Genomic DNA, 288,358 nt, shown 5'->3' with positions numbered 1-288,358 from the left:
CATACATATAGGGTAATCACCTGTCACACTTTGCGAGGGACTGTCCCTCATTCGCCAGTTGTGTCCTGTACACTTAGTGTCAAATGGCAGATGCCCTCATCTTTAATGACATAAATATGTCCTATATTTATGTAACAGTTGAATAAAGAAGTTATTCTGTATCAGAAACACCTAAATGTCATACACAACTGAATAAGCAACTAAAATGCTACAATAAGAAGCCATAAATTAGGCATAAATGTGATTTCCTGTCATTTATAAGAAGCTGTCAATTAGGCATAAATGTGATTTCCTGTCATTTCTACTCTCTGTGGGTATGTGTCTGCCTGCAAAACCTGACGTTTATACAAAATAAGTACTACTTTGGGCATTTGAAAGGGTGGCAACTATATATATATATATATATATATATATATATATATATATAACACACACACACACACACACACACACACAGAACGAGAAGCAATCATAACGACTGTGGAGGAATATAGCTGGCCAGAGGTGGTCAAAGTCCCTGTGTCTCTAACCACAGGTAGGATGCTAACAGTGGGAGTAACCTTGTTCATATGCTAAATCTGACATTCACACTGGTACAGGGCTGTCCCAGTCCCCAGCTGGACAAGCCTAAACCTGGATGACCACATGAACACCCTGACAATCAAACACATGTATGTGCCAGGACTATAGGCTTTGGAGTTTTGAATATCCTCAGAGTGAGTCAACATGCGGCACGGGTCCAGGCAGTAGGGAATAGGGAATAGCGCATGTGTAGTAGCGCGGTTTTCCCAAAATGTAAATGGATGATTGCTGTGTAAGTGAAGTGTTAAGGCATGTGTTCGGGTAACTATGAACGATGGGTATACATATCAATGAAGCAGAACACCGATAGTGCGGTGGTTAGAACATCCGCCCAACGAAAAGTCATTAACGGTTGAAGTTCGACTATAGCACATATCATTTTCCTTGTGGAATGACTGCTGCTCTGCTGTAAAGCCAACATTTAAATATGTCAAAGTGAATGTATGTATCGCATGGGACTATTAACAAGACCCCATCAATCAAAGTGGTACTGTCATAATGAATAAGGCACAAGTAAGCACAAATGAGCTGCAGGAAACATATGTAAGGCATATGTAAGCATAGGCAATTGCGCCTGCACGGGTGTAAGCAGCTCCCAGCATAGGAAATGTAAGTTTGTATGTACATATGTAATATACACACACACACACATATATATATATATATATATATATATATATATATATATATATATATATATATATATATATATATATACACACACACACACACACACACACACACAGACACACACACACACACACACACACACACATATATATGTGTGTGCATAGATACATGTCTACATACATTATAAATATATATATATATATATATATATGTATATATATATATATATATATATATATATATATATATATATATATATATATATATATATATATATATATATATATACAGAATGAACGTCGTAACAATACAGCTTACACAAGGGATGTGAAGGAAATCGAGAGCAAGTATGGTATTATATAGTGCTGTTAGCATATGTCATAAAAAGTTGCACAGGTGTAAGCAGAGCACCGCCACTCACAATACAGGCATGGTTTTACCAGTGGGAATATCATCGTTGAATTGCTAAGTCTACTTTACACACAGACGGAATGTATGCCATGCTGGGCCCACCAAAACTTTTTAAGCGCAAATGGCTGCACCCATAACACAAGGAAAGGCACATATCTGGAAATATATATGGAAGAAGACCCTGTGAATACACAAGGTGGGACAAAATGTGTGTAGGGCCCCAAACGCTCTGGAGAGGGCAATGTGTAAAGGTGTGTTATGGCTGCGATAACAAGTGGATAATGGATGTTATGCATGTAATTCAACACAGGTGGGATGGAGGAACTATGAGTATGCAATTTTGGATCCAGGTGTGCCAGTGTTGGCTGGGCTGGTTCTTATGGACCACCCCGTGGAGGTCAGCTAGTTCGTAAAAGGTATATTTGCATACACACATGCAGACAACAATATGTTGCAGTACATTCTCTGTAACGCACGTATTCCATTTGTTGACATAAATAATATGAATTTGCACATACAAACATCGACAGTAGATTAATAAGTAATTAATAATGTTTATTAATTAATAGTGGACTAATAGGCTGTGCAAAAGAGGGATGGGTGGAATCACACAGTATCACATTCAAATTACCATCGGTAATCCATACATGAACAAATTGCGACATCTGTTCAGTTTATAATGTGCTAAATACCTATTACATGATAGCTGGAGTGAAGTGTCAGTGTCACAATGAATAAGGCACTAGTATGCTGGTGAAGCATATCTAAACATCATTACATATGTGTAAGTGCATATGAGCGGGAATGTATTGGTCTGCAGATGCACAGATGTATATATATTCATATATATATATATATATATATATATATATATATATATATAGATACACACACAAATAGATGTATAGATTTATATATCTAGATAGCAGGATATGAATATACATGTATGCATACATATGCAGATATATCTGTATATATCAATGTATATATATATATATATATATATATATATATATATATATATATATATATATATATATATATATATATATATATATAGCTATAGATATATGTTACATTAAATATACACATGTATATGCCTAGGTTATGTTACAGCAGTTATGGGTGACATATTTTCCAACCGGGTATATGTTGGTGGGAGGTCCAATAAACAAACGCCTACCTCTCACCCACCCCCACCCCCAGCTAGTCCACTGAGACATACAGACACGCAATAAAGGTAAATGCACCACTGCTTCCCAGACCACCGGCAGCAAACTACCAGTGGGAGAGATCTACAAGGTCTACACTTTAAACATGGACAGCAATGTCCCTTGTGGGACACCAAAAATTCTCTTCTTCTAGGCAAGCCCAATAATGATTGATGTGACCATGATGTATCTGTACACAGAACAGTAGGTTGTGCAAGCCTGGTATCACATGGATTGACACAACATGCAACATGTGTCCTGAAATGGGGAGAGTGGTCAGTGTGTAGGGGTGTGTTCATACCCCACCTGCGCTCACAGTAAGGATGAGTGCTGCAGAGGAGTGTCAGGTAGTGGAACTATGGGTATGCGATTATGGGCCTAGGTGTGTAGGTGTTGGCTGGCAGAGATGTATTAGGACCGCCTCGTGGATCTACGTAATATTCTGATGTGGATATAGCATATGCCCATACCTCCCAAACCTTAAGAGCACATCTACTGGATAGTCCGTAAATCATTGGGGGAACACATAGGGACCCTATCATTAACCTGTCCCCAATTACCATGGATGTCCGTGATTACAAATCATAATCTAACACAGTCCCAACTAAAATCCCCTAGAACTAGTGATATTAGGACAGGTTGTGAAATACACGTAATGAATAATGACAACATGTAAGAGTCATAAACAGCATGTACCTCAGACAATAATGTGTATGTATACATATGCTTTGGCACTGTCAATGTGCCAGGTTAGTAGCACCAAACATCGAAATGTGTCCCTGAGGGTGTTATGCAGTGTCCCTGATTCAGTATCCATTCATATGAGAGGTCTGCTAGTGACAGAAAGCACATATTCTGCAAACTAACTTAGAAAGATGATAGAATAATAGGTTGGGGTTAACACATGTCCAACTTTGCGAGGGACACTACCATTTGGGCAGGTGTGTCCTGCAAAATAAATGGACTTATGGCAAATGTCCTGTGATTTAGGGCAAAGAATTTCTAAATTGTATGTAGTAGTTGCATAAAACAATTATTTTGTATCTGGAGCACATAAATGTTATAAGAAACAGTATAAGCAACTATAATGCTACAAGAATACTCTTTTATTTAGGCAAATCAGTAAAGTACTCTCCTTTCTATTGGCTGGGGGTATGTGATGCCCTGCAAATTCTGACATCTCTACATATAGGTCCTATAGGGTTGACACATTTCCAAATGGCCAAAGTGGGACATGTTCTGTAGAAATGTCAGACTTTCCAGAACGAAACATACCTACAGCTGCGCATAGTACAGAATTATACTTATTTGCACAAATAAAAGTTAGTCTAGTAACATTTTCATTGCTTATGCTACTTCACAGTGGTGGTGCTGCAGTAGCATTGTCGCCTCACAGTAAGATGCTGTCTGGTTCAATTCTCAGCTAGAGCATCTTCTGCATGGAGATATGCGTGAAAGGGCGTACCTTCGTTGAAGGTTGTGTGTCAGGGCTGGTAACTCGACACATAAAAATCAACTACCAATCATTAGCGGACCGGAGTTTTGCTGTGGCGACCCCTAACTGGGAAAAACCGAAAGACACAAGATGCTACTTCACATAACATATAGAAGTGTCATATATAAAACAACTGTTCCATGTAACTATTAAAGAAATGTAGAATATATTATAGTCCTGTAATCAGGACATTTGCTATGTCTTGATTATTTCCGCAGGACACAGCTGCCTAAAGAGGGGCTGTCCCTCGCAAAGTGGGACAGGTGTTAACCCTAAAGCCCCACCTTGGACAATTTACAAGTTGGATAACCTGCAATAGGTATGCGCTAGCATGGCTCAGTAGATGGATGTGGCTGCCAAGAGCCAATTACTTGTCTGTACTGAACAGTATCAGTACCCATGTATCAGCCAGACGAGAACAGATTGTATGAGGAACACACAAATAAAATGCACTGGACAGGCCGCTGATACTGTACAGTCAAACGGCATTCCATCACCTAATGGGCAGCCATTCCTGATACAGTAGTCATGTAGTCCGATGTAATAGGTATCACAAGGTAATATTGTGGTCGTTGTTCCCACCCTGTTGTTGGTGCATGTGCAAATGCGTGAGTGAGCGGCTGTAAGCATGATTGGTGACCAGTATGCGAGTATTGCACTGGTAAAGCAATGTAGAGGCTAACCGAGTGTAAGAAGCTGTAACCAGAGGTCAGCAGTGCTTAACACCATGCAATCCCACGCACAACCGCTCCAAGCTGCTTTAATGTGCCTCACTCCATCCGTATCCAATGGGCATGTTCTGCCCTGCAAACAAATGAACGTCCTTTGCAAGGGTTGCAACCAGGACCCTGTGCACACAGCTAATGTGAATTACCAATATGCCATGGAAGATATATAGACAACAGACAGGAACACAAACATATCATACAGCGCAGTCATTCAGCAGTATAGGAATGTACTGTCAGATATGTCCAAACCACTGGTGTTTGTAGACCTGTCCTTCATGTGTTTAAGTGTGTGAGCATGGCCAGTATGACCATTCAGTATGTTGTCGACTGACATTGCCGTCATACCATCAAGTGTGTGAGCATGGCCAGTATGGCTGCTGTACCGCATGTGTTACATGTCTAGATAGTCTGTAATGTGGTGCTGACCTTTGTGTTGTACACTGACAAGTGGCATGCTGTGTCCGCAGGGTATCCATTGGTCATGTGGCATTGACTGTTGCTACATTTCTGCATAGTGGGAGGGATGCCCGACTGTATCTACATTCCTTCACAGGAGTGGGGGCACGCCTGACTGTTGGTATATGTGTATGTTGGATGGGGTGCACACCTGACACATGTACACATTTGCCAGTACTGTACTGGTATGTCAGGCACTCCATTTCAGTGTGTAGACCTACCTATTGTGCTGGCTAGAGGCATACCGGTGTACTACAGATCTTAGCCTTAATTACCAACATATTAATTTCTGACTTCCTAGCCTTCAAAACCTACATCCAACTGCCTGGCCTGCTGTAGTCTGTCTGTGTGGGGTTGTGGGATGGGTTACCCATAGGGCACATTCAGAGGCCATATTTCAACATTTGTTTGTGTCAGTCTACACCTGTCCAGCTGGTAGAGACTTGTGTGTGCTGTATGGACACACATGATGTTCAGCCCATTACCCGCAGTGGGTTATGACACCCTGTGTACTACTAGCTACTATGGTGACCCACGTATGTGCTGCAGATGTCATGGTGCCACTATGGACATCTACTGTCTGCTGCCTTAACATTCGGCCACCAAATTCCCTTGCATGCTCACATCCATACCATAGCTACAGGTACCAACACATTCTAATACAACTGCCAATTAGTAGGTTGATTGACTTACCTTGAGGGTGTGCCAGACCTGAGGATGGTGCTGGAGGGCTGCCTATGTCAGATGCACATAGTGCACTCCCTATACATGGCTGACCACAGGTAGTGTCATGTTTGGCATCCCTTTTACTGTCTGTGTGAGTCAGAGAGGGTGACATTCCCTGGGTCTCTACTGTGTCAGTGCATATGCTATGTGCTATCTCTTTGCCAAGACCAGGTCATACTGGGCACACCTCCTTCTGCCTACTGGGTCTGGTTCAGGTTGTTCCTCCTCCAAGTCACTCTGTGCCTGTACAGGTCTTGGCATTGGTGGGGGGCTGTGTTGCCCTGCCCCATGCTGTTCCTGCTGCAGCTGTTTCTGCAGGATCATATTGTGTAGCATAGCACATACTATAACAATTTGGGTGCATGTAGTTGGTGAATAATGCAAGGCTCCACCGGATTTGTCCAGGCACCGGAACTGTGACCTGAGCATCCCAAACACATGCTCTATTATATGTCTGGCCTGTGTGTGTGCCTCATTATGGCATTGACCAGGTGTGTGTGCATTTCCGATGGGTGTCATCAGCCATGGCTCCAGTGGGTACCCAGCATCCCCCACTAGGTGACTGTAGGGGATGTCCATATTGGCAAAGCTGTGGTACAGCTGCATTAGGTGCCATATATCAGAATCATCATAGCTTCCAGGGCAGCCAGCACACAAATTCAGTATAATGTCCTGGGCATTGCATACAACCTGGCAGTTGACGGAGGGGATGCCCCTGCGGTTAATGTAGGCCCTACCCTGCTCACTGGGTGGTGGTTTGATGCATACATGCATCCAGGCTATAGCACCCACTACCCCATGGTAGTCTGCCATTTGGTGGAAGAGACACATATTGCTGGTCAACATCTCACGTGTTTTGAGGAAATGTATGTGCTCACTGGCATGTGGTGACATGGCATCCAGGAATTGGTACCCTAGATGCAGATGCCTGTGAGATCCCCATAATATCACCAGTTGTGCTTTAGGAGATACCTGTGGCTAGTATACCTAGGCCTACACATAACTTGGTATCCACTGAGATGGGTTCCCCTCGACCTGTTCGATGTGTCAGGTGTGGCCGGCACAGCTCAACAATCTGCTGTAGGAGGTCTCTGTCCACCCTATAGTGCTCCACTATCTCTAGCTCATATAGCCCCTGGTAGGTTACCCTGGGTCTGTACAGTCTTCTCTGTCTCCTCACTAAGGTTTGTTCAGCAGCATTCACATCCTCACCACCCTTAGCCTCTTGTACATGTTGGTCTATGTTGCCTGCTGCAGCCTGTCTCATTTTGTAGGTTTGTTTGTTAAAATTTCCCCGCGTGTATACACCGCTGGTGTAGAGTGTGGAAAAACCTGAGGTGAAGGTGCTTGATCACTTTATTGTAGTGTTCTAGGCTGGGCTGGTCTGCTGGGCCTGTAATCTGCTGATTCTGATAAATATCACCTGTTTGCCCAGCTTGTTCACTTTCATTACTCTCCTACTGCTGTTGTCCCTCCCAATTGCACTAGGCAGGTATAGATACACCCCTAGCTTAGGTGTGCTAAGCTAGGAGCAATCCCGAGACACAGGGCTCCAATACACGTACAGTATGCCTGACACCCCCCCATGATTTCACCTATATTTGAGTCCTGCACCCAACGATCTATACACATACACTCTTGGGACCTGCATCACACCCTGGGGATAAACGGGATTCACTATTTTCCACCTCGTTTGCATAGTACTGAGCCTCCTCAAAAATAACCACTGCTTACTTTCATGCAGACCCACACACAACTGGTTAAACGCACCTTATTATCAGCATATTCAATATCCGCTGTTCTTCCCAGCAACAAAACAACCCGCCTCTGCACAGCTCGAAACCAGGACCCTGCACACCACAGATGATGTGCTTTACCACTAAGCCACAGCAGATATACATACATCTGAGGTTATCACGTACAGATCACCCAGCACAGGCATTCAACAGTATAAGACATGTATTCCATCATGTAGATTTATGTGTGCTAATGTCCACACACACACACACACACACACACACACACACACACACACACACACACACACACACATACACACACACACACATATATATATATATATATATATATATATATATATATATATATATATATATCTATATATATATATATATATATATATCTATCTATATATATATATATATATATATATATATATATATATATATATATATATAGATATATTTATTTTTTATTTTTATTTATATTTTATTTTACATTTGTTGACCGGGCTAGTCCAACTGGATACATGTCCATTTTCAGTGGAGGCCCGGGGAGAAAAGCTCCAAGATCATGGTTACATAAACAAATACAAGGACAAAGTTGAAACAAGTAAATACACTGATGATTAAAGGCAAAATAAAGCAAGCAGTTATATATATAATTTAAAAGAGATACAGACTTGAACAGATGGACTAACAGGGCTATATTGTGGACCCTTAGGTTTTTGGGTTGGGTGGAGGCTTAGAGAGGCCTAGGTAAGGCAGGGACGTTAACTGTTAGTCTGGATTAGAGCAAGGGCATAACCATTGGGACTTCAGGAGTGCTCTGAGGTGTATTTTAAATTGGTGCAGAGAGGACATAAGTCTTAGGTTGTTTGGGAGGGCATTCCAGGATTTGCCAATGGAATTAGCATATAGTGCTTCACCACCGGAGTTGTTACATTTAATGGTCAGTACTTGCGGACTTTTGGAAGACCTGAGGGACGTAAGGTTGGAGTAGGGGGTAAGTAGTTTGTTCAGTGAGGGGGTTTTATCTGGATGGTTGATAATTTTAAAAGCCTCAGTGAGTTGGTTGAATTTGAGAATATTAGGCAGTTCTAGCCATTCTAGTGTCCTTAGGTTTAGGCAGTGATGGGTGCGATAGGGCATTCCAGTTATGAATCTGGCTATGTGATTGTAGGTAGTAGAAAGTTTATTAAGCTCTCTCTTATGGAGGAAGGAGAATATCGGGGAGGCATAAAAGTGTGTGGAGAGGAGGTGGGTTTGGGCAATTGTTAGTTTGGTGTGCTGGGTTAAGAAGGTCTTAATTCTATACATGGACCCAAGTTTTTTGTTGACCGACTTAATGGTTAGATTTACATGCATATCAAATTTAAGTCTGTGGTCTATGGTCAGCCCTAGTAGTTTGGTGTGGGAGACGGGGTAGATTATGGTACCATTGTTGGAGGACACATGGAAGGTTGGATTGTTGGTGTTGGGGGGTTCTATTCCTTGGGCGGTAGCTGGAGTGGGGAAAAATAGAAGTAATTTGGTTTTGGTTGGGTTAAGTAGGAGTTTAAGTTCCGAGAACCATTTTTCGACTGTGGAAAAGCAATTTTGGGTTGTGACTTGGAGTTTGGCAAGAGGGACATCAGAGCAGATAAGGGTGGAGTCATCTGCATATTGAATGCAGGTGGCTTTGGGAATGATAGAGTGTAGACCATTTATAAATATGGAAAAAAGAAGGGGACCGAGAATAGATCCTTGGGGAACACCAATATTGGTGGGGAGTAGGTCTGATAGCCTATTTTGCCACTGAACCGCCTGTTTTCTGCAAGAGAGGTAGGCATTAAACCAACTTATGGTTGGTTTGCTAAGATGAAAGGTTTCCAGTGTGTGGAGCAATTGTTGGTGGTTGACCATATCGAAGGCTTTCGATAGGTCAAGAAAGAGCGCAGAGAAGATTAGTTTGTTATTGCGGTTGTAGTTGACTGAGTCAACAAAGTAGAGGAGAGCAGTGGTTGTGCTGTGATGGGGGCGGAAGCCATGTTGGGTGTTGGATAGGAGGTTATTTTGAGTGAGGTGGGTAATGAGTTGTTTGTGGACACAGCGTTCCATAATTTTGGCTAAAGGAGACAGTATGGCTATGGGTCTATAGTTAGAAGTTTCGGTGGAGGACCCTCCTTTATGGAGGGGGATGATATAAGAGATTTTCCAAATAGAGGGAATAGAAGCTTTTGAAATGGTCCGGTTGATTAAGATTGAGACAGGGTAGGCTATGGCGTCAGATGCTATTTGTAAGTATTTGGCTGGGAGCAAGTCAGCCGCTAGGGTGGTTGGTTTAAGTTTTTTCAAGAGGGTACAAATATAGGAGGTGGAGGTAGGTTGTAGGTTGAAGGCAGTTAGAGTTGGATATTTGGTTGAGGTTGCTACCGAGGGAGAAGTGGCAAGCTTACTGGCGAGGGACTGGATGGTCTCAGTAAAAAAAGAATTAAAAGTGTTGGCTATTTCAGTTGGATCTTTATCCATGAGTTTTTCAGGGGTGGGGGTAGTAGATTTACCTGGATGTTGGAGGTGATTGAAACAAGCCCAGAATTTTTTAGGATTATGCTGATGTTTATCTTGGAGGTGACAGAAATATTGTTTTTTATCAGACATAACGGCTGCTTTGGTTGAATTTCTAAGCTGCAGGAACTTGATGCGATCCGGGGGGGGTTTGTGGTTCTCCATTTGTTCCAGGCCTGGTCTCTGAGTCTAATTTTAGATTTAGTATCTTGTGTTAGCCAAGGTGCTATACGTTCCTTAGTTCTAGTAAGTCGCTTAGGAGCATGAGAGTCAAGTATCTTGAGGAAGGTGTCATTAAAGTATGATACACTCTCGTCTAAAGGTAGGGTTTTTAGGATGTGCCAGTTACAGGCCTTGAGATCAGCTAGAAATTGGTCTGGGACAAAATTCTTGCTGTTCCTAACTAGTCTAGTTATGGGGGGATTTGTAGTTGGGCATTTGTGTTTTATAATAAAGGTGGCAAGATGGTCACTAAGGTCATTGGGAAGGGTCCCTGCGGTATAGTTGTTAGGATTCTTATTAGTAGGAATCCAGTCAATGATGCTCTCCTTTTGTTGGGCATATACATATGCACACACATACATAGATATAGAATATATATCTCAACAGCGAACCACGTGACACCAAAGCATCAGACAAGAATGAAAAGGAAACCACATGCGCCTCCTGCATTATGTACTGGTGTTAATATCAAGGCAAGTGTGTTTCTGTGCATCACATGGGTTCAGACTGTATTCAGGGTAAGATTAGGGCTGCTGACATTTCTCACCAGACCTATTGCCGAATGTATGGGTATGTCTTGCCAACCCAGTCTCTTGGCCAATTGCGACCTTTATGGCCACTATATAGGAAAACAACAAAACACATTCCTCAACACATCCAATAGTTAGCCACTCACCGACACCAGCACATAGGATATGACTGCCAAACTTACAACTGTCATGCCTTGGAATAGAACACCTACCTGTTTATTCTATCACACTACAGCATTACGCAGTTACAGAACGTGCTACCATTATTACTGAGACACAGTACTCCCAGAGGTGTACCTCTAGGTGGGTGACATCATCAGCAATGGCAAAGTCAGTGATAGGGATTGTATAGAGTCTGAGCAATCTAAAAGCATTATTCTGTCCCCAGGCAGATGGAGACATGCACACACACACACACACACACACACACACACACACACACACACACACACACACACACACACACACACACACACACACACACACACATGTACACAGTTGGCATGGCTGGGATTAGAACACCGACCTAACTACCTTATCACACTACAGCATTACGCGGTTACAGAACACGCTACCATAATTACTGGGACACAGCACTCCCAGAGGTGTACTTCTAGGTGGGTGACATCATCAGCATTGGCAAAAACGGTGATAGGGACTGTCTGGAGTGTGAGCAGTCTAAAAGCATATTTCTGTCTCCAGGCAGACGGAGACAAACACACACGCCATTGGTGGGATCAGGACAACTGCCTATCTACAGACCACTATTACAATACTACATAGATACGAGCCATGCCACAGACACTACACCTTTCAAGACTGTCAATATGACCTTCTAGGAATGCGGACATTGACATGGATGCTGGCAGTTATGATGTACATACCTGTGAACCTGTGTGTTCAATGTAGGAATCCATCCTGTAGTGGAGTATGGCCATCTGTTGACTGGATGACTACTATCGCTATACAGGGTTACGATGTCCATGCCCATACACATAGAGGCACATAACTGACACAAGGTGTCACTGGGCATGCTCACACACTTAGTAGCACACAGCCATTTGGAATGCACTATATGTCCATGTACACAACATTATACTGGGCATGCTCACACACTTAGTAGCACAAGGCTGTTTTGTATGTACTCTGATTCTAAACATGGAAGGGCACAGTGGCCATGCTATTACAGTTAGATGTGAACAACACATTGTAATGGACTCCAGTGTCGATAGCTGTCATTGTTAGCAGGAATACTGCACTACATATATCTGACACTGGTCTTCTACACAACATCTGCTGCTGTCCGTCACCTTAAATGTACCAATCTATACCTGGCACATTACTACCACCCATGGTGATGTCCTGCCAGGAGTGGCTACTTCACCCATATAGTGACATTCATAGTTGAATGTCCTGAGACCAGGTTAACACCCTGACACCTACAGGACAACTGCATTGTATGTGTATGCTAAACAGTGCTAGATGTGTAGTGTTCGTAATCACAGCTGCCCAATGTAGATCCAGCAATGGGAATACTGACATCTGTGCAATGAGGAACACCTGGCTGAAGGCTCAGTTGTGCACAATAGCACTACCACCGTATACATCGGAACCAGACATGTGCAACATAACAGAAGTACGGACCGCTCCAGGTGGTGGGGTCCCCACGTACATGAAGGCCACTCTCATGTACTGACCATTACACCTTCAAAAGGCATCACAGATGTGTCAGGTGCAGATCACAGTGTCAAAAGCCACATTCTAGGATGTAGACCTTATACATCACCATGTCCTTGGACCAGCAACACACATCCAGACATGTGGTAGGACATATAATAGTACAACACCATGTGACCCATGACCAGTGGACTGTACCTAGCTCTACATCAACTGTGCAGACTACCCATGTACTGACACAGTTGCATCATGTGTTATGCAATGCAATGATACCATTGTTCATAACCAGGTCGGTTGTACATATGACAGGGCCCCTGGGTCATATACAGCAGTAACAGATGACTGTTGCAGAACACCAGTAAACACCCTCGTGTTTGGATATGGCATACATGTACCTGCCATGGATATGTACATGCCACACACACACACACACACACACACACACACACACACACACACACACAACATATATGTATATAGCATAGCTGTTGCTGTCCTTTGTGCAGACAGGTGGCTACAGCAATTACACACATGTACATGGAAGGTAGGTCCATGGCTGTTGAATGCTAACATACATAAGGTGTGATATCAATGCTGATGGAGTTAACATTCCCTCTGTACTGGTTATCCATGACAACTGTCATATCATACAACAGTCCATGTGTCATGTATGTCATCACGCATGTCCACCAATTGCAATGCCTACAAACTTGGCAAAATGACAGGAATGTAGGACCTACACACATGTACATGTAGTGGTGTGCATTCAGCTACCATGTGTGTGAAATAGCTGATGTTTGCAAGTGACATGTGTCTTGCTACAACATGCAGTTGCAATGCAGCCCCATCACTGCCAACTGTATATGGTGATATGCTGACAGTACGGTAAGATGTACATCAGGTATGGACAGATGTGTGGACATAACTAAGTGGTGGGGCATCTTTGCAGATGGATGTTTGCTGAGGACAGCTCACAGGTGTGTCACAAGCAGTCCTACAATAACATGTGCAAACAATAAGCTATGGTTCTGTTAATTGAAGGGGAACACATACAACCTACACAGCGATCAGGGTGTCACTGACTGTAAATCACTTGACACCTGTAACACTTAAGCCCTCCCATGTGCATACATCAGCACAATTGCCAAAGGTAACATCGGTACACATTATAATGTGGGCAATACTGCTGCATGTCTGTCATACGTATCATAAGATAGCAGGTGTTTGATTCTCAGTACTGCCATGTCTGTTTGCTTGTGTCTCCTTCTATGTCACGTATGGTGGGGAATATATCCCAAATGTTACTCACTCTCCTGTACACTGTTGTAGAGATCTTTACTTACTGCATTGTAGAAAGCAAGACATAGGCAGGGGTGGTGTGTGTATCACACACATGCGTGCTATCTGTATGTACATGACATAGGTGCATTCAATTGTGGACTCCACAGTGTGTGTGTGTGTGTGTGTGTGTGTGTGTGTGTGTGTGTGTGTGTGTGTGTGTGTGTGTGTGTATACGTATGTATGGCTGTCTGGTCCATGGAGTAAGGATGTATATTATCATAGTTGTGTGTGTGTGTGTGTGTGTGTGTGTGTGTGTGTGTGTGTGTGTGTGTGTGTGTGTGTGTGTGTGTGTGTGTGTGTGTGTGTGTATGTATGGCTGTCTGGTCCATGGAGTGAGGATGTATATTATCATAGTGAACAGATAGGTCCCCTAACCCCTCCAGGTGATGCAATCTACTACCCTGTTGATGCCGTCGATCTTAGGCATTACTGACTACCTGTACATGTGTATTCACTGTGTCGCATCAGGTAGGTGCACAGTGTCATAATGGTGATTACCACATAGGCAGGGGTCCTCACCTTAACACTATCAAGTGTGTGTGTGTGTGTGTGTGTGTGTGTGTGTGTGTGTGTGTGTGTGTGTGTGTTACAGTGTCGTTGACCCAGTAAGTGTGAGCATGTTACTGTGTGTTTGAATACATGTGTGCGAATACCTGTGAGTGTGTGTGTGTGTGTGTGTGTGTGTGTGTGTGTGTGTGTGTGTGTGTGTGTGTGTGTGTGTGTAGTTGTGTGTTCGCATCCTGTAATGTGAATGTGTATTACTGCTACACAGTGAGGCCTCACGCTATCAAATGGCCTCTACCCTTGTCATCAGCTAGACTGCTATGTAAACTCCCCTCCCCATGTAACTGTACCTGTCATGTCACCCGGTATGGATGTCATGTCTCTAGCCACTGTAGCTTAGTACACAGCTTCCATGCTCCTGGATCAGTAGATGTGTAGACATCTTTGGAATGTCAGCCTTTCTAACACTGAGGTTGAGGCTACGAATAGCATGCTGGTATTGCCATACATACCTGTGAGTAGTCCACATTTACACATGGGAAACTAACTGCAAACACTGAAACTCAATGACACATGCAATTAGGCCTGAAGGAGGGAAGCAGGACATCATGACCAACATGCTGTTACTGTTGTTACCAAGACACATACTGTGAACAGAAAACAATGCATTCTAAACCTGTACTACATGGTATGTCTGCTGTGTGTCAACAGTACACAACAATTGTAATCTACACTTATCTTCCTATTCTGTTCACCCTGTGCATCAGACCACATGAGCATGTCCCTGCACCGATGGTGTGGATGACAGGGATGTGGCACAGGCATCATCATATGCACAGGGTGATAATGTTTGCCAGGGGCCTAGGCTGCACCAGTGGATGACATCATGTGTGTGTGGGTTAGGGCCTGTGATCTAATTGGCCATGTGTGGTTGTTATGCATATGTGTGTTGCGGTGCCCTACAGATGTTTCTGGTGTGTGCGTGTATGTGTGCACACAGTTCTGACATGTGTCTGGCCTACACAAGAGTATTATTGACAGTTCCAGACTGTACAGACCAGGTTTTACAGCTCACGGTGTCCGGCCATGGCCACGTGACCTGTGCCTGCCAGGGGTTGCACGGGCACTACCAGGCAGAGGTGCAGATTGGGTACTGTCGGATGACACATGTCCACTGGAACCGTGTCCCTGTTGGGATCATCCAGGGCCATGTGCACGTGGCCTGCTGTGTCCTGGTGTGATCAGCGCAGCAATAGCTGCACTGCTGCTGCTACCACCACTGTGGGACCGGACATGTGAAGTAGCTTGTTCACATAGACCTGAACCAGGTGACGTAGCTGGCCTACATCCACGTGCCCTATGTCTCACTCCTACCAGATGTTCCAGCACAGACAGCTCACGCTTGAGGATTGCCATGCCGCGGTCAAGGATTCCAACCATGTCACCCAATCGTCTGTCCAAAACCTCAGCAATTTGCTGATGAGCATTTGCCATTGTCTGGATGTTGTTTAAAGAACGGATATCAGCCCTCTGAAGCCTCTGCCCCTCTCTGTTCTGCCATTCAGCATGTGTCTGTGCTGCCACTACAGCCTGAAACGTGCATCTGGTGACACCAACTGCTGCGATCTGTCCTGCAGGGGCATGTCAGCCAGAGGTCCTCCTACGAGCAGCACTGGCCACATGCCTGTGTGGGCCTTGCCAGTCATTTGCCTGACACCATGGTGTGAATACACACCTTCCATAGCCACCACACTTTCGTGTTCCAAGCTACCACATGCCAACTGTCCTTCCTCTATGGCCACTGGTGATGGGGTATGTGTTGGCATGAGATCTGTGTGCGGGGATGAGAGGGATATAGGTGGAATGGCAACCAATGGCACATATTCAGCTCCTGACAACCCTGCCTGTGCCTCAAGCATATGTTCATCATCACTGCTAGAGTCTGTGGGGACACTAACATCAGATGGACAGCAGGAGGGTAACACACCTACATCACCTGTGAGGGCAGACAAAGACTCTACATTGCAATACAGACACACACAGACACGCACAAACACACACAGACACACAGAGACACACAACATGCATGTGATATGACAGAAGGCATGCAACATGCATGTGATACAGCAGACGGCATGCAGCTCTGACAATAATAGTGGTAATTATCATACATCCCTGGGTTGCACACAACAGCATGCATGTGTCATAGCAGAAGCCATGCATTTCATACAATCATGGTAGTAAGCATGCATCCCTGTGTTACACCATGTGGGCCAGCACAGGTTAACAGTACACATGGCTGATGTGTGGCATATGACCTTGACATTAACATGTAGTCTGACATGTAATCTGCTGATGTGTGCATTGACATGCATACATGTTTAACACAATGGTGTCCTGTCACATATACAGTGGGGTAATGGTGTCACATTGCAGTGTTGTCTGTCCGCCCTACAGATAAAATGCACATTTAGCAGATGTACGTGACCATTGCAGGGTATTATGAGGCGTCGATATTGCTATACAGTGTGAAGTACAGACACAATCCATATATATACTGTGGATTGTGACCCACATCACTGAGGTGTATACACACTAAACCATGATATGGAATGTGTGACACAGGTCACCGAAGGCCATAGGATGACACCCCTGCACATCTGCAAACATATTTTAGCTGCCTGGCAACCATGTCCATACATGGCAGACTTGTCAATACACCATGTCCCACATGACATTTGTGTACCACACACACGAGGTGCATGGCTGACAGTGATATCCAACAGCAGCAAGGGAAATGTACTCTATCTGTGGCCTGATGTGGTTGTCTGTGTATGTATGTGGATGCTGTACAGGTGACTACTGTCATGCTGTGACACAGTCATGATGTTCAACACATCTTATGTGGTCGAATGATGTTACGCCTCCACAAGCTGTGCAAAGGCCTGTAGTATGTCTAGTGTTCCACATCTGCATATAACCATTCAACAAAGGCTATAGTTGGACCACATGGAGCCATTGTACAACAGGGTGTACACACAAACACATCACATCCACTGTGTGTTGCTACATGTCTCTGGCCATCCTTCATGGCCATGTGTGAACATGTGTTGGCCAAATGGTTGTGATGGCCATCTATCTCACATGTCTGTGTTGTCCCATATGACATACATCCATAGATGTCATATACTCCACTGTCCACAGGGTTAGACAGACAAAGGGTTGTATGTTTGGTATGTGGGGTATGTTTTACGGGATAGTAAGACAATGTTACAGCCAGCCCATTATATGTCATGGACATGTCAGATGGCATGTCACAATGTGTGCACTCATAGCAGGGCCATAATCCACACTGGTGAATCCTGTGGGCTACCCATACTCCAGCTCACTGTGTAGTACTGTTTGTGTACCCCACATGCGTAGTTCTGATGTGTAATACATGTTCCTACATTGAACAACACCTCCACCATTGTATGCATAGCTGTCCACACATCTAGCAATGACAGTTTGTGAGGTTTCATGTCGGTGTTTCACATAGTTTGCAAGTATTGTACATGGGTAGCCATTGTGATGGATTGCAGATGCAACCTGTATATTGTGACAGGACCATACATTATGTGTAAATGTGTTAAATGGCCACATGGTGAATAGATCTGTGCATTAACATGCCTGATACTTATAACTGCCTCACCTGCAATGGGCTGCTGTCTTAGCGGAACACCAGAGGTACCTATATAGGGGTGACACAGCAGTATGATCATTATCCGAGCCTATATGACAGCTACAGGGTGCAATGTGCATGTTAACACATTCACCAGTACAGTAGGATATACTATGGAGTATGCACGTGTGCATACACAGAGTAGCATACTATAGTATGCGGCATGTGTGTATACATGCCTTGCATATGATGTTACATTACATATTGTACAGTGACACATGCAACTATATGGGATATAATAGTCATATGTGCAGTAGTGACTCACCAGGCAACTCCAGGCTCGGTGGTTGAGAGACACCCACCTCCACGATGTCATCTAAGGCTTGTGGATGCTGTTCTGCCGGTGTCCCCAAGTTGGCCAGTAGCTCCTCGGTACACATGAGTGGGGGTTGGGTTGGTGGCCCACCACCTGTTGCACCGTGTTCCCTGGTGATTGCATTCGCATGCTGTTTCGCCCATCTGATTAGGTCTGTACAGTGTCTGCGGACCTGGTAGTATGTGCAGTTATGGCCACCAACATCTTTAACCCTTCTGCAAAGTTCCTGCCACAGGTCATCCCGCTGCTGTGCATCCTGTGGCACATGGCTAAACAGGACATCATAGTTGTCTTAGAGGTAAGGTATGAGGGCCTCATCCTCCAAGCATGTATAGGCTGGCAGCCTTGCTCATGGCATACCTGGAAGACATAATGATGGAGACAGGTCACAGTATCTCAGAGATGCACAGAGATACAGCTGCACATACATGTGTATCACATTCAGTACGTATAAATAGTTGTCTTTGCAAATCTTCATGACACTGACACCACTGACATGTTTGTGTCACACACATGTGACACTCAATGGGGATTGGATATTATCACCATAAATTTTTGTGTCACCTGATTACATTGCTCATACTCCATGTGCATGCTGTCTTGATGTGGGCATGTCTGTTTGCCTGTACTGGTGTTCTTACCTATCAGCACATGCCTGGATGTGTCCACATTAATGCTGTCGACCTTGATGCTGTGTATATGTCACATATAAACACTTACACTGTCTTAACGGACATGACCTGTGACACTGTAAACATCCACATGGAAGGTTTTACATGCATGTGTTTTGCCATATACATCTACACGGCACTCTACAGCAGTTCAACATCCTGCCACGTATCGCCTGTGTTGCACATGTGATATACATGGGACACTGGCTAGCCTGATGGTATCTGCAGGGATGTTTATCAACTATAGCATGCACGGCCAAGGTCATCTAGTAGTCTGTATGCCCTGGGCCATGTATGAGCCTAGGATGTAAGGTTACCTAGCTGTAGCCAACAGCCGTGTTTCCGGCACCAGGTGAAGCAGTGTCACATAACTGATCCACATGGTTAATGATACATCTACCATGCAGTCATCACACCATGTCTGACAGAGGTGAAATGTTCAGCTTTGCTGGACAGGGATGCATAGTATGGCAGGAGTATGTAACATGTATGGCACAAGGATCTGTCCAGCATGTGGTGATTCTTGTACTAGGAAGGTGGATGTCAATGATGTATGTATTTGAGATCAGTATATGTACATGTAGCATATCCAACATCACAGTATTGGACATGGCTTTATGCAGGGTAGGCATCATGCTACATAGTGGAGATGAGGATTGTGAAGGCTGGTGTCGGCCATCCAAACATAGCCAATACCCCTTAAACGTGATATGTGATCCGATATAAGTCACTTGAGTGATGAGTATGGCTGAACAATGATCTCTATATTCATGGATGGCACCCAATCATGACTAGGGTTGCCACTTATGACTACCTAAAGGGCTTGGTGATGTCACTATCTCAGGGAGGAAAACTGCACAGCAGCATCCCTTACACACAGTGTCCATTATGTTGACCGCTGCCTAGGTGGTAGTTCATGGGTACAGGGTTATTAACCTTGCGGTGACAATGCAATATACAGCTGTCAGATTGTGCACATATGTCACACACCTCACCCACAAAGTCCCTTCTGTATGTTGTCCACAACACTGAGTCAGCTATTGCTCCTAAGTCATAGCCATTCACATACTTACATAGGCAGATGCCTCCCATTTGTCTGTGTGGTATGGTCTACAATGAGGGGGAGTACAACAAATTAACCCTGTCTTACTATAGCTGGCAGTGGTGTGATATGCACATATTAATCAAACACCTTCTGTAGTGTTGGTTCTGTCAACAGCCCACTGGCAGAACACTCCTGTGTATGTGTAGAGCAAACTGTTTTGCCATATGTGCATGATACAACCAGGGATGTCGACAGGTTCCATACAGCCTGAGTGCACCTTGTACCATCATAGTTATGGTGACAGGGGCTCTGTAGTGTACATGGATATATGATTGTGTACCTGTTGGGGGGGTAGTGTGTTTATGTTATCCAACACCCAATCTGTATTACTTATACATGCTCAGCACTTGTTCAGAACATGTAAGCACTACATGAGCTACTAATTACTATAGCACTCAATCCTCCTCATTACCTACAGGTAAACAGTGTTTGTACTTACATTTCCTGCTTGCTTAGAGTAAAACAGCTCTTGTACACACTTTCCTCACTTATCTAGAGGGAAATAGTTGTATATTCAGGCATGTACAAGTGTCAATTCCCAGTGTTCTCACCTGTCTATATGATGAATATGGGCATCTTGAGGCAATATAGAAATTGTCTCGTGTACACAGTCAATACTCCCCTCCTAACATCCAACACTGCAACCTGTGGGCGATGCACATATTTAGCCATGCTGGAGGTAAGTCTCTCTCCATCCCAGGCTGAACTTGACAATCATGTGGGGAAGTGAAACATTTGCACCACACCACACTCATCACATAGTCTCACTAAATCTCCACCACCATAGGCCACACATAGTAACACAACAACATTTGCCAAGCCTCTCAATACTATTCTGTCTAGGCAACAGAGAACTCCAAAGCAGAAATGCAGGCAGCCCCCATCCCCCAACTCAACACCAATGACTTATAGCCCACAGACTCATTGTGCCCATCAACCACAGCCAATAGGGCAAAATACCGTACCCAACACACTAGTCATAGGTGACTCTACAGGCGGTCACACTGATGTCCCACTCACCAGGCTACACAAGGAGATAGTTACTGTAAGCTGCCTGTCGGGTAACAGGATCTGCAACATAACCTATGCAGTCAGGTCACTCCTCAACAGGTACAATATGACTGTGTCATTGTCCATGTTAGTGTGAATGCCCTGAGATGTAGCTTCCTGGACTACATGAAAAGAGACATGGAATAGCTCTCTGATCTTGTAGCCCAGGCAGGTATCACACTAGCCCTGAGTAGCATTCTGCCATCATCCAGACTGATAATGCAGTACAAGGACAAAATGATTGACTTCAACAATTAGCTAGTCATTCCAAGGGTATCCAGTATCTGTCTGCTTTGAATGACATGGTCGACAGAACACAATGCTTTGGCACAGATGGCCTGCACCTGTCGGCCCTGGGATTCTGGATAATGGCTAAGGCTCTTGCTGCTCCTATAGTGCCTGTTTTAGGCATGGTTCAAATAATATATTCACCACCATGACAGGAACAGGCAAGCAGTACCTGAGGGTAATGCTCCTCAATGCTTGACATCTTAATCTCAAACGCACTCACCCGAGGCACACCTTGTAATGGACTACTTCAATATCTGTGCAGTGACTAGGACCTGCTTCTAGCTCCTGAGAGCACCCCTGCACTACCAGGCTATTACTCATACCACACCTTTCAATCATGTAACTAGGACTGGAACACCCACGGTGGAGGTGTGTCCATATTTCCTAAGGATATCCACACCTCCAGGCTAGTTGCTTAGCACAATGCATCAGAGGTTATCCAAGTGCAACTAACTCTGGCCATAACTGCTTTACAATTTGTAGCTTGCTACAGATCCCCCACCATACACCACTGTTAACAGTCCTCTCTTTTTTGTGTACTGGAAATTAGGGTTCAACTAGACACACTACTAATGTGCGACTGACACTACCCCACCATTAACTGGGATACCTACTCATGTACCGACACATTAGGCCAATGCTTTCTGGGATTCATAAACTTCAATCGCCTGGATCAACCTATCCACACCACTACCAGGGGCAACAATATCCAAGATCTGATCATTACCAACATGTGTGACTGGTCTTCCACACCTGGGGTTATCTCCTCTTTGGTCAGATCTGAATGTACACTAATCACCCTTGTTATCCACATCCCAGCACCACACCCTTTATGGAAACCACAGTACAATATTTCTACAAAGCCAACTTCAGGCTTCTTATGATAGCAGTAGTAAACATCATGACACCCATGCAGATGGACAATACAGTTGCAACCGCTGAATCATACACAACTACACTTAATTAGCACTTACACGACTGCATGGATCATGCTATCCCAAACAGAACCATAACGCTACCCTCCAGAAAAAGGAAGCCACTCTGGTGGTCCACTGCCATGGACATAATGTACAACAGAAGGAGGAGACTGTTGCAAATTAGAGTACAATCCCATGAGTGGAGGAGCTCCCTGGTCAGCCTCAGTAAGAATCTGAGATCCCTTATCATATCCTCCAAAGCTAGCTACGTAAACATAACCGCAACTAATTCCAAGGACTACCACAAAGCATTCTAGAAGTATGCCACTACTCTCGATGGTGATAGCCACATCTGCTCTGACATACAGCAGTAAGGCACGAACATTACAGAACCGACTGATATTGGCAACATCCTAGCAGATAGGTTTAGAACTAACTGTACACACCTCTCACACCCTAAATGGCCCATATCTATACAGGGATGATGCAGAGTCCATGAGATCACAACTACGCAGTTCAGAGCTGCACTCTCTAAAGCCAGGAACACAGCATCCATGTGACTGTACAACATCCCAGGCTGCGATTTCCATGAACTTCAGAATGAACTGGCTCCCCACTTAGGCACCATATTCAATAATAGCCTTGCATCAGGCATTGTGGCCCCTGAATGGCACACAGCAACAGTTATCCCACTCCACAAAGGTGGTGCCACAATGGACCAGGGGAACTATTGCCCTATATGCCTAACTAGACTGTTCTGCAAGCCTATGGAGCACATCATCATGGATCTCATTCACAGAGATATTGGAGGTCTCCAAACCTTTGATCCCACCCAGTTTGGATTTGTTAGGGCCAGACCATGCCTCCTAAACCTGGTGGACTCTTTTGAGACAGTTACCAAGGCATTAGATGAGGGTAAGGAGGTCCACACAGTCTACCTTAACCTCTCAAAGGCTTTCAACACCGTTCCCCATTCTGGTATTATCAACATACACATCCATCTGCACATTAACCCCTATGTCACAAGATGTTATGCAAAGTGGCTCATGGACAGAACCCACACAGTGAAGGTAGCATACCCTAGATCCTATTATAAATCAGTTACAATTGGCATCCCCAAGGGCTCGGTCATAGGGCCCCTCATGTTTGGTATATGTTTCTCTGAGGTACAGGCTAGCACAGGAGCACTTAGGCTGAAAAGGTTTGCAGACAACTGCAAACTAGGGGCCATGATTGATTCCCCAGCTGAAACAGACACCCTCCATAAGGGTGTCACTGGGATGGATACCTGGTGTCAATAACATGGCCTCAAGCTGCATGCCACAAGGTGCATAGACATCCCCTTTGGATTACACCGATCAACCATCACATAGGTGGTAGTCCCCTACATACATAAGACATGATAAGGGATCTTAGAACCCAAGTAGATAGCATGCACTCCTTTGATAACCATATTGGCAAGGTGGTATGGATATTCTTCTATGTGGCCCCACTAATGTCTAATGAGTTTGAAGCCAGAACAAAGGCAGCCATTGTGCTTCTCTACTCATGACTTCTGAAACACATTAAAGGGTACAACACCCCATTTGGGATGTACCTTACGAGACAACAGCAACGGCTTGAAACACCACAACATTACTACACCAAGAGGAATACTAACCTCCAAAGGATGACATATGCAGCCCAACTACAAAAACTCCAACTGTACTCGTTTGCATACCTCGTACTCAGAGGTGATCAAGGCAAATGTCCAAAACAGTATTGATGGATATGCTCCACATAAGCAAAAGCTCCTGAGAGCCACATGCTCTGGGATATGTACCTAAATGCAACGATGACTAGGACTATACATTTCTAACCCGGACAGTCCCCATGCTCTGGAACATGATTCATGTACATCAGGCAGGGACCCTCACTAGCACTCTTCAAGAGATACCTCGATGGGTGGATGGGAGACAGACATGTACACCAGGGATCACTGCAGTGGCTCTGCTGTACAGAGGTGCAGGAAACGAACGGCTCTGCTGTTCACAGGCACAGGAAACTAACCTAGGGAGGGGGCGCAAGCCAAAATACTGTAGCTAGGCTTATGAATGGCCTTGGACAGACAGCATAGTACCTACCTATGAACCTATGAACCTATTACATGTCCTTTGTGCATGGATAATTAACTAGATCTTCCATTTCAATTAGCTATCATGCTGATACACTGTCTGGTGACTACAAGTCATATGTATCCTGTTATTGTGTATTGTACATGCCAATATACATACCTGATGTTTGCATAACATAACAGTAATGCTATGTAAAATGTTAGACATATCTACCTACAATACTGTACATTACACATTTTGTGGCACAATATCCCACAATGCAAATCATAATTGCACAGCAGGACCACCTTAGACATGTTATTCTCAGTTATACACCCATACATATGCCTACTATTACAGTATATCAACATATACTATCCCCTGTTATGACACATACTTGTTGGACCAACCCTGCCACTGACAGCAGCTGGAGTGGAATTGTTGTGTTCAAAGTCCTTATATAGCATCCCTTGTGGTGTATAAGGTGTTTACCTTGTGGCCTACAGCAGTACACACAATTTATATGAGCGTTACTATGCTCAACAATACAGCACTACATAATACCTTTTTCCACTATATGCATTGCGTACACTTTAATAATTACAGGACAGGTACTCCATACACTGACATACTGAATGTTCTACATACCTTATTAGTAACCCGAGTTGTCGCTGATGGTAATTTAAATCCTATTCAGTTTGTGTTGCAATCCTCATTGTAACATTTTGCTGGTATATACAGACGGTTTGAATGTATGACAAGCCATCCTTTTATACTTAGATATTAGTAACATGTGGTATCCTGCCACCAATTGGTGTTCCGGAGTAGATGATTATATGCACAACAGCTGTGCAGCTACTCCATTAGCCAATGACATGGCAACAATGGTGTATAACTGAATACTCCACTTGGGCGTTGTCCCTTTGCCCTACCTTTGAGGAAGATGGCCTGGATGTGTTGTTTGTGATGAATTGCAACAGCTATATGGAGATACACATAGATACATTACCTTCATGGCCCCCGTGGATTGTGTGTAATGGCTAGAGGATGTAGTTCTACGTGTGAGTCTAGCTGTTATATTTCTGTACATTGCTACTTCTGCAGGGTTTGTACCTGATACATCTGCAAATGTTTAGGTCTGGCAAAGATGTTTGGGCAGCTCAAGGCTGTGTGGCTATGCATAGAACATTAGGTGTTTTGAACTGTGCTCACCTGACATCTTTGGTGTACTGTACATGTGTATCATACTGTGCTGTTAATCAGTAATTGGTAACACTTCCTGGTGTATGCACAGCCGTCTGATATGGGATTATTGCAACCAAAACCTGTAACATTGGTGGCTGTCCCATTGTACAACAACAACTATTTCACATAGGGCCATTTTAGTGTGTCTCTGACAAGGTATGTTAAGGCTTCTGCAGATGTCATAGAGTGAGTGGATGTTTGTGATGTTATTACAGTATGTATTGCAATTGTTTCATGTGTGGGGGAGATGTAGGTGGGTGTACATAGCAGATGCAGGTGTGAATTCAATATGTGTGTGAGGGCTCCTTCCCTAGTTGAAGAGCTATTCTTTAGTGGGCTAACACTATGGTAATTGCAGGCTGATTCATTAAGCCATTGTTAATTGGTTCTTGTATAGCATGCAGGTGATGTTGGTCCTTCAATCCCTTGGGAAATACATCGGTATGTAATGAAATGTTGCTACATGAAAGCTGTCTGGTGTATTTCTGTCACAGATATTTGCACTCATTGGAGTTGTGTTGGTGAATGAACCTGTTTGGCTAAGGTTTCCACCTTTTCAAATGGCCATAGTGGGACATTTGCAGGACACACATCGGATTTTAGAGGCCGACACATACCACGTTCAGTACAAAGTATAGAACTTTACATATATGCCTATATAAAAGCTTATTTTTGTAGCAGTTTACTTGCTTATCCTGTTTCTTGTTACATGTAGGTATTTTAGATACAGATGGCTATTTTATGCAACAATTACATTAAATATGGAACATGCCAAATGTCTCGAGATTGTAGGACATTAGTATTTGTACTCATTTTGGTCAGGACACTACCGCACATAGACAGACTGTCCCTCACAAGGTGGGATAGGTGGTAACCCTATCTTTGGCTCATGTCCATAGCACATATTTGTAATAGTGTATAGGCATATACTCTCCATATCCTTTGTTCATAACGTTCGGTCGTGGCAGAATGTGTGATTGCTATGGTCCATGTTATACACATATTTGTGGACTTCAACTGCTGTATACGGCATACCCATGGATTCAGAAATGCACACACTTCCAAAGACCACATTACCGTTCCCAGACTCCCAAACCCAACAATACCGAACACTCAAACTCGCGACAGTCAAACTCCCGAAAGTAACACAAACACAGAACACACACAGACACACACACACACACACACACACACACACACACACACACACACACACACACACACACACACACACACACACACACACACACACACACACAAACAAACACACTGCTACCCATCACATCCAAACAAACCTTCCTACACTATGTATGGGCAGGTGGCCATGCCCCATACACCCCCCATGTTGGTGGCTGCGCACCCCACACCACACCTACTTTAATAATCTACCTCTGAGATAGCACAAACAGACACATAAAGCAAACCCACACACACACATTACAGTGCCCCAGAAACATACACCTCAGAACACACACTTACACACACAACAGCAATCATAAACACACTTTCACACAGTACCTACCTGATCCGCAGCACCAGAAGCACTAACTAAATGTCCCTTAACATCGTGATAGTAGTACTTGCGGTTCTGATGTTTCGGTACTGTGGTATTTCGGTCTTTAAGCCTTGTGATTACATGTGTCGGTATGTAAAGCATTCAGTATTTAGTAGTTATCCTATTTATATGTACCTCCATGGTTGTGTAGATGTTGTTAACCTAGCTATATATTTGCATATATATGTATATCCATATATATCGACATATATCTCTCTATCACCCTTTCTCTCTCTATATTATATATATATATATATATATATATATATATATATATATATAGAGAGAGAGAGAGATAATACACCTTTCATTGGGTACATGGCGGTTTATACTATTTCCCGAAGTTCGGCCTTTTGTGTTTTAACCTGTCCCAATACACTACTGCCGTTGGTACATCTCAGGTAGCTTAGTGGTAGGTTAGGACATCAGAATTATGTAACTCCACTAAAAAAGCAGTACTTTTAGCTAAAAGAAACTGCTACTGCCATTTACATCAAACTAACCAACATAATCCACAAAAGTTCTGGGCAGGAATAAATAATCTCTTAAAACCTGGCCACTCTGACACCCCTAACCCCATAGGCACTTCCCAAAATAACCCTAAACAAACCACTGATGCCTTCAATACATTCTTTACTAAAAATGTCCAGTCTCTTGCTAATTAATTATCCCCCGATATCACTTCTCAGTCCCCCTCCCCTAACACTTCTTTTCCCACATTTTAACTGCAACCGCCACCTACATCACTTATCTATACTCTTCTCCACAAACTTAAATCCTCCTCTCCATCTGCTGACCTTCTGCCTGCTCAGTATCTAAAAACTGCAGCCAAACCATTAGCCTATCCCATTTTTATTCTGATTAACAGAACCATTGTTGAAGGCTATATTCCTTCTATCTGGAAAATTTCACGTCATTCCCCTGCATAAAGGTGGAAATTCAATAGAACTCTCCAACTACCGACCCATAGCCCCTGGCTAAAATCATGGAAAAATCATACAAAAACAACTTCTTAAACACCTGTTGAATAACAACCTACTTGCTGACCGTCAACATGGTTTCCGACCTTTCCACAGCACTACTTCAGCCCTCCTTTCCTTTACTGACGGTATCAACAAAAATCGAAATAATAATATCCTTACCTCTGCTCTCTTTATTGACCTAGCCAAAGCCTTCGATATGGTCAATCACCAGATACTCTTAAATTTACTTAAAACATTTTCACTAGACTCAAGAGCTATTATGTGGTTCCACTCCTATCTTCATAACAGACAACAGGCAGTGCTCTGGCACAGTAACCTATCCAACCACCTGCCCATCACCCTCGGAGTACCACAAGGTTCTATACTTGGCCCCCTTCTGTTTTCTATTTTTATTAATGATCTTCATACCAGTATTTCCTCTGCAACCTGTATACAGTATGCCGATGATTCTACCTTGATTTTTTCTGCTTCTTCCCCTTCTGAACTGCACTCTATCACCCAACAGACTTTCCATACTGTTGAAACCTGGTTCTTAAAACGATGCTTAATCCTAAACCCCAAGAAAACTAAACTGTTACTGTTCTCCCCCACCCGGAAATCCTCCACTCTCAACTTCTCTGTCTTGTCTAGTAATGGCACTATCATATCACCTGACCCCACTACCAGGAATCCTGGAGTAGAGATAGACAATAACCTATGCTTTGACTATCACATCAACAGCACCATAAAATTAGTTAACAGAAAACTAAGCTCCCTGTATAGAATTAAAACATTCCTCACTCCACTTACCAGAACTTCCATTGCCTATTCCCATCTGATTTCTTCCCTCCTTTATGCCTCCCCTATTTACACATACCTGTCCAAATCTAACCTCTGCAAACTGGCTGTTGCCTATAACAGTATTGCCAGATTTGCCTCTGGCTCTACTTTTAGAACCCACCACTGCATAAATTTAAAGCAATTAGGATGGCTTGAGCTGCAAAATCTGATCTTATATCACCAGCTCTCCTTAGCCATAAAATCCTCTACAAACCCACTAACACCCCTGTACTTACCTCCCTTATCACACCTTACTGCAACCTTAAAAGCCTACGTTCTTCTAACAAACTTCTTATATCTACTTGCAAATCCAACAATTTGGTAGGCAAATCCTTGTTCTCAAACACAATAGGCAAAGCCTGGAACTCTCTTCCTGACAACCTCACTGCCAGCTCTTTTCCCTGTTTCAAATCCCAACTCACCTCAGAACTCACTGGCTCTGCCCCTGTACTAACCCTGACTAGCTTTCAGTGTCCCACTAGTACTCTCTATTCTCCTTCAAACAAATCTTACACTAAATCTTTTCTATTCTCATGCATAATTTGTATTCCCTTAGTCTGTATTTAATTTCCAATTGTTGCTTCTGTAAGAACATGCTAATGCTAATACGATACTTATTTTATTTTTTTCTCAGTTTAACTACTAAATTTGTAAAGACTGATTTTAATGTCTGTATTTGGAGCTTTTCTCCCTGGGTCTCTGCTGAAAATGAACTTATATCCAACTGGACCAGCCTGGTAAACAAATGTAAAATAATAATAAATAATAAATATTGTGAAGATTGTGTACATGGTTGCGTGCTCTACTCTTGGCAGTGGTCGTTTTACCTCTCAGAGCAGGCACTATTAGTACAAGGGTGAATAACGCACATTTCAGCAGTTCTGGGCAGCTTTTCCTGTGATCTGCATGATATTCAGCAAAGGTTAGACCTGTGTTGCGCATATACATGTAGTCATGTTTAAACGCCGCTTACCGGCACTTACCGGTGCAAAAACCTGCTAACATGTGCTTAAACGTGCTTTAATGACCTGCATCCAACATCCCTTGTTTGGGATATCAGAATTACGTAACAGCCCTTGCAGGTTGTGGAACCGGGACCATGAACGACACAGTCACTGACTTTACCATTGAGGCATCTGGGATATGTACAAGTGTTATGGTGTTTAGTATGTAGAGTGTACTAAGGCTGTTCCTCAATACTGCAAACAAATGTGTAACTCAGTTGATGTACATATGGATGATACCTGTTAATGGTATGCCCAAGTGAGGCTTAATGGATATGCTCCAGCTATGGGAATCCATGTCACAGTGAGCCACACACTGTAATGAGCTATACCTTGCCAAAACCATAACTGGAGAATGCTGGGGTGACAGATACCTGTCATGGGTACTTCCGGTGCTTTGGAACTACATCCCTGATTACATTATATGGAGCCCCTCAATGACACACCAGGGAATCCTTGCAGAGTGGGTGGGGAACAGTGGTTACACCCCAGGGATCCCACAATTGGCTCTGCTCCACAGAGGGACATTTAGTTAATCAATGGGGTGGCGACAGCAGACACATTTTGGCTTGGATTATGAATGGCCTCTGATAGTTAGGCATGTACCTACCGATGTACCAGGAACCTATACATACAGTATCAACACATGCTGATAGCTTAATTTAGTGTTCAGGTATTGACTTACCTTGTGCCAATAGCAGTTGTGTGTGCAATAGTTGAGAGCTGCCTATGTAGGATGCACACAGTAGACCACCTATACAAGACAATTTACAGGTGGTCGTGTGTGTGTGCCATCCATGTTTACTGTGCGTGCAGGTGGAGAAGTGTGTCAGTCCATAGAGGCCTACACTGTCAGTGTATGTGCCATACATTCCCTCTTTGCCAAGGCATGGGCATACTGGGCACACCTCCATCTGCCTACTGGGGCTGGCACAGGGTGTTCGTGGTCTGAATACCTCTGTGCCTGTGGTGCCCTTGGCAATTGTGGTGGGCTGTGAGGGCCTTCACCATTATGTCCCTGCTGCAGCTGTTTCCGCAGGATCATATTATGTAGCATTGCACATACTATGAAGATGTGAGCACACATGCCTGGAGAGTACGGCAAGGCTCCACCAGATATGTCCAAGCAATGGAACTATGATTTCAGGATCCCAAACGCATGCTCTATGATGATTCTGGTTTGTGCGTGTGCCTCTTTATGGTGTTCTTGCATGGGTGTGTGTGCATTTCTGATGGGAGTCATCATCCACGGTTCCAGTGCATAGCCAGCATCCCCCACAATGTGGCCATATGGGATGTCTCCCCTGGCAAATACATGGTACAGCTGTGGGGCATACCAGATGTGGGAGTCGTGGTAGCTTCCAGGGCTGCTGGCACACACATCCATGATAATGCCCTGGGCATTGCACATGACCTGGCAGTTGATGGAGTGGTATCCCTTGCGGTTTATGTAGTGACTACCATGCTCACCAGGTGGTGACTTGATGTGTATGAGCGTGCAGTCTATTGCACCCAGTACCTCCGGGCAGTCTGCCACACGGTGGAAAAGGTGCATATTCCTGGCCAACTCCTCCTGCATTCGAGGGAAGTATATATGCTCATTGGCATGTGGTAACTTGGCATCCAGGAACTGGTGGAGTACCCTGGATGCTGATGCCTGTGAGATCCCCATGATATCCCCAGTTGGCCTTTGAAAGGTACCTGTGGCTAGTACTCTCAAGCTTACACATACCTTCATGTCCACTAGGATGGGTTCCCCTCTGTTATTCCTGGCTCTGAGGCATGGCCGGCATAGCTCAATGATTTGCTGTATGATGTCCATGTCCACCCTGTAACGCTCTGCTATCGACAGATCATTTAGCCCCTGGTAGGTTACCCTTGGCCTGAACACTCTTCTCCTCCTCCGGTTCCTGAGGTGGTTGTCAGCCTCATCCTCCACACCACCTTCAGTCTCCAACACATAATGATGAATCAAAGCTATGGCAGCCCCTACCATGTACATTTTAAAAGTTCCCCGTCTGTTTACACCGATGGTGCAGAGTGTATGGGAATACATAAGTGTATTTGCGGTGCTTTCACACTTTATACTATTGTGCTTTGAAAGTTGCTGATGTCATTGAGTGTGTATGTGCAATTCCAGCTGCAGGATATCTTACTTGTGGGTTTCACAGCAGGTACTGCTATTGTGATGCCTGTGGTGTTGAATTACACTTGGCTGCCGTGATTCATCTATTGCCCTTTACTTCACTTTTCAACCCAATTCCTCTCTCATAGTCAGGCACACATCCAGCTGCCTACTTTCATGTTTTGTAATTTCCCAGCCCAGGAATGTATTGTGAAATGTGTTATGTAGCTGATCTACTGCAGGTTTGCTTTGTTCTGATGTGACAGTTCTCTTTTCTTAGCAGTACGGCAACTCCCCTTTCCTATTCTGCAGGTAGCTGCTGGCAGCCTTGTTAGCTGTCGTCAATGGCCCACTGTGAGTTCCTAGGTGTTAATTACTCATTTATACTCATATTACCATGCTGCAGCATTTCCTTATCATCTTCCCATAACCTTCCTGTTTCACCTAAGTTGTGCACCGCGCATGCCCGGTTTCTGGCTTCTGAGTGCGTTTTCATCCCCGTTCACATGCACTTTCGGTCACCTTGTGTGCTCTCAGCTAAGCATAGCTAAGGCTAGGTACACACCCCTATCCTGCGGCTTTGCTTAGAAACAGGCAACCCGGATTACCAATGATCCAATGTGCTTACAACTATGGCGGCGCACACCCCTCATGATGTCATGTTTACCTCCAGGCCACTCCTTGGTGTTGTACCGCTGCACCGTGTGGTACATCCTTACACCGGCGGGATATTTGGGATTCAGTATTACTTGACTCATTTGCATGGCATTGACTACTAATTCCTAGTTACTGCATGGAACACTGTCACAGACCCTTAGCAACCCTTGCTCCTTGGTTGTGGTGTAGCATGCGTACCATTGACTATTATGGTGAAATCACGATTTGTGTTACATTGCAGTTTTATGACATCTAAATATATTTTCCTTGTGTTCCTGTTTGCACACCCATGCACTGCAGTTGTTCCTTGCGTTAGTGTGGCCATGACATTAAATGTAATTTTTTATGTGTTGTGCATGTTTTTTTATGTCATTGGCTGTATATTTAGCCACTGGCATATGTTAACATTGTAATACATAAGTTTGGTCTGCTTTCATTGCTCCAATGTTCTGTTTGACAAAATGTAAACCTTTTTTTGGTTTACATTTTTGCATGCTTACGCTATGCCTGCACCACTTCATGAATCACTATATACCTTCATTTGCATCCACTGTTGTACATGGGGTAATTAGCATACAAGCACCGTGAACTGTACAGCTCTGGCATACGCTGGTAGTGCACGTGGTAACAGCTCGTACCTGGATCGTTTGGTGGCCATATTTGGCATTAAAACACCAACGCTACGTCTGCGCCTGGCGCAAGCTTCATGAATCCCGGGAATTATTTATGTATTTATTTTTATTTTTTATTTTACATTTGTTGATCAGGATAGTCCAACTGGATACCTGTCCATTTTCAGCGGAGGCCTGGGGAGAAAAGCTCCATGCATACATACATACAGAAAAACTGTTATATTAAACAAGTTCATCAGTTACAAATACAATACATAGGATAAAAGTTATTAACTCTGTCATATATAAATCTGATTTGTTATAGAGTAACAATTAGGAAGCAATGTAGTGGTGGCCAAAAGAAGTATTTAGCACATGTTTATATTGCCAGAGTTAGTCAGGATTAGAGCAAGGACACAGCCATTGTCTTTTAAAGTACTGTTTTAGATTTTTTTTTTTAATAGGGTTAGAACCGGTTCTGAAGTAAGCTCAGCAGGAAGTGAATTCCATATTTTGCCAACAGAGTTGGCATATAGAGAGTTTCCAGATGAGGTGTTGCTTTTGAGGGTTTGGACTAGTGGTTTGTTGGATGAGCGAAGTGTCTTGAGATTGCTGTAAGGAGTGATAATTTTTGTAAGTATGGGTGTGTTTTCAGGTTGGTAGAGAATTTTATGAACTACTATTAGCTGATTTTACTGAAGTTGGATTGGCAATTCTAGTCACCCTAGATTCTTTAGGTTCAGACAGTGGTGTGTTCTGTATGCTGCTCCAGTGGCAAATCTAGCAATATGATTAAAGCAGCTGGAGGGTTTATTAAGGTCAGACTTATTCAAATTTGTAAAGAGAGGGGATGCATAAAGGAGGGTGGAACATAGACGTGTACGGGCAATTACCATCTTAGCTAGTGGAGTGAGGAAAGGTTTGATCTTGTATAGTGAGCCAAGTTTTTTATTGACTTTTTTAATAGTTTGATTAATATGCATATCAGACTTGAGGTTATTATCAACTATTAGACCTAAGAGTTTGGTAGAGGGATCTGGGACAATGACAGGTCTATTGTTAGATTTTATAGTAAAGGTTGGAGCGGAGGCTTTATAAGTGGGGGAGAAAAGCAGTAGTTTTGTTTTGTTAGGATTTAATAGGAGACATCGATTGCAGAGCCAATGTTTGACAGTATTAAAAAGATTTTGGGATAGAGTCTGCAGACTTAAAGGGGAGGTGGCAGAGTAAATCAAAGTGGAGTCATCCGCATATTGAATGCAGGTGGCTGTTGGGATGACTGTGTACAAGTCATTAAATAAGATAGAAAATAATAGGGGTCCTAATATAGAGTGCTGAGGGACCCCAAGTGTGATAGGTAGAAGGGAAGATAGTTTGTTCTGCCATAGTACAGCCTATTGTCTACCACTCAGATAAGATTTGAGCCATTGGATATCCTGGACATCTAGGGGAATAATTTTAAGTGTGTGTATGAGTAGTTGGTGGTTGACCATGTCGAAAACTTTGGAGAGATCAAGAAAGAAGGCAGAAGAAAGCTTATTGTTGTTTTGGTTTTGATTAATAACATTGGAGAAGGAGAGGAGGGCCATGGTGGTACAGAGGAATGGTTTGTAGCCATGCTGTGAGTTAGCCAGGAGATTGTGCTGAATGAGATGGCTCAGGATTTGTTTATCGATGCATTTCTCCATAATTTTAGCCAGGGGTGACAAAATAGCTATTGGTCTGTAATTTGACAGTTCAGTGGAACTGCCCCCTTTGTGGAGTGGAATGACATGGGATGTCTTCCAGATGAGGGAATAGTGGCTTCTGATATAGTTCTATTGATCAGGATAGAGATCAGGTATGCTATGGAATCCGCAGCTTTTTGTAGATACTCAGGTTGGAGAAGATCTGCTGCTAGGGTGGTAGGTTATAGTTTCTTGATTAGGGCACAGATAAGTGATGTGGAAACTCATTGAAAGTTAAAGGGGAGTTGAGAACTAGGTGTGGCGGCATTAGGACTTGGGCAACTGGGAGATAGCTGGTCAGCTAGTGACTGGATAGTTTCTGTGAAAAAACTATTAAAGGAATTGGCAACATCTTCCAAAGGTTTGTGGATGGTAGCCAAGGGGGTAGGAGCTGTGCATTGCCCTGGGTGAATAAGTTTATTTATGCCTGCCCATAACTTTTGCAGATTGTTTTGATGCTTCTGTTGTAAATGGCAGTAAAAGGTTTTTTTTATCTAGGGTGGTAGATTTTTAGTGCTATTCTTTAGTTGTCTAAATCTAAGTTAATCTAGGGGGAATTTTGTGGTACGCCAAGTGGTCCCAGCTTTGTTTTTAAGTAAGATCATTTGTCTGATTTCTTTTGAAAGCCATGGAGCAACTTTTGCTTTAGTTCTTATAAAACTTGCAGATGCATGGGTATCAAGGATGGCTAGGAATTTGGTGTTGAAATATAATACAGCTTCTTCAAGTGGTAGATGTTTTAGGATTGCCCAATTACATGCTTTGAGTTCATTTTGGAAATTAGCGGGTTAAAGTTTTTGTTGTTTCTAATTGTTCTGTAAGTAGGTTGGTGGGGGATGTCAGTCTTATGCCTGATTATATAGGTAAGAAAACAGTCACTTATGTCTTCAGGTTGGGTACCGGCCCTATACATGTGGGGATGGCTATTAATGAGTATCCAGTCTAGGATACTATCTTTGTTGTTAGGTTTACTGATCCTACTAGGGGAAGATATGATCTGAGTAAATCCATATAGATTTACATGGATGGTCAGAGATTCTAAGGAACAAATATTCCAGTCAATGTTGAAGTCTCCTAGAACAATGGTTTCTTGAGGGTAGGTACTAGACAGCCAAGAGAGGATATCTTCTAAGGTGTTTGCATTATTACCTGGGGGAATGTAGCCACAGGCTATGTTAATACTTTTGTTTTTATTAATTTGAAGCTTGGTAATAAGAATTTCAGCATTATCAACATGGGATGGTTGTGTGGAATCAGAGGTCACATCTGGAGTAGTTTTGTATAGTACAGCTACCCCTCCTCCTATACTAGTGGTAAGGTCTAACCTTAGTATATTATAACCTGGGGGTAAAACCTCATTATCTTGTCTTCCTGTCTAATCTATCCAACACCTTTTGGGGCCAGTCAATTACTCCAAAACTGTAAGTTAGGACAGGAAGAGCAAATTGGTTTGTAGCTTGAATTGAATGCCTCAGTGTGAAATGAAAGGTGGCAGTTAAGATGTTACAGACTTGCATACCGTCCAGTCTTCACAAATAAAATTAATTATTTTTAAATGCTAAAATATTTAATTTGATGACCACCAAGGGATATAGTATCATGAGTCATATCATTGTTACTAAAGAAATTAAAGTATAAAAATTGCAAAGAAATATGAATTACTAAGCAATTCATTAAGTACAGCTTGGTCACATGAGAATGCAGGACATAAGCAGTATTGTCTTTCTTTTACAGACAATAAATATGCTTGCACATAAAAGTATTGAATGGATGTGCAAAAACTGAAGAATAAAGAAGTCCCAACATGTTCCAATAAGATATAATTATAATCCACTTCCTCTCAGGATTGTTCGGCATATAAGGTAGTTATGAAAATCGATACTTCTACTTTTGCGAACGGTCTATATTAGATCATCAAAATGGCAGAATTTTGAATGATCTAGTATTGAATCCAATATCGCAAATGCTGAAAACAGCGAAGCTGCACAAAACCAAATTCTTTCCTAGGGAAAGAATTTGGTTGGCCATTGTTGTTGCTTTGCTATTTTCAGCGATGTGGTGGAAAGTTATGGGTTGGGTTAAGGTAAGTGTGTGATTGTGCGGACTTTCAGGTTAGGGCATGGGTTGGGTGAGTTAGGGTTAGGGCGCAGGTCAGGTAAGTTTGTGATTGTGACAAAATTTGGGATTAGGGGCGGGTTAAGTGAGTTAGGGTTAGGGCGCGGGTGATGTGAATGTGCGATAGTGACAGACCTTAGGGTTAGGTTCTGGGTTAAGGTAAGTGGATAGATAGTAGTGTATGTACAGTGTAGCATATGGTTAGATGTAACTTTTAAATGTATGTGTGTGGATTGCTGCTTTTTAGTGTGCTTGTAGTGCGTGTGTGTTTCTTGGAACAGCAATTTTTTTCCCTGGGAAAAAATTGCTGTTTTGAGGTTTCAATATTGTTAGGGTTCGGGATTTGCAGTTCAACTTTATGGCATTCGATAATGAGCCATTTCAGTGATGTGATATAGACCCTTTTGCCAATACTGCCATGGTTTTTGATATTAGGCATTTAATGGCTTGTGGCACTGAGTAGATTATATATCTAGCTAAGTGTCATTGATCTGTTTTTATATTAGCAAAACATCATGTCAATTATAATCATGGATTTATGAACACTGAAGTAATATTAAATGTAAAAAGGAGACTAATGCTTTATATAAACATTATTTGAAACATGTTGGGGCTTCTTTCTTTTTTTACTGGTATAGGCAAATCAAATTTTAATACCCATCATATACTGGGATGGTCATAAATTTTGTCATGTTGTGAGAAATTATGGATTGTTAAACAAGGTGTTTTGTTTAAACCTGGATTAAATGAGTTTTTTTATTGAATTAATGTATGTTTATTTTTGTTTTGATATTAAGATGAGTTGTTTTTTTTAAGTAAAATGTGATTGATCAGGGGTTTAATTGATAACATAATATCTAAGTGTATTTAAATGTGACTTTGTAGTGCTTTGTTTTGATACTGATAAAGGCGTATAGACAAAATTGGTTTATCCATTCTGTAATAAAGTTTTTTACATTTGGCTACAGTTCATTATGCTTTTTTGAATGCTGGAATCAGGTAGTAATTTCTGCTTAGTAATAACACCATCTGCATCAAATTATAGGCTTCATTCTGAGCACTCCACCAAGTAGGTTTTTGGCCTAGCTCCATAGACTCCTTTATCAACCTTTCTCTCTTTCAACCTCTATTTCAGCACTGTTCGTTGTTCATTTGCCTACAGTAATTGGACTTTGAGTAACTGCTTGAATTCACACACACACACACACACACACACGCACGCACGCACGCACGCACGCACGCACGCACACACACACACACACACACACACACACACACATATTCCTTTAAAGAAAGTCTTGAAATACTCTTAATATTTTCAACCCATTAATTTCTGTCCTGACTTAATACAGTAAATTGCCTCCTTTACCAGGGTAGAGAGTTCACAGTTACTGTTTCATTGCTATTAATAGGTTCAAAGGTTCAGAGGTAAGTACTAAGCTAGCTGCCCTTGTGGGCAATTTTAAACAGAACTAGTTTCCCTTTTTGAGCTCAAATTAACTTATCCTATTTAGTTATAGATTAGCCTTACCCTTCCCATGGCTGATAATTATATATTATGCCTAATGAGAATAATTGAGATCACACCATAGATAATTTGAGGGAATCCATGCATGGGATAAAGTATTTAGGAGAGCTGCCTCTATCTATTAGTAGCACAGGAGAGCATTCCTGGAGTGATTTTTTTGTTTCCCATCCATAGCTCTAAGTTGCGATTGAATAGAGAGAGGGATGAACTTTGCTTTATATTGATGAGGAGTCTGTTTGAGAGTAGCGGTATCCTCTGTGAGATATACCAGTTCCTCCAAAATTTTCTGTTGATGCTGCAGAAGAGGTTTAGATTTTATTTATTTATTTAACATTTGTTAACCGGGAAAGTCTGACTTGGAACCAGCCATTTTTCAGTGGAGGCCTGGGGAAGAAAGCTCCAGGTGCATGTCTTTGTAACATGGGAGGAAACCCACACAAACACAGGGAGGACATGCAGACTCCACACAGAAGACACCCCAGACGAGAATCAAACCAGAGAACATCATGCTGTGAGGTGACAATGCTACCGCTACACCACTGCACAGTCCATCCCTGAAACATGTATATCTGATGCCATTTGACTTGCTGATGTGCAATAAATCTATCAGCAATGGGTTGGAAGGAACCATATATGCCAGGAACAGGTCAATGTTTAGCAGTTTGTAGGATACCGAGTATAGCGATAGGGCTTTGATTCATTCCATGTAGGATATGTTGTTTAGGACTTGTATCATTTTAGTAAGGTATCTCTGTGGACATTACAGCTGCTGCATGTGTCTGGACAGATACATGCCAAAGGGGGGCATTATATTCAATGAATGGCCTAATGAGGGCTAAGTAAATGGGGGCAGTGACATCCCTAGATCTAGACACAATCCCTTTGTTTATAAGCTGAGCAATACAAAAGGACTGTCTTGCAACAATGAACATGGCTTTTCAAAAGTTAGGTCACTGCCCACATAAGTTCCCAACTCCTGAACAACTGTGACAACTCTTAAGTGTGTATTCTCAATGTGGCAGCTCCCTGGTGTAGATGACTTACCAAAGGATACCATAATGCATTTTTTACCACTAAATTTCAGTCCAAGATTTTTGGCACCAGTTATTTATTTAGTACAAGCCTTCCTTCAGGATGGCAAAGTCATTTGGGGATTCAGTGACTGTTCCAAGCTTGCAGCCATCTGCAAACTTAGTCAGCCAGAGCCCTTTGGTACTGGCTTTTACTTCAATAAAGTAGATGCCAAACAGGATAGAACCAGTCCCAGCACAGAATTCTGGGAGACTCAACTGGTGACTGGTCTCTTTGTGGAGGTAACTTCCTCTATTTCAGTTATCTGTATCCTATCTGTGACTGTCAGCCAGTTGCAATCCAGCAGGTGACAAAGGAGTTTATTCCCAGTATATTTAACTTTTCTGTTATGCCTGAGTGGGGAATTGTGTCAAAAGCTTTGGTCAGGGCAAGGTATGTGGTGTGTGCATTTTGTCTTCCTCCATTGCTTTGGTTACCATTTCAAAACAATCCACCAGGCTGAATAAACATGACATTTCCTTTATGAATCCAAACTGAGATGGGTCCAGTGTTTGGAGGTTCCCTATGTCCTGACTGATTAATTCCCTGATAAGTATGTAATTGCCGGGGTTTGTGAAAGGTCCTCCCTTATGAAGGAGAATGACTGCAGCTGTTCTCTAATTGCTTGGTACAAAATCTGTATGGAGGCTGAGATTGAACAGTGTTAGGTGTGTGGCTAAATCTTGCTTCATGATATTTAAAATACATCCAGGGATATTGCAGTATTTTTAGCTTTTGATAGCAGTTCTAGGATTATGCTGTACTTTATAGAGCTACCATTATGACAAGGACTATATATATACACACATATATATGTATATATATATATATATATATATATATATATATTTGTGTGTGTATGTATTTGTGTGCTTTTGTATGTCAGTCTATGTGTGTGTGTGTGTGTGTGTGTGTGTGTGTGTGTGTGTGTGTGTGTGTGTGTGTGTGTGTGTGTGCATATGTGTGTTTCTCCAGCACTTAATGAAGTGGACTAGGCAGTTACTTACTGAAATATCAGGACTCAAAATACTGAATTCCAAAATGCCAAAACAAAAAAATCATAATTACAGGAGAAGAGTGAGTACTGAACATTGTTCTTCTCATTTAGACTTATTTTTGCAGGGGGTGGGGCAAGCCTCCGTGTACCCCTAATATGGGAGGAAAGGCTCCACAATAATTATTTATACCAGCTCTGAGATCAGCATGCTTCAACATCCCTCTCAATTGTCTAGATTTTCTAAGAATGTCCAGAATTTTGTCTCATGAATTTAGTCTGCTCCTCATAAAATGTGTGGATTTCTGGCAAAACACTGAGGATTGAAGTCATTAAATAATGACATAAATTTGAGTTTCAGATTTCATATTCTTCAAAAAAATGCATGTAAACATAAATTATGTTACTCTATCAGTTTTCTAAGTTCATAAGAGCAATATTTAAAATCTGTCCCTATTTTTGGGCATTTACCCCCCCCTCACAATTATTTTAGTCTTTGTCCAGTTTCTTGTGCTGACATAGTGAAAGGTATGCGCCTCAGATATAAGGGAATATTTGATGAAATGGCAGTCTTGGACTTGCATGCATTTTGGGTAATTCCATCTCAAATTCAAGGGACTTAGCATTGTTAGTCTTTGCTTTTCAGATGATTACTGCACTCAGCTGGTTTTCCATAATTCTCAGACAAAGATGCTAATTAACAATTTTGCATTGTTGAACATTCCTATTATATGCTGCAATTTCTTTTTTCCCATGCATTATAGCGATCGGCTTTAATTGCTCTAATATCCCTAAATGATTATTTCATTTTCAGCAGTATTATTATTTCTCCAGTCCATTCCAGTTTTTATTATGTTTATTTTTTGAATGAAAGTATTAAAAAGGCACAGATAAAGCAGAAAAAATAAATGAAATTTTTCTCTCTGCATGCACAAATGAACAGGAAAGACAGTCCTATATAGGGAAAAGTAGAAGGGTATAGTGGGAATGGTAGCAGGTATAAATGTGGATATAAAAGGAGTTTTAAAATAAGGATAGGGCACTGGGACATGACATCTACTTTTCATACGTGTGTATGTGTGTGTGTGTGTGTGTGTGTGTGTGTGTGTGTGTGTGTGTGTGTGTGTGTGTGTGTGTGTGTGTGCATACATATGTATATACAACATCTGTATCTAATACATATCTATTTATTTTATATATATATATATATATACATATATATATCAGGAAAAGAATGAACTTCATTTACATTGCATTTTTTTACGTCTGACTAAAAAATATTCACATGGAAATATATCTAAAATTGCAAAATGCATATCACGTCTGTCTCTGTTGACCATCAATAAATAAATTAATGATAAATATACTGAGATTCCACTGTTTATATGAATACTCAATTCTTTCAGTTGCCAAAAAAAATCAACTACAATTGTTAGTATTGCATCTGTGGGTTGGTGCCATGACAGAATGCTTTAACTCACCCAAAGCAGCTCAACATCTATGAAAAAAGACATCATAAATTGTAAACCCTCAAAAATGAATATATACATGCACAGGATAATCCCCTGCTTAATTAATCATGAATATTTCCTAGAAAGAAAGCACATATCGCTTCTCATGCTACAGTTTATAGGAGTCTTTCTCATAACTTTGGCTCTCTGACATTTCAAAACTTATTATATTGCCTTTTGTTCTGCAGAACACACTTAATACACTTCATAGAATGGAATGATTTATATTTTATATTTTATACATCCTGCATATGAAAGCACTCGAAGGTCCATAAAGAGTTGACAAAGCCAATTGACACATACAGTAAAATGTATACGATGGTCTTATAAATCATTTTTTCATTACCGTATCTCATGCAGTTTTCTGAAAAGAAATGATTGACTGCTATGTTGGTGTAATGTCAAGAAGATGTATTGTTCTTTCATTTTAGTACAAATTCTCTGACCTCCTGACCAGTCACGTGTGTCCATTTCTGTGTCTCTGTTCATAACATTTGATCCAAAAGTCATAATTTTCTTTTTTTGTGTAATCAATGACAGGTCAGTGCTGTGGAAATGTATGAGAAATGTCACCCCTCTTGCTCTGGGCAGATGTGAAGAGCTGTACCAGAGTGACAGCCTTGCATGTGGTGCTCTATTTTAAGTGGTGAACACTGTCTTATAACACATAGTTCTTGTTTCAGGCATTTTAGTTTACATTTCTGTCTTCATGCAGGCTTCTCATCAGGTGTCAGAACATTAAAATTGACATTCATAACCAATGCTCTGGCTTTCCGTTTGACATGGGATCATGCACATTGTATAGTTTGCCACCAAGGAGAACTTTCCTTAAAGGGATACTCAGCTAAACATTAAATGGGATTCTTACCCATCACTCAATGGTCAGAGTGATGCTGACCCCTAAGAATACTGAATTCATACGACAGTGAGAAATGTAACAAAAGTGCAATAATTTAGATGTAAATCTAACAAAATTTACATTTTAAAAATGTTCTTGATATCAGTAACAAAGCCTTGGAACCTTTATTTATGTATCACGTGACTTGATGGTATAGATGACATTAACGTGATAAAATGTTATATGCTTAATTAATAAAATGTTATTTATAAATCAGTTAAGGAGATCTGGGTTCTGCAGTACCCAGCAAAATTAGATTATGAAAATATTAGACAGTGTATTTTGTTTCTGTTCTTACATACCTGACTTTATGGAAGCAGTTCTGTGGCATTTTGTAAATATTTTATACATCCAAACTTTCAAATATGAAAAGTATAAATATGTATAACATAATATCTTATGACTATATTTTTCAGTTGAAATGGAGTATCAATTAACAATTAAAAACTAGCTAGCAAACCAGCTAGGATCTTAACTTAATATTATTTTCTCTTGGTTATTAAACAAACCACTGCTGTATAACACCAAGAATATCAATGGTATAATCACTGGGACTAAGAAAAAGCTTAGACCCAACCAAACAAAAAATGGCACATCTGTGATGCCTGTCAATCCCCACTTGAAATTATACCAGTCTTTAAATAACTAAGGATCTGGATCAAACAAGCATTGCCCTAAGGTTACCATATTAAGCAACTAACTCCATAGTTAATAAACTGAACTTCTGTGCCTAGATGACCTACTTCCTTCCTAGGAAGGACATAGTTCTATCAGTAAAGAAATCATACTAGCTAGTTCAGGTATGGTTCATTTTCATGGCTCCTCCTTCAAAAAAAAAAAAAAAAAAAAAAAAAAAATATATATATATATATATATATATATATATATATATATATATATATATATATATATCTTTCTCGTAGTTAACTTCCAGTAGAATTTGTATGTTCAGCAACCTAATCCCACCCTAACCAATTAACTAACAACATTCCTAACCAATGTCATATGACTCACAGTTTTGTCAGATGTATAGCTATTTTTTTATGTAAAACATCTTAAACTAGCAAACTAACCTTATGATCTATAGAATACAGATAGTCCTATCATGATGATAACCCTAAACTATTTGTGTGTTCTACTACATACGCCTGATTTCTTATGATAGTTTACTGAACATCTTTATGTACACATAGTGTCTGTATTTGTCAGTGTTCTTTGCACACAGGTAGATAAGAAGCAATGTATTATCACGGTTAAATCTGAGGCAGACATAAGAACCCATTAACACATTAATTTCTTTCAGATGTAATAATCAGGAGTAGGTAGGCTGTCATTCATGTGAGGGTCCACTACTTCAATGACTAATTCCCAGTATATGGTGGCTGGTGGCCTTCATTTAAGCTGCTGAATAGGAGGTCATGTAAATGTGCTTCTGCATGCACTTGGGCAAGCTTTTATACTGCATTGTCTCATATGATTCTTATCTGTGAAAAACACTATCAACATTCAAACATGGCTCAAACTGAACAAGTCACAGCTTATTCATAGTTAATCTGGGACATTACTTTCAGTGGAACATAGACCTGAAGTATCCTTTATTGAAAAGGAGGTTGTATGTACTAATCACTTTTCCAAAAATGTATGCACTTGTACATTGACTTCCTGTAAAATACAGAAGAAAGCAGTATGGCATGTCTTGTTCAGCTGTTCACACTTTTCTTTCTCCTGAGATGGTCTGCTATGCTATTCTTTGCTTCACTAAGTGATGCTTTCACAGTCCTTGTCTTTTTAATGCAAAAAAAAAAAAACATTTAAAATCCATTCCTGATTCTGGGCCTTTATTTCTCCATCATTTTTTGCCTTTGCCCATATTTCCTGTTCTAAGAGGGTAAGCGGTATGTCCTTTTTTTCTTGGCAAACTATGGCACTGAGGATTACATTCAGTAAAAAATGACAAACATAAAATTTCTGAGCTTTTATTATCAGAAAATATTTGTTGATGAAACACCTGCAATTCTACTGACTAAATGAAACAGAAAAATGCTGGCCTGTATGTGGGTAAACACAATTAACTGCTGCTTTTAGCTCATTATACTGACTTTGTAGGATTACTGTGATTTGTGTAAGGAAAATGTGGAATACTTTAATGTGTTACTACTGTTTCCATAGAACAAAGCTGAAATCAAGTCAACTTATCCCATCTTCTGCTGTAATTGATTAGTATGTATGGGTGGCAGCTGTCTGTAGAAAGTAACTGTCCGTCTTGTTTTTTCTCTGTTTAGAGAGTTACTGGCTTTGCCAAGCTATTGTATACTTGCAGGATTACTGTAATTTGTGTGAAAAAACTTGGAATACTTTAAGTGGCTACTGTTTTGATGGAACATATCTGAATTACAATCCACAGTCATCATTATTAGCTATTAACTGCTGGGTGGGGGTAGTCTCTAGAAAGTAACTGACTCTCTTGTTTTTCTCATTTTAAACAGGCACTAACTGGCTTTGCAGGACTAGTATAAATTTACAGGATTAGCGTGATGTGTGTGAAGAAACCTGCAATACATGATGATCATTTTTATCACAGTCATTTGAAGAGCACACAGGAGTAGCTATAACTTCAGAGTAGGGTTTGGAGCTGTGTCTTGAAAGTAACTGTCTTTTTGTTCTTTGACCAATTTAAACAGTTAACATCTGGCTTTTACACTCGTGTGCATTTGTATGAAGTAAGAAAGACTACTTAACTGGACAACTGAGATGTGTACAGATAAAGTAGTTACAATTGTTGAAGCTGCCTGTAGAGGAAAATAATTAGCTGCCTGCTGTTTTTTGCCCATTGTTCTGTCTTTACAAAACTAATGTAAAATATGTGAAGCAACTTGGAATATTTTAATTTATGCCAATTGTTCGTGTGAGCAGAGCTTCTCAGGGAATGGTAGCTCTCACACTCCAAGGCTGTATAAATGGATTTTGACAGAGGCCTGGCACTGGCCACTATCCAAAACTTCACCTAGTCTAAAACTAGGCTGCTCAGAGACATGCACAGAAGGTCACTGTAGTTTCTGTGTGTGTATGGGGGGAGGGGAAACATTCCCTTATATAATTAACTTTCCACACAAACCTCAGAAGTGTGCAGAGGTTACTATAGCTTGTGTGGGTCTAGGCCGAATGTGATCATTATTTCTTTAACTTTTCTCACAAACTTCAGAGGTGTGTACAGAGGGTCATTACAACTTGTACAGGATAGCGTGCTCTCTAAGACTAACAAGTTGAATACATTAGTGTAATCATTTTTTTACTTTCCATGTAAACATCAGATGCATATTCAAGTGGCTAACTTCTGTGAGATTGTAAGCAGGAGTGGTGTCTACATGACTGATAGCAAAAGGTTGAAATATGTTAGCTTGTTATTTTGTTTTTTATATTCATCCCAGTCTGACAGAGAGGATCCCAACCTGTCTCCTTTGGTATTAGGGATCTGCAGACATGTTGCATATATGTATAACAGCAGCAACATGACATATATATGACTGTTGCCATTTGTGACTTCAGTTTCATCCCAGACTAACAAAAGATGTGGTTACACATTAGGTGATTTTTTTTTTATTTTATTTTTACAGGGGATGGGTGGAAAGTTAAATATTACTCTTAGATACAATTCATGTATCGTTGTAAGCATGTGCTTTCTCAGTATATTTTGAACTGCTAGTTTGCAAGTTTTGATATTAAGACTTGGATAAATCATTTTTCTTTCTTGAAATTAAAAAAAAAATAATGTCTTTTCTTACGTTTTTTTCTCAGGCCATCACTAGATCAAAAGGTACTAAAACATTTATGAAACTCACTTTGGACATAATCAGAAATAATTTCCTTGCTAATGCTGTAGAATCAATATTATTCCAGTTGTTCTCAAGCAGCACAACTCAATATTGAAAATTACCTAACAGTCCATCAGCGCATTCTTAACACCCCAAGAAAACAAGATTATGGTTTTCCATAATACCCCGACAGCTAACAATCTACCTCCTATCTATATTTCCTCTTCCACTGGCACTACAATAGAGCCCGTTGAGCATACAAAACTTCTTAGTGTCACAATTGATAGTGGACTTAAGTTTGACAAACACCTTGCACTAACTATTAAAAAGGTTCATGTCAAATTGGGTTCACTTTATAGGGCTAAAACATATCTCACTGACCATGCCAGACTAGCAACAGCTAGAACCCATCTGTTATCTTCCCTTCTATACTGCTCTCAAATATTTACCAATTTTCACAAATCTGGCCTAAATAGTCTTGAATCTTGCTATAACAAAATTGCCAAATTTGCTACTAATCAATCTCAAAGATCTCATCATTGTACTACCCTTCTCCAGTTAAATTGGTTAAACCTGCCTAATCTTCTCATGTTGAATCAGCTACTAACTGCTCACACAGTGTTATACAAACCTGAAAACTGCCCAGCACTATCTGATGTTGTCCAACCCTACAGTAACCTAACATCCCTTAGGTCTGCTGATAAAAAACTGTTAAAGGTTATTGAAGCACAGAACTCTCATGGCATCTCCTTGTACTCCCATATCATTGCCAAACAATGGAACTCTCTACCACAGTATATTCTGTCCATCAATGATACATATACATTTAAACACACCCTAAAATAATATTTCTCTAAACATAGGCTTTGCTCCTGTTCCCACCCAGGGTAAGCACTTTAACCCATAAATGTCTAACTCCTTTTTTTCCTTTCTCAATTACCTCCTGGCTATTTGAGCCTTCTTACTCTCAAAACATGTTTTCTTATCCTAAGAAGAAAATAAAAATGTTCTCATCAACATGTATGGTACAACTGTTTGTTGTTTGATATGACCACCATTGTTTCTTTCTTTTAGACAACATGTTAAGAAACCTGTAATTTGTATTTCTATTTGTATTTTATTTTATGTACTGTAATCATTGTAATAGTTATATCTCAAATGTAAAAATCTATGTAATCTTCCTTGGAGCTTTTCTCCCCAGGTCTCAGCTGAAAACGGGCTACTGGCCCAGTTGGACACTACCCGGTTAACAAATGAAAATAGATAAATAATAAATAAATGAATTTATCTTCTCAGCTATTACCATTTTTCCTTCCGATGTTTCATGCAAAAAGTTTATAAATTCCTTTGGTTCATCAGCACTTGTATTTGGTGCCCTATATACTCCTAAAATTGCAGTGTGTTGCAGGGTTGTCTTTACTGTCTGTACTATAATCTAAAGTATTGGTGTCAAAAGAATCACAGGTGTACTAACAATCTTTAATCCCCTTCATAATACCATTGCCTTTTTTTTCCTGTTTTATTAAAATATCTGTAAAAGTAAATAAAAATACTTTTAACCTGAAGGAACATTGACTGTGTTTCACAAATAATAGCAACATCAATGTTATGTTAATGCAAGACATTTCTAATGAAGACTTCAGGATTAATGCTCCTTACATAAATAACTGACACAGATGAATCACATTTTGCTCTATGAAAACTGTTAGAATTTTTTAAACTGGCAACAATCCTGTCTTGTGTTTGTTAAATACTGCAATATATCTGCTGCAGGAATTATCTTCCCCTGTCATGACAACTGCACTTCATCTTATCCTGTGTAAATACAAGCACCAGAAATTAGGTGGGATTGCTATACACTGACATCATTTTTTTAATGGCCCATTTTAAAAAGATGGTAAATCAAAACATTTTTTTCATTCTTCCTCACCTGATCCTGTTTCCATATGATATGAGAAAAATAATTCCTTAAACCAATACAAGTTATGTTATGTAAGAGGATAGAATGTTCCTATTAACAGTCTATTTGTATATTTTGCTTTTCCCAAATAAAGCCTCATTTCGTTTTGTCTTGACTACATCATTATACTTTAGCCTTTCATTCCACTCTATTCCTTCCTTTCCAGAGAGGATATGAGCACAAACTAGCTCTCTTCTTTTATAGAAAATACTTCTCTCCTTACCTATCCTCTACCAGCTTTCAGAAACCACAATTCCTGAATCTCCGACTGCCCTGCAACTTCTTGTTTCTCTCTTCATTTCTAGTTCTCCAATATTTGACATCTATTGTATAAAATCTTACCATAATGGTAGATGTCCTTGCCTTCACTGCTGCAGTATTCATAACCTTCAGGATTTCCTGCCATGGAAGCCCATCATCCAGCCAGTATACCAAAGACTTCCTGTTGCATTTAAAAGGTATGCCTGAATGTCACTCAAATGCACCTTACTTACTCTAGGGCATAAAGGTCACGTTCAGGCTTACTATAAACAGAACTGATTGCCCCAGTAGGAAGGAACACCAGTCTAAGGAACCCAAGAGGTAACCTGTACATCCATGAAAAAAATGACTAGGGGAAGGAAGGAGGGAGTGAAAACTGCAGCAGTTAAGGCAAGGACATCTACCATTATGGTAAGATTTTACACAACTGTACTATGTCCTTACATTCACTGCTGCACTATTTGTAACCTTTGGGAAAAATGCCAAAAGCACAAGAGGAAACTTAGGAGGATGAAGGAGAAGAAGAAGAATCCCCTAAGAAGCCATGGAGAATGGCACTAGCAAAACTGGCCCTAGCTCTAGAGATGCCATCCAACTTGTAGTGTTTAGTAATGGTATGCACAGAAGATCAGGTAGCTGCTTCAAGAATTGAATTAGTATCTAAACCCTTGAAAAAAAGCACCAGAAGAAGCCACCTCTCTAGTAGAATGAGCATTGACTGAAGAAGAAAGGCTCTTGCCATGAAAGGTGTAACAAAAGGAAATAGCCTTAGAAATACAAGAAAAAATGGTTTGCTTGGATACAGCTACACCAAAAGATCTAGGAGGAAAAGAAACAAACAACTGATCAGATTCACGAATAGCCTTAGTCTGATCCAAATAAATTCTGAGCTGTCTATGCACATCCAAAGTATGCAGCACCCTCTCACTGTCAGACTATGGAGAGGGGAAAAAATAGGCAGATTAATAGACTGATTAAGGGAAAGCTCATTAACACCTTAGACATAAAGAAGGGGTTAGTGCATAAGGAAACCCTGCCCTCATGAAAAATCAAAAAAGGAGGACAAGTCTTAATGGCCTGCAAATCAGACAACCATCTGGCAAAGTAAGAGCTAACAACAGAACAGTCTTCCAAGAACAACGTTTCAAGGAAGCTGAAACAGCAGGTTCCAAAGGAGCCTGAGTCAACTTCTCAGAAACAAAATTAAGATCCCAAGGAGGCGGAACAGGCGTCCTGGGAGGTCTGACATTAAGGATGTCTTTCAGAAATTGTTTAACCTCGCATCTAGAAGCTAAAGGAGGAGATAAAGACAGACAAGTAAAGGCGGCTGATAAGTGGGCCTTAATAGAATAATAGGACAAACCAGCATTGAGCAACTCACACAAATAAGAGAGAACCAAAGGAACATCGACAGAAAGTGGGTTCAGATTACGAGATATACACCAAATAGAAAACATCTTCCATTTGGATAAGTAGGATTTCCCAGTAGTAGGTCTCCCGGCCTTCTGCATGACTCGCAGCACATCCTCAGAAAAAAGGTGTCAATGAGGGATCAAAACCCTGTCATCCACAATGTCAGTTGAAGTATGGACAGGTGGGGATGGATGAAAGATCCCTTGTCTTACATGTTGAGATCCACCCATGAGGTAACCTGTGATGATTGCCCCTGGCTAGATATTGAATTAGAGGGAACCAGTGCTGTAGCAGCCAAAAGGGAATCACCAGCAAGATTTTGGGAATGAAACAAACCAACAACCAACAGACCAAGTCACCAAATTTAATAACTGGTTCACACTCTAGTGCCTTGGCTTAAAAAGATTTTGGGAATGTCCTGTTGAATCTAGAACTGGACTTTCAGAATGAGAGGAAGGGGAGGGCATGTATAAAGAAACTTTCCCTTCCAAAAGAATGAGAGAGTGTCCATCTTCCACACCAGAGGATCTGGGACTCTGGCACAAAGCAGAGGAAGTTGTCTATTCAGAGGGGAGGCAAAAAGATCCACTTGAGGAGTACCCCATTGTTGAATAATGTCCATAAATACATCCCTGTGAAGCATCCATTCATGGGACTGAGTTAAGGAGCTGCTCAGATTGTATGCTATAATGCTCTGACTAGAATGGATATAAACCACCTAAGAGTCACTTGATACTTGTCAGCAAGATCCCATACCAGAAGAGCTAACCAGCAAAGAAGGTAGGATCTCGTCATCCCTGTTTGTTGATACTTTGCAAGGCCTTTGAGAGAAAAGAGGATGAAAGGCCTGAAGAGACAGCAGAAGAGCTCTCATCACCTTTACACTGATGTGCACCCCTGCTGGTGAGGCATCCACACCCCTTATACTTTTAGGGACCAAAGGATGCCCCCCAACCCATGTCTGAGGCATCTGTGAACAGTTCCTGAGAAGGAAGAGTGAGATGAAAATGGATCCCTGGGTTCAGAGACAACTGCCAAATCCACCAATGAAGTTCTTGTCTGTTACAAGGAAGAAGAGGAACTACAAAGCCTAGAGGACATGCATTTTGAAGCCACACTGACTTCAGAAACCACTGAAACTTTCTCATGTGAAGTTTGGCTAGAGAGAAAATTGGAATGGTGGATGGCATGAAACCCAGAGCACTCATAAATTCTCTGGCAATAATGGAAGCCAAAGGAAAAGGAGTCAGAGGGGCAAGGAAGCTCTCCTAGGCACTGTCTGAATCCTGCAACAAAGAAAGACATGATACTGAGAAGGAGTTAGAGAAGACTTTGTGAAACTTATTGTGAACCTCAGGAAATGGCAAAATGAAGATGCTGCAAGAGCTAAGAATACAGCATCCATGGGAACAGACGACATCCCAGGCTGTGTACCACATGAACTACAAAATGAACTGGCACCTCACCTAAGTGTCATGTTTAATCATAGCCTCACCTCAGGCTTTGTGCCCACTGAGTGGCGCACAGCTGCAGTCATCCCACTCCACAAAGGGGGATCCACCTTGGATCCCATGAACTACTGCCCCATCAGTCTGACGAGTCTTAATCTGCAAGGCCATGGAACTTGTAAACAAAGACATTGGCAACCTTCAAACACTGGACCCCATGCAGTTTGGTTTCATGAAGGGCCAATCTTGTCTCCTGAATCTGATTGACTTCTTCTAATCAGTCTCCAGAGCGGTGGACAAGGGTAAGCTGGTCCACACAGCCTATCTGGACCTCACCAAGGCCTTCGACACAATCCCCCACTCTGGAATCATAGATAAACTTACTAAGCTGGGCATTAATCCCTATGTCACTCGATGGGTTGCCAACTGGCTTACTGACAGAACCCACACTGTAAAAGTAACCAGCTGCAAATCCAGCTCCAGACAAGTAACAAGTGGAGTACCTCAGGGTTCAGTACTGGGACCACTCTTGTTTAGCATCTACTTCTTTGAAGTACAGGCCAACACTAAGGGACTCTGGCTAACAAAGTTTGCAGATGACTGCAAACTGGGAGCCATTATTGAATCCCCAAATGATGTGGATATTCTTCAAAAGGGCCTTACAGAAGCAGATGCTTGGTGCCAGAGCCATGGGCTCAAGCTCAGTGCCAAGAAATGTATAGTTATCCCCTTTGGGAAAAATCATGTAACCGGGAATTACCACATAGGTAGCAGTACACTAAACACCAAAAGTGTGATAAGAGACTTAGGGACACAGTTGGACAGTGGTCTCACCTTCGATAACCACATCGCCACAACAGTCAGGAAATCCTTCTATGTGGCACACCTCATCACTAAGGGCTTTTCATCCAGAAAAATGGAGGTCATTGTCCCACTGTACTCATCCCTCATTAGACCCATTATAGAAAACAACGCCCCATTTGGTATGTACATCTCAAGACATCTGCAACAACTGGAAAGGCCACAGAAATACTTCACTAAAAGAATCACAGGCCTAAAGCAGATGCCCTATGCTGACCATCTAAAAAAACTCCACCTATACTCTGTCGCATATCGTGTACTCAGAGGCAATCTCTGCTTAACATACAAGGCCACGTCTAACCCAGAGCTGTTGGACATGCTACACTTAAAGAAATCTCAATCCCTCAGAGACACATGCTCCATGGATCTAAACCTTGTCATCACAATGAACAAAACATTCTGGAGGGATAGGTTCCTGACCCAGAGACTCTACAGACTCTGGAATAGACTGCCTATATATGTTAAGCAGAGCACCTCTTTGGCCCTCTTCAAAAGGAACCTTGATGACTGGATGGGAGATAGGAAATTCACTCCGGGGATCACGTCAGTCACCCTGCTAGACAGGGGTCCAGGGAAGTAAATACTGTGGGAAGAAATAACCAGGGAATTGTTATGGCTAAGCTTGTATATGCCCTAGGGTTGATAGCCTAGTACCAACCTATGAACCTATTCTCTGGAGAGGATGCCTGAATCAAAAGATCATCTAAGTAAGGAAAAATGTGGAGCCTTTGAAGTCTGCAAAAAACAATCACAGGAGCAAGGCATTTGTTGAACCACCCTTGGGGCAGTAGAAAGGCCAAATGGTAAAGCAGAGAATTGAAAATGCCAGGAAGAAACAGAGAAAAACCTTCCTAAAAAGAGGATGGATTGGAATATGGAGATAAGCATCCTTGAAATCCAGAGAAATGTGATATAGGCTTGTGGGAGCAGTAGAGTAAACAGAATCTGAAGAGACAACATCTGAAAGTAAGTCACTTTTAAAAAAGTGTTTAGATGAGAGAGGTCTAGAATAGGTCTCCAAGGGCCCTCTTTTCTTGGCACTAGAAACAGCCTGGAGTATAACCCTTTTCCCCTTTGGGTCACAGGCACCTCTTGAATAGCACCCTGAGTCAAGAGAGTTTAAAGAACCTCTTGGAAAAAGGGAAGCTGTTCCTGAGGAGGTTGAAGAATGCCCATAAAAGAAGATGGGATTTCCACACCATGAAGTATCCCTGATGAATGATCAATAGAACCCAAGAATCTTGAGTGATCTGAAGCCAAGCAGGAAGAGAAAAAGAAAGGTGAAGAGAAAGGAGAAGGTAGATGGGAGGAGAACACCTGGTTTGTCTGGAAAAAAGGCTTTGGAAACCTTGAAAACTGAGTAGCATTAGCAGGAGGAGCCTGCTTGCCACTCTTCATGCCTGTAGTAGAAGGAGGAAATGTCTATGAACAAAGGCAGGCTTAGCTGGATAGTTCCTCTGAAATTTAGGTACAGGAGAAACAAAAACATGTTTAAGCTCCTGTAAAGCCTTACCCTTAACCTGAAGGGATTTAAACAAACTAGCAGCAGCCTCCCCAAACAAAAGTTTAGAATCCAGGGGAGTATCCAACAGCTTAGCTCTAATATCATCAGGTATAGGCTGTATCCTAAGCAAATAATATATCCTCATAACTGAACCAAAAACAGCTGCCCTAGAAGAGGCATCTGCCACATAATCATTACATTTAATAGAGTGATGAATGACTTGAGAGGAAGTCCCTAGCAATGAAAGAACAGAAGTTTTACCTTCAGACTCAGGAAAATCAGAAATAAGTTGATAGGCCTGAGAAAGAAGAGCCAACACATATCCTAGACATATGGCCCTAATAATTAATAGCCCTAAAACCTAGGGTAACAGAATTGTAAACCTTCTTACCCAGCCATTCCATATTTCTGCTATGCTTGTCAGAAGGCAACAACTTGGGCAAAGGAAGCAACTGAGATGGCTTATCAGAAGTTACAGAGACCACAGAAGGATCAGCAGCAGGATACTTATACAAAAAGAAATAATCCTCGGGCGCCCTCTAAAACCTATCAGGCTTCTTGGGAGCAGAGGGTAAAGAATCAGGACCATGAGAGGCATTGGAAAAAACATCTAGCAAAGCAGCCAAAACAGGAGGAATAGCTGCAGGTTTTGGAAACTCCAACTACAGCAACTCATAGTAACTCCTAGGGATATCAGGGACCTGAGCACAATCCCACTTAAAAAAATCCATCATCCTAGAGAGTGTATCCCCAAAGGAAATTTCCTCAAAAGGAGCATCAGAACTAATAGAGTCCTCCTCCTCCTCTAACCCATATTCCAGGTAAGAAGAAATTTGAGTAGAATAAGACAAGGATTCATCATAAGAATCTGACTCAGTCTCAGAAGGATCTTATTCTCTAGGCCTTTTAAGGGAGTAGAGGGCCAAGGAGGAGCAGGAACTGAAACCCCTTGTGGTGGCTTCAAAGACATTAAAGCAGAAAATATCCCCTGGGTAAAAGTCAGCCATTCACTTTGAGGATCCCTAGGAGAAGAAGAAACATGTTTAAGCTTTGTTTCTTTTTTAAGGGAATGTCCCCTCCAAAAAACTGAAAAGACTCAGACCCAGGACGGCAGTCGAGGACCATAGCAGGAGCTTCTTCCCCAACTAAAATCTGAGGAGCTCCCCTAAGCCCCTCAGAAAAAAAATCAATTGTGGTTCCTCCTGAATGTCTGAGACAGACACCTGCAAACCCTCATTGGACGTGCTGCCTGACAGAACCTCACTGGCCTCCAATACAGTCGCAGTAGAGGAATCCAACAAGACAGCATGACGAGCCCCTGGGTTTGTAGCAACTTCAGGAGAAACACCTGGCAGAGGCTGGACAGCGGAAGATTCTGGACACACCTTTTTCAACATCTTCTCCCCTAATGGCTGACCCTCTGGGTGGGAGATTCCATCCTTTGTATCTTTAGCGAGAAGCTTAAGACACTGATTCTCAAGATACAAGGAAATGGAAGAAAGTCTATTGCAAAGGGTTTTTGGAATGAACGCCTGGCAAATAGAACAAGACATATCCTCATGAGATGCTCCTAGACAAAAAAGACACTTATTGTGGTGGTCTTTATGGGGAATCCATCTCCCACACTGGCATTTGTCCTTCCTAGATGACATTAACCCCAATGACAAAATGACAAAAAAAAAAGAAAACAAACAAAAAAAAAAAATGGGTACTTATTTGCACAGCAAAGAGGTGTAGATAATCACTGGAGAACAAAAATGCATTCAGCTGGCAAGACAGATGCAAGTAAAAAGACCAATGGGGAAAAATGCATTCGGACTGCTGGCAAAGTAGTTCTGTTTATGGTAAGCTGGAACACCACCTTTATGCCTTACGGTATGCAAGGGGCATTGAGTGATGTTCAGATGTACCTTTTAAATGCAACAGGAAGTCTTTGGTATACTGGCCAGATGACAGGCTTCCATGGTAGGGAATCCTAAGGCTACAAATACTGCAGCAGTGAATGTAAGGACATATAATAGATTCCTTTACTTAATTATGGTACTCCTCAGCTTATCTTTTATTCTTCTCCTCCTACTGTGGCATCTTTCATCCTTCCATGTCTCAATAATATATCACAACATCTCTCCAACTCTGTCCCAACCACCTATACACACTTCCTCTTTGCACTCTCGACACATTGCACCAAATCTGTTTAATATTGGCCCTCACCTTTATTGCAGGTATAGACTGATAACTGCATTTCAACTCAAACTAAAACAAAATTAAGTGCAAGAATCCCCTCCAAAAAACAAGTATGCATAATTCCCTAATATACTAAAATCCTTTTAGGAGGAGAGACACACCCTAATCTTGACCCCACCTGTCACAATGAACACAAAGAAAATTCTGTCCCATACATTTTCTAAAGCAACAGCCACTTCCCAACCCTGGATATCTAATTTTTGCTGCAATAAATGTTAGAAGCATAAGAAATAAAACTGCTGAACTACATGCCTGGGTTACCCAACATAGTGTTGACATTCTCAATGGAACTGAAACTTGGCTTAAAATCAGAATATAGTGCTTTAAAGTTATACCTCCTGGCTATAATATCATCCATAATGACTGTATAAGAAGGAATGATGGTGGAATTGCTTTATTATTTCCCAACGCCTACCACATTTCCCCTTGCAGCAAATCAATACCAGAGTTCAGTTCAGCAGAGTTTTTTATTTATTTCCTCAAAATAAACAATTATAAATAAATATGTAGCATTTGATTCTCAGCTAGAGCATCTTCTGTTTGGAGGCATGCATGAATAGGCGTGCCTTCGTTGAAGGTTGTGCGTCAGGGCTCGTAACTCGGCACGTAAAAATCCACTACCAAACATTAGCAGACCGGAGTTCCACTGTGGTGACCCCTAACCGGGATAAGCCAAAAGAAACAACAACAACAACAACAAACAAATATGTATTACTGTCCTTTACATTCCTCCTGATGACAACACAGCTATACAGGAATATATCCTACACTGGATACCCATAACATGTCAACAAGAAAAAATACTATTATCATGGGCAACTACAAATCTGACAATGTGTTCAGGACTTGTGTGGGGAGCACAACTAACACACATATGCAAGAAAAGTAGGAGAAAGAAAAGAAGATGTGTGGTATTGGTGAAGAAGAGGGACACACAAGAGGGATGTTGGAGTAGGAAAATCTGAGGGAAAATCAGAGGGTCTCGGGCAATTTTTGTGTGTGCGCGTGTGTGTGTGATTAGGCCCCATTTTTTTTTAAGAATGGAAGGAAACGTAAACACAGGGAAAGATGAGGAGAAAGTAATCACAGCAGGTATACCCATAGAACAAATAGCACAAGACAAGACAGACTAAAGGTTGAAAAAAAACAGTAAGAACAGGTAACTTACACAGACAGCACACTGCACAACATGGACAATGGAAAGTTGACAAGCAGGGTGGGGATGCATACCAGCCATGGTGAAATGCAGGAAAAACATATATACCTATGCACTATCACATTATGACATGCTGCAAACTGTGAAGCAGTCATACCTGGATGTGTATGACCAATGGTACATGTGTGCTCCAGGGTAATAAAGTTGGATCACAGCACACATTGAATAACTATACATATGCCCAATTATTCTGTATGCAGTGCAGGTATAAGCCAAGCAATATCACAAATGAGAAGGTCTAACAATGGTAGATAACTCCACCAGAGGACAAAACCAAACCTACAACCATGCATGTGAAAGACAAAAAAACAAGCACATGCCAAACAGAAGCACTGCAGAAGAGCTAGAAATGCTGCTACATACCCAAGTAGCTATACACAACCAAAACAAATGTGAAATGGAATGTTATATGTTACGTACATATGCCAAGCCAAAGGCAACACACAGGTGTAGATGTGTGTGTATCTGTCAGTGGCATAAATGGAAGTACATAAAATCAAGGTCAATACACATACATACACCAATGACATGTAATAATATGTTCAAAAATTTAACAGTACAGCATAATGGATATAGCAGAGTGTACACATGGGTGTGAAAAAACTACCCTGGATTAACATATGAGTATAATGAGAACAAGGATGTATTGGAAGCATTAGCCAGCAACTTGGGTGCACATGTCCTGCATTGTACAATGGACATACATGTGGCACATGTTCACTGTGTCAAATTAATACATGGAAATGGTCAGTAGTTTTAGCAAAAGAAAACATACCTGGAAAAAATAATAGTGACATATGAAGGTGGGAGGGAGGTGGGGAAACCTGCACACACATCAGAGTAAAACAGGACAAAGTAAGTTGACACAATGCAAATGCATGTGTACAGCATACAGAGTGCTGTAGAAGCTACACAGAAATAAATTTAACCAAATGGAAAATGTATGCCAAATGGCCAGATGGGCTGCTGCATTTCTACAGTACTGGATATGTTTAAAACACACATACACAGTAATGTGCAATCATACCACATCAAAGTGCATAGGTAAGCAAGCTAAAAATTATAAGCACATAGAAATATACTGTCATGCAAATGTCAAATAAAGAAACGCAGGTGTATGTCAACCACTCTGCTCATTATGGATCATAGGACACTCCTGTGAGCATTATTATAGCACATCAGCAGTAACTTACTGAATGCTCACACATCAAGGATACATTTGTGTGTCGGTATGTATCTGACTATGTGCACACACGTACAGTTATTTAATTTCTATAACTATTTATGGAAGGTACACACCGATGTCACTACATAATGGGTGTGGAAATGCTACATACAACAAACATGGCATTATGTGCTGTGAAAGAATGTGGTATCTGTAACATTGTGTACAGATTAATGCTTTTATTGATATTTGATGCAGTCAGAAAAGGAGGACTGCACATAGTAGACAGGATATACCTGCATATGATCCCACATGGCATCAGTATTGCCAGCCCATGACACAAATACTACATCATGCCAGTGGGACATTATGGCAACTGCCATCCAAAACACATGTGGAATGACATGTCTGTATGTTGCATACACCTGATATAGCAAAACAGAAATCCAAGGTATATAACACTGTTAGTGATGGAGTAAGGACAACATATGTTGTCTGTCAGTCACCTGAGTAAAACACATGTTTACATGCTACCTCTTGCAGCACTATCTGCAAGTTAACTGCTACAATGCACTAACAGTTGAATGTGTGTGGAAAGTATAATGCATTAATGTGTGTCATTTACACATTGAAACCAAAGTAGATGTCCCAGGACAATAACACATAAGCATGACAGATACATGGTTTGTATACACAAGAGCTTATATACAGTCCAATCAATGAAATGGCAATCACCATGTTGGCAGCATAATATGAGTGGAGCACACAGATAATAATTATGGACCAGAGGGACCAAACTGATGGGTTTCAGACTCCTGAATGATGTTATGAGCTAACACCTTGAATGAATCCTGCATAGCCTGCCATATCCTCAAAGAAGGACCCCATCATATCCCTCATCTGTGTTCAGAACACATCTGTCATGATATCCTGGATCTTCTCTCAATAATCGTCTTGATTCCAGTCATGTGGACATTTCACTGGGGGTGCAGGCATGATGGCTCTGGCAGGGGCAGGTCTAGGTTCCTCAGGATCATCATTGTCATCAACATCACTGTCATCCTTGGAAGACTGTGGCAATGGCTTGGCATGTGCTTGTCATTATCTTTGGATCAGAGAACATCCACAGGTCCCATGTTCTGTAAAGATTAACTGAAAAACACAACAGAAAAGAAAAGCAGATGTCTATCACACAGAACAGTCCTATGAATATTATAGCACAACAGAGTATGATTCTGATGACAATTCACACAGGAACTGACACACGTCCATTATGGAGAGAGTTACCTATGACCCTATATGTCATAGTCTTAAAAATAACATCAGTATGCTTTTCTGAGCAATTCTATATGCTTAGACACAAACACATGGGCTATCAACTTTGTAAGAATTCACAAATGCTCAGATCAACAGATTGTACTGTCTGCATTCAATAATTTATATGAGCAGCCACAAAGTGTCATTGTTAAAATGAGGAGAAAGTGATATGACAGTATTGTCTGCAATACACAAGACATATGATAAACATTTGAGACAGGCAGCATGATATTTGGCTAAATACACATTGATATAATGAGTACAACACTAAAAACAATGTGATATGTTCAATCAACAAAACTGTTAACAAATAAGAATCTAATATATCTGTTACTAACAGTATAGTATGTGTACAACTGTATGCATTATCTACCAAAATAATTATTAATCAGTAGCCTGAACAATCAAAACATTGTGAATATGCCTACTGATATTAAACTGCTGCAATCAAATGGGTATCTGCTCAAGTGCCAGTAAACCTAGGCTATAACTGTATTTCTACAAAAAATGCCCAAGGGATTGGAGACAGATGCAATACCAATGTTGAGCTGTAGGGGGTGTTGAATATGAAGTGCTGCAATCAAATGGGTATCTGCTCAAGTGTCAGTAAACCGAGGCTATAACTGTATTTCTACAAAAAAATGCCCAAGGGATTGGAGACAGATGCAATACCAATGTTGAGCTGTAGGGGGTGTTGAATATGAAGTGCTGCAATCAAATGGGTATCTGCTCAAGTGCCAGTAAGCCTAGGCTATAACTATGTTTTTACAAAAACACTAACAGGTTTGGAGATTTCTACCTTGCAGCACACTTTCCTGAAGTCCTGGTTGCCATAGACTGCACACACATTGAGGGCAAAGCACCACACAGGGAACAGGGAAGGGTGTGTATAAAGAGAATAGTTTCCACTCCATTAACTGCCAGGTCATGCATAACGTTAAATCATCCTGAATGTGTGTGCTGGCAACCCCATCATTTACCACAACTCCCAAATCAAGTACAACTCCCAACTCTACCAGAGATTTTCTAGTTGGAATATCCCACAAGATCATTTACTGGATGAGGCAGGGTATGCACTCCAACTATAGCTGATGACATCTATCAGAAAGTTACACACACCCACCAAAGAATGCTATAATGAGACACACACTCAAACAAGAAATATCATAGAACATGTATTTGGGCTGCTGAAGTCTTGGTTCCAGTGTCTAGATATATCATGTAGAGCCCTACCGTACAATCCCCATACTTGTGCTGAAATTTTCACTGTCTGTGCTCTCCTTCACAATATTATCCTGAGAAAACAGCTTCAGCATCAACACCAAGGGAAAGGAGCACACATCCCACCTCCACTGGCAAGGTCACCAATCCACACAATTGTTAGGAGTCAGAGGGAAAACAACCAGCTGCTGTGGGTGTCAGTATATGTAGGCATTCACAATATTACCTTGGCCTGGCCATGAGGCAATGGATAACACACATGCTGACCACATAAGGGGATACAGTTTTCATCCTATGCACATACATACAGTAAAATTAATGCAAGGCAATTCTCACAATTTTTATTTACTCATGAAATTGCTGTGTATTGCTAGCATCATTTGACACAAAAGGTAGTTAGTGCTTGTGAGTAAGAAAGTCAGGCAGAAATTTCAATAAATTATCAAATGGCTAGTGAGACAAAATGAACTGCAATCCTTACAAATGGCTGATGTACCTGTTTTGTGTGTGTTTGCATGGCCACTCAAGGTGAAATGTGTGTGAATGTCTGTAGGAACATAGCCAAGCTTTGTGCTAGCTCTATGTCCTGGCAAGTCAAACAGATGTGATCCATGCATGGTAGAGGTAACAGTTCATAGTCATTACCACGGACCATGAGAACTGGTTCTGCTAGGAGTTAAACTGGCACATCCATGTCCATGGTCAGATGAGCTGCTACTACCTGAATGTGACTGATGTTTGCTGGATGAGTTCTCCTCACTGGACAAGTTCTCCTCATAAGTATGCCCAGGATGTGACCCCATGGCCTACCTCTTCTGGGTGTAGACATCTCAACCACTGACTGAGCAGTGGAAGTACAGCCACTTCGGGAGCTTGATCAGGCATGGCCACATTGGCTAACAGCAGATGATGCAGCTGATCTACATCTACAGGGATGCTGTCCCCCTCCAGGCAGATGTTCCATTACAGCCACTACCCATTCCATCATATCATTCATACAATCCACTGAATTGGCCACACAGTGGAGACAGTCACTCAATTCAGCCTGTGCCACATCTACAACCTTAGGCATGTCCTCAGAGGCCCTAGTGAAATGTATCTGCACCTCCATGATGGCCATAAACATATTCGCTTGGCACGTAATGACACACCATGATCAGGTGGACAGTGGACATCAGGCCTCCACAAAGCACCCTAAACAGCCTTCCTGAATGGCACCTTGCTCACATGTTGGCTACAGCCAGAGTCAACTGGCACTGAAGCCACAGTAACCTTACTATCCTGATCAAGTGTGTTACTCTTCACCTGTAGAATATCTGAGGGTTCAGTGTAATAGGTATGCATAGGCATATTGGCTGTGTCCAATGGAATTACAATGGATGGCTGATTGTCAACCTCAGTGTCAGAGTCAACCTCTGACTGTGTCCCTGTTTGGACACTAGCATCATCAGAGTCTACCGATACTCTGACATCAGGTGGTAAGAGTGCTACACTTCCACTGTTAGGATCACATGTAATAATAAGCAACAAACACAAAAAAGAAATTAATTTCTTTTGGCTTTTCCTGGTTAGGGGTTGCCACAGCGAATCACCGGTCTGCTCATGATTGGCAGTAGAGTTCTACAGTGTTGAGTTACCAGCCTGGCACCCAAACTTCCACAGAAAGCACACACATGCATGCCTAGGGTTAATTTAGAGTGTCCAATCCACTTACAGCATATCTTTGGGATGTGGGAGGAAACTGGAGCACACCCACATGATATACATGCAGATTCCACACAGAAAGCACCCCAGCTGAGGATCAAACCAGAGAATCTCTTACTGTGAGGTGACAATGCTAACTGCTGCACCACCATGGCCACCCACGAAAAAAAAAGAAATTAATAATACACTAAATTATTTAAAATAATTTTTAACAAAGTAACTCTGGTCCCACTATCGCAATGCACAACACTCATTCCATTCAACCCACACATACAGAAAAATGAATATATCTGACAAATGGTCATCAATAATCCACAATTTTTTGCTTACCATGTGCAGATGACTCCACACTTGGTAGGGAGGATGGTCCTGGAAAAAATGAAGTAAGGTAAGGACACCAAGTAAACATTACAATTGCAATAACACAAGGGGACAGTGAATACACCATTTTGCCTATATGTCCATTAAGAATAGTTTTAACTGAAACTTGGCTGACACATCAATGCATGGGTCTACTTTTCAAGTTCAAAGTTAGAAAACTTTGAATTTCTTATGGTCAAGACCATAAGATTGAAGTTTTAAAACTTCAAAACTTCAAAAAAAATAAATAAATAAAAACCTTTTTTTTTTTACATTCTTGCAGGGGGCATGCCCCCCCTGCATCCCCACACCCCCTGCTAATTAAATATGCCAACTCCAAGATCACACTACAGTGAGAAAAACAGTAAATTACCTGTTCATGCTGTATGGTGATCTCCATTTAAACAGCTCAAAGTTTCAAAACTTCAATGTTATATTCTCAACAATAAGAAATTTAAAGTTTTGAAACTTTGATCTTTAAAAGTAGACTCCCACACACAGCCCTTGTTTAATGAACAAGTGTGTTATTATGTCTATTAATTTATCAATAGCTTCATAAAAAAATCCACAGGAAGTATTACTTAAATTTTTCGGGTCTATATCAGAAAACCGAACGTCCAAAACCACGAACACCTAATGAGCGACACATATACGCCGAACTATGAAAAGAGTGAAGGACCTAAATCTCGAAAACCGTAATACCGAACGTAGTTTAAAGTACAACAGCACCACACAGGTAAGTAAAACACTCACAAACAAACTTCATTAATCACACTTTTGCAGGGGGGCAAACCCCCCTGTGCCCCCACACCCCCATTACTTATATGTACCAACTCCGAGATCGCACTACAGTGGGGAAAAGGATATATTTCCTCTTCCCCATGATCACCCTGCTGGCCACGAAAATTAGCTCAGCGTTCCAATTTTTGACATTTAGGTCCCTCACGCTTTTCGTCCTTCAGCGTATATGTGTCACTCATTAGGTTTTCGCCATTTTAGACAGTCGAGCATCTAATATAGACCCAATTTTTCTATATATTGTAAGGAAATCTTAAAACTTGCCATATATAAGCTTACCTGGAAGGTCATCCTGACACATACTTGTGCTCCCAGACACATCAACACCAATGTCAATCACATGTCAGTTTGCACTTTCCACTGGGCTCTTTGGATCTCTGACAGTGGACCAGAACTCTTCATTTGGTGCCAATGGTGGCTCGGTAACCCCCATCCCATATAAAGCTGTTCATGGGCAACTGTAGCTGCTGTTCTCTGAACTGATGAAATCATATTAGTGGTCCTACGACACACTTGATCATCAGTCTTGGTGTGACCCCCTGCTGCATTGATATCATTCACTAACTTGTTCCAAATCTGCATTCTGGCAGCCATATCCCCATGTCTTCTCTCAAGCCAAAAGGGCCATGGCACCTGAACTCCTGCATATCACATCATTTGCAGAGCCACTAAAAGGTTTTTTTTTCATGGATTTGTATGTTTGGGTGCCATAATCTTATGAGACATAAAACAGAGAAGGATATAACACATATATATCACATAATTAAATTCCTGGTTATATACACATAACATTTTTCAGAATGAAGCACTGGAGTCACACATTTCAGTTATTAAACTTGAAGGTTATGTGGTTGTACCACATCACACTAATACACAAAACAATGTTTGGTCCAAAACAAGGAATACCACTTTTATAATGTATTGCTTCCTACTGAAATAATAGGATGACTACACATTTTAAAAGGAAACCTCTTGAAGCACAACTTATGAAGTGGCAACACACAAATGGTAGTTGGCACCCCCACCCCTGAAACAGCAAGCAAATGAAAGTTTGTGCAAACCAAGGAATATCACGTAATTCAGTTGTTATATATGCTTTCCAAACAATTCTCACAATGTGTACATATTTGCAACAAAAATACTTCTCACTGTGACCACCACTCCCCTGAATTTGTCTCTGGGTTATCTTAAAAGCATAGCAACCAGTGTCATACACAGAGTACATTATATTTCCCTGTAATAGTATAAAAGATTGTAAGATAACAATTTTAATAATAACGTGTGATGAAAATTAATAACCTGGCTATCTGGGAAATGTAAATGCCTGTCAGAAATGCAAATGCCAACACACTATAAGATGTACATACAGATAAAAGTTTAATTTCTACTGCATATATACATAATTTGCTTTGTAACATGTTACGAAATCTAGAATGTACTTGTAAAATACAATCCTACCTTACCAATATTAGAAGCCTTCTCTATAGATAAATCAAAAGGAATAGCAATCTTCTGTTTTCTCCAAATACATTCTCCTCCCTTTCAAGTTCCCTAGCTTCATAGTTACCATTTTACAGTGTAGGTTCAGGCCTCTGATCATAGTGAAGATGCAAATGAGGTGTGAATTCATTAGAGTTGCTGAATACCAAACTTTTTACTTCATGTAGTAGGTGTAAGTATAATTTAGGCACTACCTTACTGTTATTTACTAATGGATTGTAACTATGAATTAGTGGGAGGGAGAAGGAAGACACAACAGTAATTCAGACTTCCTCACCTACAGTGGATAAGTCCCCGAGGATGCACTTAGTGTAGAAATAACTTTAGCAAGCTTTTAAATGGAACTAAACAGCACACGTTTATCATTTTTGTTCACTAATAGCCAAACTCTCCTGCCTTTGCAGAAAAATGTTTTTCACTGTCATATATATTTATCATAAATCTAAAGGACAATGATACAAAATGCACTATAGACTGCATGTCTGAGGGCACAGTACAGATAAGAGAAGAATGAACACAATACAAAGAGAAGACAAGGTTGCATTGGTGCAAACATATTCATAAATGGTTGTGTAATCAGTCATTGCACTAAATACCACAATCCAGAAACACTATCTGATTCCCTGAGTGATCACTCACCAATAAAAGTGCTTAGATATGCTCCTCACTTCCCTGAACCACACTGACATATTGCCTGCCAGAAACTTTCAAACTTTAACCCCAATACATTTAGAAGCCTTCTCTCTACAGTTAACTGGAACTTACTAACACAGCTCCCACTTGACAATGCAGTTAAAGCCTTCATCTCAACTTTCCTTAGCATTTTAAATTCACTAGCCCCAACCAGAAAAGTTCGGATAAAAGCTAACATTTCACCCTGGTTATCTAAAACCACCTGCTCCCTTATGAAAACCAGAGCTTGGGCTTGGAAAACATGGATACAATCCAAACTTCTAGCTGACTTGCAAAGGTACAAAGAACTTAGAAATCAAACAAAAAATCTCATCAACAAAGACTAAAAGAATTTCAACTATAATCCCCCAACATTAAAATCTGATCCCAAAAAAATTCTGGAATGCTATAAACCAGATACTACATCCTGGCAGCCCAACTTCACCTTATCCATGTCTAGACAGGTCACCTAAAGAGAATGCCAACAAGTTTAACACCTACTTTATTAAATCAATTTCCAAACTATTTCACCCCAACCCCTCAAACAACACTTCTAATTTCTCTGAACCTTCTTCTGCTACTAACCCATTAAACTCCTTCTCTCTTAAACCCATTCCCACTAACTACATCTAAACTCTACTCTCTAAGCTCAAACCATGCTCTGTGTCTGCTGACAGTATACCTTCATATTTTCTCCAGATTGCCACTCACTCCCTTGCTTTGCCTGTATCTATCCTAATAAATCACTACATCTCTGAATCTAATGTTCCATCAATCTGGAAACAGTTCTACACTGTCCCTATTTATAAAGGAGATAACTCCACAGAAATCTCTAATTTAAGAGCTATTGCTATCCTCTCCCCTCTCTCTAAAGTCCTTGAGAAATATTTACACAAACAAGTTCTACATTTTCTCATACAGGACAAACTGCTCACTCCTACACAACATGGTTTCCGTTCCAAGCATAGCACCACCAAAGCTCTACTATCCTTTCTTAACACTATCATATCTTGCCAATTTCTTGACCTCTCAAAGGCTTTTGACACTGTCTCTCACTCTCTGCTACTAAACAAACAGAACTTAACTTCTCCCATGAAACAGTACCATAGTTCTCTAGCTATCTCACTGACAGGCTGCAATCAGTGCGATGGGGCTCTGCACTATCTACCCCCTTCCAGTAAGAATGGGTGTCGCCCAAGGATCCATACTTGAACCATTACTTTTTAACATGTTTTCTAACTCTCTTTCCTCTGCTTGCCCCCAGTCTAACATTGTTCAATATGCTGATGGCTCTACAGTCATCACTATTGCCAACTCACCCTCTGAACTCCAATCAACTACCCAGTCATCCTTTAACTCAGTAGAGACTTGGCTCACAAATAACCAGCTCATCCTCAACCCTAAAAAATGAAATTACTACTCTTTCTTCCTAAATCTGTAAACCACACCAAATGTTCCTTCACCATAATGTCACTATACTCCTATAGAAGTTGAATCTAGCACAAAACTACTTTACATTACCATTGATGATCAACTAAAACTTGATCTACACATTAACAATTGCTTTAGAAAAACCCATCAGAAGCTAGGACTACTGTATAGGAATAACAAATTCCTGACCACTGAAGCTAGGATTACTTTTACACATGCCTACCTTTTATTTTGCTTAACTTACTGTCCCCAAGTACTCACTAATCTGAACTCCTGCCTGCTTACCAAGCTAGAATCAACCTATCACAAGATCGCTAGATGCACAGCTCAACAAACATATAAATCTTACCAATGTCTCTCCCTAAAATACCTGAATTGGCTTGAACTACCTCATCTGTTTCTCCAATCTCAGCTCCAAATCATACACTCCATTCTATATCAGCCAACTTTCTGCCTGAGCCACTCCAAACAATTTAAGTCAGCCACTAAAGACTACTTTAAAAACACTGGACCTGCCACTGTTCGCACCCTCCTTGACCATAAACAACCTAAATAGTACTGTTTATAAAACACATAATACATAGCATAAAAAGCTTACAACCTATGCTTTCTATGTAACTTCCTAGGTTCTATAATACACCACTAACTGCTCTTTAGATTAGCAAACTCTTTTTCAATCAACATTTTACTTCCTAAGCTTTTATTGTTATCATTCTTTTGTTTTTAGTCTTGTATAATTATGTAACTACTGTATGAGATCTGTAATGTACCTAAATATCTCATTTGTTATTTTAATGTTTTGTATAATTCAGAGCTTTTCTCCCTGGGCCTCTACTGAAAAAGGGCTTGAACTCAGTCGGACACTCCCGGTCAACAAATGTAAAATATATAAATAAATAAATATGTAAGCCACACATGTACAGACAGATGAGAGCGCACAAGTGTATATGTCTTGTTAATACTGTGGAGGAAATAGGAATTGCTTGTATCCACATGATTTGCTTTATTATTGCAAAGTTGTTTATGTGGCAAAGAGAGATAATACATTTTTAGTGTGTTTATTGATATAATAGTTCAAATCCGGAGTTGTGTAAAAATCTGTAATGTGTTAAAATGTATTTTGTAATTTTTTTTTTATTTTAGTTTTTTAATATTAATATTTGTGCACATGTTGCTTAGCGATGCAGTACGTGAATTGGACATTATAAATTGACCATAAGGTGTGAGTGTGTGAGCAAGTGAGTGGTACAGATGAAATACTGCGGCAAGGTAGCCACCCGGCGGTGTAAACCTTGGCTTGAGATGATTTTCACTGTTGAAGTGATAGCCTGACCTCATGTGCAAAATAGAAAAAGGGATTTGGGATGGATGGATGTGGTTTAGTGAAAAAACGGTGAAACTTATAAACATTTTAAATTTAATGGAAGTTGCCTTAAGAAACACAATCCCGCTTAGCACCATTACTTGGTGGTCAGCAACTTCTATGAGAAAGACAATATAAATTAGAGCTGTGAATCAACTGTGAGTATAGCATACCTGATAAACAAATTGAACCACACAGTACATGCAGTCAGTAGACCATGGTTCAGCCCCCATGTTTTTTTTTTTTTTTAATGATAAAAGTTAATAACCAGTTCTTGCAATAATAATGTATTTTAGCCTTTGCCTGTTTCATTTGCACATTGCTCAACTGTGCAGAAACACAGCGTGCTGCTGCATTCAAAAAAGATATATTGTAACTGTACAAAAAGATACATTGTTACTTGTTTTGCCTTCCATCATGCAAACATGCTAAGCAATGTTGAGCAGTGGTCAGCATGCATACACAACACCTGCAGTTTCACAGCACCTGCAGAAAATAAGGAGAAATAGTAAATTTCAAAAAGATACATTGCTACACGAGTGGTCTTCTATCGTGCAAGTATGCTAAGCAGCATTGTGGATCGGTCAGCACTCATACACAGTAATGAGTGTAAAAAATACATCTTCTGCCTAGCTTCCCCCTGGGGCAACAGTTATAAGTTCATTGCTAGAATTCTGGTGAGTGACGGTGCTAATCCAGCAAACATCAAGTTTTATTAATGTTGTGCCACTATAATTTATATAAAAATTAAGATAAAAATAATTATACATAAAAATATCTATTTATAGCAAATGGATTTAGCATACACATAATATCATTCATATATATATATATATATATATATATATATATATATATATATATATATATATATATATATATATATATATGTTCACTTTAGAAGCTCGGAATACTGAAATATCGAAATTCAGTATTTAGAGCTCATAAAGTGGAATCCTGAAAACAACAAAACCTTAGAAGTGTGAAATTCAAAATCTTGCACACCAGAGATTTTGAATTAATGCTTCCGGTGTTTCGCTGTAGTTGTGGATTCAGGTAAGTGTTTATTTGTTAAGGGTTTTGGGTAAGGGCTGTAGTGTGTGTTAGTGTGTTTTGTAGCTGTGATGTGTGTGTGTGAGGAGAATGTAGCTTGTGTGGTGGTGTTTTGTGTGTGTGTTTGTATGTAGTGCGACCTCGGAGTTAGAATATTTAATTAGGGTGGGTGTTGGGGGCACAGCTCCCCACATGGGGGGGTGCAGGGGAGCTTGCCCCCCTGCTTTTATGTAGTAGAGAGCTTGTGTTTGTGTGTGAGGAGGAAGATTGTGTGTGTGTGTGTGTGTGTGCGTGTGTGTGTGTGTGTGTGTGTGTGGAGTAGAAGTGCTAATTCAAAATCTCCGGTGTGCGAGATTTTGAATTTTGTGCTTCTGGGTTTTGATTGTTTTCAGGTTTCGACTTTATAACCTCAAAATACTGAATTTCGATATTTCAATATTTCGAGGATATAAAGTGAATATATATATATATATATATATATATATATATATATATATAGATATATATATATATATATATATATATATATATATATATATATATATATATATATATATATATATATATATATATATATCATCTAACTGTGGGTATCAGTACAATTATGGTTCTACAATTATTTATTTTCTGAACTTTCATGTCACATACATGTGGTTAATCATTCAATTCTTTAACATGTATAACAAATGAGCATGTCTGACAAACACTTCCTCTTTGGCAATGAGTACTCTGGACAGCAATGAGTATGAAAAATAGATGTGTTGCCCATCCTTCCCTGTGGTAAATGGTGTAAGTTCATGGCCCCAATGCAGGTAGTTCAGGGTTCTAATCTTGCACACTCCAATTTTTATTAATGCTGTTCCATTCAATTTGTAATAAAAATAACAATATAAAAATAATAATAGATAACAATAATTATGTATAGCGGTGGATATCATATAAATTATATGTATGACTGAGAGTATCCTGACAATTATATTTTGGTAAATAAAATAGTCTCTTCTGCCCTGGGATGGACTTCCTATTTCAAAGATAGTCATATACCCAACTCATATAACAGAAGTCTAGCTGAACAACTGAATTGTAGTGTGTGTTCTGATCCGCAACTTAGAAATCTTTCCTGATAGTAATGCAAGTATAAGCATTTACCATATATTTTCACACATTACTCCTGCATCACGCTTGACAATGCATAAACCAGGACCTTGTCATGCCACACACATACATGGTTAAGTGTAGCAACACTCACTCTTTAATATGCATATATAATTAATATTTAATTAGGGTGGGTGTTGTATATCTGACAAACACTTCTGTGTCAATGAAAAAAAAACACTAATTTGAAAAATAGGTGTTTTTAGTTTTACATAGATTTAAATATGTGTTCTCAATTTTACAAAGGTTTGAATCCCATATTGTGTAAATCTTTTATCAATGTGTAAGGCATCACAGAATATGTGTCCAGTCATCAAAATTTATAACCCCAAATTCATATCTTAAAAGTCACATCATTTAACAGATATAGCAGCAGACAAGCCATACATTAATGGCAACTGTCACATTATCCTATCTATTGCATAAATTGCCTTTGTCTCTGTTGGCAGTGTTGCTCTCAGCTTAACAACATGCAAACATGGTTGGCATGGTTGTGCAGATTTGCTCACTAGCCATAAAATGTAATATTATGAACTGGTAGAAAACATTTTAACTGTTGTTGGATGACCTGCACAGATGTGGCAGGAGTTGGAAGGAAGGTGCCAAATTTAGGGCAAAGATGGGGTGTAGAGGAGTCCAGAATTTTCATTGCACTCCTTCTGAAGTTCAACAGCCATAGGATGCTGTAGGTAGACTCTACAGGGTCTCAATATAAATTAGAGGCTTGAAACAGTTTAGCTAACATTGTTTTCAGTGCGATTGGAATTCCATGCACTGGGGAGCAATACATACACCATTACAATGACATCAAAAGGAGTAAGCAGGCACAACTCAACCAGTGGCTGGATGGGATTAGGACTGCTGACATCAGGCAGTTGTGTAAATATACAGATAAAGATGCTTTAAATGATGTAGAAAGCTGGAGGTAGCCAAGACTGGTATGCATAATGCTCTTTTTGTTTTTTTCTCTCCTTTTTATTTTACAGCAACCCAGGCAATTTTAGTTAATAGCGAGACCCATGCTGAATGCTTAGAAATACTGAGAGAAGCAAGGGATATGTATGCTGCACAAATTAACAATTATTTTATTAAAGGTATTAGTCTTCCATACATTACTAGCAAATTAAGCATGCATATCGTAAGTGTAAAATCAAGCATGTCTGCTTCATTCTGTACCTCAAGGTAATTGTAAGACTTAATTATAATACTGTATTCAGAAGTTGTGGGCTGAAATCCCACAAGTAATAAATGCATGCGAAAAAATAAATATATTAAATATTAATTTCAACAAAATTGGCATAAATGTCATGTTGCTAACTTAATCTATTTTTAAAAGCATATGTGCAATATATGCATATTTCAAGGATTATTTGGAACAATTCTCAATCCTATTTTGGATTCATAAAAATTTTAGTCAAGGTAAAAGTAAGAATATAATTTTATTGTAGTAATGTATTGTATGTGAACATGATTGTTCTAATTATCTTTATCTTTTTCTTCTCTTATCCACTCTTTATCTCTCTTTTACATTTTTATATCTGTGATCACACTGTTCAGATGTCATAATTTTCTGACAACCAAATAAATGATTTCTAGCACCAGGAGGTAGGCCAGCCTGCCAACCCTCCAGTGGCTGCCCTACCAATGCCCAGAACATCTGGGATGCAACCTGGCAGTTCTGGCACTGTAGTCCCTGCACTACCTGGGCCCTCAAGATCAGGTAGCACTGCTCTGTCAGCTGGTTCAGTGGTACCCTTCAGGACTATTAGTGGAGGAGGGGATTTTGCCACCTGCCAGGAGCTGCCAGGCATGGTGTGTAAGGTCACAGAAAGTAACATATCTTGTTATGATAGTGGTGCACAAAGTGTGGAATTTTGATTTTCTTTTGGGGCATTTCAAGGAGAAGATGCTTACAGGAATGCCGAAAATAAAATGTCAAGCACTCCAACTGGAAGATGAGGTAGGGGACAGTGATGACAGTTCTTAGGGTGAGGAGTAGATTATCACTATCCACATGCTTGATGGGCATTTGTCTCTGATGTCCCCTCCCTATCCCCAATCATGGTGTCTCCTGACCTTTTATGTTCTTCACCATCCCTGTCCCTATCTTATTTGTCATGTTTGTCTTCACTCGCTTCGTCTTCTACTCTATTTACCTGACCATGACATACCTATGTCCCTTCCCCAAAACTTCCCTTTTTGAAAAAAATAAATAAAAAAAACTGGGCACCTGTCCCACAAAAAATACATACAGAGCTCTCCACTTTACACATGTGCCTTCTCAACACACTTGATTTGGTCCAATTGGCTAAACAACACAATTGCATTGTTGTCACCTATCTATGTTGAGATGGCAGTCCAAATTCATCACATTTTTTATCCATGGTCACATTACACTGATCAAGAAGTGGATAGCTATGGTTCTTTCCTAATTCCCTCACGCACATTCTTATATTGTTTTCATTTTGTTCTTCCCCCTGCTTGCCCCTCATTTCACCACTTTCCTATCTACCCCATTTTAACATCTTTAATCTGTTCAAAAAAATTGAATTACACACCACACACATATCAGAAATAGTCCCTAATAAAGTCCTTCACTTTTTGTCTGATGCATTTGTGTGTAGTTTGGGATCACACACCAATGCAGCATAACAATGAATATCTATTTCTGTCCTATGGCATACTGCAGATACCATTGGGCTATGCTGCTTAAACTCACTGTGCTAAAGAAACACAGCTAAAGCAGAGTAAAGGCAGTACTATTAAAATTTACCCTAACATTTATTTAGACTGTCAAATGTATTAAAATACAAATCCATATGTGTACTGTTGACATAAATCAATTGACTGATGTTCATTTTTATACAGTACTTCACTGTAGGTATTGCTTCTCACGTTTTAAAAAAAAATATCACATTTACTTATGTAATGTCATCCTGACATGTGTAAAAAAATTAGACTGAGCTGGATATGAACTCTGTGTCATCATTTGTCCTTAAAGTATGAGCTAACTGATCTTTGATTTGCTGCCACAGGGAGAGCTAAGTTGCAGGTGTTTTTCATACACTTAGTACTGTCCAAAGTACTGTTAGTCATGCCTCACTGCTTAGCAGGTTTGAATGAAGGAAGGCGAACCAATAGAACTATTAGTATTTTTCCAATTAAGCAGAGGCCTCTGTTTGTTCATCATTTAACTCTGTACAAACAGAGAAAGCAATATGAATAGTCCTTAATGTCATAAATGTTATGACACATTTCCAATATAAATGACAGTATGAACACATATTATTTGGCAGCTATTTCTACCATAAGCTATATGCATGAGTACTTCTCATGTTCAACTTGTATTCATTAAATGCAAATCTTGCATGTGCAAACACTTTGCCATCAATCATGCAAACCAGATGCTCAGCAGTGTGCTATGTAAAGAGCTGATTGGCATGTATTACTATGTGTACTGCCCAGGTAGTCTTCATCCCATTGAAACCCATATAAAAACATAGCCAAAGAGAAGGCATTTATTAGTCTCTGTACACATATTTGCTCAGACCCATGTGTGCCCTGCACCCATGCACTTGAAAATGCATATGTCAGTAGGAGTTCACAAACATTGACTATAGTACAAAAATATATACAACTGGATTCTTATATCATCATGTAAAGCTTTGTGCTGACAATAGACATTGTGATTTTTTTATACGTGTCTTAATTTGGGCATGAATTCATCACAAATATGAACACATGTACATCCACAGTTGAATCCATGCTGATAGAATGTGTGTGTGTGTGTGTGTGTGTGTGTGTGTGTGTGTGTGTGTGTGTGTGTGTGTGTGTGTGTGTGTGTGTGTATGAGAGAGAGAGAGAGAGAGAGAGAGAGCAGAGAGAGAGAGAGACTGTAAGTGTGTAATGTACACAACATATTGAGAAACAGGTACTTATGTCTCAGTTCAGCAATATGCATATCTGACAGCTTATTGCATCTAATTTGAGAAGCTGTCTTTTAAAGTATATGCACATATTGGAATCATAATAGCTGTGGTGCTTGCATTAATATCCCCTAGATATTTAGGTAGGGGTTTTAGTCTCTCTGGGGTTAACTGGTCTTTGTGTTCAGTTATTTCTCAGTCTAGAGACCATTTTAGAACAGCTTGTGAGACACACTTACTATCACCTTCTTCTCACCAAAATCTGCATTTGGCATCAGCTATAAAGTGTGGTATGACACTATAAAAGCCAGATTTGTGTTGTAGTGCATGCAGTAAATACTGTGTTCTGTATGTCGGCTAGGTCACATTCTACATATAATTTTAGAACAGTGTGTGAGACACTCCTACTGACATCTTCTTCTCACCATACACTGCTCTTGCCATCAGCTATAAAGTGTTTTCTGACATTATAAAAGCCAGACTTGTGCCGTGGCACTTGTGTTAAGTACTGTGTTCTATAGATAATTATGTAAAAGTTTTAAGATCTTTATAGCCAAATGGTGTTTGTGTGTGTATGCATTCAACAATCAATCTGGTGACAATTTTAGAATGGCATGTGAGGCCACAGCTATGTCAAATGCTCCTCCGAACAGCTGCTTCTTGACATACACTGATAATGTTATCCTCTATAAAGTGCAATCTGACACTATTTAAAACAAACTTGTGTTGTGGCACTACCTATAAGTGATGTGTTCTCCAGCTTCTGTATCTAGATAGTTAGGGTTTATAATATGAAAGCAGGCAATTTGAGTATGCATTTATTCAAATCATATTTCTAAGATAATTTTACACCAAAACATGACTCCACATCCATGTCAGGCACTCTTCCAACATCTTCTTCTCACCATGCAATGATGTTATCGTATTCTATAAAGTGCAATGTGACATTGTTAAAGTCAGACATATGTAGGCACTAGTGTTACATTGCATAGAGTTCAGCTTCTATACCTATACAGCTGTAATGTTCAAATCAGACCCATTCAACTGCTGTGTTTGTGTGATTGGTTGACATTACAGTCATTGTATGATCTTTTGAATTTCTTTTCATTTTACTAATACATAGTAGAACCTTTAACATATCCCCATGAATCCAACATCCATTTTTTCATCTGTCAACATGATATCCTTCCTGCAGAGGACTGGAGGATGTCTTCATCTCTAAGATGCATACACACATCATGAAGTAGAGTCCTTCCATAAGCCTCTGGAAACCATCTCCAGACTACTACATGTGTGATTGCTAATTCTGTCATGGGGTGGTGCACATGTCAGATATGGACAAAAACAGCATGTAAAGAAATCAAATACACACATGTATGCACATAGCCTTACTATCTTCCATCAGATAGATATAGCAGTTTTGGATTAAATGGTATAATATTGGCTAGGATTTTAAGTGATGTTGGCTGTTAGCCTACTAATGTCATATGACCCTATGAACATGTCACATGTCAATGTTGCTGTCATCCATATGTACTATATTGAGGTGTGGATGTACAGTAGCTCTATAAGTAGGTATTACAATCTGTGATGTGAGTTAATGTGTTGAAGGCCACTGCTGCCATTTGATTACATTCGTTCCTTAATATTGAAATGGAATGATACTATTTATATTGTTGACTTAGGCATGTATTTTTGTAGTGCAGCATATAAATATTCTACATAGTTTTCATTCAACCATCACAGTGACACTTGCAGTATGGCACAGGTGTGCATATGTCTACCTACCATCATTAAATGGTCTGTGACATAAATCAATATAAATTCATACTGATTACATGGGCACATATGTTTTATTTCATCCACAGGTAATGTTGTTATATACGCAAACCTATCACTAGTTTTGATTCAATTGCAACCTTGTGGAATTCATTGTATGTACAATTGTATTGCACCTCCCAAGGATTACTGAGGTGATCACCTGCAGCATTGTGTGACTATCAGCGTTTGTGTCAGTTACTGTTCTGCATGAGCCACATCTGACTAATTTGTAATGTGTCCATATATGGTATCAGACGGCTCACACACATCTTTCCAGTGAAAAACATACATGCATATGATGTGCAATTAATGTAATTATGTGACATGTTGTATTTGAAGGTGTTGTCACAATCATTTATTTAAATAAGTGTATAATGTTAAGAGGACTACATAACTACTCACCCAGTGAAAACCGACAATCTGCTGGATGATAGTTTGTCTCAAACTGCACCCCCTTGTCCCCACTAGCCATCAGCCAAAGTATGCATGCAAATATTACTCAGCTTATTTTCTCAAGACAGCAGCTCATCTGTGTGCTCTCTAAGGCTAAAAACACAGAAGCAATGGGCCCTGACAACAACCCAGGTTGCCTATACAATAACTTAAAACCTAATGTAGCCGAAACAGTTGGATACCTGCTTAAACACAGCCTCCAGACAGCCTATGTTCTTGTAGAAGGGTGTATAGCAAAGCAACAGTAATCCATCTCTACAAGTGGGGGACATCATCTGATCTACGGAATTATAGAACCATAATCCTGACTCTCCTCATCTCTGAGGCAGATGAAAGACTCTTAATAGACTTTATCAAAAAGCACACTCACAACTGAATACCCAACCCATGTTTGATTCATTAACCTGAAATCATCTCTGTTAAATTTGGTTAATGTCTTCACGAAAGTCACCAAGGGCATGCATGAGGAAAACACTGCAATCCCACACAGACTGACCTGGCCAAGGCATTTGACACAAATCTACACTTGGGTATTACAGAGAAACTGTCTCAAGTGGGCATGAACACGTACATCACCAAGTCGGTAGACAAATGGATCACAGACAGGACACATAATCTCAAAGTGTGTGAAGTCACCTCTAGCAAGAGCCCAGTGACCAGGTCTGTACCTCAAAGTTCTATACTAGGCCTTTTCCTATTCAGTATTTAAGTCTCAGAAGTCAAGATAAACTTAGACATCCTGTGTCTAACCAACTTTGTGGATGCCTACAAATTGTGGACAATTACTGAATCCAAGAATGCTATTGTTATACTGAAAAAAGTATTAACACAGACAAATGATTGTTGCCAGAGCCATGGAGATGCACTAGATGAACAAAAATATAATTAGTCACTTTTTGAAAGCAAATACTCAAGCTAATTACAATATATATAGAACACCCCTATGAGCAGACCAAGTGGTACATGACCTGGGTACTCAGGCTCATAGTAAGCAGAACTTCCACCAGCATATGACCACAGTGGTGACAAATCCCTTGTATGTAGCACAACTACTGAGTATGGGCAGCAAATCCACATCAAAAGACATTAAAATATCATTGTTCTTAGCCTTCATCACACCAATAATTGAATACAATACACACTTTTGTATGTAACTCACTACATATCTTCTAGAGATGATTTAATCAAGTGTATCACTTTTGCCACAATGAGTTTCCACACATCTTTTTGGTCATACATAAGTATTCTTTGTGATGCATAAATATAACCATTAGGAGTTGACAGTGCAGACTTCTTTCTAGGTGTTATACAAGATGCATGCGTGATACATCTTCCTGTGATGCATCCAACAAATACATAGATCATTGACAGCATTGTCTGTTTGGGTTACATTCTTGCAAGTGTGTAATGTGAAATATATGTGTCATACAAACCTTTCAACTAGCTAGGATTGCTCATAATTTAAACTATGAGTGTAACAGTGTCCCCCTTAGCACCTCCAAAAAGTGGTCATGTTTAAGGATAGTGTGCTTGATTACCCTTATAGATTACTGACAAATCATTGCAGTTGTACAAGTGTGTTCATGGAGAACATGTATAATAACTCACAAGGATACATCTATGCCAATGTCACAGATTAATGGTAGTATTATTCTGATATTGTTCATGATTGTGAGTGCACTGTTGTCCATGAGCATGTCGCTATGTGTCTTGATTTGCTGAGGCCTATGCTGGCATTATATTCATATTCAAGCAAATAATTTTGCACCTTTTCACAATATGCACATACTCCCTGTTGTATATACCATCCTTGCTAAATGTCCTCTCCAGTGATCATGAAAGGTTGTTTATATCACAACCAATACATATATATATATATATATATATATATATATATATATATATATATATATATATATATTATATATATACTTATATTAATATATTAATAATATATACTGGGTGATGATATTTTATTTTACATTTGTTAACCGGGGGTGTCTGACTGAGCCGAAAAGGCCCTTTTTCAGCAGAGGCCTGGGGAGAAAAGCTCCACAAAGAAAAATTACAGACACATTTTGTTATTTAGACATGATCAGTATACACACAAATTACAAGAGACATGTTTTTGCAGTGGTATGCGGCACAAACAGTTTCAGTGGAGAGAACAATCAAAAAAAATATTACTTTTAAAAATAAAGGTAAGTAATAGATTTGTGGTGTACGGCTGAACTTTGGAACGAAGGTAGAATACATACATAGTACACAGGTACAGTACATACATTGTAGATTAGCCAGTGTTTGTGAGTAAGATTGAAAAACTATTATCAATTGCTCTAGATTTAGTATGTATATGTTATCCACTTTCACTAGCCTGGGGAGCAATCATGGCACTGCCAGCTTTGCTTGAGATGTTGCCTGATGAGGTCTTTAAAGAAGGCTTTGGATGATGTGTTTTGAATGCTAGTAGGGACAGAGTTCCATTTTTTAGCCACTGAACTACTATATAGTGCATCTCCAAAGCTATTGTAGCTGTTGGTGACTTCTAGTAGTAGTTTGCTTGATGATCTAAGAGACCTTTTGGCTGAGTGATGTTGTACTAGGTTTTTGAGGGAAGGACACTTATTGGGGAGGTAATAGATATAATGACAGAGGCAAAGCTGATTGTAGGTTAGGAGGTTGGGCAGTTCAAGCCAGTGGAGCTGTCTCAAAGCAGTACAGTGATGAGTTCTATATGAGCAATTTGCAGCAAAGTGGGCAATTCTGGTATAGCAACCTTCCATTTTGCTTAGTTCAGTTTTGTTGAGATTAGTCAGAATGGGAGATGCATAGAGTAGGGTGGATAGAAGTTGGAAGCGAGCAATGGCTGATCTTATGTTGTTGGTAAGAAATGGTTTGATACGGTAGAGTGACCCCAGTTTGGCATGTACTTTTTTAATAGTTAAGTTCAGATGACTATCAAATTTTAGGTGGGAGTCTATGGTTATTCCCAATAGCTTAGCCTGTGCCACTGGAGCAATTGGAGTAGCATTTGTGGAGTAGATAGTGAATTGACTGTTAGTGTTTTTGTTAGAACTGGTTATAATCATAAGCTGAGTTTTCTTTGGATTGAGGATAAGTTGGGCTTTGGTAAGGTAGTTTTCAACGTCAGAGAATGCTAGTTGTGTTATTTGCAGAAGGGTGGGAATGTTTTGTGCAGCACAGAATAAGGTAGTGTCATCTGCATACTGAATTATAGATGCATGCTGCGTGGAGGTGTGGAGGTCATTTGTGAAGACTGTGAATAGTAGTGGTCCTAAGATAGAACCCTGTGGGACTCCTATAGTTATGGGCAGCTGAGAAGAGAGAGAATTTTCCCATTTCACAGCTTGGTACCTGTCAGTTAAGTAGCTTTGGAACCAGGTAAGAGTGGAATTAGATAGATGATATTGGTTTAGTTTGTTTAGCAGGATTTGGTGTGAGACTGTGTCAAATGCTTTGGACATATCCAAAAAAAGAGTTGACACTTGCAGGCCTTCATTTTTCAGACGGTTTACTGTGTCTGTGAAGCAGAGGAGAGCTGTAGTGGTACTATGGGCTGGTCTGAAACCATGCTGAGTAGGTGACAGGATGTTGCAGTCTAGGAGATAGTTTAGCATCTGGGTATGGATGCATTTTTCTAGGATTTTGGCCAGGAGGAGAGTAAAGCAATGGGTCTGTAGTTATTAAGTTCAGTGGAGGTCCCGCCTTTATGTATGGGTGTAACATAGGATATTTTCCAGAGTTTGGGCACATAGTTTTCAACAATTGATCTGTTTATGAGAGTGGAGACTGGGATAGCAATAGCATCTGCTGTGAGTTTCAAGAAATAGCTGGGGAGTAGGTCGGCTGCTGTTGATGAGGTTTTTAGTTTGGAGAGCATGCTTTTGATTGAAGTGGTGGAAACTGTTTTGAGGGTAAAGCTTGTATTAGTGTTATTTGTGTTGGGGGGATAGTGAGGAAGGAACTGTCCTGTGATACTAAGGATAGAATTGAGTTCACAAAGTTGGAGTTGAATTGTGTTTCGATGGGAACTTCAGTGTCAGGGGTGGTTGGTTTGGGGGTAGCCTTTTGGGTGGATTTTAGTAGCTGGTTTACATTTTTCCAAAATTTTTGTGGGTTGTGTTGGTATTTAGTTTGTAATGTTTTGTAGTAGGATTTTTTGTCCAGCCTAATGCATTTTTTTGCACGGTTGTGCAGTTCTTGATACTTAGTTAGGCTTTGTGTTTCTTTGTTTTTTTGATAGTAACGGCAGGCAGTGTCTCTGGACTTGAGGATTTGTTTGGTTTCTTTACTGAGCCAGGGGTTTGTAGAGGTTCTAACCTTGATTTTGCGTAATGGAGCGACAGTGTCTAGGTGTTGTAGAAATGTTTTGTTGAAATATGCTACAGCCTGGTCAAGTGGGAGGGTTTTTAGGGGGGGTCCAGTCACAGTTACACAGTAAAGTGTTGAAGACCTCAGGAGAGAATTTTTTTGTGTTTCTAGTGGATATATAGTTAGTGGTTTTGCATATGCTTGTTCTACTACGTATAAAGTATATTATGTTGTGGTCACTTAAGGTGTCTGGGAGACTGCCTGTGTGAGGGTACAATGTGGGGTTGCTAGTTAGGACCCAGTCAAGGATGGATTCCCTTTTAGATTTTTTATCACACCTAGTTGGAATTTGGACTAGCTGCTGGTAGCCATGGATATTTATTAGGTTACTTGGTGGCTCTGATATACAGGTGAACCAATCTAGGTTGAAGTCCCCCAGAATAAGGGTTTCTTGTGAGTATGTGGAAGAACACCAGGATAAGAAGTCTTCAAGGCTAGCAGGTGTATTACCAGGTGGAATATAGATCACAATTGTGGTGATGACCTTTTTAGGGTGAAGTTGAAGTTGTGAGATAAGTATTCCCAATTATTGGGGGAGGGGTAGGAGTTTGATAATTGATGGACAGTTAAGTTGGACTTGTAGAGTAAGGCAGTTCCACCCCCTTTACAAAGTGGTCTGTCTTGTCTAATGATATTGTAGCCGGTAGGGAGAACTTCTGAGTTAACTATGTTTTTATTTAGCCAAGTTTCTGTTAAAGCAACTATGTCTGGGGAGTAGTGCGCTATTGTGGCCTGGAGTTCAGGTATTTTATTTTTGATACTTCTAATATTAATATTTAGCATTAAAAGATGGTTGGTTTTGCTGCTGTTGTTGATTTGCCCAGGGATGAAGAAAGTGGGGGTGTTATGTTCTGACATTTGTGTTGGAGCAGTTTGTGTTGGACAGGATGGATTTGGGCCTGGGTTGGGGTGGATATCCCCACTTATGGTGAGCCTGGAGTTAAAATGGTTATACAGATGTTGGAGTTTGGTGAGGAGTGTGAGAAAGTATTGTGTTTTTTTGGAGTAGGAATGAGAGCATATGTGTTTAGTTCTGAAATGGTCCGTTATGTAGTTCTTGAATAAGTGTGGGCAGATATTATTATAATGTGTGGTGTCTGTGTATGAGAGTGCATAATGCAGTGTTGTGCTACTAAGTTTAGGGATATTGCTAGAGTGATAACTTGTGGTGTTGTAAAGAATTATGAGAAGACAGACTAGATTTAGTTGTGTGATACTCATGGTTATAAAGTTTATGTTGTTTCTAGGTGGGGGGTCTGAATATGAATATGAATATATGAAACTATATATACCTACTCAGATGAGGTATAAACAGCAGTACATACTGTATTATGTACATATGTGATTAGTGTTCATGCTACAATTGTATTGTTTTTAGGGTGTATATCTATTGACATGCCCTTATCTGGTGTACATTACTATGCTTCACATACTTCCTCAGAGTAGTGTATTTACAATGCAGTCTTTTTACCTCTGATGAACACCACAAAAACCTTTATTTCATTATACCAAAACATACCTCCTGATGAACACCACAAAAACCTTTATTTAATTATACCAAAACATGTACCGTACACTGCACTGAGTACACCTTTCTATAATGTGTTAGTATTACAGTCTTTGCCTTAATTTTAGCCATGGTAGTCATTGTGGCTGTCCGTGTAATCTCACAAAACAAGTCTGTCTGCAGGTAAACTTGTCTGCATGTATAAATTTGTTCATACTGCTTTACATGGTTTCCTGTCCGGCAATACTGTTGCTGACCATGAATCCTCACTTGTATCCATGTAAGTGCAATGCAGGACATCCATATGCAATTAGCACTGCTGCTCTGCTGCTCATTGCACAAAAACTTAAACTTCATGTAGGCTTTGTAGTTTATTGAATAACTGGGTTTATGTTATGACATCATCTGGATGGGGGCTGGTATACTAATAAGGATCTTGGCTCAGGATTGCAAAGTATAAACATGTGCTGCACATGTAGCTAAACAGTTGGAAAATTACATGTATGTTATCACTGTGTTCTTAAACATTAACAGTAATGAAGAGCATATATTCCTCAGGCAGTGTGACAGTGTCATACAGTATACAGCTTCTGTGAACAGAACCATACATGTTGCTGTATATAATGCAAGATATATGTAAGATATAGTGAGAACCATGATATTCCTTGCAAAATTGCCTATCACTAGGAAAATACACACATCTCTCCTGTTTTGCATTTCATCTGTTAGTCTGCCCATTCCACTCCCTCAAAATTTGAGGATGATGTTGTTCTACTATTGACTTTAATATTTCATGAGAAAACAGATCTTTATAGCACTTTTACAAAGTATACAATATTAACCCAAAAACTGCTCAAACATAAAACAACTGTTAACAAGATTTACTGCCCCCACAGTTAAATAGATGATGTTAACTGAACATTATGGATTATGGATATGTTAATAGGAATTTGACAGATAACTGACTTATTCGCAACTACTCTCAAAATATGTGTCAATATCAATGTGTAATATGCTTCTATAAATAAATGCTTTGAATATATGAAAGCAAGATAACAGTTTCTGATATATGTGTCTCCTCTCTGGATTTGAGCACACAACATGCCAAAATGTAGACGTGAGTGATTGTTTCCTTACAATCTGAACTATCAGCTAGCATATGCTATTCTTGCACAAACAGATACTGCTCTACAAACCTTGTTATTAGAAATCTGATTTTATCAGAGGAATATGGATTTCTGATTTTATCAGAGGAATATGGATTACAGCCATATTCAAAGAAATTTGAAGACTAACCCAGTGAGTTGTTACCATGCACAACATAAACATTATTGTAAAATATTGCAATATAGTTCTTCCAAGAAATGCTATGGGTGAATATAACCAAGATAACAGTTGCAATTATATGTTTCTCTTAGTGGATTAGAATCTGCAGCACATCGAAGTTTAGACATGGTAGCTAGCTGCTTTACAGGACCAACTAACAGTCAGGACTTATCATTTTTAAGCAAGCAGATGCTGCTATACAAACCCTGTATTAGAAACCTGATGTTATGACAGATTGTGGCCATATTCATAGACATTTGAGGGCTATCGTAGTGAGTTGTTACATGCACAACATAAACATTAGTATGAAGTATCACAATATGCTTCTTCCAAAAAACGTTATTTGTGAATTTAACCAAGGTAACAGTTGCAGACATATGTTCCCCTCTGTCGATTGAAACCCACCCATGGCACACCATAATTTAAATCTGCTAGTCACTAGCTTTACAAGCCAAGCCAACTTTCAGCAAAAGTTACATTTCAGAAAATAGGTACTGCAGGCATTTATTAGAACCTGCGGATAATGGATGAATACAGAAAATGCGAACAATTATTGTTCCCTTTGTTACAAAGAAATAACAGCTATCGACATATAACTACAAACATATGTGCAAGCAGTCAGACAGGCATTATTTTTTAAATCAAATTAATTTGTCTGTGTATTTATTTTTTAGGAAGAATGATGTAATGATGGTATCTACTTATTTTTCTATCAATGTATAACAGTGCAGTATGTGATACTGTGGGACTATAATAGAAAACTACGACGTGAGCAGTCATCCTCTGCCTAGGTTCTATATATATATATCTGTGATGCATAAGGACAGTGGCTATGTGAAATTATGTAGTTAGATGTTGTAAAACACAAAACCAAATAGTATGTCACTGTAGAGGAACCAGCAGCACAACCTTTGAATACCTCCAAACTTTAAATTAATAAAATTGCTAAAACAAACTGATACTCATTAATGCTTTAACTTGCTCATCACATTTTTGTCCATACAAGGATTTTACTTTAAAGGAACTTTTTAAAGTATTTTAATATTATTTTTATAGTAAGCAAAAGGTGAGTTTATTGGTCATATTTATGATTTATTTAGGGTTGCAACAATTTGTTCTATATATTATTTAGTTTAGTAGGATGTCTGCTTGTTTAAAATAAAATTGAATAATTGTAAAATATGTGGTTTAAGTACCCAAACTAAAACAAATAAGCCAAAATTAGGCACTGGAGACCAGCGGCTCCACTGCACTAATGATTTATTGCAGTAAACAAAACAAAATCCCAGTCCAGGTTAGGCAGAGTCCCTCATTGACTCTCTTCAAGAGGAATCTTGATGAGTGGATGGGAGATCATAGGTTTACCCCGGGTATCACTTCTGTGTTACTGTTAGACAGAGTCACAGTATACTAACCTCGAAAAAGGGCATAGCAAAATTAATTTAAAATGGGTGGCGAAAGCCAAACACACTCTGGCTAGGCTTATAAATGCCCTAGGGCAGATAGCCTAGTGAACCTATGAACCTATAAAATGAACACACATCACATAAAGCATTAACGCTGTTAAAACAATTCCCCTTATGTTTTCGTCTCAAAAAACTTCATCAGATGGGCATATACATCCTAATTACTTCTTTAAAAACCTTTTCCATCCTTTAATTAACCAATGAAATACTTGAATCAATTAGTTTCTAAGATACAACAAGACATGACTTAAAATAGTAAAACTAAATAAAATAAGATTAAATAAAACTTCATAAACAAGTCACATAATAGTATGTACACATAAATATACATATAAAAAGATTTGTATCAACTTGAACAATGAATAAATATACTGAATATAAATAAGCATAAATAATACTTGTAAATTTTATATTTTAAAAGGTAATAAAATACATAAGATAAAATGATGAATTGCCACCATCTAGGGGAGAAAAATTTGAGCCACATATTAAAGTTTTATACAACCTGAAATAAAATCAAAGGTTTTTAAAGAAGTAATTAGGATGTATATGCCCATCTGATGAAGTTCTTTGAGACGAAAAAGTAAGGGGAATTGTTTTAACAACATTAATGCTTTATGTGCTGTATGTTAGTTTCATTTTGTTTACTTCAATAAATCATTAGTGTGGTGGATCCACTGGTCTTTGGTGCCTAAAATTTAATAATTAATTGATTGATTAGGGTTTTGCGAATATAAAAACTTGTTTTTTTCTGCTGTTGGGTCATCTGATGAAGTTCTTGTATGGACAAAAACACTGTGTTAAAGCGTTAATGAGTATCAGTTTGTTTTAGCTATTTTATTCATTTAATGAAAGCTTGGAAGTATTCGAAGGTCATGTTGCTGGTTCCTCTACAGTGATGTACTAGTTGGTTTTATTGGTATTTACATTTCGGTGTTTGTATTTTTGGTGCTGTTCTTCCTCCAGCTCGTCATTGTTATAAAACATATGTACATCTACAAATGACATAATTGAAAAAGGGTAATTGTGAGGTGGAGTTCAGGGAAGAGTTAAGACAGGCACTGTGTGACAGTGAAGAGTTACCAAATAGCTGGGTAACTACAGCAGAGGTAGTAAGGGAAATGGCTAGAAAGGTGCTTGGTATGACATCTGGACAGAGGAAGGAAGACAAAGAGACATAGTTGTGGAATGAGGAAGTACAGTATACAGAGAAAGAGGATGACAAAGAAGAAGTGGGATTGTCAGAGAGATGAAGAAAGTAGACAGGAGTATAAGGAGATGAGGTGCATGGCAAAGAGAGAGGTGGTGAAGGCTAAGGATAAGGCATATGAAGAGTTGTATGAAAGGTTGGACACTAAGGAGGGAGAAAAGGACCTGTACCGATTGGCTAGACAGAGGGACCGAGCTAGGAAAGTTGTGCAGCAGGTAAAGGTAATAAAGGATAATGAGGGAAACATACAAGCAAGGAGAGTGTGTTGAGCAGATGGAAAGAATACTTTTAGGGGTTGATGAATGAAGAGAATGAGAGGGAGAGAAGGTTGGATGATGTGGGGATAGTGAATCATGAAGTACAATGGATTAGCAAGAAGGAAGTAAGGATAGCTATGAAGAGGATGAAGAATGAAAAGGCTGTTGGTCCAGATGACATACCTGTGGAAGCATGAAGGTGTTTAGGTGAAATGGCAGTGGAGTTTTTAACCAGATTGTTTAATGAAATCTTGGAAAGTGAGAGGATGCCTGTGTAATGGAGAAAAAGTGTTTTGGTACTGATTTTTAAGAATTAGGGTGATGTGCAGAGCTGTAGTAACTACAGGGGAATTAAACTGATCAGTCACAGCATGAAGTTACGGAAAAGAGTAGTGGAAGCTAGGTTAAGAAGGGACTTGATGATTAGTGATCAGCAGTATGGTTTCAAGCCAGGAAAGAGCACTACAGATGTGATGTTTGCTTTGAGAGTGTTGATGGAGAAGTGCAGAGAAGTTCAGAAGGAGTTGCAATGTGTTTTTGTCGACTTAGAGAAAGCATATGACAGGGTGCCTAGAGAGGAGTTGTGCTATTGTATGAGGAAGTCGGGAGTGTCAGAGAAGTATGTAAGAGTGGTACAGGATATGTACGAGGGTAGTGTGACAGCAGTGAGGTCTGCGGTGGGAGTGACAGGTGTGTTTAAGTTGGAGGTGGGATTACATCAAGGATCAGCTGTGAGCCCTTTCTGATTTGCAATGGTGATGGGCAGGTTAATAGATGAAATCAGACAGGAGTCCCCGTGGACTATGATGTTTGCAGATGACATTGTGATCTGTAGTGAGAGTAGGGAACAGGTGGAGGAGACCCTAGAGAGATGGAGATATGCTCTAGAGAGAAGAGGAATGAAGGTCAGCAGGACTAAGACAGAGTATATCTGTGTGAATGAGAGGGAGGATAGAGGAATGGTGAGGATGCAAGGAGTAGAGGTGGTGAAGGTGGATGAGTTTAAATACTTGGGATCAATAGTTCGGAGTAATGGTGAGTGTGGAAGAGAGGTGAACAAGAGAGTACAGGCAGGATGGAGTGGGTGGAGAAGAGTGTCAGGAGTAATTTGTGACAGATGAGTACCAGTAAGAGTGAAAGGAAAGGTCTACAAGAGGGTAGCGAGACCAGCTATGTTATATGGGCTGGAGACAGTGGCATTGACAAAAAGGCAGGAGTTAGAGCTGGAAGTGGCCGAGTTAAAGATGTTAAGATTTGCACTGGGTGTGACAAGGGTGGACAGGATTAGGAATAAGTATATTAGAGGGTCAGCCCAGGATGGAAGGTTTGGAGACAAAGCCAGAGAGGCAAGATTACATTGGTTTAGACATGTGCTGAGGAGTGATGCTGAGTATATTGGGAAAAAGGTGCTAAGGATGAAGCTATTAGGTAACAGGAAAAGAGGAAGGCCTAAGATAAGGTTTATGGATGTGGTGAGAGAGGATATGCAGGTGTTTGGTGTGACAGAGCAAGATGCAGAGGACAGGAAGAAATGGAAACAGATGATCTGCTGTGGCGACCCCTAATGGGGATAGCCGAAAGAAGATGATGATGATGATGATGGATATTATACACAATAAATAAATTAACAACATGGGAATTGAACCCATAGTTAAAAGGATTGTTTTTTACAACATCCACTTGAGTATCCCTATGAGCCAATTCTCACAGCAGCTAGAATATGACTATAAAACATCTATCTGATATATACATGGGACAGAGAAATATCTGTAAAATCCAAAGTAATGCTCAGGTATGCATAGAATATTGATGCTTTGTAGAGATCTACCAGCTGCCTCCATACCTTGGTGACCCTCCTTCAAAGCTCCTCCATAGTGATGATTAACCTGCATTCCATTGTGGTAGATCCCTGCCTTCCATCAATGCTCCATGCAATCTGGTTCCACACATCAATTATGGTGAAGTTCTTGGGTCTGGCTGTCATCCTCTGTTCCAATTTGATGTACATGGCCAACATCTGGGTCATCTCATCATTAGTCCAGTTGGGCAGATGGACATGTCTCAGCCTCCTCAAAGTAGCCATTATGATAATCAAGTTGAAGAAGTCTAGAAAATAGAGACACAGAGAAATGATCACTGAGGTATCACTTACTTCTCAGCTAGCAATGGTCTGATCAGTAAATGTATCACAATCAGCATTTGAAAGAGGTATTGATGTCATGTTATCAGACCATTGGAAGGTAACAGGCACATGCCACACATGGTACCATTCATAAATACCTACTGTGTGTTTATACAGTGCACTTGGGTTTTTTGGTATATGAAGAAAAATTATGCAGATGTTTGAGAATGAGATTCCAAAAACTTGAATTTTAATGAACCCCATTAATTATGTATGATGCAAATGGTACTTAAAGGTGGGTGCACACAAGATACACCTTGATTCTGTGATTCAGAGTGAGAGGTACATTGGCAATTAGTAGCATTTCTGTTTTTGTAATTAGTAAGTCTCTTAAAGTTAGTCATTTCAAAAGTTACATGTTTAAATTAATTTTTACTCAGAATGTTTTCTTTAACAGAAGGTGTTATAAGCTGCATGAGAGATGTTGTCTTGACCTTTATGCATATGGGTATTGTTCCTTTAAATAGTTTATTTCAGTCTATATGCAGCTGCCTAGAAAGACTTTGTAAATACTAGTAGTATATGAAGGCTGATTTACGGATCATCTGCAATTCTTACAGGTAATTCCTTGCACTCAGTGGTGTAACTAAAATAACCTATAAATTCTGACATTATCTGTATCTAATATGTGATGTTAATATTGCGGATATTTTTTTAATTCATGTCTCCTAACAAAACTGTTAAAAATGTGCTGTTGTTGTTATGGATATGTCTTCAATCATGAATTTTAACAAAGGTATTATCAGTACTGGATAAATATACTAAGGAATTGTCCTGTTTGTGGCCTGGATATGGATCCTGAGGTTTGCCCATGCATTCTGTATGTTCTTCAAATTATTTGTTGCAGTATAATGTTATTTGTTGCAGTATTTGAAAGTGCCATACAAGCAGACTCATGTGGCATAATGGTATTGGCTTTGGACCTCCATACAGTACATGTGTATTGTCAGGGCTCTAATCCAAGTCATGCTAATTTTACAAATGTTATGTACGAAGGCATTGTTAGTTGTAATATGTCACACTAGTATTTATCACACACAATGTTATACAGACATCTTCATTGCACAGGAATGCATATTGTTTATGCTGACATGTACTGTTCACAGAATGAAATGCATAAATGGGCTCAGCCATGAATATTATCATGTCCATATCACTGTCTTTCAGATGGCCAACCATCCTAGGGGAGACAACTTTACTGCCAGGAAAATTAACATCATAATAGATGCCCTCTGCTAACATAGAAGGAGACTTCAAGGTCATTCAGGTGATACTGTCTGGAGAAATGAAATCTGGATGGACCTCAACAACATTATCAATTATCAACTAATCCAGTGAAACCTGTAGATGATACTGCTTGGACATGATCCTTCATGCAGCCAGCAGAGTGACACTTTATGAGAGATCGAGGGACTGGTAGTGGACCTTCACTGATCCTCCATTGACATCACTATATTTCTGGCCTCACCGCATACAGCAAGAGGGGGAATGCATCCCTGGTGGTGGGGTTGAAGCTGGAATTGCAGGATGAACATGTATGTCTTTATTTCCATTACAGGGCTGTGTATTGAGATGATCACTGCATATTTCTGTAGCATGCATATCCAGTTATTGCTGTTTTTGATTTACAGCAGCAGAGTTGAGCCATGCACAGACATCCACACAGGGTGAGGATGAACGTAAATCTAATGACATGTATTGATACAATACAACAGAAAAGTCTAAACAACATTTGCAATGAGCATTAATATTAACAGGTCCATCTACTTCGGGATTAAACCAGGGATTGGCAAATAAGTATCTCCATTACTGTTGCAATGAACAATCCCATGTTAGTACCTCAACCTCAATGCTGCTTACTGTTATATTGTTGTTTTCATACCATTGTACACTAGAGGTACATCCAGTGGTAGGGCAAGCCATGCATTTTTCAAGTGCAGACAGACCAGGTATGTTACTGAAAAACTGGCACAGCTTTCAACAAAGTGTAGCACACATGATACCTGGATTTTTTGTCAATATTTGTTAATACAGGCACAGCTGGTGTACAGTTGCAATGTTCATGACATGTGTATTTGCAGCCCATATTACTGTGTTGTATATCTGATGCTGTTGATATTCTTTTTGATAAATATATGACTGCTCTGTCTTTCTCTTTACTTTCCCACTGCAGAATCCACAGTAGAAACCACAACCTCACCACAGCAGGAGTCTGTCAGTGGTACAGAATTAAGTATGTTTCATACCTGTCCTTGCTATTAATCCTGTAGTTGACCTCCATTAATACTGTGTCCTTCTTACTATTCCTAGGTCAGGCTGCATCAATGTCCTCAAGTGCACATACGAGTGGTGTGTGTTTGTTACATATTCTGTATGTTTTAACTGTGTTCACCTGGTTAATGGTGTAAATGATGTGATCACTAATGTTGTATATTTTTTCCTTACACTAGTTGAAGTTTATTCCTGTTCAGCACCACCATCTTCCCATGAGCTATTGCCAGGTGTGTGTTTTTTTTTAATTCATCACATATATCATGTATATTGGCTATGTGAACAGATTATATACTTCACTTATATAGAATCCATGAAACATACATACATCAGGCTGCATGTAAAGTCATTATTATTTGTAACATTGAAGTGAGATTTATATGCCACATATCTTTGATGATATACATCATGTGATGTAAGCACATTATCCTGATGTGTGTCTTTGTACCTTGTAACACATCAGCTATCTGTATCATCCAGCAGCCCATCCAGGGATCATGATGGTGTTCAAGATGTGTCTCAGCATGGTAGGATGGCCCCTGCCAAAGAAGACCTTGAGTCCATCCATGAAGATGACAGTAATGTTGCAGCAGATGTAGACTCAGATGTGGAGGTCCACTTGTCTAGCCATTCAGAGGATGTTGAACAGGGTGAGGCTGTTGACCAACACACCACAGATGACAGCACTGCTGCTGGCAGTTCCACACAACAACTTGGAACAGGGCATCACTGTAAATTTAGGCAAGCAGATGTTGTGCATAGCCAGGTGTCAGAGGGTGTCTCTTCTGCTGCAGGCAAATGAACGGTCACAGCAATTATATCATTCAGATGTCCATGCAATTGCCTGTGCCACGGATCATGTGGCACACCAGCTATATGTCATGCATGAAGGATAAGAACTCAAACACAGTGAGATTATGGCTGCATTGGCCACGCAAAATGAGAGTCTGCTAGCTGTGGCATGGTCAGTGGAAACCCTAGCCTCTGTGGTACTGCAGTAGTGTTGTACTACGAGCAAGATTCTACATTTCCTGACCTGTCTGCAGAATCACCATTGGCCATTGAAAATCACTCACACAGAGTTCAACTGCTAGCCCATCTGCTGTGGTCCCACTAGTCACAAGGCCTTCAACTTGCAGTCTTGCTTCTTTATGTCAACATGGTGTTGTAGCTCTATCCATCCCCTTTGTGGAGCAAGCGTGGCAAGATGTGTCTGTACATGGTTGTGGCAGAGCAGACTATGGTGTAAGATGTCAGTGAGGTTGCCCTAGACTGTGTTAGACTGCGTCAAAAAGTGTAGTACACATAACTTCACCATATTATTGAAATACCACTGTACTGTGATATGCGCCGTCTGAAATTAAAATTTCTGCATTATGTTCTGCATGATTTCTCTTTTTTCATGCTATTATATTGTAGAGATATGTATGTGTAGCACTGATATGTGATTCCCTTATTGGTTACCAAACAATAATACAGCAATCTGCGTGAGTAGGCATACCTGTGTCAGTTCTACCCTGAGCTGATGATCTCTGTTTTGATGCATTTGCATATGTTCATGTTGGAATATGTTATGCTTATGTTGTGTGTGATGATCAGTGTGTACATCTACTAGGTATTTACCATTATATGAAATCTGTGTGTTGCTGTGGTGGTGCAACACCTGAACATCTATGTTCAAATTGTGTACTCATGTAAATGTGGCTTGTCATGACTCAAATATTCGGATCAGACACTGCAGTTGTGACTGTACCCTATGTTGTCTACGCCTGTGACCTCTGTCCCCTATGTCCTCCTGCTACTTCTAATTACCTGTGGCATGCCATCTTCAGATATTTGGAGTTATTGTGGTAGTTCACCCACATCTGCTGCTGGAAGATTGCCAGGTGATCTGGTTAGCATGCTGTGCAGCATGATATACACTATTATCATCTTTGCTGCCGTTTCAGGTGTGTATTGCAGTGCACCCCAGATGTGTCCACACATCTGAACTTAGCTTTCAATACCCCAAACACATGCTCTATGATGGCTCTGGTTGCTGTGTGTCTTCTATTATACACCTCCTGTGCAGGGTTTGATGATTCATGCTAGGAGGTCATTAGCCATGGCACAGGTGGATAGCCAATCAACTGTAGTGGGGCATAAAAACACTTTTAGTCAGAATGGATATTATTGTGAGGGGGATCCTTAACTTACATCCAAGTTGTGTTCCTGTACTTACACAGAAGCACCCTCCAAATCGCAACATCATGGACACTTCCAAGGTTTGCTGCCATAATGTTTGTTATGCTACCTTCTGCTGAACCCATAACTTGGCAGTTGATGGATGGCCAGCTCTTTCCTTTTATGTATTTTTCTGCTTCAGGGTATACTGGTTCATAGGTTAGTACTAGGCTAACTTCCGTTATGGGACATTTTAAGTATAGCCAATTACACCATTTTGAGAATCAAACCTTGTGCCTTGCATCTGTAAGGTAAACATCTTAGCCATTATGCCCCCCAACAACCCCCTCCCCCCAACCCTGGTGTCTTGATAGGCATGTGTGTGCAATCTATTGCACCGAGTACATGTGGGAAGTCTGCAGTGTTATAGAATTGTTGCATTACATTTCTATACTACATGGGGATAGATGGAAAATGTGTGTGGTCATCAACCTTGCTGTACATTGCTTCCAGGATTTTTGCCAGAATATGACTGGCAGCTGTCTGTGATACTTCCACAGCATCCCCCATGTGTCTCTGGAATGTCTCAGATACAAGTACAACCAGGCTGAGACAAACTTTGGTTTCAAGGGTGATGGGGTTTCCTCACAGGGTCTGCACATACATGTGTGGGACACACATGTTGCAGACAGCCTGTGCCAGTTGTCTGTCTAGACAGTATCTGTTGATTATTTGCTGGTCTGACAACTGGTTTAGTTGCAGCCTTGCTCTGATTCTAGATAGCTGGATTCTAGGATGCACAGCCACATCATCATTTATGAATTGCATCACTGCAGCCTGTTGCAGTATATTAACAGCAGGATGCATTCTTAGATATTTTTTTGATAATTTGCTATGGATTTCACCATAATCCATAGTATTCATTTGAATTCCTTGGGGTATGTAAAGTATGAGCTGAGGATTTCAGAAATGGAGTTGGCGTGGTTGTTGGTTGCATTTGAGTTGATTTGTGTGAGCACGGTATGTTTTGGAATCAGACCTGTGTGCTTGGAATCATTAATTATTAAAAATTGAAGAAAAATCCATACATCTGCTCAAAAATTCATTAGCCAAATGTTCAATCAATGTATAGGATAATGCCTAACATATATAGATATACATATAAATATAGATATAGATAGATATAGATATAGATATATAGATAGACATATATTAAAAATGTCCATCTCCTTTTAAAATTGATGACACTAATCTAGAAAGGTATGCATTTTTGTTTCTTAATATTTCTAACTAACTGAGCTGAAAAGTATCCAAGTGAAGCAAGGAGTTGGAAAAAGTTTGCTTCCTGGAAATATTTGATACAAAACACTGATTAACTTTAGCCTTAGAATAAAATATGACTGAACAGATCATCTACTTACAAATAATAAAAATTGAGTTGTGGGGTTATTATATTACAAAAAACTCCTCAAAATCAGTGTCGGATGCATTTCAGAAATGAAATGTCACCCAAAAAAATATAATTGTGCAGCAGTATTCCTTGTTTATTTTATTTATTATCATTTGATTTAACTGTACTTCACTGAATATCAAATATTAGAAAGAATGTGACTGAAATGCAAATGACTGAAAACCAAGTTGACTGAAACTCATTTCACATCTGGAGTGTTTCTCCCTGGGCTTCCACTGAAAATAGGCTCTGTCCTAGTTGGTCAACAAATGTTAAATAAATAAGTAAATAAAATTTCACTGAAAATCTAGACGACTGAAACCCATTTCACTGAAAATCCAGTTGGCTGAAGCCCATTTTACTCTATCACAAATCATTGAAATGTTCAACATAAGAAAATACAATATAAAATAGTGTTTTGCATGAGACAAGCCCCCACTCTGCATCCCTCCATGCGGGGCCCTTTGCCCCCACATCCTCTTAATTTTATATACAAACTCCACAGTCACACGACCACTTGAAAAAAGAAAAAGAAAAACACCATACATAGTGAAACAGTGTGTTTTTATTTTCTTTGTTCAAGTGTTTGTATATGTATATATATATATATATATATATATATATATATATATATATATATATATATATAGTCAATTATTTTTCAGTCAAATTCTTTCAAGCAGTTGATTTTCAGTCAAGTACAGTTCAATCAAATGATAGTAAACCATTTTATTACTCAATGACATTCCCACCAGCACATAACTAGTGATGCTTCACTGTGCCAGTGAGTGAGATTAATAACACAACCTTGTGATCTTCAGCCCTCTTTAATAGGGCTGGATTTGAAATATTGTTAATTATTCTTAAATACAATCAGAAATACAGTGACTAACTTTCAGCTGAAGTAAGGCATTTACATGAGACTATAGTTTCTGATTTATATGTCCATTACATGACAGTGTATTGACAAATTGGTGGACAACATTAAAAATATGAAAAATAAAACAAAAATATTAAGAGAAAAACTGGATTGTAAGCAAAAAAAAGGGTGTATCCTAAAATATATTTTTAACTACAAACCTAGTCACTCTGTATATCTGTTTGGTTTTTGGTCACAATGTTAATTAAAGTTTGTAAAAACTGAAATACTTCATAAAGTAGTTATTGTGATGTACGGTGCCAGTTGCACAGGTCACACTAAGATGCTGGCTGTGTCTTCATGCTGGCTTGCCCTCATGACTTCTCACATTGATGTGCTAGTTTTGGCAATGATTATGACACAATAATCCTCTGCATACAGTTGAAGATGTAAGTGCTGTGTGCTACATTCACCTCATAAGCCCAATTGGCATGGTGTCCTGGAACTTAATGCTCTCAGAACACAACAATCAGCTCCAGGCTAGACTGGTAGCAGCAGGCTGTGCCTGGCTGAAAACCCAGTACATCATGCTGATTGATTGTAGGTGTTGATTACATTTTGGGGGCCAGCTGCCTCACATGACAGCACTGGGCACAAGGCTAAAGATATGCTGTGGTAGACTGTAACAACATTAAATATAATGTACTCATCTTAATCTGCAGTACCATTGCCATGATGCCATTGCCATCCCTCCTCCTCAGATAATGCTGAGATTTCAGATAGTACAGCTTCAGGTTCATCTCTGGCTGAGATCACACCGTCATATGGTACTATAAGTGTGTGTTCACTCAAGAAATAGGCAGACAGTATTACTTTTTCATTGGATTAGAACTCAGGGATTTGTATCTTGTCATCATTGTCTGTACATGCATGGGTCCAAACATCAGACAACTGTCATTCCTCAGCACCTGCAACTGTCACTGTCACAGTCCTTTTGTCCTATGAATACATAATAAAGTCTCACTGGAGTATGTGTGCCTATAGTATAGTTGTAGCCTTTTGACCTGCATACTAATGGTGTCTATTGGAAGAAGTACAATACAGTCCCAGTCTATCTCCATTATCATCAAGGCATGGTTGGATTCCTGATATTCTTAAGGCAAATCATAAGCCACATATATATTGACCAGTGGGCAGTCAATATATATGGTGCTGCTGTAAAGGAATGTGATGTATATCTTACTAACCTAATATATCATCCACCCAAAACTGTATAGGGGGTTAGGCTATCATAATGGAAGTGTCCACTCCTCCCGAGATGATTATTAATAACATAGACAAAGACAGCTTACCACTCACTTGCAGATTACTGTGCTCCTCTCCAGAGCTGCTTATATGAAAAAAAAAAAGTTTATTTATTCATTTATTTATTGGCATTTGATTACTGGAAAGTCCAACTGTGTAGAAGCCCATTTTTAATGGAGGCCCAGGAAGAAAAGCTCCTGAGTTGCTAGTTCTCCAAACACTATTACCTAGCTCTCCAACCCAGCTAATAAAATTCGTGGCAGCTGGTATATTAATGGTGGTACATTCACCAGTCATTCACTAATTGCACATCTGTACACCTCTTTCCATTATTTCACCACCATGCATTTGTAATATGCAGGGCAGGTTATGTGCCCAGGCATGCCTTCCTGGAGAAGCGGTCACACTCTCATGCAGGATACCTGTGCAAGAATGCAAGTTCTGCTACTGTATGGCAACAAGCTGTACTACCATAAATCAGAAATCAAATCTGAGTTACAGGTTACTACTTTAGTCCTTGAGAATATGGCTCTGGGGATCTCTGCAAGTTATTCAGTAACAGAGGGAGTTTAGCAGCACCAGAACTGCTTTACTTTTCCTTGTTATTCTCTCCATGACTATTTGAAGCTGATAATATGTATATATTCCTCAAAAGTATTTATTAATCCAAATTTATAGTCATATTTTGAATAAATTTTAGTGCTGTACTTTTTGTGGATTTCATACCTCTGCGAGCGCTCACTGGACGGCACCTCCAAGTACATGAAGAAAGGTAAGATTTATTTATATTATTTTATTTTATTTTATTTATTTACCATTTTCTTGACTGGGAAAGTGTAACTAGGACACAGCCTATTTTCAGTGGAGACCTGGGGAGAAAGGCTCCAGACATGTCTTTGAATCATGCTCAGTTTTCTTCATGGCCAGTTCAGTGTGGCTGCTTGGCCCATATGATAGTGCATTCTTTAAAGTTAATGATTGGCAAAGCTTGGCTGAGAGCCGCAGCCTTGGTCATTAACAGGTCAGCAGGGCGGAATAGACACTGATATAATGACCTAAGATGCTACTACCCTGATGATATATGTGATTGGAAAGAAGAAGTTGGACAATAGTAACCCAAATGATATATTTTTTGGAGACTTATACCTGCTACTGAAAGATATTTGTTTCAATCAGCTAACAATTGTGTATGGGAAGTAAATTTGGTTTCAATGTCAAGAAGAGTTTGTTGGCACAAATAGAGCATGTATGCCAACTACATTCCTTGCGACTTTCTGCAGGGTCCTGCTGTCTGGTTGGTTGTACTATCTCAGGGTAGCTGTACACTGCTTGGTACAGCCTTATGTGTTTTTTTTAATCTGGGAAAAGGGTGCTTGTTCCTTCCTGTTGCAATGGATGCAGTTAATGGGATATACATCAGGAAGTGTACCTTGTATGTGTTTAGTGGCTTCCTCCTTTAAATCTCTCACAGTTCTCTGATGTGATACTTTCACTTTCAACATGAGCAGAACGAGACATGAACCATATCTCTGATGAGACTGGGAATGCCTTGCCAGGGGGGAGGTGTCTTGTTTTCTCACCAACAGGTAACATAGCCCCATTGCTGGAGCTGTTCTAAGCTGCAGTCATACCTCTCAACTGTACCGAACTTCTCGGTAAATACCAGTTTTGAGAGCAAAATATTAGGGTGCCACAAATTTCCAAATGGCCCCTTTAATTTCCGAATTTCTTGCGTGTTTTTTTTTTTTTAAGTTTTTTTTTTTCTTGACAAATCTGTTCCTGAAATCATTACATGCAGGAAGTGGGTGATGACATCAGCTTCATAAGGCAGAAAGCCTGGCAGAATGCCATGCCAAGCCATAATTTTACTTTTTACTAGAGTCAGACCCGTTCGTGTCATTTAGGCAGTGCAAAAAATCCCTCTAGGTAGAAACTAAGAGGAAATGGGAGTCAAATCTGCTGCTCTTAATTGTGATTCTGTTAAGCTGAAATGGCAGTTAAATCTGTTGCATTTGTGCTTAAGTGTGTGCTCCATTCTGCTAAGCTGATTTGTAGAGTGTAAGTTTTATACTTAAGTGTGTGCATAAGAGAAACTGTTAAGCTGAAATGGCAGTCATGTTAAGCTGATCTGTAGAAATGGTGGTCAAATCTGCTGCATTTTGTGCTCCTTTGCTTTTGTGAACAAAATCCAAATAAGTTCCAGGCAGGCAGGTCGACTGGACTCCAGATGTAACTTTAAATTAAAATAAATGTATTTGTATAAAGCTGTTTTCATCCAATTTTATACATGAACTTCTTCAGATACACTGTTACTAAAGAAAATGGTGCTTAAAATACTCTCCCTTACTAGTCATGCGCTCAGAAGACCAATCAAGAATTTAAAGTACCCTCTACATAAGAATACATATTACTCAGACTTCTGTCATACAAAAGCATATATTAAAACTTTTTTAAAAACAAATAAATGTTAAACATGAGTAAAAACATGATTATGAAAATCTAAAATCCTATTCGGTTGGGAGGGTGGCCTAATGGTTAAAGTGTTTTCCTTACAAACACAAGGTGCAGGGTTTGAGTCTCACAAGGGATAATTGGTTAGGCTTAAACAAATGGCTTGCAAGAGCAGTTAGCCTAGTATGAATCTATAAACTACTCATAAATATTATGTTTTTAAATTTTTCTATTTTAATATACTGTGGATAGAACACACCATTTAAACCTGGTAGTGTATATACATCCAAGCATATTTGCAACAACAATTCAAATAATTCCAACATTACTGTCATCAGTCTGCTTTTTGTGGTTGTTTATCTCCTTTGCTTTTGTACTTAAGTGTTCTGTTAAGCTGATTTTGATTTGGGGTATGTGTTGTAGGTAGAGTCAGACTGGTCCACATTATTTAGGCAGTGCACAACATCTTTCCAGGTAGAAACTAAGCTGAAATGACAGTGAAATCTGCTGCATTTGTACTTAAGTGTGCATAAATTGAAACAGCAGTTATTCCCTCTAGGTAGGAACTAAGCTCATTGCTTTTGTACTTAAGGAAACTGCATTCATTGCTTTTGTACGTAAGGTGTGTGTGTGTGTGTGTGTGTGTTTGTGTGTGTGTGTGTGTGTGTGTGTGTGTGTGTGTGTGTGTGTGTGTGTGTGTGTGTGTGTGTGTGTGTGTGTGTGTGCGTGTTATAAGTTTGCCTCAAGGGCAACAGGCACTTTATTTGCAAATGAAACAATGAAATATAAAGTTTTTGCTACCAGCAAAGTCTTCGTTAGTTACAGATCTCTTTAGTTATTTAGATGACTTTTACTTCTGCAGAGATTGTGCATATTACTGATACTGGTGGATTGTAGAAGTTTGAGTAGACTTATAATAGAAATGTTCTGAACTGGGCAGTTTTGTCATTATTGGTTCATATATCTTGTTTCATTGCTTACTGGAAAAAATGTTCAAAACAATACATTTAAAATGCATTCTAACAAGTGTGCTGTATTATAGAATGAATATAACTTAATACAATCAGGAAGGTGTATCAAAGAACACATGTATGTTTCATGTGCAAGGGACCTATGATTTGAAAATAGCCCAAAGGTAATCTTTATACACCACTGGCCAGATGCATTTTCTTTGAATGTGAGTTTCAACGCTGTTTCAATGAATGTGAGTTTCAAGGGCAGAGAAGTTTTAATGCTAAGTCTATTTTCATTGTGAGACTGCATTACTATATTTAGCAGGTGTCTATTAGTGTTTGTGCTATAAAATGTGAAATAAAAGTTTTAAATGAAATCCAAATAATCATTGGAGAAGTAAAGCAGTATGCACATTACAGTGTTTATGGTAAATAGGGAAAAATAGCCAAGTAATTGGACATTGGAATGGCTGCAGGGGGGGGGCTGTGTATTGGGGGCCCCATTCAACCATGATTTTGTGAGGGGGGAAGGGTGGCAAACTCAAAGACAACCCTGGATGGCACAAACTCTAGCTATGCCACTGATCAGTAGGCCATGGAGAATGACTTTTGGAGGTCCTAGCAAACTATAATATTCTTTTACTAAGATTAGAATATTGCCTTCCATTAAATGCTCTACTTTTACCACAAAACCAACATACTGGAAGTCACCACAAACAGAATCCTAAGGTTCATCATCTTCTCTTTTCCCACTGAACATCACTGCTACACATTTAAGAAAAATGGCTAGCATTTACTACAGGGTCTGGAGCCATATTTTGGTTGTCTGTTCTTCAGTTTGTATTTGAAGTTGGTATCCCACAATTCCATTGGAGTGGCAGGGGTTACATAATTATGCATGCAAATGTTATGTTAATCAGTATGCAGATTTGTACATATTTTTCATGGACCTTTTTCCAAATTTTTGATGTTTCCAGGTTGAGAGGTATGTAGCAACTTAATGAAAATGGGGAGGATGCAAAGGACACAGCAGTGAGCAGGCACATGATCAAAATGTACAGCCTCCTGGACTGAGTTACTGATTCAGCTAATGGTCTGCCACATACTATCTGCTGCCTGATTTATTAGTTGGTAATGAATCACAGCACTGTCCCTCTTATCAGGGGTGACAGGTCATACTGTTGCTCATACCTCACTTTATGCCCATGCTGTTATACCCCATCTTCTTTTGTGAAGTCCCATACCCTACCCTTTGCATTGTCCAAGCCACCTTATCAACATTTCCCATCATTTTCTTTTTTGCCTCAACTCATTCCATGTCTCCCCATCCTGTTATGTGCATATCTGCATCTGTTTATGTCTGCTGAGTTATATGTGCCTGTCTGCCCTGGCACACTGACCTATCCCTCCTTTCCTTCCATTCCCTTCCTTTCCATTCACCCTTCCTACCTTCTTTTCTATAAAACAAAAAAATGCCCTACTTCTACCCACCAGCTCACACACTCTGGTATGTTTTCCTTCTCTGATGGGACTGCTCATGGATAGCAGGGAAAGCACAAGGGAAGCAGCTGTGAAAGAACTGCAAGGAGAAGCAGGCAGCCAGATAGATATAAAGATATGGGTGATAAGAGGAGCATATGGAAACTATTTAGAAGAAGATGAGTTAATCATTGATTTAAGGAATTCTATAGAGAAATTTACAGACAAGAAGGGACAAAAGTCACTGAATGGAAGTAGGAAAGTATATAAACAGGAGGATAAGGAAAGATGCATACAAAGTGCAGTGAGTAACAAGGGTGAGATAAGGAAAACCATATGTATGAAGAAATACAGAAAAGCTGGAGGGCCAGATGGATTCTCCTTAGAGTTCTACAAATGGTGAGAAGAAGAAATGCGTATGTTCCTAGAGGAGAAATAAAAGAGAATATAGGACTTGGGAAAGCATCTAAGGTATGAGAAGGGCATGGATAACCATGATATCCAAAGATGGAGAAGAAGGGAGAAAGTGGACAATTATAGGCTTATCTCTTACACTAAAGCAGACATCAAGATTTTGGTAAAGGAATTGACAGAGAAACTGGGTGAATTGTTCCCAAAATAATACAAGCAGTGAAAATAGCTTTGTGAAGGGAAGAGAGAGACAAAAGAATGGTAGGGTCTGCTGTAATTTTATGAACATGGAGGAACAGGAGTAGGAAGGAGAAGAAGAGTTTATGCTGATTGACCTGCAGAAGGCCTTTCACATGGTAAGGTGGAAATTCCTGTGGAAGAAACTAAGGCAAAGTCAGGTATAGGAAAATTATGTACATTGAATACAGGCCATATACCAAGGCATAGAGACTGAAATACTCATATATAGAGGAGAATCTAAGGAGTCAAGGACAGAGAGTGAGACCAGACAGCAGTGCCCCTATTCCTAGTCCCTTTTAAACTTATGATCAAGGAGCTGGCAATGGAAGACAGACACAATTAACAATGCTGGAAGAAAAGGAGGTCATAATAGGTCAAGTTCTGTAGTATGCAAGATAACTGCTTGTTGATGTCAGAGGGCATAGCTGCAACAACATAAAACAACAACATAAAACATGGGTCACAGACTGCATGCTGTGTCAATGCTAGCCAGTCAGTAGTGCAAAGATTGGTTTTAGGTGATTTTGATGACTACTTTCATCAATAATGGGCATGGGGTATTTGCTGATGAAAAAACAGTTGAGGATCTGGCTTACTACTACCTTCATCAGGGACCCATGCTAATGGCAGAAAGTGTCCATGTCCTGCTATTTACTAGTGTGTGCCTGCCATAAGGCCTAGCAGTGCAGGGTCAATAAGCTACTGGCCAGTAAGTGTCCAGTTGCCCAGCTTTGATTATATGGAACAGATTTATTGAACAAAAGCTGGATGTAACAATAACCAACCTGCCAAACATGAACTAAGAATTACTACACTTAGTATAGGTTCTCTGACAGGATGCAGCTTGGAAGTGGATGACATGATGTTAAGGAACTGGATATGCATCCTGTGTATCCAGCTGATACGATGGAAGGGCAGTGCATTAAATCCACTTAGCTTGGATCAAGTGTCTAGTACTTAGGACTAGGGCAGACTAGAAATGCCTTCTGGAGACAGTGACAGATGTCATCTGAATTAATGGCAGACTCATGGCAATAAGTGTAAAGACAGGGCAGTGTTCATAATCCCAACAAGGTTAAGATATAGAGAAAAGAGTATATTCAGTCAAGAGATCCTGGACCTATTAGATAAAAGCATGACAACATGAGTTGGTGTTAAAAATGGGGAGTGGGTACTGATATTGGAACAGACAGAACAGGATATAAGGACTCACTGGATCTATATGGACACACTACATGAATTCAAAGGAGAAGGAAGTAATTCTAGACTTTTCTCTAGAAAATGACAATCATGGCCAACACGTAGTTCAGCTAGCGAGACTCTCAAAAGATCACATACAAGAGTAACCAACATGTAACTCAGTTAGACTTCCTCCTAGTAAGGAAGAGGAATGAGTCAAAACAGTTGTCCCAAAGCAGAAACTATCAGTGGCCAAATTCAGATGCAATAAGTAATCAGAGAAGGTTCTATGCTCAACAGATTCAAGGCTGAAGACCTGGAATTTGATGACAGAGAAAGCTCAAGAGTTCAAGGAAATACTCAGGAGTCAAGCACCTCAGGAAGAAGAAAAGATAGCTGGAGTTGAAGAAGAATGGCAGCACCTCAAAACAGCTTGCATGGGGATTATACATCAGATATGCAGCTAGCCAGGTACAGAAATAAGATAAATAAGCAAAGCTAGTGGTGGAATGCAGAAGCCCAGGAAGTTATTAAAAGAAAGGAGAAGTGTAAGAAAAAGTGGAATATAGACAAAATGGACTAGACTACGAAAGAATACTGCTTGGCTAACAGAAAGGCTAATAGAAAACTCACAATAGTAAAACAAAATACATACATACATACACATATGTCAAGCATGGGCATTAATGAATGTCAATATACCAAAACACTTGTTCCCATAATACGTGTCCAGGCAGTTTATAAATATATCTAAACTAGTACTTGCTTTAATGCAATTTAGTAGTCTGTTCCATGCATCAGTTACTCTGTCAGAGAACCAATTAGTACACTTCTCATTCCTATAGAATCTTCTACATAGGTTATCTGATGATTCTCTAGTACTTTTTGTTAACCCCAAACATTCCCTGAGGTAGTTGTCTGTAAATGTCCTATATACCTGAATAAGATCTCATCTTAGATATCTATAAGAGACACTGTACAAGTTCAGATATGTTAGTCTTCCATAATAATTTAAATTTTCACATCCATGGATGTCCTTGGTATATTTCTGCTGTACTCTTTCCAGTTTACTCATGCTTGTTTTCTTATAGGGTTTCCATATTGTTATTCCATAATCATGTTGGGTCTAATGTAACTAACAAACAATGAATACATTATTTTCAATTTCCTAGACTTTATACATCTTTGTATACAACCTATAGTTCTATAACTATCATTAACCAATTGGTTGAGATGATTAGAAAAACTAATTGCTGAATCTACCTATATACCCAGGTCCTTAAATAAGTCTACGATTTCAATCACCGTGTGCTGTATTAAATATTCACCTTTCAATTTATGTCTCCCTCATCTCATATACTTAGTTTTTGATGTATTTATCAGTATATTATTCTCCTGTGTCCAAACGGTCAATTTAGTCAAGTTATTTTGCAGGCATGTCTTATCTGTAACACATGTAATCAGTTTACTCAGTTTCAGTTTATCTGCATATAGACTGTAGAACACATCAGATGAAAATGTTAGGTATGAAAGATACAATCAAAACAAGTAAAGGCCTAAGACAGAGCCCTGTGGGACACCCTAACTGTAACCAATGATTTCACCTGTCCAGTTGCTGTGTTATACTTGTCATGTCCTATTTGTAAACTATGCAGCTATCCATCTTATCAAGAGTACATCAATACCTAGTTGTATTAATTTATTGATCAGTGTTTTGTGTATGACCCTGTCAAATGCTAAAGTTAAATCTGTATAAATTACATCACAGCACAATTTTTCATTCACAGCTGTTATATTGTTATAGAACATCATGTTACAGGTGGTAATAGATCTATTTTCAACATATTGCTGATATATGGTTTCAAGTCCCAACCTATCCAATTCTGACAATAACTTATCCAATATTACCTTCTCCATTATTTTTCCACAACATGAAAGTAGACGTAAGGGTCTATATGACTCTAGATTTGTCCTACTCCCCTTTCCCTTAAAGACAGGTTTAATAAGAGTATGTCTCTAATCTTGAGAAATCTCCCCATATTTATATAAACTAGTAAATAATAGATATAATGGTACCATAAGTTCTTGCTGAAGTATTCTCAACTCATTGTTACTAATTCCATCTCCTCCCTGTGCTTTGTTTGAATTAAATTTGTTCAGTTCTTTTTCAATATAATCTAATTAGACTCCAGTATCTAAGGTTACCCGGATGTCACTAGAACAACCTATCACCCCTTTTATGGATCCAAGCTGTTTTGCTTAAGATTTTGTAGATACATCTATAATCTGTTGTGCCTGAGAATAAATTTTTGAATCTACACACCCCTTCCACATCTTATGTATCTGTAAAAAGGTTTCCTATTATGCTTACTATCTTTATATAAATTTTCTTGAAAATGTTCTTGATCTTGTCTCACACTGTTTGTCCAGCTTGTTTATTTCAATGTCAAAGTTGTAGTTCAATCTTTCTTCCATTTCTTATATTTTTTGTCTCTCACCTTAATCAGATATCTTGTTTTTATTGAAATATATACCCCTGACATTGTATGCTTATATCCTGATGTTAAACATGTTTTTGATTTTTTCGCAGTCAAACTATTTTTCTTTCAAAACTTTCCACATTCCATCTACAGTTTTTCCACTGGACACCTCACACAAGTTAGTTTTATGTAGTGACTGTTTTGCTTCTATATAATGTATAATTAACCTTTTGTGCAATGGTTTAGGATTTCAGTTTGGCAGAATTATCTAGCAACAAATTAAACTTTATAACACCATGATCACTGCACATCAATGGTGGTTAACTTGATTTGAAGTAACAGTAATTTGTTTATGAACACAAACAATGCCTCATATGTTCTGTCCCCTGGTAGTTTTTTTTTTTGTTTTTTTTTTATAATCTGAAGCAATTGTTGTTCCTGAATAAATTGGGAATAATGTCCTTACTAATGTTGTTGAATCAATATTATTCCAGTCTGTTTCTGGTAAATTTAAGTCTCCAGCTAATATTATTCTTCCCTCCTGCGTTTCATGCAAGAAATGTAGGAATTCCTCTAGGTCATCTGCACTTGACTTTGGTCGTCTATACACTCCAACAATTGTTATATGTTCCAGGCTTGTCTTTGTTGTAAAAGCTACACAGTCTATAGTATTAGTGTTATCACTGAACATGTAATAATCACACTCTCGTCTTCTTCTTCTTCGTCTTCTTTTGGCTTTTCCCAGTTAGGGGTCACCACTCCGGATCACGTGTCCATTCAAGATTGGCAGTGGAGTTTTACAGTGTCAAGTTGCCAGCCTGGTGCCCAACTTTCCACAGAAGGCACACACATTCATGCCTAGGGCCAATTTAGAGTGTCCAGTCCACCTACAGCATGTTTTTGGGATGTGGGAGGAAACCGGAGCACCCGGAGGAAACCCATGCGACCACAGGGAGGACATGCAGACTCCGCACAGAAGGCACCTCAGCTGAGGATTGAACCAGAGAATCTCTTGCTGTGAGGTGGCAACACTAACTGCTGCACCACCGCAGCCATGCTGCACTCTTGTAACTATCCTTAATCCCTATCATAAGACCCCCACCTGATTTTTTTGTTAGAATGTCTGTTACAGTAAAAACATCTATACTCTGACAGAACTGGTTTCCAGTCATTGTTCTTTAAACATGTTTCAAAAACAGTAACAACATCAAATCTTGTGAGGACATAGCACATTTTTCAATAAAAAAACTTTATTATTAATGCCCCTAGCATTAACAACCATCAGAGATGCATCAAATGTTGCTCTATGTGAAATGTTAAATTTTCGACCTGGCAAAAATCATGCCTAGTGTTTGTCAAATATTGCAAAATATCTGCTGCAAAAATACTCTTCCCTGATCTTGACAAATGCACGACAACCTGTCTGAACAACGTGTACCCAAAACTAGACTTGGATGCTCTACACATTTCCATTTTTTAAAACAGGACATTTTTTCCATGTAGGTATTTACCAAAAAAAGTTTTCTTTCACAGTGACCTGACTATCCTTTCTATAGGTGATTTGTGACAAATACGTCCTAACACCAGTATAAGCTATGTTATCTAAGAGAGCCATCAGTTTCCTACTAACTGTCAGAGAATCCTTGTGGATGAGATCATTTGTACCGGTATGAATAAAAACAGATCTGTACTTCCTTACATTAAGGTATTCCAAGGCTTGTCTCACATATTCTATTCTTTCTCCTGGCAAGCATAGCACTATTCAATGTTCACTATCTTCTCTACAAGTATAAGTATCAGTTCCTCTAATAATTGAATTTCCAATTACAAGAATATCTTTGCTGACTAGCTCTGAAGAATCTTCAACTTGTAATACAGTAATATCTGTTCTATCAATTGTTACAAAGGATAGAGCTTCATCACCATTAGTCTTATTAACCCCACTGTTTTCATTGTGTATTAAATTCTCATCCAGCTGCCATTGTAAATTCACAGCTTGAGCCATGTAGTCAGCATCTGTCTTTCTCATCTTTTTTCTTACAGTAATGTTCTTCAATCCTTCCACGTTCAATTTTGATGTTTTCCTTTTCACCTGCCCCTTGCCTCTTTGTTCTGCCTTCTCTTTTGGAAAAATTATGCCTTTTTCTGTACACTGAAGGTTTTCTGATAGAAAAATATTATCATTCCCTATAACCTGTGTGCTACATAACAAGGCAGTGTCCTTTTTACTATGTATTTTCTTTACTTTACTGACATTAAGCAATCTCTTTTCTCCCTCATTATTTGTTGTGAACTTTTTCCTTTCTTTTTTTTTTGTTTCCTTGTAAATAATCCAGATTCTCAGATTGTTGAATACTTGCATCCAGAATTTCAAAATTGTCAGGAGCATCATCTTGTTTCATAGGGGTTGAATGATGTTTACAGACAATAGGCACATCCTTTTCTATATGTGTTCTATGTGTTCTATGCTTAACATTATTTAGTACATCAGTCCAGTCATTAATATATGAAACAACAGTTCTCCAAGCCATGCCAATTGCACATGTGCAAGCATCATCATTATGTCTAGAAATACTTCTAACAAAATGGTAAGCAAATCATCCAACTTTTGACATGAAGAACAAAGATCACCAGTGTTATCAGCTGTTACCTTTAAATATGCATAGCATTTATTACACTGTACAAGATATTTGTGCATTAGCAAATCGTTAATTGCATACTCATTTAAGGAATCCATATTCAGCTTCAAACGAATTAAAATATTGTAAAAGAAAAGAATAATCAAAATACGTAACCACCGAATTCAAATCAACTTCTGTGACAAAAATCACACAAACAATATACAACTAAATAGTAAAGTAAGTACAGTAAAGCTGTTCTGACCATATATGTTCTGTAAACTAGACAAAAGCTGTAATTCCTTTATGTAGCACAAGAAGGCGCACAGTAGCTTTGGCCCACTATGGCTCACAGTTGCACTTCTTTTTAACAGTAAAGATCAATAAAGCACAAACCAAGGTAGGATTGTTAGATATGCTCTGGATTTTCCTCTCTGCAGTATGTGTGAATTTATAGCCGTCTAGGCCCCTTAGGATGGCTAGAGTTTGCCTGTGTCAAACCTATCCCTTTCTAATAACCAACAGTAAAATTAAAGGTAAAACAACAAAAAGTGAAGCAAAGCAAATCTTGTTAAGAAGCTATCCCTTCCTACATTCTAACAGTGAAAAACACTGATAAATAAAACATAAATTCAAATAAAACTTCTTTTACCAGTCAACTCCACAGTAAATCACAAACCAAGGTATGATTGCTTAGATATGCAACACAAGACATCACAGGCATTCTACCAGTTTCTGGAAAATAACTCAGCAGATGGCGCAAACAAACCTTGTTGGGTTGCAAGGCAAAGACAGAAAGATATAAAAGATAGTCATCAGTCCCACTTCATAAGGGATGCCAGCAGCTAGTACATAGGACATCAATAGCAGATGGAAGGAGTACTTCTAGCAGTTTTATAATAAAAAGAACACAGAGGTTGTAATACCCCAGGCACAACCCATGATGAAAGAGTAAGAGTAGCCAACCCTAGAAGAAGTAAGATTGGCATTATTCATGGCCATCAAAACTAAATTGAGCATGCATCCATCCATCTCCAAAGATGGGATTTAACCTATCCTAGTAAGTTACCTTTTCCTAAATATCTTCAGTTCACTAATTTATCTACAGCTTGGCTTACCTGTTTAACTGGGTTGCAACTGTTCTAGCATACATTATAATATTGTTAGGGATAATTATCTCTTTCATCAATACCCCTCCAACATTTCAAAATTAAACATCTGACTTAACCCACTAGAATCGACAGCCGAACAGTTTCAGGTTCTCACCACTCTTCTTCTTGACCACCTAAATACAAAAAGAAGTGTCATCCTCTTGGGACCCACTTGTCATAAATACTTTCCTTTTCCATCGAGACTTCTAACCATATAGGATTCACTTCACTGCACTCCCAAAACATAGGGATATAGTCTTCCTTTTCCTGCCCCATCTCCTACATCTGCCCTTTATACCCACTTCCACAAAATTTGAAAGGGGGTCCAATACCATCTATAGCATCTATGAATACATCTCATGTATGAACCTGTACCACAATAATAAATTTAAATCTGGAAAACCTCTTGAATATCCCTTCTCTTTCTTTCCTGAAAAGGACACCTCCTCTGTCTGTCAACTCCTTCTTAGGGCTTCTAGTGTGACTTTAAAACTATGCAAAAACAATTGTGACTAGATTCTCCGGCATCTATAATGTGAAGAATTGCAAATTTAAATCCCATCCTGCCTGTGCTTGAGCAACTCAACCTATATTACCCATGTATTAACAGCCCGCTGAAACTGTTTAAACTGTTGCTAATCCCCACTTCCCAGCTTAATTTCAGCAGAGCTTCACAAACCATAAATTGGAATACCCTGGAATTATTACTCATAGACATAAACAGATCCCCAGCAGTATCAATGCCTTTCTCCTTATAATTTTTCCATGAATATTTATAAGGGGTTTGCACCATATCTATTCATTTATAATCCTCTGATAAACCACCACTTGCAGTGTCCTCACCTTACAGGCCTACTTGCTTACTTATTTACTTCCCATTTCCTTGTTAACCATGCTAAAGCTACTGGACCTTCTCCCCCACTGACTTGACTATATCTAACAAAGAAGAATACTTGTACTGGTGTCGAATACAACATAAAATCTAACGTATCCCATTCACCTAGCCTGCAAACTGTAACTGTTCCTTAGGAATTCTACTTTGTTTCCTATTCCATATGTTGGAGGCACCTAGACCAGCCACTCTTAATTTCCACCAGTAGGTGTCTAAATAAGTATGAGGCAACACCATTATTTAGATAACATCAATTCTACTGGCCAGACAGAAGGAATTATTATTGCATCTGCTCAGAAGGGGGAAACTTGCTCTGACAAGGCAGTATAATTAGAATGAATTGCATGATCGAATAAGCTGTAATACCTTTAATGAATCTTATGATCGAATAAGTTGCATAGCTTTAATGAATTACAAGATCCAACAAGCTATGTACTTTTAATGAATTGTAAGACTGAATGGGCTACATAATTCCAAATATGAAACAGATTTTTTTCAACAGTCTAGATCCTCTCTAAATTCCCCTTTATTCTCCCTGCCCTTAACTCAAAAGTCTTGGAACAATTACAGACCACAACTTATCTTAAAACACTGAAAAATATTCCACACCAGATTTTACTCTTTATCTAGTCTGTTTGCAGCCAGCATAGAGTCATATACAAATAAACTTAACATTTTCCAATCTCCTGAAGCCTGAGGGAGAGATGTGCAGAAAGCTTGCAATAATACCTTAATCACTGATAAGAATGGGCTTTTGTGACAATGGGCATCCTTGCCTTGTACCCCTTTGTATTAGAATATCCATAGATAAATTGTCAATAATAATGAGCTATATATAAGAGTAATTATACAGTGCCCTAAATCAAGTCCCACCTCATCTAATACCTTAATCAGAAAAGGCCACTCTACAGTATCAAATGCTTTCCTGATATCAAAAATATCAATAGATGGACAAAGCTCTTTTTCCATTCTATATAAAAGTTCCTCCTTATATTGAAGTTATGTACTAACATGGGAAGTGCCCCCTCTATCCTTTAAGTCAAAATCATAGCCAATCTCTTGGTGTCTATATTTAAGAGAACAATAGGTGTGAACGCTCCTGGGTCAGTACTCTAATGTCTGCTTTTGGGACTCAGCACCACTCTTGCCCTCATGAAAGAAGCTGACAAAGAAGCATTCATCCCTTCCTGGTTATAAATATCACATAAAGCCTCCCACCCAAAAATGTGCATCCATTTTTTATAGAATTCTATTCTTGTGCCATCTTCTCTAGGAGTCTTCCCAACCTCTAAAATCTTCACCACTGATTTAAACTTACTGTGTTACATCAAGCCATCTAATATGTCTTTTTCATGTACTAGTAATTGGGGCACTTTCCATCCTAAATGGGCACCCCCTACTGTCATCTAACTGTAAACTGTATATGACTTTATAAAACTTTTTTAGTATATTATCTCTGTCATAATAAGTCATCCTAACTTCCCCCTAATTGTCGCTATTTGCGTGTCCCTCTTTCTTTCTTTCTGTAAGTTTAAGACCTAAGATTTTACTAGACCTTTCACCATGAACACACTAAAAATAATTCTGAGCGATGAATCTCTTTTCCACCATAGTTACTTCTCTTTCCCTTAAATTTGCCTTAAACATTTCTTCTAATTTTCCTATCTACACCAAATTATCCCGAATTAACCTTCAACAAACTAATGTGTATCTCTCTAAGGCTACTTCTAGATACAAAAAAAATAATTTTAATGATCTGCCTCCTCATATGCCCTCCTCTGTCATCAACGCCCTCCTACTCGGAGGGAAGTGGCCAAGATGCAGGCTAGTTAGCAGCACTTTTCTTGAGCTCTGGTAATCTTTAAATTTACTGACAGGAAAATTTGAAAACCAGAACTAATTTCTTCACAAAAATTACAGGATATAATAGTTAAAGGTGACAGTTTTTTTAATCAGAAAAAAAAGTGCCAGTATTTAACAAAATTCCTGTCAAAAATACTTCAACAGAAAGGCTACTGATACTGTCACAAGATGAGCAACTCAAAATATACTTTCATGACCAGTCTTCAAAGAAGGACCTGCAAACTTTATTAGTCAACATGTCTGAACTAACCAAAAAAATTGATAAAATGGACAGTAAACTCGATTTGTATAAAGAAAAAACCTCCAGACAAATAGAGGTTTTAAAAGAAATGATGCAACAACAAAAGAGCCAAATAACCAGGATGGAAAACTCATTAAATGACCTGGATGGGAGATTAACAGAACAAGAACTACAAGTGGAATTTCTTTGGAAGCAAAATACATCTTTAATAAATAAAATGAATGGTCTCGAGAACAGATCCAGGAGGAATAATCTTCGGATTTATGGTTTACCTGAAAACGTGGAAGCTCAAAACATGACCAATTTCCTCACAACCTGCTTCGCAAAGCTTTAAATCTGCAAGCCTTTTCATATGGAATTGAGAGGGCACATCGGTGTTTGACTAAATCAACTATGTACAACAAGGACAAAACAAACCAAGATCTGTCATAATTTGTTTGTTCTCTTCACAGGACAAAGAACTGGTTCTGAAGTCAACATGGACCGATTATCCAATGAAATATGACAAAAACATTATTAGGTTTGATAATGACTACTCTTCTACAGTGGTAGCAAAAAAGAAGCAATGTTTACCACTCATTAAGAAACTTAAATAGCAACAATTAAAAGTTCATCTTTATTTCCGGCTTCACTTCGCATTTTTTTTCCTGGAAGGCACCAGAACCTTTGAAGTCCTGGATACTACAGTTTCATATCTTTCTAAGAACAACTTCCTAGATCAAACAGAAGAAATGGATTGTTTGAGACCTAGTCCCAAATGTCAATCTCAGAAGAATAACTGGTAGACAGTAGGAAAGAAAAGTAAAAAAAATGAAGGACAAATAACTTTCATTATTTATATAGTAATAGTGTAACTTCTACACAGAGTGCATGGTGGCTGTGGTCGCAGCTCCCTCTCAGCAGTGTGCCTTGCATATTAATGAAGGCACGCTACTGAGGGACAGCCGTGTACACTGTTACTGAATCAGTGCTAGGGGGTGTATTACAGTGCCCCCCATATGTGTAACACACCCCTGCTCTGTCAAAGTGCTGTATGCCACTAAAAGATTCAAATTAAGTGCCCTTGGACACTTATTCATAAGTTTTTTTTTTTTATTTATGTCATGCAGGGAGGGGGTTACAGATCTGTAACACAGCCCCTGCATTGTCAAAGTGTTGTACAGTACTAAATGAGTAAAGACAGTGTCCTCAGACAATCATCATAAGCACTTATATGTAAAGTGGTGTGTTACAGTGTCTCTGCCACACCCAATGTGCTGTCAGAGCTCCATATAGCACAGAAATTACATGGTTAGCTCTTTATTTTTTTTTTCAAGTTTAAGCATAGATGAGGGCTGGTAAGTCTCAAACACAGGAGCCTGGGCACTAGAGGTAGAGCAATGCAGCACTAGGCCAAATCCATTTGGAAGTAATGGCACTGCTTTTGTAAATATATCATGCAGTACAGTCATGTAACATTAGGGGAAAAAAGACACCACTGCCAAGTATTGAACCCAGGACCCTCTGTACTAGAGTTAGAACAATGCACCAAATCAGCTCTGGGGAGTTAGTAATGCTTTTGTAAATATATCATGCAGTACAGTCATGTAACATTAGGGAAAAAAACTCTGCTGCCAAGTATTGAATCCCAGGAACCTGTGCACTACAGTCAGAGCAACACACCACTACAACAAATCAGCTCTGGGAAATGAATACTAGGATATTCCTACAAAGGTGTAAATAGCTACCCTGCCTGATGTGGACAGCACTCCAATTCCACCACAGGCTGATAGTGCGAGACACACATCTGAGCTGTCAACAAGCCCACTTCATGTCACACACCAGGTTGAGTGTGTGTGTGTGTGTGTGTGTGTGTGTGTGTGTGTGTGTGTGTGTGTGTGTGTGTGTGTGTGTGTGTGTGTGTGTGTGTTAACAGAGTGGAGCATGACATGCACATGTGCAGCAGTCCCAGCAATGTGGAATCCGTGACTGTCTTGCATGCCACAGTGAAGTCACCCATGATGATTATGTACGAAACTGGGTAGAGGTTGGCCTTATAGCCTATTGGTGTGTGGTAGATGTTCAATGCCCTATTATTCCCTGGTGGGGAACTTCTGTGATGTCCCCAGCTGCTGCATGTGCTGCGTGATGTGAATGATGAACAGGGAATTATGCACATTAATCGTCCTCATTGAGGGGAACGCAGGGAAGTTTATACCCCATGTTCCATGATGATATACCCTTATGTATGACATGGACCATGTAGAAGGTTTAACTTACAATGGAAGCAACATTGTGTTGACATGTCTAGTTGGCAAAGACTTGTGTCCACAGAACCTTCACGACTGATTGCATGCCTAGGATGTTGTTCATACTCCGACAATATGTGGGGACATCACTCTTCCCATAGGGGTTCACACTGCATCTCCTGGTATGTGGCCTGAGGCCATGTGTCTGGCAACAATCATGTATCTGTGTGAAACCCTCCTAGGCAGATGTCCACATCACTAGGGAATTGCAGACATAGTCAGACATAGACTAATGGCTATTACATGCACTTTAGATGTGCACATCACAGAAAACAGAGGCCCAAACACAGAACAACAAGTTACACACCTACGTGTGGGTCAACTGCTTGCAGTGCATTTCCCTATGAGGAATTGGTGGATCATGTCAGTGCACCAGTGTGGTTCACCAGTATGGTAACGTATGGTGCTATGCATACTTGGGAGTGTTATATTCATAATGGCCATGTGGGTTATACTGTCATGTAGTTTGTACAGGTCAAGGTAGGCATGCTGCACTGTCACCACTCCCCATTATGCCTTTGTTAACTGTGTCATAGAGGTCATCTGAGTGTAGCAGACATGAGCCCTTCCTTGACAAAGCCTAAGCATGTGTAATAGAATGTGGCCAGGTTGCACATGTCCTTGCAAATGGGGTTCACTTGAAACTGTGCTATGGCCTTGCAGATTAGGGTAGTTAGGCTGCTGGGTCTATCATGTGATTGAGTGTGGGACGCCCCACCTTAGTGTAATGGAGAGACAGTGGTCATCCATGAAACAGATGGAATAAAGACAGTAGTCCATCCTCCTTGCAATATGGTTCCTTATGGTGTTGCAAGGTTATGCTTGTAGTCATGTAGGATGCATCCTGTGATGTGATAGACTCCTATGGCATATGTCTACCATGAGTATCACATAGCAGTGGTGACCTGTTCCCCACATATAAGAGACATGGGAGTTACTGTGTATATGCTAATATATTGATGTTGAACATAGGGGGTGAAGCCTACACCAACTCTGTCAGGCATCCAGTATGCTATACCAACCACAATGCACCACAAGTGAGCAGCCACTACCTGTGCTGTTGCAGACATATGTGCAGTAGGAGAAATGACTGTCTGTAGTGAATGTAAACAATGCAAGCTAGGAGCCATAATCAAATCTCCTAATGGTGTGGATATCCTACAAAAGGGCCTCACTGAAACAGATGCCTGGTGTCAAAGCCATGGCCTCAAGCTCAATGCCAAAAAGTGCATTGTCATCCCTTTTGATAAAAACTCTGTTCCCATGAGCTACCATATAGGCGGTAGTCTACTTAACACCAAAAGTGTGATAAGAGACCTTGGGACACAGGTGGACAGTAGTCTCTCCTTTGATAATCACATTGCCACAGTAGTCAGGAAATCCTTCTACGTGGCACACCTCATCACAAAAGGTTTCTCATCCAGGAAAAAAGAGGTCATTGTTCCCCTCTACACATCACTCATTAGACCCATTATAGAGTACAACGCCCCTTTTGGTATGTACCTCACAAGACATCTACAACAACTGGAAAGGCCACAGAAATACCTCACAAAGAGGATTACCAGCCTCAAACAGATGCCCTATGCAGACCGTCTCAAAAAACTCCAGCTTTACTCTGTCGCATATTGCCTACTCAGAGGCGATCTCTGCCTAACATACAAAGCTGTGTCAAACCCAGAGCTGTTGGACATGGTCCATGTAAAGAAATCCCAATCCCTCCGAGATACATGCTCTAGGGACCTAAACCTTGTCACCACAATAAACATAACAGGGTGGAGGGATAGATTCCTGTCTCAGAGACTTCCCAAACTCTGGAACAAACTACCTATCTATATCAAACAAACCTCCTCATTAGCACTCTTCAAGAAAAATCTTGATGATTGGATGGGAGATAGGAAATTCACCCTGGGGATCACATCTGTGGCTCTGCTTGACAGGGGCACAGGAAAATAATTTTCTTGGGTGGCAAAAGCAAGGGTATCATTTGGCTAGGCTTATACAGGCCCTAGGGCCAATAGCCTAGTACCTACCTATGAAACTATGAACCTATGTAAGCACTGTGTTTGCTGTGCAGGTTTGCAGGACTGATCCCATTCTCATGTACACACTAAGGAGACATTGCCCCAGAATGGGACACCTGCCCCTATTTTGTGTCAGACAGTGGTATGTCTCCCCTGTTATGGACAGTATGTATTGCACATATCCTAGCAGAGGATTATGTAGGCCTGTTGGGAATACCTGATTACATGCATCTATACAACTGTACTTATAGCACTTGTGTGTATGTGTGGATATTGATGCCAGTCCTTAATGAGGAGTCGGGGGCTGTGAGACTGTGTAAACCCCCCAGAAGGATGTATTCCATGTCGGAGGTGTATGTATGGCACAGCCTAACTAGTTGGGTATTTTGGGAGATGGTGATTGCAAACATGACTGCATGATGTTTGTTTGCCATGGAGGATGACACTGTTGGGATGCTGCAGTGGTAACCCATGTTGTGTGATGTCAACTGCAATACACCTTCACCTCATGTGTGAGTAGCCCTTGGCTGCACCAAGATATCTGTACTTTCACTGTTGATGGCTTCCTGGCCAATTGTGTGCTGGCATGGCTAGTTCTTACCATATATGTTAGGGTTGTTCAATGACACATGATCAGGGTAAAGATCCGACTCATAAAACAGTTGTTGAGATCCATATAGGCAGAATGGGCTTCCTGTTCACATCTGGTGGGTGGTACCTAGCTGTGATTTGCATAAGTTTGTGCTGCCAATGGTGAACTGCCCCTGCAGAGTCCCCTGTGCTTCTTACTGCCTATACAGCATGGAGGTGTGTATGTGTCTCATATATATGGAAACACCATGTCCCATGGCATTACCGGCTACACTTTGCCTTTTTAATTTTTCCAAGTCTTTTGGGTTTCTAATACCATGATGGGAATGGACTCCATACCTAAGTCAAAGTATGATAAAAGTTCATGAATTTAGTATTGTTTCAATTTTTGACGTCAGCCAAAAGTGCTCTTCGCAGCACCCGCAATGTGCCCAGTAATGACTCCTTCTGCATTTTGTATGGAGTTACATGTACTGGTAGCAAATCCAAATACGATTGTAAATTATATTTTATAAGATCTGTTGCTCCTACTACTATTGGAGCTATCTGGGTATCCTTCTTCCACATTGGTCTTGTTTCTGCCTGCAAATCCTGATATTTTATGACTTTGTGTCTCTGTACAAAAGACACTGTAGTCACTGGGTATGGCAATTTCAATGAGCAATGCTACTTTTATCTTCTTTTCTTGGACCAATACATCTGGTTTTCTAGCATCTATCTTTTGGACTGTTGACAATGGGTGATCCTATGTCGTATAAACTTCATCATTTTATATGATGCTTTGTGGCTCATGTTTCCAGTGTTTTTCAGCCACTTCAGTACCATAATGTTTGTACAATCCCCAGTGCAATAGTCTCGGCACATTATTATGCCTTTCAGTATACAGTCCTTCTGCCATTAGTAGGTTGCAAGCAGCAACAAGGTGAGTGACTGTTTCCAATACAGTTTTACAAAACCTACATTTGTCTGTTTCTCCCACATGTTCAATGGACATTGTAAACCAGCATGTACGTAGCGCAGTATCTTGGACTGCCAATATTAACCTTTCATTTCTTGGTTTGAAGTCACCTCTCCTTAACCATTCTTGTGTTTGTTCCTAATCAACATGAGGTTCTTCCAGAAGTTTTCTATACTTGCAGCTATATTTATGTTTCTTCCACATTTCTTGACTTCTCATTTGGTCCTTCACCTTATATTCTTTCTTTTGTTTTTTGGCACATCTGGTTTCTGCCTGGTTTTTATCCACTTCTGGTTTTATTTCCATTCCTGCTTGATGTCAATATGCTTCTGCTAAATTAAGCAGAGAAGTAATCTTAGATTTATTCTCCTCATGTTTCAAACCTTTCACTACATTTGGATCTTGTGAGGTCAGTAGATATGTGTGGAGTCCCATGATTGTAGATCAATACATGTAATCAATTTCAATGAGGCCCATCCCTCCTTCAGAACAGGGAATATATAATCTTGGTATACACTGATTTTTATAAATCATTTGATGAGCATGAAGCATTCTTCTTGTTTTAATATCCAATCTATCCAACAGTTTTTGGGGCCAGTCAATCACTCCAAAACTGTAAGTTAGGACAGGAAGAGCAAACTGATTTATAGTTTGGATCTTGTTTCTAGATGCCTTCTGTATGTACGTATGTATGATAGGATGGTTGATGATGTAAGGCTGGGGTGCTCTCTGCAGGTTGGAACCATGGTCTGTGTGAGTGCAGAGATGTCTGCTGTTCCCAGGGTAGGATTGCTTACAATGAGGGCAAAGTCATGTATACAGCTCTAGCATTTAGCAGTATGGCCTTCAAAGTGTGCTGTACTGACACTTGTCTGTTGGTAGGGATAACTTCACCAATATTACTAATGGAGTCACTATGGGTCTGCTGGGAACCACTGTCAGATGCATGAAGACCAGTGAAGACAGATAGAGGCCATCTCCACAGAGCATCATGGTCTGTGTACCATATAATCCAAGATTCACAGGTACGGAACCCCTGGATTATCACAGGGTAAATGTGCACATGTTAAGGGCAATCTTTCCCTGATTGTAGTGTGGCATCCGTCTGGGTGACAGCATAATGCTGCATAAGGCTAGGAACATACTTGACTGGGACACATAACCAGTGTGCTCACTCATGTCTCACTGCATATTTTCCAGGGATGTACATGTCAGGTCAGGTCAGGCACACCAACATGTACAGTGACAGACCCATGACAGTACCTGTTGGTGAGGGGCAGCAGTGCACATGCAATATGGCCGAGTCTGGCAACTGACATAAAAGTAACTGCAACCATCAAAATACCCAGCCAGGTCAGAGGCACACCAGTATGCCCCCACTGGAGCCCCCTATCTGTAACATGTTTGGCATGGGCTCACACCTGCATAGCTGTGGGACACAGGTGTTTGGCCATGTGTTGTATGTGCTGTATATGGCTGTAGTGTTCATGTGTGGCTTTGCCTCAGAGATCCCCTTTGTTTGTGGATGTGTATGTTGAAGACCACTGCAGATGTTTGTGTGTATTGTGTAGGTGTGGGTAGTGTGTGAGGTGTACTGCTTGAGTTGCCAACCTGTTTGGGAACAGATATGCAGCCTTGACAGGCAGAGAGCATGGATTGCAGGCTCCTACGGTCATTAGATCTCTCACACAGTGTGTTCATTGGTGGTGTCTGTAGATGGCTGTCCATCCATGTACATGAGGCAGGTGCAACACAGTGCCAGGGCACCAATATTAATCACACTGGCTGGGGAAACTGTAGGACATTGTCCAGCCATATAGTCCAGATTCAGAGGGAGGAAGGCTAGGGAAACTGGAGGTGGTGGACTAATAGGCCAGGTGAGTACTACTAGAGTAGGGAGGCTGACACCACAGCAGTCCATGTAGAGAGTGTATGAACAAGCAGTAATAAGTGCAACAGCTACAGGCAGTGCAACACCTTATAGCAAATGCAGCAAGTAGCATGAAACTTCAGGATCAGGGGGGCAACACATGTTGTATTTACAGTATTTTACCAATTGTAAGAGACATAATGTGCTGATAGATGGAGGGGATATGATGTGGGGGTTAGTGGTGGATAGAGCTGGCAAAAGTGGATGTGCAGGCACTGTACATAATGGTGAGCTATGTATGCAGTCCTGTGATGTGTTCCCCTGTTCATGTCTTTCAGGTGAGATGTATAGACAATGCAACACAGCCTTCTCAGAAGCTGAGACTACTGCAATTATTGATGCCCTGAGACTCCATCACCAGGTGCTGTTGTCAAGGAGTCTCTATAACCAGCAACAATGTGCTGCCCTGGGGGCAGACCTGGTAGCAACAGTGAATAATGTAGGCCACGGGACAGCAGCTACCAACAGGTCCGACACCATGCTATTCATCTCATACACCATACACAGCAAAGGGATGCAGCTGTGGCCAGGGACTGTGCTGGCACAGGAGCAAGGCCGGCTACAAAACCACTACTCTCAGCCACAGACAAGTTCCTTTCAAACCTGGCATCAGCCACCAGCTCACAGAAAACCATCAGTACATATGTTGTGGAGCTGGATGGCTCAGAGTCCACAGCTGAGGAGTGTCCAGGTAAGCCTTCAGTGGTCATCACATTAATACTGTATTCATACTGGCAGCCCTTGCATATCTGTATGTATATGTCAGGTCAATCTACATTTGTGGTTGGGGTTTATTAATGCCCTTATGTGCACACATATTGTTAATGTCAGCAATTTGGGTAGTATCACAGCTTCTAATGTACATGTTAATAAATGCACATATTATCCTGTACCATTGCTATATGTGTGTGTGCTGACAGTACCTTTCCAACACAACTCCATAGGTACCTCTGTTGTGGCTGGGAAACATCAGCCTGTAGCTGGCATGTGTGGAACTATCATGCTATGCCTCGCCTATACCCTAGGCATGTTAAGGGTTGCCATTTTGCCATGCACACAACCGTTAAGCATACACATATTGCAATATGTGCATGTTAAGTTGTGGTGGGGTTCACTGCATTACATCACATTGGTAATCACAGTAGCATATTTGTAGGACCTGTAACATATTAGCACATAGTTTGGTATAGGTGTAGCCACTGTGCTATACAGAGGTGCATTACTATTATGTATACGGGTGCACTGTGTCTTAGGTGAAGGTCTATCACATAATCCGACTTGTCACGTATCTCACAGGTGTATAGTACTAGCAACATTAACTGGATATGGCTGCACTGCATGTTGTTGAGGACCTGTCCAGAGTGTGTCTGTTTTGCCTGATTGTGTGCTGTGCATGGCATCATTCAGAAGGTGTGGTCTGTATAATGCTTTTGTGGCACCTCACGTGTGTGTATGTGTGTGTGTGTGTGTGCGTGTGTGTGTGTGTGTGTGTGTGTGTGTGTGTGTGTGTGTGTGCGTGTGTGTGGATCAGCAAACATTATAGTGCTTGAATTAATGTAGTCATGTTGTTTTCCCCTCACAGGTGACCATGATGGTTGGAGAGTGTCCCCCTCACAAACTGATGTCAGTGTCTCATCAGACTCTGCTGATGATTGTGGCCATTGTGAGGAACAGGTGGGGTTGTTGGGGATTGAATCTGTCCCATTTGTTGACATCCCACTCCCACACACAATGTCCCTGCACACGGTCAGTATGCCCACATATACCTAGTCCCCAGCAGCCACAGATATGGGGCAGTCAGAGGGTGGTGGCATCAAACAGGGTAGTGTGGCAACTATGGCATCAGTGACTCTAGACACAGACATAGCTAGAGAGCTGGTGAGGATCCATACTGGGAGATTGACAGGAGTGCTCAAAGGAGGACTGCTTCCCATCCAGTCCGTCAGAGGTGTCATAGCATGCGTCACCCAATGCATGTTTCAGTCCATCATGGAGTCACAGGCATGTTGTGAATGGTGCACCAGATGGATGCTTAGGGTCATGGATGCAACACTGCCTGGCATGTATGACACCCTCCATGGCATTGGTGATGCCTTACATAATTTTGCTGATTTAGTGGAGAGACGGTGGGGTGAGTCATTGTCAGTTCTTAACCATGCAATGTCTGTGCCTGAACATGTGGTGGGAATTGGGTGTTGGACGTATGGACATAGGTCAGCAACAACATCAGCTGAGAACCCATGTGGCCGTGCATGGTTCTGTGAGGGACACAGACCCAGCAGATCCCGATTACCATCAGGAAGTAGTACCACATCTGGCCTTGGAAATGGTGGTGCCTGTGATGCCCATGCCCTGGCCCAGCAATCAAGGAGCCTCATTCCTCACCACTAACATCAAAGAGGGCATCTCATCTAAGAGAAAAGGATAACAAATACACACAGTAAAGTGCAATTTCCCTTAAGTGCACACAGAGATCACAGTCAGTCTGGGGCTAGTTGCTCCCTTGCTCCTCAGATCCCCAATAAGACTCCCCACTGGCACAGCTATAGAGTCCAGATTTCAGCCTAGCTGGGAAGCTAACCTCCAGTACCCTCTCTGTCCAACCAGTGCTTCATGTCCCTGCCCAAGTAGCTGACACACACACACACACACACACACACACACACACACACACACACACACACACACACACACACACACTTTGAGACAAGTATTTATACAACTTCACAGACACTCCTGGGAAAGGCTGACACAGATTCTCCAGCTGTGCCCCTTTACCCAGACTATATGGTAGTAATTATATGCCACCACCAGCTAATATTTCCCAGCTACTAAAAGGCCCTTAAAAGGACGTCCAATTATTACTGTACAATATTATTATCCAAATGGTAAGTGTGACTAATCAGTCAAGGCTTATTTTGAGTGACAGTAAACTCAATAAATATGCAATGTACTATAGAGCTTAAATTATCTCTACATAAACCAACCACAGTTAAAAGGCTTTAAAATATTTAATAATAAATACTAAAACACTAGACAATACTATTACACCACAGCGCTATTCAAGAGTTCAGAGATCACATAGAAACTTAAAATAATTCCGTAGTACAGTTCTGACATAACAGAAAAACACTTAGTCTAATCTTTATATTCCTATCTATTGCTAAAAGAAAACATAATTCTAATGTAACTTACATAGAGAAAGGCAGTACTGAGTTAGTCAGACAAAAATGCTTAACAATCTCTGGTTCTCACTGTTTAAATTGAAACTCCAGTTCTGATAAACATGACATCATCTTTTTCACCCTTCCTGTAGTTCCCAGGCTACACATTAACTGCATTTATATTCTTTTACAATTAGAGCAATAAAGGACATTCCACATGTAAATTCTGGTCATTAACTTCAGTCTTAAAACAATAGGCAGGAAGTCCTCATCCAGCCGGACTGGAGCCGGCTTGTAAAACATCAAAAGCAGTGACGAAATCATTTTAATTTCAAAGGACTGACAAGAATTGCTTGACTTAGCTTTCTTTACAGCAGATGGCAATGTTTCCACATCATTTTAAGTTCAACATCCACTGTATTTACAAATAATAGAATTATGTACCAGATTCTATTTGTCTAGGCTGGCAGCCTTCACCCATCTCTACCAGTCTTCACATTTCTCCAACCATCTCTACCCAATATTCACAGTGCCAGTGTAACTCCTGTTAGAACCAGTCCCTGTATTCATGGCCAGAGACAAAGAACTGTACATTCTGCTATGTACAGTCCACAGCTATCCAACATACACTCATGTAGGGCTACCACATGGCTTGACTGTGTGCATGCTTACACTCACACATCACTGTCACATGATGCCCACAGCTTCTCTCCATGGACCAACTGACCAGCACCCCTCCAGAAACACACACATGATGTCAACTGTATGGCACAGCCTAGGCCTTTGCCAACCCCACACCTCACCCTGTGCATGTGATGATACTTGTGCCACATTCCTTTTATTCATACCATCAATGCAGGGACATGCTAATTTGTGTCTGTTGCACAAGGTGAATATACTACAGGTAATGGCAGTGTGTAGTGTAGTAGTGTTATGGCTTGTAAGGTGTTGGCTGCTGGCAATTGTCAAGCATACACATCAAATGTACACTGCTAACTGACTGTTGTCTCACAGACTTTATCTGTTTGTGTTCCAGGTGTCAGTGTGTGTAATTCATGGTGAGCTGCTACCAGTATAGGAGCTGAGGATGGCAGAGTGTGAAGACAGAGACCTTTTGTACAATTTTTCATTGGCAAGGCACTGCTGTATGTGTCCATGTTTACCTATGTGTGTATGTGTGGAACAGTGTGTGAGGGGCAATGAGGGCAGACAGTGTCCCTTCCATGCATACCCCTTGACACAGCATGCTACTCTTGCTACATGTCACCAGGGAGTTATGTAGGATCACAGGCTCATAGGTACAGATGAGGTTACTACAGTACTGGTGTTGGGTCCCTTACAAGCCTATCCAGCACTGTATTCCCATGAGAATCATCTATCAGTATCTGTTGCCCCTGCCATTGCTTGATGCACTTTGGACCCCTGGGACAGATTTTTTTTTGTCATCCACTCAACCTTGATTCAGTTGATGAGGGTCTGCATGGTACTCTGACATTTTTGGGGAGTGCATTCCTGACACAGGGCAGCCTCTGGGAGACAACCTTGTCTCTCCAGCTATTTATTTTGCTGTGTCATATGTAATTCAAGCCTGTCTTGCCAGTAATGTGCACAGAGTTATACTGCATATATGGGGCAGCTGTTGAAGGGCTGACCACAACATTGCCATCTAGGCATGCCACAACCCACCTGTCGACAACCTATCCAGTACCGAGTGGTGCAGTACTGATTTGAGGCTGCCTGGATGGCACAGGTGTTGAAGGACATGGATAACCTTTATGGGTGTTAACATATCCTTACCATTGGGTGCAGATGTCTGCATAGGTACATACTAGATCAACCATGCTGCTAATGTCTTGTTGTACTGACTGAGGACTATACAGAGGTAATGTCCACATTTTGTCTGGATGCAGTCCCTTTACTTATGCGTTGAACCATTAGCAAATCTTTTCTGACCACTGCCACTACTTTATGGGTGACTGCAACAGTGTTATCAACCTGAGTAGCCAGGTCTGTCACCGCAGCTTGTGCATTTATGGGGTTGTTGTTGATGTGGGAAATAGTGAGTCCATGTCCTCACCATATGGTACAATGGCAATGTTTTCTGCATTCAGCTGGAGGCCAGGACCTGCCACCATTCCACACCTGCTGTATGAAACCATTGCAGTGTGTTAACATCAGTTTGTGGGTCAGTGACAGACAGCACACTAATCCCAGTTGCCACAGCCTTAGATGGTAACTACATATGTGAGAGGTGGCAGTTTGCATTCATGCCTTCATACATGTGGGTCATTGTGGCCAAAAGCTACTCACAGGGCATACACCTGTCTAACATATTGCACACACATATGCAACACATGGTAGGGTTGCCACCTTATTAAATATGGAATGTGGGACACATCTTGTAGTATTGTGACACTTGGCAAGTGCACCAGACAGGACTTACATTTGATTAACAATATGATTGCTTATTTGTGTCACATCACCATAGGTTATGCTAATTGTCATACCAGTAAGGTTCTTCTGAAGTAAAGTAAATGCCTTATGTAGGTAGCAGACAACCTTAGAAGATGTTTGTTGTCCTACACTCTGGGGACCTCTGTATTGTTTGCATTGTTGTCACAGGTCACACCTGGCTAAACATGCACTGCAACCTGTAGGGTGGAACAGGTGGGTGCCATAACCTGCACCTCTACAATTGTGTACAGAATGTCCTGCTGTTTGCCACAAATCTTTGTTACATTTGGCATAATATTGTGGTTTTCAGGCAAAGTTGTGTGAAGTCATTAAAGACTGATGTTACACAATACTGACAGATATTTGCCTGTCAGACTTCATACCATTCTGAAATGCATGTGAATGCACAGTCTGTTATGCTATCCCCTGTGTATGTTTTTCAGAACAATATTTAAAGATTGACCCTAATATGTGGGCTTTGTCTCAATTTTCTTTATGCCTTTCTCCAGGTGTCTTTCTGTAAGGGGTCAAGAGGTATGTTTGCAGCCATAACACAGGCACAATGCTGCAAGGGGTTATCCATATGTACACACACATCCCACTCATGAACCACCCTTGTTGATAGTAGACCCCCTACCTGGCTATTATACGTAATGATAGCTCAATATACATAGTGCATGAACCACAGAGATTACACAGTTTTGCAGTGTCTGCCACTACTACTCTGGAGATAACAGGGTGGCACAGGCACACAAAATGGTATAGGCATTGCATATACACACACACACACACACACACACACACACACACACACACACACGCGCGCGCAAGACAGCCAGACTACTACAGAGGATATGCATACACAGACACACAGTCACACAGTTGCCAGTATTAAGATTACAACCCCTACCTATCTAATGTTATGTAGTATAGTGCTATGTCCTCAATGCATATGTCATGAAGATAATATGCCTGGGGCATACCTCTCAAATTGTTAGAACAATACATGTGGACAAAGCATTCAATAATGAGGTGATACAAGCCCAACAATAGGGACAGGTTTTACATATTGCTCTTACAAACATAGATAACTGATAGAGGGACCAGTTTCGTATTACCATTACTTTTCTGAAGGGTATGAAGTCTGACACTCAAATGTCTGTCATTATTGTCTGACTTCAGCTCTTAATGCTTTTCCAAAGAGTGGCCAGGAAATCACAAGTTTATGATACACAGACAAAGTATATGAGCCAATCATCTGGATATTCTGTAAAACTGTATACATTTGAGAGGTATGGCCTGCAGGGTGTAAAACAGTGATCTAAGGTTGATGGCATTGACATACACTGTCAATTAATGCAATGGGAGTGTCAAGAGGGCAGAATAGGCCTCAAAATGGTATAACCCACACCCAGGGGATATGCTTCACACACACAGTTGGCAGTCTTGAGATTAGAACCCCTACCTATCTATTTATATGTACTATAGGGCTATGTATTTATTGTGTGCCACAGAGCTTATATGTCTGCAAAGTGTCCAATGCTGTATCTAAGGTGAATGACATCAGCAAGCCCTGTAAAGTAGGGCAATGAGTGATTTGCAGGGTGAAACAGGCCTCAAAATGGTTTTACCTACAAACACACACATTTGCCTTTGGTGAGATTAGAATCCCTAACTATCTAGTGATATGTGCTACAGTGCTATGCACTTCTTGCATGCAACATGGGGATTATACATCTGAGGAATGTCCAACGGTGCTTCTAAGGTAAATGACACCAGAAGGCCTTGTAAAGTAGGGCAATGGGGGTTTACTGGGTGGAACAGAACTCAAAATGGTTTATCCTACAAATATACACACCAAGTTGCCAGTGGTGAGATTAGAACTCCTACCTATCTAGTTGTATGTAGTATAGTACTACATGCTTATCACATGTGCCATGAGGCTTATTTATGTGAAGAGTGTCTGACACTGCTGTTGGGGTGGATGACATCAGTGGCTGCTGACAGGTGGGCCACTGTTGTGGGTAACACTATTATCCGGCCCATAAAATAGGTGACCATTACACAGATATAGGCTTGTTGGGTATATGCATTCTGCCGTAAATGTAATAGATACAGAAACACACACACACACAGACACACACACACAAACACACACACACACACACACACACACACACACACACACACACACACACACACGGCAGGTGATGTGACATTACAACCCTACCACACTACTATTACACAATGGAGCTCACCTTCATACTTGCAAGTGCCACTGGTTACAAGTGGTGTGCAAATGACTGCAGCAGTACTTCATTGTATGCCTTTCAGGGTGTCTCTCTCTCTCTCTCTCTATCCCTCTATCTCTTTCTCTCCCTCTCTCTCTGTCTCTATCTCCCCCCTGTGTCTGCCTCTCAATACTTGTTATATTTGTCTATGTTACCTATGTATATATGTATGTATATCACAATCATCAGATGCAGATATATCTTATATGTGCCACATACAGATATTTGAGGGTAATCCTGTCTGATGGGGGTGGTAAGAGACAGTTAAGGTGTACAAAGCTTTGTGTAAGCAAAGACATATATGGACAACGCAGCTCAATAGTCAGATGTGGGTTTAGATATGGGTTGGAATTCTCTAAGTGTAGGAGCATGCCCAGTATGACCTTTAATAGTAACAGTTGGACTCCAGTCCAGAACTACCTGAAGTCCAGTCCAGGATTTTTTGTGCTACAGCCGATTGGATGATGATCCCGTGTAGAAAGTCCTCAGTGATATACTGGCTGAGGGATCTCCTGGCTGTGTGCTATCCTTATTAACTGAATCATATCCTAGGGTGGGTACAGAGTGCATTGGACTGGATAGAGTTTTCCATAATATGTGTGGTATATTCTACATAGCACTGTGATTTCCTGGTATGAGAGTGTCAGATCAGTATAGAGTAATGTGAGGAAGCACTGACAGACTTTTTTACTGACTCCATACACTGCATGGAACTATGTTACAGCAGAAATTGTTCTTGTGTGCACATTCTGCATGTGTCTGGCCAGTGGTTACCTTTCCCCTTATATGTGTCTCTTTGTCCTTCTGTTGTCCAGTCACAGCCTTTGTCCACAGTTGCTACTGATATGTATTTGTAGTTATAGTGTGAGTGGGGTAGACGTCGTAACATCACACACAGAGTTACAGACTTCAAACCTCTGACTGTACCTGTTTAGCAGGTTGTCCATCGTTGTGCCTCATACATCTGCAGTGGTCCTCAGACAGTTTGTGTTGAACTGTTATTATAAGGGTACATGGCCATAATTCTCAAACTCTTACAGACAGACATCTGCACAGGCACAAATATAACAATCAGACAGAGGTCCAGACATGGGTGCAGGCTCTTAACATTGCTCTTCCAAATGTACACAGCTGGCAGAATGGTTTTGCATTAGCTTGCATTTACTTATGGGTATGACATCTGCATCTAAACTGTCTGTCATTTCATGTTGTCACATCAATCTTTATTGGTTTGAAAATAGTTTGCCAGGTAAATGCAATGTTATGACAAGCAGAACAGGTACATGAGGCATACGTGTGGACTTTCTGTGACACCCTATCATTCCAGGGGTATGGATGGTGTCCACTGACTTGTTGTCAGTACTGACACAGTAATGTGGCAGCCTTTATATCCTGCCACTAGACTGACCTGTCACAACCCTTCTGTTCTACTAGGCACTGTGGGGGTTACTCAGAGCTGTGCGCTGTCTATATGTGTAGGCCCCTGTCCCTCCAGTGTCTAGATTTCCTTCAGTAATAAATACTGACTTCTGGACAGTGTGTACAACTTCTACCACTGGTGTAGCTGACATGTAAAATAGTTATCATGGCCAGTCTTGAGACATGGACCCTAACAACCACAGTACTGTACTTAGACCAGTAAGCCACAACAGCCACCAGTAAGTGCTGACACTATTAACCAAAAACATATATCGCACATTAACCCCTGCATATTGTAGACATGGAACAAGTTATCAAGTTGATTGTGACAGCCCAGGGAATGTGTGGTCTGCTGCTATTACCTTACAAACATAAATGCTACTGCAGTTGTATGTGAATACAGGTGTGTTGGGGGAATGGGGGAATACCTCTCAACTGTACACATCTTTACAGACTGTCCAGATGTTTGACTCATATTTTGGGTCCATGTTTCATAAACTTGTGGTTGTGTGGCAAATCATAGTGAAATCATTTAAGACTGAAGTTAGAAAGTAATAACAGACATGGGAATTTCAGACTTCTTGCCCTTCAGAGCATTCATGCTACTGCAACACCTGTTATTCTATTAACTTTCTATGTTTGTAAGAGCACTTTTTAACATGTGTCCCTGTTTTTGGGTCTTTGCCCCACATTTCTTTATGTTTTTGTACAGATTTCTTGCTGTAAGTGGTTTAGAGCTAAGTATGGGACTCCAGCATTGACATCCATGCATTTGTCCTATAGCCCCTCTGTTTGTAAGTGCCTCAGATAATGCAGTGGATTTTGCTTGCTTAGGGCCTACTGCATATTGTGCGACAGCCAGTATTTGTGGGAGAGTTCCTGTTGTCCCACATAGCTGTCCATAATCTGCTTTTATCCCATTAACCCAGTCCATTCCCATGCAGACATGCAGCAATACCATACATGTGCTACCACAGTCTACTACCCCATTAATTTATTGTTAATAGGAGTGACTTACCTTGTGCCAGCAGCAGTTGCAAGGACAGTGCTTCAGGACTGACTCTGTCAGATGCACGCAGTACACAGCTTTTACATGGTTCGGTATAGGTAGTGTGATGTGGCTTGCATCCATTTTACTGTGTGTATGTGAGTCAGAATGAGGTGTCAGTCCCTGGGCCCCTAGGATTTCAGTTTAGTTGCTATGCATTGCCTCTTTGCCGAGGCCAGGGCATACTGAGCACATCTACATCTGCCTACAGGAACAGGCTGAGGGGTGCTCCTCCTCTGAGTCCCCCTGTGCCTGTGGGGACCTTGACAATGGTGGGTGGCGCTGCATGTCCTTTCTCTGTGATGTTCCTGCCACAGCTGTTTCCACAGGATCATATTGTGTAGCATGGCAGATATTATGAACATGTGTGCACATGTGGCTGGAGGGTACTGCAGGGCTCCACCAGATATGGAAAGGCAATGTAACCGTGACTTGAGGAGCCCAAAAACATGCTCTATGATGTTCCCAGTTTGTGTGTGTGCCTCATTATGGTGGCATTCTTCAGTTGGTGTGTGTGCATTTCTGATGTGTGTCATCATCCACGCTTCCAGTGCATAACCAGCATTCCCCACTAGATGGCCATATTATTTCTCCACTGGCAAATGCCTGGTACAGCTGTGATGTGTGCCAGATGTGGGAGTCGTGATAACTGCCAGGGCTGCCAGTACACACATTGATTATAATGCCCTGGGCATTGCACATGACCTGGCAATTGATGGAGTGATACCCCTTATGGTTGACATAGACTCTACCTTCCTCACTAGGTGGTGCTTTGATGTGCACAAGAGTGCATTCTATGGCACAAAAAACAAAGCCAGCACAAAAAGGTGATTGTAAAACAACAGTTTAATAAAACTGTTCAAAACATCACTAGGGGTGTAGAAAGCCCCTGTGAATACAATACACTAAATATGCATAATATACAGCAAACTGGTTTTGGCTAACCTAGCCTTCCTCAGTGCAACAAAGTTAATGAATATAGGAAGAGTCTGAGCTGTATATAAAGACAGCTCAATTATACAATTGCATGTAATTGATAATTTACAAATGCTCATTCAAACCAGGGCTAAACAGCTCACCTAATTTAATTATCCATTTATTCTCCTTGGTATTGAGTATGGAGTGCCAACCTCCTTTACAGTTTCTGTCCCCATCAATTTTATCAATAATGGTAAAATGAAAAGAGGCTGTCAGGTGCTTTAAAGTGTGTTTATATAGCGAACTTGTCAATTTATGGTTCCTAACATCACTCATATGTTTAGAAATGCTAATTCTCAATGGCCTAGAAGTTTGCCCTACATAGAATGCTGAGCATGAGGAGGAAGCCAAGTAAACAACCCAGTCTGAACTGCAGTTTGCCAAAAACTTGATATCAAATACCTGTGCTGTATTTTTACTGGTAAATTGTTTGGTCTTAAATACTCTGGGGCAATGGGTATAATGCCCACAAGGATAAGATCCCATTAATTTCTCCCCAGTCATAGTGCTTTGCCAAACTGTATTAGTAGATCTGTAGGAATGTTTATAATGACTCAAATGAGAACCTAAAGTTTGTCCCCTGCAAAATTAAAAGTGGCATTTATTCCCAGTATCTGCCAGTATTTAAGTCCAATTAGTTCGAATACTATTGCAAAACACTTGCTTTATTCAAGAAATGTCAAGGACATAACAAACAGGACTAGACATTGGTAGATATATGTAACTATTACCAGGAATGCTGATAACACTTTAAGAACTGAAATTTATAGGAAATATCCACAATTTAATTCCTTATTGTAAGCCACTAGCCTCCACCCACAACATGTTATCCGGAACATCCCCAAATCACATTTTCTTTTTTTTTTCAAAACAGGTTTATTGTTTTAACATATAAGAGAAATATCATAACAATTTTATACAAGTAATTAAAAATAGGTATTATTATAATATTCAACAAAACAACTAAAGTATTTACAAAGACATCCACTACAATCAGATCAATTAATTAAACTAAAATACCATGTTATTGAAATTAAAATTTTTTAACAAATTTTGTAAATTATCCCATACAATAAAATAAGATGTTTTTCTATTTGTTCTAGTCCTAATTGTGTTTATTTCCATATGGCTCACTATATTCATAACATGTTTAAATTCATTGAACGAAGGAGGTGTATCTGAAATCCAATTTCTAGTTATTATTTTCCTAGCCACTGCTAGAATAGACCATAACAAGGGAAGCTTAACCTTTTTAACACTTTGAGGTACAGGTGTGTTGAATAATATAAGAGATTTAGAAATAATGAAATTATCTGTAAAAAGAGCCTGCAAAAATTCATTAATTGATTTCCAGTATTCTTTCAATTTTATACAGTCATAAAACATATGAGCCCAGTCAGCATTAATTTCTACATTACATCTCTTACATAGATTATCTTTATTATTTATTTTATTCATCATCAAAGGTGTATAAAAAAATCTATGTAAAAATTTCCATGTATAAAGTCTCCAGACAATGGAAGACGTAGTTCTATAAGCAGATTCTAATATATATTGTTTATCTTGTTGATTTGGTGGGTCCCCATTAATAGAAGTGAAATAATTCCAGTATGAATCTACACTGTAAAAAGTTTCTTGTCTGATAACTTTATGTATGTATGAAAGTTTACCTTTATCAGAAACTTTATGTTGTAAATTTAATATCAAGTAATCAATCAATGTTGGAATAGATTATTTAACAGTTATAGACATTAAATCTATTTTATTAATGAGATGTTGTCTAAAGGTCTGAACCTCTAACCAGCAAGTTTCTCTTAGATCAAATTCTTGTTTTAAGAAATCTAGATTTTTAACTTTATTATCCGATATCAACTGATACCAGTACTTTAGATCATTATCTATAGCTAAATGAGTTCCTTCAGAAGTAGATGACAAAAGCATACCCTGAGTATACATTATAGGAAATACAATAAAATTCCATTCCCTATACTTAGGGTGCATGAATATAAAGTTACGATAACTAATAATAATATTTAATGAGTAACAAACCACATGTTTAGGTATAATAGGTGAAGTACAAAATTCCTTTAGTAACCATAACATGGAGTTATTTACAATCATATTTTTATGTGTTAAGGAGATTTTCATGAAGTGTATACTAATTAGCTCCCAATAATCTTTCCATTTTGTGACATATGACTGATCTATTAATAAAGTAATAACTTTTACAATAGAAGAGATAGTATATAAATTAAAGTCTGGAAAAGAAATACCCCCTTGAGACCAGCTATTAGTATGTTTCTTTAATGCAATCCTAGGTCTATTAGGTGCCCATAAGAAATTTAACATTAGTGTGTTCAGTTTCTTGATAATTATTTTTGTAGGTGGAAGTATTATTGATTGTATTAAGTATAAAATCTTGGGGAATATTATCATTTTAATAATTGTAAGTCTCTCCTCCATAGTAAAAACATATTATTCCAGGTATTAAAAGATTTTGTATATTAAGAAAACAGGTATTATAATTATTATATATAATACATTTAATATCTTTAGATAGTATTATACCTAAATAAGTTATCTGACCTGAATTGGGTACATATTTAGTAAAATCACTAATGAGAATATTTTTCGTGTATATATAGGTAGTATTTTAGTTTTTCTTCATTGAATATTAAACCAGAAATACTTTTAAAATTCATCATGTTATCAAATAGAGACTGTATAGAAGAATTAGATCCTGCTGATGTAATTAGAACATCATCTGCAAAAGTTGAATTTTGGATGTTGTATTTTCATCTATTTCAAAACCCTCTATGTCAGTACTGTTTCTGATCAAATTAGCCCAAGGCTCCATTACTAAAGTGAATAATAGTGGAGAAAGTGGACATCCTTGTTTTGTACCTTTAAGAATGGGTATTTTTGTGAAACATATGTTCCTACCTTAATATAAGCCAACGTTCCTTTGTATAAATGTTCAATTAGATTTACAAATGCATCCGAGAAGTTTGTGCACTTCATTAAGGTAAACAGATAGTCCCAACTTACTGAATCAAATGCTGAACTTATATCAAGACTAATAAGTGTTAAATCTTTCTTTTTCCTATTTGCAAAATCTATTAATGTTAAAGTTCTTCTTATATTATCAAAAGTATTTCTATTTACAATGAAGCCTGTCTGATCTATATCTATAATGCCGGAATGATTGTCTTCAATCGATCAGGAAAGATATTCATGGACATTTTATAATCAACATTAAGTAATGAGATGGGCCGATATGAAGAACATCTAGCTGGATCTTTATTAGGTTTTAAAATTGGCGAAATAAATGTATATTGCCAAGATGTGGGGGTTATTAACTCAGTTTGGGCCAAAATAAAAACCTTATGTATTAATGAATATATATTTTTAGAAAGGATTTTATATATCTCTGGTATAATACCATCATTACCCGGTGCTTTGTTTGATTTAAGCTTATTTATTTGTGTAATAACTTCTGTATATGAAATACTCTTGTCCAATAGTTTAATCTGTTGTTTATTAAGCTTTTTATTCATATTTGTGGTTATAAACTCCTTTATTTTATCTTTAGGTTCCATGTTAATATTATTATGGTTAATTTTGTGAAAGTGATTTCTAAATTCATCTAGTATTTCTGGTATACTAGAAACATTCTTCTTTTTCCTTAGAGAAAATATTTCTTTGATATGGTTTTGTTTATTCAACCTTTTTGTTTTATTTTTAAGTCTATGTAAGTATTTGGGGCTTATTGAATAAGACAAAACTTGTATTTCTCTAAAGTTATTTTAACTTTATGAGTTAAAATTTCTTTGTATTTCTCATTTAGTTTGTTTATTTCTTCAATAACTTTCTTGTCCATAATATTTTCTTTATTATTATGTTTATAAGAGTCTAATTTACTTTGAATATCTAACAATTCCTTATCCCAAGATTTCCTTTTATTATTATACCATCTGATACTTTGTCCATATAGATATGATTTTAAGGCATCCCAAACATAAACAATGGAGACTTCAGGAGTGTTATTTATGTCTAAAAATGTTTTATTTCTGAAAGTATATATTCTTTATAGTCTTTTAGTTGAGTTAAGTATGCTGGTATCCTTTTGATCTGAACATTATGAGTATTTTTTATCATGAATTCAAAAACAATTGAATTATGATCAGATATAGGACATGAAATGATTTTGGAATTAATTAAATCTGTTACCATCTGGTTAGAAATAAAGACCCTATCTATTTTTGAATAAGTTTTGTATCTGTTAGAAAAAAAGGTGTATGGTAATGATTTTGAATCTATCTGATTATTAATATCATTCAAATGATAAGAATTAGCAAAATCCTTTAAATGTTTTGCATTAGATGTAATTCTTCTCTTTCCTATAGTGGTAGTATCACTTTCATGTAGTATACAATTAAAGTCACCAGCTAAAATAATATCTCCTATAGAGAATGATATGATCTTATCAAGATGATGTTTCATCACCAGCTAAAATAATATCTCCTATAGAGAATGATATGATCTTATCAAGATGATGTTTCACTGTATTAATACCAATTCCAGGTATCCAATATACATTAATTAAAGTGTAAGTCTTCCCATTAATTTGTATTGTAACCATACAAAACATTCCTTTGTCATCCTGATAAGACTTAATGGTTTTAGGAATGGGCATACTTTTATTCCATAAAATAGCCACTCCTCTTTTTTTCTGAGTGAGCTCTGAACTAACCAATACTGTATATTTGTTTGTGGCTAGTTTATCAATATCTTTTTTCAAGAGATGGGTTTCTTGTAGGAAGACTAAGTTGGCCTTATGTAAATTAATGTATCTTATTAGGCTTGCCCTTTTACATGGATTATTCAATCCATTAATGTTTAAAGAAATTCCTTTTAAAGATGTCATTTGGCATTTTAAAACTTAAGAATCTTATGATCAAAATAACAAATAACAAGATAAGTAATGTTACATCTCCTCCTTTAGGTGTACCTTTAAATATAGCTATATTTATTGAATCTCTTATGGGATTTCGTATAGGATTCAATTTTGTTTGTAGTGACAATGAATGTACAAAATATATTGTGGATGTCAAAACTATATACAAATAACAATGAACAAGTGAAAATAATGTAAGGATTAAACCTTGCATCCAGCCTGGAGTTGTAAACTCCAACTTAGAGTAGTATTTACAACTCAAGTTAACCCCCTACCCTAAGCAGTAGTACGTCAGCTACCACCTTATCAATTTAATACTAGTTATATTTAACTGAAGTTAACGGTTTTCAGTTCAATTATCTAGCAAGACAAGACTACACATTTGGTAAAACAGCATCATATAAACTAAAATAAACCTTTTTTTTTTTTTTTTAAAACTGTTCATACTACTATATACATCCATGTAATATAAAACACTTGTATTCAAATACATTCAAATAATCTTGATGTTAGAAATCAAGAGGAGAGAAAAATAAGTTCTAACATTCATTTAAATCAAAAACTTTGGCTAATATGATTCAGACATTACATATATTAGGATGCATCTATTTTCTGTCATGCAAATACAGTTAACAGCTTCCAAAATAACCTTGAATTGCTTGTATATGAGCATTTACTCAAACTCATTATTGCCAATAGAATAAAATATTGTATTCATAGAAATTGTTATAAATCATACTTCATAGTTAAGCAGATTCTCAGAAACATTTATATACATATCTACATACACACACAAACACACACACACACACACACACACACATATATATATATATATACATACATACATACACACATACACACACACATATATATATATATATATATATATATATATATATATATATGCATACACATGCATACACACACACACACATACACACACACACACACGCATATACACACGCACATACACACACACACAAACACACACACACACACACACACACACACACACACACACACACATACACACAAACACACACACACACATACACACACACACATACACACACACACACACACACACACACACATATACATATATATATATATATATCTGATCTCACTGAGTTGTATCTTTACTGAGCACCATCTTACATTGCTGTCCCTTGAATAAATATGTCTGCTTTATACAAAATAATGCACAGCAAACACATTTTAGTAACTAGATTTTACAAACATGCTATACTACTGCTTTAAAATATATCACATGACAATTTCTTCCAGTATAGAGTTATAAAATTATTTATGCTTGTCAATCAGATGAATTAAATGAGTTATAGTAATGTATATGTTTGGGACATAGGTTTTTAACACATATTATTAATCTGCTATTCCTGTATCTGTGATGTGTCAGTGTGATATCTAAGTCAAAGGTGAGACCAGCTGCTTTCAGCTTCTCTGTGAGAATTCTGAGAGTTGAAGCTTTTGAAGTAGTTCATGGACACTGTGCATGAGACAGGCCACATCCCAGATTGTCTCTCTTAACATTTTGGCGGGAAACTTATTAAAAACTAGTGACAAATATTCATTTAGCAGTGTAAATGCATCTAAACATGACAAAACCTTCACAATGCATTCTACAGGTTATTACAGACTCTATGTAAGTGAAATCAAGCCCAAAATTATTAATAAGTAACAAAACTCAACATTTTTGTCCCAACTCAACTCCTATGTGAATCTTATTATTTACTGTGTCTATATGATCAAAAGTATTTCTATATATTAATAAAGGAAAGAAAAAGAGAGTAGAAAGTAAAAGGGTGTAAGGCAGAAATAAAAAAATGTAAGAGAAAGCTATAAGAAGTATATACAATAGAATATTACTTACTGTTTATATTAATAGAGTTAAAAATAAAACATATTATTTACTATTATTTAGTTCTAATTATTATTAGTTAAAGCATGACAGATTATTTACAAACAAGCATAAGCAGTGTAATCAAGAAAGTATAATTAGGTAGTGTCATTCCTGTATCTGTGATGTGTCAGTGTGATATCTAGGTCAAAGGTGAGACTAGCTGCTTTCAGCTTCTCTGTGAGAATTCTGAGAGTTGAAGCTTTTGAAGTAGCTCATGGACACTGTGCATAAGACAGCCCACATCCCAGATTGTCTCTCTTAACATTTTGGTGGGAAACTTATTAAAAACTAGTGACAAACATTCATTTAGCAGTGTAAATGTATCTAACATGACAAAACCTTCACAATGCATTCTACAGGTTATTACAGACTCTATGTAAGTGAAATCAAGCCCAAAATTATTAATAAGTAACAAAACTCAACATTTCTGTCCCAACTCAACTCCTATGCAAATCTTATTATTTACTGTGTCTATATGATCAAAAGCATTTCTATATATTAATATAGAAAAGAAAAGAGAGTAGAAAGTAAAAGGGTGTAAGGCAGAAATAAAAAAAATGTATGAGAAAGCTATAAGAAGTATATACAATAGAATGTTACTTACTGTTTATATTAATAGAGTTAAAAATAAAACATATTATTTACTATTATTTAGTTCTAATTATTATTAGTTAAAGCATGACAGATTATTTACAAACAAGCATAAGCAGTGTAATCAAGAAAGTATAATTAGGAATAGCATTTGAAGAACATATAAACTTTTAAAGGAAAAAAAAATGTATCAAATCACTGACCTTATTTTTCCTCTTCAGAAAGAGAAACAAGTTAAATCACAGCTTGCCATTAAATCTCCAGATATTTTGACTAGTTATGAAACAAAACATTTCTTTGCACACAGAGAATAACTTTGATTAAATCTTTTTCAAAATATTTGTTGCTTCTTGGAAATGCAGGAACTATATTTAAAAGATTAATAATAAAATAAAATGAGAGAGAAAAAAAACATAGTACAAATCATTTGTTTTTTAGTCTCTTCTTCTTCTCTGAAGTCTTCCACAAAGTTTCAGTTGCCAGTCTCTTTAACGAAGAACTAGCCCATTCCATTTCTTCTATTTTTTCCAAAATCTTATTTTTTTTGATAAACAGTAAAGCAGAGTCTAAGTCATCGAAAATTTTTGGACCATCAGGAAGGAAGATTTTAAGCTTGGCAGGAAACAGAAGGTATGTTTTAAACTGTGCTTTTTTAAGCTCCCTTATTAGTGGCAGAAAAACTTTTCTTTTAGCTAATACCATGGAAGAATAGTCATTGTCAAAACACACAGTTGTTTCATTAATCTTAACAGGAGCTTTAGCCCAAGCAGATTTAAGAACCATCTCTTTATCAAAAGATGATATAAATCTAACTATAACTGATCTAGGATAGTTTTTGTTAGAGTTAGTATTAGCTATAGATCTATGTTCTCTTTCGATACCAAAAGAGAGTGCTTCTGGTAAATCTAAAGTTTTAGGGAGCCATGTTGTTAAAAAAGAAGTAATATTGTTACCTTCAATATTTTCTGGCAGTCCAAAAATCCTAATGTTATTGCCTAGATCTATTTTCCAGGTCATCCAGCTTTGTTTGTAAATGTGTATTTTGTTTCAGCAGAAACTCAATGTTGATTTCCTCTTCTTGTATTCTATTTTCCATGTCATTCACAGCTTCTTCTATGCCTGTCATCTGGATCTTCTGTTGTTGCAGGTCCATATGTAACAAGTCTATTTGTTTTGTAGTTTTATCTATGAAAGTGTCTATTTTAGTATCCATTTTATCCATCTTAGCAGTAAGTTGCTGGACTATAATTACCAGAGACTGAAGTTCTTTCTTGATGCTGGAGTCTTGAGAATTTGTCTTACTGGAACTCATTTCAGACTGATAAACTGACAGGAAAATTTCCAAAGTAATTTCTGACAGGAATATTATTAAGATTTCCTTTCTTTTTTAGATATAGTTCAAGAACTATATAAAACAAACATATTTAGAAAGAAAATTACTTCAAAAATTAATTTTTTAAGTAATTAATTCCTGTCAATGTAATGAAATTGGTGGAGCTGAAGAAATCTGCTGCTATCCTGTGTTCATCCTTGGCCACGCCCCTCCCAAATCACATTTTCTGAGGGTCAGACGTGTATGTTCAGAAGATGATACATTTAATAAATATAAGGAAGATCTTGTTGACAGATTTTACAATAGAGGCTATAGATCAGGAAACATTACCATGTCTAGTAGGTGAGCAAGTACACAAACCAGGGAACAATTATTACAATACAAACCAAAAACAACAGAGGGCCAAAATATGCTAAGAATGGTCACTACTTATGGTCAGAATTCTGGTGGGCTCATGAACATTATAAATAAACATTGGAATATATTGTTAGCGGATAATAAATTGTCTTCAATAATTGGGGAGAAATGCCACTTTTTATTTAGCAGGGGACAAACTTTAGGTTCCCATTTGAGTCATTATAAACTTTCCTACAGATCTACTGATACAGTTTGGCAAAGCACTATGACTGGGGAGAAATTAATGGGATCTTATCCTTGTGGGCATTGCACCCATTGCCCCAGAGTATTTAAGACCAAACAATTTACCAGTAAGAATACAGCACAGGTATTTGATATCAAGTTTTTGGCAAACTGTGGTTCAGACTGGATTGTTTACCTGGCTTCCTGCTCATGCTCAGCATTCTATGCAGGGCAAACTTCTAGGCCATTGAGAATCAGAATTTCTGAACAGATGAGCGATGTTAGGAACCATAAATTGACCAGTTCTTTATATAAACACACTTTAAAGCACCCAACAGCCTCTTTACATTTTACCATTATTGATAAAATTGGTGGGGACAGAAACTGTAAAAAGGTTTGGCACTCCATACTCAATTCCAAGCAGAGGAAATGGATAATTAAATTAGGCGGGCTGTTTAGCCCTGGTTTGAATGAGCATTTGTAAATTATAAATGACATGCAATTGTATAATTGAGCTGTCTTTATATACAGCTCAGACTTTGCCTATATCATTAACTTTGTTGCACCAAGGAAGGCTAGGTTAGCCAAAACCAGTTTGTTGCATATTATGTATATTTAGTGTATTCACATGGGCTTTCTACACCCCTAGTGATGCTTTGAACAGCTTTATTAAACTGTTGTTTTACAATCATCTTTTTGTGCTGGCTTTGTTTTTTGGAGTATTAGAGCAGTTTTGAGTCGTTGCACTTGCCATACTTGCGAGGTATGATGTTTTGCATTCTATGGCACCCAGTACCTCTGGGTAGTGTGCTACATAGTGGAAGAGATGCATATTGCTGGTCATCCCCTCAGGGGTGCTGGGGAAATAAATGTGCTCACTGGCATGTGTTAGCATGATATCCAGGAACTGGTGGAGTACCCTGGATGCAGATGCCTGTGAGTTCCCCATGATGTCCCCAGTAGGTCTTTGGAAAGTACCTGTAGCTAGTATTCTTAAGGCAACACATGCCTTTTTTTCCACTCAGATGGGTTCCTGGCTTCCTCTCTGTTGGCTTTGGGTCTGAGTTGAGGACAGCACAGCTTGGTGAGTTGCTGTAGTATGTCCCTGTCCACCCTGTAGCACTCAACTATGTCCAGCTTATGTAGCCCCTGAAAGGTTACCCTGGGCCTGAACATTCTTCTCCTCCTCAGTCTGGGCCTATTGTCAGCATCATCATCATCACTGACCTCAGCCTGTAGTGTGTACAGATGTAGTAGAGCAGCAGCAGCCCCTATCATTTTGTCTGAATTCTGAAGTGTGTACTCCAACGATGCAGAGTATGTGGGAAAAATCAGATTGAAGGGTGTTTGCATACTTTATACTGGTATGCTGCAGATGCAGCCTGTGTGATTGGCTAACTATGATACATTCCTCTTGCCAGGTATATCATTGAGGGGTTTGAATGGGCCAGTGTGAGTGGGACAGGGCTTATCAATCATTTATGCTTGACTGGCTTTTCCAGGCTATTTCCACTTTTGTTTTTAATTTCTTTCACTGCTCAGCCCTGCAGTGCTCCGGGCAAAACCATGGAGTAGTGTAAACATTGCTGAGCAAAAAGAGCCCTTCCCTGTACATGGTCATGCTCAGCTTCTCCTTAACCAGCTAAACACAACTTAGCAGCCTCAGACACATATCCCTGCTTAGCTGTGCTTAGCTGAGAGCAAACAGGGGCCGCTGAGCTCCAATGTGCTTACACACACCCTAACACACCCCTTTTCATGTCAGCTGTCTCTTCTGCCCACACTACCATGGTTCTAGCCCTTACACAGTTAGTACCTGCAAACACATTGGCCCATTTTGCTATTCAATAAACTTGCCTCATTTATATACACCTAATTGCGTATACCCTGCATACTGCACTACACCAAAGCCTATGTCCTTAGCAACCAGTATAACCTGCCATTGTATGTGTCTGCATGCTGGCCACTATAATGGAAAAAAATCTAAATATCTTTAAATATCATATTTTCCAGTTTTAATTTTATTTTTGCAAAATAGAATGTTTGTGCTTCCCTGTGCACTGCTTAAATGTGGCATATATGGCATTGCTTTTTTACACCACTGGCCATAGTGTTGCCCATTTGCATGCCTACTGCACCTTGTGCAACCTTTTATTTGGGCTGTTACAGCCCTCTGTTTAGGTTTGATCTCCAGCCACGGTTTGTAACCGTGTACATTTTTTAGCCTTACATGGCACCTACACAGGTGCCTTTAGGCTTTCTGGATCTCAAAATCACCTCATTTGCATGGTTTTTACCAGCAGATGAGGTGATTTGCATTCCACGGACACCTCCGTGATCACACAGTGTCAGGATGCTTGTGGATGCCCTGAGCCTTGTTTCCTGGATCGCTTGGCAGCCATGTTCTATGTTCGAGCCTTACCACTATTCTTAAATGGAAATTTACTCCGAGTTAGCTTTATTGAATTATCCACAAAATGTTTTTGCATTATTAAACACCTGCAGTTTATAGATAGGGAAATATAAATCTTCAGCTATCTACATCCACCAGGAAAAGGTAACTCATTAATTTATCTTTACTCCTTTGAATTTATAACCAACATTAATACTTAAATCAAATAGACAATACCGTCATAAGTATAGGAACTATTATTCCTGTAACAGTGCTTATGGGTTACATAATATACACTAAGAACTTGAATAACAACTGGGGATAGTTTGTTTGGGGTGGGCTGGAGATGATACTAATAGTGTCATTTGAATGTTGGTTGCATTGACTCTTTACTTATATTTATAGTTGATAGCCTTGCTTCTCTTCTAACAAAGTTTAATAATATGTTTAATATAGATAAATAATTTGTTTTTAGAATACATGATTTACACATGAGATGTTTTGTTTTAAGATGTATAATAACTCATTTAAGCATAGGTGTAAGACAGTTTCTCTGGTTAAAGATGATTCATATCAACCTGTATGATTTCTTGATATGTTATTGGGATTGCTAATTCTTGTCAACCTTAGTAGACTGAATTTAGAATATATCAGACTGGTTAATAACAATAGGTTTACTGTTATAATTATCCTGTAGAATGATAACACACTCTCTGACTAACAAGTAATGACTTGTCAGGCTCGAAGTATAGTGTCTGCGATAGGGAGAGGGACACTTTGATGTTTTATCATCTTAAGTGTAGGGGTTATAATAACCCCATGAATAGAAAGGGGTTCATGGTTCAGGTTTTGATACTACAATGGTTATTATGTTTTTATTTTACTTGCCTAAGTATATTAGTCAAACAAAAGCAAACTTAAACAGTTTTTTTTATTCACAGCTATACACAAACAAGAACTTTTATATATTATTCTGCATAATGGATTAAAAGTTCAATTAAATATGCATATAGCAGTATTTAAATATGAATGTGATCCCATTTAATGTTAATGCATTGAATAATAAATGCAAGAGATTAAGTTTATTTAAATATATTAAAACTATAAACCCACAACTGATATTTCTGCAAGACACACATTTATTAACTGAAGACCTTAACTTACTCAGCTTCAATGTTTATACAATAGTAACAAGTTCATCACATAAAAAAAAACAAGAGGGGTAATGATTTTATGGAAAATTTCTGTCATTATTCCAAAAATAATAAGCTCATATCAAGATAAATATGGGACACTTTGTATGTCAACTATCTCACTAAATGATAAACTGTGCACTTTTATTAACTTTTATTGGATACCTGGTTTGCATGCAAGTATAGTTAGACAACAGTTAGAAGAAGTAATCCAGCACTCCAAAGGGAACTTGATAATAGCTGGGGATTTCAATTGTATACTAGATGATAAAGACACTGACTCTAAAAATACCAGAAGGAAAACTGCAACATCAAAAACACTAACAGAATTTGTTGACCTATCTAATCTTAAAGATGTTAATGAATATGCAAAGATTCTGTGCATTATATGTTTTCTTCCCATAGGTATAACACACACACACACACACACACACACACACACACACACACACACACACACACACACACACACACACACACACACAATAATAGAGTATATATATCAAAGGAAATAACCATCTTTCTCAGCAATGTTAAAGTAATCTCTTGTCCATTAACAGACCACAATGCATTTACTTTTGAAATAGAAGTTCATAAGAATACCATCCTATATAAAGAATCTAAAAGAGTTTAAATAATTTTATATAAAAGAATTACAACAATTTCTTGAATTAAACATAAATGAAGACACTTTGGAAACCTATATATGGGATTCATTAAAAGCATGCATATATGGAAGAACATTAACCTGATAGAAAAATAAAAGAAAGTAATGAAACAAGGAATTAACTGAACTTCAAAAGGAAATGGATATTATTAAACTTAATATACAAAAAGAGTTAATTAACTAATGATTTAGCAATGAAAAATAAAGAATATACTGAAATATTACATCATAAAATAATGATAGAATTAGAAAAAAATCAAACCTATTTCTTATTCAATGAATCCAAAGAATCAAAGGAAAATAGCAAATAGAACTACGAAAGTTATTAAAATGAATCAAATAAAAGAAATATATAATCCCAACATTAATAAGAAAGTCTCAGAAGTAAACATCATACCAGAAACATTTCAGTCACACTATCAAAAGATGAATTCTAGCAGCATAGAGATGAAATCAAAAGAAACTATTAGAAACTTCTTTCAGGATAATATAAACCTCAAGATACAGGAACAACAGAGTAGACACACTGACAAGCAAGAAACAATATCTGAGTTGCAGAATCAAATTAAAAAACTGAAACCCAATGAAGTACCAGGAAATGGCAACTTAACATCAGAAATGTATAAGTTATTGCCTAAAGAAGCTAAACAGTTACCGGTGAATTTTTTTTTACCAGGTTAAACAATGAATATTAGTTCCACCTTCTTGGAAATATAGTTTAATCTCACCTATTCTGAAATCTGAAAAAATGCCTCAGAATGTTCTTCCTATTGGCCCATTTTATTGTTAAATGCAGATTACAAAATGTTTATGGCAATACATACAGAGAGAATTAAACATATATTGCCGTCCTTAATTGATCAGAACCAGACAGGTTTCATAAAAGATAAAAACACCTACGATAATATTAAAAAAATTCTTGCCTTGAAACATTATGTTGATTTAAGTAAGAGAGACATGACTTTAGTGAGTCTAGACAACAATAGCGCATCTGATTCAATAGATTGGAATTATTTACTGGTGGTACTAGAAGAATATTTTTTTACAACAATTCACATTCTTAATTAAAACACTATATGAAAATTCTCTGGCCTATGTTAAGATTGGGTCATGTCTCTCTACTTCTATAACTATTAGAAAAAGAACTAAGCAAGGATGCTCACTTTCACCTTTACTGTTTGCATTAACAATTGAGCCTTTTGCTAACTATGTTAGAATGAACAAAAATATTAAAGGCATAGTAATTTGGAATAACTTAGAAATAAAAATACAGTTATTTGCTGATGACATCCTGTTGATAATATATGATAAAGATAAATCATTAACTGAATTATTCCAAACAATGAACTTCTTTCAAACTATTTCTGGTCTTGTATTTAGTGAAACCAAAACTAAAATTGTATTAATTAACTCAAATATAAGGGAATTAAATAATGATGTTGTTAAGTATTTAGCACCTGATAATAAAATTAAATACTTAAGAATCTAACTAACTAGTAATACTAGAGAAACAATAAATATTAACTATATTCATATACTAAGTCAAATAAAATCATTAATGCAGAAATGTAATAAAATGTTTTATACAATGGAAGATAGGTTGTATATAATTAAATCAATCATTTTCTCCAAATTGTTATATTATATACACTATTTTCCATCCCTCCTACTAAGAAAATGATACAGCAATACAATAAAATGATGCTGAATTTCCTTTGGTTTAACAATAAGCCTAGAATCACACTTAACAACCATTTAACAATGTTGGGAGAAGGGTGGAAGTAATCTACCAGTGATAAGAGATTTGTGGCATCTATTACTAAAACAGTTACTCTGTGGCTGAATTCAACCTTTACAGCCAAATGGAAATTGATTCATGAACTCTATGTAATACCGTTAGTAACTAGGCCCATAAAAAATATAATATAAATCCAACAAAGTTTTTTATAATGTGATAAACATAACACAATATTTAATAAAAGTATAAAAACAAAGTATATAATTGTTACTGAAACAATAATACTGTTTAGAAAATATATAATCATGAACCCAGATATATAGACATATTACATCCTATAGCTTGTACGCAAGAATGTATAACTACCTTTGATTCAAATGTAATTAAAGAGCTTAAAGAAAAAGAAGTTATTTATTGATATCAAATAGTCAATGGCAATACATTACTCACACTAGATCAAATCAAAAGGAAATTTGAGTTAGATGCTAAACCGTGGCTACCAATACAATAAATAAGACAGTACATCACAAATTAGTTGGAACTGATGACACCAACTTTTAAAAATAATATTCCTAAGTTCATAGATCTTGTGATACTTTTAATAAATAACATGATAGATAATCAATAATGATAGATAGCACAATAAATAACAGGCAAGGATATCTATCCAAAATTCATAAGACACTTAAAGAAACAAAGAACTATACCAATAATAGTTATTAAAATTATTATAATCAGGTTAATCAAAAGGATCCTGATAAAAATGAAAAAGAAATGATTCTTTTATCTCCAAGCCTTACCACCAAGTCAGTTCATTGGAAACTATATGCATGGAAATTCCTACATAGATCGTTTCTAACCCCTCATTGATTAGAACTAATATATAAGAAACATATTGATTGTTGATGTAAAACACATAAAGCAGATTGGGAACACATGTCTTTTGATTGTAATTCACTAAATAAATATTGGTTTGAAATTAATTATTTCTTTCAAACAATTTTTAATGATAATTTTTAGTTAACCAAGTCATTAGTTTTGTTTAATGTACCCACACCACAATGTGTCCCAAAAGTAAAATATCCTTTACTGTGGACATTGCTTGCCATTGCATGTAAAGCCATAACAACTTGCTGGAAGAATAAAGCATTACCAACTTTTCAAGATTTCAAGAAAATCACAATCTTTGTGTCTCAAATGGAAGTAGCAACCATAAAGAAAATAACTGATAAGACAACATCATACATCATTTATTGGCAGAAAGATGATGAAATATTGGACAAAACAAATTGATCTGATTAGTCACCATAGCATCTTAATACAAATTGCATGTTGTCTATGGAAACATGTGATGTTATAGATAGTATACTTAGGCAATTGTATATAGTTTCTGTTGTAAATAGTTGACTAGTTTATTATGCTATATTATTTTGTTTCACTATTTATGGTTCAAACTATTTAAGGATATGGAAAAAAATGTAATAATTTTTTGGAGAAAAAATGCCCCCTCATTGTGCACTTAATGGAATCCCACCATAACTTCTTCTCCTGATCATTGCTTAGTACATGTGTTAATAAGACCATCTCCAGAAGCTTAGACCCTCTGATGTATTTCATGGGACCCACCTATAGTCCTGGTTTAAAACAACACATTCTTGGAATCCAGGCCACCCAACTCAGTTTGAGCTCCAATATTACATGGGCATGATTAGAAATACTCTTCTCCCCAATCCAAATCCCTTGCTCATGCAGCAATACTCTTCCTCCAGCTGATATACTGTCCAACCTATTAGCTTGCTTTGTGCTGCTCTACAGCAGGCAAATTCCTTTCTGGATATAGTCTTCTCCAGACATTTATCAAACCTTCTTTCTCTTCCAAGGTATTCAATGCAATTCTTGATCCTCTATGATTCTCCTGCTCTCCATATTTGCAATCCAAACAAGGATCTACTACCACATTAAAATATATCCAAATTATTTCAATAACACACAATGGGAGACTCATCTGTCAAACTCATAAAATGTTGAACAAAATCATGATATCCTTATTTGGCTCATATATTGAAGTTACTTTACAATACTGTCTCCAATGCTCTCTCCCAATATCCAAAACTAGAGTCACTCATCTTCCCAAAACATCATCTTAAAACTGAATGAATCTAGCTTGCAGGGACTTCCTCACTAGTACAGCCACCTGTCTCTTTCAACTCCTCTTCTCTGCACTGAAGCCCACTGCTAGCCAGTATCTGCTCACCAACTTCAAACACTGAAAAAGCAATAATATTAATTCCTGCAATATTATTATGTCATTTTTTTCTCTTTACAACTTTTGTAAAATGCTTTTCCTCTTAATGGGATGGTCAAAATCCCCTACACTCCATGTAAATAAAACCAAAGCTCCCTCCTCCTCTTCCATTCCACTCACCCCCTTAAATCTGTAGAACAAGATCTTCTTAAATACAAGCAGTGCATATGTTCTGCATTCCCTACTAAGGACCGCCCACCCATCAGGTCTAACTAGGGTTGAGCTAACTGCCATTTCATCCTCCCCATGATCTACACCCAGACCTTCATGATGGGTTTGGAAATTAGCATTAAGCCGGAGGTATCCCACTTGCCCTTATCTAGCGAAATAAGTAAAAAACACTAAATAAACAAATAAAAATAGCTAATAGACATATTGCCAACAAATACTGTGTGTAAATACATTCTAAAAGGTAAAGATCAAAGAATGAATGTCAAAAACTTCTTATCAAAACTGCGCATAGAGGAGACAGACATAAGCTTTTCAAATCATAACTCAGGACATCCAAAATGATTCATTTTGAAATACACACCAGAAGCCTGTGAAAAGCCCAATGCAAGATACATCTCATCTCACTTTCTTTATTTTATTATTTTATTTTTATTTTACATTTGTTGACCGGCTCTAGTCTAGCTGGATATATGTCCATTTTCAGTAGAGGCCTGGGGAGAAAAGCTCCACAAGTGACAAGTTTAATTAGAAAATGGCAATACAATATTAGATTACAAACATAAGTAGTTATTCCAGGTTTTACAGATAATATGAATAGAAACAAGAAAGGTTTTTTTTTTTTTTTTTTACTATAATCATATGAAAACATATATTTACAAAGTTTTCTGTACAGTGAAAGTTAACAAGGGAAAGGTAAAGGAAAAAAAAGTAAGGTTAGTCTGGGTTAGTGCAGGAGCAAAGCCAGTGTTTGTTGAGATACATTTTCAGTTGTCTTTTGAAAAATGGGAAAGAGGTCAAAGATGAGATATCAGAGGGTAGTTTGTTCCATATTTTTCAAACAGAGTTGGAGAATAGACAGTCACCTGCATAGTTATAGGGTTTGGTAATATTAATCTGTAGTTTGTTTGAAGAACATAGTTGTCTCAGGTTATTATATGGTGAAATAAGGCTAGAGAGTACTGGTGTATTGGCTGGATGGTATAGTATCTTGTAAGCTATTAAGAGCTGTTGAAGTACAAGCTGGTTAGGAAGTTCAAGCCAGCCTAGTTCTCTTAGGTTCAAGCAGTGATGAGTACGAAAAGGAGATCCTACTGCAAATCAAGCAATGTTATAATAGGATGTTGCTAGTTTTTTGAGGTTGTTTTTTGGGAGATTAGTGTAAATGGGGGAAGCATAGAGAAGAGTAGAGATTAGGTGAGATCTAGCTATGGTGGACATTGCTGCAGGTGTAAGGAAAGGTTTGATTCTGTAAAGGGATCCTATTTTTTATTAACTAGTTTTATTGTGCTGTTGATGTGAGAGTCAAAGTTGAGATTATTATCAATAGTTATTCCTAATAATTTTGTGGAAAGGTCAGGAGAAATGAGAGTACCGTCAGAGGAGGTAAGAGTGAAATATGGTGGAGTAGATTTACGAGTAGGTGAAAAAAGTAACAGTTTGGTTTTCTTGGGGTTAAGGAGTAGACAGCCATGAGAGAACACTATCAGGATATATGAGTTAGGAGAGTAAAAGAAAAAGAGGGGAGGAGATTATGTGGGGTGAAAGCAAGAGCATTCCCACTGGGAAATTAGATGTGAGTGAAGAGATTTTTTGAATGAAAGGTTGATTGAGGTGGTGCAGATGGGTGGTGGTAGGGAGTTCCAGAGATGAGCTAGACTATAGGATATGAGATTTTTTTCCTGGGGGACAAGATGGTTTATACAGTTCCATTAGATTTTGGTTGTTAGATCTTAGTAGTCTATTAGGGAGGTGCATTTTAAAGGTAGAGGAAAGGGAGGGACAGAGGGAAGGGTTGAAACATGCAAAATAGCCATTACCACACACAACATGCTAAACAGGCAGTAGTCTCAATGCAGCATAGCTACACTTACATGCTGTAGTCATGTGTGGCAACTCACCCTCCTGTCTTTAGTCTATTTCCCATTGTGTATGATGTTTGAGGTACATCCAGATATCATCTGTTATGTCGTTTCAGAACACCACATCCAGGTACCACTCACAGCGACTGTTGTGGCCAAATACCAACATGATTTTCCTAGATAATGTACTGTGTTTATCATGCAAATGGCTATGGGAACACCATCACAGCTGTTCCACATGCAATCAGCTAGAGGAGGACTGCAATGGGTGCAGAGGCCATCACCTGATCATGTCCATCACTTACAATACACATTCTGCTGCTGAGCAGGTGTACACCTCCACATCCACCAGAGAGTGTGTGGATGGGACAGGCAAAGTACACCAGAGAAGGGCTTGGAGACTAAACCCTAAGCATCATCTGCCACATGCCTAACAGTACAGGGGTCAAACCCCTGACTGAATAATCATTGCTAGTACATGTGCATGAAGTTACTACATGTGCCACAAAGCCATGTTGCTGTGCTTTAAGAACATATATGTGTGTAGGTGAGAGACATCTGCAACAGAGACATAGTAGACATACATTAGGTGTAGCACACATGGCTGTCCATGTGAACGGATGCCATTGTCACCACAACCACACTCTCTAATGGACTTGCATTGACACTCTTTGCCAGGGCCACAAATATACAACCTAACTACTTAGTTTGCCACACTGCAGTAATGCACAGTACTACATGCACCGCAGGGGATATCTGGAGGTACTATGGGCTAGGGCATGTGAATGTGTTTGACATCTGTTGGTATGCCAGTGAGGGTTATACTGGGAGTGACTGTGGTTGGGAGCATCATAACCCACACGCAGACACAAGGTGCCAGTACTGACATGCATATATGCATTGCTTCATGGGTGTGTAGTGGTTGGCTGTGCAAGATGGCTGTACAAGGCTGGGTGAGGGATAATCCTTGGCATCGCATCACCCGACAATGGTGTGCAGTGTGGTACAAGGATGTAGTGTCTGCAATGTCCCACACAGATAGGTACTGCATGATCTGTCCTGACATCCTGGTTACCAATGTGTATGGCCATAGCTTTGCAATGCATGCCATGTTTGATAGTCCTTCACATGGACATTGCCTGGGATGTGCATGTCCCACAATACTGTACAGTGACATGTACAGGTGTACCTGGTTTGGCAGGCACATGTTGTGTACACAGACTGTTAACCCCAATATGCCAATACTGGCCTGGTGTGGCAAAACCTGCTTATAGTGAGCAGGTTGACCCTGCCCTGCATTGATAGTATGATACAGGTATTCCCTGGTGTCAGTGGCATTGGTCCATACAGGGCACATGTGTACGGCATTGTATGGCCTCTGTGGATCACATTTGATGGCACCACATATGTTGCATGCATCCAGTGGGGAACATAGTGAAGGCACAATGTCTGCAAATATGTGCCTATTGTACCGCTGTACATGGTGCCATGTCCTCTGCAGCCCACTGCATTCACACCATGTCTACTATCTGTCATCAATGTGCATGGTACTAGCAAAATAGCGGGATATCCTAGGCAAGTGTGTTTGTGTATGGCACATGGGTGCAGGACATATATCAGGTACCAGTAGAGTTGCATACTTTGTTCAGCAGGCCTTTTGCCAGATGTAGGGGTATGGCTTGCCAACACAGTCCCGTGGCTGACTGACAGCTGTACTCCTTGTGAGGTGGCCAATGTGTCATAAGACAGACACCATACAGGAAACCTACAAAATCCACTACCCAGCATGTCCAGTGGTTAGACACTCATAGCCACCTCTACACAGGCTCTGACAGCCAAGCACACACTTGCCATGTTCTATATATGAACCCCTACCTACCGTATCACACTGCAGCAATACACTTTTAGGGCATGCCCTACAGCGAATACTGGGTTGCAGCACTTCTACAGGCGTATTCCTAGCTGGGTGACAACAGCAGGAAGGACAAAGGTGGTCATGTGATTTGTACAGAGAGTGCATACTCTACAAAGCACTGTACTTATCTCACGCAGGCAGACACACACACTCACACACACACACACACACACACACACACACACACACACACACATGGCACATCTGGGATTTGAACACTGACCTAACTACTTTATCACACTACATCATTATGCAGTTACAGAACACACTACTGAGATTACTGGATCACAGCACTCCCTGAGGTGTATTTCTAGGTGGGTGACATCATCAGCCTTGCCAAAGTTGGGTATAGGAATTGTATGGAGTGTGAGCAGTCTAAAAGCATTATTCTGTCCTCAGGCAGATGGAGACACACACACACACACACACACACACACACACACACACACACACACACACACACACACACATACACACACACACCAGTGGTGGGAACAGAACACCTGTCTATCTACAGATCAATATTACAATACTACATAGTTACGAGTCGTGCCACAGAGCCTACACGTTTCAAGGCTGTCATTATGACCTTCTAGGAATGTGGACATCAACAGGGATTCTGGCAGTTAAGATGTACATACCTATGAACCTGTGTGTTTAAAGTAGGAATCCATCCTGAACTGAAGTATGCCCATCTGTGGAATGGACGACTACTATCACTATACAGGGTTACAGTGGCCATGCCTATACACATAGAGGCACATAACCGACACAAGGTGTCACTGGGCATGCTCACACACAGTAGCACAGGGCTGTTTGGGATGCACTCTGATTCTAAACACGGAAGGTCACAGTGGCCATGCTATTACAGTTAGACATAAAGAACACATTGTAGTGGTCTCTGGTGTTAGTAGTTGTCATTGTTAGCAGGAACGCTGCATTACATATATCTGACACCGGTATTATACACAATGTCTGCGGCTGTCTGTCACCTTAGATGTACAATTCTATACCAAGCACAATGCTACCACTCACAGTGATGTCTTGCTAGCAGTGGCAACTGCTTGAACAACACAATGAGCCAATGTCCTTCTGTAATTACAAGGCTGTCCAGTGTTTGCCATTCTGGGATGACATGACTGAAAGTAGACGGGCCTTTGTCACATACATATCACATGCATCCATGATTCAAGGGAGTGGGGATAATACCTAGGTCGCATTCGCCCATATAGTGCCATTCCAAGGCAAATGTCCTAAACACAGGATAACATCCTGACACCTAGAGGACAACTGCATTGTATGCTTATGCTAACCAGTGCTAGATGTGTAGCATTCATAATCACAGCTGCTCACTGTAGACCCAACAATGGGGAATACTGACATCTGTGCAGTCAGGAACCCCTGGCTGAAGGATCTGTAGTGCACAATAACACTACCACCATATACCTCAGTACCAGATGTGGGCCATAACACAGGTACGTACCACTCCAGGTGGTTGTGTCCCCACATACATAAAGGCCACTCACATGTACTGACTGGTACTCCCACAAAAGGCATCACAGATGAGTCCGGTGCAGGACACAGTGTCAAAAGCTGCATTCTAGGATGTAACCCTCAGACAACACCATGCTCTCAGACCACCAACACACATCCATGCATGTGGTAGGACATATAATAGTACAACACCATGTGACCCTTGACCAGTGGACTGTACCTAGCTCTACATCAACTGTGCAAAGTACCCATGTACTGACACAGTTGCATCATGTGTTATGCAATGCAATGATACCACTGTTTGTAACCAGGTCAGGTGTACACATACCTAGGGCCCTCGGTTATTTACGGCATTAACAGATGACTGTTGCTGTACACCAGTAAACACCCTCATGCTTGGATATGACATACATGTACCTGCCCTGGATATGTACATGCCACACACATACAACATATATGTAACTAGCATAGCTGTTGTTGTCCTTTGTGCAGACAGGTGGCTACAGCCATTACACACATGCACATGGAATGCAGGTCCATGGCTGCTGAATGCTAACAGTACATAAGGTGTGATATCAATGTTGACAGAGGTAACATTCCCTCTGTACTGGTCACCCATTACACCTATCATATCATACAACAGTCCATGTGTCATGTATGTCATTACACATGTCCACCAATTGCAATGCCTACAAACATGCCCAAATTACAGGAGTGTAGGACCTACACACATGTACATGTAATGGTGTACATTCAGATACCATGCATGTGCAGTTGCTGATGTATGCAGGTGACGTGTGTCTTAGTACATCATGCAGTTGCAATGCAGCCTCAACATTGTCAACTGTATATGGTGATATGCTGAAAGTACAGAAAGATGGACCTCAGGTATAGACAGATGTGTGGACATAACTAAGTGGTGTGGCATCTTTGCAGATGGATGTTTGCTGAGGACAGCTCACAGGTGTGTCACAAGGGGTCCTACAATAACCTGTGTAACCGCTAAGCTATGGTTTTGTTAATTGAAGGGGAAGACACAGAACATAGACAGCAGTCAGGGTGACACTGAAGGTAAATCACTTGATACCTGTAACAGTTAAGACCTACCATGTGCATATATCAGCGCAGTTGTCAAAGGAAGCATCAGTACACTTTGTAACATGTGCAATACTGCTGTAAGTCTGTCATATGCATCAAGAGATAGGCAGGTGTTTGATTCACAGTACTGGCATGTGTGGTTGTGTGTGTGTCCATATATGTCACATATGGTGGAGAATACATCTTAATTGTTACTCACTCTCCTGTACACTGTTGTAGACATCTGTACAGACTGCAATGTAGAAAGCAGGACATAGGCAGGGATGTGTATCTTACACATGTGAGGTATCTGTATGTGTGTGACATAGGTGTATTCAATAGTGAATGCCACAGTGTGTGTGTGTGTGTGTGTGTGTGTGTGTGTGTGTGTGTGTGTGTGTGTGTGTGTGTGTGTGTGTGTGTGTGTGTGTGTGTGTGTGTGTGTGTGCGTGTGTGAGCTTGTGTGTGCGCATATGTGTGTGTGTGTGTGTGTGTGTGTGTGTGTGTGTGTGTGTGTGTGTGTGTGTGTGTGTGTGTGTGTGTGTGTGTGTGTGTGTGTGTGTGTGTGTGTGTGTCTATGTATATATGTATGACTATCGGGTCCCTGGAGAGAGGATGTAAGTTGCCATAGTGAACTGATAAGGCCCCTCCCCCATCCAGGCAATGCAATCTACTATCCGTGTTGATGTCCCCGATCTTAGGCCATACTGACTACCTGTACATGTGTAATCTCTGTGGCGTGTCATGTAAGTGCACAGTACTGTAATGATGATTTGCACATAGGCAGGGGTCCTCACCTCAACACCAGCAACTGTGTGTGTGTGTGTTACTGTGTCAGTAAATCCGTGAGTGTGTGGGTGTGTTACTGTGTCTCTGAATACATGTGTGTGAATACCTGAGTGTGTGGGTACAGTTGTGTGTTCGCATCCTGTCGTGGGAACGTGTATTACTGCTTCCCAATGAGGCATCATGCTTCCCACTAGCCTCTACCCTTGTCATCAACTAGACCGCTTTCTTACCTCCCCACTCCATGTAACTGTACCTGTGATGTCACCCAGTACAGATGTCACGTCTGTAGCCACAGTCGCTTAATACACAGCTATCATGCTCTTGGATCAGTAGACGTGTTTGGAACGTGGGACTTTCTAACTGTGATGTGGAACCTACAAGGTGCATGCTGGTATTTTCATACATACCTCTGACTAGTCCACATTTACATATGGGACACTAATTGCAAACACTGACATCCACCGGCACATGCAATTAGACCTGAAGGAGGAAAGCAGAACATCATGACCAACATGCAGTTACTGTTGTTACACAAGACACATACTTTTAACAGTACAAAATGCATTGTAAACCTATACTACATGGTATGTCTGCTGCCTGTCAACAGTACAGAACAATTGTAATCTACACTTATCTTCCTAGTCTGTTCACCCTGTGCATCAAGCCATATGAGCATGTCCCTGCACCGATGGTGTGGATGACAGGGATGCGGCACAAGCATCATCATATGTACAGGGTAATAATGTTTGCCAGAGGCCTAGGCTGTACCATTGGATGACAAGATGTGTGTGGGTTAGGGCTTTTGATCTAATTGGGTATGTGTGGATGTTATGCATGTGTGTGTTGTGGTGCCCTACATATGTTTCCGGTGTGTGTGTGTGTGTGTGTGTGTGTGTGTGTGTGTGTGTATGTATGCACACAGTTCTGGCATGTGTCTGGCCTACACAGGAGTATTATTGACAGTTGTGGACTGTACAGGCCAGGTTTTACAGTTCATGGTGTCTGGCCATGGCCATGTGACCTTTGCCTGCCAGGGGTTGCATGGGCACTACCAGGCAGAGGTGCATATTGAGTACTGTCTGATGACACATGTCCACTGGTACTCTGTCCCTGTTGGGACCATCCAGGCCCATGTGCACATGGCCAGCGGTGTTGTGATGTGGACAGCATAGCACCAGCTGCACTGCTGCTGCTACCGCCACTATGGGAGTGGGCATGTGAGGTAGCTCATTCACGTAGACCTGAAACATGTAATGTAGCAGGCCTACATACACATGCCCGATGCCACACTCGTACCAGATATTCCAACAAAGACAGCTCACACTCACGGATTGTCATGCCATGGTCAAGGACTCCAACCATGTCACCCAATCATCTATCCAAAGATTCAGCAATCTGCTGTTGAGCATTTACAATTGCCTGGATGTTGTTGTTTAAAGAATGTGCAGCAGCCCTCTGAAGCCTCTGATCTTCTCTGTTGTGATGTTCAGCACGTGCCTGTGCCTCCATTACAGCCTGAAACATGTGTCTGGTGACACCAGCTGCTGTGCTCTGTCTTGCAAGGGCATGTTGGCCAGAGGTCCTCCTACGAGCAGCACTGGCCACATGCCTGTGTGGGGCATCACCAGTCAGTTGGCTGACACCATGGTGTGCAGGCACACCTTCCATAGCCTCCACACTTTTCTGTTCCAAGCTACCACACGCCAACTATCCTTCCTCTATGGCCACTGGTGATGGGGTATGTGTAGGCATGAGAACTGTGTGTGAGGATGAGGGGGATATAGGTGGAATGGCAACCAATGGCACATATTCATCCCCTGAGAACCCTGCCTGTGTCTCAATCATACGTTCATCATCACTGCTAGAGTCTGTGTGGACACTAACATCAGATGGACTGCAGCAGGGGAATGCACCTATATCACCTGTGAGGGGCAGACAAGAACTGTACATTACAATCTATACAATAGACACACACACACACACAGACACAAGCTATGACACCCAACATGCATGTGATATGACAAAAGGCATGCAACATGCATGTCATACGGCAGACGGCATGCAGCTCAGACATTGATAGTGGTAGTTATCATACATCTCTGGGTTGCACACAACAGTATGCATGTGTCATAGCAGAAGGCATGCAAATTATACAATCATAGTAGCAGTTAGCATACATCCCCATGTTACACCATGTAGACCAGCACAAGTTAACAGTACACCTGACTGATGTGTGGCATATGACCTTGACAATCATATGTAGTATGACATGTTATCTGCTGATGTGTACAATGACATGCATACATGTTTAACACAATGGTGTCCTGTCAAATATACAGTGGGTTAATGGTGTCCCAATACAGTGTTGTCTGTCCGCCCTACAGATATACTACACATTTAGCTGATGTGCTTGTCCATTGCAGAGAATCATGAGGCATCTCTATTGCTATACAGTGTGAGTTACAGACACAGTTCATAGTCATGACTGTGTTCAGATACAATACATATATACTGTGGAATGTGACCCATGTCACTGAGGTGTATACACACTAAACCATGATGTGGAATGCGTGACACAGGTCACTGAAGGGTATACAGATGACACCCCTCCACATCTGCAACCATATTGCTGCTGTCTGGCAACTATGGCCAAACATGGCCAACTCGTTGGTACACCATGTCCCACATGACATATGTGTACCACACACACACACACACACACACACACACACACACACACACACACACACACACACACACACACACACACACACACAAACGAGGAGCAAGGATGACATTGATGTCCAACACCAGCAAAGGGAATGTACTGTATCTGTGGGCTGATGTGGTTGCCTGTGTATATATGTGGATACTGTACAGGTGACTGCTGTTATGTAGTGACAAACTCAAGATGTTCAACACTTCTTATGTGGTGGATTGATGTCACGCCTTCACAAGATGTGCACAGGCCCGTAGGATGTCTAGTGTTCCACATCTGCAATATAACCATTACACAAAGGCCATAGTTGGACCATGTGGAGCCAATGTACGACAGGGTGTACACACAAGCACATCACTTCTACTGTGTGTGTTGTTTCATGTTTCTGGCCATCCTCCATGGCCATGTGCGTACATGTGTTGGCCAAATGGTTGTGATGGGCATCTATTTCACATCTGTGTTGTCCCATATGACATACACCCATAGATATCATATGCTCCACTGATGACAGGGTTATGCAGACAAAGGGTGGTATGTTTGGTATGTGGGATATGTTTTTCAGGATAGTTAGGCAGTGTTGCAGCCTGCCCACTAGATGTCAAGGACATGTCAGATAGCATATCACATTGTGTGACATTCATAGCAGGGGTATGATCCACATCAGTGAATCCTGTGGGCTGGCCATACTCCAGCTTACTGTGTAGTACTGTTTGTATTCCCCACATGTGTAGTTCTGATCTGTAGTGCATGTCCCTACAGTGAACAGCAACTCCACCATTGTATGCACAGCTGTCCACACATCTGGCAATGACAGTTTGTGAGGTTTAATGTTGGTGTTTCACATAGTTTGCAAGTATTGCACATGGGTAGCCATTGTTATGCATTGCAAGTCCAGCCTGTATATTGTGACAGGACCATACATTATGTGTACATGTGGTAAATGGCCACATGGCAGATAGATCTGTGCATTAACATGCCTGCTAAATAATAACAGTCTCACCTGCAATGGGCTGCTGTCACAGCAGAACACCAGAGGTACATAAATAGGAGTAACACAGCAGTATGATCATTATCCATGTCTGTATGATAGCTACAGGGTGCAATGTGCATGTTAACACATACGCCAGTACAATAGACTATACTATGGAGTATGCACATGTGTGCATACACAGAGTAACATACTATAGTATGCGGTATGTGTGTATACATGCCTTGCATATGATGTTACATTACATATTGTATAGTGACATGTAACTATATGGAATATAGTTGTTATAGGTGCAGTAGTGACTTACCAGGCAACTCCAGGCTCGGTGGGTGAGAGACACCCACCTCCACAATATCAGCTATGGCTTGTGGATGTTGTTTTGCAGGTGTCCCCAGGTTGGCCAGTAGCTCCTCGGTATATGTGAGTTGGGGTTTGGTTGGTGGCTCACCACCTGTTGCACCTTGTTCCCTGCTGATTGCATTCGCATGCTGTTTCGCCCATCTAATGAGGTATTTACAGTGTCTGCGCACCTGCTGGTATGTGCGGTTGTGGCCACCCACATCATTAACCCTCCTGCGACGTTCCTGCCACAGGGCATCCCACTGCTGTGCATGCTGTGGCACATGGCTGAACAGGACATCATGATTGTCATGTAGGTATAGGATGAGGGCCTCATCCTCCAAGCGGGTATAAGGTGGTAGCCTTGCACATGGCATACCGAAAGACATAATGATGGAGACAGGTCACAGTAACTCAAAGAGACGTACAGAGCTACAGCTGAACATGCATGTGTATCACATTTATTACCATTAAATAGTTGTCTTTGCAAATCTACATGACACTGACACCGCTGACATGTTTGTGTCACACACATTTGACACTCAATGGTGATTGGATATTATCACCATATATGTGTGTGTGTCACCTGATTACATTGCTCATACTCCATGTGGATGCTGTCTTGATGTGGGCATGTCTGTTTGCCTGTACTGGTGTTCTTACCTATCAGCACATGCCTGGATGTGTCCACATTAATGCAGTCGACCTTGATGCTTTGTATATGTCACATATAAAGACTTACACTGCCTTAATGGACAATGACCTGTGACCCTGCAGACTTGCTCACAGAAGTTTTTACATGTATGTGTTTTGCCATATACATCTACACGGCACTGTACAGCAGTTCAACATCTTGTCATGTATTACCTGTGTTGCACATGTGATACACATGGGACACTGGCTAACCAGATGGTATTTGCAGGGATAGATATCAACTATAGCATGTACGGTCAAAGTCAACTAATAGGCTATATGCCCTGGGCCATGTATGAATGTAGGATGAAAGGTTACCTAGCTGTAGCCGACAGGTGGGTTTCTGGGGCCAGGTGAAGCAGTGCCACATAACTGATCCACAGGGTTAATGATACATTTACCATGCGGTCATCACACCATGTCTGAGAGGGGGGCAATGTGCAGCTTTGCTGGACAGGGATGCATAGTATGGCAGGATTATGTAAAGTGTATGGGACAAGGATCTGTCCAGAATGTGGTGATCCTTGTACTAGGAAGGTGGATGCCCATGAAGTATGTGTTTGAGATCAGGATGTGTATGTGTAGCATGTCCAACATCACTGGGTTGGACATGGCTTTATTCAGGGTAGGCATCATGTTACATAGTGGAGATGGGGATTGGGAAGGCTGGTGTAGGCCATTTGAACAGGGCCAATACCCCTTAAAGGAAATATGTGATCTGATATGGGTCACTTGAGTGTTGAGTATGGCTGGACAATGATCTCTATATTCATGGATGGCACCCTGTCATGATTAGGGTTGCCACATATGACTACCTGACAGGTGTGGTGATGTAACTATCACAGGAAAGGCAACTGCCCAGCTGCATCCCTTACACACAGTGTCCATTATGTTGACCGCTGTCTAGGTGGTAGTTCATGGGTAGAGGGTTATTAACATAGGGGTGATAATGCAATATGTAGCTGTCAGATTGTGGCCATATGTCACACACCTCACCCACAAAGCCCCTTTTGTATGCTGTCCACAACACTCTGAGTCAGCTATTGCTCCTAGGTCATAGTCATTCACATACTTCAAAAGGCAGATGCGTTCTGTTAGTCAGTGTGGTATAGACTACAATGAGGGGGAGTACAATGAATTAACCCTGTCTTACTGTAGCTGGCACTGGTGTGATGTGCATGTATTATTTAGACACCTTCTGTAGTGTTGGTTCTGCCAGCAGTCCCATTGCAAAACACTACTTGGACATAGGAATGTACATCTAGTATACTGAGTGTAGGTGGAACACAGTATCTGTGATGATGTCCTATGACCTGGCAAGGTTATGATATGCAGTGTGAAATCAACCTTACTGTCATCTGCATCTGTACTGCTGACATCAAATAAGTTGATCAAGGTTCATGGTCTTTCAGACCAGACACAGCAGGGTAGTAGTGCAGTACTTCCCATTATCAGTGGTGTCTCCCCCTTTGTGGGTTGTGATAACTGTTGGTGTACACCATTCAGTGTGTACACAGCCTGACATGAAGCTATGTTTTACATGATGTGTATGTGGAGAGCAACTTGTTTTGCCATATGTGCATGATACAACCTGGGATGTGGACAGGTCCCATGCAGCCTGAGTGCAACTTGTACCTGCATAGTTGTGGTTACAGGGGCTCTGTGGTGTACATGGATATATGATTGTGTACCTGTTGTGGGGGGCAGTGTGTTTATGTTATCCAAGACCCTCTCTGGATTGTTTATTCATGCTCAGCACTTATTCAGAACTTGTAAGCACTACGTAAGCTACTAATTACTATAGCACTCAATCTTCCTCATTACCTAGATGTAAACAGTTTTTGTACGTACTTTTCTCACTTGCTTAGAGTAATACAGCTCTTGTACTCACTTTCCTCACTTATCTAGGTGAAATCATTTATATTCAGGCATGTCTAAGGGTCAGCTCCCAGTGTTCTCCCCTGTTTATCTAATGAATCTGGGCATCTTGAGGCAATGTAGACATTGCCTCATGTACACAGACAATCCTCTCCGCCTACCACCCAACACTACAACCTACGAGAGATGCACTTATCTAGCCAAACTGGAGGTAAAGCTCTCTCCTACAAAAACTGAACTTGACAGTCATGTGGAGAAGGTAAACATTTGCACCACACCACACTCATCACATAGTCTCACTAACTCTACACCACCATAATCCACACATAGTAACACAAAAACATTCACGGATGCTATCAATAATACTCTGTCTAAGCAACAGAGACCTCCAAAGCTGAAATGCAAGCAGCCTCCATTCCCCAACACAACCCAGTGACACAAAGCCCAAAGACTCAGTGTGCAACTCAACCACAGTCAATAAGGCAAAACAACGTACCCAACACACTTGTCATTGGTGACTCTATAGTCAGGCACACTGATGTCCCACTCACCAGGCTAAACAAGGAGAAGGTTACTGTCAGCTGTCTGTCCGTACCAGGATCCGCCACATAACCCACACACTCAGGTCACTCCACAACAAGTACAAATATGACTCTGTCATTGTCCATGTTGGTGTGAATGACCTGAGATGTACCTCCCTAGACTACATGAAAAGAGACATGGAAGAGCTCTGCGATCTTGTAGCCCAGGCAGGTATGACCCTAGCCCTGAGTAGCATTCTGCCATTGCCCAGAATGATACCGCAGTACAAGAACAAAATGATTGACTTCAACAATTGGCTAAGCTTCTGGTGTCATTGTAAGGGGATCCAGTATCTGTCTGCTTGGGATGACATGGTCGACAGACTACGATGCTTTGCCACAGATGACCTGCACCTGTCGCCCCTGGGATTCCGGATACTAGCTAAGGCTCTTGCTGCCCCTATAGTGCCTTCTTTAAGCAAGGTTCAAATAACATATTCACCACCATAACAGGAACAGGCAAGCACAAACTGGGGGTAATGCTACTCAATGCTGGAAGTCTAAAGCTCAAAATTCACTCACTCGAGGCACTCCTTGTAATGGAAAACATCGATATCTGTGCAGTGACTGATACCTGGTTCAAGGCTCCAGAGAGCACCCCTGCACTACCAGGCTATAACTCATACCACACTTTTCGGCCATGTAACCTGGACCGAAAAACCCAAGGCGGAGGTGTGTCCATATTTATTAAGGATATCCACCCCTCCAGGGTAGTTGCTTAGCACAATGCATCCGAAGTTATTCAAGTGCAACTACCTCTGGGCTAAACTGCAATCCAAATTGTAGCTTGCTACAGATCCCCCACCATGCCCCAAGATTCCCACTCCTCTTTTCTTGATGTACTGGAAATTATTAGGGTTCAACCAAACACCCTACTAATGGGCAACTTCAACTACACCACCATTAACTGGGAAAACTACTCATGTACCAACTCATTAGCTCAACGCTTTTTGGAATTCATAAACTTCAATGCCCTGGATCAATTTATCCACACCCCCACCAGGGGCAACAATATCCTAGACCTAGGCATTACCAACATGTGTGGCCGGTGTTCCACACCTGAAGTCAATTCCTGGTTGGTCCGATCTGACCATAAGCTAAACACCCTTGATATCTGCATCCTGCCCCCACCCCCCATTAAGGAAACCACAGTATAATATTTCTACAAAGCCAACTTCATACTTCTTAAGACAGAAGTGGTGAACTTCATGACACCCATGCAGATGGACAATACAGTTACAACTGCTGAATCCTACACAAATGTTCTCTGTAAGCACTTACACTAGTGCATGGATCGTGCTATCCCAAACAGAACCAAGACTCTATCCAACAAAATAAGGAATCCAGTTTGGTGGTTTCCTGCCATAAAAAACCTGTACAACAGAAGGAAGAAACTGTTGCAAAAGAGAGTACAATCCCATGAGTGGAGGAGCTCCCTGGTCAGCCTCAGTAAGAAGCTGAGATCCCTTATAAGATCCTCCAAAGCTAGATGCAAAAACAAAACCACCACTAATTCCAAGGACAACCACAAAGCATTCTATAGCTATGTCACATATCTCGATGGCAACACCCAGATCTGCTTTGAGTTACAGCACAAAGGCACAAACATTACAGAACCAACTGATATTGCCAACATCCTGGCAGATAGGTTCAGTGCTACCTTTCCCTCATTTCACCCCCTAAAGGGCCCATGTCTTTACAGGAAGAATGCAGAGTCCCTGTAATCACAACTATGCAGGTAAAAGCTGCACTCTAAAGCCGATATCACAGAATCCATGGGACCGGACAACATCCCAGGTTGCGTTTTACATGAACTTCAGAACGAACTGGCTCCCCACTTACACACCATGTTCAATAATAGCCTTGCATCAGGCTTTGTGCCCCCTGAATGGCACACAGCAACAGTTATCCCACTCCACAAAGGTGGCAACACAACGGACCATGGGACCTATTGCCCTATAAGCCTGACTAGCCTGGTCTGCAAGGCTATGGAGCACATCATCATGGATCTCATTCACAGAGACATTGGGTTCCTCCAAACCTTTGACCCCACCGAGTTTGGCTTTGTTAAGGGCAGACCATTCCCCCTAAACCTGGTGGACTTCTTTGAGACAGTTACCAAGGCATTAGATGAGGGTAAGGAGGTCCACACAGCCTACCTTGATCTCTCAAAGGCTTTCAACACTATTCCCCATTCTGGTATTATCGACATACCCATCCACCTGAACATTAACCCCTACATCACAAGATGTTTGGAAAAGTGGCTCACGGACAGAACCCACACAGTGGGAGTTGCATACCCTAGGTTCGACTGTAAACCAGTTACAAGTGGCATCCCCCAGGGCTCAGTCCTAGGACCCCTCATGTTCTGTATATACTTCTCTGAGGTACAGGCAAGCACAGGAGGACTTTGGCTGAAAAGGTTTGCAGATGACTGCAAACTAGGGGCCATAATTGGTTCCCCAGCTGATACAGACACCCTCCAGAAGGGTCGCACTGAGACAGATACCTGGTGCCAATATCATGGCCTCAACCTGAATGCCAAAAAGTGCATAGTCATCCCCTTTGGATAAAACTAATTACCTGCAGACTACCACATAGGTGCTAGTCCCCTACATACAGAAAAGGTAATAAGGGATCTGGGAACCCAAGTAGATAGCCATCTCTCCTTGGATAACCATAATGCCATGTGGTTAGAATATCCTTCTACGTGCCCCCCCCAATCTCAAATGGGTTCACATCCAGAACAAAGGAGGCCATTGTGCCTCTCTACTCATGACTTATTAGACCCATTAAAGGATACAACACCCTATTTGGGATGTACCTTACAAGACAACTGCAGCAGCTTGAAATACCACAACAGTACCCCACCAAGAGGATTACTGACCTCAAACAGATGACCTATGCAGCCCAACTAAAGAAACTCCAGCTGTACTTGGTTGCATACCACGTACTCACAGGTGATCTCTGCTTGACATACAAGGCCCATGTCCAACCCAGTATTGCTGGATATGCTCCACCTAAACAAAAGCCCCTGAGAGCTACATGCTCTAGGGATATACACCTAACCACAACGATAACTAGGACATGCTGGAGGGATAGATTCCTGACCTGGAGACTCCCCATGCTTTGGAACATGATTCCAATGTACATCAGGCAGGGCCCCTTACTAGCACTCTTCAAGAGAAACCCTGATGGGTGGATGGGAGACAGACATGTACCCCGGGGATCACTGCAGTGGCTCTACTGGACAGAGGCACAGGGAACTAATGGCTCTGCTGTTCAGAGGCAGAGGGAACTAACCTAAGGGGGTGGTGGAAGCCAACACACTCTAGCTAGGCTTATAAATACCCTTGGGCAGACAGCCTAGTACCTACCTTTGAACCTATTACATGTCTTATGTGCATGGATAATTAACTAGCTCTTCCATTTTACTTTGCTATCATGCTGATAAACTGTTGGGTGACTACAAGTCATATGTATCCTGTTATTGTGTATTGTAAATGCCAATAGACATAACTAATGCTTACCTAACATAACAGTAATGCTATGTAAAATGTAATACATATCTGCCTACAATACTGTACATTACACAGTTATTGGCACAATATCCCACAATGCAAATCATAATTGCACAGTAGACCCACCTTCGACATGTTATTCTCAGTAATACACCCATACATATGCCTACAGTTACAATATACCAACTTATACTATCCCCTGTTATAGCACGTACTTGTTGGACCAACCCTGCCACTGACAGCGGCTCGAGAGGAATTGTTGGGTTCAAAACCCTTATATAGCATCCCTTGTGGTGTATGCGGTGTTTGCCTTGTGACCTACAGCTGTACGCACATAAATACTACAAGCATTAGTATGCTTAACAATACATCACAACAAGATAACTGTTTCCACTATATGCATTGCGTACACTTTAATTATTACAGAACAGGTACTACATACACAGACATACTGAGTGTTTTACATACCTTATTAGTAACCTAAGGTGTCGATGACTGTTATATCAATCCTTTTCAGTTTGTGTTTCAATCTTCTTTGTAATGTTCTGCTGGTATATACAAATGGTTTGAATGTGTAACAAGCCATCCTTTTATAGTTAAATACTGATAACATGCTATCCTGACCACCAACTGGTGTTCCAAAGTAGTTAACTACATGCACATCAGCTGTGCAGCTACTTCATTAGCCAATACCATGACAACAGTGGTGTATAATTGAGTAATCCTCTTGGGCATTGTCCCTTTGCCTTACTTTCAAGGAAGATGGCCTGGATGTGTTGTTTGTGATGTATTGCAACAGCTATATGGAGACAGACAGAGATATATTAGCTTCATGACTCCCATGTATTGTGTGTAATGGCTAGAAGATGTTGTTCTACATGTGAGTACAGCTGTTATATTTCAGAACATTGCTACTTATGCAGGGTTTGGTTGTACCTGATACTTCTGCAGATGTTTCAGTCTGGCAAGGATGTTTGGGCAGTTCAAGGCTGTATGGCTATGCATAAAATGTTAGGTGGTTTACAGTGTGCTCACCAGACATCTTTGGTTTGGTGTACATGTGTATCATACTGTGCTGTTAATCAGTAATTGGTAACACTTCCTAGTGTCACACAACCCTCTGAAATGAGATTAGTGTAAACAAACCCTGTAACATCAACAGCTGTTCCATTGTTTAACAGCAACTATTTCACATAGGACCATGTTAGTGTGTCTCTGATATGGTATGTTAAGGCTTTTGCAGATGTTGTACAGTGATTGAATGATTTGTGATGTTATTATAGTTTGTATTGTAATTGGGTTGGGTGTGGGGGAGATGTTGGTGGGTGTACATAGCAGATGCAGGTGTGTAGGAACTGCTTTTATACATAATCGATATGTGTGTTAGGGTTCCTTCCCTATTTGAACACCAATCCTTTAGTGGACTAGTACTATGGTAATTGCAGGCTGATTCATTAAGGCACTGTTAATTGGTTCCTGTATAGCATGCAGGTGATTTTAGTCCTTGAATCCTTTCGGCAATACATCGGAATGTAATAAAGTGTTGCTACATGAAAGCTGTCTGTGTATTTCTGTCATAGGTATTTGCAGTTATTGGAGTTGGATTGGTGACTGACCCTCTTTGGCTAGGGTTGCCACATTTTCAAATGGCTATAATAGGACATTTTCAGGATGCACATCAGATTTTACAGGCTAACACAAACCCATGGTCAGTACAAAGGTTAGAACTTTCCTTTTTTGCCTAAATATAATCTTATTCTTGTAGCAGTTTAGTTGCTTATCCTGTTTCACGTAACATGTAGGTATTTTAGATACAGAAATAACTATTTTATGCAACTATTACATTACATATGGGACATAATTATGTCCTACAATCTCAGGACATTTGCCATTTTTAATATTTTTGGTCAGGACACAACCACACAAAGAGAGACTGTCCCTCATAAAGTGGGACAGGTGGTAACTCTATCTTTGTCTCATGTCCATAGCACATATTTGTAATAGTGTATAGGCATATACTCTCCATATCCTTTGTTCATAAAGATTGGTCTTGGCGGAATGTGTGATTGCTATGGTCCATGTTATACTCAAATATGAACACTTCAACTGCTATGGAATCCCAAACACACACAATTCTGACACCCACAGTACCGGGCCCAGACTCCCATACCCCACATTACCGAACACTCAAACCCGCAACTGTCAAACTCGCGAAAGTAACACAAACACAGAAAACATACACGCACACACAGACACACTGCTACCCACCACATCCAAACAAACCATCCTACACTATGTATGAGCAGGTAGGCAAGCCCCCCCTACACCCCCCATGTGGGTGGCTGCGCCTCCCATACCTCCCTACTTTAATATTCTACCTCTGAGATCACACAAACAGACGCACAAAGCAAACCCACACATTAAACTCCCCCAGGAACACACACCACACTCAGAACACACACTTACACATACTACAGCCCCCAGAAACACACTTTCACACAGTAACCTACCTGAACCGCAACACCAGAAACACTAACTAAATGTCCCTTAGCATCGGGATTTTAAAACTCGTGCTTCTGGTGTTTCGGTACTGTGGTCTTTCGGTCTTTAAGCCTTGTGATTACACGTGTCGGTATGTTAAGCATTTGGTATTTGGTAGGTATCCCATTTATATGTACCTCCATGGTTGTGTAGATGTTGTTAACCTATCTATATAAATACATATATATGTATATTCCTATATATCGGCATATATCTCTCTCTCTCCCTGTCTCTCTCTCTCTATAAATATATATATATATATATATATATATATATATATATGGTTTACTATCACAATGCCGACGTGCAATTGCACGGCTATGAAGTATTCGAACAACAGATGTTCGAATACTTCAAAGTTTGGCAGGTTATGTGAGCGAACGTTAGCATTGCGAATGGACTGTGCATTCGCAGTTGTAACGTTCGCCCATGTGAGGTGGTCGCGGTACAGTGCGGTTAGGGAAATACATCCCTTTCCTCACTGTAGTGCGATCTCGGAGTTGGAATATTAAGTTAGGGGTGGGGTGCAGCCCTGAGGGGTGCAGGGGGGCTTGCCCCCCTGCATAACTGTGAGTTTAGGCTAGGTAGGTAGGGAGTTACGGGACGGGTGGGAGTGCTGTTGATTCGACAATTCACAGCTGTTTTCGACATTAGGGACATACGGAAATGTTAATTACCGATGTTTAAATTCGAACATTGAGACGCATTTTATTTTGCTTTTCGATTTTATGATAGTAAACCTATATATATATATATATATATATATATATATATATATATATATATATATATATATATATATATATATATGAAATATATATATCTATATATACATATATATATATATATATATATATATATATATATATATATATATATATATAGCATACACCTTTCATTGGGTACATGGCGGTTTGTACTATTTCCACGCATTCCTCTCTTTTGTGTTTTAACCTGTCAGAATTCACATTTGCCATTGGTATATCTCAGGTAGCTTAGTGGTAGTTTATTGTGAACATTGAATGATTGAGTGCATGGTTGCGTGTTCTAATCCTGGCAGTGGTCATTTTACCTCTCAGAGCAGGAACTGGTAGTGCAAGGGTGATTAATGCACATTTCAGCGATTGTGTGTTCCAAATGTTTATTATTCTGTAGAATACTACCTATATATGCAAGCTGTGGTTAAGGTATACTATGTAACATGTAAATCATCTCTTACTTTATTGGGATTTGAACCAGGACTGCACAGATATTATGCAAATGCTGTAGCCATTACACTATTGACATTAACGTTCCTTCTGCCTGTTTCCTATGTCCATGAATATTATGCGTAAGCTTGGCTACACAACAGGCAGAGCCACCCACACCCAGTGAGCTTCTCAAACTACCGACATGACACATGAATTGAGAGACTATACATTAACATTCTAACTACATTTGGCATAGCCCCTCACTGACACACTTCAGGGGAAACCTTGATGTGTGACTGGCCAGCAGTATATACACCCCTGGGATCATGTGTCCCAGAAATATACAGCCAGGGTGTGAGGGAGCCACTCCAGTTTTATAACTGCAAGATCTGTTGGGGAAAATGAATGCTGTTGGGTTGTCATGTTAACATGCCCTTTTGAGATTGCTATGTGCCCCTATCACCCTACAGCACCCCAGTAACTCTGCCTGGAATCACTTCATTGGCTATGCTTGACAGAGGCTCAGTTACTTCATCAATGGTGCAGGTAATGCCACCACACTGTAGGTATGCTTCTAAATACCCTTGGGCAGATAGCCTACTACCTATCTGTGAAGCTCTACAGTGTAGGCCATCTCCAACATCATATGTGATTATACAGAGTTTTCTGATCACAATATACAGTGTAAAATCACCATGTAGTCAGAGGACAGTTAAGTACAGCAATAGCATACAAACTACTGATACATAATCACTCCAAACGTCTATCTTGGAAGCTAGTGGACATGTATAGGTTTCAGGCTTTGTATTGCTTACTAGTAGGTTACCTACAGTAAAGATGGGATTCAAGCACAGATGGGAAACGTGCCTGCAACAATGCCATACCAGCTTGCATGTGTCAGCCTAAGGCTTTGGAATGCTGGACAAGGCTATTGGCACCTCCATGATGCCATTTTTAGGCAGGTCTCAGAGGTGAATCTCACCTCTATGAACTGCACAATAGCAGATTCAATGAGGGTTAGGCTACTCAACACCAGGGTTAGTACTCACAACATGCATGCACTCACAGCACCCCTCAGTATGGACAACATCTACATCTGCTCTGCAACTGGGACCTGTATAAGGCTCCTGTGAGCACACTGGCACTACCAGATTACAACCCATAGCACACACATTTCAGCCACTGAACATGGACTGGCACAGACATGGAGGGGGTGTATCAATATTCATTGGGGATACCTACACCTCCAAGTTAGTGGGGCAGCATGATACCTCTATGATCATCCATGTGCAGCTAATATCAGCCACAACTGCAATGCAAACTGTGAGCTGCTACAGATAACCCTCCATGACCCAGGAGCACCACTACAACTATCTGGAGACAGTGGTAAACATGACAGTCATACCAGACACCCTGTTATTGGTCAGTGTTGGCTACCCTACACTTAACAGGATAACCTACATGAGTATTCACTTCCAGGCCCAGCACTTCCTGGGATTTATCACCTCATATGGTCTATATCAGATGGTAGATGGACTAACGAAATGTGAAAACATACTAGAAGTGGTAATCACTGACATGTGCAACAGGTGCACTACAGCAGAGGTAAACCAGTCACTGTTTAGATCAGACCATGAACTATTCACTGATGATTTCCACTCCCAACCATCTCCCCCACCCAAGGAACACACAGTGAATACCTTTCCTACAGCTAAATTCACAGTACTAATGACAGAGGTGGGAGGGTTCACAGCCCCCATGCTCTGGGATAACACTGCTCAAGATACAGACAGAATTACAAATGCACTCTATAAGCACCTACAAAGATGTATGGGTCATGCCATCAATGGTAAACCAGGACTCACTACTCCTACACAAGGACACCAGTCTGCTAAACCCCTGCATTGTACAGGCTATATAACAGAAGTAGGACAGTAGTCCAGAACAACTGCAAATCCCAAGACATGCAGACGTCTGTGACCAGTATTAGCAAGATACTTATGTTACTCATGTAATCATCCAAGGCTGACATCCACAGGTAAATAGGCATGGATTTGGAATATGACCATAAAGGCTTCTTTGGCTATGTCAAGGATGTAAGCAGTAGCACACAGATTTGTACTGTGCTGGTGCAGTATTGCACTGAATATACTGACCCTACGGATATCACCAACACACTTGATGATAGATTTGGAGCAAGCTTCACCCCTACAGGGCCCACAATTATACCCAAAATGTACAGTATCCCACACATCTGAGACATACAAGTAGTAATGGCTCTTTCAAACGGAATGACAGAGCATCAATGGAGGCAGATGGTGTCCCAGACTGCATCCTGCAGACAATAGAAGACAAAGTGATCCCCCCACCTAATATAGCAATTCAACATCAGCCTCTACACAGGCTACATGGCCATTCACTGGCTCATAGCAACAGCTATTCCACTCCACCAAGGTGGTGACACAACTGACCATGGTAACTACTACCCCATAAGCCTGAGTAGCCTGATCTGAATGGCTATGGAGCACATCCTCATGGCACTCATTAACATAGACAATGGTAACCTCCAGACACTTGACCCAACCCAGGTTAGCTTGACCGAGTGCAGATCATGCCTACTGAACCTGTTTGACATCTTACAGTCACCTAGACTTTAGGTGTGGGGTGTGGTACTTCACACATAATACCTGGACCTTGCCAAGGGTTTTGACACCATTCCCCACTCAGGTATTATTTCTACACTCACCAGCCAGTGCATACACCCATACATCACAGGTTGGTTTGCCAACAGACTTACACACAGAACCCACATGGTAAGCCTAGCAGCCTCCAGGTCCAGCTCTTGACCAGTCACAACTGGTGTCCCACAGGACTCAGTCCTGATACCCCTACTGTTGGACATGTACTTCTCAGAGGTATGGGTTAACACAGGTGGACTACAGCAGGCTGTGTTTGGTGATTACTGCAGACTGGGAGCCATAACTGAAAGTCCAGCTGTCACAGAAATCCTTCAAGGTGCCTCACATAGACCAAAATAGGGTGTCAGAGTCATGGCCTCCAGCTAAAAGCCACATACTGCATGGTCATCACATTTTGGGTGAAGTATATGTGCTCATTGGCATGTGGTAACATGGCATCCAGGAACTGGTGGTGTACGCTGGATGCTGATGCCTGTGAGATCCCTATGATATCCCCATTTGGCTTTTGAAACATACCTGTAACTAGTATTTTCTAGCTTACATATACCTTTGTGTGCACTGGAATGGGTTCCCCTCTATCTCTGGCTCTGAGGCATGGCTGGCACAGCTCAACAAGTTGCTGTATGGTGTCCCTGTCCAACCTGTAATGCTCTACTATCTCCAGATCATGTAACCCCTGTCAGGTTACCCTGGGACTGAACACTCTTCTCCTCCTCCGGTGCCTGAGATGGTTGTCCAGCATCATTCTCCACACCACCGTCAGTCTCCAACACATGCTGATGAATCAAAGCTATGAAAGCCTCTAACACGTACATATTACAAGTTCCCCACCTGTATACACCAATGGTGCAGAGTGTTTGGGAATACACAAGTGTGTGTGTGAGGTGCTTTCACACTTTATACTATTGTGCAATGGATGCTGCTGGTGTAATTGGGTGTGTATGTGCAATTCCAGCTGCAGGGTATCTTAATTATGGGTTTTACAGCAGGTACTGCTATTGTGGGGCCTTTGGTGTTGAATTACGCTTGGCTGCCATGATTCATCTATTGCCCTTTTCTTCACTTTTCAACCCGATTCCCTTCCCATTGTCAGGCATGCATCCAGCTGCCGGCTTTCTTGTTTTGTACTTTCCCAACCCAGGATTGTGTAGCGAAATGTGTTATGTAGCTGATCTACTGCAAGTTTGCTTTGTTCTGCTGTGACAGTTCTCTTTTCCTTGCAGTATGGCACCTCCCCTTTCCTGTTCTGCAGGTAGCTGCTAGCAGGTTTGTTGGCTGTTGTCAATGGCTCACTGTGAGTTCCTAGGTGTTAATTATTCATTTGTACTCTAATTACCATGCTGCAGAATTTTCTTACTGTCTTCCCATATCCTTCCTTTTTCAGCTGTGGTGTGCACCGCGCACAGCCGTATACCAGGTTTCAAGCGCATTTTCATCCACGTTCAAATGCACTTTTGGTTACCTTGTGTGCTCTCAGCTAAGCAAAGCTATGGCTACTTCCACACCCCTATCCTGTGGCTTTGCTTAGCAACAGGCAACTCGGATTAGCAATTCTCCAATGTGCTTACAGCTAAGGTGGCGCACCCCTCTCTTGATGTCATCTTTATCTCCAGGCCACACCTTGGTGTTGTACCACTACGCTGTGAGGTACATCCTTACGCCGACAGGGAGTTTGAGATTCAGTATTACTTGTCTCATTTGCATGGCATTGACTACTAGTTCCTAGTTACTGCGCAGAACACTGTCACAGACCCTTAGCAACCCTTGCACCATGGTTGTGGTGTAGCATGTGTGCCATTGACTATTATGGGGAATTCATGAAATGTGTTACATTGCAGTTTTATTACATATAAATATACTTTCATTGTGATCCCATTTGCACACTGATGCACTATGATTTTACTTTGCATTAGTGTGGCCATGACATTAAATGTTCTTTTTTAAGTGTTGTGCATGTTTTTTATGCCAATGGCTATATATTTAGCCATTGGCATATATTAACAGCATAATACATGAGTTTGGTTCTCTGTCATGGCTTTGATTTTATGTTTGAAAAAAATGTAAACCTTTTTTTGGTTTACATATCTGCATGTTTACGCTACGCCTGCACCACTTTATGAATAGCTATATACCTTCATTTGCATGCTACACTGCTGTGCATGGGGTAATTAGCATACATGCCCCGGGAGCTGCGCAGCTGTAGCATATGTTGGTAGTGCACATGGAAACAGCTCATACCTGAATCGCTCAGCAGCCATATTTGGCTTTAGATCACCGACGCTACAACTGTGCCTGGCACAAGCTTCATGAATTCTGGGGGTTGTTATTGCTTCTGCTCTCCAAAAGAGTCTCAGATACTCTGTCTATTTTCATTCCTCTACCCCTGCCATTGTAACCAACAGATTGCTTTTTTCCAGCCATCTCTGGTATCACAAAAATTCTACTTTGGTATTGGCTACTTTGGTATTCTCCTGTAAACTCACTGCTAGCCACCTAGCCTCTGTATGGATGTCATTTCTATGATTCTTTAAGAAGTCAGTATTATTTTTAGAATCCTTAAGAGCCCTATCCAACTTTTTTTTCTTTTTTGTTTAATCAATTGTTCCTCATTCTCCAAAAGTTTCTCATCAATATCATGATCCACAACTTCAATTTGGAAATTACTAAATGACTGTTTTTTTAATTATCCATTGTTCTTTAACCTATTTCTCTCTCTGTAGCTGCTCATATTGCTTATTATCTTTCACTGCTTGAATTCTAATCCACTCAGTAGCACAAACATGAACTTTTATCCACCTTAACTTACATTCTTTTTCAAAATCAACAGTGTCACCAAATAAAGTACTCAGTGACTTAAAAGCACATAGACCTCCTGGTGCTACTTGTATCCCAACAGATTTATATAACTCAACAATATTATAGTCTATATTTTGATGACTAAACAATAGCTTCTCAAGTTGGTTTACCTCTTTTTGTATTTCAGATTGCATAATCCCATCAGAATGTGGCTTCAAACTGTTAAATAAATGTACATTACAATTTCCTCTCTCAAATTTTAATGGTTCCAATGCAGTCCATCTTTTTATCTTGGCTTTTAGGTGAATTGTTATTGAGAGGTAACCTGCAAAGGTTTTTATTTTCTATCATCAAATGTGTAAAGTCTGATGACAAGTCCATTTTGTTAAGAGCCACCAAAATCAACAATATAAACTAATACTATTAAAAATTCTAATTAATAAAACAATAAAATGTGGCAAAAATAATACTTAATAAATCTACTTCTAGCAACATGGCACAGATGCCTTCAAATGAAGTAAAAATGCAATAACATAACACACATTTAAAGCAAAACAAACCCCACAGCCAAATAAATACTTCAAAATTAACAAATTTAGATTCCCGCATAACAATTTAATTCCTTATTCAACCAAGAAGAATGTAAGTTGTTATATTGTAAAATAAAACACATTTCCCTGTAGTGTGAAGCATTATTTACATCACCATCAATGCGTTCTGTATTTTTGCAACAAAACACAATTCCAGCCTTCTTGCTATTATAATCTCCATTACAACAAATTTAAAAATTACTCAGCCAGCTATTTATTCTTTGAATTTTTTAATATTTCTACAATGTTCCTTTAATCTTGTGGAGACATATCATTTTTTTCTCTCCAAAGCAATACAAAGCACATTGCCATTATATTACATAAACTACATTTTTATTATTGCAAAATTTAATATCACATAAGTTAACATTATTTTTATTAATATTTAAATAAACATTTTGTGGCATGAATTTGCAGATTATTGTTCTTGGCAACATGAGGATCTTTTTTCCAAGTTAGGGATCATTTCAGCTTTGGATTTTGAAACATTCTCTGGAAAGTACCCCTTCTGAAGTTCATTGTGAAATACCATTAACAAGGCCTGTCACACTGGTTTCTTGAATATCTTGAAAGAATCAGTCATCAAACCATCAAAACCAGGGCCTTACCCACTGTCAGTGCATTTATAGCATCCACAACATCCTGCAGAGTGATTGGTTTACCAACCAAGGTGACCACATCAGTGTGTAACTTAGGCACTCCAGCCCATCTAATAACTGACACAGAGACTGATTAGAAGGAGGTTCTGTTCTTGCCCCATGTACTGGTATACTTTTCAGCTAAAATATGCACTGTCTGTTTGGGACATTTGGTCAGCACATTACCATTGTCTTTAAGAGCCAAGATGGACATCTCCTGCACTCTCTCCTTACATATTATTGCTAGGAACTTTGGGTATGTAATAACTTTAGCCAAATGAAATAACTTCATTCTTTCCTATTTATCAGAGATATGTACAGTAGATGCTGATATTGTAATTGTTTACATTCTAACTTCATTTAATTTATTCCCCACAAAATGTACCTCTGCTTATAGCTGGTTTCTAAATATTTCAAGCATACTTTCACCTCTCTGTGACTGCTGCCACAGACGTTATTTAAGGTGACAAAATGTAGTTTTGTATACCCATTTGAAATATACACCAGTTCCTCAAATACATCACCCTCCCTGCCCTGAATGTCCCTCCAATGGGGGTCAAGCTCACTTTTTAAGAAGGACAAGAAGGTCTTCCTTCTAAGTGTCATAGAATCTATTTCCCACTGTCAAATAAATGTGTTCACATATTAGTTATTCAGTGTAATAACCACCACAGACAGCTTCCCAACAAAGGTCTGCATCAAACACCATCTGTATAGAGTGGGCATTAATAAAACAATAATAAATCCTACTAGGAATCCCTAATGCAGTATAGGAGAAGTTCTGGCTTGTAGGATGCAGTACTTTCCAAACATCCGACAATTTATAATCAGAAATAAGAACACTAAGCCCTTTCTTACAAGAAGCCTGCCAAGAAAAGGATCTATGGCAACATTAAAATCAACCCTGATCATGACAATTTGGTGTTTAGAATGGCTAACATGAATTGCTATAAAAAAATCCTTTAAAGGCAATGGGTCATTATCACTTGGACTGGAAAAGTTCCTACTCATAGTAGAACCATGACTCTTCTGCCCTAATCATCTCCAATGAACTTGGAGTGATGCTCATCCAAATGACTGAAGGATCAGGACAGCCACCCATCTCTTAGAAGATAAAATATTCAAAAACAATGAATTACCACTATCCTACCATAATTAAGAGAAATGTTATAAAAAGGGCTGGAAGTATACAATGGAAATTCACATTCAGCAGCACCCTTCTGATATCGGACAAAAACTGCTGATTCCAAATATATTCTTCTGATAAGAAAAGTGACAATATAGTTTTAATTCCCACCTACTGAAAAACTTAAAATAGAGTTCATGTCTATTAGTCACCATTGCACAATGTCAGATCTTTCTAGCATTATGCATGTCAAATTAGCAAAAGAAAACTTTGCAAGAACACTTCATAGATGAGCAGGCATTGGAAATGTGGAGAAAGACCATACGCAAGACTATTATTCTATCAGAACATCAACAATGCCTAAAAAAAACACTTTCATCTGAATAAGAAGCTTTTATTAGGTGGTTTACTAAACTAAATGTTTGAAACTTACCTTATTGTTGGTCATCTGATCGAGGGTATAGGTGCAAAAGTTTCAAATCGCGAGTTGAAATCAGAAACATTGACACATAGCTTGCGTTCGTGGTTTTGAGCATCATTTGCATCATTGTTTACAATTGGATCACACTACAGTGTGGATCGGGAAAAGTACCCTTTTCCTTACTGTAGTATGATTTCAGAGTTAGAATATATAATTATCAGGGGATGCCCCCTGCAAATGTTTGTAGGACATCTTTGGATGTCCATATAAATTGGGTAATGTCAATAATGTCAAATTCAACATACCACCATTGCAGTGTTCGTTCTCATGAGGGAACGGTGTGCACGTGTTCGTCCTTCTGGTTCGAGTAAGTCATTACTTGCAATACCAATTAGCAGAATTTTGATAGTAAACCTTGTTACATAGTGGTGTCAAGAAAATGAATGAGCACATCATGCAGTTAGTAGTTGACCTTTGCAAAAATTCCATCAGATGCACATGGATGGACCTTTTGATCCAAAAAAGGCAGGAAAAAGAACAAAAAATATACTATCATAAGTGAGACACAGTTATATCATAACATCAGTACAGAACAGAATGTAACCTTAAACAAATATTATTCACTCATCACAGCCTTAACTCCTCAAATAAGCATATTAAAGGGAACAAAGAAGAACATTAATATACTCCCAAACAGGCAGAAATCACAGTTTTCTATTTCAGGGAAATATAATTAAAATTCTTTCAAGAAGTCTCTGCAGTCATAAACTCAAGTGACTGGATCAGGTCCATTATAATTTACAAAGTGCAGGGGGAGGCCGGTGAGTCAGCTGAACTTTGACATGATTGTTCCATGCCTTCTACTTCATCTACCACTATTTCAGGAGTTGAATCCAAATGCAGGCCCATCTGAGCTCAGACTGCCTGGGCAAAGGATTGCTAAAGGCTCAAAATGGTTGTCAGTAAATGGAAAGAGATTCTGCTTAGATGAACCTTGCTTTGTGAACTAAGAAGCCATTGATTTAATAGGCAGATCCCCCCTTCTTTCTTGTGTTTCCTTCTTTGGCAACATTAAAATTGATGTGTCTTTCTCTTTGCCTTTGTAAATTGGGCTAAGGAGATTTTGCAATTCCTCGTATATGACTGACTGTAATTTTGTCCCTTTAAAAACTGTTCAGCTTCTCTTGTCAAGTAGAACAACATGCATTGATCTCCTCACAAAATAAAAAGTGTGTCAGATAATCATAGGTTCACCTTATAGCCAAGATAACAAACAACATGTTGTTAAGAATGAAAGCATCTGCTTTCATTTGACATACAGTGAGGCACTGTGGTCGGGGGCTATCTTTACTAGATGATTATTGCCCTTTTCCCTAGCATATTATGTATCGCTTCTCTGATGTTGAAATCAAAAAATCTAAAAATTAGGTGCCTGGGAGAGTTAAGAGTTTTATTTTAGTAGTTATTCAGTGTGCCCTTTTTATGACCAGTCCCTACCTCCCCTTTGTAATGCTTCACATTCATGCTTTAAAAGGGATATTGGATTGTCACATTCTACATTCCACGGAATCTAATAATCCTTAAATTGTTCCTACGTGCTATGTTTTTAAGATCATCTAATTTATTTTCAAATAATGAAATTGCATGTCTTGCAAATTACTTGAGTATGATGCAGAAATCATTCTCTGCATTGTAAATTCATTCTGATGCTTAGGAGCACTATTGTAGAATGACTACAGCTGTGAATCATGACCGGCCATAATCATCTTTATTAGATGCACATCTGCTGCTGGATTTTGGAGCAGTGTAGTAAGGCTTCCCGGTACTAAAGGAATCACTTTTAGTATACCAACCTGCTTGTTTTTCTCAGTTGTCATGATGAGAATATCCTTAGTTGTGACAAATTTGAATAGAGCTTAATATATTATGTGGGGACTAGAGGACTAGTTGTCTGACACAGGAGTAAACAAGCATAATATGAGGAATGAAATTCTGCAGCCTTCCTCCTCTGATGGATCCAATTGTTAAAGCTGCCTCCTATGCCTCTGACTTCTACTACCACTTAAATAGTTGTAATGATAAAGTAGTCCAAACACCAAACATAACCGGAAATTTAAAAACAGCCTCCTGTGGTGGAACTCCCTCACAAATAATCTATTTAAAATGTAAAATAAATTACTTCATGCTTATAACAGGTCTCATTCTACCCACCTTAGCAGCACATTTAAGCAAACTGTCAAAGAGCTTAAGAGTACAGTTGAAAGCTGAAAGCTGAATATAAACTAAGAATTGTCACAGAAACCAAAACTAACCAGAAATCTTTCACAGAGCTAAGAGATAATGCCTAACAATGTTTCGATGTTTGGCTCTAGTGCACATTAATACTATCCATTCTGACGCAAGAGAAATAGCCAGTAACCCAGGTGATAAATTTAGTGCAAGTTTCACTCAACCCACAGTAATAACTTCCACAAACTGCATAGTCTTAGTTATTCCTTATACATTTTATGGAAGTTTCCCTCTCGGCCCTCTCTACTGCTGGGAACGCCTCCTCATGGGGCAAACTGCAAATAAAGATGGCTCAAGGAACAGGATGGTGCGGAAAAAGTCAGTAGCAAAAAACAAACTGCACCCAACCTTACACACCAAAAGTACTTTCAGTCATGAAAGCGCTTAAGTTTTTTCCAAATAAACTACTTGGTGTGTAAGGTTGGGTGCAGTTAGTTTTTTACCTCCTCATAGGGACCTGATAACATATCAGGTCACCTGATTATCAGTGCCAAATATGGCCTATTTGAACCCCCACTTTTACTCTTTAATCCAGGCCTCTCCACCGGGTTTATTCCTGAAGCCTGGTAAACAGCCCTTGTAATGCTATTACACAAAGGTGGTGCACCTGCAGGCCATGCTGACTAATACCTTTTAGTTTCCTTAGCCTCATATGCAAGGCTATGGAATGCATTAGACTTTATTAACTTGGACATTGAAAAATCTCTTAACTGTGAGCCCTCACAGATTCATCTTTGTTAAAGGTAGGTTCTGCCTACGTAACCGCATGTATTTTCATCAAAAAAACCTCCAAAGTAGTGGACAGTTATGTAGTACATATAGTATTTCTAGCCCTGGCCAGTGTCTTTGCTACTATTAGCCATGCAGGTATTATTAACAGACTTACAAATATGAATACAACGTAATATATTATGTGGTGAGTAGATGATTAGTTATCTGATACAACCAATGTAGGTAGACTCAGAGGTTCTACGTCTTGGATTAAAATCATACCATTAACGTACAACAGGGTTCATGGTTGGATTATGTCTTATTTATTTTCTATTGGTCAGATTTTCCTAGCCTATGGTAACCAAAATTTGCAGATAACTGTACATTAGCTGTTGTTTTTGAACACTCCACTGTCTCACAACTTCCCCAAAATGTATTAGACTATATTATCAGTTGGTGCAAGGACAATAATGTTAAATTAAATATAAAATATGTAGTACACTGCATTATGTTAAACAAAATATTACAACAGCATACAACATAGGTGGCACATCCTTCAAATCTGATACTGTCAAAATGGATCTGGGAACTCTTGTTGATATTTCCTTATCTTTTGACCACCAACAGGACTCCCAGTAGTTGGGAAAACCTTGTATTTAGTTAATATAATTTGCAACAGACATGTCTTCTAGATCCAAATGAATGTTAAATCAGTTTTACTCATCTGTGATTTCTCATAAGACTGATTATATACTGTAATGACCCTTTAGCATATGTTTGTCTAAATGCATCTCTCAACTTAAGAAACCTTATAAATTCTCAGCTTTAAAGGTAGATGGGCAGGCCTCTTTCTGTACTTGGCCTCTTACAGACTCGTGCATGTTGATATATGTCTAGCCTTTGAGCAAGGAAAGATCTAATTGTGCTTGACCTCCTCTTCTTTTGCACATCAAATGTTTCCTCAGATATCCAGTTAAAGGAACTAAACCTTCATCATGAGGTATATAAGACACATTTGCCTGACAGTATCAGATTCCACTCTGTGTCACTGTCAAGTCAAATCTAAATAGTTGGACAGGCAGACCCAAGTTTTTCTAGTTTACGCTGCCCTTCTTGAGGTAGGAGGAATTGTTTGAGTATTTTTTATTGGCTAGGCAAGTAATAACCTGTTAACTCTTTCCCTGGCACTTTCTTCTGAACCAATGAATGTATGACAAAGGAATGATATAACTACAAAATACATTTTGTGGAAACCTCTTCAAGTGGTATGTGGCATTTATCCACTCATAGAGGAGGATGTAAGGGAACAAATGCCATCTACCCCTACAAATGCTAAAAAAACTCACTGAGGAGCTAAACAGAACTAAGACTTCTAAAAGAAATTTCATGAAAATCAGCAATGCTAGAGAAATTGATGTAAAATATCAGTGTTGTTTGGTAAATGATCATTATTCCAGAGAAATAACTCTTCTGTATCACTAAAATACAAAATGTGTGACAATAAATGATCTTTTTTCTGGTCAACCTGACCTAAAATGATGTTTAAACTGATGTGAATACAGGTTAAAGATTTAGGCAGACAACTATTTTTTTTTTACCTTTTATAAATCTGGTTAGTGAACTAATCTGCAGGCTCTTTTAAGTCACAAAGGCAAGTGAAAATACAAATGTCAAGTTTAAATACAAATTTACTATAGCTAACAAAACAGCACTTAAAAAAAAAAACAGGAACTAGTTCACAGAGAAACAGGGTGAACGTTCAACTTGCACATAGACTAGAGGTGAGGCTGCAAGCCAAGAACCTAGAGTTGAGAGACAGAGACAGTATACATGAGCCGCCATGCTGTCTGACTTTTTTGTTGAAGAAATGTAACATTTTAATTAAAGTGGCCTGATATCCACTCAGAATATATTTAAAAATGAGAAGTTATGTACCTACCATAACGTTCCATGTTAGTTGTCTTCTTCTCGCCTTCTTTCTTGCTGGATGGGTTCGGAGCCGATCCTCGGCTCCAACTCGGCTTATAGCAAAGTTCGAGAGCTATTTTTACCGGCTCGAGGTAACCCTGTATCCCACAATGCTAGGCACTAACTACCCAGATCTCGTTTGATAGCTAACACTATAGCAGTTCTGCCCCCAGAACAAAGGAGAGAATGACATACCCATATAGATAGCCATCCCAAGAAAAGGATAACCACTGGAGACCATACTGGGCAAAAAATGAAGGCTCTGTAGGATCCTATCGGTCTGTCCAGGCTAGGGGGTTGGAGGGCGGGACGCAAGAAAGAAGGCGAGAAGAAGACAACTAACATGGAACAATGTTAAGTTGTCAATCTCGCCTTCATTCTTGCTGGATGGGACTGCATCCCTAGCACCTCAAACCTAGGTGGCTCATTGGAACAGACTCTTGAGGACGGTGGAACCAAAGTTAGCTTGGCTTCTGGAGGCCATGTCCAATTTGTAATGAGAAATAAAGGTATGGGAGAGGCCCATGTGGCTGCCGCACAAATAGAATCTAAAGGCAACCTGTCCTGAAAGGCTATAGATGTAGCTAAGGCTCTAGTTGAATGGGCTCTAGGTCTTGAAGGAAGCTTTTGACACCTCAGTTCATAGATGAAAGTGATACAAAGGCCAACCATCTAGAAAGGGTTACTTTGGAAACTGGAAGGCCTTTCTTCCCTTCAGCATAAGATAGGAAGAGCTGGTCAAATTTCTTAATTTGCTTGCTTCTATCCAGGTAGTAACGGAGTTGGCGATGAACATCCAAGAAATGCAACTTTTGTTCCGCTCTGTCAGAGTAATTAGGGAAGAAAACTGGGAGATCGATAGTCTGGTTTAGATTTGCCTCAGAAGATATCTCGGGTAAAACCAGATAAGGAGGACAAACACAAAGGGCGTGAAGTTCTGAGATTCACCTTGCAGAGGTTATGGCCACTAAAAACAAAGTTTTCCATGAGAGTAACTTCAAGGAACAGGAAGCCGCAGGTTCAAAGGGAGGGAGAATCAAGGAGGTTAAAACTAGATTCAAATCCCACTGCGGTGGGGGATGTCTAACTGGGGGCTTAAGTAAAAAGATACCTTTAAGGAATGCTTTACAAAGTTTATGAGACATAATGGAGGAGTCTGACAAGTCAACATGAAAATTTGAAATGGCCGCTAAATGGACTCTGATAGTGGAGGAAGAAGAATCCGAATGAAAGAGTTCGGCCAAAAACTCTAAGACCGATTGGATAGGAGCCACAAATGGGTCTAGTTCCTAGATTTTGCCCAGAAGGCAAAACATTTCCATTTGCTGGCATAAATCCTCCTGGTAGAAGATTTGTGAGAAGCTAAAATTATGTCATGTACCGAATGGGAGATAAAGGGAAGCCTGGCTAAGGTTGGAAGTGGAGCAACCAAGCTGTGAGGCTGAGAGAGGGGAGAGATTGGTGCAGCTTGCCCGACTGATGGGTCAAGAGATCTGGAATTGGGTCCAGATGCCAGGGCTGCTCAAAGAGGTAACGATGCAGGAACAGAAACCATATTTGTCAAGGCCAGTACGGAGCAATGAGGATCATTGTGGATCTCAAGGCGGTAGCTTTCTGAATCAACTGAGTGATTAATGGAAAGGGGGGAAAGGCATACAGGAGACCCCGGGGCCAATCATGGACTAGAGCGTCTCTGGAGGGGTGGCCGGAAAGAGGGAAGAGAGTGAAAAATTTGTGGCATTTGTTGTTCTGGGGTGTAGCGAAAAGATCGCAGCAAGGCTGACCCCATTTTCTGAAAATGTTTTCCACTACTGACTGCTTGAGAGACCACTTGTGCAGCATGAGAATGGCTTTGCTCAGCCTGTCCGCTATGACGTTGGACTTCCCGGGGATATGTGTTGCTATCAGAAACCGTTGAGAGGAGATCGCCCACTGCCAAAGTCTGAGTGCTTCTCGACATAAGAGATAGGACTTGGTTCCGCCCTGCTTGTTAATGTACAACACTACGGACATATTGTCCATCTGAACTGCAATCGTCCCGATGGGAAGAGAGTCCTGAAGGGCTTGCAATGCTAAAAGAACTGCTCTCATCTCTAGGACATTGATGTGCAGGTGGCACTCGAAAGGTTGCCAAGTGCCCTGGACTGTCCTGCCCTGAAAATGCCCCCCCCCACCCGATCAGGGAGGCATCCGTTGTCACTGTAGCAACCGGGGGGGGGAACGAAGGGTCTGCCCTGAGTCACTTGAAGGGAGACCATCCACCAAGACAGGTGTTCCTTGCATAACTGGGTTATCAAAATGTAGTGTGACATCGGGAGCTGCTGTATGGACCACTGAGAGAAGAGCATCCATTGCAGGAGTCGCATGTGGAAGCGAGCTAAGGGAAGTAACGTAATGGCAGCCGCCATGAGACCTAGAGTCTTCAGTACAAACTTGGCCTGACTTTTGTTGTTCTGAAGTAGGATATGAACATGTTCGCGAATATCTGAGATTCTTTGAGCCATCAGTTTTGCAGAGAGCTCTACTGTGTCTAATACGGCGCCTATGAAGGTAATAGACTGAGAAGGCAACAAGGCAGACTTTTCGAAGTTTATGGAGATACCTAGCTCTTCGCAAATCTGAATGGTGTAATCTCTGGATTGCATAAGTTGACGCCTGGTGGTGGCGGTAAGGAGCCAGTCATCTAGATATGGAAACACCTGGAATCCTTGATGCCTCAGATGAGCCGTAACCACTGCCATGCATTTGGTGAACACTCAGAGGGCTGTCGTGAGACCAAAGGGCAGGGCCCTGAACTGGTAGTGACTGGCTCCCAGCCGGAAGCGGAGAAACCTCCTGGAGTGCCTGTGCATTTTGATGTGGTAGTACGTATCCTGAAGGTCTATAGAGCACATCCAATGTTCCTGACCCAAAAAGGGTAAAATGGACTGTAGCATGACCATCTGAAACATTGTTCTTTGAACAGACTTGTTCAGTTTGCTGAGATCCAAAATTGGTCTCCAGTCACCTGTCTTTTTTGGTACTAAAAAGAACTTGGAGTAGATTCCGGATCCTTGCTGGTCTGCTGGGACTGGCTGGATGGCCCTTTTTCTTAGCAGTTTTGAGATTTCTAATACTGCTTGTTCCCTTAGACTGGGTGGAACATATGGAAGGGGCCTGTTTGGCTGTTTTGGGGTGTGGACAAAGGGAATTTTGTAACCCTCGGATATGATCGACCATACCCATGTGTCTTCGGTAAGGGAAAGCCAGGCTTTTGGGTGCAGTGATAATCTTCCCCCGACTGCCTCCAAAGGTGGACAGTTGGGCAGCTTCTCAGGGATGCTGGAAGGGTTGGCCAGAGACAGCTTCTCTGCTACCCTGATTCTGCGGACCCCCTCTGCCCCTGGGGTGGCATCTATTGTTGTCCCCCCCCTGCCTCTAGAGGGAAACTCGCCGCGTGCATCCAGTGCGACTCCCTGTGGTTTGCAGAACCACATTTTTTCACCCTTCTGACTTGGGGTATGGTCTGGATGGGGTGGAATAACGGACTCCCATGGCAGAGAGATTCTTGCCGTCTTGTTCGCATGTGGTCAAAGTATCCTTCACCTGAGGTCCGAACAATGCCGAACCATCAAAGGGAGAGTTGGTGAAGAACACCTTAAAGGGGTCAGCAAAATTACAAAGCCACATCCAGGCATGTCGTCTTAAGGCCACACCTGTGCCTGCAGCCCTACTCGCCACATCGGCTGCATAAGAAATAAGCCACATGGAGGAGTTAACAATCGAGTTTAAGGTTGCCAGCTTTGAGTTGTTTTTTTCCTGTGACCCCACAGCTGTTGGATCCTGTAGAGTGTCACCCATTTCTTTGAGCAAGTCTCTTTGAAGACGGGTGAAATGACATAAGTAATTCAGCGACCGCATGGTAAAGGTCGCTGAAGAAAACATCCGCTTGCCGTACCTATCCATGGTCCTAGATTCCTTATTAGGAGGATGGATAGGTACCGAAGGATCAGCCAGTTCCTTCTTAGTGGCTGCTGCCACCACCATGGCATCAACAGGGACACCCTTGGTCAAAAACTGTTTATCAGCAGGGGCTGTGATAAATTTTGAAGGCCTCCGCGGGGTAGGTTCCATCAAGTCAGGGGCCATCCATGCCTTCCTGGCCACCACTTCCATAAGGGGTTCAAAGGGTGGAGACACCCAGGAGGTGGAAGGGCGAGAACCAAACGCCTCTAGGTAGACCGACTCATCCTCGGAAGGATTGAGGGTAGACCAGTTCCCCCTCTGCTTGAGGATCTCAAGGATGTCAGAGAAGGAGACATCCTCAGAGGGGGATTTTGGGGCCCTTCCAACTCATCCAAGTCGGTATCAGATGTGATGGACTCAGGGGAGTCCAGATGCTTCCTCTTACATTTCCTCTTCTGAGGGGGCTCCCCTGACAGATCAGGGGAGGCCTCAGAAGAGGAAGATGCTCCCAATGGGGGCCCCTGAGGCATAGGATCTCTGCAGTCAGGATCGAGAGGATGGGTAGAGACCGTAGCAGGCACTACAGTGGGAGGAGCTGAAGGAGCCGACCGAGGAACAGGCACAGGGGCCAGCACACTCCTCATGACCTCGAAAGCACCTCTATCAGGCACAGAAGAAGGTCCCACTCCAAAGAGATAAGGACCCCTCCCGGCACCAAGAGGGATGGCTCCGAGGCCGATGTTGGAGCCGAACTCACCTGCACCGAGGCTCCAAGAGGGGGAATGGGGTCGGACAAGGGTCCGATGCCACGCGGCCCCTCAGAACTGATGAGGGAGTCATGGCATCTGGATCCCACCAAGGATGGCACCATAGAAGAAATCGGAGCCGACGATGGAGCAGAAATGGGTGGTATCGGCTCCGATGTGTCGACGGTCCTGGCTCCCACAAACTCCGGCTCTGAACTCAGGGGAAGAGTCAGAGGAGGAATCGATGATGGAATGGGGATAGCCACTGTCTGTTGAGAAGGGCTATGAAGCATCTGGGCCAGTGCCTGCGACTTAAGGAGTCTGCTAACCACCCTCTCGAGGTCATGGTCCGAAAGCATGGAAGACCGAGAGGAATGGGACTGGTGACTGCACTCCGAAAGCAAAGGAGATCTCAGAGCCGAATGGACTGACTCCAAAGAGGGGGACCTGGAGCACTTATGAGTCAACGTTGGTTCTGACAAAACTATCGGAGCCGACTGAGTTTTTGAAGCATCGGCTCCAGATGGAGCCAATGCCGAAGCAGAAGTAGCACCACTGGTTGGAGGCTCTAAACTCAGAGCCAATGATTTAGTGGGCTTAGAAGGCTTGCCTGACGTGGACTTGGCCAGGGAGCCTTCAGGCTTCAATAAGCCTCTGAAAATCAATTTGTTCTGCGTTCCTGCAGGACTCTTGGACTGAATGCATGGCAGATGGAACAAGAGTCCTGCAGGTGCAGAGGGCCTAGGCAATACACGCAAGAAGTGTGACCGTCTGTCAGAGACATTTTCTGACAGCACGAGTCACACTTCTTGAAGCCTGAGACCTTGGACTCCTTAGACATAATGGTGGAACACACCCAAACACACACAAAAACCTAGACAAGTCACTTCACCACACCAAAGACTAAGACTAAAACTAAAACTAACTTTAACAAATTACCCAAAAACTAACTTGGCCCTAAGGCCTAGATATATAAGGGGAATGGAGGGCCGAGGGGATAGAAAATAGACCCAAAAAGGGACTATACAAAGTGGGTTACTCTAAGAGGGTGAAAAGGGGAAATAACAACACTAACCCTGAAAATAAAAGGGATAAACCTTACCCGAAAAGCTGTTTTTTTGAAAATTTACCAGAGAGCTGACAAAAACGCAACCTCGCAGCTAAGCGGCAAACAAGATCTGGGTAGTTAGTGTCTAGCATGTGGGATATAGGGTTACCTTGAGCCGGTAAAAATAGCTCTCGAGCTTTAGTATAAGCCGAGTCGGAGCCGAGGATCGGCTCCGAACCCATCCAGCAAGAATGAAGGCGAGATTGACAACTTAACATTGCAATGGAAGCAAATTATATTATAACCAATAGGTATCCATAACTGTGGATTTGGTTTGTCATCAGATTAATGAAACCTCTTGACTCTCATATCTCATAAAGCAAAAACAAACTGCAGCAAAAATAAATGGAGTTGTTTTAAATCAGTGAGGTAGTCAGTCACCAGAAAGTTACTCAGTTGTGTGGAGAAAATCATTAATGCTTCATCAGATCCTTTTCAAAATATTCATTAATGGGACAACAAATACACTGAAAGATAGGTTTCTGCAATCCTCAGATGAAACCCATTCTGAAGCAAAGCTGGGATAAATTAAGGGAAATCTTAAAAGAATCATCTGTATTTGTTGAATGAAATAATTACCCATGTCTAGCAGCTGACATTTGAATTTAAAGAAAAAATGGCAACAGTAAGGTGCAGAAGAGGTTTTGAAAATACAGACTTACAAACTGGACAAGTAAGAGTAAAGAGATGGCTGACCTAGGAAGGCAGGCATTTTATGAAGGTTATTCATTGATCTCAGCTGACACTCCTGAAATATGCATGCTCTTTTACACATGCAGCTAAAACAGCTAATTATCCTCAAATCTGGAAGTAGCTATTGACACTTAATCCATAAGAGAGTCCGTTACACAAATTCCAATAATTGCAAACTGATCAGGATAACAAGCATATTGTGTAGGTGCTGGAAAGAATCATCACAAAACCTAATGAGACAGACATAGAAATAATTTTTTTATAATCTAATCTAGTACAGTTTTGTCAAAGGTAGATCTTATATGTTAAATGTCATAATTTATTTTGAGATTGTAACAACTGATGGATGCATTTTTATTTATTTTTTCCAATTTTCCTACATCAGGCTCTAGTATTTAACAATATTCACAATGATGGATGCACATAAACTAAGAGCTGTAAAGGTAAATGAAGCTGTAATTACTTATATCCACAACTATGTGGCCTTACACAGTAGATAGGAATGGGAGGAATTTTATCCTTGACATTTGCTATCAGCTGCTGTGTCCTTCAAGGCTATTTCCTAGAGTCACACATTTTGGCATAGTTTTCTTAGATATGAAAACTGACATCTCACTAATCTGCCAAATATGTAGATGACTGCAAACTTGGAAACATTGATCTTAAATGTACTACTTTTATACTAATAGCCCTTAATATTACTCATGAATGGTGTAACAGAAAATGCAGTTTTCAGAAATTTTGCGAATATAAACCAATCAATAAATTAATTAATTAAAAGAAAAACTTCATACAGTGTTAATGGACAATAGTTAAAAATTGATAAAACAGTCATTTTTTATGATGCTCTTTCATTTCATATCTACCTAGCTGCTATTGTCTGCATAGTATATGGAGTTGCTGGTGTGTTCCTTTGGGAGAGTCATGTCAGGGGGAGTTCTTTCTCCCCTAACATAGCTTTTATCAGTCTAACAAGAGAATAATGTATCTGGTTCTGCAATTCCTCACATGCTGTCTGTTGCAATTTGACAAGGCACAAAGAGTCCTTATGGGGAGGACTGCTTCAAGGCTTCTAAGGCTTGCTTATTTCCAAGGTCTGCAGAAACTTGCTAAATTCTTTCATATTTTAATACTTTCCTTATTAGAGAAATATGTCTGGCATACAGAGTTTTAGGAAACTTCATGCTATTTGAAAGCTTTATTCCAGAATACCCCACAGTGATCTGAACTGTAAAGGAAATTCAACCTCAATAAAATTAGGTCAACCCTACTATGAAATGGCTCTGCTTTATCTGTCAAAAACGTCCACACATATGTAATAAAATCCCCCTCTCATTTAAACTTAGTTCAGCCATTCCTACCTTCAGAAAAGAGATGACTACATGGGCACATCTAATTTTTGACATGAAATCCATGGTATCAAACTCCTAAGTGGTCAAAAGTCCTTCAACATTTTCGCCAAACCTGTATAGCTATGAACCTATGAACTTGTAGTTATTAGTACTGTAGCTGAGATCAATTGTGCAAACATGTTCAGCACACTGAATCTCAGGTTGTAATTTAAAAAATTTGGAGTTTACACAAGTAGTAGCAGCATTGCAATGTGTTCACCTAGAAACATCTAAAAAAGGAAAAAAATACTAATATTTTATGATTAGTTCTGTCGCTAGAATAGTTTTGTGTGATATAGACAATATAAGGCTCAAGAGTGCAAAGACCTTTAATGATGACATTGTTATATACAGTAAGGAGGATGGAGATAAAAGGTATTACAGACAGAGAGATTAAAATGAAATGGTATTCTACTAATTAGCAAAAACTAAGAGAAGATTAAAACATATATTGAATTATGAATGCTTATATTTTCTAAAAATGGAACTTTTCAATACTTAAAAATGGTAAAATATCCCTGTCTAATCTCAAAAGAGATAGAATCAAGGAAACACCAGCCATTGGCCAGACATGCAAGCACTTTCACATACAATTTTAGAAATTAATTCAAATTATTGACACCTCATAAGTCATACAAAATGGTATTCAGTACGATGGTGTATTTTCAGTAATGCAAACTTTATTGTCCAATGAATATCATTATCAGTCACCTGAAAGGAAATTTTTAACAGAATCTCAATGAGCCTATTGCAGACTGAGAGTCATCACAATGGCCAGATAATGTTTCAAATAACTGGACAGCAGTCAGTTTTGGTGCACAATTCCAACAAACTCTATTCCAAATGCCCAAATGTTTCTTCTCTTTGTTCTTCCATCCTCACCAATATCTCAAGTCATATTATATTATTAATATTATACAGACATGGTTCTAATTATTAACCTCAGAAAAACTTAATATATCTAAAAACACAATTTCTAAAAAATGCCAACAACAACCAATTTAAATAGGTTTTGGTTATTGTCACCTGTGTGTATACCTGATCCCAAAAGAGATCTTAACCATGTCTTATAGTTCTGTCATACTTGCCACTGTCCCATCCATGCACAGTTCAAACACAAGTACATCAGTCCATATAGTTTTCTCTTACAGATACCTAGCTGCATATTTCCCCTAAGATATTTTCTTTTCTAAAATACTTTCATGTAATTCTGTTTCATCAACAAATAACCTTCATTTATATTCTTCTAGTGATGTCTCCAATTTACATTTTCTGTCTATATCTTTTAAAAAGCTATTATCCTTTCTATTGAACTCCACTGTGTCACATGACATTATCACATCCTAACATTAATTTATGTTTCTATATTTTGTACCACAGTATCCCACCATAGCAAAACAAACAGCACTAGAATTACCCAAACTAAAGGCTTAAGCCTTGCCTGTGATATAAAAAAAAGACCTGCTGGAGAGACAAGTATGTATCTTGGAGAATATGCCTTCCCTGGAACAGGTTAACCATCCATGTGAAGCAGAGTTCCTCCCTGAATCAAGTTATCTGTAACCTGAACAATTGAGTGGGGAATAAAAAATGTATTCGTATTTGGGCAACTATGTCTCTGATGAACAGAGACAGCCTGTAGATGATTCATCTCCCAGGACCTACTTGTAAATGTTTCATCGCCTGGGCCCCTGCTTGTAAATTTTTCATCTTCCAAGCCCCTGCTTACATCTATCAAAGGCACCAAAACTTGTCAGAGATTTGGGATACATGTATAGGCTTAAAAAGACCCTTGTGGTTCTTAGCCTAGTGTACACTTATGAACCTATAAATACAGACTGTTCTAATTTGTCCTTAATGTTTGCTGACTTGGTACATAAAAACATATGTTTCCCCATGTCCTCAATAATTATGTTTCATACCTCCAGCAGAGACCTTCTATATTATGGAATATCCTCCTAAGTCTTTGAGTCATTTATAAATATTTGTGACTAATCTTCCAAATAAATACTGTAAAACAACATGACTTTGTAGCATACATGGAGAAAAACATATATTGTATTCTGTTCTTTCATCTGTTCCTCTACAGAAAGCTGTACTATTTTATGTGCAATTTAATTCCAGTAATGTTTTATATGGTCTAGTAACTAATTTTGTTGTTTACGGATCTTTTCTTGTTGCAATAAATAATGGTAATATTTGGGAAGATATTTAAAAAATGTCTCAGTTCAGAACTTCACATTGTATTAATTAGTTCTCGAACTTGATTGGCAAACACATAAAATATCTATTCTTCTCTGCTCCTAAGTGGGCCATTTTCTCTCCCTCCTCCCAATTTCTCCCAGAATATTACTTTAGTCTTTCTTTGTTTCCAGTGCCTAGTAATCCTATCCTTGGATATTCCTACTATACTCTGATCATCTTGTGTTACATAATTCATGTATTCATTGTCTACTTTTTTTATTTAATATGTTTTACACACAAATGAATCAATCACTATATATGATATTGTTGACCCCAATGTAGTTGTCCTCCATCTTTATTTATTTATTTATTTATTTATATTTGATTACCAGAAAGATCCAGCTGGGTAGAAGCCCATTTTCAGCAGATGCCAGGGAGAAAGCTTCCAAAGTATTACAAAACATTTTAAGAACAATAATTTTACAGTCTTTAAAAATAATACAAAAACAAACAAAAAATAAATAAATATACTAAATTATGCATAATATGAAAACATTGGTTAAGAATAGATACAAGCTATATAACAATTATTTAATATTTAGAGAGCTTTTAGCCAGTTTCTAGCAGAATTAAAGGTAAGTTAGTATAATACAAACGGGAATTACAATATGAAGTGAGAGAAATGCATGTTTATGGTATATTTAGAGAGAGAAAGCCAGGGAAGAGAAATTAAGTAAGGAAGTGAGTGAAGAAGGGACAGTAAGGAGGTGTAAAGTATGAATCTGTCTTTGTTGTCATTTGGCAATATAGTTTGCATATTAATTAACTCTCAAAATTACCTTTATTTCCTAACATCAGTTTCATTATTGTTTTTCATTTTATATCATATTTCCAAACAGAAAGAAAATAAACATCTTAATTTGCACTTTATCAAAATATAACTTTGGGTCATGGATATTCAAAAAAAATGTTTCTAAAAAAAACTCCATATAGATCAGTGTTTTACAATTGTTTAATAAACAAAATAAACAATGAATATCCTTCTCAAAAGAGTGTCAAGTAAATCAATACATCATTCACAACTTATAGTGTATGTTAAATTATTTATCCTTCAACTTATACCCCTCCAAATCTGATGTACACACTAATGCAGCCAACGAATACAAACATAGAGCAAATAACAATGGTAAAAACAGACACCATTGCTTTATTCTTCTAAATTGTATTTGAAACAATGAATACTACAATTTATCGTGACTGTGGCTTTCATCTTACTAAATACTGATTAAATACTCTAACACAATTATGAGTCAATCCAACAACCAACGAAATTTGAACAAAATAATATGACTCAGTATTAACAAAGTTATTTTCTTCATTAAGAATGAGCATCACTGATGGGTCCTTTTGTTGATGCACCATTCTCAGCAGCAAAGTATTCTTCAAAAAAGGTGTATATAATACAACTTACATTGATCACCAGGTATCAAATCTTGCACAGCTCTTGCTACCTTCATCTATATTAGAAATTGATACATGTCTATCTGTCAGTATAAAACATTGACCTTCTCTTATTTAGGGAAGACTTTTAGCACAGCTTCATTCCATAACTCTGGCATCTGCTTACATTTCAATGTCAGATTAACTAATACTAGTAATTTAGCACTCACTACTTTAGACTGCAGACTTCAAAACTCAATCTGCAATTATAAGAATCTACCATGTTACCCTGAACCTGTTTCTTAAATATTTGATTTAATGCCGCTAGTATAGTTAATTATAAATCTGGTATCTGTTTAGTTTTCAGTATCGAATGACATAGTAATCATTTATTATTCAGTTCTTCAGACTGCTAACTCCAAAACTCAATCTGCAAGTGATCCCCTGAGCCTATTTGTTAAATGGAATTTCTAATTAGCTACATTTAGCAACCCATTCTGTTTTTCTGTACATCCCTGTTTCATGTGTTTCTTGAGCTCAAGTTTGCAAAAAAACAATAGTTCCTGTTCTTACCTAATTTGGACTTCATACAATATTTTATACTCTTTGCAAAAAAAACTTTTTTGTCAGTACTGGATCTCTACTGATAACCCTTGCCTACATTCCTCATACTTTCTATAAATGTTTGCTCCATGCTCAACTGGCTATGATTTCTTTCATCATCTTCTTCTTTTTTATTTTGATAATATAGAGAGATGCAAGCATACATATCTTTAATACCTGTAAAAGGAACTGTTTTTTTATCTAAAATCTCTTCATTTCACATTTTACTATTCCCCTTTCCTCAACAATTACAACAACTAGGAAAATAAATAATTTTTAAGGCAAATTAAATTTTTGAAAAACATACCATTTGGTGCACGTGTGTGTGTGTGTGTGTGTGTGTGTGTGTGTGTGTGTGTGTGTGTCTATATGTGTATGTATATATATATATATATATATATATATATATATATATATATATATATACATATAAATAAATATATATATATATATATATATATATATATATATATATATAAATATATATATATATATATATATATATATATATATTGGATATATATATATATATTTACAAACAAATTATAATTCCTTAATCCTTTAAAATTGTTACTTTATTACATTGTAAATGTACAGTTGATAGATGTATTCCTCCCATGGTTAAATCCTAATAAATGGTGTTATATTAAAGCTTCTCTAAGTCAGCATGCCTTAAAATGTTTCAAAGATGTACTTTAATTTCCTTCTTGAGTCTTGATTTATGTCATTGACATTACTGAATGGAGGTCCAATGGTCAAGTACCCTATTATGCTCTTAGTTAAGGATATAATCACAATGTCTCATGGAGTCGTCTTTTTATTGCAGAGGCAATGCATGCTACAGAATAATTAGAAACATAAGACATCCATGGGCTAAACTGCATATTGGGAGGTTAGAGTGAGGATATGTAGTTAACAGATTATGCATGAGCAGAACTATGTGGCTTATATCCGCTGGCCTATTAACTATTATATGTTTTCAATACATATTTTAATAATAAAATATTGTATTTTTCATGTAATTTCTGTTGGCTTTAGAAATGATGCTGTAAAGAATAAAAATGTTTATCATCCAAAAAAATTGATTTAATTTAATGAAACCTGCTGTGGCCTCTACATGTTATATGACTCTAAAAATTCAAGCCTGTAAATAGTATACCATAAATCATGCATTCTATCACATCATTATGAAAAACTATCTACATGTACAATTTGCTCATCCAAAGAGAACTCAGTAAACTGCATTGATTTGCTTTACAAGTCCTCTCACAAGGAAATTACCTTCCCGTCAACCTCTAAGTATGTTTATGACTACAGTCACCTTTTCATCACGGAAGTGCAATTGCCTGTGCTCCAAGCTAATTCATTATTGGCCTACTCCAACCCAATAGAACTGCTCTTATGCCATCTGCAATGAAATTGAGTAAAGAATGCAGCCAGCTAGGCAACACGGCATTATTTATCATGTAAGGACATTCAGAAAGGGGATTAGCTATAATAGCAAGAGTAGGAATTATATGAGAAAACCATCTGAAAAACATAGTTTTCATTTGCACTGCAACATTGTTTTGACTGCTAGGCTCTGCTCTACAACAAAAGATGGATTTGCTGCAAAATGTTTTGATGCATTGAAAAGTAAATGAAGAACATCTGGCTTTGAACAAAATTAAAGTTATATCAAGGAAGGGCATATGCTCTTTCCCCACTGGTGTGCAGCCTTGGAGCCAGTATACATAATTAGCAGGGAATGTAGGGTATGGGGGGGGGGCTTGCTCCCCTCCAAAAACATTGGTTTGGGTTGTGTTTAGATTTTGCTGATATTTTGTGTTTACATATTTTTAACTGTTGATATTTTTAACTTTAGGTGTTTTTCAGTGTTTAGGCTGTCAACATTTAACTGTTTACATATTTAGTAATATACCCACACATATACACACACACACACACACACACACACACACACACACACACACACACACACACACACACACACGTGTGTGTGTGTGTGTGTGTGTGTGTGTGTGTGTGTGTGTGTGTGTGTGTGTGTGTGTGTGTGTATGATTAAAGCTCAAAATATTGAAAGCACATTTGACTGAAAAGTTTTTGAAGGCTGAAACGCACTGAAAGCCCATACTAGCAAAAGTGCATTTGACTGAATGCTCATTTTTACAGAACTGGTAAGTTAGAGTTTGCCAGACCACGAAGGTTTGATTTAAAAAAAATAAGAAATGCAGTTTTGGCCTTGTAATAATTCCATTATACAGAGAAAGACAGATAAGTGTTTTCATTCCTGATCTGATTTTAAATTCATTTTAGCAGACTATATCTGCTTTAGCTAAGATCTTTAAGCCTAGATTATTTATTCCAATACATAGCTGTACTGCAATTTTGCTGTTTTAAGTGGTCTAACTGTAATTTTTAAGCCCTAGTTTCTTTCTTGTATACTGAGTATATGGCAGGATAATTCAGGACGTGTCTTTGCACCGGCTAAGTTCTAGGGCTGCCAGCTCAGAGCTAAGGGTCTCATTATCCTTCCCTTCCACCCACCTTGTTGTAGTTGTGTTCTTATACCTAGTACATCTATTGTTTCCTGCCCTTTATAATCATTTGACAACATAATTGCTGCCATCTCCTTGTTTATTGACTGTTGACAATAAGCATTTAAGTATCATTTTGCAAAGTCTGTCAGCATAAACTACTCACCAGCCTAAAGGACTTTTGATAAAATTGCTTATTATTGAGTTTACTGAAGCCACTTGCAATGAATCTAGTACCAAATTAGTGAGTTTTTTAACTATAATTACTTTTTTGGTTCTTGCTGGTGACAGAAAGTTTCCAGGCTAGCTGTTTGGTACTGAGATATCAAAGTCCACCCAAACATTATTCTAAAATTGAACTCAGAGCAGTTAGCATTGCCCCTGTCCCAGTGTCATTTGTGTTGGTATCACTGTCCAACACTTCCCCACAACTTCTGTATCCAGCCTGATTGAGATTAGCATGTTGATACAGTTTAAACACTGTCTCATCTGATCATCTATTACTCAAACAGCATAACACTGTGTGTGAGAGATGTACATATATAATATTCTCCGTGGCAAAATCTCACAATTAGTAAACTCACACACATAAATTGTGAGCAGTACACCACACATCACACCTCTCCAAAGCCATCACAATTTACATAATCCATCAAATGCTGAGGTTCTAAAGATTAACTTGCCTAAACTCCAAAGACATCCAGAACACAACTCAGGTACAAATCACACTCAGTATATTAAGTCTCCCTTTCTCACATAGCACAAGTCCCAAAGTCACAGATGCTGAACCCTTAAGTCAGAAATGATCCACTCATACATTCTTGTTATAGGTGACTCCACTGCAAGACCTGCTCCAAATGGAATTCCCACAGAGATACATTACTAAAAAGATACAAGACCTAAACAACCCATGCAACATGGACCAGTGTAAAGCCCTGTGACTATACTCTGTATTCTACATGCTAATAAGAGATGACCCTACATATGCAGTAGCTTCAGTCCACTTCCCACTATATCCCCTCCTTTTCAAAAAAAAAAAAAAAAAAAAATCACAAAATCAAATATTTCGTAAGGTAGGAGGAATAGGCAGGCATATATTTGTATTATGCATTTAACGCTTTTGGACTGAACTGCAAAATATGAAATGTGGAATATGAACAATGCAGTAATATGCAAAGTTTTGCAGAAAGGTAGATTATTCTCTACTATAGGACTGGACTTGCCTTATCATACATTGTATTGTTATTTTCAGCTGAGTATGACTCTGTTAGTTTAGGGGAACACTGCATTCAGGTTATCACTCATTAAAAAACTGACTGAATATGTCACCTGTTTTGTCATGCTGAGGTATGAAATTTAGCTTGTACCATCTAAGAATGTGGTTATGCAGTTTTCTGTACTGTTATGGCTGTAGTGTTGTGCTTCTTTTCCCCTCTAACTTTAAGCAGACAACTTGACTAAACTGTAGGTCTGGTAATGGTCATACAGAATGATGTTGATTTTATAACTTTTGTATGAATGTTGACCATTTTTGATCATTGGCCCTTACTGTATGGCATGGTAATGCTCTTGGTTTAGCTTTTGACCATAACACTGGCATGTCAACTTGTTTTAATCTTTTAATCAGTAGCTGGGAAGGATGTACTCTGGTAGCCCTGTGTGGATTAGGATGATGTGTCATTAGAGTTTTATGCAAATCAGTTTGCCTTGACATTGCTTTGGTTCTTTGACCTGCTCTTGTGGTATAAGTGAAAAAGTAGTCAGCCACACATTATTGAAATTAATTGGACATGACCATGCTCTGTAACTAATTGTATTTATATAACATACCTCAGGAACAGAATCTTGAACCTGACTATTGAACGGTGGTTCGTTATAGTCAGTATATGGATCTTTCCATGTCAATAGCAGTCAAAAACAACAACAGCAATAACAACAAGGTAGTTCCTGCCTTTAAGCTCTCTCAAGTCATTGGCTATCTTTACCAAGGATCACATGGCGAGGACACCGGCATCAGATATTCCATCTCTAAAATAGCATATACACATTACGGCAATGACACTTTGGTATTAAGTTGAGATTGTCTTGTTTGATGTTTAGCCACCATACAGATGTTTTGGGACTTTCTCTGCATGTTCCCTGATTATTTGACATGGATCTTCTGCACATTAATTTAGGGGCATCACAGTACAGTCTTGGTACAACAATAATAACCAAAGAAATACTGTGCTAAAGTAAATTCAAACACTCAGAAACAGAGTCAAATCCTTCAATGAAATCACAGTGAAGCACTTTCATTCCTAGAGTAGTCAGGACTTCAACAGAACTGACAAGGAACTTGCAATCCACCACTAAATAATATGTGATCAAAAATCACGTGACATATCACTAAATAAATGTTTGTCTACATATCAAAAATATAATAAATAATAAAAGAAAGTAACTGAAAACTAAAACAAACGGTGTAAAAAATGAATATTTTACATTTTATCATCTACAAGATTAAAAGCTATAATTTTCATAAGTTCATAGGTTCGTACTAGGCTATCTGCCCTAGGCCATTTATAAGCCTAGCCAGAGTGTGTTTGGCTTTCGCCACCCATTTAAATTAATTTTGCTATGCCCTTTTTCGTGGTTAGTATACTGTGCCTCTGTCTAACAGTGACACAGAAGTGATACCCGGGGTAAACCTATGATCTCCCATCCACTCATCAAGATTCCTCTTGAAGAGAGTCAATGAGGGACTCTGCCTAACCTGGACTGGAATTTTATTCCAGAGTGAAGGGAGCCTCTGGGTTATGAATCTGTCCCTCCAGAATGTCCTATTTATTTCAGTGCTGAGGTTCAAGTCTCTCGAGCATGTAGCTCGATGGGATTTGGATTTTCTGAGGTGCAGCATGTCCATTAATTCCGGGTTGGACATGGCTTTATACGTCAGGCACAGATCGCCTCTGAGCAGGCGGTATGCCACTGAGTAGAGCTGGAGTTTCTTTAACCGGGCAGCATATGGCATCTGTTTGAGCCCTTTGATCCTCTTGGTGAGGTACTTTTGGGGTCTTTCCAGTTGCTGCAGGTGTCTGGAAAGGTACATCCCAAAAGGGGCAATGTACTCAATTATGAGCCTGATGAGGGATGAGTAAAGAGGCACGATGACCTCCCCTGATCTAGATGTGAACCCTTCATGATTAGGTGGGCTATATAAAATGTTTTTCTAACCACTTTGGCCACGTGGTTGTCAAATGAGAGATTGCTATCAACTTGGGTCCCCAGGTCCCTAATTACTTCTTCCATACTTAATGGATTACCACCTATGTGGTAATTTGTGGGCACTTTGTTTTTGCCAAAGGGGATGACTATACACTTTTTGGCATTTAGCTTGAGGCCATGGCTCTGGCACCAGTTGTCTGTTTCTATGAGGCCCTTTTAGAGGATGCTTGTGTCGGCTGGAGAGTCGATTATGGCATCTAGTTTGCAGTCATCTGCGAACTTGGTCAGCCACAGTCCTTCCGTGTTGGCCTGTACCTCCAAGAAATATATACCGAACAAGAGAGGTCCCAGGACTGAGCCTTGTGGGATGCCACTTGTAACTGGTTTGGTTTAAACTTGAAATCAATGTATTGTCATTGAGTCCTGGGGGAACCAGCTTCTGAGTCTTGATTTCCCACCTCTGGTATTAATGGGAGCATTGTCCAATAAAAAAAAAAAAAGAACTTAAAAACCTGAGGTCTTACATGATCTTTATTGATAACATCACCCATGTGCTCGTTAAGTTTGTCCCCCTTAGTGTTCTTCCAGTTGTTCCTATGTAAAATGAAGCACATGGCAAATGCTTGGTCACATATGTAAACCCAGTACTTTCACAATATAAGTGATTACTAGACATGTAGGTTTTGTCATAGGCAGTAATAGCAATTTTGTTGCCTTCCAAAATATAATTGCACTGGAGGCAAAACCCACACTTGCATGTTCCCCAATTTTTGTTAGTCATGGTGATGTTCATACCTCCTTTCAATCCTCTCTAAAGATTTTGCATCTTTTGTATATAAGTGATTGATCACCCAAATGTCTTGCTACTTCTGGAAAGTGTGAAACATTCTGATTTTTGTTCAAAATGTTTTTAAGCTATTATGGTATAATAATTGTGTTTTGATTATAAAAAACTTAGGCATGAGCTGTTAGTTTTGAGTCCAAAAATGTGGTCATCCATTACACACATGTTGAATCACAGATTTGCAACTCCGGATCTAGTTGAGTATCTTTTATAAGCTTTTCTAGTCTTTGGTTCATTATGCTTTGCACAAAGACAACATCAGTTTCAGTAGTTATGCATAGGATTTCTAGAGAGCATATTAGCAACATTGAGTTGTTAGCCTAGTACATGTAATACTTTGGCATTGAACCATCTTTAATGTTTCTTAGTCTCTGGCACCTTGGTAGATTTTGTCAAAATTGTATGGCTAGATTGATGAAATCAGTGGTTTTTGGCTATTTCTGAAGCTGAGAATTTTCAAGCCCTAATAGGTATCTTGAGAATTTTTCACATCTACACATTTGAAAGCCATGCCTTTTCAGTTTGAGAATATTGTTCACTGTCTGTTACTGTTTGGGGTAAATAGGCTATAGGACACAACACTTGCTCATCTCACTGGATAAACACTGCATCTAGACCAAAACTGCTAGTGTCTACACTCACAACTGTCTGCTTAGTAACATCATATTGTTCTAGCACTAGATCTTTAAAAAAACATTTATTTTAGTGAATGTTTTAACTTCAGAATTTGCCCAAGACCGTGGTACTCTTTAACATGGTATTCTTTAACAAATGTGTAAATGCATTGAGGATCATGGAAAGATCTTGTTCAAATTTGCCCAAATAGCTGATGAGGCTTAGGGTTTGCTTCTGTTCAGTCACACAGGATGGATCCTGACACTCACTGCTGCTTGTACTTTGCTACTACTAGTACATATACAATGCCCAAAGTACCAAAGCTAATTTTTATTGAAGTAGTATTTTTCTTGGTTAAGTTTAAGACCTGTATTTTTCATTGTCTGTAGCACTCATCTAACACTGAATTATGCATTTGAGTTTCTTGGATAAACACCAGGATGTCATCCTTAACAAAAATACCATCTAGATTCTAGAGTAAATCAGTCAAGATCCTAGAGTAAACCAGTCATTTTATATTGGAAAATCTCAGAAGTTGTGTGCATGTTTATCTCATGAAATATCTAAATCTCAAAGCATTGAACCACAAAATATATAAACAAGTATAAACAAGTATATCAAATCATACTATATCAAATAATATTATCCAACTGAAAATAAAGTAAAAAAATACCCTGCATCATATATGCCAACTACAAAACCAAGACAAAGTGTCATCTTGGTAGTAGTTCTTTTAGGGGAAGGGGTTTTAGTAAGATAAAAAAAGTTTTTTAGTAATGTAATGTGTGGAGATGGGGTTAGGGATAGGATTAGCACACATGAGAAAGTTGATCATGAGGGCTGTGCAACCCTAACCCTATCCGTAACCCTAACCCTACATATTACATTACTAAAAAAAGTTTTGCCATAACAATATCAGTATATAAGACAAAAACAGACAGAACACACACACTTTTACCCTAACCCTTACCTGTGAACACTAGCTCATACAGACCATCCACTATAACTTTTTATAGGTTCCTAGGTAAGTAATAGGCTAACTGCCCTTGTGGACCATTTTAAGCTTGGCTAGTTTCATTCCTTGTGCTCAAAAAACCTATCCCATTTGGTTACAGACTGGCCTTACTGACCCCATAGTTGATAATTATATTTTACGCCTAATGAGACAATTTGAGGAGATCCAGGCATAGGTTAAAGCATTTATCAGCTGCCTCTCTCCATTAGTAGTACAGGGGCAGTCCTAGTGTAAATTTTCTGTTTGTCATTCATACATCTAAAATGCACTTGAATATGGACAGGGATAACCTTCGTTTTATGTGAATGGGGAGTCTGTGCCATAGCATCCTCAGCCAATATACCTGTCCCTCCAAACCATTCTGTTGATATTACAGAAGCAGTTTGGATTCCTAGAACTATATGTCTGATGCTATTTGACTTGCTGATGTGCAGTAAATCCATCAGCAATGGGTCAGAAGGTGCCTTGTATGCCAGACTCAGTTCACTTCTGATCAGATTGTAGGATACATAGTAGAGAGACAGGCTTTAAGTCAAGCCATGTAGGAAATGTCTCTTTCTGGTAAGATATCTCTGCAGGTGTTCTACCTGTTACATGTGTTGGGACACATACATGCCAAAGGGGACATTATGTTCAATAATTGCCCCAATGAAGGCTGAATAAAGGGGGACAATGACATCCTTAGACATAATCCCTTTGTTTCTAAGCTGTGCAATATAGAAGGACTTTCTTATAACAATAGACACATGTTGGTCAGAAGTTAGGTCACTGTCCATATAAGTTCCCAAATCCTGAACAAATGGGTCAACTCGTAGGGGCATATTCTCAATATGGTAGTTCCCTGTGGTAGATGACTTCCCAAAAGCTAGAATAAAAGATTTTTTGGCATTTAGTTTCAGTCCATGATTTTGGCAGCACTTATTTATGTGGAACAAGCCTTCTTGCAGGATGGCTAAGCCATTTGTGGATTCAATGGCTGTGCCTAACTTGCATTTATCTGAAAAATTAGTCATCCAGAACCCTTTGGTATTGGCTTTTACTTCAGAAAAGTAGATGCCAAACAGGTGAGGTCCCAGCACAGAACCTTGGGATTTTAGTATAAATATGTGGAACTGTCAGTTTAAGAATAAGCCTGTACCATAATGCATTCTGAATGCTGAGTGTTTGGGGAACTCAGTATAAAATGCTAAAACTTTTAATTTAATTTTTTTATCTGACATTTGTTTACTGGGAAGGTCAATCTGAACAAGTAGTCCATCTTCAGTGGAGGCTTGGGGAGAAAAGCTCCACATGACAGTTAAGAGATGCAATTTTATATAGTAATACAATGCAGTATGTTTAGTGATAAATACAAATACATACATTCTAGTATATATAGTAGAACAAAATACAGAAATAGATTATTTGCATATTAGTGTATAGACATAATAATACAATGTAATTGGTGGTTATTATGCAATGGGTACAGTAGCTAGTAGATAAAATAGGTTGCAGAGAGATAGGAAGAGAGTTTAGAGTGGTTGGTGAAGTGATGAGAGAGAGATCATAAAAAGAGTAGAAAAGGTAAGAGAGGATGTGTGAGGGGAGTGGCAGAAAGGAAAGGTAGGCAAGGTGTATAAGTTCAGTGTGGGATACTGTGTGGTTAGATTTACTATAGAGGTGAGAGAGGCATAGGTGTGAGAAAGAGAAAGAGAAAGTGCAGGAGATTGTAGAATCATCCAGGGGATATACATGAGCAGTGCCATGAGTTGACTAAGTGGGTCTTAAGGAGTTGCTTGAACTTGGAGGGGTTATTGCTAGTTAGGATGTATTGGGGATGCTGTTCCATATCCTGGAGATATGATTAGCGTAGAGAGAGAGTCCCCAAAGTTATTGTTAAATTTTGTGACTTTTAATAGGAATTTGTCAGAGGATCTCAGGATTCTATTACTGGAGTGGGGTTATAGAAGTTTTTGCAGAGCTGGGCGTTTGTTTGGTTGGTATATCATGGAATGGGTGGTTTTGATTTGGTTATAGGATAGGAGATTAGGTAATTCTAGGCAGTTCAATTGGCGAAGAGCAACACAGTGGCAGGTTCTATGTGGAGAGTCTGGTGTAAATCTGGTAATCTTGTTATAGCAGGTTTCAAGCTTTGTTAAGTCTGTTTTCTTGAGATTAGTGAATACAGGAGAGAAGTATATTAGGGTGGATAGTAAATGTGTTCTGGCAATAAATTAACAATTCCAAATCTATCTATATCATCTGTATGTACATAACCCTGGTAACAACATAGCAACTATGGAATATATTCTCTCCTGGCTATCCCAAAACCTACCTCAAGAAACGATCATCCTAGGTGATACAAATATAGACTGGACCTCCTTCTGCAGTAACCTCCCTTCCAACCAGATAAACCTATATGGGTATTCCCAAACTATCACCTCCCCTACCAGGATAAACAAATCCAATAAGAAATTTAGCCTGTTAGACTGGATTCTTATTAACCGTCTTCCCCATACTTATGACTCAGGAACTCTCCCAGATGATTTAAGTGACCACTCCCTTACCTACATAATCAGACATAAAACTAACTGTCCCTCTCCCACATCCACAATAAGCATCAGATCCAAAAAGAACTTTAACTCTGAACTATTCCAGATGGAACTAAAAGCATGTAACTGGTCACCACTACAAAATTTATCCTTAGATGAAGCCGTTACTTACTTTAACTCCAACTTCCTTACCATCCTGAATCACCATGCCCCAACCAGACAAATTAGAACAAAAAACAAACATGCTCCATGGCTTTCTAAAGAAACCAAACAAAAAATCAAAGATAGAAACAAACATTGGGTAATATGGAAAAAGACTCAAAGTCCCATCCACCAACAAACCTTCAGACAACTAAGAAATCAAACTAAAAAAGCTGTAATATCAGATAAAAAAAACTACTACCTACTATCCCAACAAGCGAATCAAACCAAACCACAAAAGTTCTGGTCCAGCATCAACCAACTACTCCACCCAGGGCAATCGACCACTCCTAGCCCTCAAAATAATGAACACAAAACTTCAATAAATATAGCTAATGATTTTAACTCATTCTTCACTAACACTATACAAACACTAGCTAGCCAGCTCTCAACTCAGAACTTCACTTTACCTACTAAAAATACCCTCCTTCAGAAATTGAAACCATGCTCTCCCTCAGCAGACCAACTACCTGCAGAATTTCTGCAACTAGCCGCTAAAGCCATTGCCTTCCCAATATCAATCCTAATCAACAGAACCATTACTGAAAGTTATATCCCTTCTATATGGAAAATCTCCCATATTATCCCCCTCCACAAAGGTGGCCAATCTACCGAGCTTTCCAATTATCGACCAATTGCCCTCCTCTCACCTCTAGCTAAGATTATGGAAAAATGCATCCACAAACAACTGCTTCAACATTTAACACAAAATAATGTTCTAGCTAACTGTCAACATGGTTTTAGACCTTCACATAGCACCTCCACTGCCCTTCTCTCCTTTACAGATACTATCAACAAACACCGTAGTCTAAACAAACTCTCTTCTGCCCTATTCATTGACTTATCTAAAGCTTTTGACATGGTGAATCACCAAATTCTCATTACCATAATAAAATCTCTATCACTTGATACATCCTCCATAAAGTGGTTCCAGTCCTACCTTGACAATAGACAGCAGGCAGTACTATGGCACAAGTCCCTCTCTACCCACTTACCAGTCAACCTCGGTGTCCCCCAAGGATCCATCCTTGGACCTCTACTTTTTTCCATTTTCATCAATGACCTCCACCTAGCCATCCCTCAAGCCTCATGTATACAATATGCAGATGATTCCACACTTATATGCTCAGCCTCATCCTCTTCAGACCTCCTATACCTTACCCAACAAGTCTTCAACACAGTAGAGAAATGGTTCACTCATAGATGCCTTCTCTTAAACCCCAAAAAGACTAAACTCCTTCTTTTCTCTCCCACTAGTAAATTCCCCCCATTGGATTTCTCAGTCACTTCTGTCAACAAAACTATTATATCCCCTGAAGCTACCACTAAACTATTAGGAGTCACCATCGACAATAAACTAAACTTTGATATACATATAAACAATACTATAAAATCTGTTAATAAAAAATTAGGCTCCCTGTATCAGATTAAATCTTTTCTCCTACCCTCTGCTTGTACAACAATAGCACACACACATCTAATATCTCCTCTTCTATATGCCTCACTTATCTTTACTAAACTATCTAAAAATAACCTCAGCAAACTGGAAAGGTCCTATAATAACATCGCCAGATTTGCCACAGGAAACCCATTTCGAACCCATCATTGCCTCAGTTTAAAACAGCTAGGCTGGCTTGAACTACAGAACTTAATTAAATTCCATCAACTAACTATAGCTCACAAAACCCTTTACACACCATCCAAAACACCTGCTCTATCCACACTAATCACTCCCTACAAGAACCTAGATTCCCTAAGGTCTTCACATAAACTCATATCAAATTCTACCAAAACAAACAACAAGGCTGGTGACTCTCTTTTTTCTAATACAGTAGGGAAAGCCTGGAATCTTCTACCAAATGATATTTCTAGACTTCCCTCACTGTCCAGTTTCAAAAACAATCTGAAAGTATATCTCAAATCTCACTGGCTATGTCATTGCTCCAAACCTGACTAGCTCTATAGTCACCCTATACTCTGATCTTCCCCTTCTTTCCCTTCAGGAAAAAAAAAAAAAAATATATATATATATATTTTTTTGTTTTTTGGGATATTAACTGCATCTACTGTTAAGATTGGATTCTATACTGACAATTTACTTAGAAGTGTTATAATTATCCTGTAATTCAGTCTGTTTTATGCTTTTTTTTTTGTATTGTTTTGTTTATATGTTTGATTCATAGAAATTAGTTAAATTAACTGTATTTACCTAGGAGCTTTTCTCCCCGGGCCTCTACTGAAAATGGACATGTATCCAGTTAGACTAGCCCGGTAAACAAATGTAAAATAAAATAAAATAAAATAAAAATTGCCTGGTGGAGTTAGTTAAAAATGACTTGGTTCTAAATAGGGAACCTAATTTTATGTCAGTCTTTTTAATGACTGCTGCTAAGTGTTTATCAAATTTTAAGCCAGTGTCAGGAGTTACTCCAAAGAGTTTTGTGTGTATTATAAGATCAATTATGGTGCTCTTTGCTGAGAAGATGAGAAAGGACGTGAGATAATCTTGGGATTTGTTGTTGGTAAAGATCATTAGTTTAGTTTATTAGGGTTCAGGATTAGTTGATGGTCAGCAAACCAGTATTCTATGTCTAAGAAAGATTGTTAGGTTAATTCTTGGAGTCAAGGGATGGAAGGTGCACCACAGATGAAAGTAGAGTCATCTGCATACTGAATAATAGTGGCTAATTGAGTCATCCTGTGCAGTTTGTTTGCAAAGACAGTGAAGAGGAGCGGAACTAGGATCGATCCCTGTGGGATACTGACAGATCCATGCAAGAGGGAGAAGAGGTCTGATTTTCATTTAACAGCCTGTTGGTGGTCAGATAGGTAGCTCTGAAACCATGACAGGGCTGTTTGGCTTAGGTTTAGGAAGGAGAGTTCATGTAAGAACTTTTGGCATGATATGGTACTGAATGCCTTGGATATATCTAGGAAGATGGAGGTTACTAGTTATCTGTTGTTTTTGAATTGTTTGATTGTGTTGGTGAAACTTGTGAGGGTAGTTGTGTTACTGTGGACAGATCAGAAGGTGTGTTGGGATTTGGTAAGATGATTATTGGAAAGGAGATGACTCAAGAATTGTAGAAATATACATTTTTCTAGAATTTGTGATAGTGGTGGTAGTATTGCTATTGGCCTGAAGTTGGAGAGTTCTGTTAAGGTTCCACCTTTTTGAAGTGAAATGAAGTAGGAGGTTTTCCAGAACTTAAGTGCATATTGTTCTGTAATGAAATGGTTGATTAAAATAGAGACAGGATATACGATGGCTTCAGCAGATAGCTTCAGATATTTTTTGTGTAACTTGTCTGCTGCTATGGATGTGGGTTTTAGTTTGTTGAGCATCTTTTATGGTGTCGGTTTGCACAGGCTTGAGAGAGAAGACATTGGTGGTTACTGTAAGTTCTATAGGCAAGGTTAGGTGTTTATTGTTGTTTTTATTGGCTCACTCAAGTATGGAGTTGATAAAGTAAGTACTTAACTGGGTGGCTATGCTGTCTGTGGAGTTTGTGGTGGTAGGGGTAGAAGTAGAGGATTGTCCTGGATGGAGTAGGTGCTTGATAGTAGCCCAGAATTCTTGTGGATTACTTTTGTGTTTTTGTTGGAGGATGAAATAATATTGTTTTTTTGTTGGATTTAATTTGCTTTTTTTTTCTTAGTTGCCAATAGTAGTCAAGGGTGGCTTGTTTTTTGTTGGCCTGATAATGTGTCCAAGCTTTGTCCCTGTGCTTGATTAACTGTTTTGTGTCCTTAGATAGCCATGTTACACAGATTTTACTCTGAAATTTCTAGATGGTGCTAGGTTGTTTAAAATGCCTAGGAATTTGTTGTTAAAGTATTGTACGGTGGCATCTAGAGTGAGAGTTTTTAGTGGGGACCAGTTACATTGTTGGAGGACAGATATAAATGTATGGAGTGAGAAGTGTTTTTTGTTGCAAATTTGTTTGTATATGGTGTTAACATTGTTCACACTGAGCTGCCATGTCAAATGTAATGTCAGCTGTAATAAATTTACTTGTTTTTTGAAACCTCAAATGTAATGTCAGCTGTAATAAATTTACTTGTTTTTTGAAACCTATGTTGAGTTCTGACATTTCTGTATTATTTTGCTCCAGTTTAGAGTCCCCTATATGTGAAAACACCTTAGTGAAAAGTAACATCATTTAAAATCATGTCTGAATAAAAAAAAAATGTTGTTTAGCCAGAACAGAAATTCAGGTTATGTCTACATTCCTATTAGTTATTCGTGAGCATTATTCTTTAAAAAATGTTTTTGATTTTTATGCTGAACTATATAAGCAAACTCAAAACAATCTGTAAGGAAAGCCAACACTGTGGTGTAGAGGAATAAAGCCGTTGCAGGGAGGGATGGGCATGAAGGATGGGTGTGCCCATTCCAGTGTGTGAGGCTGTTTCCCTTCATGGCCAATGCATATGATCCCTTTAGAGGCCTGGAGCATAGTGGGGGTGTGGCCAGTGGGGGGTAGCCCATGAGACCGGTAGGTGACTGCATGAGAGGTGGGAGTGAGGGCAGGTCATAACAACCCTTCACAATAACAGGATGACACACACTCCTGTGATGGCCTCATTATCTTTGTCAGCCCCAACCAGAATGGCAGAAATCCAAGTGTGATTTGGAGGGTAGGTAGACCCAATGAAGGATGTGGTTTAGTATGTATTAAATGAGAGGGCAGAAAGAAAAACAATTTGTAAGGAGCTTCTTACTAATACTTAAATACTTTACTAGGCACACAGACACAGCTACAGGGAAACAAAGTTCCGTATATTTATTGGATCCATCAGACTAATGCAGATTAGGGAAAAGTAGTTTTTATGTGCTATGAAATAGGCTATCTTTGATTAGGTAGAAAGCTTCAGCTTTTAAGTTAAAAATAGCACACATTATAATTAGTACATTTTCTACTGTTGGTAGGCAAACTCTCAACACAACAGAGCTACCATATGCCTTAAGCAAAAACAACTAATTTCTAAACCAGTGAATAACTTGGACAGGTGTATTAGCATGCACTCACATTCCATGCATGCATTTCAACAAAACAACGAATAACACATTTATAGGCTTCAAGAAATCAAATCTTAGCATGCAATTATTTTTTAAAGAAAGAAGTAATTTACCATTAATGTTCAACATGGTTTAATTATTTGAGACCCACTAACTGAAAAAGAAGCATAATTGCTTTAAAAACATCTTGGGGCCAACCGCAAGGACATTTATGAAAACCAAGGAGACAGCAGTTAAAAGAGTACAGTAAATGAACTGTAGCCGATAGCTGTGAACATAGATATTGACTATGACATGATTACTCCTCTTGTGGTTCAAATACCATTTACATCAGTTATGAGTCCAAAATGAACTGTTATCTTTATACCAGTCTGAAAGGTTTTTCCACTCCTTACCTTCACTACCCGCATATGGCTACACATGATTAAAGGCATCTAGGGATTAGGACTAAAGAAGCTAATGCTGCACATGCACAAGAAATATACAATTGTGTCCCTAGGCAATTTATATCAAGAAATCTATTTTAGGAGTGTGTTATCATGCTTTCCTAAGACATTAGATTTCTGTTACAGAAATACTGAATAGCTGTTTAATGCAGTTCAAAATGTTTCTTGTACTTCATTTAGGAAAAAGTGTAAAAAGAGCTATAAAGTGATTTATCTTCCAGAATGTCAGCAAAAGTGATTGTCTTTGTGTTACTTATTGATAGATGTTTATTCTGAAGCTGCTCAAACAGAGAAAGCTACATTGCACGCTCAGCTAAGTAAAGAGAACTTGCTTTTCTCAGGGTCAGCCACTGACATATAAAGTATGTTTTTAGAAATGTCTGTGGACAGCAAACCTTGTTAACATTTTCTTGGAAAGGTAAGATGCTGCATCACTTGTCATCTTTCCCCTTGGAAATGGAAACTAAAATGTCACCCGCTGCCCTGTTCCTCTTCGACTAAGTTCTACAAGAGGTAAAATGACAAAAAATACATGTGCATTTCAAGGATGATGAAAGTAATTCTGTGTTTTTAAAAAATTAACATATCTCAAATGATGTTCAGAGACTTGGCTTACATATTACAATATATAAAAAGTGACAGTTACAAGCATACAGTCATGGCAGATACACCAGATACATAATAAAAAGAAGCTGGTTCTGCTGTCTATCCTCTATGACACAGTGAAACATCTGCACAGACTCCCCACAAACTTCTAATGTTATTATTTCCAGGAATCATAGTTTATCCCATGACCTCTCTTAGTTTCATTAGAAAACGCACCAATTTATTGAATAAAATGATACAACTTTGTCTCATGAATGAATCAGCATAATTTCCAAAATTTGATAAACAACTCATAAACAGGTATAAATAGCCACTCTGAAGCTTCAAACATTCAGACATCCCTTTAACTGGACAGTATGGCAGAGAGCCCACACCAGTCTTCTTGTCTAGTCCTTAATGAGTAGCATACCATCAGCGTCCCCTTGTTAAGCCTGACCACAGACCAAGTTCAGCATTCTTGACAGGTTATTCCTACATTACTGAAGTTTAGACTTGTCCAGGAAAGGAAAGGAAAGGATTTATGCAGTGACCACCTAGCAGGAAGAACACTGAAAGGGTAGGCAGAGATTCTTAAGATGTTATACAAAACTTATGGTAAATACCCCACACTGGTCAGAAATATTGGCTGCATACCCTAAACCTTGGGCATCATTACATCCTAACCAATGACTTTGTCAGGACAAATGTATCCACTCCACAAGTTACACTTCTGATGTGATAATGCTAATGTTATCCTCTCTCTCTCTGACATGTGTGCATACACATTCACATGTGAACACACATACACACACACACACACACACACACACACACACACACACACACACACACACACACACACACACACACACACACACACACACACACACACACAAAAGCACACACACACACACACACACACACACACACACACACACACACACACACACACACACACAACTTTCAAAATGTTGACTTTCATATGGTCGAAACCATAAGTTCAAAGTTCTGAAATGTCGGAATTTAAATAAAAAAAATTAAAAAATGAAATTTTTTTTTGTACATTTTTGCAGGGAGGCAAGCCCCCCCTGAAACCCCCACACCCCCTGCTAATTAAATATACCAACTCTGAGATTGCACTACAGTTAGGAAAATGGTGAATATACTGTTCTGTGCTGTACGGCGGTCTTGACCATAAAAAATTTGGCATTTTGAAAGTTCAAAAATTAGAAGTAGACCCCCCCCCCCCACACACACACACACACACTTAGACAAGTATGCAAATTGTGTGCATAAGCAGCTTATCCTAATAGCCAGCATAACTGGTAATACAGCTCTTACTTATTTCTGTGCTACTTTCAGTGAATATTAGAATTTTCTGAAAAGATAATGCACAATTATTTCCAGTTATCTGTGGCACCAAACTGAGTGTGATTTTTAGTTTATCAAAGTCATGTAAACATATAATCATGAGTTAAGCAAAAATGTTTCTACAAACATTAATCATTCAAAATATCATTATATTTACATATCACACAATTGCATTACTGAGGAGAATTATGCAAGCTTAATTAGCTCTCTAGGTGATGCATTCTACTGCTTTGTTCATATTCAGTACCTCTTGTAAAGCACAGATATGCATGTCCTCCCCGCTGTTGGGTAGCGTTCAAAAGACATGCGTGTGTAAATGGGCATGCCTTCGTTGAAGGTTGGGCGTCGAGCTGGCTCCTCGGCATTTTGTAAAAAATCTACTTCCAATCATTAGCGGACCGGAGTTCCGCTGTGGCGACCCCTTACCGGGAAAAGCCGAAAGACAAACAACAACAAATATATATATATATATATATATATATATATATATATATATATGGCTTCCCACTGGCTTCTCACTGTGAAAAGTAAATGGTGTTTGCTTATAAGACATGTTGACCTATATTTCTTTTAGATTACTAACAGGAGAGTTTTCTGATTCGATCTTTAGTGTCCTAGTAGCTTGTTTTATTGAGCATTCTTGAAGAGATGGAATTTAAATTGCATTCAGAATACGAGTTTAAGGTGAGTGAAGCTAAAAGTATGCTACCAGTTTATATCCTTAGAAAAATAAATGTATAATTGCATTTCTTTTCTGAACCAAAGGAAATAAAAAACTAACAGATTTTACAGTCTTGACAAATATATTTGAATTTAAATATCAACTTCATAAAAGTAAGCTATGCATCTGTCTATTTTTCATTGTTGGAAAATTACATGAAACAGGCAGTATAAACAACTGTTAATAAATTTATTGCTTACATGCAGAGTTGAAAAGGAAATATTTCAGATCTAATTTACAGTATGCCTTCCAATATGCTATGGCTATTAAGATATTCCCCAGGATTCAATAACCTTTTTTTCCATGCAGGGACAGTGTAGTTGTTCCTGCAAAGAATATGGCAGCCGAGTGATCCTGTAAACTACTGTTCTGATGTGCACGAGCCTGCCTACACTATTCCTGCATGGACACCACTGCTTAATGCTAATTACCTCATTTAGTGGTGAAAACCATGCAAATGAGGTGACTTAGCGATTCAGCAAACAGGTAGGCATCTATGCAAGAAAAGTTTTAGTTGCAGAAATGTATTCGGCTACTAGCCAAATTCATTTCTGCAAAAATGAAAACGGAGGCATGACAGCTCAAATAAAAGCATGTATAGTTTTTATATAGTAAAGCATGCATGTCTTATGGCCATGGCCAAATATATGGCCTTTGGCATGGAAAAGTATTTAATTTTTCTAAAAATAAAAGTTTTTTTTTTGGCTAAACTCGGTCGTTTAAGCATAAGGCAGCAGCACGCAAATGGGATCATGCACGGAAAAAAATAAAATGTGGAAACACAATTTTAAGGGAAATCTACATTTTTCCATTACAGCCTATGGCATGCAGAATCAAAACAATACCAGGGAACAGTGGTTGCTAAGGGGAAAGGCTCTGGTGTAGTGCAGTAACTAGAACTAAGGCAGTGGGGTATGCAAATGACCCCGCCAAGGCCTTCGACACCATCCCCCACTCTGGAATCATAGATAAACTTACTAAGGTGGGAATCAATCCCTACGTCACTCGATGGTTTGCCAACTGGCTTACTGACAGAACCGAGATTATGAAAGTAGCCAACTCCAAATCCAGCAACAGACAAGTGACAAGTGAAGTGCCTCAGGATTCAGTCCTGGGACCGCTCTTGTTTGGCATCTACTTCTCTGAAATACAGGCCAACACTAAGGGACTCTGGCTAACAAAGTTCGTAGATGACTGCAAACTGGGAGCCATTACTGAATCCCTGAATGATGTGAATATTCTACAAAAGAGCCTTACAGAAACAGATGCTTGGTGCCAGAGCCATGGGCTCAAGCTTAATGCTGCCAAGAAATGTATAGTTATCCCCTTTGGGAAAAACCTTGTACCCATGAATTACCGCATAGATGACAGTACACTAAACACCAAAAGTGTGATGAGAGACTTAGAGACACACAGGTGGACAGTGGTCTCATCTTCGATAACCACATTGCCACAACAGTCAGGAAATCCTTCTATGTGGCACACCTCATCACTAAAGACTTTTCATCCAGAAAAAAGGAGGTCATTGTCCCACTGTACTCATCCCTCATTAGACCCATTATAGAGTACAACTCCCCCGTTTGGTATGTACCTCACAAGACATCTGAAACAGCTGGAAAGGCTGCAGAAATACCTCACTGAAAGAATCACAGGCCTAAAGCAGATGCCCTATGCTGACCATCTAAAAAAAACTCCAGCTATACTCTGTGGCATATCATCTACTCAGTGGCAATCTCTGCTTAACATACAAAGCCATGTCAAACCCTAAGCTGCTGGACATGCTCCACATAAAGAAATCCCAATCCCTCAGAGCCACATGCTCCAGGAATCTAAACCTTGTCATCACAATGAACAAAACATGCTGGAGAGATAGATTCCTGACCCAGAGACTCCCCATACTCTGGAATAGACCGCCCATACATGTCAAGCAGAGCGCCTCTTGGCCCTCTTCAAAAGGAACCTTGAGATTGGATGGGAGATAGGAAATTCACCCCGGGGATCACATCAGTCGTCCTACTAGGCAGGGGTCCAGGGAAGTAAATATTGTGGGAAGAAATATCCAGGGAATTGTTTGGCTAGGCTTGTTTAGGTCCTAGGGCCAATAGCCTAGTACCAACCTATGAACCTATGAGGGGAAATTTACCGAATCACAAAAATATTCTAAGTGCCAAACTGCACCTAACTGTCTAGTGCTATAACACAATTGTGTAAGCAGGAGGAGCAGCAGACATGAAAAGGGTGTGTGCCATGCATGGTGTAAGCACATTGGAGCTCAACGGCCCCACCCAGATAAGGTTAGCTAAGCACAGTTAAGCAAGGGTGTGTGTCTGAGGCTGTATTAACTTATTCTATGAAGTGAAGAGCATGTTTGTGTCCTTGGAGAGCCATTTCTCAGTGTTTACATTAGCTAAATGGGTTTGCATGGTGCGCACTAGGTCTAAAAAAAAAAATCCCGGAAATAGCAGGACTGTTTACATTTGGGCACCGGATATGTAAGGTGCACCTCAGGGCTTAAAAGGGGAGGAAATGGGAATGGAAACAAGGTAGAAAAAAGGGAAAGAGCAGAATAAAAGCAATCAAGTACAAATTACTTAGCTAGCAGGTGGAATGTATCATAGTCAGCCAATCATACAGGCAACATCTGCACCACAGCAGTATAAACTATGGAAACACCTGTTAGGGGTTGCCATTGTTTTGATCAATCAGTATGTGTAAGAGGCTTAGGGCAATGAGGAGGATAATGTTGACAACCACCACAGACCGAGGAGGAGGAGAAGAGTGTTCAGACCCAGGGTAACTTACCAAGGACTACATGATCTGGAGATAGTAGTGCACTACAGGGTGGACAGAGACATACTGCAGCAAATCATTGAGCTGTTCTGGCCTCAAATCAAACCCAAAGCCAACAGAGAGAAACCCATCTCAGTGGATACAAAGGTATGTGTAGCCTTAAGAATGCTAGCTACAGGTACTTTCCAAAGGCCTACTGGAGACATCATGGGGGTTTTATAGGCATCTGCATCCAGGGTACTCCACCAGTTCCTGGATGCCATGCTACAACATGATGGTGAGCACATTTACTTCCCCAACACCCATGAGGAGAGGACCAGCAATATGCATCTCTTCCACCACTTATCAGAATACCCAGAGGTACTGGGTGCAATAGACTGTATGCACATCCACATCAAAGCCATCTGATGGGGGATGCTGGCTATGCACTGGAGCCATCGATGATGACACCCATCAGAAATGCACACACACCCACACAAGAATGCCATAATGAGGCACATGCACAAACCAGGATCAGTATAGAGTGTGTGTTTTGGATGCTCAAGTCACGGTTATGCTGACTAGATATATCTGGTGGAGCCTTGCAGTACTCAACAGCCACATGCACACATGTTCATAGCATGTGCCATGATACACAATATGATCCTGTGGAAACAGCTTCAGCAGAAACAGCACGGGGAAGGGTCACACAGCCTCCCACCATTGCCAAGGTCCCAACAGGCAGAGAGGAACTCAGAGGAGGAGGCCCCTGAGCCTGCTCCTGTAGGCAGATGGAGGCATGCCAGTATGCTCAGGCCATGGCAAAAAAGCAATGCATAGCACATACATTGACACTGTAGGGACCCCAGGGAATGACACCTCTCTCTGACTCACACACACAGTAAAATGGATGACACACACATCACATTACCTGTAACTTACCATGCATAGGCAGTGTAATGTGTGCATCCAACATAGGTGGCTTTCAAGCACCATCCTCACAACTGCTGCAGGCACAAGGTAAGTCAGTCTTCTTAACAATAAATGAATGGATTACTATGTTTTGGTAGCATATCTATGGTAATGCTGCATGAATGCAAGGGAATGGGGTAGCCTACTGGGATAGCAGCAGACAACTGACAGCTATGTGGGACACCAGGAAATGTTTGCCCAATAGTTGGGAGATTGGTGTAATGGTTAAGGTGCTTATCTTAAGAGCACAAGGTGCAGGGTTTGATTCTCATAGGGGGTAATTGGCTAGGCTCAAAATGGCCCATGAATGCAGTTAGCCTAGTACTAATACTGGCCTCCCCCACACTATGCAGTAGTACCCAAGGTGGCAAATCCCACTACAGTATATGTGTGGGGCCAACTAACTGGGGGGGGGTCATAGATCCCAGACATAGATGTTAGTGTGGGGTTCCCATACCCACCCCCACAGAACGTCAGCTGTTGAAAACCAGAGAGAAATGTGTGGCAGAGGCCCACAAATGGTGGCAATGTTGAATTACCCCATGCAGACTCACACATTGATAGCACAGCAGGTCTTGCAATTGCAGTAAGGCTATGAAGGGTAAGAAGTCTGAAACTCAAATGTATGCCACTAAAATCTGACCTGTGGTCTTTACTGATATGCCTTAATTCCCCAAGACAGGGCACAATAGTATGATAAATGGAACCAAATGTAAAGCAAATATCAGCACAGTCTGTGCAAATGTGTACAGTTGACAGGTGAGCCCTTCCCCATATACTCACGGAAATGCAGTAACATGTATGTTTGCAGGAAAATAGCACCATAGCACACATTGGCAGGGCTGTCCCAATACACATGAAAACATGTTGCATGTCCACAATATTCAGGGATCAAAGATCTATGCGTATGTGTGGTTAATACTGTCAGGATCTGGCCAGCATATTTTCCTGGCTGTCGTCTTGTAGTGCCCTAGGCACAGTGCTGTCTTTGATAGGGCCATGTGCAGCTAAGTGCAGTGCCAACTATTATGCATGTCAGTGACACCCACTGTTCTGCCACTGACATACCTGGAAGCCACAGTGCTATGTGGAATATACTACACATATAATGAACTTCCTGAAGGCTGTGTAGGTGAGACGCTAAGATTTTTGTGAATATTATGCTTTTTGTGAGTATTGCCAATGGCTATTTTCAATAATTCTGATTTTTTTTATGTTTGCTTTTACATATAATGGACATGCCTACACAGTAGAATGCACTCTGTACCCACACCCATAACTCCCAACCTTTGACAGCAAGACATCTGGACAAGGGCAGAAATAAATGTGTAACAAAAGCACAATGAAAGGCATGTGCTGTAAATATCGCCCTTACATACTGAGAAAGTTGGTACAGTGAGGGGTTTGCAGTAGCAGGGATTGTCTGAAGGTTATATAGTCTGAAACAGTAATGTCTGTCATTATTTTGTAACATCACTTTTCAATTATATGTAATTAACTTGCCATAAAAACACAAGTTTACATAGACTGGATGAAACCTCTAGCCAAACACCTGGACAATCTGCCAAAAATTGTATAGGTGAGAGGTATGGCCACACCAGGATATGATATTTCAGGTTAGAAAGATAGCACACAAGCAGATCTCCAGCCAGTATATCACCAAGTTGCTGGACCGTTTACACAGTGCGTCATCACTCAACTGGCTGTAGCCGCACCTAACTGTCTTTGTTGGGCAAAAATGTACAGTACATAGCTGTCCTCATAATATTGGTCTACGCATCATACAACTAGTATTCTTCTGGTAAAGCACTGTGATGATCTAAGGATGTCTGCCACTAGGTAGTGACACAAAACACTGCAGTGTCAGACTACAGATATACCAGAAAAAATGTCTGCTAAACAAACCCATTCTCCCGAGGAAAATTCTGTATACTCCTGAGAGGTATGGCTGTAGCACACAAAACCCTGGACTGGAGTACACTTATCTCTGGAGTGGAGTCCCATTCTAACTATAGAAGGTCACACTGGGCATGCTCCTACACTTAGAGAATCACAGGACATCTTGGAACCAGAGAATCACAGGACATCTTGGAACCACATCAGACTATATGACTGTATTATGTATATATGCCTGTGCATGCAGACAGCTATGTACACCTTAGCTGTCCCTACACACACACATCAAACAGGGTTACTCTCAGCTAGCTTTAGTGGGCCCATATGTGACATATCTGCATCTCTTGCGTGTGATACACAGACATATATATGGCCAACAGATAACATATGTCAAGCATACACACACATAGATGTGTGGAAGTGAGAGACAAACAGTGACAGAGAGAGAGAGAGAGAGAGACAGGGGGACACAGACAGAGTGAGTCATACACACCCTGAATGGCATACAGTGATGTCCTGCTGTGGACAGGGCATACCAGTTGTAAACTGTTGCATGTGCCAGCATAAAAGGTAAGCCCCATTGTGTAATAGTACTGAGGTTGGGTTTATAATATCACATCACCTGCATGTGTCTGTGTGTGTGTGTGTGTGTGTGTGTGTGTGTGTGTGTGTGTGTGTGTGTGTGTGTGTGTGTGTATGTGTGTGTGTGTTTGTGTGTGTTTGTGTGTGTACATAGGTCTAAGTATTAGGAGACTGCTCCCACTCAGTATACTTCACATTGCCCTGCTTCACAAGATCTGCTGCTGTCATTCACCTTAGAAGTACCATTGGATGCCTATCACCCCTATAAGCTCTGTAGTGCATGCGATAACTACATAACACTATACAAATAACTAGATAGATAGGGGTTCTAATCTCAATACTGGCAACCGTGTTTGTTTGTGTGTGTGTGTGTGTGTGTGTGTGTGTGTGTGTGAGAGAGAGAGAGAGAGAGTGAGAGTGAGGGAGTGTGTGTTTGTTTGTAGGTGAAACAGTTTTAGGCCATTTCCACCCACAACACTTCCTAGTACTCCACTTTATAAGTCCTACTGATGTAATTCCCCTTATCAGTACCTTTGGCTAGTTATCAGCCCAGTAAGCCCTGTAGTGCATGTGATAACTGTGTAACACTGTCGTGCAAATAACTAGATAGGCAGGGGTTCTACTTTCAGATCCCGCCAATGTGTGTGTGTGTGTTTGTATAATTGTGTGTATAAGTGTGTATATTTGTAGGAAGAAGCATTTTGATACATTTCCCACCCAGTGCCCTGCTTTATCAGTCCTCCTGATGTCATTCCCCTTATTAGCCCCTTTGGCCAGTTGTCAGCCCAGTAAGCTCTGTAGCATGTTCGATAACTGCGTATTACTATAGTACAAATAACTAGACAGGCAAGAGTTCTACTCTCAGATCCGGCAAATGTGTGTATGGTTGTGTAAGTGTGCATGTTTGTAGGAAGAAGTATTTTGATAAGTTTCCCACCCAGTGCCCTACTTTATCAGTCCAGCTGATGTCATTCACTTTATCAGCACCTTTGGCCAGTTGTCAGTCCAGTAAGCTCAGTAGTGCATGCGATAACTGTGTAATACTATAGTGCAAATAACTAGATAGGCAGGGGTTCTATTCTCAGAGCTGGCAAATGTGTGTGTGGTTGTGTAAGTATGTATATCTGTTTGTAGGAAGAAGTATTTTGATAAGTTTCCCACCTAGTGCCCTACTTTATCAGCCCTGCTGATGTCATTCTCCTTTTTAGCACCTTTAGCCAGTTGTCAGCCCAGTAAGCTCTGTTGCGTATGTGATAACTGTGTAATACTTTAGTAAAATAAACTAGACAGGCAGGGGTTCTGCCCACAGATCTAGCAAATGTGTGTGTGGTTGTATGTGTGTGTGTGTGTGTGTGTGTGTGTGTGTGTGTGTGTGTGTGTGTGTGTGTGTAAGTGTGTATGTTTGTAGAAAGAAGTATTTCAATAAGTTTCTCACTCAGTGCTCTACTTTATCAGTCCTGCTGATGTCATTCCCCTTATCAGCACCTTTGGACAATCATCAACCTAGTAAGCTCTGTAGCCTGTGTGATAACTTCATCACACTATAATAGAAATAACTAGATAGGTAGAGGTTCTAATCTAAATACTGGCAACTGTGTGTGCATGTGTGTGTGTGTGTTTGGGAGAGAATACCATTTTGAGGTGTGTACCACCCTTTACACTTCCCATCACCCTATTTTACATGGTCTGCTGATGTCATTTACCTTAGAAGTACCTTGGGACAATGTGAAATCATATAAGCTCTATGGTGCATCTGATAACTGTGTAACACTGTAGCAGAAATAATTAGATAGGTAGGGGTTCTAATCTCAATACTGGCAACTATGTGCGTTTGGGTGAGAATCATGTCTTGTGTGGGTTATACCATTTTGATGTGTGTACCATTCATGCCTGTTTGCCACCTCCCAATGGCATTACTTTATATAGAGTGTTAATGGCATCTGCCTCATATGCAACATGTTAAACCATTGTACAGACCATACCAGTCATCTGTACAGCTGTCTATGGAATATCCAGATGTTTGCAACCTATATGTGGTCTGTGTCTGCTAACAATGGCAATGTATGTGATATTGTTGCCAAATAGGTCACAGTTAGTGTAGTGACACACATATCAGCATCAGATATCATACCTGACTTAAACATCATGCTGATACATCTGTTACCCTATCACTTGTCCAGGCTTGCAGGAGCAATAGATGACTCCAGTTGCTATTTCTGGTGGGTTATCTTACCATTCATGAAGGCATTCACAACATCATGTGTTGTAAGAGGTAGTGGGTTATGTCCTACGCATATAATTTATGTGGGGCATGTCATGTGTATGTAGCACTATATAGTACATTAAAGTGGATATGTAGGTTTACTAATCTATCTATTGACAACTGTGTATGTGTTACTATATGCACATCCCCTCTTTCAGTCTTTACTCTGTGTATGAGAAGGATGTACCATTTTGTCTCCCTGTGAACTCAGGAATACATACCACAAACCTGTCATACACAGTACCATGCAAACCCTAACCAACTGCATCAGGGTTGAGTGTATGGGAAAGGAATGGTAGGGGCAACAGGTGCTGAGAGGAGAATTTGTTGTGGTCAATCTAATGGCTAAACTTGTGAGGGACTTACTGACAGTAATAACCTGTTCTGTATGTATGAGCCTGTGATAATACACAACACTGAGGTGACATGTCTGAAGGCTACCTATCTGTGACAAGGGGTATGTATGCAAGGTCAGACTGTCTGACAACAGTGTCCCTCACACACTGTTGCATGCATACACACCTAGTAAACGTACATATAAGGCTGTACCTTGGCTATGAAATGGTTGGTGTATTTCCACTCTGCCATACTCCATGTTGGTAATGTTTGCAGGGTCACAGCCTGCAGACACACAGACACCTGGAACACAAACGGAATACAGCATGCCAGACAACATTCAGTCAGTGGTACTAACAGCAATAATGTATCATGGCTAATAAGGTACATAAACCTTCATGCGCACCCATAAAAATGCAAGCAGACAGCACCTTTCACAGTACTACATAGTTACACTGTACTATATTCACCCTGTGCATTCGACCCATATTAGCATGTCCCTGAATCGATGGTATGGATGACAGGGATGTGACACAGGTATCATCATATGCGCAGGGTGTGGTGTGGGTTTTCCAGAGCCCTAGGCTGGGCCATATGGTCGACATCATGTGTGCGTGTTTGGAGGCGTATCCTATAGACGGGCCATGCAGAGGTGCTATGTGTGTCTAGAGGTGACTTCCCTGTGATACAGATGTGTGTGTTGCTGTAGACCATACATGGCAGGGTGTCCAATTCACCGTTTCAAACCACAGACATGGTAACTGGTCCTGCAATGTGTTTCACTGGCATCACCAGGCCTAAGGCCAGATACAGTACTGCTTCCTGATGGTGACTACTGTCTGATGCAGCCATCAGGACCACTTGCCCATGGCTTGCTCTGTTGTGATGTGGACAGCAACCCCCCTTTGGTAGTGCTGGTGTCACTGCCACTATGGGAGTATGAAGGTACATGGCCCCATAGACTCTCAGCTGATGTTGGTGCTGACCAACATCCATGTGGCTGATGCCCATCTCCCACCACATGCTCTAGCACAGACATGCCACTGTCGAGGATTACTAAGGTCTCATCCCACTGTCTATTCATGACCTCAGTATTTTGATGTGTGGCCTCAACAAGGTCATGTATGTTGCCATGTAAATCAAAAAGAGTTGCATCCAACACCCTGAATATTTGGTGTTGCATTCACTATGTGTCTATGCATCCATGACAGCCTAAACATGCATCTGGTGACACATGCTTTGGCACTTGCAACAGCAGTTTGATGAGCAGCAGTCCTCTTGTGAGCACCCCTGTCCATTCTCCTTTGTTGTGGGACCTCACTTGCACTCTGGCTATGTCCACTGTCTACATTCACACCTGCCATAGTCACCACACTAGCCTGCTCCATACCACCACCTGCCAACTGTCCATCATCTGTGGCTGTTGGAGACAGGGCATGTGTGGGCATTGTGACTGTGTGCGGGGACATTGTGGATGACTGTGGGATGCCAACTGATGGCACATATTCAGTCCCTGACAACCCCACCTGAGCATAACTATGACCATCATCATTGTCAGAGTCTGTAGAAACACTGACATCAGATTCTGAGTGGGAGGGACCATGACCACCATGTCCAACTGTGGGGGAAGACAACATATGTAAAAGAATACCTGCACTATAACATTTGCTGCTACACACACACACACACACACACACACACACACACACACACACACACAAATGCACAGATACACACGAATATGCACACACACATATACAGGTGAGGTGGCAGACAGACATTACACAGACCTCACAATAGCCAACTGGTGACATTCACAACACAGTCAGACCACTGCATATATACCCTGGACAGGCCCTCAACATCATGCAGTGCAAGCCTTTTCACTTATTGTTACTACTTATATACACCTTTGTGATATGTGAGTAGTGTTAGTAGGTGATGGGCCTTCAAGTAGTACACACTGTACCCATATACACATCATAACTGCGCACATGTATAGCACAATTGCAACTCCTACAAAACATACCTCTCAATTGTGCAGAGTGTTGCTGAATATCAACAAGTGTGGTTCATATTTCCGGTCTGTTCATCATAAATCTTGTGTTTGTCTGACACATTACTGGGATGATCTGAGGGCTGGTGTCACTAATTAATGACATATTTTGAATTTTAAATTTCAAAACCTGCAGTACATGTATGTTACAACATAACTGGTTACACTAACAACCTTCTAAGCTTACAGTGGATATTACAAGTTTAGACACCCCCTATTAACATGCCAGGTTTGTCTGATATATAACATGAGACCACAGAAATCATATGATAACATTTTCCACCTTTAATGTGACCGATAACCTGTGCAATCCAATTGAAGAACGAGCACATTGGTTAGTGGTAACATGTAGAAGTTGAAATACATACAATATGCTGGTTGCATGACTGTGCACATAATACTTTGTTAAAGCATCCTTTGATTTCATAACACCAGTCAGTCCTCTTGGGAAGGTGTATATCAGCATGGAACATCTCGACTTAGCAATATTTGTACACTCTCCCTTGAAAAAGCCCTCCAACTATGTCAGATTGCGAGGGTATCTGTTCTGCAGAGCCCTCTTCAGGGCACCCCACAGATTTTCTATTGGATGTAGGTGTGGACTGTGGCTGGGCCATTCCAAAACATTGATTGTCTTCTGGTGAAGACATTCATTTTTGGTTTTGGTCATTGTCGTGTGGAAAGGTGTAATTCCTCTCCATCCATTGCTTTCTAGCAGACACATGAAGATTTCGGGCCAAAAGGGAATGATATTTGGAACTGTTCCTAATCCCTTCCACCTTGGCTAAAGGGCCACTTCCAGCTTATGAACAGCAACCCCAAAACAGGACACTGCCATCACCATGCTTCACCATGGGGATGGTGTTCTTTTGGTGATGCACTGTGTTGTTATTGTGCCAAAAAAACTTTTGGTATTGTGGCCAAAAAGGGCAACCTTGGTCTCATTACACCATAACACATTTCCCCACATGCTTTTGGGAAACCTGATGTATTTTTCTTGAGAAATTTGCCAGACCTGAATGTTGTTCTGTGATAAAAAAGGCTTCCATCTTCCAACCCTATCCTATAGGACAGACATGTGGAGAATACGTTAGATTGTTGTCACTTGTAGCACACAACCAGTACTTTCCAGAGATTCCTGCAATTCCTGTAGTGTTGCTGTAGGTCTCCCCAGTTTGGGTCTTGTCTTTTCCACACATTTGGAGGGATGTCCAGTTCATTACAATGTCACTGTTGTCCAATATTTTCACCAGCATTTGATGACGGTCTTCACTGTGTTTGTTCCATGGTATATGCAATTCTGTGGAAATGTGTGTGCACCCTTCTCTCTGCTAATACCTTTCACAAATGAGATTCCATTGCTTCTTTGTAAGTTGTATTTGAACTATGGCTGTTGCTGTAGCAGGCAACTGAATAAATGTTAGGATAATCCTGGTAGTACAGCTGACCATTATTTGCTGTTAATCAAAGAGTTGCTGTAATTGATGGCAGATGTGTACCCAAGAAGAAGTAAAGCTGCAATTATATTGAAAGCTGCTTCAACACAGTATTACCTTCAGCCTGTGCACGCATATGCATCTAGCTTCTTGTACATTTTTGATGTGTCATAATTGTTCCCCTAACAGATTTGTTTTACAATTGAATTGTACAGGTTACAGGCCACATGAAAGGTTGGAAGGGTTTGGAAATGTTTTATTATGCTCTCATTTTTGTATATCACAAATACCTGGCGTTCTAACAAGTGTGTGCACACCATTTGTATGCACTGTATAACACTAATTTATAAAATATGTCTCTAGTTCTGGACCTTTGTCCCCCCATTTTGTCAGTCTTTGTCCAGATTTCTTGCAATGACAAGTTGTGAGGCATGCTACAGATATGTGACATCTACTGCTAATAGGCCCCTGTGATGACCAATGTGATGCAATGCAGTTAACCCACCACAAGTTAACATGCAGATATCGCAAAATGGCTGAGAGTAACAGTTGTGTGCATGGTCACATGCATGACCTTAACATCCCTGGGGTACTGGTGAGCCACAACAGGAAAATCCCATATTTACCAGCTTCAGGCTGCTGTCCCACATCCAGAACAGAGTTACCTATTTAGTTGTGGGGGAGAGGTATTGTCAGCAGACTCACATTTGGCATTGGTAGAAGATGAATGCTACTTTTCTGCACATGTACAGTACAAGCTCAAATAGTACACAATTTGCTGTCCTTCACCATAGATGTGCATTTGTGTGCATTACTAAACCACACCCACAAATGCAGTTTGAAGTGACATATGCATCTAGATACTCTATAGAAGACAGTATGACTGCAACATGATTAAATTGATGTGCACTGTAGACTTACCTGGATGCTCCTCACCTGATGCCTGAGTGCCACCCACCTCCATGACTTGTGTTTCTTGAGTTGGCTGTTGTGTGGGGGTTGCCTCAAGGTTGACAAAGAGCTCCCCTGTTGCCATACGTGGGGCCTGTGTGGCTGGACCCCCACCTATAGCAGTATGGTCCCTGGCCATGGCAGCAGCCCTTTGCAGGCATGATGTATCAGGTCAGTAGCCCAGTGCCTGACCTGATCATATGTATGGCTATGGTTCCCCATGGTGTTAACTCTGTGGAGAAGGTCATCCCATAGGGCAATCCACTCCCACAGATTTTGTAGGCTGCAGCTGAACATCACACCATGGTGCTGGATTATGGCATCAGTGATGGCTGCATTTTCGTCTGGAGTATATGCTGGCTGAAGCTACATGCCACCTGGAAGACATAAACAGGGAAACACATCACAGGACCTCAGACATTGCCCAATACTATTTACAGATCCAGCACATCAACATTGCCTATCATTAGCCACCACTTATGACCACATCATATCCCTGTCATCTATCAGCACTGTATGAACCTGCATTGCACTCCTGATCCTGATGTGTCATGTTCCCCCAGTGAAGGCCAGTACATTGCATAAACCACCATTCATCATTCACATTTCTGTAGAGGGATGACAGTGGCAATCTTCCTTGCAGATGGGATGTCAATTGTGTTCAGGCTTTGCTTGCATACAGTGTGTAATGGAGCTAGAAGCATATGCCTGAGTTAATGTAGGATGCAGGCAGGAATGTTATCAGGACCCATGGATTCTTCCTTTTGTTGGCTTTGATTAGGCAGTATACACCTGATCCCTGATGATGAGGGGAGGGGTGTGGGTGCTGTGATATACACCTATACTTATGGTGAGCCAGGGTGGTGATATTTGCCCTAAACCTGTCTGCAGCAGGTTGGCTATAGCTATGGTGGGTGTGTATGTGGTGTGATTGACCACCATTACAGGGTGGGTTGGGTTGTTGCCTCTGAGATTGCAGACTTATGTGAAGACAGCCTTGTGATTGCACTTGGTGGATGTATCCAATTTGTACTCATAGTTAGCCTTACAGTAATCCATCTGTGACCTTATATGCTCATTCAGACATAGGTTGGCTCTCTGCCAAGTTGGTACCTGTTCCTACTTTGCCCTGTACAGCCAATATAGTGACCAATTATGTGGTTTGTGTATTGCTGCTGTCCAGCAAAGGAAATTACTCTAACTTGGTGGAAGCAGGTTTTACAAGTAAAGTATTGCTGAGTCCATACAGCTATGTAGGTGGTCATATAGTTATTTGTAGTAGGCATGGTCACAAGGTCATGACACAGTTGGACACCTCTCCAATTCCAACCTTATAATCATGCTTATTCTAGTACCCATGTCTGTGTCAGGGCAATGCAATAATCAGTAGCTGTAGAAATCTATCTCGGTTGGATGCCCAGAAACTAAGATTACACATGTGTACAACATGTGCCGCTTATTTACCTGATGTTTTGTATCCCATGTCTCTTGTTATGAGGCGGCCAAGTATACATACTCATACATACATGTGCACAGGTAATACCTGATATATGGCACACTGTATTTACACTCTTGCTGTTCAGTCATTCCTCTCAACCTGTTAGATCAGGACATCTGGAGGACATCATACATACATGGGGGGGGGGGGTGATGGGCCAAAATTAAATTAGTGACACATTCTTAATATTGCTGTAACACACTTAAGTCATCTGATAGCACAGTAGCCTTTGCATTCACAGACATAACCTGGAGGATGTCCAACACTCATATGGCAGGAAGAGAGGAAAAAGGCTAGAAGTGTGGTAGTGAGGGTAGGAACTTTTAATGTAGGCAGTATGACTGGTATGGGGCAGAGCTAGCTGATATGATGGACAGAAGGAAGTTTGATATATTGTGTGTGCAAGAGACCAGATGGAAGGGGGGTAAAGCTAGGTGTATCAGAGGCAGGTCCAAATTGTTCTATCATAGTGTGGATGGGAGGAGAAATAGTGTAGGGATTATCCTGAAGGAACAATATGCCAAGAGTGTTTCTTGAGGTGAAAAGAGTGTTGGATAGAGTGATGTTTATAAAGCTGGAAATTGATTGTGTAATGATAAATGTTGTTAGTGCATATGTTCTGCAAGTTGGTTGTGCGATGGATGAGAAAGAAAAATGTTGGAGTGAATTGGATGAGGTGGTGATGACTGTACCCAAAAGTGAGAGAGTGGTGATTGGAGCAGATTTCAGTGGGCATATTGGTGAAGGGAACAGAGGGAATGTGGAAGTGATGGGTAGGTATGGTGTTAAGCAAAGGAATACAGCAGGTGAGACTGTAGTGGATTTTGAAAAAGGATGGACATGGCTGTGATGAATACGTATTTTAACAAGAGGAAGGAGCATAGAATGACATACAAGAGTGGAGGAAGATGTACACAGGTGGATTATATCCTATGCAGGGGGGACAGTTTGAAAGAGATTGGAGACTGTTAAGTGGTGACAGGAGAAAGTGTAGTTAGGCAGCATAGAATGCTGGTCTGTGGGATGACGTTGGTGATCAAGAAGAGGAGGAGTGTGAGGGCAGCACCAAGGATCAAATGGTGAAAACAGAAAAAGGGTGATTGTGAGGTTGAGTTCAGGGAAGAGTTCAGACAGGCACTGGGTTGCAGAGAAGAGTTACAGATTTTCTGAGTAACTATAGCAGAGCTAGTAATGAAGACAGCTAGAAAGTTGCTTGGTGTGACATCTGGACAGAGGAAGGAAGACAAGGAGACCTGATGATGGAATGAGGAAGTGCAGGAGAGTTTACAGAGAAAGAGGTTGGTGAAGAAGTGGGATTGTCTGAGAGATAAAGAAAGTAGACCGGAGTATAAGGAGATGAGGTGCATGGCAAAGAGAGAAGTGGCAAAGGCTAAGGATGAGTCATATGAAGAGTTGTATGAAAGGTTGGACACTAAGGATGGAGAAAAAGGCCTGTACCGATTAGCTAGACAGAGGGACTGAGCTAGGAAAGATATGCAGCAGATAAGGATGATAAAAGATAATGAGGGAAACATACTCACAAGTGAGGAGAGTGTGTTGAGCAGATATAAAGAGTACTTTGAGGGGCTGATGAATGAAGAGAATGAGAGAGAGAAGGTTGGATGATGTGGGTATGGTGAACCAGGAAGAGCAATGGATTAGCAAGGAGGAAGTAAGGATAGCTATGAATAAGGCTATTGGTCCAGATGACATACCTGTGGAAGCATGGAGGTGTTTATTAGAAATGGCAGTGGAGTTTTTAACCAGATTGTTTAATGAAATCTTGGAAAGTGGGAGGATGCATGAGAAGTGGAGAGAAAGTGTTTGGGTACTAATTATAAGAAAAGGGCTGATGTGCAGAGCTGTAGTAACTACAGTGGGATAACACTGATCAGTCACAGCATGAAGTTATGGGAAAGATTAGTGGAAGCTAGGTTAAGAAGGGAGGTGATGATTAGTGATCTGCAGTATGGTTTCATGCCAGGAAAGAGCACTACAGATCTGATGTTTGCTCTGAGATTGTTGATGGAGAAGTACAGAAAAGGTCAGAAAGAGCTGCATTGTGTCTTTGTGGTCTTAGAGAAAGCATATGACAGGTTGTCTAGAGAGGAGTTGAGGTATTGTATGAGGAAGTCAAGAGTGGCAGAGAAATATGTAAGAGTGCTACAGGATATGTACAATGGTAGTGTGACAATGGTGAGTTCTGCGGTGTGAGTCATGGATGCATTTAAGGTGGAGGTGGGATTACTTCAGGGATCAGCTCTGAGCCCTTTCATATTTGCAGTGGTGATGGACAGGTTGACATACAAGATCAGACAGGAGTCCCCATTGATTATGATGTTTGCAGATGACATTGTGATCTGTAGTGAGAGTAGGGAACAGGTTGAGGAGACTCTAGAGAGGTGGAGATATGCTCTAGAGAGGGGAGGAATGAAGGTCAGCAAGACTAAGACAGAATATATGTGTGTGAATGAGAGGGAGGACACAGGAATGGTGAAGATGCAGGGAGTAGAGTTGGCAAAGGTGGATGAGTTTATATACTTGGGATCAACAGTTCAGAGTAACGGTGAATGTGGAGGAGAGGTGAAGAAGAGAGTACAGGCAGGATGGAGAGGGTGGAGAAGAGTGTCAGGAGGGATTTGTGACAGACGAGTATCATTAAGAGCGAAAGGGAACATATACAAGAGGGTAGTGAGACCAGCTATGTTATATGGTTTGGAGACAGTGCCGTTGACAGAAAGGCAGGAGTCAGAGCTAGACATGGCAGAGTTAAAGATGTTAAGATTTTCACTGGGTGTGACAAAGGTGGACAGGATTAGGACTATGTATATTAGAGGGTCAGCCCAGTTTGGAAGTTTTGGAGACAAAGCCAGAGAGGCAAGATTATGTTGGTTTGGACATGTGCTGAGCAGGGATGTTGAGTATATTTGGAAAAGGATGGTAAGAATGAAGCTGCCAGGTAAGAGGAAAAAAGGAAGGGCTAAGATAAGGTGTATGGATGTGGTGCGAGAGGACATGCAGCTGGTTGGTGTGACAGAGCAAGATGCAGAGGACAGGAAGAAATGGAAACAGATGATCCACTGAGGTGACCCCTAACAGGAACAGCCATCAGAAAAAGGAGGTGTTGTAATGTCAGTCTTCACAGATTTGCCATGATTTTCCAGACATAATACAACTCTATGAGTAAATTACTACAAATAAGAGGCACACATATGGTCAGTGTGCATAACATTGGACAGTTGAATGGTATGAGCTCAGTGTATCACATGCAGTTCAACACACACATCTGCAACAGTAGTTTACTTTACAAATACCCTGTATAGGTCTCCCACATTTCTGAGACAAACGTATATCATAATTGTATGCACAATTAACATATGGATATCTATAACAACCCAGTAGCTGGCCTAGCAGTGTTACAGTCAGTATTGTTCAACACATACTACTGTAGTAGTCATATGTGAGCCATCCTTTCCTGGGGTGACTCAGGGACCTGAGCTGTGATCTATGTTACTGCAGACAGGCCCAGATGCTATAGCCATAGGTTCTGATCAGCAATATATCAGTACAGCAAGTCTTGTTGAGACATATTTGTTGAACTTCCTGTTTCCCATTATTACATACCCCCTCCTGCATTCCATTACATGCTTATTTGTTTGACATACTTTTTTTCCAAATATAGTTGGTTTGATTCCAATTTCTGTTGGTTTGTTTGTGCATTTGTTTGTCTATCTGTCTGTCTCTCTCTTTCTAAGATGTATGGTAGACATCTATTTTGCATAGGCAGCAGCTTGCCTTTTACAGGTAATGCTGATGAGCAGCTGATGGCCTGTGCACCAAACGGTGTTGCCCACTTGCTAATTGCATGCAGAACAGCTATTTTGTTATTCCTATAGCCAATGGCATGGCAACACACTCCTATAATTGAGTACTTCATATGCGTGTTGCCCCTTTTTCTTACCTGGGATGAGGACTTCATGGAGGTGTCTGAACAACAGCATCACAGAGGGTAGTTGGAAATACCTCTTACAATAAAAACTGTGGAGACAGACCAACAAATTGGGGGAGAATGTTCCAGACATAGGGACAGAATGTAAGTATTGCTGTTATACAGTTGGATTAATGCTAGTTTAACAGAGTTTGTGTGGACATGGATTGTCTGCGTGATTTTAAGTCTGACAGTGTTATGTGGTTGACCTAACTCTCACCTGTAGAGCTATCCACAGAATGGCCAGAGTTTGGAATCTTATGTTTGGAGTGTTACTCAGACATTTTCTATCTTTGAAAAATCAGTAGCATACTCTGGGGATAGCAGTCAGTAAATGGTAACATACATTACAGGCTTTGTCCAGATGTCATGCAGTAAGAGGTTGATAGGTACGGTATATCATTATTTAGTGCCTTCATTCCTGATATCAACCCAGTGATGTATCAGAATGCCAGACATTTTATGTGGAAGAGGCCTTATATATGAGGACAAAGCCTAGACATTTCTGTGGGACTCTGTACAGTTATGAGGTCTGTGTATTTCTGGCAATTGTTGACAGACTGTCAGGACTGTGCAGCAGTGTAGTGTGTAAATGTTATTTGGCCAGTGTAGGGAGGGGGGTAGATGTAAGTGTTATGGTTCCTCTTCTATCTGACTGTGCATGCTGCTCCAGTTTCTGGTGGTCTATCGGCTTTATATGCTTGTAGTCGCAGACTAAGACATATCCCATACAATGGTCAGGATTCATGTAACACTGTCAATTGGGCCAGTATATGTAGGTTTGTTTGTGAGTGGCAAACATGATGTTTTGCTTCACACAGTCCTTATACTCTACTGTTCATATGGCTTACTGGTATGTCACTGTGACTGTGGTGAAATTGGTTGTGGATATGCCCTTTCACACTGGTGTTTGCTTTTCAGTGCTGTTACATCCCTGTAGTGCCTGATATATTTGCAAATACATGTGTAATTCCCCATAGCAGGTTTGGGTTAGTGATGTGTTAGTGTGACTGTAGTTTGGACGGTGCTTGGTGACATGCTTAGCAGCTCAGTGTAGTTTCCCTAATGTCATGTTATGTCCAGATATTTGTAGGATGTACTGTTGTCTGGCCCCTATAAGTGTTGAATATTTCTGACACATCAGTGTGATGATGTGAGGATTTAAGTCACTGACTAATGAGAAGTAATTGAGTGTTGGAGTTGTGCTATCCCAGTCAATATATGTTAGAACAGACAGGAGGGTATTACTGAAGCAGTTGTGTCAGCTTATCTACTCCAGTATTTCAGATTATGTCCTTTTTTCATGGCTTTCTCCCCTCACTTTGTCAGGCTTGGTCCAGATTCATTGCACTAAGGGGTTCTGAGCATACCTATCGACTGGCTGGATTGTTTCTGACTGTCCAGGTTTATTGCTCTTATTTTTGGTCTGTTCCACAGATTAATTATTTTTATTTCTCTGGTAAATCACTGTGATGATCTGAGGATTTCTGTTAGTAAATGATTACATACATTTCAGTTTCAGACATCACATCCTTCAGAACATGTATGCTGAAACAAACCCTGTTACTCTAGCAACTTTCTACATTTATGAGAGCAATATTTAAAATAGGTCCCTAGTTTTCACCCATTGTCCCCCCATTTTGACAGCTTTTGGCCAGATTTCTTGCATTAAGAAGTTGTGCAGTATGGTTCTGAGGTATGACTCCACTACATGCTATGAGCATATATATATATATATATATATATATATATATATATATATATATATATATATATATATATATATATATATATATATATATATTGGCTTCACTTAGCATCATGCAAAGTCGTTTACTTCCACTTACTCCCGCTTACACCTGTGCTAGTTTCTTTAAAAGAAAAGAAAAAGGTATGATTGGAAAGTGGTGCAAAAGGGGGACACAGAGGGAAAAACAATATGAAAGATATCTAGGGATGTGCAGAACATGTGTAGGGAAAGTCCATAGATGTCCATTTATTATACAGCAACAGCTGTGCATTTGTATAGAATTTGGAGGTGGATTTGGACACTCAAAGCCCAGAGAGATAGGTGAGGACAACAGACATGTGTTGTCAAGCCAGTTGGACCAGATTACATGTGTCCAGTGGACACATGTGTGAAATGGACTGCTATGCATGGTGTTAGAGAAATATGTATTAATATATATATATATAAATGTTTAGTGCTTATTAGAAGCTAAAAGAGTTAACACATTTCATTCTATTTTATGTACAGCTTAATTCTGTATGAAATTATAAGATGATTTTTCAAACCACAGTATGCTTTCTGAAACTGCAAGATGCACCCTGACCTAGTATTTGCTAGCACAGCAAAATTCATGTTTATGCCTTTTGGAAATGTACTGAGAAGAAGGTGATTATCTGCTAGGTCAGGAAAATGAATGAATAGTGTATGAATAGAACAATACTGTTTTCTATAATATGATTGAATATGAACAATCAGCTCTGTTCGTGTTATGAGAACATGCACAGCTGTGGAAAAGAAGAGATACAAGAAACAAAAGACTGCTTGAAGAATCTGTACTTGCTTTGTGCTCGAATTAGCTATAGTACCTTGAATGGTAACAACATAGTGGGGAGCTGTATCTAACCAGTGGTCACCAAGGCCACATTGTTTTTCTTAGGAAGTTTTTCATAAAATTGATAGTGCAAGCAGAAAATCATGGACAAACAGCTGCTATGAAGTAATGATGTTAAAACTTAATGTAAAGTAACCCAAGCAGTATCCACCAAACAGATGGTGAAAGTTTATTTAAAGAACAGCTCAGCGTTTTTCATCAATGTAAGACCGTCAGAATACAAACATCTACAACAGTACACTGCCTTATATACAACCTACCCTAGGCAATCATCTAATTACTCAATTAACTAATTTAAAAATACAACCCACATTAAAGTCACAGCACAAACTAAAAAGCTTTTTACAAATAATGTGCAATGAAATGTTAGTCGTAGATACTGTTTTTCAAAGAATGAAATTTAACTAATCTATTCTAAATTCATAAATTAACTTTCATAAATGTTTATATAGTAACTAAACTTATATAGGTTAAAAACAATGGTAAATTGTATTCAAGTTAATAACTCTTGAGTTAAAATCTAAAGTAATAAAGGTTGTTTAAAAATAATAATAATAATTTAATACACAGATCAAAAACTTTGATACATACACCTTGCATATATATAAATTATTATTATTATTTTTAAACAACCTTTATTACTTTAGATTTTAACTCAAGAGTTATTAACTTGAATACAACAATTATAAGGATGTATTTTTACCATTGTTTTTAACCTATATAAGTTTAGTTACTATATAAACATTTATGAAAGTTAATTTATGAATTTAGAATAGATTAGTTAAATTTCATTCTTTGAAAAACAGTATCTACGACTAACATTTCATTGCACATTATTTGTAAAAAGCTTTTTAGTTTGTGCTGTGACTTTAATGTGGGTTGTATTTTTAAATTAGTTAATTGAGTAATTAGATGATTGCCTATGTAGGGTAGGTTGTATATAAGGCAGTGTACTGTTGTAGATGTTTGTATTCTGAAGTCTTACATTGATGAAAACGCTGAACAGGATTGTATGAAATAATGTTTTCTACTGGAATTTTGGACCTTTCTTTTGGATCTACCTTATTGTGAGCTGTTCGAATTTCACCATCTGTTTGGTGGATACTGCTTGGGTTACTTTACATTACGTTGTTTGGTTGAATTCAAGTGCTTTTTGATGTTAAAACTTGTGATCTGTTATGTCAGCTTGGTAGGCAATGTCTTGTTAGAAAATGTATAAAGATGACCTTACTTCCTGATTTTAGTTAGACAAACTCTGTATTAGCACGTTTTTGTCTCCTTGCTGCAAGATTAAAGTGCCTTAACCTGAACCTGCCATGTACTGATCTTTTTGAAGTTTATTTTTCCTTTGACACATGGGGCAATATTTTTTTGGGGACAGATACCCTTTTTTTTTAAGATGAGAGTGTGATGTTGGGGAAGGATTTTAGGTACATCTGGGGAGGTAGGTTGGATAGGGAGACAGACAAGGCAGACAAGGCAGCAGACAGGGGTGGTATATGACACATGAGAGGGTAAACACCTTTGACAGGGTGGGTGGTTGGGAATCCGAAGCCCATGGGCCTCCATATGGTTACAGTGGGACTGAGATCCCACCCATTGGCAGTCACCACTGCATCTTCACGGTCCCAAAGGTGGCTGTGCTGGGGCTGGACATGAGTGGTGGCCTGCCCTTCCAGGTGTGCCAGGCAGCCCTCAATTTGATGCAGCTGCTCTCTGAACTCATATTAAAGGGTGCTGCACACCAAACCCTGGACCTGACTGCAGGTGACAGCCTCCTGTCTGTGCCCGCTCCCAGGGGTGAGATGGGCCCCCTCCCCTGAGGTGGTTCTGCCCAAAGGTGGTGCAGGACGAGCAGACAAGGGAGATCTAGGTTGGGTCTCAGACATGCTGGGGTTCTGTGGCATGGCCAGATGAGGTGGGACAGACTGATCCACTGGGATCTGCCTTCCCAAACATGCTATGGTGTAGAGGTTTTACAAAATATGTTGGTTAGTCATGTACAACATATTTCAAGATTAGTTATAACAGCATGCATGGGTGTTTCAATTAACCCCATAAAACAGATTTGTAACAGTTGCATAGCAACAGAACACATGCATAAATGGAACAATAGTATGCATCATAACAGCATACCAGTAACATTGACAGCAACAGACCACCAGCAATGGTATTTGAACAAGGTATGTTAACATGCAAGCAATCAAACATATTAACAATAATATAACACAAGTCCCAACATTAGGGTTAGAGCACAGCATACCTGCAGTATATGAGTAATTATTATTGATACAGATGAGGGGTGGGGGAAGACAAAAAGTCCATTAACAACTGTTTATGCTTCTATTTTCCATAACAGCACTGCTCAATATTCTATGGGTCTGCCCTCACTCTACATCTACCTATGGCCTACAGCTTCTGTAGTACAAACATACCTATTAAACTGTCAGTCTGGAATGGTATGAAGCAAACTGTGACAACTCTGGGTACATGACCAGAGAGGACTCGTATATGTCAGGATTACATATCTGGCACAGGAGGAGTACCCTGAACTGCTGTTATGTGAGTGTGCTACTGGCATACATCAACTGGTTTCCTATCTGTGTCCATGATTATTTGCAGCAGTGACCACTAGCCATGACAGCGTGACACTTGAGGAACATGTATCAGGAACATACCTCTCAACCTCATAGAACATCACAACTGGACAAAGCCATACATAAGAGTGGGACAATGGCCCATACATATGGACAATTTTTACATATTGCTCTTACAAACTTAGAAAGTTGATAAAATAACAGACTTTGCAAGTGCATGGCTTTTCTGAAGGATATGACATTTGACACTTACATGTCTATCATTATTTTCTAACTTCAGTCTATAATGGTTTGCCACTGATTTGCCATGATGCCACTGCTTTATGTAAAATGGACCAAAATTCTGTGACAAATTTCTGGACATTCAGTGAATATCTGTACAGTTGAGAGGTATGATTCGGGAAGAGTACATATTGCATGTACCTATCCTGCTGTCATTTGCAGGCATGTGGTGGGACAATTGAATAGTTGTACACAGTTTATTAACATACCCTTCATGCAGCTACTGGCAACATTTCCTTACCTGTAAAATCTGTATGGAAAATATAAGTTAACACTACCTGACAGTTTTTACATTTATTACTGATTCCTTGTGTGTAGATCTGAACATATCTTAGCACCACTCCCTGGATTTGAACCATGTCTGGGTGTGCAAAATTAACAACTAAGCTATATATCATCGCAATGAGCTACTTGAGAACTGCTGTTTTGTGTTTCACTGGTTTTTGCCTAATAGTCCCTTGGTTAGCCAGTCTGAACTTGTAATCTTGTGATGCATGCATGACAGATAGTTATTGTACTGTGCATTACTCCTTTGGATTACTACAATCTGGAAAGCAAAGGTTAACACAAGGCAATGCTGCATGAAACATATTTGATACTTTACATATTACTATTCAGGGTTCAGAGCTTAGTGCAGTATATATTTCACATTAAATTTTTATCTCATTTTACAGTTACATCATTTACAGTTTCTCTTAGCTTGTTCATAGATGAACCTCAGTTAATGTATGCTGTCACAGCCATATTTACTGTGAAGAACCTGTATACATTCTATATATGTCTGCAACAACATAGCAGAATAAACAGAACAGTTTTTGTAAGGGTCTTTATTGTACATCAATATTAGTCAGTCAAACCTTTTTATTTATTCAATTCACAGTGTAACAGTATACCTACTAGCAGTAAGCAATGTACTAATTCTTAGCTATTTGAACATTATAAAACAAAATAGATCTGTACTCACCAGCCTGTCAGCGCAGCCTCAGCAGTTTGTCACAATGGGCTTCAATGTTCATAGCCCTCTCTGCTGCAGCTGTAGGGGAGGAAAACACACATTATGCATATCTGTCTATCACATTCTCAGGCTAGCATTTACTACAAACTACTTGATAGTGATACTTATACACTACTGGAGCATTCTGGTTCTGTCCATCTTGGATCCACTGGTCCAAGAGCACCCCCTTCCTAAGCTTTAGGTCAGCATAGTGGTGCCGTACCTGGTCACCAGTCCAGGGATGCCAATAGCACTGGTGAGGTCACGTGCAAGACAGTCCCAGGCCTCCATTTTGTATTGAGAGCCCTTGTATTGGCCCTGCAGCAGTCTCTTCTCATGTTTTTTTACTAAGAGTCCAGCGATGACCCTGGACTCCTGAATTCTCCAGCATTGCACCCAAAAGCACACTCCCTCTCCTATGTCAGCCATTGTATCTGCACAGATAAACTATAACAGATTATGGCTGTATTCCCACCTGCACCATTTAAATAGTTTGATATTCTCACCCTTTGCTGTCATTGGACCATTTTGAAAAGGTTAAGCTCCGCTAAGCAGTGCACAAACCCAATAATCCACTGCTTAAAGGAGAAGTTGTTGAGCACTGTTTAACAGTTCACAAATCCACTTAGCTGAGCTACCTGCTGCTTAGCATTCACGTCTTAGCAATGGTTACACCTGCTAAGCATACCTGAACATTGCTAACCATTGCTCACTTTTAATTTTTTTAAATATATCAGAATACTGACTTCATTTATTAAGTGTATATGATTTACTTTGCATGGCATCTTTATTTGTGCTTTCCTTACATTGTCAAGGGGTGACTATACTGTATGGGACACTTCTGTATACATGGGTGGTTTCACATGTTATATGCACTCCCACTTTCATTTTACACCATCTACACTTCCCTATTTAACAAAAAGCAGTTATTACATCATTTCAGTTTTAAAAAAATATTTTAATACTGCTTTCCCATATAAAAATAGCTTGGTATTGGAACCGTGAATGCCTCCATGTAAAACCAGGACTCTAACCCCTCACTATCTCAGCTTGGGAATTTCAGCTCTATATTTGTATTTATCTCCTATAGGATGTCTAAGCTATGGTAAGCAGAGGGCCATAATGTGCACACCCAATTAGCTACGCTTAAACATTCTTTAGCCTATAAAAAATATATAATATTATTATATTATTATGTTATATAGTGAGTATTGTGGTACTCTAAGAAATCATTGAGGACTTCAGTCAGGAAATAATGGCATACATTTGGTTTTCAGGCTTCTATCCTTCAGAAATTCATTCTAATACATATTCTGTTTTCTATCAACTTTCTATGTTTGTGAGGGCAATGATGTGTTTTCCCTATTTTTAGTGTTTTGCCCCACTATTTGTGCCTTTTTTTACATGGACTGCTGTCAGGGAATATTGGCATACATTTGACTTTTAGACTTCTATCCTTTAGAAATTCATGCTAATGCATGACCTGTTTTCTATCAACTTTCTAAGTTTGTGAGGGCAGTATGTGACATGTGTCCCTTTTCAGGGCTTTATCCCCCATTATTTATGCCTTTGTACATATTTACTGCTTCCGCATGTTGCAAGGTTATGTATGGCACTTTTACAATGCAGGGGGTGTGTCACAGAACCTGTCACATACCCCCCTGCATTGCTTTCCTACTGCCATACATATTTCAGTGTCCGCGGACACTGAAATGATCATTTATTTTATTTCATATAAAATATCATTTATATCATATTTATATCATATTACCAATATGAGTGACTGGTGTTCCACACCTGAAGTCAACACCTCATTGGCCCAATCCACCCATAAGCTAATTACCCTAGATATCCACATCCTGCCTCCACCCCCCATTAAGGAAACCATGGTAGAAAATTTCTCAAAACCCTACTTCATGCTTCTTAAGACAGAAGTGGTGAACTTCATGACATGCATGCAGATGGACAATACAATTAGGACTACTGAATCCTACACAATTGCACTTTATAAGCACTTACATGAGTGCATGGATCGTGCTATCCCAAACAGAACCAAGACGCTATCCTCCAAAAAAAGGAAGCCAATCTGGTGGTCCCCTGCCATAAACAAACTGTACAACAGAAGGAAGAAACTCTTGCAAAAGAGAGTAAAATCCCACGAGTAGAGGAGCTCCCTGGTCATCCTCAGTAATAAGCTGTGATCCCTGATAAAATCCTACAAAGCTAGTTATGAAAACAAAATCGCCACTGATTCTAAAGACAACCACAAAGCATTCTATAGCTATGTCAAGAATCTCAATGGCAACACTCAGATCTGCTCTGAGTTACAGCACAATGGCACAAAATGTACAGACCCAACTGATATTGCCAACATCCTGGCAGATAGGTTCAGTGCTAACTTTACCCCCTCTCACCCCCTAAAGAGCCCATCTCTATACTAGAAGAATGCAAAGTTCCTGTAATCATGGCTGCACAGGTAAAAACCACAACCCTCCAAAACCAAGAACACAGCATACATGGGACCAGACAACATCCCAGGCTGCATTCTATACGAACTACAGATCGAACTGGCACCCCACCTAAGTACCATGTTCAATCATAGCCTCACCTCAGGCTTTGTGCCTGCTGAATGGTGCACAGCAATGGTTATCCCACCCCACAAGGAGAGAGCCACCATGGACCCCACGAACTACCGCCCCATTAGTCTGACGAGCCTGGTCTGCAAGGCCATGAAATGTATCATCATGGAACTTATAAACAAAGACATTGGTAATCTCCAAACTCTGGATCCCACCCAGTTCGGGTTTGTAAAAGGCAGATCATGTCTCCTAAACTTGATAGACTTCTTTGAAGCAGTCAGCAAAGCCGTAGACAAGGGTAAGGTGGCTCACACAGCCTATCTAGATCTTGCCAAGGCTTTCAACACCATCCCCCACTCTGGAATTATAGATAAACTCACTAAACTAGGTATAAATCCCTATGTCACAAGATGGGTTACCAACTGGCTCACTGACAGAACCCACACTGTGAAAGTAGCAGACTCCAAATCCGACTTCAGACCAGTGACAAGTGGAGTACCAAAAGGTTCAGTCCTGGGTCCTCTCCTGTTTGGTATCTACTTCTCTGAAGTACAGGCTAAAACAGAAGGTCTTTGGCTAACGAAGGTTACAGATGACTGCAAACTAGGAGCCATAATCGAAACTCCTAACGATGTGGGATGCCTAGTGACAAAGCCATGGCCTCAAGCTCAATGCCAAAAAGTGCATTGTCATCCCCTTTGGCAAAAACTCTGTACCCATGAACTACAACATAGGCGGTAGTATACTTATCACCGAAAGTGTGATAAGAGACCTTGGGACACAGGTGGACAGTAATCTCTCCTTTAATAATCACATCGCCACAGTAGTCAGGAAATCCTTGTACATGGCACACCTCATCACAAAAGGTTTCTCATCCAAAAAAAAAGAGGTCATTGTTCCCCTCTACTCATCACTCATTAGACCCATTATTGAGTACAGCGCCCCTTTTGGTATGTACCTCATAAGACATCTACAACAACTGGAAAGGCCGCAGAAATACCTCACAAAGAGGATTACCAGCCTCAAACAGATGCCCTATGCAGACCGTCTCAGGAATCTCCAGCTTTACTCTGTTGCATATGCCCTACTCAGAGGTGATCTCTGGCTAACATACAAAGCTATGTCAAACCCAGAGCTGTGGAACATGCTCCACTTAAAGAAATCCCAATCCCTCAGAGCTACATACTCTAAGGACCTAAACCTTGTCACCACAATAAACAGAACATGCCAGAGGGATAGATTCCTGTCCCAGAGACTTCCCATACTCTGGAATAAACTACCTATCTATATCAAACAAAGCTCCTCATTACCAATCTTCAAGAAAAATTTTGATGACTGGATGGGAAATAGGAAATTTACCCTGGGGATCACCTCTGTGGCTGTGCTCAACAGTGGCACAGGAAAATAATTTTCTTGGGTGGCAAAAGCCAGGGTACCTTTTTGGCTGGGCTTGTATAGGCCCCAGGCCCGATAGCCTAGTACCTATCTATGAACCTCTGAACCTATGTAGTGTGATCTCGAAGTTGGTATATTTAAGTTCTGGGGCTGTGGGGTACAGGGGGGTTGCCACCCTGCTAGCAATGTGAAGGTAAGTGAGTGTTCTTTTTTTTTTTTTTTTTTTTTTACATGGTCAATATGTCGAAAGTCAATAATATGGTCTTGGCCATATGATCTTCAACTTTATGAAATGTCGACCATGTAAAGTCGACCCATAGATATATATATATATATATATATATATATATATATATATATATATATTTATTTATTTATAAATATATATATATATATATATATATATATATATATATATATATATATATATAGGGTTTATATTATATCATCGAACACTTAAAAAAGCGAACGCTGTTTGATCGACCTAATTTAAGCGAAAGCGTACAATCTCAAACTGTCAGATCAGTGATTTTTTTCCCAGGGAAAAAAAATCGCTGATCCAAAACACATACACACAACACAAGCACACCAAACAAACAGAAATCCTAAAATCTGATACCTAACCCTAAACTAAACTGTGCACACACCACCAACTACCCACTTACCTTAACCCAAACCCTAACCCTAAGGTCCGTCACTATCGCACACTCACCTCACCCGCTCCCTAACCCTAACTCACTTAAATCCGCCCTAACCCTCCTGTCCACTCAATTGCACACACACCTAACCAGAGCCCTAACCCTAACTCACCTAAATCACCCTAACACTCACATCCACACAATTGCACACTTACCTGAATCCGACCGGTAACTTTCCACCATAACACTGAAAATACCGAAGCAACCAAATTCTTTCCCTAGGAAAACATTTGAGTTTCTGCTGCTTCGATATTTTTCAATTTCGTGAAAATAAGTTCGATCAACAAGTGTTCGCTTTTTTAAGTGCTTGAGGATATAATATAGACCCTATATATATATATATATATATATATATATATATATATATATATATATATATATATATATATATATATATATATATATATACTAGACACATATTTATTTTGTAAATATTGAAATAGGTTGAAAGTTAAGAAAGGAAAAGATCACTGGGAGATAGTGTTAGGTTGAAATAATTAATAAAGGTAAAGAAAAGTCACTAGTGAGGTAGTTTTAAATGGGTGAGGGATTAGAATGATAGTTAAGATTAATGAGATTTATAGTAAGAACAGAGTTGTTTAAAATAACTTATATATCAAAAAGAGTTTCCTACTGGTTTTGATGTGTAAAGATTGGGGTAAGGTAGAGGAAGGCTCAAGAAGAGTAGGATGTTTATCTATTTGGATAGATGCAGGGGCAGATTTTAGTATTAGGTAGATAGTTCTTTAGGGTGAGTTTAAATTTTTTGAAGCAGCTAATGGCGTTTATCTGGTTGTAAGTGAGGTCCATAGTTAGCGACAGTGTATAATTAAAGGCAGTGTCCGGCACTTTTATTTGGTGCATGAATAGTTATGAGTTATTTATTTTCAGAGCAAAGGGTTCTGGTGGGACTATAGGGTATTAAAATGTTAAGGGAAGGGTAATTGTTAGGAGTGTAGACAATTTTATGTCCTATGGACAGTTGAATTAATTTAAGGTGATGTGAAAATTCCAGCCAGTTTAATTCATTTAAGGCTTGGCAGTGATATGAGGGGTATGAGCTACATGTGGCAAATTTGGCAATTTTATGGTAGCAGGACTGGAGTTTATTTTGTAGAGATTAGTGCTGTTTAGTGAAAATGTGGGTACCATAAAATAGGGAAGAGAGCAAGTAAGTGTTGGCGCGGGCTTTTTGGTGGTGCTGTCCATGAAATCTTTATGTCTGTATAGGGCTCTTAATTTGCAGCAGGTTTTTTAATGGCATTACCAATATGGTGTTAAAATGTAAATTTATTGTCAGTTGTAATGCCTAATAGCTTAGCATGGCGTACAATTTCTATTTCTATGTTGCTTTGGGTGAAAATATGAAAGTGAAATTCAGGTGAGAGGGGTTTTGCTGTGAAGAGTAGAAGCTTTGCTTTTTGGCATTGAGAAGTAGCTGTGATTCGGTTAACCAGGCTTCAGTTGCAGTGACGGTATCTTGAGTTATTTATTGGAGGTGTTGTAGGTTATTTGAGAAGAAGATGATGGTATTATCATCTGCATATAGGATAACAGAACTAACAGGAGAAGCAGTGTGAAGGATGTTGATAAATATATTAAAGAGTAAAGGAACAAGTATGGACCTTTGTGGTCCAGTTTGGTTGGTTTGGTATTCTGATAGGGTATTTTGCCATTTTACACATTGTTGCCTGTTGGTGAGGTAGCTGTTAAACCATTGGTGGGTGGGTGGGATGCAGCTGATATTAGAAAGGTGTTGTAGAAGTTTTTTGTGTGATACTGTATCGAAAGGCTTCAACAGGTCTAGTAGTGGTACAGCAGTAATATTACTAGAGTCGATGGATCTATGTACAGTATCCATGAAGGCGACAAGTGCAGTGCTTGTGCTGTGTGAGGGGTGAAAGCCATGTTGGGTGGGTGTATGTAGGTTGTTGTGTGTGAGATGGTGAAGTAATTGTTCATGGATGCACTTTCCAAGGAGTTTGGATAGTGGGGAGACGATAGAGATCGGACGATAGTTAGAGGGTTCATTGGAGTTACCTCCTTCTTGAAGTGGGGTGATGATGGATTTATTCCAGAGGCTGGGGACATAGGATTCTTTAACTGAGTGATTGACCAAAATGCTAACAGTGCATGCTATGGCTGTGGCAGGAAGTTTAAGTATTCTGGTGGGAGGTCATCAGAGGAGAGAGAGCATGGTTTTAATTTTCTGAAGAGTCTCTGAATTTCTGTGGTTGGTATTGGTTGTAGTGAGAAGAGGCTAGATGTTGTAATATTACTTTGGTGAAGGGGAGAAGAGGATCTTTCTAAGTGAGGACTGTTTTTGTGTGGTAGAGGAGGAGGGGGAAAGGAATTTGATAAGGTAAGGGTAGAAGGAGTCTGTTATTAATTTGTGTATGCTATTTATAAAATGTGAATTGAGCATAGTGGCTATTTGTGACAAGTGTTTTTTCTGGGCCTGGTGATGGGCTTTGTTTGGTGCCAGAGGTAAGGAGATTAGTGATGCTTTTCAAGAATTGTTTTGGGTTGTTTATATAGTTACACAGTTGGTTAGAGAAATAGTTTCTCTTGTCAGTACATACTAGCTTTTTAGCTTTGTTTCGTAACTGTTTGCATCTAAGCAGGTTACATTCATATTTGGTTTTATGCTATTCTTTCCAGGCATTGTCCCTATATTGTTGGAGTTATTTAGTGGCCTTTGTTAGCCAGGAAGCATGGTTTTATTTTACTCTTTTAGTACAAGAAGAACCTAATTTGTTCAGTGTGTCTAGGAATATTTTATTAAAGTAGTATAAGGCATCATCCTATGGAAGAGTTTTTAGTGGGAGCCAATGTGAAAATTTCAGAATGTTGATAAATTCTTGTTGATCAAAATGTTTTAGGTTTTTAGTGGCTTTATAGTTATGTGATTTGGAATGGATCTATAAGTAAGTGGTCGCCAAGTATATTGGGTAGGATCATTAGATTTGAGTATATATTGGGTAGGGACTTTGGATTTGAGTATTTAAATGGATCTGAAAATAAGATCCAATTGAGGGTGGCTCCAGGTGTATTGTTGTTGATCATTCTGGTAGGGTTGGTGACAAGCTGAGTGAAATTGTAGAGGTTCATGCTGTTTGTTGGGGAGTCAGTTATTATGTCTTGCCAAATGATTTTTACATCTCCCATAATAATAGTTTTGTTGGAGATATTTTCTGCATCCAGGCAAGGATGTCCTTAAGAGTTTGGATATTTTGTCTTGGTTGGATATACAGACTAACTGTGCATAGCTGTTTAGATTTGTTAATTTGTAAGGTTCCTATTAGGATTTCAGCATTTGAAAATAATGGGAGTGTTTTCTGGAAAGGTAGTATTGTAACACAGTCAGCATAGATCAGGGATACCCCACTTCCTTTTTTGTTGGTTCTTTCTTTCTATATTATGTTATAACCTGGGGGATGTTATTTCAATATCTTGGATTTGGGGTTTTATCCAGATTTTGGTGACTGCTAGGATGTCAGGGGTGTTTTGTGTTAGCCAAGCATGGAAGTCTGTAATTTTGTTACAGACACTATGAATATTTAAGGTTGCTAAGAGTATATCTTTAGAAAAAGGAGTGTAGTTGACTGTAGTTATGCCTGAGGGCTCTGGGTTGGGGTGGATGTTACCACATAGGGATATTCTGTTTTGGTAGTTAAGGGAGTACTTTGGAAGAATGTTTTTTTTTTCTTATAGGTTGCTAGGTAGTGGTAAATGTTTTTATTTTTGGTGAAATAGGGCAATATTTTTATTTTTGATAAATGAATGAAATGGTATTTGAGTAGGCTGCATGATATAGTATGGAAGTTGTTTAATGGTTTGTCACTGCATAGGGGAGAAGTTGTAGAAGGACTAGCTGTGGGGTGAAGTGTAGATTTTGGGAAGGTAATAAGAATTAGTAAGCTAAGAGCAAGAGTTAGAAACAGATTGGGTTGAGTGGAGTATGTAGTGCATGTTATGCTTGTAAAATGGATTTAGGAAGGTTTTAGAGTGTGGAAGGTACTGTTATGGGTAGAGATTGGGGAGGAGAGGGGAGGAGGCTATTGAGAAAGGGGAGGGTACAGGTAAGAAGAGGATAGTGTGAACAGGGGAAAGTTTATTGGAGGAGTGGAGTTGCTACTAAGTATAAGTCTGGGGGTGCAGGGTTGGGTGAGAAAGGGGATAGGTAGGGGAGTGGAGTGAGCCTGAAGGGAAAATGGGGTAGGGAGAGCCAGCCCAACAGCTGTTAAGAAAAGAATTATCAGTGAGACTTGGAAGTGAAACTGTGGAATGGTAAGTAAGCGAGAGCTAGTTTTTTGGGGTGCTTTTGTTCTTACAGCAGTATAAGTAGTATAAGCTATTGTAATAAAGAATTAGGTAAGAAGCCACATGTACAGCATATTTTGAATGCAATAACTTACATGAGGAAGATTACACACCAGGGCAGACAAACAGCTGCTGTGGGATTTGAAAAAAAGGAAACAAAATGGCACCCTGGGTTTATAATACCTCAGGCTATCCAATACAGGACAAGAACTGGAGGGGGGAGGGTTAAAGACTACAGGGAAGGAGATGGATAGCCAATGGGTAATTTAACTCTGCAGACACTGTTTGTGAAGTGCAAGAGGATTAGCAACCAATCATTGAACCTTAAGAAAAGGTATATTAGTTTGCACAGTAACTCTACTTTATACTGTTAAATTAAGGCAAGTGTAGGCATCTACTTTTACCCTGAATTTCTTAAAAGGATATAAAATTAAAGCTGAGGTTAGGTACAGATGAACAGGAGAGGTAATGGTATGCTATTTTATAGATTTAAGTTTTTCTCAAAAGAAAATAGACTTTAGTTGGGTGAGCACTTACTGGAGAGGGTTATGCAGTTGTTGCTTCCTGGTGATGTTCTCATTAGTGCAGTGGTTTGATTAAGGAACTATACAGCAGAAGAGACTAACACACTCCCTAACATTTGTTTAATTTAGTGCAGTTAAGGTATTTTATTGTCTAGATACTTGGAAGTTAAGCACCTACATTAGTTTTAAATCTCTTTAGTTACAGGGCAATGTCCATGAGTGCCCGATGCACAAGTGAAGTATTTTTAAGGTTTCCACTTCTTGTTATGGGGAGCAGAGACTCACTTGACCAAATGGGTGGCTTGGTTTACTTTAAGAAAAAGAAAAAAATGTAAGAGAGCATAAGGTTACTGTAGCATGTGCTGTGTAACCAGTCACCATCAATGGTAGTGGTTTGACTAGTAAGTAATAGCTCTAGTAAAGCTGTAAGAGTCAGGGAAATGGTATACAGTATCAAAATAGGTCATAGCCTAGTAAAATTAGTTAAATGGTGCATAGGAGAACTATAGAAATGAAAGTCATGTGTGCAAGTGTGTTGGTTAGGAAAAATTAATGGTAATAGTTGTTCCTGCTTCAACTACTGATAACATACATTTTTTTCTTGTGGCAACATACAAAAATAAAATAAAGTGTGAATAATACATGAAGCAGTTCTCTACTACATTAAAGTAAGCTATACTTTCAATGTGTTTTAAAAACTAGTCAATGCAGTTAGACAGAGCAGTTCAATGCAATATGTGAAATTACCCTTCTTGTTCTATAACAGTAAACAAGGAAAACAGAACATATCTAGGTGTATATGTGACAGCAGTTCATTAAGCAGAAATATCTAAAGGCATCCTGCAGTGTTAAAACAACAGAAACAAAGAGTGTAAGCTGCTGTAATAAAGGATTAGGTGCAAAACCACAATATACAGCATGCATTTGCTGCTGTTATATTGAAAAAAAATACTTTATGTATCGCCGCTTAGCCATGGTTAAACTATTCCTGGCACCATAGAGTCTGCTCTTCAAATTTTTCCTTAGAACTAGACAGTTTTTTAGTTTTAGCACTCAAATCTGTTTCTTCGAGCTCAGCACTTGTTCAGAACTCATTGTAAGAACTAAAAAAGCTACAAATTACTACAGCACTCAACTTTCCTCACTTGTCTAGAGGAAAACAGTTTTAGTACTTAATAAATAAGCACATATCCAGGCATCTCTAAGGGTCAGCTCCCAGTATTTTCTCCTGTCTACCTGATGAATCTGGGCATCTTGGGGCAATGCAACAATTGCCTCATGTACACAGACAACCCTCTCTTCCTACCACCCAACACTACAACCTGTGAGAGATGCACTTATATAGCCACCTTTTCACCCAAGACTGGACTAGACAATTACTTGCACCACACCACACTCATCATATAGTTCCTCACAATCTACACCACCAAAACACACATATAGTAACACAAAACACACACCTACATTCGCAGAGGCTCTCAATAAAAATCTGCTCAAACAACAGAGACCTCCAAAGCAGAAACACAAGCAACCTCCACCCCCCAACACAACTCAAATGACACATAGCCCACAAACTCAGTGTGCCACTTAACCACAGTTCATAAGGCATAACAACATAGCCAACACTCTAGTCATAGGTGACTCTATAGTCAGGCACACTGGTGTTCCACTCACCAGGCTAAACATGAAGAAAGTTACCATCATCTGCCTGTTGGGTGCCGGGATCCGCCATATAACGCACACACTCAGTTCACTCCACAAGAAGTAGACCTATGACTTTGTCACTGTCCATGTTGGTGTGAATGACCTGAGACATATCTCCCTGGATTACAAGAAAAGAGATATGGAGGAGCTTTATGATCTTGTAGCCCAGGCAGGTATGACCCTAGCCCTGAGTAGCATCCTGCATCACCCAGAATGATACCACAGTACAAGGACAAAATGGGTGACTTCAACAATTGGCTAAGCTTCTGGTGTCATTCTAAGGGGATCCAGTATCTGTCTGCCTGGGATGACATGATCAACAGACCATGATGCTTTGTCAGAGATGACCTGCACCTGTCACCTTTGGGATTCCAGATACTGGCTAAGTCTCTTGCCACCCCTATAGTGCCTTTTCTAGGCAAGGTTCAAATGACAAATTCACCACCATAACAGGTACAAGCAAGCAAAATCTGAGGGTAATGCAACTCAATGCTAGAAGTCTAAACCTCAAAATGCATTCACTCAAGGCACTCCTTAAAATGGAGAACATCAACATTTGTGCAGTGACAGAGACCTGGTTCAAGGCTCCAGATAGCACCCCTGCATTACCAGGCTATAATTCATACCACACCTTTCGGCCACTTAACCTGGACTGAAACACTAAAGGTGGAGGTGTGTCCATATTCATTAAGGATATCCACACCTCCAGGCTAGTTGCTCAGCATAATGCACCCAAGATTATCCAAGTGCAACTAACTCTGGGCAAGACTGCAATCCAAATTGTAACTTGCTACAGATTCCTCACCATGCATCAGGATTCCCACTCCTCATTTCTTGATAAACTGGAAACTATTAGGGTACAACCCAATACCCTAATAATGGGTGATTTCAACTACCCCACCATTAACTGGGAAAACTACTCATGTACCAGCTCTTTTGCTCAAAATTTTCTGGAATTCATAAATTCCAACGCCTTGGATCAAATAATCCACACCCCCACCAGGGGCAGCAATATCCTAGACCTGGTTATTACAAACATGGGCGACTGGTGTTCCACAACAGAAGTCAATTCCTCATTGGTCAGATCCAACCACAAGCTAATCACCCTAGACATCCACATCCTGCCCCCTCCCCCCATTAGGGAAACCACCGTAAAAAAATTCTCCAAAGCCAACTTCACGCTTCTTAAGACAGAAGTGGCAAAATTCACGACAGCCATGCAGACAGACAATAGAGGTATGACTACTGAATCCTACACAAATGCACTTATAAGCACTTACACGAGTGCATGGATCATGCTACCCCTAACAGAACCAAGATGCTATCCTCCAAAACAAGGAAGACAATCTGGTGGTCCCCTGACATAAACAAACTCTACAACAGAAGAAAGAAACTGTTGCAAAAAAGAGTAAAATCCCTTGATTGGGGAACTCCCTGGTCAGCCTCAGTAAGAAGGTGAGATCCCCTCATAAAATTCTCCAAAGCTAGATACGAAAACAAAATCACCACTGATTGTAAAGACAACCACAAAGCATTTTATAGCTATGTCAAGAATCTCAATGGCAACACTCAGATCTGCTCTGAGTTACAGCACAATGGCAATAAATATACAGAACCAACTGATATTGCCAACATCCTGGCAGATAGGTTCAGTGCTAACTTTACCCCCCTCTCATCCCCTAAAAGGCCCATCTCTATACCGGAAGAATGCAAAGTTCCTGTATTCATGGCTGCACAGGTAAAAACCACACTCCCAAAGCCAAGAACACAGCATCCATGGGACCTTATAATATCCCAGCCTTTATTCTACATGAAGTAAAGAATGAATTGGCACCCCACCTAAGCACCATGTTCAATCATAGCCTCACCTTAGGCTTTGTGCCCACTGAATGGTGCACAGCGACGGTTATTCCACTCCACAAAGGTGGAGCCACCACAGACCCTGGGAACTACTGCCCCATTAGCCTAACGAGCCTTGTCTGCAAGGCCATGGAATGTATCATCATGAAACTTATAAACAAAGATATTGGTAATCTCCAAAATCTTGTCCCCACCCAGTTTGGGTTTGTAAAAGGCAGATCATGTCTCGTAAAGCTGATAGGCTTCTTTGAAGTAGTCAACAAAGCTGTAGACAAGGGTAAAGTGGTTCACACAGCCTATCTAGATCTCTCCAAGGCTTTTGACACCATCCTCCACTCTGGAATTAGGTTCATAGGTTCATAGGTAGGTACTAGGCTATTGGCCCTAGGGCCTATACAAGCCTAGCCAAAAAGGTACCCTGGCTTTCGCCACCCAAGAAAATTATTTTCCTGTGCCCCTGTCAAGCAGAACTATAGAAGTGATCCCGGGGTGAATTTCCTATTACCCATCCATTCATTATAGATAAACTCACTAAACTAGGTATAAATCCCTATGTCACAAGATGGGTTGCCAGCTGGGTCACTGACAGAACCTACACTGTGCAAGTAGCAGACTCCAAATCCGACTTCAGACCATTGACAAGTGGAGTACAACAGGGTTCAGTCCTGAGTCCTCTCCTGTTTGGTAGCTACTTTTCTGAAGTACAGGCTAAAACAGAAGGTCATTGGCTAACAAAATTCGCAGATGACTGCAAACTAGGAGCCATAATCGAAACTCCTAATGATGTGGACATCCTACCAAAGGGCCTCACTGAGACAGATGCCTAGTGTCAAATCCATGGCCTCAAGCTCAATGCCAAAAAGTGCATTGTCATCCCCTTTGGTAAAAACTCTGTACCCATGAGCTACCACATAAGTGGTAGTCTACTTAACACTGAAAGTGTGATAAGAGAGCTTAGGACACAGGTGGACAGTAGTCTCTCCTTTGATAATCACATTGCCACAGTAGTCAGGAAATCCTTCTACGTGGCACACCTCATCACAAAAGGTTTCTCATCCAGGAAAAAAGAGGTCACTGTTCCCCTCTACTCGTCACTCATTAGACCCATTATAGAGTACAGCACCCCTTTTGGTATGTACCTCACAAGACATCTACAACTGGAAAGGCAACAGAAACACCTCACAAAGAGGATTACCGGCCTCAAACAGATGCCCTATGCAGACCATCTCAAAAAAACCCAGCTTTACTCCGTCGTATATCGCCTTCTCAGAGGCGATCTCTGCCTAACATACAAAGCTATGTCAAACCCAGAGCTGTTGGACATGCTCCACTTAAAGAAATCTCAATCCCTCTGAGCTACATGCTCTAGGGACCTACAACTTGTCACCACAATAAGCAGAACATGCTGGAGGCATAGATTCCTGTCGCAGAGACTTCCCATACTCTGGAACAAACTACCTATCTATATCAAACAAAGCTCCTCATTAGCACTCTTCAAGAAAAATCTTGATGATTGTATGGGAAATAGGAAATTCACCCCAGGGATCACCTCTGTGGCTCTGCACAACAGGGGCATAGGAAAATAATTTTCCTGGGTGGCAAAAGCCAGGGGACCTTTTTGGCTCAGGTTATATAGGCCCTAGGGCCAATAGCCTAGTACCTACCTATGAACCTATGAACCTATACCTTGAATGCAAGAACTTACATGAGGACAACTACACACCAGGGGAGACAAACAGCTGCTGTGGGATTTGAAAAAAGGAAACAAAATGGCACCCTGGGTTTATAATACCTCAGGCTATCCAATACAAGTTTTGGATATAACAAGCCCTTAAATATAGTATACAACAAGCCTTTAAATAACATGCTGCAGATATATGTTTCTGGATGCATCACAGTGGTGTTCAGTGAGGGGTATGCTTACTTTCTAATCACTATGGAAAGCTATGTGCTCTAATATTTTTATATACCAATAAAAGCTATTTTTCTGATATCCAGCTACTTAGATCCTGACCCATCATGGGTATGTTTCATATTAATGATCTGCATACCTCTCAACTGTCCAAATTTTCACAGACTGTCCAGATTATTGCCTCATATTTTGGTCTATTCCTCATAAATTGTTGGCTTTCTGGCAAGTCATTGAGGATAGAAGTCAGAAAATCAGGGCAGGTGTTTCAGACTTCATACCCTTTATAACATTCATGAATATGGAAAACCTGTTATTCTATCAACTTTTTAAGTTTCTAAGAGCAATATTTAAAAAATTGTCCCTGTTTTTCGGACTATGACCCCCCCAACATTATTTATAGTTTGTTCAGATTTCTTGCTCTAAACAGCTGAGAGGTATGATGATCTGATACCCATCTCCTTAGATCTTGACCACTGGCATGTCAGAGGTTAATGATCTACTGACCATCTGCTTAGATCCTGATCACATGATATGTCACAGGTTAATGATCTGATACCCAATGTGTGTAGGTCCTTCCTGACTCAGCATGGTATATTACGTGCTAATTATATCACACTCATCTGCTTAGATCCTGACCACATGGCATGTCACAGCTTAATGACCTGATACTCAGCTGCTTACAGTATGACCCCATGGCATGCGACAGGATATTATTACATCCATCTGCTCAAATACTGACTCATAATCTGGACTAAATGTTATAACATTCTAATACTCAGCTGCTCATATATGACACCAAAGTATGCCATAAGTTAATGATATGTCATCCAGCTGCTCAAAGCCTGACACCATGCCAGCCAACAGGATATAAAACTTGATTACCTGCTGCTTTGATTGTGACCTCATAGTATGTCTGACATTATCATGATATGATACCCTGATGCTTAGATATGATACAAGTTACGATGTGAAATACATGCACTGTGGTGATTACTTCTACTACAGGACACAGACGGACAGGACTGTGACAACTGTACACATTAACCAGATCCTTCATTATACTAACACATGAAGATTAACAATAAATCAACAAAACCATGCCACTAAAGCAATTCAATATTAAAAAAGTGGGAACTGCAAAACATAACCAACACATGCATTATATAAATAAGCAACACATGCATTACATAAATAGGAAATAAACTGCCATGCTCAGCAGCTCATTAAACTTTGACAAGAGAGATATTGAAGAGTTTGAACAACCTAGTCAATGATTTGGATACGTAGTCCCTCTGTTGAGTTATGGTGTATATGTTTACTATTAACTCCTTTCATTACTCCCAAGCAATTCAGGATATACTAGTACATGTCTGGGACTGGATTCAGAGTCACCCACTGCAGTGAATGCTAGCCAGATGATCACAGAAGTACAAGGTAAGGAAGACTAAAGACTATGTGCATTGTTTTATATACCACCCTCGACATATAACACCAACTTTCAGGAAGGCATAAAATGTCAGTCCAGGAACTAAGAGTGAACTTGCAGGAATCCATCTAATTGTCAAGGTTAGTCTTGATGGAGACAAAGGTAACACTCTCCTTAACAGGCAGGAACAATAATAATCCAATAATGATGATGCTACTGTTACTACTAATTATTATGATAATTTGGACCCAACACTGATACCAATTAGAATCATGTACTACAGTGTACCACTTGAGTCCAACAGTACAATAAATATAGATATAAGGATGATGTCTGTGGGAGAGTGGGTGTAGAACAACTTTTGGTAGCACAGAATGCTAAAACTGTGCACTCTAGACTTTAATATCAAACAAGGTGCTCAAGTTTCAGAGAGGACTGAACAGTGAGGGCTGTATGCAAAAGTACTAACACACTGCACTGAAAGGTCCCAGGCAGCACTCTCTCTCTCTCTCTCTCTCTCTCTCTATATATATATATATATATATATATATACACACACACACACACACACCTATGTGTTAACAATGAGCATGGTAAATGGGGGAGAAGTGAGGAGACTGAAGGATGAAACTGCACAAAGAAAGTGCTTGTAGAGAAATACAGGGTGGCAGTGTGTCCCACATGCTAATAACAATCGACACAAAGAAAGACGGTGGGTGTTTATTTATTGCAAATGACTGAAGTTATGAGTTGATATTAAGAGTCATCCTGAAGTTTTGGGCTTGATAATGTCAACCTCTAGTTCAGTTCTGTGTTTCTCTAAAAGATTAATTAACTAGATTGAGCTCCAAGGATATCCATGAAAAGAAGCACTTGTGTCTAATGGATTTAACAACATAAAAATACATGAGAAAATGATGTATACTGAAACAGGGAAATATGAAAACAGGACTAGTTGATATGATTTTTTTATTATTTACTGGGCAGGATTTACAAAAGCTTGCACAGAGTTGTAGAGTAGTGTAAGATGTCAAACAGGCAATATGTCTGCCATGAGATCCGGGAACATCCAGCAGGGGCGTGCACGAGAGCTGCTAAAGTTACTCTTGCACGGACAGCATCATGGTATGCAAATTACCTCATTTGCTGCTGAGAGCTATGCAAATGAGGTAAATTTGCAATCCAGGAAACACTAACCTGTCCGTGGAAGATTAGTGTTATCTGCAGAAATGTACTCTGTTGGTAATGGAGTACAGTTCTGCAAATAGCTAAACAGAGATATGACAGCTCCAAATAAAAGATGCATGCAGTTGAGGAAGCATGCCATTATAAATGTTTAAAAATATTAAAATCTAACTTTTTTTCCCCGATCTCCGATGTTTAAGCATATCGCAGCACCGCGCAAACATGTGGCACTTTAAAAAACAAGAAAATAATTTAAAAATAGCTAAAAATAGGCATTTTTACTAAAAAGCTTATCATGCCATGCAGGTGAATGGCAGGCTGAAGACAACATGGCCACTGAGTAGTGGTTGCTAAGGGGGGGAAGCTCAGTGTGAGAGATATAACCATGCATTAGTAGGCAATCCTATGCAAATGAGGATAAGGATAGTGAATCCCAATTTTCCCCAGCATGTGAGCCATGTCCCAAGAGTTTAAGAGTAGGAGTAGGTGAGTAGCAGAGTAGTAGAGTAGAATATAGGTGACATCATGAGGGTGTGTGTCAGAAAGGCTGTAAGCTAATTGGAGCACAGTGGCTTGTGTTTGCCCTGAGTTGCTCAGGATTGCAAGAGGCATGCCTACAGTTGTCCTATTTGAAAACCTGAAACCAAAGGTGCACACTGTTAAAAGATCGGAAATTTATTGCAAACATGCACACAGCATGTGCACTCGTGTGTGCTCGTGTGCACGTGTGTGCGCTCATGTGTGCGTGTTTGCGCTTGTTTGTGCGGCGCTGCCCCGGGCAGAAACAGAAAGGGAAAAGGAAGGAAAAGAAGTAGTAAGAAGTTAACCAAGGAGAACTAGCTGAGCTGCCAGGTGAAATATATCAGAATCAGCCAATTACACAGGCAGCAGACTATCCCAGCCCAGCCCAGCACTTTAAACTCTGCAAACAGCATTCCCCCTGTTTTTTCCCAAGAACTCTGCAACACTGCAGTATACAAAGAGGGAAAGCTTAAAAAGCTTAAGTCAGACAAAATGTTAGGGGCTGCTCTTGCTATCATAAATCAACATGTGCAAGGTGCTGAGGGTGGTGATGTTGTGAATGCTGCTAAGCAACCCACAGTGAGGAGACGGAGAAGAGTGTACAGACCCAGGGTAACCTACCAGGGGCTACATAAGCTGGAGATAGTGGAGCGCTATAGGGTGGACAGAGACCTCCTGCAGCAAATTGTTGAGCTGTGCCGGCCACGCCTCACACACTGAACCAACAGAGGGGAACCCATCCCAGTGGATACCAAGGTATGTGTTGGCATAACAATACTAGCTACAGGTACCTTCCAGAGACCAACTGGTGATATGATGGGGATTTCACAGGCATCAGCATCTAGAGTACTCCACCAGTTCCTGGATGCCATGTCAGCACATGTCGGTGACCATGTATATTTCCCCAATTCCCGTGAGGCATTGGCCAGCAATATGCATCTTTTCCACCAAATAGCAGAATACCCTGAGGTAGTGGGTGCAATAGACTGCACGCAAATATGCATCAAAGCACCACCTGGTGAGCGGGGTAGGGTCTACATCAACCATAAGGGCTTCCCCTACATCAACTGCCAGGTCGTGTGCAATGTCCAGGGCATAATAATGTATGTGTGTGCTGGCTGCCCTGGAAGCTATTACGATTCCCACATCTGACATCTGACGCAGCTGTACCAGAGATTTGCCAATGGGGGCATCCCTGATGGTCACCTAGTGGGGGATGCTGGATATGAACTGGAGCCGTGGCTGATGACACCCATCAGAAATGCACACACACCTGAACAAGAACTCCATAATGAGGCAGACGCACAAACAAGAAACATAATTGAGAGTGTGTTTGGGATGCTCAAGTCACGGTTCCGGTGCCTGGACACATCTGGTGGAGCCTTGCAGTACTCACTAACTACATGTACCCAATTGTTATGGTATGTGCCATGCTACACAATATGATCCTGCAGAAACAGCTGCAGCAGGAACAACATGGGGCAGGGCCAAACAACCCCCCATGATTGTCAAGGCCTGCACAGATACAGCGTGACTCAGAGGAGGAACAACTTAAAGAAAAATAATAAAGCCCCACAAGGTTCAATAACCATCCAACAGATCAGCAACAGGTTACCAACGAAGTAAAATTTATTTATGGTGTATTTTTATAGTTCTATTTATTTAGTATTTAGAAATCAAATGATATATATTGGTAAGAATGTTGAATCAACAGTATAGGAGGTTTAATTATTTTATGTAATTGTTTAACATAACATATAATAGATTAACACTAATAATAATGTATGGAACTATTTATTAATATTTATTAAGGAAAGGAAGTAACTGTTTTTTAAAGGTTTTTTAAGTGTGTTTAAGTATGGGTTTTAATATAATGTTATCATATTTACTATATTTAATTAAGATGTGATTAAGGTTTGGTGGGTGGTATCATGCTTAACCAATGGTGTTAGATGTTACTGTTTAAAAAGCATTGGTTTGTTGTAATTAATGACTCTGATGAAGCCGGATTGTTGGTGAAAGCGTTTGTGTGCTTAGTCTGTTATTGCCAGTCTGTTCTTGCTAATAAATTTTACTTCGTTGGTAACCTGTTGCTGATCCGTTGGATGGTTATTAAACCTTGTGGGGCTTTATTATTTTTCTTTTAGCTGTCTGCCCTTGTGGAGGAACAACTTAAGCCTGCCCCAGTAGGCAGAAGGAGGTGTGCCCAGTATGCCCTGGCCTTGACAAAGAGGCAACGCATAGCACATACACTGACTCAGTAGGAACCCTGGAAATGACACCTCTCTTTGACTCACACATACAATAAAAGGGATGCCTAATTTGACACTACCTATTTTCAAACATGTATAGGGACTGTACTATGTGCATCTGACGCAGGCAGTCCTGCAGCACCACCTGAGGCATGAGTGCCCTATTTTAAGCAATATAAAGCACTGCTAAGCACATTTTACCAGTACTGAGCATATTTAAATACAATTGCGCGGAGCTGCACACCTCGCTAACAAGTGCAATGTCGGGCAATTCCGGGCAATGTTGAGCAACGCTGAGCAACATTGGGCAAAGTCGGGTAAACACGCTCACACCTGCTTTACTGTTCCTTAACCAGTCAGGTCTGCCCAGCAGGAAAATAAAAAGCAGTGACAGGGCTCGAACTCAGGATACTGTGCACTATAGTCACAGTACTGAACCACTAAGCCATGACAGCATTTCACTGGCACAGACACAACTTAAGTCACTCACACATACCAGTTGGGGGGGGGGGTCACATACCTAACAGTCACAGCCAGCTGGATAATTGTAGACAAACGCAAACACAAACAAATGCTGTATCATGCCCTCTGAAGATGCATATGAGTAACCTCCCCCCAGGCCTATGCAGACAGATAACAACAAGCCAGGCAGTGTGATGTGGGTTGGGTAGGCTATGAAGTCGCAAACTAATATGCGTGTAATTGGAAGCTAAGGTCTGTAGTACAGTGGTATGCCTCAAGCCAGTACAATAGGCAACAGTACAGATTGAAATGGAGTACCTGACATAGCAGTGCAGGCCTAGCAAATGTGTATAAGTGTCAGGTGTACCCCTCATCCTATGTACACCCACAGTAACAATCAGGTGTGCCCCCCGGGTAGAAATGTAGAAATAATAGCTGCCCCCCCGTATGTAGAAATGTTGATAAGTCTATGCAAATTGACTCATGGAAGCCCTGCAGGCACAAGCATGCTTCCTGTCGATGTACAACACAAAGGTGAGCCCTGAAGCAAAAAACAACTTGATTTTTCACACACATATAGTATATATGCCCATAGTGGGCATGCTCACACACTTAAACAAATTATGCAAGTTTCAGTCAGCAACATACTGAAAGGTCATACTAGGCATGCTCACACACTTAGGTCATGTCTGAGTACAGCAGTGGGCCACACATATCTGGCAGTTGCAGTTCTTACTCCAGACACTTGTCACTATTCACCAATCCTGCCTTGCGCACACAGTGATATGAAAACAGACCCATATAATATATTGGACCCCTGTCATAATCAAACTATGTACTACAAGTACTTAAGTTGTTCAAAGAAAGTGAAAATCCAAAGAAGATCAATAAATCTCCGATCAGTATCATCAAGAAACAATGAGCACTCCTAACATTATCCAAGCCATGTTCTGGCAAAGATATTGCCAAAGAGTCCATAGAGAACCATGAAGCTTTCTTTCGCTATGTCATAAATATCAATGTAAACTCATATATGTTCTGAGTCAGTGCAAAGGGTAAATTAATACATGTACATGACTGACATTACCAACATCTTGTCAGGCAGGTTCATACATATTTACCCCACTCTCACTGACAAAATGGCCCATTACCATACCTGGAGATTGTGAAAACCCAGGAATCACATATACAATGGTTAAACAGCTCTATCCAAACCTAAAAACATGGCGTCTATGGGATGACATGGTTTCCCTGGCTGTGTCATATGTGAACTCCAAAACAAACAGACCCTGCACCTGAACAGTCTGTTGAGACTCACCCTCTGTACAGGGTATGAAACTGTTGAATGGGTTACAGCAACATTTGGCACACTCCACAAGTGTTGGTGCACAACAGACCATGGGAACTATTGTCTTATAAGCATAATAAGCCTGATCTGCATGGCCATGGAGTCCATCATTATGGAACTCATAAACAGAGCTATTGGGAGCCTACAAATACCCAACCCTACAAATTTTGGTTTGGTCAGGGGCAGATCATGTTTCCTAAACCTGCTAGACAGTTTTCAAGGCAGTTACCCAGGACATACATCAGTGAAATGAGCTATACATGGCCTACATAGACCTTGAAAAACCCTTTTCCAACATCCCACACATGTCATATCCACAAAATCAACAACCTGTGCATAAACACGTATGTCATCTGATGGATTGCCAGCTGGGGCACAGATAGATCCCACAAGGTAAGAATTGTGGTCTCCCTGTTGGACTGTAAGCTGGTAACAACTATTTTACCCCATGGCTCAGTCTTGGGACCCCTCCTGTCTGGTGTATACTTTTCAGAAATACAGTCAAACACACGAGGGCTATGGCTAGCAAAGTTTGTGGAGGACTGCAAAAAGGTTGTCATAATCAATGTTTGGGACAACAGGGACATCCCTAAAAAGGGTCTCAGTCAGACAGATGTGGTGTCAAAATTATCGCCTCGAGATACAGTCATACAAATACCACATAGGTGCCAACACCCTAAATATGGAGGTAATAATAAGGGATCTATGGACACGTGGATAGTCATCTCTACTTCAAGAAACACATTCACAAAGTGGTTAGAAAATCATGCTATGTGTTCCCACAAATTGTCAAGGTCTTTGCATGTAGGTCAAAGGAGGTTCCCTCTACTCATCAGTCTTCAGACCCATCAGAGAGTATCATGGCACACTTGCGATGAATCTGACTAGGCACCTTCAGCAGCTGGAAAGACCACTGAAGTACCTCAACAAGAGGATTACTGGGCTCAAACAGTTGCCACATGCAACAAGACTGAATTTAACTCAATCTGTACTCTGTTGCATACTTTCTACTCAGGCGATCTCTGCCCAACAGACAGGTCCATGTCAAATGCAGAACTGATGTACATGCCCTATCTGAAGTAAACCCAAGCTCACTGTGCCACATGCTCTAGGGATATCATCATCACAACAATAAATAGAACATGTTGGAGGGATACATTACTAACTCACAGACTTTCCTTGCTTTGGAACAGGCTCCCAAACTACATTAAGCTGAGTCCCTCACTGACACTCTTCCAGAGGAGCCTTGATGAGTGTGTATGTGAAACTGAACTGTCACACCATAGGTTCATAGTTTAGTTAAAACTAAGCTGCCCAGCAGCCCATTTTTTTAACAACCAGTTATCTCCCCACAGACTCCAAACCTGCCTTGTTGTTGTTGTAAAAACACACTAACCATTAGGCCACCCTCCCAACCCAATGTATCACTTCATCAGCTCTATTGCACAGAGGCCTAGGGAACTAACGCCATGTGTGGTGATAGCTGCACACTCTGGCCATACTAATATATGCCTTCAGGCAGATAGCCTATTACCTATCTATGTACCTATATATATGTAGGGGGAACACAGTATAATAAGCCAAAGATGGATGGGCAGAGATGTATGTAAGAGGGTGACCCTGACAAGGAGCCATCCAGTACTGTCCCACCCAGCACACATCCCAATGGCACAAAAGACATGAGGTGCACATCTCACCCACTGTACATAACAGCCACCAGTATCTGTAATCATCACAGTGTATGTGGTCCATGTGCCTGCTGTACAACATGACAGTACAATGAAGTACACATCTACTATCTGTAGACATGTACCTATCACATAGATTCATAGGTATGTAGTAGACTATATTCACAAAGGCATATATTAGCCTAGGCAAGTTGTGCAGCTGTCACCACCCCATTGGGTAGTCTCCTAAGCCCTAGTTCTAATAGTTAGTACCCTAAGCTTTTTTCGTGTTGGGCTGCTGATGTGTGAATTGTCTGTTTCTCATCCATTCATCTAGGTTCCTATTGAAGAGTGTCAGCGAGGGGCTCTGTCTGATGTACATTGGGACTCTGTTCCACAGTAAGGCAAGTGTCTGGGATGTTACTCTATCCCACCAGCATGTTGTATTCATTGTTGTGATGAGGTTCATATCCCTGGAGTGTGTAGTGTGACTCAATTTTGTTATCCGTAGATGGAACATGTTCAACAGTTATGTGTTGGACATGGCTCTGTATGTTAGGCAGAGTGTGCCGCTGAGTAGGCGGTATGCAATGGAGAACAGATTTAGTTTTACCAGTTGTGTTGCATAACACAACTGTTTGAGGCCAGTAATCCTTTTGGTGAGGTACTTCTGTGGTCTCTAGAGCTGCTGGATATGCTTAGTTTAGTACATCCAAAATGGTGCATTGTACTCAATGATGGGTCTGATGACTTAAGAGTAGAGGGCCACCACTACCTCTTTTGATCTTGATGCAAACTCTTTGTTGATTATATGGGCCACATAGGATTCCCTAATCACTTTGGCAACATGGTTGTCAAAGGAAAGATGACTATCTACTTGTGCCTCCAGATCCCTTATTACCTTGTCAGTTTTTAGGGGGTAACATCTATGTGGTAGTTTGTGGGTACTTTGTTTTCACCAAAGGGGATTACTATGCATTCCACCACATTGAGCTTGAGGCCATGATTCTGACACCACACATCTGTCTCATAGAGTCCCTTCTGGAGAATATTTGTGTCATCCGGGGAATCTATTATGGCAAACACTTTACAGTTCCCAGCAAACTTAGTCAACCACAATCCTCCTGTGTTGGCATGTACTTTTGAGAAGTCTATACCAAACAGGAGGGACCCCAGGACTAAACCCTGGGGGACACCAGTTGTTACCGGTGTAGAGTCTGACATGTAGCCAGCAACTCTTAATTTGTGGGATCTATCTGTGAGCCAGTTTGCAATCCATCTTGTGATGTATGGATTCATGCCCAGGTTGGAGAGTTCATCTACCTGATTGGGGAATGGTGTCAAAGGCCTTAGCAAGGTATAGGTAGGCTGTGTGGAGCTCATTTTAATCATCTGTAGCCTGGGTAACTGTCTCAAAGAAATCCACCCAGTTCAGGAGGCATGATCTGCATTTGACGAAGCCAAACTGGGTGTGCTCAACTGTGTGAAGGTTTCCAAAGTCTTTATTGTTGACTTCCATTATGATTGGCTCCATTGCCTTGCAGATCAGACTTGTCAGGCTCATACAGCATGAATGCCAAGGGTCTTTTGTGGCCCCCACCCCTGTGGAGTGGGAAGAACGTTGCTGTGCAACATTCTATGGGTACATATCCTGTAGAGAGGATGTAGAGAGAGGTGTAGGTATCCTTGATGAATATGGATACATCCCCACCCTATGTGCTATGATCCAGGTTCTGATGCTGGAAGGTATGGAATGAGTAGTATCCTGGTAGTGCTGGAGTGCTCTCTGGAGCCTTAAACTAGATTTCTGTTACTGCACAGATATCAATATTCTCCATACTGAGAAGTGCCTTGAGTGTGTGCATTTGGAGGCTGAGACTTCTGGCAATGAGTAGCATTTAGCTCACTTTGTGGTTATTTGTGTTGGTTATGGGGTTTGGTTTGTCCAGAGTGACCGGTGTCCCACACATGAAGTCAACACCTCATTGGTCTGATCTGACCATAAGCTAATTAACCTACATATCCACATTCTGCCCCCATCCCCCATTAAGGAAACCATGTTAAAAAATTTCTCCAAAGCCAACTTCATGCTTCTTAAGGCAGAAGTGGAGAACTTCAGGACACCCATGCAGATGGACAATACAGTACGACTACTGAATCCTACACAATTGCACTTACATGAGTGCATGGATCATGCTATCCCAAACAGAAACAATACGCTATCCTCCAAGAAAATGAAGCCAATCTGGTGGTCCCCTGCCATAAATAAACTGTACAACAGAAGGAAGAAACTGTTGCAAAAGAGGGTAAAATCCCATGAGTGAAGGAGCTTCCTGGTCAGCCTCAGTAAGAAGCTGCGATCCCTGATAAAATCCTCAAAAGCTAGTTACGAAAACAAAATTGCCACTGATTCTAAAGACAACCACAAAGCATTCTATAGCTATGTCAAGAATCTCAATGGCAACACTCATATCTGCTCTGACTTACAGCACAATGGCACTAAATATACAGACCCAACTGATATTGTCAACATCCTAGCAGATAGGATCAGTGCTAACCTTACCCCCCTCTCACTCATGAAAGAGCCCATCTCTACACAGAAAGAATGCAAAGTTGCTGTCATCGCAGCTGCACAGGTAAAATCCACACTCTCCAAAGCCAGGAACACAGTATCCATGGGACCAGACAAAATCCCAGGCTGCATTTTACATGAACTACAAATGAACTGGCACCACACCTAAGTACGATGTTCAATCATAGCCTCACCTCAGGCTTTGTGCCTGCTGAATGGTGCACAGTGATGGTTATCCCACTACACAAGGGGGGAGCCACCACGGACCCCGGGAACTAGCGCCCCATTAGCCTGATGAGCCTGGTCTGCAAACCCATGGAACGTATTATCATGGAACTTATAAACAAAGACACTGGTATTCTCCAAACTCTGGACCACAACTAGTTTGGGTTTGTAAAAGGCAGATCATGTCTCCTAAACCTGATAGACTTCTTTGAAGCAGTCACCAAAGCCATAGACAAGGGTAAGGTGATTCACACAGCCTATCTAGATCTTGCCAAGGCTTTCGACACCACCCCCACTCTGGAATTATAGATAAACTCACAAAACTAGGTATAAATCCCTATGTCACAAGATGGGTTGCCAACTGGCTCACTGACACAACCCACACTGTGAAAGTAGCAGACTCCAAATCCGACTTCAGACCAGTCACAAGTGGAGTACCACAGGGATCAGTCCTGTGTCCTGTCCTGTTTGGTATCTACTTCCCAGAAGTACAGGCTAACACAGAAGGTCTTTGGCTAATGAAGTTCCCAGATGACTGCAAACAAGGAGCCATAATTAAAACTACTAACGATGTGGACATCCTACAAAAGGGCCTCACTGAGACAGATGCCTGGTGTCAAAGACACGGCCTCAAGCTCAATGCCAAAAAGTGCATTGTCATCCCCTTTGGTAAAAATTCTGTACCCATGAACTACAACATAAGTGGTAGTATACTTAACACTGAAAGTGTGATAAGAGACCTTGGGACACAGGTGGACAGTAGTCTCTCATTTGATAATCACATCGCCACAGTAGTCAGGAAATCCTTCTACATGGCACACCTCATCACAAAGGTTTTTCATGCAGAAAAAAGAGGTCATTGTTCTCCTCTACTCATCACTCATTAGATCCATTATAGAGTACAACACCCCTTTTGGCATGTACCTCACAAGACATCTACAACAACTGGAAAGCCTTCAGAAATACCTCACAAAGAGGATTACTGGCCTCAAATACATGCCCTACACAAACCGTCTCAAAATACTCCAGCTTTACTCTGTCGCATATTGCCTACTCAGAGGTGATCTCTGCCTAACATACAAAGCTATGTCAAACACAGAGCTGGACATGCTCCACTTAAAGAAATCCCAATCCCTCCGAGCTTTGGCCCCAAAACCCGGACCAAAATACAAAAGGAGGGGGTGTATCCATTTTCATAAAGGATACCCACACCTCCAGGTAGTGGCACAGCATGAGGCCTCGGAGACCATCCAAGAGCAACTAACAGTGGGCAAAGCTGCTTATCAGATCGTAGCCTGCTACAGATCACCTATCTTGTGTCAGTACCCTCACTCAGCTTTCCTGAGAACAGTGGAAAATATAAAGGTCCTACCAAACACCATGATATTAGAAGATTCCAACTACCCAAACATTGACTGGGAGAATTACTCAAGTACAAACTTCTTTGCCCATTGCTTTCTAGAGTTTATAAACTCAAACGCTCTGGAACAGCTAGTCACCATGCCCACTAGAGGTGACAACACGCTGGACCTGATCATCACCAACATGGGGGATCAGTGTTCCACACCAGAGGTAAACCCCTCAATGGTAAGATCAGATCATAAAGTAATCACACTGGACATCCACATCCCGACCCCACCCCATGTCAAGGAAACCACTGTGAAAAACTTTTCAAAAGCAAACTTCACACTTCTCAAGACCAAAGTGGAAAGTTTCAAAGCCCCTTTGCTACAGGATAATGCTATCCAATCTGCAGAATCCTTTACAAGTGAATTCTATGAGCATCTACAGGGATGCATGGATCGAGCCATCCCAAGTAAAACCAAGACACACTCCTCCAAAAAGAGGAAACCAGTCTGGTGGTCCCCGGCCATAAATAAGCTATACAACAGAAGGAGGAAACTACTACATGATAGAGCACAATTCCTAAAAGGAAAGGCATCACTGATCAATATTAGCAAGAGACTATGATCGCTCATAAAATCATCCAAGTCCAGTTTCGAAAGAAAAATTGCCAAGGAATATAAAGATAGCTACAAAGCCTTCTTTAGCTATATCAGAAATGTAGGTGGCAACTCTCAGATATGCTCTGAGCTACTGCAAAATGGCAAAAATACATTGAACCAACTGACATTTCCAACATCCTGGCAGACAAGTTCAGTGCAAACTTCACCCTTCCTCACCCCCAAAAGGGCCTGTGCCCATCCCAGAAGAATGCAGAGCCCTAGACATCACAGACATGCAGGTAAAATCAGCCCTCTCCAAAGCTAAGAACACAGCATCAATGGGACCGGATGGTGTCCCACACTGTGTCTTACACGAGCTCCAAAAGGAACTAAACCCTCACCTAAATTCACTGTTCAGACTCAGCCTTACCACAGGCTATGTACTCAAAGAATGGCATACAGCAACAGTCATCCCGCTCCACAAAGATGCTGCCACAACAGAACCTGGGAACTATCGCCCTATAAGCCTGACTAGCCTGGTCTGCAAAGCTATAGAGTGAATTATCATGGAACTTATAAACAGAGACATTGGGAACCTCGAGACACTGGACCCTACCCAATTTGGCTTTGTTAAAGGCAGATCCTGCCTCCTAAGCCTAGTTGACTTCTTTGAAACAGTTACCGAGGCCATAGATGAAGGGAAGGTAGTCCACACAGCCTACCTGGACCTCACTAAGGCCTTCAACACCATTCCACACTCTGGCATCATAGGCAAGCTTACCAGCTTGAACATTAACCCCTATGTTACGAGATGGGTGGCCAACTGGCTCATGGATAGAACACACATGGTCAGAGTTGCAGGTGCCATGCCCGACTCTAAACCAGGCACAAGTGGTGTCCCACAGGGCTCAGTCCTGGGACCCCTACTCTTCTGTATATACTTCTCTGAGGTACAGGTAAGCATGGGAGGACTATGGCTGACCAAGTTCACAGATGACTGCAAACTGGGGGCCATAATCAACTCTCCGGCTGACACAGACATCCTCCAGAAGGGTCTTACAGAGACAGATACCTGATGTCAAAACCATGGCCTCAAGCTGAATGCCAAAAAATGCATAGTCTTTCCCTTTGGAAAAAACAAAGTGCCCACGAATTACCACATAGGTGGTAATCTACTAGGTACAGAAAATGTAATTAGGGTCCTGGGGACCTAGGTAGATAGTAACCTCTCCTTTGATATTCACATTGCCAAAGTGGTTAGAAATTCCTTCTATGTAGCCCACCTAATCACAAAAGGATTCACCTCTAGATCAAGAGAGGTCATTTTGCCCCTCTACTCATCATTCATTATGCCCATAATAGAGTACAATGCCCCATTTGGTATGTACCTTAATCGGCACATGCAACAGCTGGCAAGACCACAGATGTACCTCACCAAGAGGATCATGGGCCTCAAAGAGATGCCCTATGCAGCTCGACTAAAGAAACTCCAGCTCTACTCAGTTGCTTACTGCCTGCTCAGGGGTGATCTATGCCTGACGTACAAGGTCATGTCCAAACTGGAATTAATGGACATGCTCCACCAAAAGAAAACCAAATCTCTTAGAGCCACATGCTCCAGTGAATTAAACCTCAGCACAGCAATAAACAGGACATGCTGGAGGGATAGATTCCTGTCCCAGAGACTTCCTTCGCTCTGGAAAAGAATCCCAGTTTATGTTAGGCAGAGCCCCTCGCTGACTCTCTTCAAGAGGAATCTTGATGAGTGGATGGGAAATCGTAAATGTACCCCTGGGATCACTTCAGTGGCCCTGCTAGACAGAGGCCCAGAAAACTAATTTAAAAGGGAGGTGAAAGCCAACACATTCTGGCTAGGCTTATAAATGCCCTTGGGCAGATAGCCTAGTACCTACCTATGAACCTATGAAACTACATGCTCTAGGGACCTAAACCTTGTCACCACAATAAACAGAACATGCCGGAGGGATAGATTCCTGTCCCAGAGACTTCCCGTACTCCGGAATAAACTACCTATCTATATCAAACAAAGCTCCTCATTAGCACTCTTCAAGAAAAATCTTGATGATTGGATGGGAAATAGGAAATTCACCCCGGGGATCACTTCTGTGTCTCTGCTCGACAGTGGCACAGGAAATTTAATTTCTTGGGTGGCAAAAGCCAGGATACCTTTTTGGCTGGGCTTGTGTAGGCTCCAGGGCCGATAGCCTAGTACCTACCTATGAACCTATGAACCTTTGAGCCTTGCCTAAAAAAAGTAATATGGGGACAGCAAGAGCCTTGGCCAGTATTCAGAAGCATAGGGGCGACAGGTGCAAACCATCTGTAGTGAAGCAAAGAGGCTTGTCTATCATGTCATCACAGGCAGACAGAGACTGGATCCCCTTTGAATGACACCAGAAGCTCAGCCAATTGTTGAAGTTTATTATCTTTCTGTTATATTGCAGAATCATGTAGGTGAAGGTAAGATGCTACTCAAGCTCAGGGTCATACCAGCCTGGGCTACATGATCATAGAGCTGTTATATCTCTTGTCATGTTGTCCTGAGAGGTATGTCTCAGATCATTCACACTGACATGTACAAAGAGCATGTCATATATGTACCTGTTCTGGAGTGATGTAAGTGCTTGTGTTATGTGACGGATCATAGCACCTGACAGACAACTGACAGTAACCTTCCCCTTGTCCAGCCGAGTGAGTGGAACATCTGTGTGCCTGACTATGAAGTCACTTATTACTAGTGTGTTGGGTATGTCGTTTTGTCTTAGGGCCTGTTGTGAGGTACTCTGCTTTGGTGTATTATGTGTGTTTCTGGCGTGTGCTTGGAGGTGCAATTTGATTGCTTGTCTGCTTAGGAGGACACTCTCTCTTTTTCAGATTAGTATTTGTAGTCTCCGAGTATGGTAATGTGTATTTATGTGTGTGTTTTGCTGGTGCTTATATTGCAGGTCTATGTGAGACAGTTGATGTTGTGGTTGTATTACCCTACCCCTCCTGGCTGTATTGTCCAGTATTGGGTTGACAGAGCTTAGCCACCGGTTTGACCCTGTGTGTGCCAGCATGTGGTGCATCAACCCATATATGATATGGTCATGGCCTATGCATACAATACACTCACACTAAACCTAGTATGATAAGCCTGCTGAGGTTAGCAAATGTGAAAAAAACCGTTGGGCAAACTGTCAGCAAGTAATGTCTGTATTGCACCCTGTAACCCCATATTGCTTGCTGAAGTGTAAAGACGTACTTAGTTTGGATTAAGAACCCAGCACTTGCCAACTGTGTGTGCATGTGTCTGTCTCTCCTTGGGGAGAGAGCAACCTTTTTGGAGACTACTCACACCCCTTAAAAGTGGTATACTCATCTTTGTCAAGTCTGATGATGTCACCATCCTACAAATATATCTGTGGAAAAAAGAGTACTCTACAATGTGTATAGTACATTGTGTAAATGCATACTGCTGTAGTATAATAATGTAGTTAAGCAAGGGTTCGAATCCTGCACTTGCTGAGTGTGTGTGCCTTCCTGGCGAGGAGCAACCTTTTTGGAGACTACTCACACGTCATCTTTGTCAAGTCTGATGATGTCACCATCCTACAAATATACCTGTGGAAAAAAGAAAGCCCAATAATGTGTATAGAGCATCATGTAAATGTGTACTGTTGTAATATCATAATGTAGTTAAGTAGGGGTTTGAATCCTGCACTTGCCAACTGTGTGTGTCTGTGTTCCCCTGGGGGAGGCGCAACCTTTTTGGAGACTACTCACACCCCTTAAAAGTGGTATACTCATCTTTGTCAAGTCTGATGATGTCACCATCCTACAAATATACCTGTGGAAAGTTAAAATCACAGTCATGTGTATAGTGCATCGTGTAAATGTGTACTGTTGTAATATCATAATGTAATTAGGTAGGGATTTGAATCCTGCACTTGCCAACTGTGTGTGCATGTCTTCCTGGGGAGGCCCAACCTTTTTGGAGAATACTCACATCCTTTAAAAGTGGTATACTCATCTTTGTCAAGTCTGATGATGTCACCATCCTACAAATATACTTGTGGAAAGAAAAAAAATCCCAGTAATGTGTATAGCGCATCGTGTAAAGGCATACTTCTGTAGTATCATAATGTAGTTAGGTATGGATTTGAATTCTGCACTTGATAACTGTGTGTGTGTTTCCCTCGGGAGGAACAACCTTTTTGGAGACTACTCACACTCCTTAAAAGTGGTATATTCATCTTTGTCAAGTCTGATGATGTCACCATCCTACAAATATACCTGTGGAAAGGAGGAGTCCCAGTAATGTTTATAGCACATCGTGTAAAGGCATACTGCTGTAGTATCATAATGTAGTTAGGTACGGATTTGAATTCTGCACTTGATAACTGTGTGTGTCTCCCTCGGGAGGAGCGACCTTTTTGGAGACTACTCACACCCCTTAAAAGTGGTATAGTCATCTTTGTCAAGTCTGATGATGTCACCATCCTACAAATATACCTGTGGAAATATGAAATCTCAGTAATGTGTATAGCGTGTTGTTTAAATGTGTACTGCTGTCGTATCATAATGTAGTTAGGTAGGGGTTTGAATGCTGCACTTGCCAACTGTGTGTGTGTGTGTGTGTGTGTGTGTGTGTGTGTGTGTGTGTGTGTGTGTGTGTGTTTTCCTGGGGAGGAGCAACCTTTTTGGAGAATACTCACACACCTTAAAAGTGGTATACTCATCTTTGTCAAGTCTGATGATGTCACCATCCTACAAATATACCTGTGGAAAGGAGGAGTCCCAGTAATGTGTGTAGCGCATCGTGTAAATGCTTACTGCTGATAGAATCATAATGTACTTGGGAAGGAGTTTGAATCTCATACTGACTGTGTGTGTGTGTGTGTGTGTGTGTTCCCAGTGTGTAACACCATTGGTCAATGTGGAGTGGGGTTTGATTTTTCTAGTGGATGACATATCATAATGACAACTGTATGTGCATTACACATGTAAGGTACCTTTGGGGCAAAGCCATATACATACACGTGAACTCAATTATTTCATAGGTGGGTACTCTGCTTTCTCCATGAACACATCTGTTATCTTTGCCAGAGCGTGCTGGCACTTTCCAGACCTTAGGTCACTTCTGTATGCTAGTGACAAGCTTAGCCACTGCAGTGATCCCTGGGTTACATCTTCTGTTTCACATCCACTCATCACGGTTTCTATTGAAGAGTGTGAGTGAGGGTTTATGCTTGAGGTATATTTGAATTCTGTTCCAAAGCAAGCAAAGTCTGGCAAAGATGACTAATCATTATAGGTGTGCAACAACCTCTGTGGATCTGCATGCAAACCCTTTATTGCTTATGTGCTCCACAGAGGGATTTCCAAAACCCTTTGGTAATGTGATTATCAAAGGAGAGATGACTAAACACATGGCTCTATGTATACATTAGTACCTGTTCCGCATTTTGGGGGCTACTACCTATGTTGTACTCTGGGGATACTTTGTTTTCTAAAAGTGGATAACTATGCTTTCTTTGGCTTATAGCTTTACAGCATGAGTTTGACACCAGGTATCTGTCTCTATGATACCATTTTGGTGGATGTGTGTGTCATCTGGAGAATAAAGTATAGCCCCACAGTAGGCATTTTTATCAAATGTGGGCAGACATATTCCTACTGTGTTTACTTGCACCTAAGAAAGCTATATGCCAAACAGGAGTGGTCCCAGGACTGAGTGCAGGTGAATGCCACTTGTTACTGGCATAGAATTGTACATGGAGGCTGCAAATGTTACTGTGTATCCTACATCTGGTCGTCAGTTGTCAATCCATCATCTAACAATCGTTTATGGTCAGTCTGTTGAGGGTATGTATAATACCAGAATGTGGGATGAGTATGAATTGCTGGTGAGCTATAGCTTGGCTGCGTGGACCTCCCCTCCCTCACCTATAGCCTTGTTAACTGGCTTGAAGTATACTAGGTGTAGGAGCCATGATCTGACCTTTAGAAAACCTAAGTGGGTATGGTGCAGTGTTTGCAGGTTCATAATGTCTCTGTTAATGAGTTCCATAATGCTGTGCTCCATAGCCTTCCCGATAACATTTTCTGGCTTATAGGGTGAGAGTTTCCAGGATCTGTTGTAGTTCTACCCTTGATCAGTTTATGTTAACATTTGCACTGGGTGTGACGAGAGTGGACAGGTTTAGGAATAAGTATATCAGAGGGTCAGCCCAGGTTCGAAGGTTAGTATACCAAGCCAAATAGGCAGGATTAAGTTGGTTTGTACATGTGCTGAGGAGGGATGCAGAGTATATTGTGAAATAGATGCTAAGGATGAAGCCGCCAGGTAACAGGGAAAGAGGATTGCCTAAGATCAGGTTTATGGCTGTGGTGAGAGAGGACATGCAGATGGATGGTGTGACAGTGCAAGATGCAGAGGGCAGGAAGAAATGGGGAGAGATGATCTACTGTGGCGACCCCTAATGGGAGCATCCGAAAGGAGAAGAAGAAGACGTTGTAGCTCAACCCTTGTGGACTGTGAACACCATTACCATGCGTCATTCCACAAGTATTTTCCCTATATAAAGGCTGCATCTAGACAGAGTGTCATATAACCTAGTCACTCAATAGCATCACAAGACATATATGTGTCAGTTGTGCAAATGGTGATTGGTATGCATACTGTTTAGAGGCACATATGTGTGCACACACGCAACATTAAGGTGTATAGCAATGAAAGCTATGTGTAGTACTGTGGTTACAATATCTGGATGGGGTATAGTACCATAAGCCATCATCATGAAGCATCAGGTGGTCACTCAAGGCTACAAATGTTTTCCAAACCAGCACTAATCATGCTGTGCTGGAACTGTACTACCTTGGCTAAATTCACCATTTCACAACCAATTGTTACATGAGTTTGTAAGGAGGCCAATAAGGAGAATTTCCTGACATGAATGTGTAGTGTGTTGCAGAGTGCTTAAATGCCCCATGATAGGCCTCTACCCCTCAGGTATATTATGTGTAATGTGTGGATGAGATTTTGGATACTGGAGTGTGTCTTTACAGATGATTTGGGTATCCTTTATGTGTAGCATGTTAAAATGCTCTGTGTATTACATAGACATGTATGTAATGTGCATGTTGAGTATCAACTGTGCCTTTCCAATGGTCACTGCAGTCTAGCCACATTTGTTTGAGATGGTCTGGGTATTGCATGTGTTTGAGGCAGCTAATCACATTAGTGAGATGTGCATGCTCTTACACCAAACATGCACAGCATGCATTCTGGGTAGGTGTGTTACATGTGTACATGGCCTACACCTTAACTATGACATGCACTTTTTATTTACAATAATAAATGTAGAACACACTCACCAGCATCTGTCCGCTGCCTTGATGTCACCACAGAGGGACCTACATAGAGATGAGACAGTTTGTCAGTGGCCACAACTGTGGCATTGCTACTGTGTGTTTGCAATCTTACAGTACAACAGTTTACATTCACAGGGCTACAGAGTTTGTTCCAAATGATCAGTATTGTACAACAACAGGCTCCACATCTTTGAACATCACACTCCACATATCACATATGCATGATCTATCAATACAGATAATAGTAGTCTACAGACATGCCATGTTACCTGCATGCTACATGTGTGCTTGCTGGGTGGCTCAAACCTCCATCATGGTGTATGTCTGCTGCTGTTGTTGTTGGGCAGGTGCCACCAGGCTCAGGAGCAGATCCTTCACTCTGGTGAGGGGGGGGTGGATATTAACACCACCTCCTGTTGCAAACTGTTGTCTACGGACATTAGCAGCACGCTGACAGACATGTCTGAGAAGATCACTGCAGTGGTGGTGTACCTGATCAAATGTCCAGTTATGCAGGCCTACCTCATTGACCCTGTGGACAACATCTTGCCACATTACAGTACGCTCCTGCTGGTCCTGGCTGGTTCGTGAGAACATGAGACGGTAGTGCTGAATCATACTGCTAGTAATGATATCATCTTCAGCACTACTGTAACTGGGGTTCCTGTGATCGGCCATGATCCCTGGAAGACATAAATACAAAAATATGTCTGAGCAAGTCATATGGCACATTTAACATTATACTGTACAGATATCACTGAACTGCCATATATAGCAACCTATAAGCTAATCGAGAGTGAAACACTATAACTGCCACTTATCACTGCTCACTCTACAACTGCTTGAAAGTGCTTTGCTCGCTATCTATCTAATGAACCATGTTCTGCACAGCAACAAATTAAACCACCACCTAGCCACAGCAGATATACATCAAGCTGATGTGTAAAGAAATATATCATCCATCACAATCAGTGTAAGGTCCAGTAAATGTATTACTATTATACCACACAACTTGTTAATGGCAAACCCGTGGCCAAAATATGTGCACAATTGGGAATATAGGTTGCATACTGCTGTAGTACACTATGAATGTTGCTAGGTATGCAGTTATATGTTTTCCCACACATATGTCAAAGGACATGTTACAGACATATCCACACACACATCAGACATAATTACAGGACACAAACGTATGACAACCCAGATAAGCTTTCAGTGTGTACTATACAATACTGTGTGTCAGTACTTACACAACCTTAATCTTGAGAAATGTAATCTGTGATGAATACAGGGACCACACAAAACAGTGGATGCAAGCGATGTGGACATACACCATACTTGGCTGTACAGGCTCAGAGCTTCAAGTAGTACTACAGTACACACAGGATTTGCATTAAACATTGGTACCAATCATTAATCATAGATGTAGTGCTTTAGCCTCCGATGACACACCCTAGTTAAAACCAAGGGACTTAATCACACTGTATGCAATATCACTTGTTCTGCCTAGCAACAGAATGTACAGCTTTTGCTAGGATCAAAGCAAGGACCCATAATACCATGACATAAATAGTTTCCCACTAAGCTATCCCACAAATACATATCTTTGATGTATTCACAAACATATTGACCATCACAGTCAGTCAACAGTACAGAGAATATATTGCAACAAGTAGATGTAGGTGTGTATGTGTATATATAACTATATATATATATATATATATATATATATATATATATGTGTGTGTCTATACACATATACACATCCATTGGTCTACATATACATATATATGTAGGCACATACACATTTCACCTTTCATAGTGAGAATATCAATTATACCAAGGATGTAAGGTGTTCAGTAATGTAATAAAATCACACAGTCTTGGGATAAATGCATTGAAGCTGTTCACAGCCCAGGTAGCTTTAGCAGGCCTTACTGGCTTCAACATTGCAAACTGAACACACCACCCACAGTATTTAACCATCACATGTCATATACCTGCACTGTATGCTGTCTTGTTTGTCATACACTAAAACCTACATACAAATATGCACATACTAACCTTCACCAACATATATATCTCCACCCTTCACAAACAGTTGCAATATGTCCCCTGCTCTATGCGCATATACAGATGTGAATATATATGACACATATATTTTTCTACGTATGTGTGTGGCATACACACACAAGGTCCACACTGTTGTAAGTCCCTGGACCTCACAGCTGAACTGCTGGGCCTTGTTGCAACACAAACAGGTGTCACATATAAACACACACTAACATTGGGGGGGTATATATGGCAACATATGCTAGATAAGCATGCTAGACTGCTACAGCAGTTGCCAATGCTAAGGTACACTTTAATATGACTATCATGCATGTGTTGTTCTGTCACACCCATGTTTATATAATGTCAGTGCTAATCCCCCCAACAGCCATTGGCCACACTACTGTACAGAACACAGATAACATGGATCAGATCTTTGACATTTAATGCTGAGCTACACATTTCACAGGTATGTCCCACTGCCCACAGGTACACACAGTATTTTCCATAGCAGTAGTTAAACAGAACATCTGTGCATAAAGAAGTACTGCTGCCACATATGAATGGTTCACATTATGTAGACTATTCTTCAATAACATCTACTACATGCCAGTAAATACATATGTGTCACATACCTTTCCTTTGTATGATTTGGTAATATTTCTTTTTTTCCTTTTCTCTGTCTTTGTCTCTGTCTCTCTCTGTCAGTTTCTGCAATAGAGTAATTGAGTTTGTTGGCAGAGATTGCAGTCTGCTTTTGCAGGAATTTGCACATGAGCATGTGATGGCCTCTGCACCAATTAGTGGCCACCATTTGCTAATTGCATGCAGCCTGCTTTGTAGTAATTGCAGTAATCACTGTCATAGCAACCCAGTACTATAAATTGCTGACTGATGTAGGTGTGGCCCTTTCAGCTTTCCAAGATGGAGATCATCCTTGTTTGTTGTGGACATCATTGTTAAAGACAGAAGGTTGGTATAGTTCTTATATCAGAAGCCAGGGGTGTAGCCAGAGATTTACATTTTGTACTTAGACCTAATGTTGCTGGTTCAAGTACCCACTTGTCAGTGTAGAAATATACTCACCCCTCAAAATGCTACCCCAAGATACATGGAAAGATGTACTTTATTTTCAACTGTTACAATTAACTGCCATACAAAGCTAGTTATTGAGATGTATTCCTTTGGCACAAGAATTGTTTGTGAACTGCTATACTGTGAATATTCATTTACTCAGTTCTAAACAGTTTGTGCTTTTTTAGTGTTGACATTAGCACAAGCTGCTCAGAAAAACTAGACACATTTCAGTACTGAGAGTATGCTTGCCTACATCCTTGGTAGGCCCTGCACACACAGGTATATTCTACATTTGGGTAGGGTTGCAGAAGTACAGAGAGTGTAAGTACTATTGTGTGGATTTTATCTTGCTGGACTTACAGGGTTGCTTTATACACATTAGTTTATCAAGGCAAGTAGTCTGTCTGCATAACTCCCAACTGTGGACCTATCCACATGATAGCCAGAGAATAGCCTGTTATTTTTTGTCTGTGCACCCCACAGGTCTTTTCAGCAATAGAACAATGGCATTCTTACAATTGGTTGCTACCAGTACATGGCTACATCCATTTGTATTTCAGTGTTGTATTCCTACATAAGGGTATGCTTCTGAAACTCCTTCAAAAGCTAGTTGCACAGTGTGTAACATCAGAAAGGCTGATATGCCTCTGTGTTTCTGCCTCTGCCAGACCTCTCAACCACTCAGGTACATATTTGAACAGACTCAGGGAAAAGTCAAGAAAAAGTCAGGGACAACCAGGGACACCTTTAAAATAGTAGTGACATTAAGTTGAGACATTGAGAGAATCAGAGCATATGAATTAATATACCTTTTCTGAAGTAAAAGAAGTGTCTAACTCTTAATTATTGTCATTATTCATTAAGTGTAATTCACCACCTTTCTGGCCAAAGTCAGTAGTTTTCGGAGGGATTCAGAGGGACAGAGCTAAAATTTGTTTCAAAATTAGGGACATCCCTGAAAATTATGGACAGTTGGGAGGTATGGCTGCCCTAAACAGATATGCCATTGTTTGTCCTGCTGTGATACTGTGTGGGGTTGTAAAGTGATGGTGTAACATTATTTCCTGCTAGAATGGCTGCTTCTCTTATCACAGTCATGTAATGTAATCCCACAACAACTGTTGGTCAACAGCCACAGAATATGTTGTGTGGTATGGTATTCCTATTTTTCTTTTACATTCACTCATTCTGATGCATGATATATTTATTTAACCAACTTGATGTATATCTACCGTGGCTTAGTGGTACTTCATGTTGTATAGTGTGTGCAAGGTCTGGGGCTCAAGACTTACAGAGATGTTTTATTTTTCTCCTGAGCAGAACAAGGGCCCTCACATACAGAGTGAATAAGGCATTTTAAGTAGTTGTAAGCGGGTTTGTGCAGGTTTGCGCATTGCTGCACATTGCTTAGCCAAGTGCAAACAAGCGCAAACACGTGCAAACCCACTAATTACTGCTTAATAGTGCTTACTCCCGCTAACCCTCGCGCTCATTTCTTTGAAAGAAAAGAAAAATGGGGAAATAGGAAAGTGGTGAAACAAGGGCACAAAGAGGGAAAGACAGTATGGAAAAAAGCTCGAGATGTGCAGGATGGGTGTAGGGAAGGTCCATAGCTGCCCATTGCTTCAACAGCAACAGCTGTGCATATGCAATAAATTTGGAGGTAGCTATGAACCCTTCAACCCCTGAGAGAGGGGTGAGGACAACAAAGTATGTTGTAATGCCAATTAAATAACATTTCATGTGTCCAGTGGACATATGTGCAAAATGGGCAGCTATGTATGGGGTGTAATTTTTATTTTGGGAGCAGATTGCCCTTTTTTTTCAGGTGAGAATGGAATGTGGGGTAGGGGAAGTAGGTATATATGGGGAAGTAGGTTGGGGGAGGTAAACAGACAAGACAAACAAGATGCATACAGGGGTGGTATATGACACATGTGGTGGGTGAACACCTTTGACGGGGAGGGATTTTTGGAAATCGCAAGCCCATGAGCCCCCAGATGGAAACAGTGGGACTGAGGTCCCCACCCATGGGCAGTCACCACTGCACCTTCATGGCCCAGAGGGTGGCTGTGCTGGGGGCTGTGTAGGAGGGGCAGGCTGACCCAGGAGTTGAGCCACTCGGGCCTCAAGCTGGCATAGAGGTTCTGCAACAGAACGTTCAATCTCTCTATGCATCATAGCCCGGACCGTTCAAAGGGTGATAGGTGGCCCTCCTCTGCCCACGCTTGCACTGGGGGGCCGAGCCCCATCACCTGCAGTGTTTCCACCCGACAGTGGTACTTGGCCAATGAAAGAGGAGGAGGTCCCAGGCTGGGCACCATATCTGCTTGTGCCAGGTGCCATGGCCAGCTGAGATGGGACAGGTGGGTCCGCTGGGACCGGCCTTCCCATATGAACTATGTTTTGGAGAGTTTAATAAAGATATGGGTTAGTAACAGTCAACAGCATTCCCAATTAGTTATAACAGCATGCAGAAGTATTCCCATTAACCCAACACAACAGATTTTCAACAGCTGAAAAGCAAGCATAACACATGCATATATAGAACAATAGTGGACATTACAACAGCATGCAGGTTGAATTGATGGCAACAGGCCACCAATATTGTGGCATTTTAACAGGGCACATGCATAGAAATAAATGCAAATATTTATAAACCAATAGGACATATGTCATAACAAATGTTTTGAGATTAGACATACCGACTGAGGTGTGGAATTGCATTTTGTATGCACATACAGTAGGGTGGAAAAGATAGCTCAATTAACAACTTATATATCCTTCTAGTTTTCACTACATTCCCATTAACTGCAGTTATATGTCCCTTACATGTATTATTACACTACCCAATGTCCTTATATTGTGCAATTGGATTTTGCTAGATCATTATATACATGAGCTGTATCTTACATACAAACTGTCCAAGATGCAGATGTTACTGCAACATATTTTGAGAGTTGCTCACACACACACTACTGCTAAGATGGTACACTGACAGCTCTACTTTCATATAATTATCTAGATATGTTGAGGTGAAAGTATCAGTTTCTGGCAGCACACTGACATTTCTGGGGAACACAATACCAAGCTACTTGTGCAAGATTAACCTGTACATGCTGGGCATGAGCCAACAGTTGAGGGTTGTAAATATGCATAAAAGCTACTGGCACTCCCTTCAACCACCCAAGTGTGGATTGACACTACTTAATACAACACTACTATTTGTAGAATGCAACAGTACAACAACATATCATAGAAAATGACACAGAGGCACTCCAGGAATTATACATTTATTAAAGGATTATTACACCTTTATTTATTGGGATAAAACACTTTTTGAAGGCTCTCTCATTTATTTTATATAACAGTACATGCAGAATATGTACTAACCTGCCAGATGATGCAGCCTTTGCAGCCTATCTTCATGGGCTTGCTGGTTCATAGCCCGGATACCTGCAGCTGTGAAGTAAATGCAGTGATATTGAGACATACCTATCCATAGTATAGACAAGCATAGCAATTCTTAACTACTTAATACAATGGCTACTTACTCAGTACTGGGGCATTAGGCATCGCATGGGATTCCTGGATCTACTGGTCCAGTTGATCCTCCCTATGTCGCTTCAGGTCAGAATAATGGTGCCTGACATGCTCACCAGTCTGAGAAACACCAGTGGCACTGGTGAGATCATGGGCAAGACTGTTCCAGGCCTCCATTTTATATTGGGTACCCTGGTACTGGCCCCACAGGAGTCTTTCCTCATGATTGTGGACAAGGAGCCAAACCATTACTTTGGACTCCTCAATGCCCCAGCGTTGCACTATAAATCGAGTGCCTTCTCCAACACCAGCCATGCTGATTGCAGAAGGAAGCTACAACCAGTTATAGCAAGTATTCCCACCTGTGGAGCTTAAATATGCCTCATTTCCCATACTTATTTGTGATTGGCCAGTTTTGGAAAAACTTAGCTGTAGGCACGCCTGCTTAACTGATGTTGGCAATGTTTAAAATTCCTTTGATAGATATGTGTCTGTTGAAAGTGCATGTTTATAAAATCCTGTCATGGCTTAGTGGTTAAGTACTATGACTATAGTGCACAGTATCCTGATTTCGAGCCCTGTCACTGCTTTTTATTTTCCTAAAGGGCATACCTGACTGGTTAAGGTACATTAAAGGAGGTGTGGCCATGTTTAATCGACTTTGCTCAACTTTGCCCGACTTTGTCCAATGTTGCTCAGCGTTGCTCGACATTGCCTGACATTGCGCTGGTTAGCACGGTGCGCAGCTACGGGCAAATGCATTGTGATACGCGCAAAGACATTGAGCTGGTTAACGCGGTGCGCAGCTATGAGCAATTGGATTTAAATATGCTCAATACTGGTAAAATGTGCTTAGCAGTACTTTATATTGCTTAAAATAGGGTAATCATGCCTCAGAATGCATAACCATTTCACATCTATATATATATATATATATATATATATATATATATATATATATATATATATACATATATATATATACATATATATAATTCGTTCACTACTGCATTTAACTTTTCAATGCTTTTTACAAAATGTATTCATAAAAAATGTCAGGAAATATTTTTGTATACAGATTTCCAACAGAAAATGGAACGTGCAGTAGTGGGACTCGAACTGGATACGCCTCCCCTTTGTGTTTCAGACCCCATAATAGATATAGACGTTGCTTGCAAAGGAAAGTGAATTCTGATGATTGAGTTTATATTGACAGGATGTTGTATAAGTAGGGGCATTCAGGCATTATGCTTAGTGACTTCAAATAATGTTTTAAAATGGTTGTGATAAATTAGAAATGAATCATGGATGCACTTTATGGCAACACACAGTAAGGAGTGGTCTGACACTGACTATCTTATTAAAATTGTTACAGTTAGATAGAACTTGTATTCTGTCAACTAAATTAAGGTCAGAAAGTGATCACTTTCCTCAGTGCTATGGATTCAAGGCAGAATGAAATGTGGATTGCTATACAGATGATGTAATGAAAGACAGGCAAATGCTGATTACTTTCAAAAGGAAAGGTACAAGTGGACAGAAGGAAAATTTGATAAGGTGTTGAATCGTAATATTGTAAAACTGGAAAATTTGCTATAATACAAATATCAGCAAAAATCAATAACTTTATTAAAGAGAAACACATATCCTTTTATAGAGATTGACTTGATAAACAATGTTTTAAGAAAAACACATTTATAAAATACAGAAAAATAGTAAATGACAAAGCACATGAAAAATGTATGTCAATGAAGATAGTAAAGCAAAATTATCAAAGAATTATTAAAGATAAAAAGATTAACTTTACAGCCTGAAGTTGGAGAGAGGGAGAGAGATTCTGGACATATATATGTAAGCATTATGGCAGCAAAGCATTTAGAAAATAGATTAGCAATTGTGTCAGCAAACATAATTCTTTGGTGAGTGGTATGAAAATATTTATAAAAGAAAATTTAAAATAGATCAAAATATACAAAGCTTGTAGGTAATAAGAATGAGAAAAAATAGAGACGACAAGAAGTGAACAGGAGATTCACTGAACAGAAACTGAGGTGGTATAAGAAAATTTAAAAACAGGAGAACTGTAGTACCAGATGATTTCTATAAAAGCTTTTAGTTAAGTCTTTGGAAGTTTTATGAAATAAAGTTTAATATCAATTTTTTTTATTTTATTTAAGTCATATTAATAGTTGACATATTGTATAGGTACTAATAATGTCAACTTGCAACATCATGAACAATGGACATATATTATTAAATTCATTCTGTGAAATACATTTACATGAAATGATTCTACTTAGATCTTTGTCAAAGAGATTGATTCTTCTCACATTTAAAATGACTTCCTACAAATACTCTATGCCTTATAACTCACTTGTTTAGGTGGACAATTCTTTCAAGATATTTACACAGAATTTTATTATCAGGATTAAATATATAAATTTCAGAGTATAATTACTAAAGTGCCTAGTTCACATATATTTCCAAGTAAATGATTACTGCTGCAAATACCCATGAGAAGTATTTGTCCTGAATACAAATCTCTATACAATTTTATTAGACTTAGAACTGGCATTTGACAATGGTAAAAGAACCAGGATGCAGAAAATCAATGTATATGAGATCATGTTGATACACT

Source organism: Protopterus annectens, chromosome 8.part0 (assembly GCF_019279795.1).
Source record: "Protopterus annectens isolate FY-2018-M chromosome 8.part0, PAN1.0, whole genome shotgun sequence".
Classification (NCBI taxonomy): Eukaryota; Metazoa; Chordata; order Ceratodontiformes; family Protopteridae; genus Protopterus; species Protopterus annectens.
This window is presented reverse-complemented; position numbering follows the sequence as displayed.